This window comes from Elephas maximus, chromosome 7 (assembly GCF_024166365.1).
Source record: "Elephas maximus indicus isolate mEleMax1 chromosome 7, mEleMax1 primary haplotype, whole genome shotgun sequence".
NCBI lineage: Eukaryota > Metazoa > Chordata > Mammalia > Proboscidea > Elephantidae > Elephas > Elephas maximus.
Genome location: NC_064825.1, coordinates 14,614,180 through 14,902,537, shown reverse-complemented (window position 1 = coordinate 14,902,537; position 288,358 = coordinate 14,614,180).

Below are 288,358 nucleotides of genomic sequence, written 5' to 3'. Positions count from 1 at the left end.
GAGACAGAAAGGGCCACAGGAGCCAGCGACTGTGTCATCCTGAGCCCAGAAGAACTAGATGGTGCCTGGCTACAACCGATGACTGCCCTGACAGGGAACACAACAGAGAATCCCTGAGGGAACAGGAAAGCAGTGGGATGCAGATCCCAAATTCTCATAAGACCAGACTTAATGGTCTGACTGAGACTAGAAAGACCACGATGGTCATGGCTCCCAGACCTTCTGTTGGCCCAGGACAGGAACCATTCCCAAAGCCAACTCTTCAAACATGGATTGAACTGGACAATGGGTTGGAGAGGGATGCTGGTGAGGAGTGAGCTTCTTGGATCAGGTGGACACTTGAGACTATGTTGGCATCTCCTGCCTGGAGGGGAGATGAGAGGGTGGAGGGGGTTAGAAGCTGGTGAAATGGACATGAAAAGAGAGAGTGGAGGGACAGAGCGGGCTGTCTCATTAGTGGGAGAGTAATTGGGAGTGTGTAGCAAGGTGTATATGGGTTTTTGTGTGAGAGACTGAGTTTATTTGTAAACTTTCACTTAAAGCACAATAAAAATTATTTTAAATAAAATCACTTGGATTCCTTTACACCAATAAAAAGAACATGGAAGAGGAAATCACCAAATCAATACTATTCACAGTAGCCCCCAAGAAGATAAAATACTTAGGAATAAATCTTAACAAAGATGTAAAAGACCTATACAAAGAAAACTACAAGGTACTACTGCAAGAAACTAAAAGGGACCTACAAGTGGAAAAATATACCTTGCTCATGGATTAAAAAAAAAAAAAAAATAGGAAGACTTAAAATAGTAAAAATGTTTATTCTACCAAAAGCCATCTATATATACAATGCACTTCCAATCCAAATTCCAACAACATTTTTTAATGTGATGGAGAAACATATCACCACCTTCATATGCAATGGAAAGAAGCCCCAGGTAAGTAAAGCATTTCTGAAAAAGAAGAACAAAATGGGAGGCCTCACTCTACCTGATTTTAGAATATATTATACAGCCACAGTTATCAAAACAGCCTGGTACTGGTACAACAACAGGCACATAGACCAATGGAATAGAATTGAGAACCCTGATATAAACCCATCCACATATGAGCAGCTGATATTTGACAAAGGCCCAGTGACAGTTAACTGGGGAAAAGGTAATCTTTTTAACAAATGGTGCTGGCATAACTGGATATCCATCTGCAAAAAAAATGAAACAGGACCCACACCTCACACCATGCACAAAAACTAACTCCAAATGGATCAAAGACCTAAACGTAAAGTCTAAAACGATAAAGATCATGGAAGAAAAAATAGGGACAACGTTAGGACCGCTAATATGAGGCTTAAAACCTTACTAAAAATGAAGAAGCGAAACCAGATAACTGGGAGCTCCTAAAAATCAAACATCTGTGCTCATCCAAAGACTTCACCAAAAGAGTAAAAAGACCACCTATACACTGGGAAAAAATTTTCAGCTCTGACATCTCTGACCAGCGCCTGATCTCTAAAATCTAAATTATTCTGCTATTATTCTGCTAAAACTCAACCACAAAAAGACAAACAACCCAATTAAAAATTGGGCAAAGGATATGAATAGGCACTTCACTAAAGAAGACATTCAGGCAGCTAACAGATACATGAGGAAATGTTCTCGATCATTAGCCATTACAGAAATGCAAATTAAAACTACAGTGAGATTCCATCTCACTCCAACAAGGCCGGCATTAATCCCCAAAACACAAAATAATAAATGTTGGAGAGGATGTGGAGAGACTAGAACACTTCTACACTGCTGGTGGCAATGTGAAATGGTACAACCACTTTGGAAATAGATTTGGCATTTCCTTAAAAAGCTAGAAATAGAACTACCATACAACCCCGCAATCCCACTCCTCGGAATATATCCTAGAGGAATAAGAGCCTTCACACAAACAGATACATGCATACCCATGTTTATTGCAGCACTGTTTACAATAGCAAAAAGATGGAAGCAACCAAGGTATCCATCAATGGATGAATGGATAAATAAATTATGATATATTCACACAATGGAATACTAAGCATTGATAAAGAACAGTGAGGAATCTGTGAAACATTTTGTAACATGAAGGAACCTGGAAGGATGCAAAAGGACAAATATTGTGTAAGATCACTATTATAAGATTTTGAGAAATGGTTTAAACTGAGAAGAACACATTCTTTTGTGGTTAAGAGAGGGGAGATGGAGGGTAAACAATAAACCAAACCCAGTGCTGTCAAGTCGATTCCGACTCATAGCAACCCTACAGAACAGAGTAGAACTGCCCCATAGAGTTTCCAGACGGATTCGAACTGCAGACCTTTTGATTAGCAGCCCTAGATCATAACCACTATGCCACCAGGAGGGAGGGTGGGAGAGGGTTATTTACTGATTAGATAGTAGATAAGAACTACTTTAGGTGAAAGGAAGGACAACACTCAATACAGTGGAGGTCAGCACAGCTGGATTAAACCAAAAGCAAAGAAGTTTCCTGAATAAGCTGAATGTTTCGAAGGTAGGCAAATGAGGGACAGGGGTTTGGGGACTATGGCTTCAGGGGACATTTAAGTCAATTAGCATAATAAAATCTGTTAAGAAAACATCCTGCATCCCACTTTGAAGTGTGGTGTCTGGGGTCTTAAACGCTAGCAAGCAGCCATCTAGGGTGCATTAATGAGTCTCAACCCACCTGGATGAAAGGAGAATGAATAACATCAAGCTCACAAGGTAATTATGAGCCCAAGAGACAGAAAGGGCCACATGAGCTAGAGACTACATCATCCTGAGTCCAGAAGAACTAGATGGTGCCCAGCCACAACTGATGACTGCCCTGACAGGGAACAATACAGAGAACCCCTGAGGGAGCAGGAGAGCAGTGGGATGCAGACCCCAAATTCTCATGAAAAGACCAGACTTAATGGTCTGACTGAGACTAGCGGGACCCCAGTGGTCATGGTCCCCAGACCTTCCGTTGGCCCAGGACAGGAAGCATTCCTGAAGCCAACTCTTCAGACATGGATTGGACCGGGCAATGGGTTGGAGAGAGATGCTGATGAGGAGTGAGCTACTTGCATCAGGTCGACACTTGAGACTATGTTTGCATCTCCTGTCTGGAGGGGAGGTGGGAGGGTAGAGGGGGTTAGAAACTGGCAAAATGGTCATGAAAGGAGAGACTGGAAGGAGGGAGCGGGCTGACTCATTAGGGGGAGAGTAAGTGGGAGTATGTAGTAAGGTGTATATAAGTTTATATATGAGAGGCTGACTTGATTGGTAAACTTTCACTTAATGCACAATAAAAATTATTTAAAAAAAAAAAGTGGAAGGAATACACAGAGTCATTATGCCAAAAAGAATTAGTCGATATTCAACCATTCCAAGAGGTAGCATACGATCAGGAACCAATGATACTGAAGGAAGAAGTTCAAGGTGCTCTGAAGGGACTGGCAAAAAACAAGGCTCCACGAATTGACGGAATATACATTGAGATGTTTCAACAAACGGATGCAGAACTGGAGATGCTCACTCATCCATGCCAAGAAATATGGAAGACAGCTTCTTGGCCGACTGACTAGAAGAGATCCATATTTATGCCTATTCCCAAGAAAAGTGATCCAACCGAATGTGGGAATTATAGAACAATATCATTAATATTACAGGCAAGCAAAATTTTGCTGAAGATCATTCAAAAACGGCTGCAGCATTATATGGACAGGGAACTGCCAGAAGTTCAGGCTAGTTTCAGAAGAGGATGTGGAACCAGGGATATCATTGCTGATGTCAGATAGATCCTGGCTGAAAGCAGAGAACACCAGAAGGATATTTACCTGTGTTTTATTGACTATTGAAACGCATTAGACTGTGTGGATCATAACAAATTATGGTTCACATTGTGAAGAATGTGAATTCCAGAACACTTTACTGTGCTCATGAGGAAACTTTACATAGATCAAGAGGCAGTTAACCAGAGAGAACAAAGGGATACTGATTGGTTTAAAGTCAGGAAAGGTGTGCATCAGGGTTGTATTCTTTCACCATACCTATTTAATCTGTGTGCTGAGCAAATAATATGAGAAGCTAGACTGTATGAAGAACGGGGCATCAGGTTTGGAGGAAGACTCATTAACAACCTGCGTTATGCAGATGACACAGCCTTGCTTGATGAAAGTGAAGAGGACTTGAAGCACTTACTAATGAAGACCAAAGACCACAGCCTTCAGTATGGATTTCACCTCAATATAAAGAAAACAAAAATCCTTACAACTGGACAAATAAGCAACAGCATAATAAATGGAGAAAAGATTGAAGTTGTCAAGGATTTCATTTTACTTGGATTCGCAGTCAACACCTACAGAAGCAGCAGTCAAGAAATCAAGCAACACATCGTACTGGGTAAATCTGCTGCAAAAGGACCTCTTTAAAGTATTGAAAAAGCAAAGCTGTCATCTTGAAGACTAAGGTGTGCCTGACCCAAGCCATGGTATTTTCAATTGCATCATACGCGTGTGAAAGCTGAGCAATGAATAAGGAAGACCGAAGAAGAATTGATGCCTTTGAATTTTGATGTTGGTGAAGAATATTGTACTTACCATGGACTACCCAAAGAATGAACAGGTCTGTCTTGGAAGAAGTAAAACCAGAATGCTCCTTAGAAGTACAGATGGAGAGAATGTGTCTTACATACTTTGGACATGTTCTCAGGAGGGATCAGTCCCTGGAAGACACCGTGCTTGGCAAAGTACAGGGTCAGCAGAAGAGAGGAAGGCCCTCAATGAGGTGGATTGACACAGTGGCTAGAAAAATGAGCTCAAGCATAGCAATGATTGTAAGGATGGCACAGAACCAGGCAGTGTCTCGTTCTATTGTGCATAGGGTCGCTATGAGTCCGAACCAACTTGACAGCACCTAACAACAACAACAGCGTTGTACTTCAGAATTAACCTTGAAACGTTCTTTTTGAAGATGAATGAAACATCATTTTTCTTCAGCTTGTCATTCCTGGCATAGTAGGCCATATGATTGTCTGATTCAAAACGGCCAATATGTGTCCTTTTCAAGCTTTTGGAGAGATGTTTTCTGGATCCTCTGTTAAGAGTTAGGTTTAATTCAGACAATGAGTGGCAATGTGAATTGAAATACCTTTTGTTGTCCTTTGTATAAGTAACCCGAATAGGTTTCCGGAAATCGGTAATGTGTGCATGTGGGAGCTAAGAGTATGTTCTATTTCCCCATTCAGAAGTTTCCATTGTACTAGATTTCAGTACAAACAGCTAGTATTCAGCATTCAAAGTGGGTCAAGTGCCTCATCTAGAAGACAGACACCGCTAGAGAGTTTCAGAGCTCTTCCTGATATTTCTGAATAACAAGTCTCTTAGCAACTGAATCACTGGAGCCCCAAATGTTTTGCTAAAGTATTAACGGAGCGCTGCTCCACTTACAGACCTCAGACATTAGTACTAGAACCGTTCTTCTTTGCATGCCCTCTGTCCATTCTCCACTTGGTCCTTGAGGACATTCACAGTTATACCCAGCAACGCACAGCTGCTAGATGTTTACTTCAGTAGACAAAGGTTCAGTTTGAAAAGAAAATTATGATGGCATAACAGAACGTCCAATAATCCCTGAAATGCAGGCTGGAAAATTGCTTGTGTTGAGAGGTCAGCAGGGGCAGCAAAAGTAGGCAGGGATGAGGGATATCAGGAACCACACAGATAGCTCCTAGATAGTTTACAGGACACTCTCATGCTCTATCTTACACTACGATATAAAGAACATTGCAAAGACATTGTAACCTAGCAATCATGACAAATTTATATATATATATATATGTATGTATGTATGTGTGTGTGTAGCAATTAATCACTAATTCATATGGTGTTGATTGCAAATGAATGTAGTTTGGTAGAAAGAAAACTAGTTGGATAACCAAGTTATCTCATGGTGTTGCCATACCATAGATGGATGTGAGTTTATGAGAATATCATTAAATAATGTCTATTCAAAACATGGTCTTAAAAGTTCCCAAGGAACTCTGTGAAATTTGATTCCTCCCTGAAATATTCTTTAATCTTAGTCTCATTTCCAAATTGTTTTTTTCCCATATTCAGATTCACCTTCCTTCTTTCAAGTAATTCACCAAAATTTTTCATCCAAACTTTTTTTATTTTCTTTCATTCTCCAGTCTCTAATATGCATTCTTATTCCTTTGACCTAAATTATTATAGGTATTTGTATATGATTTTCATATCTGCCTTTAGTCCCTATATCACGCAGTACATTTTTTTGTAATTTAATAACTATATAATAACTAACTCTGGCTGAACAAAAGATAAATTAAAGAATATTTGGTTAAACAAAGAAGATTTGTGATGGCTACAGAGCTTGATTTGGAGGGTAAAGGGTCAGAAGCAGCTCTCCTGATGTGAGACAAAACCAGTCCTATGTAAACACCATTAGGCAAAGATATCCATCTCCACCATCATTAATTGCATCCACTCCTGCTCCGAAAACTGCTCCTCCTCAATAAATTGGAGTCTGTATTATCATGGCTTCTTCACTTCACTAGCTTTGTATTCTAAAATCTCGATAGACAAAATCTGATTAGTGGAGCCTTGGTCATGTGCCTGGGTTCTAGCTGCAACCAATTTAAAATTGTTGTAAATACTTTCTCTCCATACTCCTGATTACCTATAACCTGCTCAATTTTTTCTTTCCCACAACTCTTTTCAACTTCTTCTAAACCACATCATTATTTATTGAATACAGCTATTGTTTATTACATGCTGAAAGGAGCCATGTGGTGCAGTGTACAGAGCTCAGCTGCCAACAGAAGGGTCGGCGGTTCAAACCCACCATCTATTCTGTGGGGGAGAAAAATGTGGCAGTCTGCTTCCATAAAGATTACAGCCTTGGAAACCCTATGGGACAGTTCTACTCTGTCCTACAGGGTCGCTAGGAGTCAAACACAAGTTCCAGGGGACAAGGATCATTATCTTATTAAGTAAGCATTAGAAGCATTTAGAGTACCCTGCACATAGAAGGCATTCAGTACTTAATAGTTAAGTAAATGGATCATTGAATATTCTCAGAAAAAAATGACAAAATTAAAATGGTACACGGGAATGTCAATTTTGCTCTGGTAAAATTTTTTTTCTTTTTTAATGAAGTGTGACATGAAAATAAGTGAAACATAAAGCATGAGCATGCAGAGACTATTACAGGAAGAAAAAAATACATATGTATATATATATACACACACACACAGACATATGTGTTTAACAGTATCTTCAGACTGAAACTCAAAAAGCAAAGTGTAAAAGAAAGCCAGATTGAGGACTTTGTGTTCACTAGGCAAAGGCAGGGGCACTTGGGATTAAGTACCTGGGGGCACAACCAGGAAAACTGATAGAAAATTTCAGTGTTACCTAACTATGTATTCTATTAAATACATCTCTGTTAAACCTCCAAGAATTCAATCCATGAATTGACTCAGTGAATACAGACACCCAAATAACTTTCAACAATAGTTCTATACAAATAACCAACACATTTGTTCTGTCTTTTACTTTTTATAAAAAAACATATTTCCAAATTCTTAAAGATCTTTCCGTTTAGATTTCCTACTGCTGCTTCAAACTCACTGCTAAGAAGTCAATGCCAACAAACCAATTCCTCTTTTAAAACTTCCTACTTTGATCACTGATATTAAAAGACCAGAAAGTCAGGAGCCAATGCAGCCATATTTTCTTTTTAGCCTTCTATTTCAGTAAGCCTGTTATTTCTTCCTGCATTTGTTAAATGAAGACAAGAATGTTTTGACTCTAAAATAAAAATGTCTAGATTAAAAATTAATAATACCACAATTATTAATTCATTTATTTGATTATGCATTCTATAATTTATTTAATAAATAAATAGTATAACTGTGTCATTTATTTAACAAAAAACAATAGAAAATAACATAGTACTATAATCTAGGCACTCTACTGGACACTGTGGTTTCAACAGTTGAACAAATAAAAATATTTCCCTCATATTCCATTTAAGGAAACATAAATAACTAAACCTAAATGTAATAATATAATTTTGATTAGTCATACTAAGAAATATATCATAATGTGGTTAATGTGTGCATGTTGAGCAATACTATTGAAGATTATTCCAGCTTTCTGAAAGTGCTAAGTGTTTCATTGTACAAATAATTTTTATCACTAGAATTTTCCTACGATGCCGAACATTTCTATCAAGAAAGAAGGCCTTGTCTATAGGCCGGAAGTATTAACATATAAATAAGCTTGGTTTTAGTCAAAAAGTAGATCATTGCCCAAGAAAGGACAGTGTTCTTGTGCAATCATAAAAAAAAAAAATTGAAAACTAGAATACTGTAGCAAGATGCCATGAGATATACACTTTTTTTTTTTTTTTTAGCTAATGAGAAAAAAGTAATATTCTGAGTGTGCTAAAGCAGTCTAATATATATTACTGGGAAACGGAGTTGAAATATATCTGCTTATGCATAGTGGCTCCTTGGCAACCTTATGGGGCAGCTTGACTCTGTCCTACAGAGTTGCTGTGAGTTGGAATTGTCTCTGCAGCAACGACTTTTTTTGGTTGGTTTGTTTATTGCATACCACTTCAAGTAATGTCTGACACTTTCGCTCACTTGAATATACTCCTTTTCCAGAACGGCTTTTCATGCTCTTTTATTTTCTTTTAAACCCTGGCTTTAAAGCTCTAGATTGAAAATGGAAGCATTGGTGAGTGTTCAATTTTAGTTCAAAATTCAAGTTGTGGTTCTGAGCAGTCATCACTGTCCTGCAGCCTCACTACCAATAAAATAATTTTGGGAAGACAAAATTTCCGTCACCAAGTTTTTTTTTTTTTTGCATAGCTGAAGAGCTCAGTTGAGAGCATGCTATATAACAATTCAAGGGAGTAATATAACATCCTCGCCAGGAATGTTTGTGTGTGTATGTAGATAAACTATTCTATGGATAAAGATAAAAATGACTGACAGAAGACAGTAAGAATATTTTGACTCTAAAATAAAAAAGTCTTGGGAAAAAAAATAATAAAACTAATTAGAAAAATACACTTTAGGACACCCTCTAGTGACACTTATACACTGGATGTGATATATTCATCTTAGAGGTTCTGTCCAAGAAAAGTCATCAACGAAATCTTAAGAGAATGGAAAACAGCCAGTTCTTCAAGCACTCACTTAAATAAACATATGTCAGCTATGATTAAAGGTAACATCTTCATTAAGGAGGGCATAGACTAAATGAATCTTATACATCTCAATCAATAAAAAATATATCTTTTGCTCAGGAAATTTTTAAAAAATGTGTTTTAAATATGTTTATACTTTCAGCCATAAGAAATATATGAAAGCACAGCAAGAAAAAACTCAGATACAGCTCCCTTTCCATCAAGAAGTATTTAAAATGTACTGCACAGTATGATTAAGCAGTTAAACTTAATAGAGTGTAAGTTTCTGCTCCCATAAAATAATTTTTCTTTGCTAGTATTGATTCACTAATACCTTATTGAGTAAAATGCATGTTACGTGGGGTGTTTTTGGTAGTCTACTGATTCCTTCAAAGCTGAGAGGATGAAAAGTATAGAAATGGTTTTGATATTATTTTTTTTATTACAAGGCCAGTTCTGATCAAGTTTAAAACTCAAAGATAATATCTGCTTATAAACTGTGCACCTTTTGAACTGTTCCACATGATGCCAAAAAAAAAAAAAAATGCTAATTCACTTTTAAGTTTCATTAAAGGAAAGAAAGAAAGGTGATCTTCCTTTCTGCCCTCAGCAAATGAGACCGGACCTGAATACTGTATTCAAATCTGAAATAAACATTAAGTAAAACTAAAGATAAATTGTAAATGCATTAAGAATAGTGTGAACAAGATACTGAGGAGACCATATACCAGGTAAAAGAGAACCTGAGATTGGACTGGTGTTTGAAGGTTTTGTTTTATTTTTGTTTGGTTGTTTTTATACATTTGGAAGACTGACATACAGAAGAGAGATAAAACCTCAAAAATTATGAGTAGAATCTATAGGGACACTGATTTTGAATCAGTAGAAGAAAAAACTTTCTCAGAACTTCAGACAATTGTCTGAAACAACAGAGAAGATAACCAATGTTCAGAATTAAATGTGCTAAAGCTGGAAACTCAGCTAGTGTATACTTTAGAGAAGGCTCCAGAAAAATAAGCATCATGTGAGAATCTAAATTATATGGAGTTTAATTTTCATCTAAACCAGAGCCTATGATATCATTAAAACTTATGTGTATTTCTTTACAATGCATAAGTATTACAGGGAATGTATGATTGATTCCTGTTTTAACATTAGTTTATGTGTTTTCATAAAGATAATTTATGCTTCATAATTTGTATTTCATAAGGGAGATATTCCATTATTGAAAATTTTAGATAAAAAAATTCAAACAGAGAAAAAAAAATATTCCAATATCTCTACTTGTAACATATTAGTGCATTTTCCCATTGTATGTCTCTGCCTTGTGTTTCTTTTACATTATTATAACCATCCAATAAATAGAGTGCATTTTTAATTTAATATATCAAATACCACTGTTCTCATATTATTACATGGTTTCAAAATTTTATAAATATTTAATCATTTATGCAAGCGTTCCTTATTCGTGTGCGTTTAGGTAAATTGGAAGCCTCATATTATAAATAATACTTACATAAAAACATTAATGCTTATGAATTCTCCCTACTATAAATTGGATTATTTCTGTAGAATGGATTCCCAGAAACAGTCTTACTAAGTCGTATGGCATGGAGGGTTTATGGCTCATTGTGTGGGGAGCCAAATTGCTTTCCAAAAGTGCTGCATCTTCTTATTCAGCCTTCAATTAGATTTTACTTTCAGAAATGCATTGACCACCTTTCCAATATTTGTAATATGTTTACAACTTGAGATATGAGGAACTATTCTTTCATAATCTTTTAAACATGACACGTTTCATATTATTTCCACCCAAATAGGTATATCCAAGGCAAAGTATGGAGAAATTTTTCTTTTATTTATCCACTTGCAAATTAAGCAAAATACAGCTAGTTTTGTAAAGCTGAATAGAGCAAGGATAAAATATTGCACTTATGATGCTATGTGATACTCTAGGTTTTGTACTACTATCAGCACAAAAGGTTTCTCAAGTCCTTAGTCTACTTCCCCATCTTTCCTACTTCTAAGGACTTAGACTTTTTCCCTCTCTCCCACCTAGGATGGAGCCCTGGTTGTTCAGTGGTTAAGAACTTGAGTGCTAACCAAAAGTTTGACAGTTTGAATCTACCGGCCGCTCCTTGGGGCAGTTCTACTCTGTCCTATAGGGTCGCTGAGTCAGAATCATCTTGATGGCAATGGGTCTAGTCTGGTCCCATCTAGGAATCATTTTATCCCTATATCACTATATCTCCTTTTCCTGTTAAATAATCACAGAACCAACTAACTCTTAGGCTAGATCTATTGAGGGATGATGACGATGACAGTATATTATTAATAAGAAGCAATACATGGTGCCTAATTGATGCATGCCAGGCACAATGTCCATAAGTTTACATAAATTAACTTATTTAATCTTTATGATGTCTGTATGCTGCCACAACCCACTTTACAGAGGACACTGAAGCACAAAGGTAAATTTGCCCAAGATGACACTTGTGTCACAACAAACATTCGAGTTCACACTGTTCTTATTCCATAAGTATGTTCTTAACACAATTTCTTCTTAGACAAATGATATATGATATTCAATTTAGACACAGAAAGGCCTTAGCAGTTATTCTAGGTAGCCACCTATGTTACTGTCTTTATTACATTTAGGAGTCAAGTTTAATAAGACTGACTTTGTCCACAGCTCTTTGTACTTGGTCTAAAGAAGCACTGATCCTAAAAACCAGTATGTTTTATTAGTAATCTCCTAGAAAAGGCCACAAACTTTCTTGATTACTTAAAATGTATCTTCTTTCTCATTCTATGGCTTTACTCCCAATTCAGCTGGCTCAGCTGTCCTTGTTACTCCAGAGTAGACGACTCTCAGCTCCCATCAGTTTCACTGCCTTTTTTTTTTTTTTTATGACTGTAAATATCATTCCTGTTTTATCTGTTCTTTCTTGAAATCTGGAATGCCATGTTATCTTAATTAAAGGAACTATAGAGTACAGTTCTTGGTGCTCAAGTATCATCTCCTACCATTTGCCATATTTATTTAACACATATAAAAACACTCACTGGGATTTCACACTCAAGAAAGGTGGGAGGAAGAGTATAAGCAATCAGCTAGATAGAAAATAGAAAAATAAAATAAATTAAACTAAAAACCAGTTCTTTTAGAACATCAGTAAAATTGTTAAATCTCTAGCTGGATTGATCAGGGCAAAAAAATGTGCAAATTACTAATGTCAGGAATGAGAGCAATAACATCATTATGAACTCTATTATTAAAAGGTTAATAAGGGAATACTTTAAACAATTTTATATCTATAAATTTGACAACTTAGATGAAATGCAAAAAGGACTTAAAAGACAAAAATTATCAAAGCTCCCTCAGGAAGAAATAGATTACCTGAAGAGCACAGTATCTATCCAAGAACATGAATTCATAGTTAAAACCTTCCTACAAAGGAAATTGCAGTCCAAGATGGCCTCAGGGGTGAAATGTACAAACTTCTAAGTAAATAATTATATTAATACCAATTCTCTCATGTATTCCTTGTTAAACATTACTCAAAAATGCCTCAGTGGATAAATTATAAAATGGATACAAATTAAAATGGAAAAACTCGCTAAATTAATAATGGTTTGAAGATGTTAGAAAAATTGTAAATCAAACTGAAGACAAATAGAAATTATCCAATCTAATGAACAGTAATGAACAGAAAGAATCAGATTAAAGAATAACAGACCCTCAGGAACCTGTGGGAAATATTAAGTGAAAGATCATAAATGTAATTAGAGACTCAGAAAGAGAAAAGAATGAAGATGATGCAAAGAAGAAAAATTTTAAGAAATAAAGCATGAAATGGTATCATATTTTGGTTAAATAACCAACTTACAGATTGAAGAAACTCAGTGAAGCCCACCTGGGAAAAATACAAACAAAAACTCTCATTTAGACACATCATTAGGAGAGTTTGGGGAAAAAAAAAAAAAAAAAGGAAATCATGAAAACATCAAAATATTATTTCTAATGGTAACAGCCGTTAAAAAGATAGTGAAATAAAGACACTTTCTGGTAAATGAAAGCTGAAGGAATCTTCTACATTGCAAGAAATGCTAAAGGATTTTTTTTCTTTTTATTGTACTTTAGATAAAGGTACAGAACAAACTAGTTTCCATGAAACAGTTAATACACACATTGTTCTATGACATTTGTTAACAACCCCATGCGCAACATGTCAACATTCTCCGTTCTCAACCCCGGGTTCCCTATTACCAGCTTTCCTGTTCCCTCCTGCCTGCCAGTCCCTGCCCCAGGTCTGGTGCGCCCCCTTTAGTCTTGTTTTGTTCCATGGGCCTGTTCAACCTTCTGCTGAAGGGTGAACCTCAGGAGTGACCTCATTACTGAGCTGAAAGGGTGTCCAAGGGCTGTACTCTCAGGGTTTCTCCAGTCTCTGTCAGGCCAGCAAGTCTGGTCTTTTTTTTGAGTTAGAATTTTGTGCCATGTTTTTCTCTAGCTCTGTCTGGGACCCTCTATTGTGATCCTGTCGGAGTAGTCAGTGGTGGTAGTCAGGCACCATCTAGTTGTACTGGACTCAGTCTGGTGGAGGCCATGGTAGATGTGGTCCATTAGTCCTTTAGACTACTCTTTCTACTAAAGGATGTTTTTGTGGCTGAAGGAAAACAATACCATATGAAAGCTTGTGTTTACAGGAAAGGATGGAGATCTTCAGAAACAATTAAAAATATATTTTTTTCTTCTTGCAATTTCTTTATAAGAAATAATTGTTTAGGACAAAAATCATAACAGTGCTAGATATAGATCTAAAATATATGAAAACATAAATGCCAAGGAAGAGGTCTGATAAAATGGAATTAAGCTGTTGTAAATGTTATTACATTTTTGAATGAGGATGTGAGAAGTGTAAAAGGTGAAGTGTGACTTCAGCACAGTTAAAAAGTTCTGCTTTTCCCAAAAAAACCATGAAGGAATGAAAAAGCATGCCACAGATTGGTAGAAACACCCCAATACAGATACCTGGCAAGGACTTAAAGCTAAAATATAAAAGTAATTCATAACCCAACAATAAGACAAATTATCAAATATAAAAGAACTCGAAGAACCTGCCCAAAAAAAGATCAACGAATGACCAATAAAAGCAGGAAAAGATACTCAATACCATTAGTTATCAGGGAAATATAATAAAACCCTGATTAAATTCTATAGTATTGCATCCCCATTGGAATACTGAATTTAAAAAGAAGGACGGTACCAAGTGCTGGGGAAGAGACAAAGCAACTGGAACTCTTTGTCTGCACCACTAGTGGGAATACAAAAACACGTAACAACTTCTGAGTTAAACATTCACTCACCATCAGTTTCACTCCCAGGCACTCACCCAAGAGAAATGAAAATATATGTCCTCTCAAAAGACTTGTACATAAATGCTGATATGAACTTTATTCAGAATAGCCAACACTGTAACTGGAAACAACAAAACCTGTCCATCAACAGGTAAATGGATAAACAAATTGCCATAAACGCATACAATACTAATGAGCCATGAAAATGAGTAAACTGCAGATATATGCAGTAAGTATGACTGAATTTCAAAAACATTAGAACTAAAGAAGCCATGTGAAAATAATCATTATATCAGTTTATATAAACAAATAAAAATCTATAATGATAGATACAAGTCAGTTGTCTGGTGTGGAGGGCTGGAGTAGAATTGACTGCAAAGGGAACTTTCTGTGGTAATAGAAATGTTCTATTTCTCAGCTGGTGTGGTGGTTATATGCACACAATCTTTTTTTTTCAAAATTCATCAAAATATAGAACTAATAAAATTTAAGAACAATTTAAGGAAAAATTCTACATTGTTTGATTCGTTTTGTAAAATTCCTGAAACTATGTACCCCCTTGTAACACTAGATTTTCAAAATAATTTGAAAAATACAAATTCTATAATATAAATAATAACATAAAAATGACTTAGTTACCACTTTTAATTGTTTATTAACAATATTTATTAAGCTCCAATGACTTCTCCTAGATGCTATGAAATCTACACTAAAATGGGAATGTATCCTTTCTTTAAGCTGTTAAGTGGTATGCAAGGAAATGATTATAATATAAACAATAAAATTATGATGTCTCTATATTTAAAAACTATAAAGTGTGAAATTTCAGACGAGGGAGAAAAAATCTTTTTTAAAAAACTATTAATTCCATTTCATTTTAATTTTCCATATTTCTAATGTTCTATATTTCTGATGTTTTCAAAGAACTCATATGCATTCAATGATTACAGAAAGGAAAATTATTTTCATTTCAGACAATATTATTTTAAATGTTACTTCTTTCAGGAAAAAAAAAAAGAGCAAGCTCGAATTTGGCCATTATCCAGTGCCTCTGATTTCACCTTCCAAAATATTTTTCCATTTTTTAAAAAAGTTTATAATTTGTTTAATACACTAGATCAGAAATAATTCTTAATGCCATATTTCAAATGTAGACACAGCTCCTTCATATTTTTCTATGCAATTGCAACTTTATACACTCAGGGGAACTTTCACATAAGGTGTGTGAATATATGGGAGTAGAAAAGGAGAGATTTAAATATTACCCTGATGTGCTGGGAAAGAAATACGAGATGACAATATTAATACAGTGTGAGAGCTCAGACAAGGTTCTGAGTGACATTCCATTCATTAAGGGTATCTATCAACAGACATTCAGAACACTGATCATGCATTCCTTTTAGTTTTAAAGCCCAACAAAATGGAGGAGTAAATCAGGAGTGTGCATCTGCTTTCTGAAAACAAAACTGCCTGCAACAAGCCAGTTTAGAGTTATTTACAAGGGTATGGCTCCCACTGTTCCCTCAGTAACCACAATCAGAGGATAACTTCGACTAGAATTTAATGTAATCATACACCTGTCAAAACAAGAACACTTGCTCAGTAGACCTAGAGCTTCTTTAAGTCTAATACATCTAAAACTGTCTGTAAATAGCGGTTATAACATGTATTTATTTTTCTAATTTAGTTACTCCTAGACTAAACAGCATAACTTTTTCACCTCTTCCTAAAAATCATGGTTGATAGCAGCACAAATGATGTACACTTTCAAAATTTTTTTTAGTTTTCTGGAAGCTATTTTTTTTTTTTAATGCCCGATAATAAGAAACTAGGTTTTCTGCCATCAATATCATCCATATGCTCTTGTTTGTGACATTCTTAGAGATTGAATTTTATCAAATATGAGTCAGGGGACAGAGGGAGGATACTCTCATTTTATATCTGACCTAACAACTAAATATAGGCATTACATTACTCCAACCAGTGTCTTCTGGACAAGAAGTATTTGAAAATGCTAGTCTATTAATATGTAAAATTCAAGAGTTTCCCTGTGAAAGTTGCTATATCAATGCAAACTAAGCACATGAGTCACATCATCACTGTTGTTATTTGGAGGTGAGAGGCAGGCAAGGTGAAGACTGAAAAAGGCAAATTGTGTTGAAGTGAGTCTTCAGTAGATTCACATTAGGGCAAGTGTTACGAATATATCACATAAGACCAGGAAAAATTATCTGATTTCCAAATGTGTGAGGCAAGAAGGAAGCATAACCCAGTCTTCAGATTCATGAGGTAAAAATCATCATTGTTCACTAAATACAAAGCATAAAGTAATTTCAAAGTCAAAACCATCATACTATCATGATAAGATCAATTGTGTGATTATACACATATAAATACAGTCATGCGTAACATAAACACGCATCAGAGCAACATCCGCATGTGGCCTCATCTACGTCCATGGTCCCATAAGATTATAATAGAGTTCATTAATCCCCATTGGAGAACGGAATGTAGTGGACATAACCAGACATAGCCAAAGAAACAGCTTCCCGCACACAGCACATGTTATCTCATGCCTCTTGTATTCAAAGCAATTGTGCTGCCAGTACCCTATATAGCTTTGCTAAGTAATAATATGGTGTCCCCACAACGTTCAAATTATATAACATCCTATTGCACAGAACATATCATGGACGTCAATCAATGCTTGACTGTATCTTAAACGTTAAAATAAATGTTAAACGTACAAACATCTTTTCTTCTAATTTTTCCTAGCCTGAAAGCAATCAAAGTGCCATTATGCTAGCCTTTGACATGCTTATAATAATATAAATTAAGCTAATAATAAAGACAGACAGAAACAGAGAAATACATGAAATGAAATGTTACAACATAACCTTAGAAGCACATTCCCATCAATTCGATTCTGACTCATAGTAACACAATAGGACAGAAAAGAATGCCCCTACAGAGTTTCCAAGGCTCGTGCACTGATTAAGAGCTCAGCTGCTAACCAAAAAGTCAGCAGTTCAAATTCACCAGCTGCTCCTTGGAAACTCTACGGGGCAGTTCTACTCTGTACTATAGGGTGACTATGAGTCAGAATCTACTCAATGGCAATGAAATGTTTTTGGCTAATCTTTATGGAAGCAGGCTGTCACATCATTTTCCTGCAGAGTAGCTGGTGGGTTTGAACCACCAAGCTTTTGGTTAGCGGCCAAGTGCTTAACCACTGTGCCACCAGGGCTTCTCCAGAACATAACCTTAAATGTCATTTATTTTCAATCCCCCATTTAAGGTTTGATAAAAAAAAAAAAAAAAATTGAATAAAACTAATGTAGCCTGCATTGCCTGAATCTCCAGACTAGCACTCTTTCCACTACACCAGTAGACCAATAGAAAGCAATGAGGTCTTAGACAAGGTGCATACTATGTGACCTGGAGTAAGCCCCAGTGTTTTCCTCTTCTTCAGGCAATTAGTATAAAAAGAGAAATAAAAAACTATAAAATCATGTATTCCCATGTATCATAAAATCAGTCATATTGTTTAAAGCACGCTCACATTTAAACCATCTCAGAAAGATTCTGGCTGCTATGCATTTAAGCTATTGTGCATTTGTTCTAACACCAGCACAAAAGTGAAGGTCAAGCTGACAAAAATTAAGTCAACTCTTCATATGTTTTCAAAAAATCAGATTACTGACAAATTTTTGTCCTTTTTTCTGCTTCTTTTATGTTGTGAATCAAGATGTAAAATAGAAACCATATTGCCTACCACATTCCAAGGGACGGTATGGAGATTTAAGGAAAGGATGTGAACCTGAGCACCCAGGCCACTGTTTGTCAAGAGTACAGTTGCACACATCTGATGCTTAAAGCCACCAACATTTTGACAAATGAAGAAAAATGAATGGGACTTCTACATTATTTTAGAAAAAAATAGTAATGTGTTTGAAAACCACCTCAGAAGTAATTCTAATTAAGTTCTGGGAAAATAATTGAGAAAATAGGTACTATGTAAAATATTGTATAGTTATCTTCCTATGTGTTTTTAGCTGAAGTGCTTTTATTTTCTTCTATTTGCCCCTTGAGAATTCTTCAATGCCTATACAAATTACTCTCACATTAGCCCTGGGGATTCACTTCCCAATACCAGAGCTCTCTAGGAAAGAACTCATGAATAAAAATCACTTCTGTTCCAGTTTATGAAGTGGTATTCAATTGTTATTCATGGCTCTCATTAAGTACAACAATCCACAGGCCTCAAGGAAACGGAGATTATCTTTTTGCTTCCTCTGCACAGTGGAAACATCCTTTAGATTGAGTAGATTAAACACTTTGCCTCCAATTTTTATGTTCACATTCTTCTCTGATATATGCATGCTCCTCAGATTCTGAGAATTTCCTTTACATTATTATTGATGTTTTCTCCTTCAGTAATTGACATATACTCTCAGAACTCTCTAAGCTCAAATTTACGTTACAGTCAACTAAAAATTTCCCACTGTTTCCTTTAGAAGTGTGCATTTTAAGTGTCAAATTAAAATATGAGATATCATTCTAAAATATACATTTTAGAAAATCTAGACAACCATCAGGAGTTCTCCCACATAGGTGGAAATGAGACAAATTAAACCTTCATTGAGATGAAACCCAGAAGACTTAGCCTGTCTACCAAAGCCAAATAGAAGTGTAAGAGATTTATGCGGAAATCTGTTGTATTAATACTAGTAAAATGCATTGGGGACTTCCTTCTTGACACGGTTTTTAATCATTCAAAAAATCCGTATTTAGATTTTTTTTTCTACTAACGTAACAAAAGTGTGTTCCCGTCTGATCATAATTCAGGAAAAAGTCAGTTTTGACATCCCTTTTTTACAAGCTTCAGGATGATGATGGGAATTAAAATATTAACCACTTGCAAAGATTTGAAGATAAGGTATATCCCCAGTTCTCTGGATGCATTCTTTTTCTTAGCCTGTGGATGCCATATGTTATAATGCTTTCTTTACTGTCCTGTCCAGGCTTTTTACTTTCTTTGACAATGTTTCCTTGTCATCCTTGAATCCATTGCTATAGTCCTGTGTAAACACCGATTTGGAAAAGATTCATAATATGAATCCAACTTCAGGACTACCTTAAGTTAAAAAAAAAAAGAGTCAAGAAAACATTGCTAACCCATCATTTAAGAAATCATATGAAATCACTTTTGCTAGAAGTAGGAGTTGGATTGGAATGTCTTTAAGGCCCAATATGGTGGTGGAATTTATACAGAGAAACAAAAATATTTAAAATCTTCATTGACTTAACCAGCTATCCTATCTGTCAGCTTCCCAGAAATAATGCATACACATAGGAAATAATGAAAAACAGTGAAAGTAAGCCATTATATTAACTGGACATTTGTCCATAAAGCCCAAAATAGAACTCCTGTAGATCAGTTTTCTTCCTTTATAAGCCCCCAGCCAAAGCCAGGAAAAAGACCTGCTTGATGTCTCCTTAAAGTCTAAACTGAAACATCGCATCTCACCAATGTGATGGTAAACAAGCCAATCCAAAGTAGTGCAGTTGACATACACACACAAGTATGTGCATGCACACCCACTGTGATCATTAAGGTTGTGTGTCAACTTGGCTGGGACATGATTCTCAGTGTTTGGTGGTTATGATGTAGTTTGGCAGTTGTATAATGATGTAATTACCTCCATGATGAGATCTGAGGTAATGTAATCACCTCCATGATGGGATCTGCTGTAAGTAGCCAATCAGTTGAAAGCAAATTTCTTTGAGGGTGTGGCCTGCATCCCATATAGGTGGACATTCTGACAAGGCTCACCGGCTTTTGCTCACTCTGGATCCTGCAGCTGGCTACCATTCATCTGACCTCTGGTTCTTGGGACTTAATCTAGCAGTTTACCTGCCTTCTTACCTGCCAAGCCTGGGATTCTTTGACCTCCACAGCCCGTGAGTCAGAAGTCTGCTGTCCGACCTTCTGATCTTGGATTCACCAGCCCCTGCAGCTATATGAGTCAGAAGCCTCCAGCCTGACCTACAGACTTGGGACTTTTCAGTTTCTGCAACCACATGAGTCATTTCCTTGATATAAACTTTTTTTTTCTATATATATTTATACTCTGCACTGGTTTTGCTTCTCTTGAGATCCCAGACTAAGACACTCATACACAGGTGTACATTCAAGAGAAAAAGAAATAGAATATATTTTTGTAATATTTTTGTAGATCTTCCCAAGCCTTCAATCCTCAGACATTTCAGGCTAGAAAAAATAGAGCTGAACTTAGATATATAAGAGGCAGAGGTGAATTCCAAAGTTAGAGCCTGATTCTTTGACACATTCTTACCTGTATTTATCCAGAAGGGGTACAGTAAGAGATAGAGCTATTTCATTGCATTGGGCTCTGAAGTCCCTTCTCTGTAATCACTGCCTGTCTCACATTTAATAAATCTCTTCCTACTTTGGCTTCAGTGGACCTGGCTCTCTGAAATCAAATACCCCCAACAGAGAGATATGGAATTTGCTTTAAGGTGTTTTCTGGGACAGAGTGGAGGGAATGCCTAATGTTTTCTGAAGGACTCTGAATCAAATATATTGGTAAGACAAGAGGCTACAGGCTGTTGTTTTCAGGAAAACTGAAGGTCCATAGAAGGGTAAGAGTAAAGAGGCATAACATGAGAATTTCAGGACATGATGGGCAGTCTCTTGCGGGGAAAGGAGATATTTCTTTCTTTCCTTCTCTCTCTTTTTCCCTCTCTTCTGTTGGATTGTAGGCTTGTGACTCATTATTTCCTTCCAACCAATAACTTTTAAGGAGCTGTAGTAACCAAGATTGTGAATACATTGTGAATGAATAATTCTATAATCAGAAGAATTGATCTTACTCAGCCCTCATAGCTTTCCTAGACAAAGAATAGGTAATTTAGTTCTTTTATGTTTATCTGTTCTTTTACCAGATATTTACTGAGACTCTACTTAGGGTCTGACAAATTTAATAATGCCTTATTGTCTAGGATAAATGAAATAATCAACACAGTGGAAATTACAAAGTCACAAAAGTCAGGGATGGTTCAATTAAAATACTAGTGCAGTCCTTTGCCATGAGAAAAAAACAGGATGGTGCCCACCTACCATTACTGAACGTTTTAATCAAGCATTCTATAGAGGAATCCTAATCAAAACGGGGAAAATGAAGAACAGAATTCAAATTCTCACAAACTCTAGACTTTCTAGAGCCATGGAGGCTGGATGAACCCCTGAAACTACTGTCTTGAGATAATCTTTAAACCTTAAACTAAAAGTATCCCCTGAAGTCTTCTTAAAACCAAACAATAGTTTAGCTTAACTAGTAAAAAATGTCTACCTTGAGCATTGTGCTCTTTTAAGAACTATCTATATGGGATCAAATTGACAACAGTAGGAGACTGATTCAAGATGGCAGCCTAGGCAGATGCATCATGTTGTCCCTCTACAGCAAAGACCCAAGAAACAAAGTGTAACAGATATAGATGACAACCCTGGAATCCTGAGCATCAAATGAAAGCATACAGAATTAGATCAAACACCAACTGGAAAAAGAAACTGAATGACAGCAGTGAGTGGGGAGAGATACCAAGCAGGGGTGTCCTGCCAGCTGGTCCAGCACATTGGGACCATTTTGAGCAAAGCCAAAAGGGACCCTGGGCGAGGCACATAGGAAGACAACATCACAGAAATCTCAATAGGAGACAGAGAAACTGAGAAGAAAAACCTGGAGGGAAGCAAGGTGAGCAGGACATGAGCTGGAGCTAAGGGGAGAAAGTACAGGAAGCAGGACGAGAGCCTCAGGGATCCCAGCATATACAGAGCAGGGGGGAAATCAGGACCCACAGATAAGGTAACTTTTAGCAGTGGTGCCCAGTGGTATGGGGGATGATGAATACAGAGCAATAAATAACTCCCTTTTTTTTCTTTTTCTTTCCCTCCCTTCGCAGCCACCCAACCCATTCCACCCCATCCCTGCCAGTGAGAGTGCCTGCAGGACCCCCTGCTGTCAGCTGTGCCCCTACCCTGCCAGATAGAGTGCCCACTCTGATATATTAAAACAAAACAAAACAAAAATATATAAATAAATAAAATAATATCTTAATGTCTCAGAGACAGCAGACAATATCAAATCACATAAAGAAATAAGACAAGATGGCTCAACCAAGTGACCAAAATAAATTGGCAGAAAACCTAATTTATGGCATAAATAGACTATCAAACATAACTAAAAAAAAAAAAAGCAAAAGATAAACCAGGTGATTAGGACCTCCTGAAATTCAAATATATTTACTCTCATCAAAGGGCTTTTCCAAAAGAGTAAAAGGGAACTCACAAACTGGGGGAAAAAAATTGGCTAAGACTATCTGACAAGAGTCTGACCTCTAAAATTATAGAAAACTCCAAAAACTCAACACCAAAAAGATAAAAAAAAACTCAAAAATGGGCAAAAGACATGAACAGGCACTTTACCAAAGAAGACATCCAGGCAGCCAACAAATACAGGAAGAGATGGTTGTGATCATTAGCCATCAGAAAGATGCAAATCAAAACTACGATTAGATACCATCTCACACTGGTAATAATGGCACTGATCAAAAAAAACCAGAAAACTAATGTTGGAGAGGCTGCAGAGAGTTTGGAACTCTCATGCACTGCTGGTGGGAATGTAAAATTGTACAATCACTATGGAAAACAATATGGCACTTCCTCAAAAATCTAGAAATAGCAATACCATATAATCTAGGAAATTTAAGATATATCTAAGTATGCTATATCTAGGTAAATGTTCTAGAGAAATAAGAGCCATGACAGGAACAGACATATGCACACCCATGTTCATTTCAGCATTATTTACAATAGCAAAAAGATGGAAACAGCCTACATGCCCAACAACATATGAATGGATAAACAAATTGTCATACATACACACAATGGAATATCGTACAACATTAAAAAATAACAATGAATCTGCAAAACATCTTACAACCTGGATGAACCTGGAAGACATCTCACAACCTGGATGAACCTGAGTGAAATAAGTCAATCACAAAAGGACAAATATTGTATGAGACCACTATTATAAAAAGCAATGAAAAAATTTTCACACAGGTGGAAACATTCTTTGATGGTTTCCAGGGATGGCAGGGGGCAGGGCGAGGGAGAAGACCACTAACTAGATATTAGGCAAGTACTAAATTTGGTGAAGGGACAAATAATACACAATATGGGGGAAGTCAACACCACCTGATCAAAGTAAAAGAAGACACTCAAAGATACTCAAGAAAAAAAACCAACAGCAGTAAATACTAATACATATACAATTCTGCAACAACTATAATAACAGTAATGTATGATTTTTTTTTTTTTTTTATGAGTGGATACACAGGTAGATATGTAAGCCGAACAAGGGTGAGAGGGCATTTGGAACTATACTCATGTACGTATATATGTGTGTTGTCAGGGTTAGGTACCCTCCAGTTGCTTCCAAGTAATAGTGATCCTGTGTACAACAGAATAACATACTGCCCAGTCCTGTGTCATCTTCATAATCCTTGCTACGCTTGAGTCCATTGTTGCAGCCACTGGCAATCCATTTCCTTGATGGTCTTCCTCCCTTTTGCTGACCCTCTGCTTTGCCAAGCATGATGTCCTTCTACAGAAATTGGTTCCTCCTGACAACACGTACAAAGTACGTGAGAAGTCTTGCCGTCCTCCCTTCTAAGGAGCGTTCTGGCTGTACTCCTAATGCTACGGATTGAATTGTGTCCCTCCGAAATGTGGATCAAATGACTAGGTGATGATTCCCAGTATTGTGTGATTGTCCACCATTTTGTTATCTAATGTGATTTTCCTATGTGTTGTAAATCCTACGTCTATAATGTTAATGAAGCAGGATTAGAGGCAGTTATGTTAATGAGGCAGCACTCTATCTTATCTACTAGATTAGGTTGTATCTTAAGTCTCTTTTGAGTTATAAAAGAGAGATGTGAGCACAGAGACATAGAGACCACATATCACCAAGAAAGCAGCATGGGGAGCAGGGAGCAGAGCATGTCCTTTGGACCTGGGGTCCCTTCACTGAGAAGCTCCTAGTCCAGGGAATAACTGATTGACAAGGACATTCCTCCAGAGTCGACAGAGAAAGCCTTCCTCTGAAGCTGACGCCCTGAATTTGGACTTCTAGTATACTAGACTGTGAGAGAATAAGCTTCTGTTTTTGAAGTCATCCACTTGTGGTATTTTTGTTATAGGAGCACTAGACAAGTTAAGACGGAATTTGATACCGGAAGTGGAGTGCTGCTCTAACAAATACCTAAAACATGGAAGCGGTTTTGAAACTGTGAAAGGGTAGAAACTGGGAGAGTTTTGAGGTGCCTAAAAGTAAAAGCCTAGATTGCCTAAAAGAGACTGTTGGTGCAATTATGAACGTCAAAGACAATTCTGGTGAGGATTCAGAAGGAAATGAGGAAAGCTGTTATGCTGGAGGTGGTGCAGACAATGAGAAGCAGCAGCAGAAACTGGAGACCAGCGCCAGACAGCGGTGGAGCTGACCCATGGAGCAGGAGAGCTAAATGCTTTGTGCAGGAGGATTCCTGGTGGAGTGTCTCCAGGCACTTACCAGTGGAGCTAGACTAGCCAACCCACCAAGCAAGAATGTCGAGTGCCTTTCCAGCTAAAGTTTACTGGCAGAGTGGGGTGCCTCCTGGCACTTATCAGTGGAGCTAAAGAGCTTTGGAACACTTGCCCCAGCAGGGCAGATGCAGGCGGTGAGTTCCAAGGGCCCGAGAGAACAAGAAACCAAGAAGGAGAAACTGAAGAGACAAAGAACACAGGAACCAGAGCTACCTCACTCTCAAAGGGCAAGGTCACACCTCTGGAGTCTCAAATTGTGGAGTCATCATGCAGATGGACTAGGAGAATGAGGCTGTCCAAATTTGAGGGAGCAGAGTTGCCATTCCAATGGGCCTGAAAGGCGGAGCTGAAGTCCATGGCCAAGGCACCTCTACTCAGAATTCAGAGAGTAAGGCCGATACCTAGAGTCTCCAGGGCAGGGCCATTGTGTAAAAGGTATCAGAGAACAGAGGATTATTTTCAAGTCTTGAGAGCTAATGGCGATGCGTTCTGCTGACCTGTTTGGTGCCTTTTATCCCTTCCTTCCCTCCAATTTCTCCCATCTGTAATATGCCTGTTCCACCACTGTATTTTAGAAAGAGATAACTTGTACCCTATATTTCACAGTTGAGTAATTTTTGGATTATGGATGTGGAACTGATTTAAGACTTTTGCTATGATATGATGGGGTGAATGCATTTTACATGTGGCAAGGACATGAATTTGGGGGGTCAAAGGGTTAAATGCTATGGATTGAGTTGTGTTCCCCCCAAAAATGTGTGTCGACTTGCCTATTCCATGATTTCCAGTGTTGTGTGATTGCACACTATTTTGTCACCTGATATGATTTTCCTGTGTGTTGTAAATCCTACTTTTATGATGTTAATGAGGCAGGATTAGTGGCAGTTGTGTTAACGATTCGAGACACAATCTACAAGACTAGGTTGTGTCTTAAGTCATCCTCTTTTGAGATATAAAAGAGATAAGCAAGCAGAGAGACATGGAGACCTCAAACCACCAAGAAACAAAATCTAGGAGAATAGCTCATCCTTTAGACCTGGGGTGCCTGTGCTGAAAAGCTCTTCGACCTGGAAAGATTGATGACAAGGACCTTCCCACAGAGCTAACAAAGAGAGAAAGGCTTTACCTGGACCTGACGCCCTGAATTCAGACTCCTAGCCTACTAGTCTGTGAGAGAATAAACTTCTGTTTGTTAAAGCCATCCACTTGTGGTATTTCTATTATAGCAGAATCCGTAACACCTTCCAACATAGGTTTGTTCATTCTTCTGGCAGTTGAGAGCATATTTAATATTTTTTGCCTACACCATAATTCAAAGCCATCAATTCTTCTTCAGTCTTCCTTATTCATTGTCAAGCTTTCACATGCAAATGAGGTGATCGAAAAGGCCATGTCTTGTGTCAGGTGTACCTAGATCCTCAAAATGACATCTTCGTTTTTTTTTTTAACACTTCAAAAACGTCTTTTGAAGCAGATTTGCCCAATGCAATACATCATTTAATTTCTTGACTGCTGCTTCCATGGGCATTGATTGTGGATCCAAGTAAAATGAAGTCCTTGGAACTTCCATCTTTTCTCTGTTTATTATGATGTTGCTTATTGGTCCAGTTGTGAGGATTTTTGTTTTCTTTATGTTGAGGTGTAATTCATACTGAAAGTTGTGGTCTGTAATCTTCATCAGTAAGTGCCTCAAGTCCTCTTCACTTTCAGCAAGTAAGGTTGTATCATCCATATAATGCTGGTTGTTAATGACTTTTCCTCCAAACTGAAGCCATGTTCTTCTTCATATAGTCCAGCTTCTTACATTATTTGCTGAGCATACAGGTTCAATAAGTTTGGTGAAAGGATACAACCCTGACGCACAACTTTCTTGATTTTAAACCATGCAGCATCTCTTGCTCTGTTCAAATAACTTACCTCTTGGTCTTTGTACAGGTTCCCCATAAACACAATTGAGGGTTCTGGAATTCCCATTCTTCACAATATTATCCATAATTTGTTATGATCTACACAGTCAAATGCCTTTGCATAGTCAATAAAACACAGATAAAAACCTTTCTGGTGTTCTCTGCTTTCAGCCAAGGTCCATCTGACCTCAGCAATGATATTCCTCGTTCCACATCCTCTTCTGAGTCTGGGTTGAACTTCTGACAGTTCTCTATTGATGCACTGCTGTGACCACTTTTTAATTATTTTCAGCATAATTTTACTTGTATGTGATATTAATGACATTGTTTGATAACTTCCACATTCTGTTGGATCATCTTTCTTTGAAATGGGCACATCTATGGATCTCTTCCAGTTGGTTGGCCAGGAAGCTGTGCTCCAAATTTCTTGACATAGACAAGTGAGCACCTTTAGGGCTGCATCTGTTTGTTGAAACATCTCATTTGGGTATGCCATCAATTCCTGGAACCTTCTTTTTCGCCAGTGTCTTCAGTGCAACTTGGGCATCTTTCTTCAGTGCCATAGGTTCCTGACCACATGCTACCTCCTGAAATGGTTGAATGTCGACCAATTCATTTTGGTGGAGTGATTCTTCCATCTTCTTTTGATGCTTACTGTGTCATTCAGCATATTTCAATATAGTCCTTCAATATTGCAACACAACAGGCTTTAATTTTTTCCTCCGTTTTTTCAGCTTTATAAATGCTTACCATGTTCTTCCTTTTTGGTTTTCTAACTCTTGGACTTTGCACATGTCATTGTAATACTTTACTTTGTCTTCTTGAGCTGCCTTTGAAATCTTCTGTTTAGCTCTTTCATTTCATCATTTCTTCCATTAGCTTTAGCTGCTTTATATTAAGAGCAAGTTTCAGAGTCTCTTCTGACATCCACCTTGGTCTTTTCTGTCTTTTTAATTAACTTTTGGTTTCTTCATGTATGATGTCCTTGATGGCATTCCACAACTCTTCTTGTCTTTGGTTAATAGTGTTCATTTCATCAAATCTTTTCTGAGATGGTCTCTAAAATCAGGTGGGATATACTCAAAGTCATATTTTGTCTCTCGTGGACTTGCTCGAATTTTCTTCAGCTTCAACTTGAACTTGCATATGAGCAATTGATGATCTGTTCTGCAGTTGGCCCCTGGCCTTGTTCTGATTGATGATATTAAGCTTCTCCATCATCGCTTTCCACAGATGTAGTCGATTTGATTCCTGTGTAGTCCATCTGGTGAGGTCCACATGTATAATCTCTGTTTATGTTGTGAAAAAAAGTGTTTGCAATGAAGAAGTCGTTGGTCTTGGAAAATTCTTTCATTCAATCTCCAGCATCATTTTTATCACCAAGGTCACATTTCCCGCCTACCGATCCTTCTTTGTTTCTAACTTTTGCATTCTAATCACCAGTAATTGTCAATGCATCTTGTTTGGACATTTGATCAATTTCAGACTGCAGAAGTTGGTAAAAATCTTCAATTTCCTCATTTTGGCATTAGTGGTTGGTACATAAATTTGAATAATAGTCATACTAACTGGCCTTCCTTGTAGGACTATAGATATTATCCCAGCACTGACAGCGCTGTACCTCAGGATAGATCTTGGAATGTTCTCTTTGATGATGAATGGGATGCCATTCCTTTTAAATTTGTCATTCCTGGTATAGTAGACCATAAGACTGTCTGGTTCAAAATGGCCAATACCAGTCCATTTCAGCTCACTAATACCTAGGTATCAATCTTTATGTGGTCCATTTCATATTTGATGACTTCTAATTTTCTTAGATTTAAACTTTGTACGTACCATCTTCTGATTATTAGTGGATGTTTGCAGCTGTTTCTTCTCATTTTGAGTCATGCCACCCCAGCAAATGCAGGTCCTGAAAGCTTTACTCCATCTAGGTTGACTCTACTCTGAGCAAGCAGATCTCACCAATTATATTTTGATTGCCTTCCAACCTGAGTGGGTCATCTTCTGGCACTACCAGATAATGTTCTGTTGCTATTCGTAAGGTGTTTACTGACCAATTTTTTCAAAAGTAGACTGCCAGGTCCTTTTTTCTAGTCTGTCTTAGTCTGGAAGCTACTCTGAAACCTCTCCACCATGGGTGACCTACTGGTATTTGAAATAACAGTGGCATAGCTTTTAGTATCACAACACATAAGTACCACAGTATGACAAACTGATAGATACGTGGGGATATATATGTGGATATGCTGCAGGTACACCTGTGTATGCAATAGTGGCTCAATGGTTAAGAGTCTGGCTTATAACCAAAAGGTCAGCAGTTTGAAACCACCAGCTGCTCCTTGGAAACCCTATGGAGCAGTTCTACTCTGTCCTATAGGGTCACTATGAGTTGGAATCAACTCAACGAAAGCAGATTTGGTTTTTGGTTATGCAATAGTGTGCACAGGAGAAACACAGTCCTGAAAACTTCTTAGCCATAACCATACACCTCCCAGGACCGAGATACTAGACATGAGGGCTACAGACCATAGTCTTGGGGGACATCTAGGTCAATTGGCATATCATAATCCATATAGACAATGCTCTATAGTCTACCTTAGCCAGTAGTGTCGAGCCCTTAAAAGCTTGTAAGGGGCCTTCTAAGATACAATTGGTCCCTTTCCATCCAGAGCAAAGAAGAATGAAGAAAACCAAAGACCCAAGAAAATGATTAGTCAAAAGAACTAATGTACCACATGAATCACAGCCACCACTAGCCTAAAAACAGAACTAGATGGTGCCCAGCTACCACTACCGACTACTCTGACTGGGACCACAGTAGTACACCAGGAACAGAGTGGGAGAGAAATGTAGTACAAAGTTCAAACTCATAAATAAGATCAGACTTACTGGTTGATAGAGACTTGTAGAACCCCAGAGACTATGGCCCTTAGAAGTCATTCAAACTTGGAACTGAAGTCACTCCCAGAGATCACATTATAGCCATACGATAGACAGGTCTACAAAATGAAGAATAACATCAGTGAGGAATGTACACCTCAGAACTATCAACTCTGTGAGACCTAAAGGGCAGCATTTGTCCAAAATAAGCATTCGGAAGGACAGTAAGGGTAAGAAACTGGACAAGTGGACATGGGGACCCAGGGAGAAAGGGGGAAGAGTGCTGATACAGTCAGAGGTTTTCAACCAATGTTACGAAACAAGCTGTGTATAAATTGTTGAATGGGAAACTAATGTGCTCTGTAAGCTTTCAGCTAAACAACAATAAAATGTTCAAAACACAAACAAAAAAATTGACAACAGCAACTTGAAAGACTAGATAAGAATCTTAGGGGGCAGTGAGTTTATGTTAATGGGGGAGAAACAACTCAGTAATGCAGGGTGAGAATGGTTACACAACTCGAAGAATGTAATTAATGTCACTGAATTGTACATGTAGAAACTATTGAATTGGTGTATGTTTTGCTGTGTGTATTCTCAAAAAACAACAAAATTAAAAAAAACACTAGTGCAAGAATTTCTCAGGACTTTATAAAGGTTAATTGATATAACACACAAACTCATGAGATTTGTACTGTTATTAACTCCATTTTATAAAGCCAGAAACTGAGGCATAGAGCCATAAATAACTTATCCAATGTCACAGAGCTAGTAAATGGCGGAGCTGTTATTTTCAACTGTGGAGTTTGTCTTCAAGTTTCATGCACTTAACCAAGGTACTATTCCTGACTTCTATGCAGTAAATTAATGTAAGTGACGTATAAGAATTTTTATTTAAATGAAAGAAGCTACTAATAAATTGTTTCTATAAGAAAAATATACCAGACAGAGAGAGAAAAAGAAATCCAAATATTTGAATCCATTTTTAGATAATTCTTGCTTGCATCTGGCCCACCAGGGTAGACATTATTTACCATTTTACTCAGAACCAAAACTCAGATTAAAATTAGGAAGTTAAGTCAAGACTTCATAGCCTTTATCATCAGCATTTCAATATTAAATTCCTTTGAAATGAAAACTGCTTTGATATTAGGCCCACAAAAGATAAGAACAATCTTGCAGAGAGAATTTAAATGAACTAATAGTCTTAAGAGACAGCTGTTTCTTGACTGTGAAACCATCATCTCTCCTTCAGTCTAACCAGATACCATCTTTGGGTGACAATGCAATAACTATTTATCCTTGCTCTGAAATCTGTTTTTGTCACAAACTGAGCATTTTCTTTGCAGAGGCCCTGGTTCAGGAATGCTCACTTCTTCTTGTCCAAGAAAACAGGAAAGAGGATTTTGTTTCTACCTTCTCAATTCATATCAAGATCTATCTCCTTGCTCTTTGATACCTATCCTAACAAACAGCCCAAAACAATTTCCCCAAACCTTTTTATTTTATTAATATTGTGGATATTAAGTGCTAATGGTTCAAAGTAATTTTCAAGCCCCAATATTAAAGCTGTTCAGCTCTGAAATTATAAGAAGCATTCTAAATAAAAATCAACTTATGGAGATATTTCAATTACAGTTTTTAAATGATTCCTTATAACTCAGAGGGGAAGAGCATTTGTTACGATTAGAGATCTGTTCACCGCTTCTCAAAAGATTTCTGCCTTCTTAAACAGCAAGTATTGAAAGTTAGGCGATTAAAATTGGGGCCAGGGAAACGAAATTGTTGGAGTAATTTTGTCACCTAGCCCAAAAACCCCACTGCTGTCGCGTCGATTTCTACTCATAGCGACCGTATAGGACAGAGTAGAACTGTCCCATAGAGTTTCCAAGGAGCGCCTGGAGGATTTGAACTGCCTACCTCTTGGTTAGCAGTCGTGGCACTCAACCACAACACCACCAGGGTTTCCTTGTAACCTAGAATGCTGCACAAATGGTTGATTTCTACACAAAACACTAGAGAATGTGTGAAAATGGTTTTTCCCCCAAGTGTAATTTCATTACAAAATCTTTTCATTTATTTAGTACATGTGATGCTGAATTTGAGTTGCTACGTATTGTAGCAATATTTTAAAGAGCAATTAATTAAATGCTATTACGGCAAGGTCCATATTTGTAATTTTTGTTTACTCCAAACGTCATTTATAATCAAATGTTACCAGCACTTCTATTTTCAAACATTTTATCCTTGAATTTTTGACAAATACATTTCTCTACTTCTTCATCTAAATAAAATCACATCTGATTACTCCCTCTTTCCTAACATACCATGAAGTTTTTTATTTCTATCCTTTGCTCACATTGTTCCTTCAACCAGGATTACGGTGGTAGACACCACTGGTACTTCATTCAGATCTTTTTACCAGCTAGTGTAGCCATCCCCAGCTGCTGCAACGCCTGAAACTAATGGCTTCCAACTTGGGGCCTTCACCAGAGACTTGCCTTAGCTATCAAGAGATGCCTGGAGACTTTACATTCCAAAGCTTCCATTGTGTAAGTCAAGGCTAGACTTATGTGAGGCCCCATGATGAGCAACATTTCCTTCTCTATTCAGCATCTCTCATTCCTTTAGAGGTTTTTTCTGAAGAGCACTCCTGGAATAAATCACATGTTACCGAATCCTTTCTTAGTCTCTGCTTCTAAGGAACCTGGCCTAAGACAATAACCATCCCCACCTTTTCCACCATAAAGAATTACTATATTCTCCAAAGTCCACCTTAAATGCATTTCCCTGAAAATATGAGTATATTCCTCTAGCCCCAATATTCCCAGCAAAATTTATCTATTTTCTCTGTAACATAATAGCATATGTGATATTTGTACAAATTTTACTTATCAATTTGTCCAGACACCATTTATTGAATACCTACTACATACCAGATCTTTTTTAGGTGCAAAGAATACAAAAGTGAATAAGACACATGAAGTCCTACTTTTATGGATCCTATATTCCAGTAAAAGGAGATAGATGATAAATAAGCAAATTAGTATACTGGATAAATCTATATAGGAATAAGTATAACAGGGCTTCAAGCCAGTTCATTCTGATTTGACCCCCAGCTGCGAATTTCCATTTCCACTCCAGATATATTGAATCAGAATCAGGATCTTATTAAAATGTAGCATTACGGAAACTAACCAATCAAGATCATGCAATAGAAATCAGAAAGTTCTTTAGAGTGGGTGATTAGGGACATGAAGCTTTTCTTATGCAAAGCTATGAGCTTCTGAATAGCAAGCAGCTTGCCTGTTTGCACAATAAGTGCACAATATCTAGAACAATGCCTGACTTCAATAAGAACACGTAAGTGTGAATTAAATGCAATTCCTGAAAACAGTGGTTTGGTTCTTTTTCTTACCATTGAAACTTTCTTTTTTAGCTCAATGTTGTTGTTGTTAGGGAAACCCTGGTGGCGTAGTGGTTAAGAGCTACAGCTGCTAACCAAAAGGTCAGCAGTTCGAACTCACCAGGCTCTCCTTGGAAACTCTATGGGGCAGTTCTACTCTGTCCTATGGGGTCGCTATGAGTTGCAATCGACTTCACGGCAATGGGTTTGGTTTATACCGGTTGTTGTTGTTAGAAGCCATCAAGTAGACTCTAACTCAAAGTGAACTTATGTATGTACAACAGAAGTAAACATTGCCTGGTTTAGTTCTATTGTACATACACCCTCACAATCATTGCTATGTTCGAGCCTATTGTTGTAGCCACTGTGTTTAATCCATCTCATGGAGGGTCTCCTTTTTCACTGACCCTCTACTCTACCAACCATGATATCTTTCTTCAGTGATTTATCCCTCCTGACGACATGTGCAAAATAAATGAGAACAAAATCTCACTATCTTTGCTTCTAAGGAGCGTTCTGACTTTACATCCACCAAGGCAGATTTGTTCATTCTTCTGGCAGCCCACGGTATATTCAATATTCTTTGCCAATGTAATAATTCAAAGGCATCAATTCTTCTTTGGTCTTCCTTATTCATTGTCCAGCTTTCACATGCATAGAGTGAATCAAAAAGATCATGGCCTGGGCTAAGCACACCTGAGTCCTTAAAGTGACATCTTTGCTTTTAAACACTTCACAGAGGTCTTTTGCAGCAGATTTGACCAATGCACTATGTTGTTTGATTTCTTGACTGTTGTTTCCATGAGCATTGATTGTTGATCCAAGAAGAATGAAATCTTTGACAACTTCAATTTCTTTCCCATTTATCACAATGTTGTTTATTGGTGCCCTAATAATGGTATTTCAGGGCTTCTTGCTTAAAAGCGTATCTAGTTAAGAGTCCCTAGTTATCCTTACCCTATTTTTACTGAAATATCCTTGAAGACTTAGGAAAAAAAATTACTACTTGGAAAGCCAAGTGTTCTAGGCAAGAAATTAGCATGATCTGACAAATAGTATAAAAATAGTCAATTGTAATGGATAAAGAAATATTTTGGGAGACACATGAATACTTTAACTCATAAAATCATGCAGTGCTACCCAGTTAGTAGAGATAATTCTAGTTAGTGCCATATTTGCATCTACCTCACAGATCTAAGTTATGCACTAAGCAGAAATGGGAGATATTGTTTCCCCAGTAGGCACATTTGTTTTATGAGGAGATTCAGATCTCCTGGTATCATCCTCCACAGTCAAAAAGAAATTTCTCAGCTTACTTTCAGCTTTGAAAAAAGTGACCAAATGACTTTTTAGACTAATCATATTTAGACCAATCTCATTGATTACAATGTTTGTAACTCTTTGCTATTCATTGTACTTGTTCTCATTTCTTTTTCTTTCTCTTTCTCTCTCTCTTTCTCTCTCTCTTTCTTTCTCTCTTTCTTTCTCTCTCTCTTTCTTTCTTTCTTTTTTCCTTCCTTCCTTCCTTCCTTTCTTCTTTCCTTCCTTCCTTCCTTCCTTCCTTCCTTCCTTCCTTCCTTCCTTCCTTCCTTCCTTCCTTCCTCCCTCCCTCCCTCCCTCCCTCCCTCCCTCCCTCCCTCCCTCCCTCCCTCCCTCCCTCCCTTCCTTCCTTTCTTTTTTCTCTTCTCTTATTCTTAGGCACAATGTATACTTGGGTTTTCTTTTTTTCTTTAATCCACTTTCACCCAACTTGTTGTCTGTAAGAAAATCATATTAACTAGAAAGATATAGTTAGGTAAAAAGTAAACACAGAAAGATATATATTTATACAACACTAAGAAAATTTTCTTTTTTTTAATAGTATTTGAAAGAAAGCTGGAGTAACTATATTAATTTCAGACAATGCTAACTTCACAAAAAGGAAACTTAACAGGGATAAAAAGGATTAGTACATAATGAAAAAGGTGTCAATTCTTGGTGTAAACATAATGATCCTTAATATGGATATACTTTATAAAGTGTGGCAAAATATGTGAGGTAAACACTGATAGAACTACAAGAGAAAAAAAAATCTAATATTACAAATTATAAATCAAGACTTCAATATCCCTGTTTCAGTAATTGACGGATCAAGCAGGCAGAAAGTCACCAAGCATGTAATTGACATGACAGCACTCTGAATCAACTTGATCTAATTGATATTAATAGAACACTCCATCAACCAAAACAGAATGCACATTCTTCAACCTACATGGGATATTCACTAAGACAGACTGTATTCTGGGGCATAAAACACACATTAACAAATTTAGAGAATGGAATCTTATGAAATATAGTCTCAGACCACAACAAAATTCAACTAGAAATCGAGAAGAGAAATTTAAAAATCCCCAAATATTTGGAGTTTAAACTCACTTCTAATAACACATGAGTCAAAGAAGACTGAAGGGAAAATTAAAATATTTTGAGCAAAAATAAAAATACTACTTACCAGAATTTGTGGGGTGCAGTGAAAGCAGTGCTTAGAGGGAAATTTATAGCATTAAATGTATATATTAAAAGGAAGAAAGATCTAAAGTCAATAACCTAAGGTTCAACTTTAGGAAATTAGGGAACAAGAGTAATTTAAGCCTAAAGCAAGGAGCATAAAAACTATCAGAAGTAGAGCAGAAATCATGAAGTTATAAACAGAAAACAATAGAGGAAATCAATGAAAGCCAAAATTTGTCAACAAATCTGCAATAAAAAAAAAATGTTAAAGAAAGTTCTTTAAATAGAGGAAAAAGTACACCGGATAGAATTTTGGCGTTTCAGGAGGAATGAGGGGTGCTGGAAATGGTAAATATGTCAGTGAACTTAAAAAGGTATTGTTCTTATTTATTAAGTCTTTTTAAAGTAATTGACTGTTCAAAGAATATATAATAACAATGAATTGTACAGCTTATAACATAAGTAGAAGCAAAATGTATAAAAAAATAGCATAAATAATGGCAGGTACAATGGAAGTATATTTTGGTAAGGCCCTTATATTCTCTCTGAAGTATTATAATATTTTGTGAAAGTAGATTGTGAAAAATTAAGTACGTATATTGTAGATTTGAAGCAACCTTTAAAATAATAAAGAGCTATAGCTAATAAACCAATGGGAAAGATAAAAAGAAATCCTTAATATACATAATAATGCATAAGAATGAAGGAAAAATGATAAAATAGAACAAAAGGTGAGTGGGACAAATAAAAGCAAATTATAAGAAGGTAAATTTAAACCCAACCTATTAAAAGTTAAGCTAAATAACACCATTTACAATAACAACAGAAAATATGAACTTTTAGCAAAGAATTTAATGACATATGTATAAGGCTAGTACATTGAAAACTGTAAAACATTGCAAATAGAAATTTTAAAATACCTAATTAAATGGAGATATATGTCATGTTCCTGAATCAGAAGATGCAGTTTTAAGATGGCAAATCCCCCCAAATTGAACTGTAGATTCCATACAATCTCTCCAAATTCCTGACAGGCTTTTTTGCACAGAATTAAAAACTCCTCCTTAAATTAATACGGAAATTAAAAGCACGTGGCCTGGCCAAATTAATATTTTAAAAATCAGAACAAAGATAAAGAACTTACATACCTGATTTCAAGAGATGCTATAAATCTACGGTAACCAAAGCAATGTAGTAAGGATAGACATAGAGATCTATGGAAATAATACAGAATCTAGAAAAAGAAACACATATATTTGATCAATTAATTTTCTGAAAAAAAATCAAATTCACTAGGGAAGGGATAGTGTTTTCAACAAATGGTTATCCATTCAGATATCCTTATGTAAAACAAACAACAAAAACAAGAAGAAAAAAAAAAAAAACCTTTGACGCATACAAAAATTAACTCAAAATGTATAATACATACAAAAATTACAAAACTTCTTTTAGAAAACAGAGAAGAAAAATCTTTGTGACTTTGGGCTAAGCAAAGGTTTTTTTTTAAAACACAAGACATAAAAATCACAAATCATAAAGGGAAGATTTAATAAATTGGGTTTCATTAAAGCTAAAAACTTTTCCTCTTTAAAGACACCATTAAGTAACTGAAAAAGCGCGCCATATTTCATTTTCATGAGAGAAAACATGTGTTTTCAAAATACATATCTGAAAAAGAACCTGTATCTAGAATATATAATGAACTCTTACTACTCAATAGGAAGAAAACGAGCTAACCCATTAAAAAAAAAAAATGAGGGAAGATTTTAAGGCATACTACACTGGTGGCATGGCTGCTAACCAAAAGGTCAGCAGCTTGAATCCACCAGGCCCTCTGTGGAAACCCTATGGGGAAGTTTTATTCTGTTCTTTAGGGTAGCTAGCTATGAGTTGGAATTGACTCAACAGCAATTTTTTTTTTTTAAAGGAATGAAGTACCAACGAGGTACAACATGAATGGACTTCAAAAATTATTGCCAAATGAAAGAAGCCAGCCATAAAAGTAAGAATCAACTCAATGGCAATGGGTTTGGTTTTTCTTCTTTTTTCTCATTTACATGAAATGTCCAGAAAAGACAAATCCATAGAGACAGAGTAGATTAGTGGTTGCTTGTACATGGGGTCACCATGAGTCAAAATCAACTCAATAGCAACCAACAATTGCAGTAGTGCTGTAGGGAGTGTGTGGTGGGGGGGAGGAGAGGGTAGAGAATGGGGAGTGACTGCACTGAGTATGAAATTTCTTTTTGAGGTTATGAAAGTGTTCTAAAATTATAAAATTAGGAGATGGTGCTGGTTGCATAATTTTGTAAATATACTAAAAACCATTAAATTGTACACTTCAAATGAGTACATTTTTTAGTATGTAAATAATGCTAAAATAAAATTCTTAACAAAAAAAAGATTTAAAAATAACAAGCAAAGATACGAAAAAATGTTCAACATAATTAGTAATTAGGAAAATCCAAATTAAAATCAAAATGAGAAACGTCTACACACCTATCACAGTTAAGTTAAAATTTAGACAATATCAAATACTGAAGCAACTCTTGCTCTCATACTTTGAGATGCAAAATGCAAAAGAGTGCATCCTCTTTTGAAAACAGTTTCATAATTTCTTGTAATGTGAAATATAAACTTTCCATATGACCAATCACTCGTAGGCATTTAACAAACAGAAATAAAAACCTATGTTAAAAAAAAAATGGCTCAAAGTAGCTTTATTCCTAATAGGTCCAATTCTGGAAATAACTCAGTTCGTGAATGGATAAATAAATGAAGAAGTTGAGAAATACTAATGTGACCGTACCCCACTCAGTGGTCAAAAGAAACAAACTACTGATGCACAAAGCAATGTAGTAAACACCAAAAGCAGAGTATGCTAAGTTAAAGAAGCAGACACAAATAACTAAGTACTATATACTTCCACTTACATGATATCCTAGAAAAGGAAGGTCTAACCCTGGTGACACAGTGGTCAAAAGCTTGGCTGTTAACCAAAAGGTCAGCAGTTCGAATCCACCAGCCACGCCTTGGAAACCCTGTGGGGCAATTCTACTGTGTCCTACAGAGTAGACACAAACCAGTTCAGTGGCTGCCAAAGGCAAAGGGTTAAGGGAGATGACTGAGAAGAGGCATAAGTTAACTTTTGGAGGTAATAGAAATATTCTACATGTGATCATGGTGATGGATAAATTACTGTATATGATTTTTAAAGCTTATCAAATTGCATGTTTAAAATTAGTAGGTATTATTTACCATTGTATGCAAATTATGCCTCAATAAAGTTGATTTTTTTAATTGATTCACCAATTACCACTAATTATTATCACTTTCCCCTTTCATTCATGAGACAGATAACCTATTACTATTCTCATCTGAGAATCAATGACATTTTATTGCTATTAAGTAATATTTTTATCATGCAGTTGTCTGATTAAAATGGCCTCATTCCCTACTTTGGCATTACTGAATTAGAAAGAGAATGAATGACTTTATTCTACAGCACTGATGACGATATCCTTTCATATTCCATCATCTTCAATGAGACCTTGTTGTGATTAAAACTGTTCATACATTTGAGTTATTATAAGTATTGCATAATGCATTTGCACTCCAGCTCTGTATCAGAATGTCCTGTTCAAACACCAGCTAGTGCATTTACTATGGCCTTACCCAAGACTTTGAGTCTCCTCTTTTGGAACATGAAGAAAATAACGGTACTTACTTCATTCTTATGGAGATTAAATGAGATAATTAAGGTAGAATTTAAAATAGAGGTTGGCATATGACAAATGCTTAATAAGTGTTCATTTGTTTTACTATTAATATATTGTTACTATTAACTAAATGTAGTTTCTTTTCCCTGAGGAGTATTGCACTTTTCACAGATTTGTACTATCCTCTAGAAACAATATATAGATATCTTCAACATGAATAGCTACATTTCCTGTGGTGATGAATTTGGCTCTCTTGTTTTAAGTGGCAAAGACGTTGATTTTCTTTTAACATGTTAAGCTGAATGAATAACTAATTCCTGGACTGGGTGAAACATCAGGATGCAAAAAGGCAAGAGAAATTCTTGACTTCACCAGGAAGATATGACCTAATCTCTAACATTTACTAATCTCCTCTCTCCAAGTAATGAAACATTAGGGGAAGGTCCAAGATTACATCTGGGAGCTTTTACAAGTATCCAAGAGGGCACTTGCCTCTAATAGGAAAAGCTTACCATCTGCATATTCATCTTTGAAACTTCCAATTCCTTATTACAAGTAATTGAACAAATGATGCATTATACTGATCATTCTTCTCATCCTCATAGGCTGAATGAAAAGTACACAAGTGAAAGCATCTTCATTAGCATAGCAGACACGCTTAGAAATCAAAGCTCTCAAGTTGCCCCCAAAAAGCAGAAAAAACATTATGGTTCACAAGCAGAAGTCTAATGCTCATAAAATAAACAAAGGAGTCATTTGTGGGAATTTAAGAGAAAAAAAAGTCGAGAATCCATATATCAAATCCAATTTTGTTTAAAAAGATCAGGATTCAGTTGACAACACTTGAAAGCAATATTCACGTTTGTGAAGAACTAGAAGGGGTCTTGAGCACACTGGCGTCCATTTAAGGACCATTTTCTGCCAAGTCTAATTGGTTGAGGAGGAAGGATGCAAATACATCCTTACTCCACTTTTTGTGTAGAAAGCACAGTATTCAGGGGTCACTTCACCTTTGTCACTACTTCTTGTAGTGAGCTAATTTTCTAGAAAGTAGTAACAATAATGACTTCAGTTTACTGAGCTCTTATTATTTGCACACTCACCACCCCTTTGAAGGGTAGTCACCCCTTAATGCTGAGGAAACTGGGGCACAGGGACATTAAGAGGTGTGCTCCAAATCACATAGTTATTAAGTGGTTTAGCAGTGGACTAGCAGTCTGATTCTGACAACTAACCATTTCACTATTTGACCTCCCACTTCACGCATACTGTAATTAATGCCTCAATCTAATATTGGCCTGAGTGCCTCCTTGCTTGAACCATAGCAACATGCCTCATAAATGGTCCCAGATCTATTAGATTCTAACTACTAGGGTCTAACCATTTCCCAGAAATGGCACCATTTTCTCACATTCTTGACTTGGCTCATGTTGTTATCTCTGCAAATGCTGCAAATCCAGGTAAAGATGACATCAAACCAGCACTTCCTAATTTGCTTCTCTAAAAATCCTGTCAAAATGTTTATGGAGACACAGAAAAAGACAAATTATGAAAAAAAAAATCAAGGACACATTTATATGGCTTTGAGAGCACTTTCCAATAATACCAGGACAGGCTGAGAAATTCAATCCTTAGGTGCATTCTCCTTTCAATGGTATGGAGTAACACCACTAACAAGAAGCATGCATGGGGAGTGTTAGTCCCTTGCCCACTCTATGTTCTTTGATTGAAGATGGGATGCCTACATCAATAAGTCCAGTAAGAGAATACCCAGTGTTGCTGCCAAGCATTCCTACTCCTCAACTTACCACACTCAGTACCTGTTTTTCTAAATTCACTGAAAGGCTACAACTTCAATAAAAAACTGTTACAGGAAAAGGAAACTTTTTTTCCCTTCTGTACATTATATACAGGAACCATAACGAGACTTGTGATTTTTAAGGTACATTTAATGCATTTAATGGAAGAAGACTACACATGACCTTGAAGAATTCTACTGTTTATGATCAGAAACCTTGTTAGGGGAGGAAGGTGACAGAAGAGGCATTCAGCTCTATAAGAACCAACTAGATGAATGCCTACAAGAGTTTGAGACAGGAGTAGGAATTGGACAATTATTCTACTACTCAGCCTTAGATATGAAAGGGAAATTATAACAGCACCAAGCGATAAATGAAGTGATTGAAATTCAGTTCAACCATGCTGTCTATTGTCAGCATAGGGGCAATGAAGAAATTCCATAGCTCAAAAGAAAGGGCATGGTGCCTAATGACTAAGAGAAAGAATAGACCTCTAGAAGTAATTTATTACTGAATGCAGAAGATATTATCAGGTTATTCTCCAAAGTGTAAGAATCAGCTGCATGGAACATTATTCTGAGTTTTTGGATCACTTTAAGAATAATTTCTTATCATGTGGCCTCAAATAATTGGAATTTAAATATAAAGAGACAGAAATAGTCTAGAAATGTCTGTTATTTTTTAAAAAATTTAGTGCCTACTGTATACCTACTTCTGGAGCCCTGGTGATGCAGTGGTTAAGCATGCAGCTGCTAACCAAAAAGTCAGCATTTCAAATTTAACATCTGCTCCTTAGAAGCATATAGGGCAGTTCTACTCTGTGTTAAGGAGTTGCTGTGAGTCAGAATTTACTGAACAAGAGGCAAGGCAAAGATGGCGAAGTAGTCAGACGCTTTGGTGATCCCTCTTACAACAAAGACAAAAAAAAAAGTGAAATGATTACATTTATGAAAAGCTAGGAGCCCTGAACACCAAAGGCAATGTTAGAAAATGGACTGAGTGAAAGGGGAGGGAGAAATGGTTCAGAAGTGGAGAGTAGTTGCCGGACCTGAATCGCCAGGAACTCTCAGGCATCATTCCCTGGAGCAACCGCAGTGGGACTGGAGGTAGCGTTCCGGACACAGAACCCTCAGGGAGAGACACCAGCCACACAGCCTACTTACACCTCTGGACAGAGAGAATAACAGTGCTCTCAGCAAAAGAGAATACTTGTTTGCATTTACTTTACTGCTCCCCCAGCCTCCAAGCCTGCTTCAAGGGCTGTCTATTTCCCTGGGCCTGAGATAGGTACTGCTGAGCATTCTGAGCCATTCTACCAGCCTTGGAGAAGGAATAAATTCACAACTGGGGGAAAAGACAATCAGCCAATTCCACTAAGCTGGGGAGCTCAGGACAGAAGCAGCTCCTGTCCAGGCATAAATGGCCCATGGACTTTGAATACCTTTCTGCCCTGCATGGACCCGTGTGGGTCTATTTCAGGAGAATAGGTCCTTGTTGGAAGACTGCAACTGTTGCAGCTATGCAGTAGAGAGGTGGATGTTTGATGTCTGACATTGCTTTGCCTATTAAACAGGATCCTCACCTATCCACATCAGGGGCCTAAGGACTGGTGGCTCCACTCAGGTCACCCAGCCACCTGCGACAGAGGTCCAAAGGTAACTGGTGCCTCCTAGTCCATACAACCATTTCATGCCCATGGTCCAGCTGCAGAACCCACCCACCTGTGAGCTCTAGGGAACAGGGGTGCATTTTCCTCACAGACACTCAGTAGATGGTTGTCAGCCCCCTGCCTTGCACAGAGTGTGACCCCCTGCTGAAACCAGATACCTGTACCTACACCAATCATCCCTTCCCTTTTAAAAGTGTAGAACAGAGCCTGTACCACATACTTGAAGACCAACTACCTGGACAACTGAGCTGAACCCATACAAGAAAAGCAAATGGACTCCTAGGCTGATACATCTGTTAACAGCTCTAGCCATCTGGTGAAAGGACATTTGAGCTTCAAAAGCAAAAATAATCAAGATAGTGAACTCAAGCAGCCTATTTGGGCATATCAAAACAAAAAAAAATCAAGAAGCTAGGATACAGTAAGCAAACAAAATAAACGAATACAATAACCTATAGATGGCTCTGAGACAACAGTCATTACCAAATCACATAACGAAGCAAACCATGATCGTTACAACAAGCTCTCAAAACAAAGGATCAAGGGATCTTCTGGATGAAGGTGATTTCCTGGAATTACAAGATGCAAAATAAAAAAGATTAATATACAGGACTCTTTAAGACATCAGGAACAAGATCAGGCAAAATGCAGAACAAGCCAAGGAACACAAAGATAAAACAGATGAAGAAATTAAAAAAGTTATCAAGAGCATAATGAAAAATTTAATAAGCAGCAAGAATCTGTAGAGAGCAATCAGAAATCTAGAGGATTAACAAAAAATTACACAATTAGAAAACTCAATAGAAAGTCAGAGGAGAAGAACTGAGGACGTGGAAGGAAGAATTAGTGAGGGTGAAGATAAAACAGTTGAAACCCATGTATTTGAAGAAAAATCAGATAAAAGAATTTAAAAAATTGAAGAAACCCTAAGAATCATGTGGGACTTCATCAAGAGAAATAACCTACAAGTGATTGGAGTGCCAGAATAGGGAGGGATAACCGAAAATACAGAGAGAACTGTTGAAGATTTGTTGGCAGAAAACTTCCCTGATATCATGAAAGATGAGAAGATATCTATCCAAGATGCTTATCGAACTCCACACAAGGTAGATCTCAAAAGAAATTCACCAAGACATATAATCAAACATGCCAAAACCAAAGATAAAGAATTTTAAGTGTGGCTAGGGATAAATGAAAAGTCACCTACAAAGGAGAATCAAAAAGAATAAGCTCAGACTACCCAGCAGAAAACACGGAGGCAAGAAGGCAATGGGATGACTTATATAGAGCATTGAAGGAAAAAATTTGCCAGCGAAGAATCATATATCCAGCAAAAATGTCTCTCAAAATGAAGGCAAAATTAGGACATTTCCAGATAAATAGAAGTTTAGGGAATTCATAAAAACCAAACCAAAACTTCAAGAAATACTAAAGAGAATTCTCTGGTTAGAATATCAATAATATCAGATATCAACCCAAGACTAGACCACAGGACAGAACAACCAGATGTCAACCCAGATAGGGAAATCACAAAATTAAATCTAGAATAAAAAATAAAATATGCTGAAAACAGGGAAACAGTGATGTCATTACATAAAAGAAGACAAAATTAAAACAAGAGGGACAAAGAAATATATTCATAGATCTTCCATATAGAGAGGAAGACAAGGTGATATAAAGAAATAAAAGTTACGTTTAAACTTAGAAAAATAAGGGTAAAGGTTAATGTAACCACGAAGGAGACTATCTATCCTACTCATCAAAATAAACTACAAGAAAAAAATAAAAACTCAGCAGAAACAAAATCAACAGCAACGAATAAGAGGAAAAGACAATATATAAAGATAAACTACTCACTACAGAAAATTAAGTGGGAAAAAGAAACTGTCAACAACGCACACAAAAAAGGCACCAAAACGACAGCACTAAACTCATACCCATCCATAACTACACTGAATGTAGATGGACTAAATGCACTGATAAAGAGAGAGTGGCAGAATGGATTAAAAAAAAATGATCTCTGTATATGCTGCATACAAGAGACACACCTTAGACTTAGAGACACGAACAAACTAAAACTCGAAGGATGGAAACAAATATACCAAGCAAACAACAATCAAAAAGAGCAGGAGTGGCAATATCAATTTCTGTCAAAATAGACTTTGGAGTTAAATCCTACCACAAAGGATAAGGAAGGACACTATATAATGATTAAAGGGACATTATACCAGGAGGATATAATCACATTAAATATTTATGCACCCAATGACAGGGCTGCAAGATACATAAAACAAACTCAATCACCACTGAAAGTAAGGTAGATAGCGCCACAGTTATAGTAAACTAACACAGAGGTAGAACAATTAAATAAATGCTAACAAAACAAGAGATTGAAAAAGAAAAACTCCAACAAAAAAAAGGCTGGCCCAGAGGGCTTCACTGTAGAGTTCTACCAAACTTTCAGAGAAGAGTTAACATCACTACTACTAAAGGTATTTCAGAGCATAGAAAAGGATGGAATACCCCAAATTCATTCTATGAAGCTAGCATATCCCTGATACCAAAACCAGGTAAAGATACCACAATAGAAGAAAATTACAGACCTATATCCCTCATGAACATAGATGCAAAAATCCTCAACAAAATTCTAGCCAATAGAATTAACAACGTATTAAAAAAAAATTCAACATGACCAAGTGGGATTCATACCAGGTATGCAGGGATGGTTCAACATTAGAAAAACAATTAATGTAATCCATTACAACAATAAAACAAAAGATAAGAGCCACATGATCTTATCAATTGATGCTCGAAAGGCATTTGAGAAAGTTCAACATGCATTCATGATAAAAACTCTCAGCAAAATAGGAATAGAAGGAAAATTCCTTGACATAATAAAAGGCATTTATACAAAGCCAACAGCCAACATCATCCTAAATGAAGACACTCTGAAAGCATTCCCGTTGAGATGTGGGAACAGACAAGAATGCCCTTTATCACCACTCTTATTCAACGTTGTGCTGGAGGTCCTAGCCTGAGCAGTTAGGCTAGGTAAAGATATAAAGGGCATCCAGATTGGTAAGGAAGAAGTAAAATTATCTCTATTTGCAGATGACATGATCATATACACAGAAAACCCTAAAGAATCCTCAAGAAAATTACCAAAACTAATAGAAGAGTTCAGCAGACTATCAGGATACAAGATAAACATACAAAAATCAGTTTGATTCCTCTACACTAACAAAAGGAACATGGAAGAAGAAATCACCAAACCAATACCATTTATAATAACCCCCAAGAAGATAAAATACTTAGGAATAAATCTTACCAGAGATGTAAAAGACCTATACAGAAAAAAATACAAGACACTACTGCAAGAAACCATAAGCCCTACTTAAGTGAAAAAATATACCTTTCTCACAGATAGGAGGACTTAACATTGTAAAAATGTCTATTCTACCAAAAGTGATCTATAGATACAATGCAATTCCAATAAAAATTCCAATGACATTTTTTTTAATGAGATGGAGAAACAAATCATCAACTTCATATGGAAAGGAAAGAGGCCCCAGATATGTAAAGCATTACTGAAAAGGAAGAACAAATTGGGAAGCCTCACACTACCTGATTTTAGAACCTATTAAAAAAAAAAAAAAAATACCACCACAGTGGTCAAAACAGCCTGGAACTGGTACAACAACAGATACATAGACTAATGGAACAGAGTTAAGAATCCAGACATAAATCCATCCACATATGAGCAGGTGATATTTGATAAAGGCCCAAAATCAGTTAATTGGGGGAAAAGACAGTCTTTTTAACAAGTGGTGCTGGCATAACTGGATATCCGTCTGCAAAAAAATGAAACAAGGCCCATACCTCACATCATGCATAAAAACCTAAATATAAAATCTAAAATGATAAAGATCATGGAAAAAAAAAAAATAGGGACAACGCCAGGAGCCCTAACACATGGCATAAACAATATACGAAACATTACTAAAAATGCAGAAGAGATACCAGATAACCGGGAGCTCCTAAAAATCAAACACCTATGCTCGTCCAAAGACTTCACCAAAAGAGTAAAAAGATTACCTACAGACTGGGGAAAAGTTTTTAGCTACCAAGTTTCCGATCAGCATCTGATCTCTAAAATCTACATGATACTGCAAAAATTCAACCACAAAAAGACAAATAACCAAACTAAAAAATGGGCAAAGGATATGAACACACACTTCACTAAAGAAGACATTCAGGCAGTTAAAAGACACATGAGGAAATGCTCACGATCATTAGCCATTAGAGAAATGCAAATCAAAACTACAGTGAGATTCCACCTCACTCCAACAAGGTTGGCATTAATCCAAAAAACACAAAATAATAAATGTGGGAGAGGTTGCGGAGAAACTAGAGCACTTATACGTAAATACAACCACTTTGGAAATAGATTTGGTGCTTCCTTAAAAAACTAGAAATAGAACTACCATAGGATCCTACAATCCCACTCCTTGGAATATATCCTAGAGAAATAAGAGCCTTTACACAAACAGATATATGCACACCCATGTTCATTGCAGCACTGTTTACAATAGCAAAAAGATGGAAGCAACCAAGGTGCCCATAAATGGATGAATGGATAAATAAATTATGGTATATTCACACATGATATATTATGGTATATTCATAACATGGAGGAATCTGGAAGGCATTATGCTGAGTGAAATTAGCTGCAAAAGGACAAATATTGTATGAGACAACTATTATTCTTAAGAACTCGAGAAACAGTTTAAACAGAGAAGAGAATATTCTTTGATGGTTACGAGAGTTGGGAGGGAGGGAAGAGGGAGGGGGGTTTTCACTACTTAGATAGTAGATAAGAACTATGTTAGGTGAAGGGAGAGACAACACACAATACAGGAGAGGTCAGCACAACTGGACTAAACCAAAAGCAAAGCAATTTCCTAAATAAACTGAATGCTTTGAAGGCCAGAATAACAGGGACAGGGGTTTGGGGACCATGGTTTCAAAGGACATCTAAGTCAATTGGCATAATAAAATCTATTAAAAAAACATTCTGCATCCCATTTTGGAGAGTGGTGTCTGGGGTCTTAAACGCTAGCAAGCGGCCATACAAGATGCATCAATCGGTCTCAACCCACCTGAAGCAAAGGAGAATGAAGAACACCAAAGGTACTAGGTAATTACAAGCCCAAGAGACAGAAAGGGTCACATAAAGCAGAGACTATATTAGCCTGAGACTAGAAGAACTAGATGGTGCCCAGCTACAACTGATATCTGTCCTCACAGGGAACACAATAGAGAACCCCTGAGGGAGCAGGAGATTAGTGGGATGCAGAGCCCAAATTCTCGTAAAAAGACCAGACTTAATGGTCTGACTGAGACTGGAATGGCCCTGGAGGTCATTGTCCCTGGACCTTTTATTAGCCCAAGACAGGAACAATTCCCAAAGCCAACTCAATGGACAGGGACTGGACTGGACTATGGGATAGAAAATGATACAGGTAAAGAATGAGCTTTTTGGATCAAGTAGACACATAAGGCTATAGTTGCATCTCCTGTCTGAAGAGGAGATGGGAGGGTAGAGGGAGTCATAAGCTGGCTGAATGGACACGAAAAGAGAGAGTGGATGGAAGGAGTGTGCTGTCTCATTAGGGGAGAGAAATTAGGAGTATATAGCGAGGTGTTTATAAATTTTCTATGAAAGTCCAGCTTGATTTGTATACTTTCACTTAAAGCACAATAAAAATTTTATTTAAAAAGTGTAATAAGAGGAGATTAGGTAAAATGCAATGTGTCTGCCTCATAGAGTATTATTTATCTGGTAATATTGCTGTCTATGGTTCTTTAAAGATTTTGGAAAATGCTTAGGACATGACATTAAGTGGTAAAAACAAGTCAAGCATCATATTTATATACCATTATCCATCTATGGAAAGCAATAGGCATGAAAAGAGAGAAATCCAAATGTGTACTATGTTGTGAGATAATGAATTGTCATCACTCATCTCTATTTTTAATGGTTTCAACTTTTAAGCTAGGCAAACGTCAACAATACTTACTTTGGAATAATTATAATCATTCTTTAATGTTGTTGTTGATGTTGTCATGTGCCTTTGAGCTGGTTCCGACTCACAACAGAACGAAACGCTGCCTGGTCCTGCACCATCCTTACAATCGTTGTTATGCTTGAGCCCATTGTTGCAGCCACTGTGTCAACCCACCTTGTTGAGGGTCTTCCTCTTTTCTGCTGACCCTGTTCTCTGCCAAGCATGATGTCCTTCTCCAGGGACTGATCCCTCGTGACAACATGTCCAAAGTATGTAAGATGCAGTCTCACCATCCTTGCCTCTAAGGAGCATTCTGGCCGCACTTCTTCCAAGGCAGATTTGTTCGTTCTTTTCGCAGTCCATAGTATATTCAATATTCTTCACCAACACCACAATTCAAAGGCGTCAACTCTTCTTCTATCTTCCTTTATCATTGTCCAGCTTTCGCATGTATATGAAGCGATTGAAAATACCACAGCTTGGGTCAGGCCCACCTTAGTCTTCAGGGTGACATCTTTGCTCTTCAACACTTTGAAGAGGTCCTTTGCAGCAGATTTGCCCAATGCAATGTGTCTTTGGATTTCTTGACTGTTGCTGCCATGGCTGTTGATTGTGGATCCAAGTAAAATGAAATCCTTGACAACTTCAATGTTTTCTCCATTTATCATGATGTTGCTTATTGGTCCAGTTGTGAGGATTTTTGTTTTCTTTATGTTGAGGTGTAATCCACACTGAAGGCTGTGGTCTTTGATCTTCATTAGTAAATGCTTCAAGTCCTCTTCACTTTCAGCAAGCAAGGTTGTGTCATCTGCATAACGCAGGTTGTTAATGAGTCTTCCTCCAATCCTGATGTCCGATTCTTCTTCATATAGTGCAGCTTCTCGAATTATTTGTTCAGCATACAGATTAAACGGGTATGGTGAAAGAATACAACCTTGACGCACACCTTTCCTGACTTTAAACCATGCAGTATCCCCTTGTTCTGTCCGAACAACTGCCTCTTGATCTATGTGAAGGTTCCTCATGAGCTCAATTAAGTGTTCTGGAATTCCCATTCTTCACAGTGTTATCCATAGTTTGTTATGATCCACACAGTCGAATGCCTTTGCATAGTCAATAAAACACAGGTAAACATCCTTCTGGTGTTCTCTGCTCTCAGCCAGGATCCATCTGACATCAGCAATGATATCCCTGGTTCCACGTCCTCTTCTGAAACCGGCTTGAATTTCTGGCAGTTCCCTTTCAATGTACTGCTGCAGCCATTTTTGAAGGATCTTCAGCAAAATTTTGCTTGCCTGTGATATTAATGATATTGTTCTACAATTTCCATATAGGTTGGATCACTTTTCTTGGGAATAGGCATAAATATGGATCTCTTCCAATCAGTTGGCCAGGAAGCTGTCTTCCATATTTCTTGGCATAGATGAGTGAGCACCTCCAACACTGCATCTGTTTGTTGAAACATCTCAATTGATATTCCATCAATTCCTGGAGCCTTGTTTTTCGCCCGTGCCTTCAGAGCAGCTTGGACTTCTTCCTTCAGTACCATCAGTTCCTGATCATATGCCACCTCTTGAAATGGTTGAATATCGACTAATTCTCTTTGGTATAATGACTCTGTGTATTCCTTCCATGTTCTTTTGATGCTTCACGTGTCGTTTAATATTTTCCCCATGAAACCCTTCACTATTGCAACTGGAGACTTGAATTTTTTCTTCAGTTCCTTAAGCTTGAGAAATGGAGAGCATGTTCTTCCCTTTTGGTTTTCCAACTCCAGCTCTTTCCACATGTCATTATACTACTTTACTTTGTCTTCTTCGAGAGGCCCTTTGAAATCTTCAGTTCTTTTACTTCATCAATTCTTCCTTTTGCTTTAGCTGCTTAACAGTCAAGAGCCAGTTTCAGTCTTCCCTGGCATCCATTTTGGTCTTTTCTTTCTTTTCTGTCTTTTCAGTAACCTCTTGCTTTCTTCATGCATGATGTCTTTGATGTCATTCCGCTTCCGCAACTCGTCTGGTCTTCAGTCATTAGTGTTCAATGCGTCAAATCCATTCTTCAGATGGTCTCTCAATTCAAGTGGGATATACTCAAGGTCATATTTTGGGTCTCGTGGACTTGCTCTGATTTTCTTCAGTTTCGGCCTGAACTTGCATATGAGCAATTGATGATCTGTTCCACAGTCAGCCCCTGGCCTCGTTCTGACCAATGATATTGAGCTTTTCCATCGTCTCTTTCCACAGATGTAGTCAATTTGATTTCTGTTTGTTCCATCTGGCGAGACCCATGTGTATAGTCACCGTTCATGTTGGTGAAGGAAGATATTTGCAATGAAGAAGTCATTGGTCTTGGAAAATTCTGTCATTCGATCTCCTGCATTGTTTCTATCACCAAGTCCATATTTTCCAGCTACTGATCCTTCTTTGTTTCCAACTTTTGCATTCCAATCACCAGTAATTATCAGTACATCTTGATTGCATGTTTGATCAATTTCAGACTGCAGCAGCTGATAAAAATCCTCTATTTCTTCATCTTTGGCCCTAGTGATTGCTGCATAAATTTGAATAATAGTCGTATTAACTGGTCTTCCTTGTAGGTGTATGCATATTATCCTATAACTGACAGCATTGTACTTCAGGATAGATCTTGAAACGCTCTTTTTGATGATGAATGCAACACCATTCCTCTTCGAGTTGTCATTCCCAGCATAGTAGACTATATGATTGCCTGATTCAGACTGTCCAATTCCAGTTCATTTCAGCTCACTAATGCCTAGGATATCGATGTTTATGGGTTCCATTTCATTTTTGAAGATTTCTGATTTTCCTAGATTCATACTTCATACATTCCATGTTCCAATTATTAATGGATGTTTGCAGCTGTTTCTTCTCATTTTGAGTCGTGCCACATCAGCAAATGAAGGTCCCAAAAGCTTTACTCCATCCACGTCATTAAGGTCGACTCTACTTTGAGGAGGCAGCTCTTCCCCACTCATCTTTTGAGTGCCTACCAACCTTGGGGGGCTCAACTTCCAGCACTATATCAGACAATGTTCTGCTGCTATTCATAAGGATTTCACTGGCTAATGCTTTTCAGAAGTAGACTGCAGGGTCCTTCTTCCTAGTCTGTCTTAGTCTGGAAGCTCAGCTGAAACCTGTCCTCCATGGGTGACCCTGCTGGTACCTGAATACCGGTGGCATTGCTTCCAGCATCACAGCAACACACAAGCCCCCACAGTACGACAAACCGACAGACACGTGGGGGAATCATTCTTTAATGTAGAACTTAAATTCTCTTACTCTCTAAAGACTTTCTCTGGCAGAATAAATGACCTATTTGGTGTGGGGCATTTTCTCAGTGTGGTGTGATAGATCATTTTTGTGCGGCCTGTCTTGCCATGGTTTGTTACTCCCACCCAAGTAATTGGGCAGGACTGTGCAGATAGGGTAATCATGGCCCACCAAAAGGATTGGTCAGTTTTGTCGTCCTGCCATCCCAGAGGTGGGAGAGAGAGAATTTCATCACCACTAAGGAAAGAGAGCCAGAAGTAGAGTGTGACCTTGGAATCAGGATCTCTGGAGACTAAGAGAGAGAGAGATACGGAAGGAGAGGGAGTTATAACATTGAAGACAGTGAAAAGCAGGGGCAGAGAAACGGTGGCAGGAGAGAGCAGCAGGAGATGGAGCAGTGGGCTTCCCAGACCATGGAGCAAGAAATCTCAGTGCCTTTGGGTGGGAGACTTGCTGGAGGAGTAGGGTGACTTCTGGCACTTTGTTTAGCTAGGCTTGTTGACCCATGGAGCTAGAGCTGAGCACCTTTAGGTCAAGGCACACTGGCGGAGTGGTGTGCACTTCTCAGCAGAGTTAAAAGATCTTTGTAACACTTGCCAGAGCAGGACAGAGCCTGAGTGTCAGGAAGAGGACTGCCTTTGAGCACGACTGGGAAGAGACTGTCCTGATGAAAGGGCTGCATCCTGAGCATGCCTCAGCCTGAATTGTAACCTGTTACTTTCCTAATAAACCCCATAAGCATGAGTATTGTCTGTTAGTTCTGTGTAGCCATTCCAATGAATCATCAAACCCAGCAGAGAAGTAGAGAGAGCCATGGAAGGGATGGTTGGTGTTAGAATTGATAAAGGTAGCAGAAGAGGAGGCATATCTGACCTCTGCTTAATAATAACCAGCCTTGGGCTGTTGCTCTTGATTGTCCTTCCCCCTTGTTAAATTATAGGAGGTCAGACACTGCCCCCACGTTATTTTTACACTCAGTCCTACCAAAAACCAAAAAAAACAAACCCATAGCCCTCAAATCAATTCTGACTTATAGCGACCCCATAGGACAGAGTAGAACTGCCTCATAGGATTTCCAAGGCTGTAATCTTTATGGAAGCCCATTGTCACATGTTTTTCCCATGGAGTGGCTGGTGGATTCCAACTGCCAGCCTTTTGGTTAGCAGCCAAGCACTTAACCACTGCACCACTAGGGCTCCTTTCTCAGACCTATGAACTTTAACAATATTTTGTTTAAAAATTTGGTATCTTACTGACTGCATTTTTTTGTATAGTATTGTATGTGTGTGTATGCACTCTCTACACTTCAAAGTTTCCCATCCTGAATGTATTCTTCATAATGACTCCAGACCAGTGTTCTGAAAGCATGCATCTAATTATAACTGACTACTCTACAAAACAAATCAATTGTTCCAAGGATTAGCTATTTCCACATTTCTTACATTAGCTTTGTAAAAAAAAATACAAATTTGACATTAACATTCATGTTTCATTCTCTCTTCTAAAAATGTATAAAGATGCCTTTTATACAGTATCTGTTCTCTTAACTATATGCTGAATTTAAGTAGGACACAACATAATTTATCAAGTTTAAAATCCACATTGTTTTACCTTTTCACATGCTTGAAATCATACTGTATTTTACAATCAATGACATCTAACATTTTTCCCTTCAGAATTGATTTGACAGCAATGGATTTGGGTTTTTTGTTTTGGTCTGCACTCATTCTAAAAATGAAAAGAAATACACGTATGCAGCTAGTTGTTCCAGCATGCTGTTGTGAATGAACAGAAGTAAACTTTTTATAAAGCATAATTAATATTATATTGAAGTGATAATTTGATGATCAACTATTCTTCACATGTCAGATAGTTTATAAAAGATTTCTTCATTTTTTTTTAAATTGACATCTGCTAGCATTTATTTTACCCCAGTCTTCACACTAATTTCAAAGTGTTCCATTTTAGCAATGAAAAGGAAGCATTTATTTAATAACCACAGTGACAACAAGAACTACATAATATGAACTATGCTGCCAAAACTTGTATTTAAGAGCTGTTGAATAAAAGAAAATTAATTCCTTATCAGATGTTAGCACGGGTCCTTTAAAATCAAAACAAGTTTAGAGATTTCAATAATTTACTCCACCATCAAATTGTCAGGAAGCATCACTTATTCTGGAATTTAAGAAACACTTACATTTAAGTACAACATACTGAGTACCTAAGTTATATCTGAACTGCGTCCACTGAAACATCTGAAAACTTTTAACAATTTATCAAGCTTCCAAATATTCTTGCTTCAAAATGTCTAAAATCAAAGACAGGCCAGTATTACATAGTAGTTGAGCAGGTATGCTTTAAATAGCACGACCGTCATTCTGGTTTGTCTAAAAGAGAATCTAAGGACGCCCTCAAAAATGTCCTGGTTTAGACAATACACTTACAGCTTATCCTGGATTTAAATTTCCCAGGAAGGCCCCCAGTTGCACTCTGTTACTAATATGCAGTCTACGTTTTAATCATTGGCCTAGACATGCATGCTCTTTCAAATTACAAATCCTCTTGGGTTGCGTTCTTAACAGCTCGGTGTTAGGTTGTGGGATGGGGTTTGCAGAGGTGCACAAAGAGACGTGAGAGCACAGCCAGTGGGACAGAAGCAAAGGTGTGAAAAAGGCAGTGAAATAGTAGAGACTGGACCACTGGAATGCTGAATGCAAACCAGGACAACACTGAGTAGCATTTGTTTGTCCCATCCAGCCTACAAGAATCTTGGAAACCATGAGTTTCTAATCAGATAAATCAGAATTTTAATTCTGGCTTCATTATCTAGAAGCACTGTGACATTGGGCAAGCAATTAACTTCACTCAGCATCAGCTTCTTCATCTACACTAAACTGATCCTAGTATTGATCTCATACAGCTGTGCGAGAGGATGTACATAAATTTGCTTAGCCCAGTGAATTGTATTTATATAGCAAATATTTTCTCCTTTCATATGAGTATTTGGGGTTGAAGAAACTGCCATTGTTTTGAAATGGTACTACTACTTTTCTTATATTCATAACAGACAAATTAATGAGACTATTTCTGTAATATTACCATATACTCAATATGCTATTTCACCTTCATCTTTTTTTTCCCCTCAGCTTCATCTCTTCTTTTGTGCTTTTTTTTTATCATTGAAATCCCATTCAACATTTTCTAAGCTAACTTCAAGATGAGTAATATAAATCAATGTTGAACATATAAAGATACAAATTTAATTGGAAGTTAGCTAGAAATTATTGTGAAAATTAGACTTTAAACCTTGGAAATATTTATTTTTCTTCAAATATGGATGTTAGATCAATCATTTGATAAATTCATGGTATCAGATATAATGAAAGAGCTTATTTTCACAGAAGCTTATGACCTTGTAGAAAGAAGAAAACATGCCCATGATAAAAAAAAGTGCCATGAGTAGAAAGTGTGTTAAGAAGTTTGCATACATAATTTTGACCTTTCAGAGAAGAAAGAATCACAATGCTTTTGGAGTAAGAGTGTGAGAGTGGCAGGAGGATAAAAGAACGGAGAAGGGGGTACCGGAATCATAAAATCTGAATGTAAAATGAAAGAAGAATGGCATTGTTGAGGGATGGAGAGGAACCACATAAGCAAAGCTTACCAAACCAAAACCAAACCCATTGCTGTCAAGTTGATTCCAACTTGTAGTGACCCTATAGGACAAAAGAGAGCTACCCCATAGGGTTTCCAAGGAGTGCCTGGTGGATTTGAACTGCAGACCTTTTGGTTAGCAGCCATAGCTCTTAACCACTGCACCACCAGAGTTTCCAAGCGAAGCTTAGTAAACATGTAAAATATAGAGGTATGGTGGATTGCTTTGGCTAGAATGTAGAGTTCATGAATGAGTAGGGGAGCATCACACTGATGTTGCAAAGGGCATGGAAAGCCAAGCTTGTGACCCACCTACTTATAATCCGTGCAGGCTCAGGTACAACACCCACCCCTCCTATAAGTAAACCGGAGTAGCTGGTGCGTGAGGATTAAATGTCAGTACCAGTTGCCATGGTGACCCCATTTGTGTAGAATTGTGCTCTACATGGCTTTTAATGGCTGATTTTTTGGAAGTAGATCACAGGGCTTTCTTCCAAAGTACCTCTAGGTAGACTCAAACCTTCAACATTTCAGTCTGCATCTGAGTGAATTAACTATTTGCACCACCCAAGAACTCTGAGGATTAAAAAAACTGTATAAAATCCCTAGCATATCGTTCACTTGCAGTACCTAGTATTTCTCTTTTTTTCTTTCAATGGGTAATGTGGGGTCACTGAGGTGTCTGAGCAGGAGAGAGACCTGGCCAGAGCTGTGTCTCGGGACAAAATAAGCAAGCATCCACATTCTATATAACCTTGTGGACAGAAGGAAAAATAAAGTGATTTCTTTTTATATGCTACAATTTGCTCCAGCCTTTGGACCTTGTTTAGACTACACTAAGTCAGAATTTCATCCAATTTATTTCTCTGAGAAAATTCTCAGCATGTTGCATAAGACTAACAAGTACAAGGTTTTCAAGAAGAATCTTTAAAAAGAATGTGTGACCTGATGTAGACTGGGGTGCTTACTTAATATTTTAACACACAATGGGGAAAATTTAGGGACCAAAGTGTAAGAGTTGCAGCTGAAACTTAAAATATGCATTTAGACATACTGAAAACAGCATTTAACAGAACGCCTTAATGATGCCAGGAGACTACATTGGCAGACAGACTAGCCTTGCTTCTGTCAGGCAGTCACGGTGTTGGTTGCTCTTTTTGAACAAAGGATTCAGACAGTGAAGATACGAGACAGGTCCAAAGACTGGAAGCAATCTGACTATAGTCCCTTTTGTACCAATCTGAGGCCGTGGTACGTCTATGTAGTCAGGTAGGACTTTTCCGTGCAACCTTCCAGGAAAAAGGAGACAAATGTACACTTTTGGAGCATCATTTTATTAATCTCCAGATACCCAATTGTACACACCATTTGGTTTCTCCTGCATAAGTCTTTTGACTACTTTCTCTGGTCATAGCTTGGCAGTTTCTTTCCTTCACCTTCTACAGCTGTGAACCAAAAGGTCAGCAGTTAGAATCTACCAGCCCCTCCTTGGAAACCCTATGGAGCAGTTCTACTTGGTAGCAATGAATAATAGCCTCCTTTTTATAAGTTAATACTTATTAATTGCTTACCATATGTGAGACATTGCTTTAACGGTTATATCTATATTTTCTTTTTTAAATATCTTCTCACTTTCACTACATGTTTATCTTAGGTCAACTGTCGCTTTGATCCATGTTGCTTTGACTCTGGGACCCAGACTGACAGAGTGGGCATGTTTAACACTTTGCCAGCCTCACAGCAGAAGGAAAAGACAACCTAAGAGTTATGCACTGGCTTATAAAGCTTCTCCTGGTGGTGACAAACATCACTTCCACTCCCATTTCATTGGTCAAAGCAAGTCATATGGCCAAACCTGACTTCTTTAGGGTGGGGCTATATAATCCTCATCTAGGAAGAAGAGGGTAAATAATTTTACCTACCACAGAGATAGAGATAAAAATTTGGATGTCATCAGTATAAAGGCACAGGTTAAAACCATAAGATTGGATGAGATCATCAAAGGATGACTGTAGGAAACAGCAGGGGTCTGATCCCTAGGCCCTTTAGGCTTTAGCAGCCTGGAAAAATCAGGAAAGGAGTCTGCAAAGAAATTGTCAATAATATAGGAGAACTGCGATTATAGCCTGTACGCCAAGAAAAAGAAATGTTTCAAGAAGGAAAGAATGATCAATAATGTGTTAATCAAAACACCAAGGACTGGTAACTGGCTATTGGATTTAGCAATATTACAGTTGTTTGTAACCCTGACAATAGCAGTTTCTGTAGAGATGGAGATGAAAGCCTGTTTAAAGTGAATCCAAGAACTAAATGGGGGAAAGAAAGTGGGATACAGACAACTATCTCAAGGAGTTTTGCTTTTTCTTACACAGAACACTGTCATCACTAAAAAGCTTCTCCATCCATTTCCATGGGGAAAAACAGATGCAATCAAATCAACAGCTCCTACTGATAGAAGCTTCTGGTTCTGAAGAAAATTACAAATATCATAGAAACATCAGTAACCATTCATTTTTTAAACTCTTCAAAGACAGAAGAAATAACCAGAATAACACTTGGGAAATAACACTTTTCTTTAAAAACAAAGAGTATGGTCTATCTGCTAATTTCACTTCACTCATATTGACAACAGATGGTCTTACAATAAATCATTCCATTACTTCCCTGAAAAATGATCTGCTTCCTTTTCTGGTCCTTCTATGAGACTTCATATATATATATACGCTATGCATTGCCATTGCTTGTTTGTTTGTCAAATTGTCAACGGGCACTAGACTATAGGGAAGTTTAGGCATTGAATGTTGTTTTTATTGTGGTACACCTGTCATTACACGCCTGACATATAATATTCACCTAAAATGCAAAGTAAATGAATACACTAAATCAATTAATCTTCCAAATCCTTTGTGCACTTCTTGTGTACATTTCCTTCTTTATGGAATCTGAGACCATATTTTGGACTATGGTTATCAGAAGTATGAGGACTTTCTCCAAAACTGGACAGCTCACACCTGATTCCAGGAGACCATCCTTTACGTCATAAGCATCTACACATTGTTGTGCCATTGGTAGATACATAATTATTTAAGAAGTGATTGGTTAATCATAACTTAGTTATCATGTAATCTGCCTCATTTTTGTTTATATACATACATATATTTATTTATTTATTTTGTACTTTTCTGAATAGGAGAGGTGAGCCAGGCTGAAATCACCTCATGTCATTATAATATACTTCTCACATAATCTGAGACAGAGCTTGGTTTTCTTCTGTACATATTAAATAAGTACTCTTATTAAGGCAATTAATTCTTGGCTATACGGATTCACAGAAATGGTCATAAACTCTGTGTATTAGGGTTCAATTCAAAGTAAAAGTATAACCAGTTATTATTTCCAGATATGCAAAGGTTTACCAGAAGTCAAAGACAAAGCAGCTATATCTGTTTATTAATCATAAGTGACTCCATAGACCATAGCAGCAGAGGAATTAAGGTAACCAGACCATAATAATGTAGAAACAATTAATTTGATAATCATGCTCGTTTAATTAAATTGATGATGTAGCTATTTGATCAGTTTTCTGGAAGCAGAGATTCTGAGGGCTGAAAAAATGAATTAACTAGATTTTTTTTTTTATCAATTCAGAGCCCATTGCAGTCCAATCTATTCCTACTCATAGCAGCCCTATAGGACAGAGTAGAATGGCCCCATAGTGTTTCCAAGGAGTGTCTGGTGGATTCAAACTGCCAACCTTTTGGTTAGCAGCTGTAGCTCTTAACCACTGAGCTTCCAGGACTACTTATATCAATTCAGTCATACTATTAACCATCACCAATTTATACCAAACACAATTTTTTGTTGCTGTATTCATCAATACATCATTCAGTTTTCTACATAATCTATTTAACAGAGACGAAATATTAAAAAATTCAAAATCTCTAAGGTTGTATATTATGGTTTTTCCACATTTCCTTCTAAATACAGAATATCTAAGACTTGGATTTAGTGTATATAGAGTTTAGCTATTCACTAGTCAACATCTTATCTCTCTGGATCCTTAAGGTTTTTTGCCTGAGAACTATGGACTGTTGCATCCTTGAAGGACCATAAAATTGCACACTCGAGACTAAATGTCTTCTCTCTTTAACATTCTCCTATCAGTCATCTGAATTAGAATAGGTCAGTGTTGAGCCAGTCTTGCTTTCCTTCTGAATGCTTAGGTTGAATTCTCTGAACACTATATGCATTTAAATTGAGGTTAGGTGCAAGCCTCTCTAACTCCAAGATGGCCTTAAAATAGCTAGTGTCAGTATTTAAATGTTTCCTTCCAGGAACAGAGAGCAAGATCCCAACACCATGCCCTTCAGAGAAACCTATTTATCAGGATAAATCCTAGTTTTTGCTCATATTGGACTTCAATATATTAAACAAACAAAAATCACAGTGAGATGCTTCTCACTTGAAAACAGACAGGACAATAGGAAAAACTGAGTCATTTGGTTTGATTTATGCAAGTTTGTGGAGCCCTGGTGACGCAGTGGTAACCAAAAGGTTGGCAGTTCAAATCCACCAGCCACTCCTTGGAAACCCTATGGGACAGTTCTACTCCCTCCTATAGGGTCGTTATGAGTCGGAATCAACTCGATGACAATTGTTTTTTTTTTTTTTTTGGTAAGTTTATAAAATGTGTGATCTAAATGAAATAAATGACAATGAAAAAGTAAATGTAATATGTGCGCAGGAGTAATGCGTGTTAGGGGGGTAGTATAACCAAGTATCAGATGCTTTCTTTTTTTCCGAATCTATTTATTTTTCTCAAGTTGATCATGTATATATACACATTTGCTTTCTCTCAAATTTTGTGGAACAAAATTAATATCGTACAGTCTGAATTTTTCATGTAACCGAGAACCCAAGTCAAAAAAAACGTTCTATTTTTACAGCGGATGCTGTTTTACCATCGAAGTAGACAAATGATTGACTTGTAGATATTTTATGACTGGCCAAGTCTTATATGCTAAAAGAAAGGGCTCAAATAACAGGGATATTAGAAATCAGACTTTTATTGAATTCAAACACATAGCCAAGCACATGGTCAATAAACTCAAACTATATCTATAGCGCATAAATTTAGATCAAGAGTAAGTCTCTAGCCATGAAACTCTCATTCTTAAAAATACACCCAAATTTTAATATTTCTATGCATATATGAACCTCAGAGCTAGAGAAAAATTGTGTACTTATTTCAAAACTGGGCCTGTATTGAAAAGTCAGTAGGGCCGGCTAGAAAGTTAGATTGGCGAATGGTATTTTCTTGATGGTAACGTTAATCTCTATGAAAAGAAGTTAATGGTTAACTCCAAGGGGAAAATACCCATTCCTTATTTATTGGAACATGTCCTAGGTGGAGATGCAGGGAAAAAGTTAAGACAAGATGCTCACTGTCATTAGCCTTCAGGGAAATGCAAATCAAAACCACAGTGAGATACCACTTCACTCCCACTAGGATGGCTAAGATAAAAATTAAAAAAAAAAAAAAATGGAAAATAAGTTTTGCCAAGGATGTGGGGAAATTGGAGCCCTCATCTATTGCTAGTGGGAACATGAAACAGTACAGCTGCTATGCAAAACAGTTTGGCTGTTCCTCAAAAAGTTAAACATAGAACTGCTTATATGACCCAGCAATTCCACTCTTAGGTATGTGCCCAAGAGACTTGAAAACAGTGACACAAACAAATACATGAACACCAATGTTCATTGCAGCACTATTCACAATAGTCAAAAGGTGAAAACAATCCAAATGCCCATCAGTGGATGAATGGATAAACACAATGCAATAGATATATGCAATGGAATATTACTCAGCCATTAAGAGAAATGAAGTCCTGACACATGCTACAATATGGATGAACCTTGAAAACAGGCTGAGTGAAGTAAGTCAATTGCAAAAGGATAAATATTGTATGTTCTCATGTATGAAATACCTAGAATAGGCAAATGTCTATTGGTGGTTACCAGGGGTGAGAGGGAGGGGGAAAGAGGAAATTATTATTTAGGAAGCACTGAGTTTCTGTTGGAAACCCTGGTGGTGTAGTGGTTAAGTGCTATGGCTGCTAACCTAGAGGTCAGCAGTTCAAATCCACCAGGCGCTCCTTGGGAACTCTGTGGGGCAGTTCTACTCTGTCCTATAGGGTGGCTATAAGTCAGAATAGACTCAATGGCTGTGGATTTGGTTTTGGAGTTTCTGTTTATGGTGATGGAAAATTTGTCAGTGGATATTGGTGATGGTGATGGTTGAGCACAATTGATGTAATTGATGTTGATGAATCACACATGTGAAAGACTTTGCACTGGTACATGTTGTGTTATCTATGTTTTTATAACATTTTTTTTAAAGGTAAAAACAAACAAAAAAGAAATTAGACTAGGTTTTTATAGGAGATCTGTGTGTGGGCAAAGTAAGAATCATGGTGACAAACAGGGCTAACCTGTGGTCACCAGCAACACCTCTGCTGAACCAATTTGCAAAGAAGTATAAGGTACAGTTCAAAGAATTTTTCCTGTTGTTAGGTGCTGTCAAGTCGATTTCAACTCATAGCAACCCTGTATATGACAGACTAGAGCTGCCCTGTAGGGTTTACTAGACTGTAATATTTACAGGAGCAGATCACCAAGTCGTTTCTTCCACAGAGCAGCTGGTGGGGTCAAACTGCAAACATTTCAGTTAGCAACCCAGTGCTTAACCACTGTGCTACCAGGGCTCCTTAGTTCACACCATAGACTTTAGGAAAAACATTTTTCAATTTCATCTATATTTCTTTTATTACCTGGGTTTGAGAAAGTGTCTTACCCTCTTTTAGCCTCATTTTCTTTCTAATGAAACCTGCTTCACAATCCTGCTGTGAGGATTAATTGAGAAAATGCATGGAAGGCATTTCACCTAGTGCCTGGCATATATTAAATCCACAATCCAAATGCATGTTATTCTTATCACAGAGGAAGAAGGTGGAGATACTAAAAACAATTTCAGAATGAAGAACGGAAGTGGTGTACTCACCAGTGAGGCGTGTTCAAGGATTTGGGACAGTGCCATGGAGATACACAGACTGGTGACCTTGACGTGTGCATGAGCCCCTCCGCTCCTGCAAGGCACCAGATTTAGAGGTCACGGTGTCCTACAAAGATGGTAGGATCTTCAGTAGAAAAATAAGAGCCACTAGCAGAGTGGGAGATGGAAACACTCCTACCCCACATGAAAGCAATGAGGATTCCATTCGATTACAAAAACCTCACTTGTACACATAGATAAGACACAGACATGGATATTACAGTAATCATTCTATGCCCTTCACTTTACCTTACATAATAAAAATGACACGATACCTGCATTCCAAATACTCCAGAATATAAAAACGCTATATAAAAGTGCAATTTTTTTAAAAAAGCACATTGAAAAAGTACTTTAAGAAATATGGAATATTTAACATATCATTTCACACTTATAACTATAATCCTGTCAGATTTAAAAGAGAATAAGTGTGAGAGAAATTCAAAATACATATTGATGCTTTAAAATTATTCATAATAAGTTAGTTCATGGAGAAATTGTTTCTAAGCCTGGAAATTTGTAGTATTTATTTGAAAACCTTCATTTATATATTACTGAGCATGAAGTAATAGATACTTACACTGCTAGCGTTACTGTAATGATGATGTTTTTCAGGGAAGCATTAAAAACTCGATCTAATACTTTATAGTCCATATCCTCCCTAAGAGTCCACAAGTACGCTCATTAATGCAAATTCAGGAGTTCTGGTTGGTATCAATTTTGTACGAATCTATTTTATTTTATTTTTAAAACTAGTTGAGTTCGTAAAGGGGGAACAGCAAACAAAGGCAGTTTTCCTTTAGAAACGACTTGGCTATTACAAGGTCCTTTATAGAGAAATATTTAGAAAGGTAGTATTTTAGCTTTTTTAAGTTTCAAGCATTAATTGCTACTTCTATGCACTGTACCACTCTTAACTAGGTTTTGCGGTTTATTTTTAAAGAGCCTTTTACTTTGAGAAGGGATTTGAAGTTTACATACTATGAAGAGCAATGTTGCCTTCTGCCAACTTGTTAGAAGGTTATGTTGGGATGGAGGATTATAATCACAGTACTGTAGAAGAAAATAAAAGCTGATTTTATTCCCCAATAAACCTGATATTATCTCCTGTCTATGCTTCCTTTTTAACAGCAACGACAAAATAGAATGGATACCACAGCCACTGCTGATCTAGGAAGGCTTTTCATTAAGGATTTTTGTAATACTGATTTAAACAGCAATGACAGATTTGGACCATGTACGAAACACAGCTCAGGGCTAAAAATGCAATCAGAAGGATGCTGAAAATGAAGGATGCTAGAAATAAGAAGCCGGTCTGTGGGGTCAATTGTATTATCTAATCAAAGTTTATACTAAAATAAAATAGTTTTGCTCTTGTTTTTTTTAAATCAAATAAAAGGAACAACACTGGGCCCTATTCCCTGCTACTTAAGAAATTATATTTTATGTGCAATTTGAAATTGTCATCATACTATCTCTTTACTTGACTTGGTTGAGTATAAGTTTCTAAATAATTAACTCTATCTTTGTGTAAGATTTAGAATTTAAAAAAAAGGTTGACTTGCTTTTTTGTTGAACAAGCAGGTGCGGATGTGGTAAAGACAGGAGAAAATAAATAAACACAAATTATCCAGATGCTTGTGCCAAACCAAAAAATCTGTCAAAAGGAAATAATCTTTTCTTTAAGAAAAAGGTATAACCAAAATTTGTAAATCATTTTTTTTTTTTTTTTTTTGTAAATCAATCTCAAATATCCTTCAGAGCTTGCCATTTAAATGAACTTTCTTTCTACTCTGGTAATACATCTTATAACCCATCTTCTTGTTGTGTGCTGTGGAGTGAATTCCTATTCATAGTGACCCTATATATATGACAGAACTGCCCCATAGGGTTTCCTAGGCTGTAATTTTTTTTTTTTTTTTTTAACCTTTACAGGACCAGATTGCCAGGTCTTTCCTCCCCCCAGAGCTACCGGGTGAATTAGAACTGCCAACATTTCAGTTAGCAACTGAGTGCTTCACTATTGCTCTACCCACTCACTGCCATAGAGTCGATTCCGACTCACAGGGACCCCATAGGGTTTCCAAGGCTGTAAATCTCTATGGAAGCAGACTGCCACATCTTTCTCTTGTAAAGCTACCGGTGGTTTTGAACTGCTGAACTTTCTGTTAGCAGTCGACTGCTTTAACCATTGTGCCATCAGGGTTTACTGGTCTACTAACCAAAAAAAACCACTACTAGGTCTACTAAAAAAAAGGACTCCTTTATTGCTCCACTGAGGTGCTTTTATAATACATCTTACTAAAGCATGCTTACAACTCTTTTTTTTAATTTTTATTGTGCTTTAAGCAAAAGTTTACAAATCAAGTCAGTCTGTCACACAAAAACTGATATATTCCTTGCTACCTGCTCCCAGTTGCTCTCCCCCTAATGAGACAGTCTGCTCCCTCCCTCCACTCTCTCTTTTCGTGTCCATTCCACCACCTTCTAACCCCCTCTACCCTCTCATCTCCCCTCCAGACAGGAGACGCCAACATAGTCTCAAGTGTTCACCTGATCCAAGAAGCTCACGCCTCACCAGCATCCCTCTCCATACCATTGTCCAGTCCAATCCCTGTCTGAAGGGTTCGCTTTGGGAATGGTTCCTGTCCTCGGCCAACAGAGGGTCTGGGGGCCATGACCACCGGGGTCCTTCTAGTCTCAGTCAGACCATTAAGTCTGGTCTTTTTACAAGGATTTGGGGTCTGCATCCCACTGCTCTCCTGCTCCCTCAGGGGTTCTCTGTTGTGTTCCCTGTCAGGGCAGTCATCAGTTGTAGCTGTGCTCCATCTAGTTCTTCTCGTCTCAGGCTGATGTAGTCTCTGGTTTATGTGTCCCTTTCTGTCTCTTGGGCTCATAATTACCTTCTGTCCTTGGTGTTCTTCATTTTCCTTTGCTACAGGTGGGTTGAGATCAATTGATGAATCTTAGATGGCCACTTGCTAGCATTTAAGACCCCAGACGCCACTTTCCAAAGTGGGGTGCAGAAGGTTTTCTTCATAGATTTTATTATGCCAATTGACTTAGATGTCCCCTAAAGCCATGGTCCTCAAACACCCACCCTTGTTACACTGGCCTTCAAAGCATTCAGTTTATTCCGGAAACTTCTTTGCTTTTGGTTTAGTCCAGTTTTGCTGACCTCACCTGTATTGTGTGTTGTCTTTCCCTTCACGTAAGGTAGTCCTTATCTACTACCTAATTAGTGAATACCCCCCTTCCACCCCGCCTCCTTCCCCCTCTTGTAACCATCAAAGAATTTTCTCTGTTTAAACTATATCTTCAGTTCTCATACTGCTGGTCTTATACAATATTTGTCCTTTTGCAGCTGACCAATTTCACTCAGCATAATGCTTTCCAGGTTCCTCCATGTTATGAAATGATTCACGGATTCATCACTGTTCTTTATCGATGTGTAGTATTCCATTGTGTGAATATACCATAATTTATTTATCCATTCATCCGTTGATGGGCACCTTGGCTGCTTCAATCTTTTTACTGTTGTAAACAGTGCTGCAGTGAACATGGGTGTTCATATATCTGTTGGTGTAAAGGCTCTTATTTCTCTAGGATATATACCAAGGAGTGGGATTGCTGGGTCCTACAGTAGTTCTATTTCTAGTTTTTTAAGGAAGTACCAAATCGATTTCCAAAGTACGATTTTACATTCCCACCAGCAGCGTAGAAGTGTTCCAGTCTCTCCACAACCTCTCCAGCATTTATTATTTTGTGTTTTTTGGATTAATGCCAGCCTTTTTGTTGGAGTGAGATGGAATCTCATTGTGGTTTAGATTTGCATTTCTCTAATGGCTAATGATAGTGAGCATTTCCTCACATATCTGTTAGCTCCCTGAATGTCTTCTTTAGTGAACAGTCTGTTCATATCCTTTTCCCATTTTTAATTTGGTTGTTTCTCTTTTTGTAGTTGAGTTTTCGCACTATCATGTAGATTTTAGAGATCAGGCTCTGATCGGAAATGGCATAGCTAAAAACTTTTTCCCAGTCTGTAGTTAATCTTTTTACTCTTTTGGTGAAGTCTTTGGATGAGCATAAGTGTTTGATTTTTGGGAGCTCCCAGTTATCCACTTTTTCTTCTGCATTATTAGTAATGTTTTATATACTGTTTATGCCATGTATTAGGGCTCCTAGTATTGTTCCTATTTTTTCTTCCATGATCTTTATTGTTTTAGATTTTATATTTTGGCCTTTGATCCATTTTGAGTTCGTTTTTGTGCATGGTGTGAGGTATGTGTCTTGTTTCATTTTTTTGCAGATGAATATCCAGTTATGCCAGCACCATTTGTTAAAATGACCGTATGTTCCCCTTTTAACTGCTTTGGGGCTTTGTCAAATATCAGCTGCTCATAAGAGGATGGATTTATGTATGAATTCTCAATTCTGTTACATTGGTCTATGTATTTGTTGTTGTGCCAGTACGAGGTTGTTTTGACTACTGTGGCGGTAAGCCAAAACCAAAACCAAACCCAGTGCCATCGAGTCGATTCTGAATCATAGCGACCCTATAGGGCAGAGTAGAACTGCCCCATAGAGTTTCCAAGGAGCACCTGGCAGATTTGAACTGCTGACCCTTTGGTTAGCAGCCGTGGAATTCAATCACTACACCACAAGGGTTTCCCTGTGGTGGTATAATAGGTTCTAAAATCAGGTAGAGGGAGGCCTCCCACTTTGTTCTTTTTCAGTGATGCTTTACTTATCCAGGGCCTCTTTCCCATATGAAGTTGGTGATTTCTTTCTCCACCTCATTAAACAATGTCGTTGGAATTTGGGTCAGAATTGCATTAACTCTATATATCACTTTTGGTAGAATAAACACTTTTATAATGATAAGTGTTCCTATCCATGAGCAAGGTATGTTTTTCCACTTATGTAGGTCTCTTTTTGTTTCTTGCAGAAGTGTTTTGTAGTTTTCTTTGTATAAGTAGTTTACATCTCTGGTAAGATTTATTCCTAAGCATTTTATCTTCTTGGGGGCTACTGTAAATGGTATTGATTTGGTGATTTCCTCTTCGAAGTTCTTTTTGTTGGTGTAGAGGAATCCAGCTGATTTTTCTATGTTTACCTTGTATCCTGATACTCTGCTGAACTCTTCTATTAGTTTTAGTAGTTTTCTGGAGGATTCCTTAGGGTTTTCTGTGTATAAGATCATGTCGCCTGCAAATAGAGATAATTTTACTCCTTCCTTACCAATCCAGATGCCCTTTATTTCTTTGTTTAGCCTAATTGCTCTGGCTAGTACCTCCAGCAAAATCTTGAATAAGATGGGTGATAAACGGCATCCTTGTCTGGTTCCCTATCTCAAGAGGAATGCTTTCAGGGTCTCTCCATTTAGGATGATGTTGGCTATTGGCTTTGTATAAATGCCCTTTATTATGTTGAGGAATTTTCCTTCTATTCCTATTTTGCTGAGAGTTTTTATCATAAATGAGTGTTGAACTTTGTCAAACACCTTTTCTGCCTCAATTGACAAAATCACGTGATTCTTATCTTTTGTTTTATTTATATGATGGAATATATTAATTGTTTTTCTAATGTTGAACCACCCCTGCATACCTGGTATAAATCCCTCTTCGGTAAGGTGAATGATTTTTTTAATATATTGTTAAATTGTATTGGCTAGAATTTTGTTGAGGATTTTTGCATCTACATTCATGAGGGACATAGGTCTGTAATTTTCTTTTCTTGTGGTGTCTTTACCTGGTTTTAGCATCAGGGATACGCTAGCTCCATAGAATGAATTTGGGAGTAATCTGTCCTTATCATTGCTCTGAAATACCTTTAGTAGTAGTGGTGTTAACTCCTCTCTGAAAGTTTGATAGAACTCTTCAGTGAAGCCGTCTGGACAAGGGCTTTTTTTGCAGGGGGAGTTTTTTGATTACCTTTTCAATCTCTTCTTTCATTCTTGATCTAGTTAGTTTTCCTACCTCTGTTTGTGTTAGTTTAGGTAGATAGTGTGTTTCTAGGAATTCATCCATTTCCTTTAGGTTTTCAAATTTGTTAGAGTACAATTTTTCATAGTAATCTGATAAGATTCTTTTAATTTCAGTTGAGTCTGTTGTAATATCGCCCATCTCATTTCTTATTCGGGTTATTTGCTTTCTCTCCTGTTTTTCTTTTGTCAGTTTGACCAACGGTTTATCAATTTTGTTGATTTTTTCAAAGAACCAGCTTTTGGTCTTGTTAATTCTTTCAATTGTTTTTCTGTTTTCTATTACATTTAGTTCAGCTCTAATTTTTATTATTTGTTTTCTTCTGGTACCTGAGTGTTTCTTTTGTTGCTCTCTTTCTATATATTCAAGTTGTAAGGTTAATTCTTTGATCTTGGCCCTTTCTTCTTTTTGGATGTGTCCATTTATTGATATAAATTGAAATCTGAGCGCTGCTTTTGCTGTGCCCCAAAGGTTCTGATAGGAAGTGTTTTTCATTCTCACTAGTTTCTATGAATTTCTTTATTCCATCCTTAATATCTTCTATAATCCACTCTTTTTTGAGCAGGGTAGTGTTCAGTTTCCAAGTGTTTGATTTCTTTTCCCTGCTTTTTCTGTTATTGATTTCCACTTTTATGGCCTTAGGGTCAGAGAAGATACTTTGTAATATATGAATGTTTTAGATTCTGCTAAGGCTTGCTTTATGACCTAATATGTGGTCCATTCTAGAGAATGTTCCATGTGTACTAGAAAAGAAAATATACTTGGCTGCTGTTGAGTGGAGTGTTCTGCATATGTCTATGAGGTCGAGTTGGTTGATTGTGGCATTTAGATCTTCCATATCTTTATTGAGCTTCTTTCTTGTTACCCTGTCCTTCAGCAAAAGTGCTTTGTTGAAGTCTCCCACTATTATTGTAGTAGGAGCTGTCTACTATCTCACTTTTAAATGCTGACAGATCTTGCAGCCCTGTCATTGGGTGCATAAATATTTAATATGGTTGTATCTTCTTGGTATATTGTCCCTTTAAATATTTTATATAGTGTCCTTCCTTAACCTTTATGATGGATTAACTTTAAAGTCTATTTTATCAGAAATTAATATTGCCACTCCCGCTCTTTTCTAATTGTTGTTTGCTTGATATTTTTTTTTCCGTCCTTTGAGTTTTAGTTTGTTTGTGTCTCTAAGTCTAAAGTGTGTCTCTTGTAGGCAGCATAGAGGCGGATCTTGTTTTTTAACCCATTCTGCCACTCTCTGTCTCTTTATTGGTGCATTTAGTCCATTTACATTCAGCGTAAGTATGGATTGGTATGAATTTAGTGCTATCATTTTGATGTCTTTTTTTGTGTGTTTTGGGCAGTTTCCCTCTCCCACTTAATTTTATGTGCAGAGTAGATTATTTTTGTATATTGTCATTTCCTCATATTCTTTGTTGTTGATTATGTTTCTGCTGAGTTTCTAATTTTTGCTTGTATTTTATTTTGATATGTAGGATAGTTTGTCTCCTTTGTGGTTACCTTATTATTTACCCCTATATTTTTACATTTAAAACTTATTTTCATTTCCTTGTATTGCCTTATCTTCCTCTCCGGATGGAAGATCTATGACTACATTTCTTAGTCCCTCTTTATTGTTTTAATGTTGTCTTCTTTTGCATAATAACATTGCTGTTGCCTGTTTTGAGCATTTTTTAATCTCCATTGACTTTTGTGTTTTCTTGTCTGGGTTGACTTCTTTTTTTTTTTAATAATTTTTTTTTAGCTTTAAGTGAAGGTTTACAAATCAAGTCAGTTTGTCACATATAAGCTTATATACACATTACTCCATACTCCCACTTATTCTCCCCCTAATGAGTCAGCCCTTCCAGTCTCTCCTTTCGTGATCATTTTGCCACTTTCTAACCCTCTCTACCCTCTTATCTCCCCTCCAGACAGGAGATGCCAACACAGTCTCAAGTGTCCACCTGATACAAGTAGCTCACTCTTCATCATCATCTCTCTCCTACCCATTGTCCAGTCCCTTCCATGTCTGATGAGTTGTCTTCGGGAATGGTTCCTGTCCTGGGCCAACAGAAGGTTTGGGGACCATGACCGCAGGGATTCCTATAGTCTCAGTCAGACCATTAAGTCTGGTCTCTTTTGGAGAATTGGGGTCTGCATCCCACTGATCTCCTGCTCCCTCAGGGGTTCTCTGTTGTGCTCCCTGTCAGGGCAGTCATCAGTTGTGGCCGGGCACCATCTAGTTCTTCTGGTCTCAGGATGATGTAAGTCTCTGGTTCATGTGGCCCTTTCTGTCTCTTGGGCTCATACTTATCGTGTGACCTAGGTGTTCTTCATTCTCCTTTGATCCAGGTGGGTTGAGACCAATTGATGCATCTTAGATGGCCACTTGTTAGCATTTAAGACCCCAGACGCCACATTTCAAAGTGGGATGCAGAATGTTTTCACAATAGAATTATTTTGCCAATTGACTCAGAAGTCCCCTTAAGCCATAGTCCCCAAACTCCCGCCCTTGCTCCACTGACCTTTGAAGCATTCAGTTTATCTCGGAAACTTCTTTGCTTTTGGTCCAGTCCATTTGAGCTGACCTTCCGTGTATTGAGTATTGTCCTTCCCTTCACCTAAAGTAGTTCTTATCTACTAACTAATCAGTAAATAACCCTCTCCCAAGCTTCCTCCCTCCCCCCTCGTAACCACAGAAGTTCTTCTCAGTTTATACTATTTCTCAAGATCTTAAAATAGTGGTCTTATACAATATTTGTCCTTTTGCCTCTGACTAATTTTGCTCAGCATAATGCCTTCCAGGTTCCTCCATGTTATGAAATGTTTCACAGATTCAACACTGTTCTTTATCTATGCATAGTATTCCATTGTGTGAATATACCACAATTTATTTACCCATTCATCCATTGATGGACACCTTGGTTGCTTCCAGCTTTTTGCTATTGTAAACAGAGCTGCAATAAACATGGGTTTGCATACATCTGTTCGTGTGAAGGCTCTTATTTCTCTAGGGTATATTCCGAGGAGTGGGATTTCTGGGTTGTATGGTAGTTCTATTTCTAACTTTTTAAGAAAACGCCAGATAGATTTCCAAAGTGGTTGTACCATTTGACATTCCCACCAGCAGTGTATAAGAGTTCCAATCTCTCTGCAGCCTCTCCAACATTTATTATTTTGTGTTTTTTGGATTAATGCCAGCCTTGTTGGAGTGAGATGGAATCTCAACGTACTTTTAATTTGCATTTCTCTAAAGGCTAATGATCGAGAGCATTTTCTCATGTATCTGTTAGCTGCCTGAATATCTTCTTTAGTGAAATGTGTGTTCATATCCTTTGCCCACTTCTTGATTGGGTTGTTTGTCTTTTTGTGGTTGAGTTTTAACAGAATCATATAGATTTTAGACATCAGGCACTGGTTGGAGATGTCATAGCTGAAAATTCTTTCCCAATCTGTAGGTGGTCTTTTTACTGTTTTGGTGAAGTCTTTGGATGAGCACAGGTGATTGACTTTTAGGAGCTCCCAGTTATCTGGTTTCTCTTCGTCATTTTTGGTAATGTTTTGTATTCTGTTTATGCCTTGTATTAGGGCTTCTAACGTTGTGCCTATTTTTTCTTCCATGATCTTTATCGTTTTAGTCTTTATGTTTAGGTCTTTGATCCACTTGGAGTTAGTTTTTGTGCATGGTGTAAGGTATGGGTCCTGTTTCATTTTTTTACAAATGGATACCCAGTTACACTAGCACCATTTGTTAAAAAGACTATCTTTTCCCCAATTAACTGACACTGGGCCTTTGGCAAATATCAGCTGCTCGTATGTGGATGGATTTATATCTGGGTTCTCAATTCTGTTCCATTGATCTATGTGCCTGTTGTTGTACCAGTACCAGGCTGTTTTGACTACTGTGGCTGTATAATAGGTTCTAAAATCAGGTAGAGTGAGGCCTCCCACTTTCTTCTTCTTTTTCAGTAATGCTTTACTTATCTGAGGCTTCTTTTCCTTCCATATGAAGTTGGTAATTTGTTTCTCCATCACGTTAAAAAATGTCATTGGAATTTGGATCGGAAGTGCATTGTATGTATAGATGGCTTTTGGTAGAATAGACATTTTCACTATGTTAAGTCTTCCTATCCATGAGCAAGGTATGTTTTTCCACTTAAGTTGGTCCTTTTCAGTTTCTTGCAGTAGTACTTTGTAGTTTTCTTTATATCGGTCTTTTACATCTTTGGTAAGATTTATTGCTAAGTATTTTATCTTTTGGGGGGCTACTGTGAATGGTATTGATTTGGTGATTTCCTCTTCGATGTTCTTTTTGTTGATGTAGAGGAATCCAAGTGATTTTTGTATGTTTATTTTATAACCTGAGACTCTGCCAAACTCTTCTATTAGTTTCAGTAGTTTTCTGGAGGATTCCTTAGGGTTTTCTGTGTATAAGATCATGTCATCTGCAAATAGAGATAATTTTACTTCCTCCTTGCCATTCCGGATGCCCTTTATTTCTTTGTCTAGCCTAATTGCTCTGGCTAGGACCTCTAGCACAATGTTGAATAAGAGCAGTGATAAAGGGCATCCTTGTCTGTTTCCCGTTCTCAAGGGAAATGCTTTCAGGCTCTCTCCATTTAGAGTGATGTTGGCTGTTGGCTTTGCAGAAATGCCCTTTATTATGTTTAGGAATTTTCCTTCAATTCCTATTTTGGTGAGAGTTTTTATCATAAATGGGTGTTGGACTTTGTCAAATGCCTTTTCTGCATCCATTGATAAGATCATGTGGTTTTTGTCTTTTGTTTTATTTCTGTGGTGTATTACATTAATGGTTTTTCTAATATTAAACCAACCTTGCATACGTGGTATAAATCCCACTTGGTTGTGGTGGATTATTTTTTTGATATGTTGTTGAATTCTATCGGCTAGAATTTTGTTGAGGATTTTTGCATCTATGTTCATGAGGGATATAGGTCTGTAATTTTCTTTTTTTTGTGATGTCTTTACCTGGTTTTGGTATCAGGGATATGGTGGCTTCAGAGAATGAGTTAGGCAGTATTCCGTCATTTTCTATGCTTTGAAATACCTTTAGTAGTAGTGGTGTTAACTCTTCTCTGAAAGTTTGGTAGAACTCTGCAGTGGAGCCGTCCGGGCCAGGGCTTTTTTTTGTTGGGAGTTTTTGATTACCGTTTCAATCTCTTTTTTTGTTATGGGTCTATTTAGTTGTTTTTCTTCTGATTGTGTTAGTTTAGGTAGGTAGTGTTTTTCTAGGAATTCATCCATTTCTTCTCGGTTTGCAAATTTGTTACAGTACAATTTTTTGTAATAATCCGATATGATTCTTTTAATTTCAGTTTGGTCTGTGTGGTGTGGCCCATCTCGTTTCTTATTTGGCTTATTTGTTTCCTTTCCTGTATTTCTTTAGTCAGTCTAGCCAATGGTTTATCAATTTTGTTAATTTTTTCAAAGAACCAGCTTTTGGCTTTGTTAATTCTTTCAATTGTTTTTCTGTTCTCTAATTCATTTAGTTCAGCTCTAATTTTTATTATTCGTTTTCTTCTGGTGCCTGATGGATTCTTTCGTTGCTCGCTTTCTATTTGTTCAAGTTGTAGGGACAGTTCTCTGATTTTGGCTCTTTCTTCTTTTTGTATGTGTGCATTGATCGATATAAATTGACCTCTGAGCACTGCTTTTGCTGTGTCCCAGAGGTTTTGATAGGAAGTATTTTCATTCTCATTGCATTCTATGAATTTCTTTATTCCCTCCTTAATGTCTTCTATAACCCAGTCTTTTTTCAGCAGGGTATTGTTCAGTTTCCAAGTATTTGATTTCTTTTCCCTAATTTTTCTGTTATTGATTTCAACTTTTATGGTCTTGTGGCCTGAGAAGATGTTTTGCAATATTTCGATGTTTTGGATTCTGCAAAGGTTTCTTTTATGACCTAATGTGCGGTCTATTCTAGGGAATGTTCCATGTTCGCTAGAAAAAAAAGTATACTTTGCAGCTGTTGGGTGGAGTGTTCTGTATAAGTCAATGAGGTCAAGTTGGTTGATTGTCGCAATTAGGTCTTCCGTGTCTCTATTGAGCTTCTTACTGGAAGTCCTGTCTTTCTCCCAAAGTGGTGTGTTGAAGTCTCCTACTATAATTGTGGAGGTGTCTATCTCACTTTTCAGTTCTGTTAAAGTTTGTTTCATGTATCTTGCAGCCCTGTCATTGGGTGCATAAATATTTAATATGGTTATATCTTCCTGGTCATTTATCCCTTTAATCATTATGTAGTATCCTTCTTTGCCCTTTGTGTTAGATTTAACTTTAAAGTCTATTTTGTCAGAAATTAATATTGCTACTCCTCTTCTTTTTTGCTTATTGTTTGCTTGGTATATTTTTTTCCATCCTTTGAGTTTTAGTTTGTTTGTGTCTCTAAGTCTAAGGTGTGTCTCTTGTAGGCAGCATATAGATGGATCGTGTTTCTTTATCCAGTCTGAGACTCTCTGTCTCTTCATTGGTGCTTTTAGTCCATTTACATTCAGCGTAATTATAGACAAGTATGTGTTTAGTTCTGTCATTTTGATGCTTTTTTATGTGTGTTGTTGACAATTTCATTTTACCACTTACTTTTTTGTGCTGAGATATTTTTCTTTGTAAATTGTGTGTTCCTCATTTTCATAGTATTTGACTTTATGTTTGCTGAGTTGTTATGTTTTTCTTGGTTTTTATTTTGAGTTATGGAGTTGTTATACCTCTTTGTGGTTACCGTAATATTTACCCCTATTTTTCTAAGTAAAAACCTAACTTGTATTGTCCTGTATTGCCTTGTATCTCTCTCCATGTGACAGTTCTATGCCACCTGTATTTAGTCCCTCTTTTTGATTATTGTGATCTTTTACATATTGACTTCAATGATTCCCTGTTTTGAACGTTTTTTTTCTTTTTAAAATTAATCTTAATTTGTTTTTGTGATTTCCCTATTTGAGTTGATATCAGGATGCTCTGTTCTGTGACCTTGTGTTGTGCTGGTATCTGATATTACTGGTTTTCTGACCGATTTCCTTTAGTATTTCTTGTAGCTTTGGTTTGGTTTTTGCAAATTCTCTAAGCTTGTGTTTATCTGTAAATGTCTTAATTTCACCTTCATATTTGAGAGAGAGTTTTGCTGGATATATGATCCTTGGCTGGCAGTTTTTCTCCTTCGGTGCTCTATATATGTCATCCCATTGCCTTCTTGACTGCATGGCTTCTGCTGAGTAGTCTGAACTTATTCTTATTGATTTTCCTTTGTAGGAGACCTTTCTTTTCTCCCTGGCTGCTTTTAAAATTTTCTCTTTATCTTTGGTTTTGGCAAGTTTGATGATCATATGTCTTGGTGATTTTCTTTTTGGATCTATCTTAAATGGGGTTTGATGAGCATCTTGGATAGATATCCTTTCATCTTTCATGATGTCAGGGAAGTTTTCTGCGAAAAGATCTTCAACTATTCTCTCTGTGTTTTCTGTTATCCCTCCCTGTTCTGGGACTCCAATCACACGCAAGTTATTCTTTTTGATAGAGTCTCACATGATTCTTCAGGTTTCTTCATTTTTTAAAATTCTTTTATCTGATTTTTTTTTCAGCTATATTGCTGTCAATTCCCTTGTCCTCCAGATCTCCCACTCTGCATTTCAATTGCTCTAGTCTGCTCCTCTGACTTCCTATTGCATTGTTTAATTCTGTAATTTTATTGCTAATCTTTTGGATTTCTGAATGCTGTCTCTCTATGGATTCTTGCAACTTATTAATTTTTCCACTATGTTCTTGAATAATCTTTTTGATTTCTTCAACTGCTTTTTCAGTGTGTTCCTTGGCTCTTTCTGTAGATTGCCTTATTTCATTTCTGAGGTCATCCCTGGTGTCTTGAAGAATTCCATAAATTAGTTTTTTATATTCTGTATCTGGCAATTCCAGGATTGTATCTTCACTTGGGAAAGATTTTGATTCTTTAGTTTGGGGAGTTGTAGAAGCAATCATGGTCTGCTTCTTTATGTGGTTTGATATCGACTGCTATCTCCGAGCAATCACTAAGATATTGTAGTGATTTATTCTATATTTGCTCACTGAGTCTTATCTTGTTTTGCTTTCTTTCAATATACGTAGATGGGCTACTAGATTGTGCTGTCTTGATTGTTGTATCCCTCGACTCACTTATGTCCTATTACCAGCTGGTTTGGGCTATTACCAGGTATATAAGCCTAAGAGTCCATTCACTATTCTTGAGTAGAATCTGATTTTGAGTCATCAAGTGTGTGGTGCAGACTGTCACCTATGCACCTAGAGAAGTAGTGGGGATAGTTGTGTGCACCAGATTCTAGTAGCAGCAGGGGGTCACACTCCGGGGGGGCAGGATGCTGACAGGCTTCCCCCAAGTGCCAGTGAGGTAGGTGTGTCTCTATTCCTAAGGCACTTTGGTGGGTGGGCTCTACAGCTGTACTTTAGGCCCCCAATGCAAGTACCTCTACAGATTGGTAGGTGTCACCCTCCTTAGACCCATAAGGCAGGAGGCTAGGTGGTCTGGGGGGAGCTTCAGCCCTCAGTTCCCTGTTGTGGGTCAGTGAGGGCTCTGTTGAATATGCAGAGATATCAGACCTGGGTAACTTGTCTTTCCAGTAATCTGCTAAAACAATTACAGTCAGATCCCTATCAGAAATGCCTTTGCATTATAATAGCCACCCTGTTCCCTGTAGGGATGAAAGCCCAAGACTGTGGATCACATATGCTTGACTGGAGCTGGTTCTGTGTTTTTAGTCCAATTAGGGAAGGATTTTTGTTCCCTGGGTTTTCTGTAGCTGCTTCTCTCAGGCCAGGAGAATGGGTTAGGAAAAGACCAAAAAGAAAGAAAGAAAGAAAAACTGCAGAGCAGTTCACTTTCTGGCTCAGGAAATTCCAATGTTAATGAAGCCTCCTGGGAACGGGGGAGGGTTCAGATAAATAGGAGAGAGTAGCACCCTGGAATTTAGACAAAGTTACTTATCTTGCTTGGGATGACTGTTTTATCTGAGATTCCCGAGGGGCGTGTCGACTGTGTGCGCTGGCTAGGTAGAGATTACCCCCGAGGGTCAGGCCTGCGTCCCATGCGTGCGCTGTCTCAGAAGCTGTGCTTAGTTCCTCCACTCCCATTCCAAAGCCCAGCACCAAGGTTCCCCAGCTGGGATGCCGCACTCCTGTCTCCAAAACCAGTCACTGCCTCCCGGTGACTTCTGGTCCTGTCAGCCGCATCGCTGTGCTGCCTGCATGTACTGGCTGGGCTTCCCCCGAGGTCAATTCTGGGGGCTACGGCTTTTCCCCGTGTTTGCGCCATCTCAGGGTGCCATGCTCAGCTCCCCTGCACCCAGTCCAAAACCCGGAACCAAGGTTTCCTGACTGGGACTCTGGCTCCAGGCTCCGAAAACAGTCCCTGATTCCCTGGGGTTGTTCGTTCTCAGTGTCCTCGGTTGACTTCTGATCACTCTGCCCAGTGTTCTAGTCTTGGGTTGATACCTGATATTATTGATTTTCTAACCAGAGAACGCCCTTTAGTATTTCTCGTAGTTTTGGTTTGGTTTTTAGGAATTCCCTAAACTTCTGTTTATCTGGAAATGTTCTAATTTTAACTTCATATTTGAAAGACAGTTTTGCTGGATATAAGTTCTTCGTTGGCAATTTTTTCCTTCAGTTTTTTATATAAGTTATCCATTGCCCTCTTTCCTTCATGATTTCTGCTGAGTAACCCAAGCTTATTCTTATGGACTCTCCTTTGTATGTGATGCTTCGTTTATCCCTAGCTGCTCTTAAAATTCTTTCTTTATCTTTGGTTTTTGCATGTTTGATTATAATATGTCTTGGTGACTTTCTTTTAAAAAAATCTACCTTATGTGGAGTTCGATGAGCATCTTGGATAGATATCTTCTCATCTTTCATAATATCAGGGAAGTTTTCTGCCAACAAATCTTCAACAATTCTCTCTATATTTTCTGTTATCCCTCCCTGTTCTGGAACTCCAATCGCTCGTAGGTTATTTCTCTTGATAGAGTCCCACATGATTCTTAAGGTTTCTTCTTTTTATTTTTTTACCTGATTTTTCTTCAAATATATTGGTTCCAAGTGCTTTGTCTTGAAGTTCAGAAACTCTGCCTTCCATTTGCTCAATTCTGCCCCTCTTTCTATCGAGTCATCTACTTCACTACTTTGATTGTTAATCTTCTGAATTTCTGATTGCTGTCTGTCTGTGGGTTTTTCCAGCTTATTAAATTTTTCATTATGTTCTTGAATAATCTTTTTAATTTCTTCGACAGCTTTATCTGTATGTTCCTTGGCTTGTTCTGCATATTGCCTCATTTCCTTCCTGATGTCTCGAAGTGTTCTGTATATTAATCTTTTGTATTCTGCCTCTGCTAATTCCAGAAATGCACTTTCATCTAGAAGATCCCTTGATTCTTTCTTTTGAGAGCTTGTTGAGGTGATCATGCTCTGTTTCTTTATGTGACTTGATATTGGCTGTCATCTCTGAGCCATCCATAAGTTATTGTATTAACTTGTTTTATGTTTGCTTACTGTGTCATAGCTTCTTGCTTTGTTTTGTTTTGATATGCCCAAACGGGTTGTTCGAGTGAGCTAGCTTGATTGTTTTTGCCCTGGAGCTCTGATGTCCTGTCCCCAGATGGCTCGAGCTGTTATCAGGTATATCAGTCTAGGAGTCCATTCATTTTTCTTGTATGAATTCAGCTCAGGTGTCTGGGTAGCTGACTACCAGGTGTGTGGTACAGGCTCTGTTCTACGGCCTTAGAGGGGCAGGGGTGATTGGTGTAGGTACTGGTATCTGGTTGCAGTAGGGTGTCATGCTCTGAACAGGGAGGGGGCTGAGAATCATCCCCCAAGAGTCTTGAGGAAAGTGTGTCCCTGTTCCCTAGAGTGTACAGGTGGGTGGCTTCTGCGGACAGACCATGGGTACCCAATGTTTTTGGTTCTAAGGACTGGGAGGCACCAGTTATCCTTAGGCCCCTGTTGTGGGTGGCTGGGGGAAATGAGTGGAGCCACCAGTCCTTAGGCCCCTAATTTGGGTAGGACCCTGTTTAATAGGCAAAGCAATGTCAAACTTCAAACACCCTCCTCTTCACAGCACAGATGAAACAGTTGTAGTCTGCCAACAAAGGCCTATTCTCCTGAAATAGGCCCACACAGGTCCAGGCAGAGGGGAAAGGTACTCAAAGTCCACGGACCATTTATTCCTGGACAGAAGCCGCTTCTGTCCTGAGCTTCCCTGATTATTGGAACTGGCAAATTATCTTTTCCCCCAATTGCAAATTTATTCCTTCTCCAAAGGTGGAAGGATGGCTCTAGGTGCTCAACAGGGCCTATCTCAGACCCAGAGAAATCAGCTGCTGAAGCCAGCTTGGGAGCAGCAGGGCGGGGGGGGGGGGGCATGGTAAAATATGAGCAAGTATTTAGCTTTAGCTGAAAGTGCCGTTCTTCTCTTGTTCCAGAGGTGTGAGTAGGCTGTGTGGCTGGCTGCTTCTCCCTAAGGAAACTGCAGCCAAATGTTAGTACCAGCCCACTGCAGCCACTCCCAGGAATGGTGCCTGAGGGCTCCTGGTGATTCAGGTCCTGTAACTCCTCTCCGCTTCTGAGCTGTCTCTTCCTCCCACTGCCTCTCAGTTCATTTTCTAACCTTTCCTTTGTTGTTCAGGGCTCCTAGCTTGTCATAAATATACTCGTTTTACTTGTTTTTTCAGGTCTTTGTTGTAAGAGAGCTCACTGGAAGGATCTGTCTATTCCACCATCTTGGCCCTGCCCCTTACTTGTGACTTTTGTTTCATGGGATAGCCATGGTGGTGATGATTGTTTGAGTCATGACTTTCTCTTAACTCTTGTCTCTCTAATCCCTCCTTGGCAGTCTGTCATCCTTCAATATTGGAGTCTCTGAGGCTTCACCTTGGCTTCCTACATTTTCACAGTGTACTCTGCCTGGGCTATCTCAGAGGTTGTCACAACTCCAAGTTCTACCTCTATCCTGAAAGCTACCAAAGTTAGAATGCCAATCATATCCACTATGTTTAACTCCAGATCCAGATAACCAAATAATTTTGAGGGTCTTCACCTAAAATTCCCATGTTTAATTAAAACACATCAAAAATATATTAATTATTCTGTCCCAATATTTCTCCTCCAGTTTTAAAACTTACATGATTAGGTATCACCATCATCCATCAAACAACCTGAGATACAGTATCAGGATAATTCATCCCCTTTCCACATCTGGTCTCTCTCTGATTCCTATTCATTTTAACTGTTTAATCTCTTTAACACATTCTTTCTCATGCTTCAGAACACCTCACCCAGATTATTACAATAGATTCTTAATTGGCCTTTTTTTCATTGTCTTTAATATTATGGGCATGTTCTCTCTATATGTGTCACATTTCTCTATTTCTTAAAAAAAAAAAAAAATTGAGAGTCCCACATTGATTCCAGAATTAAGTGCATACTTGTTGGAAATGGTCAAGTCCCTTTAGAGTTCATCAATTAACTCAACAATTTTGAGCCTATACTATTTTCCACGCCCAGTCTACTTTTCTATATAACCCATGTGGACTTGAATGTCACATCTTCTACTTTTATGCTTCTTTCCCCAAATGATTTTTGCTCTAAAATTTCTTTTTCTGCCTTTACAGCTGATATACTCTTATTTTTAAAGACTTAGGTGAGGTGGGTGGTTATGTGACAGAAAAAAGCTTCACAAGGAGGACAGAGTACTTCTATCTTATGACCTAGCCACAGGGGGCTAGTCAGAGAGAGAAAGAATGAGAAAGACAGAGACAGAGAGAGGAGATACACTGGCTGGTCTGAAGTGCAGGGAGTCATGCAGGCTCCTGAGCCTATGGTTGGTGCATAATGAGTTGGCACTGCATGGCCAGGGATGTTTTGACCTAACTCTGGGTGGTTAGAGTGAAAGAGGAAGTGACACACAAAAAGCAGCTGGTAACAAAGAATGCAAGTGTAGGAAAGTGAAGCCTGGGTCTACTTCCAGGTAGGAATTGAATTATGCTGATCCTTGCAATACACACTGTGTTGTGGGGTTTTCTTACCTTGGCTGTTTAGTACTGCAGTTAGTGACAACATCGTTAAATAACCAGGATAGCAGGAGTAAACTGGGACAGACCTGAGCCAAGTGGAACATGTGGTCATCTTGTTTTTAATTCATATAGACTTGGTATCTGTGTATACGGTATGAGAAAGGGATCAAGCTAATCTTTCTGCATGAATAACCAACTATCTCAACATAATTTTTTGAACATTCTCTTTTTACAGTGGTGTTACCAAGTTTTATATATATATGAGCTCTCTTTGGATTCATTCTTATGAATCTCTCCAGACTCTTAGCTACTCTTTCTTTATAAAGAGTCTATATTTTGTTAAGAAATCTCTCCATTTTATTACTTGTCTTTGAAAATTTCTTGTCTAGTAATCACACTTTTCTCTTCTATACAAACTTTGAAACAAGCTGGTCAAATTCTACACATCTCCAAAAAATACTTATTAATAAACATACATTGCAAATAATATTTTAAAGATATAGACTCTTCCTATCCATAAACCTGGTATATCTTTCCATTTATTTAGTTATTAATCACTGACTTTAATTTTTTTACCATAATGATCATGCATATCTTTGGCTAAAATTAGACCAAGGTACTGAGGTAATTTTATGCATGTTTTATATTATTAAATTGTATGTGGAAGTTAATTTTCTAAATATCAATTCTTACCATATATGGATAAAATTTAATTCATCATGTTATGGATTGAATTGTGCTCCCCAAAAATGTGTGTCAACTTGGCCAGGCCATGAGTGCCAGTATTTTGTGATCGTCCTTCATTTTGTCATCTGTTGTAATTATCCTATGTGTTTTTGTTGTAAATCTTAACCTCCATGATACTAAGTAGGCGAGATTAGACAAAGTTATGTTAATGATGCAGGACACAATCTACAGGATTAGGTTGTATCTTGAATTAATATCTTTTGAGATATAAGAGAGTTAGCAAGCAGAGAGAGAGAGAGACATTCTACCAACAAGAAAGAAGAGCTGGGAGTGGAGCACATCCTTTGGACCCAGGGTTCCTATACTGAGAAACTCCTAGACCCGGGTGAAAATTGATGACAAGGACCTCGTCTAAAGCTGACAAAGAGAGGCGGCCTTTCTCTGGAACTGGTGCCCTGAATTTGGACATCTAGCTTCCTGGCTGTGAGAAAATAAATTTGTTTGTTAAACCAATCCACTTGTGTTATTTCTGTTATAGCAGCACTAGAAAACTAAGACAGAATTTGGTACTAGGAGTGATTTGCTACTCTAACAGACACCTAAAATGTGGAAGCTGCTTTGAAACTGTGAGTGGGTAGAGTCTGGAGAAGTTTTAAGGTGGTGTAATACTAATAGCAATAGGTTTGGATTTGGATTTGGTTAATAGTAAAAGTGAGCCCTGGTGGTGCAGTTGTTAAGTGTTTGGCTACTACCCAAAATGTCAGCAGTTTGAAACCAGCAGCTGCTCCTTGGAAATCCTATGGGACAGTTCTACTGTGTCCTATATGGTTGCTATGAGTCAGAATTGACTCAACAGCAACAGGTTTGGGTTTTTTTTTTTTTTGGAGGGTTTAGTAATAAAAGCCTAGATTGCCTTGAAGAGACTGTTGGTGGAATTAAGGATGTCAAAGCCAATTCTGGTAAGCTCTCAGAAGAATGTGAGGACAGCAAGAAGCAGCAGCAAAGAAACGGCAGCAGGAGAGCCAGAAGACCTGCATGAGAACATGGAGGATCCAATCCATGGGGCAAGGGAGCTGACTGCCTTTGGGCAGGAGGCTTCCTGGCAGAGTGGGTACCTCCAGGTACTTATCAATGGAGCTGGACTTGCAGACCCACAGAGCAAGAGAGCTTAGCATCTTCAGGCTGAGGCTTACTAGTATAGTGGGGAGACTCTGAGCACTTATTTGTAGAGCTAAACAGCTTTGTAAAGCTTTCCAGAGCAGGGCAGTGGCCAGACTGGCCCAAGAGGCCTGAAGGACCGAGAGGCCAAGGAACTAGGAAACAGAAGTTGAAGAGGCAAGGAGCATGGGAAGCAGGGCTGCCTCAGTCTCAAAGGTTAGAGGTAAATTTGAGCATTAACTTTAGCATGTATTCATCATCCTAAACTTGTGAGTTTATCTCTGTGAACAAAGGTTGCCTTTGTCAAGGAGTGCTATCTAAAGTCACTGACTATCCCATAGCCAAAGATTAATTCTGAATACCCCTTTAGTTCCCTCCCTAAGCCCACACCAATTTCCTTTCATAGATAAAGGTCCTGTTCCATCCATTTCCTACAATTTATTTCCTCTGAAAATGCAGGATTCTCAATATGGCCAAGATATAGCCCAGGGAATAGGTGGAAGACTAAGTTTATCAAGTCAAGGCTTTTAAAGCTTATAATCTTTGTCTCAAATCATTGCTATGACTTGTGAATTTAGGCTAATTATTTCAGTTCTAAATCTCACTATTCGTATGTGCAAGAGTCCCTACCTCATCAGATTATTCTAATAACTAAATGAGATCATGTATGTAAGATGGCTGAAATGCCATTGGTGCTCAATAGAACAATTTGCCCATCACCTTAGGAAACAGTTTATCTTCTGATGCTTTCTCAGACTTCCAACTATGGAAATATCCCTGTTTACCTTTATGTTGGTGTTCAGGATTCTATGTTTACAGAAATTATGATTCCATAGCAAGTCTCCTTTTTGTTTGTTAATATGAAAGCAGGATGAAATTTCTCTCTATATAACAACCTAATTGTTTAAAGGAAATTCTAAAATTTATCTTGGTATATAGCAGGAGGTACAGGAATGTATTCATTTTAAAACTGATCTAGAGGCACATGAACAAAGTGGAAGGCTTGTCTTTTGTTGGCAATTCCTGTCTATGAAATACTGACACAATTACATGCCCACTCTCTCCTCGCACAAACACAAAGATATATATACTTCTGCACTCCTGCACTTTAAAGGCTGCTTCTGAGCAATTTAAGTAACCTTTCACAGGAATTCTAGAGTGGAAAAAAAGTCTCTTGTCCTTCCAACTCCCTAAATTTGTGAAGAGCGTGCACAAAACTGGTAACATAAATAAAAATAAAAAGGGAGGTCTCTGTACTAGAACAAAGAGTGATTTTCATTTTGACTTTGGAGTTTCTGTTTATAGTATACATAAGTGGTATATTTTGTTTCTGCCACTCCATATCATTGTCCAAGAGAAAAGTTTTCTTCCAACAAAAACTGTTTTTACTAAAATATCATAAATTTGCTGATTGCAGATTAACATAGTTTCCTAGGGTGTGATGACTTACAGTTATCAGCAGCAATATATTCAAATATTTGGATAAAATGATTTTTAAGACTACAAGGCCAATAGAAAGCATTGAATGAGGTTAATATGTTTCACAGTTTCCTTGATTCTACTAGGTATTAAATGTTGATAGACCACTTCAAAGAATGTAAGATCTTCACCCACTAAAAAAATAAAATAAAAGGATATATGTACAAAGCACCCTCAACATTGAGATCATCCCACTTTAAAAAAAAAAAAAAAACTGTATCTCTAGCCATATTCATTTGAAGCACTTACTGATGAAGATCCAAGACTACAGCCTTCAGTATGGATTACACCTGAACATAAAAAAGAAAATCCTCACAATTGATCCAATAAACAACATCACAATAAAGAGCAAAGAAACTAAAGTTGTCAAGGATTTCATCCTACTTGAATCAACAATCAGTGCGTATGGAAGTATCAGTCAAAAAATCAAATAGTGTATCCCATTGGGAAAATCAACTGCAAAGGAACTCTTTAAAGTGTTAAAAAAAGCAAATAAATCAGTTTGATGAGTAAGGTGTGCTTGATCCAAGCCAGGGTCTTTTCAACCTCTTCATATATATGTGAAACCTGGATGAGGACAGGGAAGATAGAGAACAATTGATGCATTTGAATTGTGGTGTTGGTGAAGAATATTGACCATATCATGGACTGCTAGAAGAAAGAACATTTCAGTTTTCAAGGAGATATAGCCAGAATGCTCCTTAGTAGTGAGGAATGTGAGACTTCGTCTTGCTTGCTTTGGTATCGATGATCAGGAAAAGACCAATCACTAAAAAAAAATCATGCTTGGTAAAGCAGAGGGTCAGTGAAAATGAAGGAAACGCCCCATAAGATAGATTAACAAAATAGCGGCAACATTGAGGCTCAAACATAACAATTGTGAAGATGGCACAAGAGTGGGTAATGTATTTTTCTATTATAAACAAAGTCACCATGAGTCTGAGCCAACTCTAAGGCCACTTACAATAAACAACAATAGCCATATTCACTTTCTGTTTCCAGCCACAGAGGCTAGAAAGGCCAACATCTTCACCTATGCCCCTGGTTTCATCTACCTTTGTCTAGGATCTTTTTCCAGTAACACTCTCCCTCTGTTTCATTGTTAGATTTTCCTCTGGATTAACCCTTTTCTTTTAGTCTATATGCACACCCAAACCAAAGATCCAAACCGATTGTGTCAATTCTGACTCATGTGACCCTACAGGACAGAGTAGAACTGTCCCATGGGGTTTCCAAGCAGCAGGTAGTGTATTTGAATTGCCGACCTTTTGATTAGGAGCCGTGCTCTCAACCACTGTGCTACCAGGGCTCCATATGTATGCCCAGTCCTGTCCAATTCTTGAACTTTTCCTTGACCCCTTATCTTTTTTTAATTAAAGCTGTGGCTCTGTCCTTCCCATTGTCAAAGAGGAAAAAATAATAACAGGCATCTTACTTTGATTTTAGGGTTTTTCTTACCCATGAAACCAAATATTAACCATAAAATATCCTGATCAAATTCTCCCAGTGGTTTTTTTCATTAAAACTTCCTGATCTTTTCTTTCCTGTTAGAAGCCAGGCTTACTTAAATTCCAAAAGTTATCATGACTGGAGGTGGGTGAAGGGCCAGAGGTCATCTTGTGATGGTATATCAGTTGATCTCAGTAAAAGAGGAGGGCAGGTTTCAATCAATCATGTTAAAATTAGCCAATATTTGATCTTCTATTTTTCTCCCTCCTCTTCTCTTTATAAGCCTCATTGTAACCAGCCTATTTCTAGCCATTTGCTTTTTGCGGGGGGGTCAGAATGGTCTTCCTACATGCACATAGAACAACTACTCAGAATAAACGTTATGTTTCAGTTTCAGTTTTGATTATTTTTAACACCATCTAGCCAAGCTTCTTTAAAGAAAGTGCTACAGTCATCATTTCCAGTTCCTTGTTTCCCTTTTGTACCTCAGTGTGATGCAATCAGTCTCTGGACCCTACCATCCTCACTAACTTGTTTCCAGGGCGGTCACCAGAGGTCTCAAAGTGTCCAAGCCCAATGTATTGCCAGTCAGGAGACTTCAGCTCACTCTTCTGTCTGTTGCATTTGACATGGTTATTATTCCTAATGTCTCATGATCATAATCACACCCTATGTGCTGGTAACTCACCTATCTCAATATCTACACTGATGTTTGAGGTCTCAAGATATTTAGTAATGTGAACACATTCACAAATATTTCTAAAAATCAACACTTTCAAATCTGAAACCATCATCTTCCCTCTACTCTCAAACCTGTCCTGCCATCTGTATTCCCCAATTCAATAAAGAAATTAACAAGGTCTCCATCTCCCAAACATCAAATTCAGAAACCTCAGAGAGATACTGAGCTTCTTTTCATGATACTCTTCATCTGAAAATACCAAGTTCCATTCATTTATCCTATAAAAATTTCTGAATTTCCTTCATTTCTTTCTTGTTTAACTTCTATTCAGGCCTTCATTATATATTCATTAGTAATAATAATTGTATTCCTCAAAACAACCTAAATGTCTTAGTTATCTGGTGCTGCTATAACTGAAATATCACAAGTAGATTGCTTAGACAGAAATTTATTCTCTCACAGTTTAGGAGGCTAGAAGTTCATATTCAGGGCGCCAACACTAAGTGAAGACTTTCTCTCTCTGTGGGCTCTGGGGGAAGGTCCTTGTCATCAATTCTCCCCTGAATCTTGGAATTTTTCAGAGCAGGCACCCTGGATTCAAAGGACACTCTTCTTGCTTGGTTGTAATTAGGTTCCTCTGCTCTCTGCTGGCTTCTCTCTTTTATATCTCAAAAGAGATTGACTCAAGATACATCCTAATATGGTAGATTGTGTCCTGCCTCATTGACATCAGATCACAAAATAGAGGACAACCACACAATACTGGGAATCATGGCCTAGCCAAGTTGACACATATTTTGGGGGGACACAATTCAACCCATAACACTAACCTACATTCTTCAGTCTTCTGCTAGACTGACCTACATAAACTGCAAACATATTTCAGTGGGGCAGGATGAAATCTATACTCCCTGGAAATATACGCAAGTGCCTCCATGATACCTTGCATTGGCATTATAGCTAAGTTAAAAATTTCTTTTCTAATTTCCATTACAATTTTTCTTTAATCCTATGAGATGTTTGAAAAGCCTGTTTCTTGACATTGAATATTTTTATTAGTAATCTACTTAATGGCATTTTAGTCAGAGAATGATTTCAATCTTTTGAAAATTTCTGAGGCTAATTTCTAGGCCAGAATGTGATTAAGTTTTTCCCTAAAAAGAATATGCATTTTTTAATCATTGGGGTTAATATTCTATGTACTTCCAGAGTACATGGATTTATAAACTGTTTAAATTTTCCCTACCCTTTCTAATATATTGTCTGATTTATCCATCAAAGTCAGAAAATGGTTTGTGAAAACCTCTGTTCATAATGATGACTGTGTCAAGTTTTCCTCTTGGCTCTGCCTGTATATCTATATTTATTTGTTTTATATGTTTTGAGGCTATATAATTAAGACTGGACATGTTTATAATTTTAAATAAACTTTTTATAGAGCCCCTTTTTTTTTTTTTTTAAGAAGCCCTGGTGGCTAACCAAAAGTTTGGCAATTCAAACCCACCAGCAACTCCATGGGAGAAAATACCTTGCTATCTACTCCAGTAGAGTTTTTGGCCTAGGAAATCCTTTGGGACACCCCTACTCTCTCCTATAGGATCGCTGTGAGTCGGAATTAACTCAATGCCACGCAAAAACAACACAGCGCTTTATTTTTTGATAATGCTTTTTTACTTATTATCCATACTGTTTAGTATTAGTGTATCCATACCATCTTCCTTTAAGTTGTTTTTGTCTAATATATCTTTTCTACCCTTTGACTTTCAACCTTTCTTTTTCTTTGCATCTTACTTATATAACACATAAATTCCACATGTCTACATTTTCTAAATAAATGTAGGGTGACCATTTGTCTTTTGTTATTAGAGACTTTAGTCTATATACATTGCAATTCCCAGTGTATTTGTATTTATTTCTATTTTCTTACTATGTACTTTCTATTTTGTCCTCCTTTTTCAGTTTCATTTTTTTCTTCCTTTGTAAGCATTGAGTTTGTAAATTTTATTTTTTCATTCTATTTTTCCTTCTTGTTGAGAAATTATGTAGTATACGTCTCTCTTTACTGGCAACTATATTTTATTGAAAAAATTTTTTTAACTCTACTTGGCTATTCTTCATACAATATTCCTCATTACTTTTATTTTCAACCTTCTCCTTTATTTCCTTAAATGCATTTAATCTAATTATATTCTTTGATAATTCCAATATCTGAAATACATGTGCATCTCATTACATTCTCTGGTATTTCTTCCAGCTTTCACTCATGGGGTTTTGATTCAGTATATGCTATGTGACATTTATTGTGAGCTGCAGATTCTCACTGTAATTGTGTCTGTGATAATTTTTTAGGCTTTAGTTGATTTGAGTCCCTACTGACTGGGGAACATTTCAAATTAAATTATTGGCTTGATATTTTTCAGACAAAAAACTGCTATGAATTCAGATTAAAATCAGGAGTTGGCTGGCTTGCAGAAAAATTCTCAGGAGAGATTATTTTCCCCCCATTCACCCAATATCAATATCAGATCAGGTTTGATTTATTCCCTTCTAGGAAGGACATTTGTTTCTTAACACCCTTACAATGAGGTCATGGCTCCATGGTTCCAACCACTTATGGGGGTCTACTCTATGACTCTTCTTCACCTTTGGCTGACAGTAAACCTTACGTTCTATTCCATGATGCTCAAGATTTCCATAGTTTGGCTGGAGCCCCTCACTGGAAAAGACCTTTTTGGCATGCACATACTAGCAACATTTTGGCTTTCATTTTGTATATGGGTTTGTACAATTCTTCCTTTCATGTCAGATCAACAATGCATTAAAAAAAGATGTTTTAAATATTATTATCAAACACTGTAGTTGTTATATTTGTAAGGCTGGTATTTTGTCTGCCATATTGCTAGGGGTGAAATATCCTAGTTTTCTTCACAAGCTGACTTTTTCTCATATTTCAAGATTCAGTTCAGGTATCACGTCTCCTCCAGGAAATCTTTCCTGTCAGTCCAGATTAAAAACAGTTCCTAATATTCTATTTTATATTTAAATTATCTCCATAACAAAGCCTTATGGAGCTTTTTTTTTTTCTTTAAATGATTCCTAAATAGGTATTCTTTTTAGGTTCATTTTGTGTGTATGTGTGTGTGATTCAGGTGAAAGTTCACGGAACAAATTACTTTCTCATTAAATAGTTAATCCACGAATTGTTTTGTGACATTGGCTGCCAACCCTATGGTGTGTCAATATTCTCCCCTTCTCCACCCTGGGTTTCCTGTTTTCATTTGTCCAGTTTTCCTATCTCTTCCTGCCTTCTCATCTTTGATTTTGGGCTGGTGTTCCCTTTAATTCTGTGTACATGATTGAACTAGGAAGCACATTCCTCACATGTGTTATTATTGTCTCATCTTTGGATAAAAGGTGAACCTCAGGAGTAACTTCAGCACTGAGTTAAAAGGATATCCAGGAACCATACTTTCAAAGTTTCTGCAGTCTCTATCAGACCAGCAAGTCTGGTCTGTTCTCTTTTGTGTGTGTGAATTTGAATTTTGTTCTACATTTTTTTCCTGCTCTGTCCAGGATCCTCTGTTGTGATCCCTGCCAGAGGATTTGGTGGTGGTAATCAGGCACTATCTAGTTGTTCTGGAGTCAGTGTGGTGGAGATTGTGGTCCATTAGTCCTTTGGACTAACCTTTCCCTTGTGTCTTTGGTTTTCTTCATTTTCCTTTGATCCTACCAGGATGGAGCCAGTAGATGCATCTTAGATGGCCACTCACACTCTTTTAAATCCCTGATGCTACTCACCACAGCCAGATGTAGAATATTTTCTTTATAGACTATGTTATGACAATTGAGCTAGATGTTCCCTGAAACCATAATCCCTAGCCCTCAGCCCAGCAGCTCAGTGCCTCAGGGCATTTGGATCTGTTTGTGACGTATATCACATTTTTATTTAACCTTATCCATGAATGGAGGTTTTTAAGAATTAATACATTTTAGCAGGGTAATAATAAAATATGCCTTTCAAAAGGGGATAAAATACAACACCAGACAAAAAGTGAGAAATATTTCCAAGAAGCATGAGTTTCTAGACACTAAAGAGCTAGAGCCACAGATGATATCTTAGCTACCTAGTGCAATTGTAACAGATTTTTTTTCCCCCCTCACAGTTCTGGAGACTAAAAGTTCAAATCAGGGTCTCAGCTGTGTCAATTCCTCCCTTGTAGGTAGTCCTAGAGGTTCCTTGGTTCTTTGGCTTTTACGTGATCCTCACATGACATCTGTCTCCAGCCTCCACCACCATTTGTGTGTGTTCTACAGTCTTTGTGTCTATATTTATCTTTATATAACTTAGAAGTTGTTAGTTTTAGAACCCACTTTATGCTGGTATGCCCTCAATAGATTGATCACATTACATTAAAATGCATTGTAGAAAGTGATTATATCACACTACATTCACAGGTATACGGGTTAAAATTCCAAAGTATATTTTGGGTGTCACAATTTAATTCATAACAAGTGGTGATATTAGTGCCTCTTCCAAATTAAGTTTGGCACTTTTAGAGAATGAAGGTAATAGAAAGTAATGATTAGTAATAAGGACTTGACTAAAACAGCATTTGGAGCCAAAACAATGGTTAAAATTCAGATAAATATTAAAACCTTGTCCATACACGAGAAGTCAATTCCCTTTTATGTTTCCAAAATGTTTTTGTTGTTAGGTGCCATCGAGTTGGTTCTGACTCATAGTGATCCTATGTACAATAGAAGAAAACATTGCCTGGTTCTGCACCATCCTCACAGTTGTTGGTCAGTTTGAGCCCATTGTTGTAGCCACTCTGTCAATCTATCTTGTGGAAGGTCTTTCTCTTTTTTCCTGACCCTCTAGTTTACTAAGCAGGATGTCCTTCTCTAGGGACTGGTGCCTTCTGATAACATGTCCAAAGTACTTAAGGCAAAGTCTTGCCATTCTTGCTTCTAAGGAGAATTCTGGCTGCACTTCTTCCAAGACAGACTTATTCATTCTTCTGGCAGTCCATGGTATATTCAGTATTCTTTGCCAACATCATAATTCAAATGAATCAATTCTTTTTTTGGCCACCCTTATTTATTGTCCGGCTTTTGCGCACATATGAGGAGACTGAAAATACCTTGGCTTGGGACAGTAGTACCTCAAGGTGACATCTTTGCTTTTTAACACTTTAAAGAAGTCTTTCATAACAGATTTTCCTAATGCAGTATGTTGTTTGATTTCTTGACTACTGCTTTCATGAGCATTAATTGGTGATCCAAGTAAAATGAAATCTTGGCATCTTCAATAGTTTCTCCATTTATTGTGATGTTGCTTATTGGTCCAGTTATGAGGATTTTGTCTTCATTATGTGGATTTGTAATCCATACTGAAGGCTGTTGTCTTTGGTCTTTATCAGCAAGTGCTTCAAGTTCTTTTTGCTTTCAGCAAGCAAGGTTGTGTCATCTGCATATCTCAGGTTGTTCATGAGTCTTCCTCCAATCCTGATGCCAACTTCTTCTTCATAAAGTCAGCCTTCTCGTATTATTTGCTCAGTTTACAGGTAAAAGGATATCACCCTGATGCATACCCTTCCTAATTTTAAACCATGCCATATCCCCTTGTTCTATTCAAATGGCTGCTTCTTTGTCTATGAACAGTTTCCACATGAGCACAATTAAGTGTTCTGGAATTCCCATTATTCTAAATGTTATCCATAATTTGTGATGATCCACACAGCCAAATGCTTTTCCAAAATAGGCTGTTATAATTTTAAATCAAGTGACTACTTAGGAACATTTCAGTTTGAAAGCTAAAGTCTTGGATTTAAACATCTGTACAAAAAGGTGATTCCCTCAAAATAAACTAGAGGAGTCAGGAAAGAGTCAGACTTTGTAGATGTATAAGTGGGGGAACTGAGCAAGAAGGCAAATTTAGCAACATCTTCTGAGTGCCCACCACAATCTGTGATGCCCTTGAGAGAACAATTATATGTCATTGTTCCTTCCCAAGAGAAGTCAGCAATCTAATGACGGAGGCATTGAGAAGTTCTGAGAAGGCAGAATCTGCCCATCTTGTTCCACCCCATGGCACCATTGCCCAGCAGAGGTCTTGTCATGTGGTAGGTGTTCAATTTTTATTTAATGAGTTAAAAAAAAAATCTTCCTTGTTGTTAGTTGCCATTGAGTTGACTCTGGCTCATGGTAACCTTATGTATATATAAAAGGATAAAATGTTGCCAGGTGCTGAAAATATATAAATAAAATAAAATCGTAATATAGGAGAAAATCTACTTTCCTGCCTTTGCCTCTTTTCTTCACTTTCACCAAACACGTAAGCACATCATTCTTTCACAACTGTCCTGTGCTTTCACACTGTATTGGGCCAATGCCTTTTGAATTGAAAGTAAATGATGTAGTTACTTAAACAACAGAGTTACAGAATTTTAATATTACCCAACTCCTGAGAGTTTTCCATGATAAAAAACCAAAGAGTAAGGGCAATGCTTAATCCAGTGGTATAAACAAACCCATGTTGTCACATTAAGAACATGGCTTTGGCATTGAATAGATCTAATTAGAGTCACAACGTTTCTCATTACTAAGAGTGACCATGGGCAAGATATTTAATCTCTATGAGCTCCAGAGTGCTCCTCTGTGAAATGGAATAATAATGCCTAAATCAAGGTTGTTGGGAGAATTAAAATGAATAAATAAACAAAGCATATATTAGAGCTCCTGGCATATAGTCAATGTTCAACACAAAATAGGGGCTATTGTGGTTGTTTTATTATTATTATTACTGATATATTAGGCAATTAAATGATGACTCTTACACCTATGACTATGTTATTCAGAAAATTTGCAGACTGGGATTCTAGTAGAGAAGCAGGTTTGCACCATCTCTGCATTATGCTAGGCTTGTCCTTTCCTTCCTGAGATGATCGGGTTAAATTCACATTAGAATGGTTGGGAATCGCACCAAAAATCTGTGACAACTGTAACTCTGCTATCAAGGACTTATTTATTAAAGAGAATGAACTAAGCAAAAAATATATAAAAAAGCTAGAGGAAATGTGATTTAATAAGCAATGGCTCCTCCATTCAAAAATGAGGGTAGAGAGGTAGGGAAGAATTGAGAAGAAATCAAAAAATAACTATTGGAGAAATTTTTTAACTAGTCAGTGTCACCTTAGAGAAAAATAAGAGACAATGAATTCTATGATGTAGTCACATCAGCAATGCATGCGTAACACTGCGTTTCATTTTAATTCTGTCTGCCTCTTTTTCACTAAGTTAGTAGAGTTAACAACAGCTAGTAATCACTTTTTGTGGCATTTTTTTCAGGCTTCCATTGAATTTTTAGCCATTGGCTTCCAGCCAGTTCTTTTTTCACATGCCTTCATTTAATTAAATACTAGCGTCCTTCTGGCCATTCACCTTATTTCTGACTCACATTTAAATAGCTACCTCATGGAAGACCCTCATGGCCTTCTGCCTCCATCTATATCTCTTCCGAGTCCACTGCCTTGCTTTCAGTTCTAGGACACAAGCTATGTTAGCCTTCCACTTGGTTATTTCCCCGTTCTCTGCTTCCTTTGTAGGAAACCTGTTGCCATCAAGTCAATTCTGACACATAGTGACTCTATAGGACAGAGCAGAACTGCCCCGTAGAGTTTCCAAGGAGCGCCTGGTGGATTTGAACTGCTGACCTTTTGGTTAGCAGCTGTAGCACTTAACTGCTGTGCCATCAGGGTTTCCTTATACATCCCTCCAATCTCTATGTTAAAGCCAACTTCTTTTTGCACTGCCTCTTTGAGAAATTTCATCTGTAATCAGTCTTGCCCATAACCTCCAGGCACATAATGGTCAAATCGACTTCTCCAAACTCATTCTTCAACACCGACTTCAGTCATTCAGCTCCAGTCATGCATTGGTTTCATGTCAAAACCAATATTGCCTTTCAAACCTGATGTTACAGTATTCAACAGTAGGTCCATTTTTCTCCAAAACACTATTTCATGATGCAGCTTGCAGAGTTATTATGACATACACTGGAAAAAAAAAGGCACTGACATTTTTCAACCTTGTCACTGGATAAGGTCTGATTTACTGTAATTAAGGTTGGACTGTACTTTAAATGCACTTTTTAAATATAGGGGATATACTTAACTCCACTATTAATCCCAAACATCCAGAGCACTGCTGCACAGTCATCGATGTGAATTTAGGTGTTTTAAGCTACTGTGAATATAAAACTGGAAAAGATTTATGGGTAATAAAAGGAAATGTGCTCATAATTCACAACTGGCCTATGAGACCCTGCATTTGCTTTCGAGCCACCAAGACAGTTCATTAGTTTCACTAGACAGCCCTGGACTTGAAACAGAATGGTCAGGCATCACTAATGTGATTAAGGCTCTTGATTTCAGTTTAAAAAAAAAAAGATTAATTGACCCAAATATGATTTCAGAGCTTTCCTTGTGTGTGGATCAGGGGTCAATAACCAGTTGTTGACAAGGGATAGGATAACCTTGAAATGCAAGCAAGTGACTAAGGTTAGAACTGAAAGGCAGGTTTTGTGTGCTGAGTTTTCTTTCACATTGGAAATACAAAATCTTACTGACACATTCAAGACAATTGTCTGGAATGATGAAATAACTCTATTTATTTGGTTAAGGCAACTGTCATTCATTTCTACACACTGAATCAGCATCCACTCTCACTATCTTCTGAATGTCTATTGTGGCGAGCAAATACAATTTACTCACCTTCCCTTGAATAAACTTTCTACCATGCATTTTGCAACACTAAGCCATGTTTAACACATTTAAAAAAATGATAATTGAGTTTCACTAGATATATTATCTTTTTTATAATAAGCTACACAATACTCTATTTCTATTAATTTCTATTAATCTAGTTCTATTAATTTTCAATGGTCAGAACTATGAGAGCCATGGTTATAATATATGTGCCCCTAGTATTCACTAAATTTTCAAGACACAGAGAATATTAAACCTCCAAAATTACCAGACCATTTAACCGGTAGTGACCTGGGAATAACCTGTGCTTTTTTTTTTTTTTTTTTCCACATATGTACTGCAGGTGAGATGTGAAAAACTTTGGCCTACTAGAATCTGAATAGCAATGTATAAAACATTCCTATATGTAGGTTGTGGAAACATATCATAATAAATTTTCTCAGAGAGAGGATTTCCTCCATAACCCTAGGAAAAGATTATAAATTATTTTAATTTGTTAATGGACACATTTTATTTAATTTGACTGTTGTTGTTAGGTGCTATTGAGTCGATTCCAAGTCATAGCGAACCTAAGTATAACAGTACAAAACTCTGCCTGGTCCTGCACCATCCTCATAATCACTGCTATGCCTGAGCACATCGTTGCAAGCCACTGTGTGAATCCATCTCCTTGAGGGTCTTCCTCTCTTTCGGTGAGTTGAAACAATTATTCGATCTGCTTTCATTTCTAGGACAAAAATGCAAAACTATGTGGATGAGAATAGAGTTGTCTGAGTAAGTGAACTGCACAAGTTCACACAACTTTCAGCGGCAGAGGTAGAACTAGAACCCAGGACTCCTGAATTAAAGCTTAGTTAATTTTTACTGCTATCCACAGGTCCTTTTTCCTTTTATAATCATTTTTAGTAGATCTTTGGTATTGACTTTTTTTTGCTTTTTTGATCCTTTCTTTGAAAGCAATGCAATATGTGATAATCTGTAGTTTTTGCTGAAGCCAGATGTGAATTGTTGTTCATGTGGTGAGGTGGCCAGTAGGAAGGATCACTACCCACTGAAGAGGACTCCTGGTAGCACGTGAGTCCAGGTGACCTCTAGTACCTCTCTCTTTGTATGTCTTTGGTCTATCCTACTAATCATTTCTTAACTGGCTACCTTCAGTAGAAATCTTGCTTCAATTTTTTTTAAATAAGATCCTAAAATAAGCACAAAATGATAATATTAAAGAAGATAATGAGGATAATACAAATAAAGGGAGTCTTCCTAAAATATAAATTTGAAATGAATTAAACATAAATAATGTGGATCACTCATACATTGCTGATGGGAATATAAAGCTGTACAGCCACTGAGAAAAACAGTTTGGCAGTTACTGATAAAATTAAATATGCAACTACCCTACAATCAAACAATTGCACTCTTGGGCATTTATCACAGAGAAATGAAAATTCATGTTCATACAAAAATCTGTATATGAATCTGTATATGAATGTTCATAACATTTTTATTCATAGTAGGTAAAATCTGGAAACAGCCCAGATATCCTTCAACAGGTGAATCATTAAACAAACTGTGGTTATAAACAGGCAGCACGAAGGTTCACTGTGATGATGGAACTGTTCAGTGTATTGAATGTATAGTAGATACACAGACATACATGTGATAAATTGTTTCATTGTAGAGGTATGTGTACACACACACATACACACACATGAGTACAAACAAAACCGAGGAAATATGAATAAGATCAGTGGATTATATCCATGTCAAAATCCTGGTTGTATTATTTTACTACAGGTTTACAAAATATTACCATTAGAGAAAACTAGAGCAAGTATACATGGGATGGATTTCTCTGTATTATTTCTTACAACTACATGTGATTCTTCAATTATTTCAATAAAATTTTCATTTAAAAAATGCTTAATGTTGAAATTGTTGGCTAATGTCTGTGGTAAATATAGATAAATGATATAGACAAAATACTATGTAAACAAATAAAAGAATTTCTTAGTTGTTTTAATGAGAGTTCTAGCTGGAACAAAAGTTATTCAACAAATAAGATCTAAAATGTTAATCCTTGAAAAATAACTTAATTTTTGTTTTTAGGATATACAGTGAACTTTTGATTTTTTTCTACCAGTTGTTTGTTTTGGGAGAATCTAGAAGCCTGTGCAAATAATAATGAATTTGGGAATGAGGATTAATGATGGTTTCAATATTTTTCCCTGAAAAATACTTCGCAGTAATTATAGCATATTATTGTTGTTAGGTTCCATTAATTGATTTCAACTCACAGCAACCCCATGTGATAGAATAAAACTGCCCAGAGGGTTTTCCTGAGTATAATCTTTATGGAAGAATATTGCCAGGTCTTTCTCCCATGGAGCCACAGGGTGGGTTTAAATCCCCAATCTTCTTCAGTTAGAAAGCAAGCACGTAACCATTGCACTACCGTAGTTCCTTAGTTACAGCATGTTGTTGTTGGGAGCCATTGAGTTGATTCTGACTCATAACAACCCCATGTGAAAGAGTAGGACTGCCTTACAGGGTTTTCTTGTAAAGTTTACAGAAACAGATTGCCAGGTCCTACTCATGCAGAGTCATTCTTGCATTCAAATTGTTAGTAGCCCAGCACTTAACCCTTGTAAGGGAAAAAAAAACAACAACAACAACAGAAAAACACTGCCATCAAGTTGATTCCGACTCATAGCAACCCTATAGCAAAAAGTAGAACGGCCCCCCAAATTTTCATGGCCGTACCTGATTTAGAAGCCCATTGCCATCATGATTCCAACTCATAGGAACCCTACAAGATAGAGTAGAGCTACACCATATTATTTCCAAGGCTGTAATCTTTATGGAAGTAGACTGCCATATCTTTCTCCTGAGAAGTAGCTGCTGGGTTCAAACTGCTGATCTTTTGGATAGCAGCTGAGCGCTTACCCACTATGCCACCAGGACTCTTGATGCAAAAGCTTAAAATGCTTAGGGAAAACATTAACAAGATATTTGATGCATATACATGGAAAAATTATAAAAAATTAACAAAAGAGTTAACAAAAAGAGAGACTAGTAAAGTTTTTTAAATGTCTAAGACAGATTTAGGAGCCTTGGTAGTACAGTGGTTAAGAGCTTGGCTGCTAACCAAAAGGTCAGCAGTTTGAATCCGCAGGCTGCTCCTTGGAAACACCACGGGGCAGTTCTACTCTGTCCTATAGGGTTGCTATGAGTTGGAACTGATGTGACAGCACATAGCAACAACACATGAAAAAGGTATATCCGAATGTGAAAACAAATATTTTTCAGCTATTTCAATTTCCCCCAGTAATTTATGCATTTCATTAAACTTATAAACACTCAAAGAAAACTTGAAAATGTGTATTTATTCATTAGAAAATATTTAATAAGCACATATTATGCTAAAATCTATGGAAAAAAATAAGCATGATCCCATTCTCATTGCACTTACAGATATCTAGTACAAGAGATAACGGATATCGCAATTGTAATAAATGATATAAATAAAAATACAAAGTGTTTTGACAGCAATTAATAGGGGAATTATATTAATCAGTGTTCTTTCAGTTGGAAGTTCCCACAATCCAATTCAAAATAGCTTAAGACAAGAAGGAATTTATTAGTTCATGTTGAAAAAGTTTAGATGATGCTGTATTGACAGATGCAAACTCCCTCCACCTTCAAACTTTGCTGCTCTTCAGGCACTGGAATCAAATCGACTACATCTGTAGAAAGAGATGACAGAGAAGCACAAAGTCAGAATAAGGCCAGGGGCTGACTGTGGAACAGACCATCAATTAATCTATGCAAGTTCAAGTTGAAGTTGAAGAAAATTAAAACAAGTCCACAAGAACCAAAGTACAACCTTGAGTACTGAATTTAGAGCTAATCTCAAGAACAGATTTGACATATTGAACACTAATGACTGAAGACCAGATGAATTGTGGGAAGACATCAAGGACACCATACATGAAGAAAACAAAAGGTCATTAGAAACAGTGGAAAGAAAGAAAAGACCACAGTGGATGCCAGAAGAGACTCTAAAACTTGTTCTTGAATGTAGAATAACTAAAGCAAATGGAAGAAATGATGCCATGAAAGAGCTGAGCAGAAGAGTTCAAAGGGCAGCTCGAGAAGACAAAGTAAAATATTACAATGCCATGTGCAAAAACCGAAAGGGAAGGACACTTTCGGCATTTCTCAAGTTGAAAGTACTGAAGAAAAAATTCACACCTCAAGTTGCAATATTGAAGGATTCTAGAGGGAAATACTGAAAGATGGTTATATTTAAATAGATATATATACACATTTAAAAAAATACACACATCTACAAGAAAATGGATGATGTTGGCATTTTGTCAGTTGGGGTAATAACTCCACTTGTGGAGGGTTCTGGATCATCTGGGTTATCCCTGGAGATGGGGATGGTGTTTCTAGTCAGAACATTGGTGAGAATTGTGTATGATCCTTTTATGTGCTACAGCATTGTGTGTAGTACATATTACTAATGATAAGATGTACAAAACAAAACAACAACAACAAAAAAAAGACGGTCGTGAGTGCTGTTCATCATAACTCAAAAGTGTCCTACCTCGGGGACTACCTGAATCTAATTTCCAGACCCTTTGTTCTACTATTTTTGTCTTCGTCTTTTATTTCCTGCCACTGGGGCTCCCGCTGGTCACTGATGGTGCTGCCTGAGGGTTAGAAAGAGTTTCCACAGGCTGGGCCAGCTTGTGCTGTTAGGCAAGGAAAAGAATATCCAGCTTATGGGGATAAAAAGTGCTTCCCAGGTGAGTCGCTGGTACTGCTCGCTGCCTAGTATTCTTGAATGGAAGAGGGGAGCTTCAGGCTCACAGGAAAGGATGAAAGTCTTGCCAGAATAAACACTTTTGTGGCAAGATCTCCTTTGCCTGTGGCCCTGGCTGCACAGTAAATCTGGATGGGGGAGAGGAGTCTCAAGACCGGCAGAAAAAGATAGCACTTCCAGGGCCTTGGCAACTTATGGTGGCAGGATTCCCACTGCCAGTGCTCCCAGTTCCACGGTATCTTTGGGTGGGGGAGGAAGTTGCCTCCAATTTTAAAATAACAGCTAGTAATATCCTGTGTCTTAATTTAAAAAAAAATTATAATTTTCATATAACAAACAGATGTTAAAATCTCCAAAGAGCTGCCTAACCTCTAGAATGGAGAGCAAATATCAGCATCTAATTTGCAAGGTTTCTTTTATGTCCAATGCTCGTGGCACACACAGGCGAGTCAAATAATTCTCATTTTATAATAAAAATCTTTCCATTTTTAGCTGACATATTTAAGTTCATAGAATTCCTTATTAGGCATCCAAAGCTAATAGATTCAACTTTTCACTGGGATTGTTTAGGAAAAGCTAAAATACATGGTATTCCTTAAAAAAAAAAAAGCGAAAGCAGCTGTTGGCTTCTGTGTATATTACATAATTTCTGTTTGATAAGATTTTCTGCCTCCGGAAAGGTAAAAGAGACAGTGAAATTTTCTGCCACTTTCGTGGTACACCTACACCAAAAAGAGCTGAACACATGGAATGGATATTCCCGACAGCTCAGTAGCAAAAAGATGCACAACCAACAACCAAAAGCATAGCCTACTTCTTGTGGATGCTACTATTGCTATATATCCCAATGATTTAAGACTTGCCAAGACCCATAAAATCTATACAGTTGAATTACAATTTGTTGGTTTTGCAGTATCCCAACTATAATATAGGAAATACTTCACACTATAAAACAAAAATCAGTACTATCTTTCTGATACATATTCTTGCACAGTAACTTAAGAGAGGAGTCAAATTTTGTTTATGGAACATTAATTTTTGCTATAAAAAATAAGATAAGGATAGAGTTTCTAAAATTATGATTGAGGAGGTTGCTGTTTTGAAGATACAAATGAAAAATACTTCCAATCACATGAAAAGAGAAATGTAATATATGTGCACAACAGTGGCTCAAATTTCAACACAAGAAAGAAGTGGCAAGATAGAATAACATTAAGAGAAGAAATTTCAGTTCTTAATCCATTGTTCATCTCATAGTCGCAAATATGTCTCCAGATTACTAGAACAAAATACATCTTACTGTATCTCAAATTTCAAATATCATTTCTCTATGGTAAAATTTTCATAAGTGGATAGTTGTTGTTAAGTTGCCTTGAGTCGGTTCTGACTCACAGTGATCCTATGTACAACAGAAGGAAACACTGCATGGTCCTGTGCCATCTTCACAATTGTTGCTATGTTTCAACCCATTGTTGCAGCTACTGTGTCAATCCATCTCCTTAAGGGTCTTGCTCTTTTTCGCTGACCCTCTTCCAAGTATAACCTCTTTCTCTAGAGAATGGTCCCTCCTGATAACATGTCCAAAGTACATAATAAAACAAAGTCTCACCATCTACATTCTAAAGGAGCATTCTAGATGTACTTCTTCCAAGACAGGTTTCTTTATTCTTCTGGCAGTCTACGGTATATTAAATATTCTTCGCCATCACCATAATGTAAATGCGCCAATTCTTCTGTCTTCCTTGCTCATTGTCCAGCTTTCACATGCATAAGAGACAACTGAAAACACGCGTCAGGGACAACTTAATACTTAAAATGACATCTTTGCTTTTTAACACTTTGAAGAGGTCTTTTGCAGCAGATTTGCCCAATGCAATAAGTCATTTGATTTCTTGATTGCTGCTTACATGGGTGTTGATTGTGGATCCAAGTAAAATAACATCTTTGACAACTTCAATATTTTCTTCGTTTATCATGATATGGCTTATTGGTATAGTTGTAAGGATTTTTATTTTCCTTATTTTGAGTTGTAAGCCATACTGAAGGTTGAAGTCTTTGATCATCATCAATACATGCTTCAAGTCCTCTTCACTTTCAGCAAGCAGGATTGTGTCATCTGCATATTGCAGGTTGTTAATGAGTCTTCCTCCAATCCTGATGACCATTCTTGCTCAGCATAAAGATGTAATAAATGTCGTGAAAAGATACAGTTCTGATGCACATCTTTCCTGATTTTAAGCCATGCCATATCCCCTTGTTCTGTTTGAACAACTCCCTCTTGGTCTCTGTACAGGTTTCTCCTGAACACCATTAAGTGTTCTAGAATTCCCATTTTTCACAATGTTATCCATAATTTGTTATGATCCACACAGTTGAATACCTTTGCATAATCAATGAAACACCAGTAAACATCTTTCTGTTATTCTCTGCTTTCAGCCAAGATCTATCTGACATCAGCAATGATATCCCTCCTTCCATGTCCTTTTCTGAATCAGGCTTAAATTTCTGGCAGTTCACTGTTGATGTAGTGCTGCAACCATTTTTGAATTATCATAAGCATAATTTTACTTGCATGTTATATTTATGATCTTGTTTGAAATTTTCCACATTTCACTGAATCACCTTCCTTTGGAATAGGCACATATATGAATCTCTTCAGTCAGTTGGCCAGAGAGCTGTCTTCCAAATTTCTTCGTATAGATGAGTGAGCACTTCCAGCATTGCATCAGTTTGTTGAAACATCTCAGTTGGTATTCCACCAATTCCCGGAGCCTTGTTTTTCTACAATGCTTTCAATGCAGTTTGGACCTCTTCCTTCAGCACCATCATTTCTTGATCATATGCTACCTCGTGAAATGTTAGAACATTGACCAATTCTTTTTGGTAGTGACTGTGTGTTCCTACCATCTTCTTTTGATGCTCCCTGCAGCATTCAATATTTTGCCCATAAAATCTGAACTGGGGAGAGGGACTGTCCATTTTGAAAGACGGTTGTTGCTTACTGATGAATACAAAAACATTTTTCAACTGTACTTCCAAATATCATAACTTCCACCTCTGTTAAATTTTATTAAATACCTAATGTGGCTCACGTTGAACATATTTTCCTATTGTGTTTCATAAATGTACTTGAAATGTTGCAGCATTTGAGTAAGAAAATGAGATATGACTGTGGTCTATTAAGTTTAAGGGTAAGGACTTTGACAATGGAAAAAATAACTTGACACCAGCAAATATATCTTTCTCCCCAAGGCATGAGTTAAGGAGCCCTAGTGGCACAATGATACATGCTCTGCTGCTAACCGAAAGGTTCAGTGGTTCAAACCCACCAGCTGCTCTTAGGGAGAAAAAATTTGTTGATCTGCTCCCATGAAGAGTACAGCCTAGGAAACCCTATGGGGAAGTTATATTGTCCTATAAGGTTCCTGTGAGTAGGAATCAACTTGATGGTACACAACAACAAGGCATGAGTAAAACTCTAAACAAAAATTGTGTATTATGTTTATTTATTCATTTAATAATTATTAAGTATGCACTTTATTTCAGACTGTTTTCTAAGTAAACAAAAGAGAAAATGTTCCCTTCTGTCATAAAGTTTACCTGTTCACTAGACATGAAGACAGATGTTAAGTAAGCAAGAGGAGTGCAAGTAGTGATAAACGTAAAAATAAGTGAATTGTGACATCGCGATAGAAACAGAATGTGGAGGCAGGAGTCTTTAGGGTGTTCTGAAAAAGGCAGGCCCCTCTGAAGAAGTGACATTTTGTCCAGATCTAAAGCAAAAAGTGGGGACTTCATAAAGCTTTTAGAGTAGTTCAGCTAGAGCAAAGGTCATAAGCCAGATATTAGTTTGGGATGGTGAAGGAACAGCTGGGAAGCCAATACTGCAAGATCACGGTGAACAAGGGAAAGAGTGGTACAATGTGAGGTGGAGAAGTTGGCGAGTTCCGGATGATATGGGCTCAGACACCACCACCCATCTGTCAGTTTTTGGTACTGTGGTGGTTTGCATGTTGTTATGATGCTGGAAGCTATACTACTGGTATTTCAAATACCAGTAGGGTCACCCACAGTGGACAGGTTCTAGTGGAGCTTTCAGACTGTGTCAGACTAGGAAGAAAGGTCTGGCAATCTACTTCTGAAAATTAGCCAATGAAAACCATATGATCACAACAGAACATTGTCTGAGTCCCTTGCTTTGGACATGTCATATACAGGGATCAGTCACTAGAGGAGAACGTCATGTTTGTTGAAGTAAAGGGCCAAAAAGGGCAAAGGAGACCCTCAGTGGGGTGGATTGGCACAATACCCACAACTATAGACTCCAACATTCTAGCCATTACCAGGATGACACAAGGCTGGGCAACATTTTGTTCTGTTGTATGTAAGGTCACATGAGTCAGAGTCTGCTCAATGGCAGCTAATAACAACAAGCTCAAAAAAAGGATTTTATTCTTAATGTGATGAGAATTGTAGGCTTTTAATCGGGAAAGTCATGTGATCTGATTTAGACAGAGTTTTAAAAGTCTCACTGGCATTTGTGTGGAGGATGTATTGTTGGGGGCAAGAATGGAAATAGAGAAACTAGGTTGGAAAAAGTTTATAGTAGTTTGCACATCATGATGGTGGCTTGTCTAGGATGGTGGCAGTACAGACAAAAAAGTGGATAAACTCAGGAATTCATCTGGAGTGCATTCCACGGAACTGACTGGCCTGGAAGAATACAAGGAAAAAGGAGAAGACAAAAATGATTTTAAATTTTTTACTCAGGCCACTGCAGTTGGAAGGCAGATCAGCATTGCTTTTTGACGCTAACAGTCAATTAAACAGAAAAACTGTTTCTCAACACAACCGATGAATCTAAAATATATCAAGTGATACATAAATGTAGGCTTTGCTATAGCTCCCTCACAATTCATAGAATTATGTGAGTGAATGAGCAAATCAAGGAAAATGCCATCTTGAAATGAAAAAGAAAGCTGATAATGGAATTCAAATGTCAGAAAGGTAAAGAAAAATAAATAGTATTTTTAATAGGAAAAAAAAAGGCCCTGTAATAGAAATAGCACTCTAGAAAGTTGTTTGTCAGATAGACCTGGGTTTGCTCTCGCTCAGCCATTTAACCTGATGTAACATGGAGGAGGGGTTATCTGCTTTTGCGGAAGTTCACTCACTGCTAATTTATGCAGAATATTGTCTACACCACAACACTGTTGTAGAGATTAAATGATACCTAAAGCGTTTTTTTTTTCCCCTGCCGCTTAGTAGAGTTTCCGTGTTTCCTATCTTGTCTTCTTTCACCTTTCTGCCAAAACAAAAATGATATATTCACAGCTAGTTAAAGTGAAGATAAAACATTCAGGAATTATTATTTACACAGATACCTTTTAATTCATACGCCATGTAATAATGTACTAGTAAATGATTAGCACTGTCAATTGACACCAGTTTCAGAATGAATCAGAAAAGTAATATCTCATTAAAGATTCCACAGATCTCGAATAAGAACAGATTTTTTTTTTTATTTTCCATAAGAGTAACTGTTCACTCTAGGTTCTTAATAAACGGTTGGCTTCATTTGTCCACAAATAGTTTTTTTTTTTAATAATTTTTATTGAGCTTTAATTGAATGTTTACAAATCAAGTCAGTCTGTCATTATAAGCTTATACACACCTTAAGCCATACTCCCACTTACTCTCCCCCTAATGAGTCAGCCCTTCCAGGCTCTCCGTTCGTGACCATTTTGCCACTTTCTAACCCTCTCTACCCTCCTATCTCCCCTCCAGACAGGAGATGCCAACACAGTCTCAAGTGTCCACCTGATACAAGTAGCTCACTCTTCATCATCCATTGTCCAGTCCCTTCCATGTCTGATGAGTTGTCTTCGGGAATGGTTCCTGTCCTGGGCCAACAGAAGGTTTGGAGACCATGACCGCAGGGATTCCTCTAGTCTCAGTCAGACCATTAAGTCTGGTCTTTTTTGGAGAATTGGGGTCTGCATCCCACTGATCTCCTGCTCCCTCAGGGGTTCTCTGTTGTGCTCCCTGTCAGGGCAGTCATCGGTTGTGGCCGGGCACCATCTAGTTCTTCTGGTCTCAGGATGATGTAAGTCTGGTTCATGTGGCCCTTTCTGTCTCTTGGGCTCATAGTTATCGTGTGACCTTGGTGTTCTTCATTTTCCTTTGCTCCAGGTGGGTTGAGACCAACTGATGCATCTCAGATGGCCGCTTGTTAGCATTTAAGACCCCAGACGCCACATTTCAAAGTGGGATGCAGAATGTTTTCATAATAGAATTATTTTGCCAATTGACTTAGAAGTCCCCTTAAGCCATAGTCCCCAAACTCCCACCCTTGCTCCTCTGACCTTTGAAGCATTCATTTTATCCCAGAAACTTCTTTGCTTTTGGTCCAGTCCAGTTGAGCTGACCTTCCGTGTATTGAGTATTGTCCTCCCCTTCACCTAAAGTAGTTCTTAGCTACTAACTAATCCGTAAATAACCCTCCCGCCCCCCCTCGTAACCGCAAAAGTATGTGTTCTTCTCAGTTTATACTATTTCTCAAGATCTTATAATAGTGGTCTTATACAATATTTGTCCTTTTGCCTCTGACTAATTTCGCTCAGCATAATGCCTTCCAGGTTCCTCCATGTAATGAAATGTTTCACAGATTCGTCACTGTTCTTTATCGATGCGTAGTATTCCATTGTGTGAATATACCACAATTTATTTATCCATTCATCCATTGATGGACACCTTGGATGCTTCCAGCTTTTTGCTATTGTAAACAGAGCTGCGATGAACATGGGTGTGCATACATCTGTTCGTTTGAAGGCTCTTATTTCTCTAGGGTATATTCTGAGGAGTGGGATTTCTGGGTTGTATGGTAGTTCTATTTCTAACTTTTTAAGAAAATGCCAGATCGATTTCCAAAGTGGTTGTACCATTTGACATTCCCACCAGCAGTGTATAAGAGTTCCAATCTCTCCGCATCCTCTCCAACATTCATTATTTTGTGTTTTTTGGATTAATGCCAGCCTTGTTGGAGTGAGATAGAATCTCATCGTAGTTTTAATTTGCATTTCTCTAATGGCTAATGATCGAGAGCATTTTCTCATGTATCTGTTAGCTGCCTGAATATTTTCTTTAGTGAAGTGCATGTTCATATCCTTTGCCCACTTCTTGATTGGGTTGTTTGTCTTTTTGTGGTTGAGTTTTAACAGAATCATATAAATTTTAGAGATCAGGTGCTGGTCGGAGATGTCATAGCTGAAAATTCTTTCCCAATCTGTAGGTGGTCCTTTTACTCTTTTGGTGAAGTCTTTGGATGAGCATAGGTGTTTGATTTTTAGGAGCTCCCAGTTATCTGGTTTCTCTTCATCATTTTTGGTAATGTTTTATATTCTGTTTATGCCTAACGTTGTCCCTATTTTTTCTTCCATGATCTTTATCGTTTTAGTCTTTATGTTCAGGTCTTTGATCCACTTGGAGTTAGTTTTTGTGCATGGTGTGAGGTATGGGTCCTGTTTCATTTTTTGGCAAGTGGATACCCAGTTATGCCAGCACCACTTGTTAAAAAGACCATCTTTTCCCCAATTCACTGACATTGGGCCTTTGTCAAATATCAGCTGCTCATATGTGGATGGGTTTATATCTGAGTTCTCAATTCTGTTCCATTGGTCTATGTGCCTGTTGTTGTACCAGTACCAGGCTGTTTTGAGTACTGTGGCTGTATAATATGTTCTAAAATCAGGTAGAGTGAGGCCTCCCACTTTCTTCTTCTTTTTCAGTAGTGCTTTACTTATCCGAGGCTTCCTCCCCTTCCATATGAAGTTGGTGATTTGTTTCTCCATCACATAAAAAAATATCATTGCAATTTGTATTGGAAGTGCATTGTATGTATAGATGGCTTTTGGTAGAATAGACATTTTTAGTATGTTAAGTCTTCCTATTCATGAGCAAGGTATGTTTTTCCACTTAAGTAGGTCCTTTTTAGTTTCTTGTAGTACTACTTTGTAGTTTTCTTTATATAGGTCTTTTACATCTTTGGTGAGATTTATTCCTATTTTTTATTTTATCTTCTTGGGGGCTACTGTGAATGGCATTGATTTGGTTATTTCCTCTTCGATGTTCTTTTTGTTGATGTAGAGGAATCAAAGTGATTTTTGTATGTTTACCTTATCACCTGAAACTCAGCCAAACTCTTCTATTAGTTTCAGTAGTTTTCTGGAGGATTCCTTAGGGTTTTCTGTGTATAAGATCATGTCATCTGCAAATAGAGATAATTTTACTTCCTTCTTGCCATTCCGGATGCCCTTTATTTCTTTGTCTAGCCTAATTGCTCTGGCTAGGACCTCTAGCCCAATGTTGAATAAGAGCGGTGATAAAGGGCATCCTTGTCTGGTTCCGTTCTTAAGGGAAATGCTTTCAGGCTCTCTGCATTTAGAGTGATGTTGGCTGTTGGCTTTGTATAAAAAAAAATTTTTTTTTTTTTTTGTATAGATGCCCTTTATTATGTTGAGGAATTTTCCTTCAATTCCTATTTTGCTGAGAGCTTTTATCATAAATGGGTGTTGGACTTTGTCAAATGCATTTTCTGCAACAATTGATAAGATCATGTGGTTTTTGTCTTTTGTTTTATTTATATGGTGGATTACATTAATGGTTTTTCTAATATTAAACCAGCCTTGCATAAAAAAAAAAATTGCATAACTGGTATAAATCCCACTTGGTCGTGGTGGATTATTTTTGTGATACGTTGTTGAATTTTATTGGCTAGAATTTTGTTGAGGATTTTTGCATCTATGTTCATGAGGGATATAAGTCTGTAATTTTCTTTTCTTGCGATGTCTTTACCTGGTTTTGGTATCAGGGAGATGGTGGCTTCATAGAATGAGTTAGGCAGTATTCCGTCATTTTCCATGCTTTGAAATCCCTTTAGTAGTAGTGGTGTTAACTCTTCTCTGAAAGTTTGGTAGAACTCTGCAATAAGGCCATCCAGGCCACGGCTTTTTTTTGGGGGGGGGGGAGTTTTTTGATTACCGTTTCAATCTCTTTTTTTGTTATGGGTCTATTTAGTTGTTCTACTTCTGATTGTGGTAGTTTAGGTTGGTTGTGTTTTTCTAGGAATTCATCCATTTCTTCTAGGTTTGCATATTTGTTAGAGTACAATTTTTCATAATAATCTGATATGATTCTTTTAATTTCAGTTTGGTCTGTTGTGATGTGGCCCATCTCTTTTCCTATTCAGGTTATTTGTTTCCTTTCCTGTATTTCTTTTTTTTTTTTTATTTCTTTAGTCAGTCTGGCCAATGGTTTATCAATTTTGTTAATTTTTTCAAATAACCAGCTTTTGGCTTTGTTAATTCTTTCAATTGTTTTTCTGGTCTCTAATTCATTTAGTTCAGCTCTAATTTTTATTATTTGTTTTCTTCTGGTGCCTGATGGATTCTTTTGTTGCTCACTTTCTATTTGTTCAAGTTGTAGGGACAGTTCTCTGATTTTGGCTCTTTCTTCTTTTTGTATGTGTGCATTTATTGATATAAATTGACCTCTGAGTACTGCTTTTGCTGTGTCGCAGAGGTTTTGATAGGAAGTATTTTCATTCTCATTGCATTCTATGAATTTCTTTATTCCCTCCTTAATGTCTTCTATAACCCAGCCTTTTTTCAGCAGGGTATTGTTCAGTTTCCAAGTATTTGATTTCTTTTCCCTAATTTTTCTGTTATTGATTTCCACTTTTATGGCCTTGTGGTCTGAGAAGATGCTTTGTAATATTTCAGTGTTTTGGATCCTGCAAAGGTTTGTTTTACGACCTAATATGTGGTCTATTCTAGAGAATGTTCCATGTGCACTAGAAAAAAAAGTATACTTTGCAGCTATTGGGTGGAGTGTTCTGTATAAGTTAATGAGGTAAAGTTGGTTGATTGTAGCAATTAGGTCTTCCGTGTCTCTATTGAGCTTCTTACCGGATGTCCTGTCCTTCTCTGAAAGTGGTGGGTTGAAGTCTCCTACTATAGTTGTGGAGGTGTCTATCTCACTTTTCAGTTCTGTTAAAGTTTGTTTCATGTATCTTGCAGCCCTGTCATTGGGTGCATAAATTTTTAATATGGTTCTATCTTCCTGGTCAATTGTCCCTTTTATCATTATATAGTGTCCTTCTTTATCCTTTGTGGTGGATTTAAGTCTAAAGTCTATTTTGTCGGAAATTAATATTGCTACTCCTCTTCTTTTTTGCTTATTGTTTGCTTGATATATTTTTTCCATCCTTTGAGTTTTAGTTTGTTTGTGTCTCTAAGTCTAAGGTTTATCTCTCGTAGGTAGCATATAGACGGATCGTGTTTCTTTATCCAGTCTGAGACTCTCTGTCACTTTATTGGTGCATTTAGTCCATTTACATTCAGTGTAATTATAGATAAGTATGTGTTTAGTTCTGTCATTTTGATGCCTTTTTATGTGTGTTGTTGACAATTTCATTTTTCCACTTTTTTTTTGTGCTGAGAAGTTTTTCTTTGTAAATTGTGTGTTCCTCATTTTCATAGTATTTGACTTTATGTTTGCTGAGTCGTTATGTTTTTCTTGGTTTTTATTTTGAGTTATGGAGTTGTTATACCTCTTTGTGGTTACCTTAATATTTACCCCTATTTTTCTAAGTAAAAACTTAACTTGTATTGTCCTATATCGCCTTGTATCCCTCTCCATATGGCAGTTCTATGCCACCTGTGTTTAGTCCCTCTTTTTGATTATTGTGATCTTTCACACATTGACTTCAATGATTCCCTGTTTTGAACGTTTTTTTTCTTTTAAATTAATCTTAATTTGTTTTTGTGATTTCCCTATTTGAGCTGATATCAGGATGCTCTGTTCTGTGACCTTGTGTTCTGCTGTTATCTGATATTATTGGTTTTCTGACCAAACAATTTCCTTTAGTATTGCTTGTAGCTTTGGTTTGGTTTTTACAAATTCTCTAAGCTTGTGTTTATCTGTAAATGTCTTAATTTCGCCTTCATATTTCAGAGAGAGTTTTGGTGGATATATGATCCTTGGCTGGCACTTTTTCTCCTTCAGTGCTCTATATATGTCATCCCATTGCCTTCTTGACTGCGTTGTTTCTGCTGAGTACTCTAAACTTATTCTTTTTGATTCTCCTTTGTAGGAGACCTTTCTTTTCTCCCTGGCTGCTTTTAAAATTTTCTGTTTGTCTTTGGTTTTGGCAAGTTTGATGATCATATGTCTTGGTGATTTTCTTTTTGGATCAATTTTAAACGGGGTTCGATGAGCATCTTGGATAGATATCCTTTCATCTTTCATGATGTCAGGGAAGTTTTCTGCCAACAGATCTTCAACTATTCTCTCTGTGTTTTCTGTTATCCCTCCCTGTTCTGGGACTCCAATCACATGCAAGTTATTCTTCTTGATAGAGTCCCACATGATTTTTAGGGTTTCTTCATTTTTTTTTCATTCTTTTATCTGATTTTTTTTTTTCAGCTGTATTGGTGTCAATTCCCTGGTCCTCCAGATCTCCCACTCTGCATTTCAATTGCTCTAGTCTGCTCCTCTGACTTCCTATTGCATTGTCTAATTCTCTAATTTTATTGCTAATCTTTTGGATTTCTGAATGCTGTCTCTCTATGGATTCTTGCAACTTATTAATTTTTCCACTATGTTCTTGAATAATCTTTTTGATTTCCTCAACTGCTTTATCAGTGTGTTCCTTGGCTCTTTCTGTAGATTGCCTTATTTCATTTCTGAGGTCATCCCTGGTGTTTTGAAGCATTCCGTAAATTAGTTTTTTATATTCTGCATCTGGCAATTACAGGATTGTATCTTCATTTGGGAAAGATTTTGATTCTTTAGTTTGGGGAGTTATAGAAGCAATCATGGTCTGCTTCTTTATGTGGTTTGATATCGACTGCTATCTCCGAGCAATCACTAAGATATGGTAGTGATTTATTCTATATTTGCTCACGGAGTCTTATCTTGTTTTGCTTTCTTTCAATATACGTAGATGGGCTACTAGATTGTGCTGTCTTGATTGTTGTATCCCTCGACTCACTTATGTCCTATTACCAGCTGGTTTGGGCTATTACCAGATATATAAGCCTGAGTCCATTCACTATTCTTGAGTAGAATCTGATTTTGAGTCATCAAGTGTGTGGTGCAGACTGTCACCTATCCACCTAGAGAAGTAGTGGGGATAGTTGTGTGCACCAGATTCTAGTAGCAGCATGGGGTCACACTCCAGGGGGCAGGATGCTGACAGGCTTCCCCCAAGTGCCAGTGAGGTAGGTGTGTCTCTATTTCTAAGGCACTTTGGTGGGTGGGCTCTGAAGCTGGACCTTAGGCCCCCAATGCAAGTACCTCTACAGATTGGTAGGTGTCACCCTCCTTAGACCCATAAGGCAGGAGGCTAGGTGGTCTGGGGGGAGCTTCAGCCCTCAGTTCCCTGTTGTGGTTCAGTGAGGGCTCTGTTGAATAAACAGAGATATCAGACCTGGGAAACTTGTCTTTCCAGTAATCCGCTAAATCAATTACAGTCAGATCCCTATCAGAAATGCCTTTGCATTATAATAGCCACCTCGTTCCCTGTAGGGATGAAAGCCCAAGACTGTGGATAACATATGCTTGACTGGTGCTGGTTCTGTATTTTTAGTCCACTTAGGGAAGGATTTTTGGTCCCTGGGTTTTTTGTAGCTGCTTCTCTCAGGCCAGGAGAATGGGTTAGGAAAAGACCAAAAAGAAAGAAAGAAAGAAAAACCGCAGAGCAGTTCACTTTCTGGCTCAGGAATTTCCAATGTTAATGAAGCCGTCTGGGAAGGGGAGGGGAGGGTTCAGATAAATAGGAGAGAGTAGCACCCCGGAATATAGACAAAGTTACTTATCTTGCTTGGGATGACTTTTTTGTCTGAGACTCCCGAAGGGCGCGATGACTGTGTGCGCTGTCTTGGTAGAGATTGCCCCCAAGGGTCAGGCCCACCTCCTGTGCTTGCGCTGTCTCAGAAGCCACAGTTAGTTCCTCCGCTTCCAGTCCAAAGTTCCTCGGCTGGGACGCCACACTCCGGGATCCAAAACCAGTCGCTGCCTCCCAGTGACTTCTGCTCCTGTCAGCTGCATCGCTGTGCTGCCTGTGTGCACTGGCTGGGCTTCCCCCGAGGTCAGTTCAGGGGGCTAGGGCTGCGCCCCATGTTTGCGCCATCACAGGATGCTGTGTTCAACCTCTCTGCGCCCAGTCCAAAGCCCGGTGCCAAGGTTTCCTGACTGGGACACTGGCTCCAGGCTCCAAAAACAGTTGCTGCTTCCCCGTGGTTGTTCGTTCTCAGTCTCTGTCACTCAAGTCAACTCTTTAGATCTGTGTTTGATGGTTAGGGTTCGTAGATTGTCATGTATGTGACTGATTCACTTGTTTTTCCGAGTCTTTGTTGCAAGAGGGATCGGAGGTAGCTTCTACCTAGTCAGCCATCTTGGCCCCCCACAAATAGTTTTTTGTTGTTGTTGTTGATGTACACTGCAAATTTAGATTTCCCTTTAGTAAAAGCAAGACTTCTTTTTTGTCTTTATGGATTAATGAGTAGGAAAAAAAATATGCTCAAATAATATAGTCAATTCAACAACGCTTTAGCTGCAATAATTTACTAAGTGCCAATATCTATAAAGCCCTTAACTAGGCATAATTGGGAGTCCTGGTTGCACAGTGGTTAAAGTGCTCAGCTGCTAACCGAAAGGTCAGTGGTTTGAACCCACCAACCACTCGGCAGGAGAAATGGTAATCTGCTTCCCTAAAGGTTTGCAGCATTGGAAACCCCACGGGGCAGCTCTTCTCTGTCCTGTACGGTCACTATGAGTCAGAATCAGCGCCAAGGTGGTGGGTTTGTTTTTTCATTTTGTTTTGCTTTTAGGCATAATTCATCAATTTATAAATTCCTTGTTTTAAAAATCTCCCTTTAGCACCTTTCTGGTTAACAAAATAAAAGGATATGTAGAAACCCTAAGCCAATCTACAAAAGATTGGGGGTCAGAAATAAAGCAAAATGGTGTTTAGCAACTATTTTCAAACACATTTGGGAGAATCACAAAGCCAAAGCAATCATTATTTCCCAGAATTGAGCAGAATGACCGATATAACACATACGTGAGAGAGGACGTTGGAAGAGATATGGCAAGATCCATATAGATTATCTGAGTCTATGCCCACCGGCATTGTATGCTTTGAGAGTGGTTCCTCTGAAATTCATAAAAATATAAAGTACTATTAGTATATTTCCATAAATCTTCCCTGCCTTGATAAAATGGTGTTATGACCTTGAGACAGTGCAGAATGCTGATACTTCCTGTAACAAATCAATATTAAAATAGTGCGACTGTTAAGCAAATTTGATTAAACAATTTTTTTAAAAATTAAAAATTCAGGTATTTCCAATTTAATTGACACAGATTTAATGTATACTTTTAAAGAATTATTAAATTTTTAAACATTGTCACAAACTAGTTTTTACTTATAAGAGTCCTTCTTCGAATATGCTGAAATGCCATAGTTTATCAGAATTGAGAGAGAATGTCAAGCAAGCAACAGAGGGGATGAAGGAACAAATTAATTAAAAAATATATCGGTTATACCAATTAACTCATGGAAGTGCACAAATAGGCAATTATTGTGATAATTACATTGCCTATATTCATCAAGTCTTTGCTCATTCTTAAAACATTTAATTCTGTGATATAAGTTTCTCCTGGTTTTTCTCCCAATTTCTGCCCACAGATTTTCTGATTTCTTTGTGTGGCAATATCTTAAATGATGTTGCTTCTCGGGTTCCATTTCTTCTTTGCACCTTACACACACTCCCTGTGTGATGTCATTACTCCCATAGCTAACTGCAGTTATCATCTATTTGCTTTCTCTTCTCCGATCCCTTTTCTAAGCTCTGAATGCATATGTGTAACTGCCACCTAAAGGTATCTTTGCTTGGTTTGCCCACATGTGCAGAACTGAAATTATACAATTAATTTAGCATATTTTAACAACTGCCTCTGGTGAGCCGTGGGAGCCAATTCCAGTGCCATCAGCAGTCACCTGGAGTACACAGTCTCCTACTTGTTCCTGGTCCTTCACATTTCTCGTATATTTTCTTAAAAAAACAGTTATGTTGCTTAAAACTTCAAAATTTCCCTTTGTCATTAGGGTAAAATCCAGCTTCCTTAATGTCTCATAAAACTAGCAAGATTTTGTCTTCCGAAGCCTCATCTCTCTCGTTATTCCCATCCCCCCAAATCTACATCAGCATTCAGTTCCTTGGATGTGCCATTCTTGCTTCTGCCAGAGCCCAGTATATTACCCAATACCCTACACCTGGAACTGTTTTCTTGCCATTGCTCCAATTCTTCCAATCTTTCTTCATTCTTCATATTTCAGCTGCCTTTAAGAAGTTTTACATTACATGTAATTTGTCCCTTGCTCACCTCTATCTACTTTATGTGCCTTTCCATGTTCTTTCAGAAAAACATCTGCAATTATACCACTGGTGAGACTTTAATTTTTGGTGCAATTTTTCCATTGTCATGTAAGATTTGTTAGGAACTGTGTCTATTTTCACCCTCATTTAATCCAAGAACATGCTTTATATGCCTTTGATTCTTTAATATTTATTGAGACTGTTTCAATGTCTTATCTATTGTCTATCCTGAAAAATGTCCCATGTGCACTTGAGAAGAATATGCATTCTGCTGTTGTTCGGCAGAGTGTTCTATGGATGTCAAATAGGTTACGTTGGTTGACAGCATTACAAGTCTTCCATATTCTTACTTATTATCTGTCTGCTTGTTCTACCAATTATTGAGAGTGGGCTATTGACATCTGCAACTACTATTGATGAATTGTCTATTTCTCCCTTCAATTCTGTCGATTTTCTTTCATGTATTTTGGTGCTCTGTTGTTAGGTTCATCTAAGTTTATAATTGTTATATCTTCCTGATGCTTTCATCCTTTTATCATTATGAAATGCCCCACTTTGTTTCTAGTAACTTTTCCATCTGAAGATTAACTTTGTGTGATACAAACATAATCACTGCAGCTCTCTTATGGTTACAGTATGGCTTTTTTTTTCATTATTTTAATTAGAATCTATTTGTTTCTTTGACTCTAAAGTGTGTCTTACAGACAGCATATAGTTGAGTCCTGTTTTTTGTCCAGTTTAACAACGTCTGCATTTTTATTGGAGTGCTTAATCATTTTACATTAATGTAATTATTGAGGTGTCTGGATTTACACTTGCATCTTGATATTGTTTTATATATATATATATCTCATATCTGTTTTGTTCCCCTGTTCTTCCTTTACTTGCTCTTTTTTGTTATGTAAATACTTTCTTGTGCATCAGCCTTTTTTTCTTCATCTTCTTTTTTATTGTGCTTTAGGAGAAAATTTACAGAGAATATTAGCTTCTCATAAAACAATTTTTTTAATTGTGCTTTAGGTGAAAGTTTAGAGTTTATGTAGGTTTCTCAAACAAAAATTTATACACACAGTATGTGACCCTAGTTGATCTCCCTATAATGTGACAGCACACTCCCCATTTCCACCCTGTATTTCCCATGTCCATTGAACCAGTTCCTGTCCCCTCTGCCTTCTCATCTCACCTCCGGACAGGAGCTTCCCATTCAGTCTCACGTGTTTACTTGAGCTAAGAAGCACACTCTTCACAAGAACTATTTAATGTTTTATAAAACCACACACCAGTCCACTCTAATCTTTGTCTGAAGAGTTGGCTTCAAGAATGGTTTTAGTTCTGAGCTAACTGAGAGTCCAGGGTCCATGTCCTCTGGAATCCCTACAGTCTCAGCAGACTGTTATGTCTGGTCTTTTTACTAGAATTTGAGTTTTGCACCCCACTTTTCTCCTGTTCTATCAGGGGCTATCTTTTGTGTTCCCTATCAGGGTGGTCATTAGTGGTAGCTGGGCACCATCTAGTTCTTCTGGTCTCAGGCTGATGGGGTCTCTGGTTTATGAGGCCCTTTCTCTCTCTTGGGGCCAAATTTTCCTTATGCTTTTGGTATTCATTCTCCTTTGCTCCAGGTGGCTTAAGACCAAATGATGCATCTTACCTGACTGCTTGTTAGCTTTTAAGACCCCAGATGCCATTCACCAAAGTGGAATGCAGAACGTTTTCTTAATACACTGTTTTGTCATTTGACCTAGATGTCCCCTGAAACTATGGTCCCTAGACCCCTGCCACTGCTACTGTGATCCTCAAAGTGTTTGGTTGTATTCAGGAAACCTCTTAGCTTTTGGATTAGTCCAGTTGTGCTAACTTCCCCTGTATTGTGAGTTGTCCTTCTCTTCACCTACGATAATTCTTGTCTACTATCTAGTTAGTAAATACCCCTCCCCTCTATCCCCACCCTTGTAACCATCAAAGAATGTTTTCTTTTGTGTTTAAACCTTTTCTTGAGTTCTTATAATAGTGGTCTTGTACAATATTCATCCTTTTGTGACTGACTAATTTCACTATAATGCCTTCCAGATTCATCCATGTTAGGTGGTATTTCACAGATTCATCATTGTTCTTTATCATTGTTTAGTATTCCAGTGTGAATATACCATAGACTGTTTAACCATTCATCTGTTGATGGGCACCTCATTGTTTCCATCTTTTTGCTATTGTGAACAGTGCTGCAATGAACATGGGTGTGCATATTTATCTATTTGTCAAGGGCTCTTATTTCTCTAGGGTATATTCCAAGGAGTGGGATTGCTGGATCATATGGTACTTCTAGCTTTTTTAAGGAAGCGCCAAATCAATGTCCAAAGTGGTTGTACCATTTTATGTGCCCACAAGAATTGTATATGTGTTCCAGTCTCTCCACAACTTCTCTAACATTTATCATTTTGTGTTTTTTAGATTAATGCTAGCTTTGTTGGCATGAGGTGGTACCTCTTCGTAGTTTTGATTTGCATTTCTCTAATGGCTAATTATCGTGAGCATTTCCTCGTATATCTGTTAGCTACCTGAATGTCTTCTTTGGTGAAGCCTCTTCATATCCTTTGCCCATTTTTAATTGGGTTATTTGTCTTTTGGTTGTTGAGGTTTTCAAGTATCCTGTAGATTTTACAGAGTGAACACTGATCAGATTTGTCATAGCCAAAACTTTTTTCCCATTCTGGAGGTTGTCTTTCTACTCTTTTGGCAAAGTCTTTTGGATGAGCATAACTGATTTTAGGAGCTCCCAGTTATCTAGTTTCTCTTCTGGTGTTTGTACATTGTTAGTAATGTTTCGTGTACTGTTGATGTTATGTATTAGGGCTCCTAGCATAGTCCCTGTTTTTTCCTCCATGATCTTTATTGTTTTAGATTTTATATTTAGGTTTTTGATCCATATTCAATTAGTTTTTGTGCATAGGGTGAGGTATAGGTCTTGTTTCCTGTTTTTGCAGATGGATATCCTGTTATGTCAAAATCATTTGTTAAAGAGGCTGTCATTTCCCCAATTAATGGACTTTGGGCCTTTGTCAAATATCAGCTGCTCATAGGTGGATGGATTTATGTCTGGATTCTCTATTCTTCTCTATTGGTCTATGTATTTTTTCTTGTACCAGTACCAAGCTGTTGTGACTACTGTGGCAGTATAATAGGTTCTAAAATCAGGTAGTGTGAGACCTCCCATTTTGTTCTTCTTTTTCAGTAATGCTTTACTTGTCCAGGGCCACTTCCTTTTCCATATGAAGTTGGTGATTTGTTTCTCTATCTCATTAAAAAATACCACTGGAGTTTGGATCCGGATTTCGATGTATTTGTAGAATAGACATTTTTTACAAAGTTGAGTCTTCCTATCTATGAGCAAGGTATGTTTTTCCACTTACGTAGGTCTCTTTTGGTTTCTTGCAGTAGTGTCTTGTAGTTTCCTTTGTATAGGTCTTTTACGTCTCTGGTTAGATTTATTGCTAAGTATTTTATCTTTTGGAGGGCTATTGTGCGTGGTATCGATTTGCTGCTTTCCTCTTTGATGTTCTCTTTGCTAGTGTAGAGGAATCCAACTGATTTTTCTATCTTTATTTTGTATTCTGATACTTTCCTAAAATTTTGTATTAGTTCTACTGGTTTTTTTTTTTTAATTTTTATTGTGCTTTAAGTGAAAGTTTACAAATCAAGTTGGGCTCTCATACAAAAATTAATCAACACCTTGCTATATACTCCTATATATGGCAGTGGTTTTTGGGGGGGTTATATACTCCTAATTCCTTTCCCCCTAATGAGACAGCAAACTCCTATCCACTCTTTCTTTTCGTGTCCATTTGGCCAGCTTCTGACCCCCTATACCCTCTCATCTCCCCTTCAGAGAGGAGATGCCAATATACTCTCATGTGTCTGCTTGATCCAAGAAGCTCATTCTTCACCAGTATCATTGTTTATCCCATAGTCCAGTCCAATCCCTTTCTGAAGAGCTGACTTTGGGAATGGTTCCTGTTTTGGGCTAACAGAAAGCCTGGGGACCATAGCCTCCGGGGTCACTCTAGTTCTAGTCAGACCATTAAGTCTGGTCTTTTTACGAGAACTTGGGGTCTGCACCCTACTGCTCTCCTGCTCCCTCAGGAGTTCTTTGTTGTATTCCCTGTCAGGACAGTCATCGGTTGTAGCCGGGCAACCATCTAGTTCTTCTGGTCTCAGGCTAATGTAGTCTCTGAATTTTGTGGCCCTTTCTGTCTCTTGGGCTCATAATTACCTTGTGACTTTAGTGATCTTCACTCTCCTTTGTTCCAGGTGGGTTGAGACCAATCGATGCATTTTAGATGGCCGCTTGCTAGCATTTAAGACCCCAGACACCACTCTCCGAAGTGGGATGCAGAATGTTTTCTTAATAGATTTTATTATGCCAATTGCCTTAGATGTCCCGTGAAACCATGGTCCAAAAAGCTCCACCCCTGCTATGCTGGCCTTCAAAGCATTCAGGAAACTTCTTTGCTTTTGGTTTAGTCCAGTTGTACTGACCTCTCATGTATTATGTGTTGTCTTTCCCATCAACTAAAAGAGTTCTTATCTACTAACTAATTAGTGAAAGCCCCTCTCCCACCCTTTTTCCGTCCCTCCCTCACCCCTCTTGTAACCATCAAAGAATATTTCCTTCTCTGTTTAAACTATTTCTCAAGTTCTTATAATAGTGATCTCATACAGTATTTGTCCTTTTGCAGCTGGTTAATTTCACTTAGCATAATACCTTCCAAATTCCTCCTTGTTGTGAAATGTTTCATGGATTCATCACTGTTCTTCACCAATGCATAGTATTCCATTGTGTGAATATACCATAATTTCTTTATCCATTCATCTGTTGTTAGGAACCTTGGTTTCTACCATTTTCTTGATATTGTAAACAGTGCTGCAATGAACATGGGTGTGCATATATCTCTTCATGTAAAAGCTCTGATTTCTCTAGGATATATTCCAGGGAGTAGGATTGCTGGATCCTAAGGTAGTTCTATTTCTAGTTTTTTAAGGAAGCACCAAATCGATTTCCAAAGTGCTTGTACCATTTGACATTCCCACCAGCAGTGCAGAAATGTTCCAGTCTCTCTACAGCCTCTCAAACATTTATTATTTTGTGTTTTTTGGATTAATGCCAGCCTTGTTGGAGTGAGATGGAATCTCATTGTAGTTTTGATTTGCATTTCTCTAATGGCTAATGATTGTGAGCATTTCCTAATACATCTGTTAGCTACCTGAATGTCTTCTTTAGTGATGTGTCTGTTCACATCTTTTGCCCATTTTTTAATTGAGCTGTTTGTCTTTTTGTAGTTGAGTTTTTGCAGTATCATGTAGATTTTAGAGATCAGGCACTGACCAGAATTGTCATAGCTAAAACCTTTTTCCCAGTCTGTAGGTAATCTTTTTATTCTTTTGGTGAAGGCTTTGGATGAGCATAGGTGTTTGATTTTTAGGAGTCCCAGTTGTCTGGTTTCTCTTCTACATCATTTACAGTAATGTTTTGTATACTTTTTATGCCACGGATTAGGGCTCCTAGCATTGTCCCTGTTTATTCTTCCATGAACTTCATCATTTTAGATTTTATATTTAGATCTTTGATCCATTTTGAGTTAGTTTTTGCGCATGGTGTGAGGTACGGTTCTTGTTTCATTTTTTTTTTTTTTTTTTTGCAGATGGATATCCAGTTACGCCAGCACCATTTGTTAAAAAGACTGTCTTTTCCCCATTTAACTGACTTTTGGCCTTTGTCAAATATCAATTGCTCATATGTGGATGGATTTATGTCTGGATTCTCAATTGTCTTCCATTGGTCTATGTATCTGTTGTTGTACCAGTACCAAGCTGTTTTGACTACTGTAGCCGTATAATAGGATCTAAAATCAGGTAGAGTGAGGCCTCACATTTTGTTCTTCTTTTTCATTAAACTTTTGCTTATCTGGGGCCTCTTTCCCTTCCATATGAAGTTGGTGATTTGTTTCTCCATCTCCCAAAAAAAGATCCCTGGAATTTGGATTGGAATTGCATTGTATGTATAGATTGCTTTTGGTAGAATAGACATTTTTACAATGTTAAGTCTTCCTATCCATGAGCAAGGTATGTCTTTCCACTTATGTAGGTCTTTTTTGGTTTCTTGCAGTAGTGTCTTGTAGTTTTCTATATATAGGTCTTTTATTTCTCCGGTAAGATTTATTCCTAAGTATTTTATCTTCTTGGGGGCTACTGTAAATGGTATTGAGTTGTGATTTCCTCTTCGACATTCTTTTTGTTGATGTAGAGGAATCCAACTGATTTTTGTATGTTTATCTTGTATCCTTCTTGTATCCTTGTATCTTCTATTATTTTCAGCAGTTTTCTTTACGATTCTTTATGGTTTCCTGTGTATAAAATCATGGCATCTGCAAATAGAGATGCTTTTACTTCTTCCATACCATTCTGGATGCCCTTTATTTCTTTATCTAGCATAATTGCTCAGGCTAGGCCCTCCAGCACAATGTTGAATAAGAGTGGTATAAAGGGCATCCTTGCCTGGTCCCTGAACTCAAAGGGAATGCTTTCAGGTGCTCTTCATTTAGGATGATGTTGGCTGTTGGCTTTGTATAAATGCCTTTCATTATGTTGAGAAATTTTCCTTCCATTCCTATTTCTCTGAGAGTCTTTATCATGAACAGGTGTTTAACTTTGTCAAATGCCTTGTCTGCATCAATTGATAAAATCATGTGGTTCTTGTCTTTTGTTTTATTTATATGATGGGTTATATTAATTGTTTTTCTAATGTTGAACCATCCCTGCTTACCTGGTATGAATCCCACTTGGTTATGGTGAATTATTTTTTTGATATTTTGTTGAATTCTATTGGCTAGAATTTTGTTGAGGATTTTTGCATCTACATTCATGAGGGATATAGGTCTATAATTTTCTTTTCTTGTGGTGTCTTTACCTGGTTTTAGTATCAGGGATATCCTGGCTTCATAGAATGAGTTTGGGAGTATTCTTTCTTTTTCTGTGCTCCGAAATACCATTAGTAGTAGTAGTGTTAATTCTTCTCTGAAAGTTTGGTAAAGCTCTGCAGTGAAGCCAACTGGGCTAGGGCTTTTCTTTGTTGGGAGTATTTTGATTACCTTTTCAATCACTTTTGTTATGGGTCTGTTTAGTTGTTTCTCTTCTGTTTGTGTTAGTTTAGGTAGGTAGTGTGTTTCTAGGAATTCATCCATTTGTTCTAGGTTTTCAAATGTGTTAGAGTACAATTTTTCATAGTAACCTATATGATTCTTTTAATTTCAGTTGGGTCTGTTGTAATATAGCCCATTTCATTTATTTGAGTTTTTTGCTTCCTCTCCTGTTTTTCTGTAGTCAGTATGGCCAATGGTTTATCAATTTTGTTTAGTTTGTCAAAGAACCATCTTTTGGTCTTGTTTAATTCTTTCAGTTGTTTTTCTGTTCTCTATTTCATTAGTTCTGTTCTTAAAATTATCTCTTTATCTTTGGTTTTGGCAAGTTTGATTATAATATATCTTGGTGACTTTCTTTTAAATCTACCTTATGTGGAGTTCAATGAACATTTTGGATAGATATCTTCTCATCTTTCACAGTATCAGGGAAGCTTTCGGCCAACAAATCTTCAACAGTTCTCTCTGTATTTTCTGTCATCCCTCCCTGTTCTGGTACTCCAATCACTCGTAGGTTATTTCTCTTGATAGAGTCCACATGATTCTTAAGGTTTCTTCATTTTTTAAATTCTTTTATCTGATTTTTCTTCAAACTTATTGATGCCAAGTGCTTTATCTTCAAGTTCACCAATTCTGCCTTCCGTTTGCTCAATTCTGCTCCTCTGACTTTCTATTGAGTTGTCTACTTCTGTAATTTTGTTGTTAATCTTCTGAGATTCTCATTGCTGTCTCTCTTTGGATTCTTGCAGCTTATTAAATTTTTCTTTATGTTCCTGAATAATCTTTTTAATTTCTTCAGTTGTGTTCCCTGTGTGTTCCTTGGCTTTTTCTGTATATTGTCTGCTCCTTTTGCTGCTCTGTATATTTCTGAGTTATGGGGTTAATGATTTCATTCTGGCCCTTTCTCCTTTTTGGATGTGTGCATTTATTGCTACAAACTGAACTCTGATCACTGCTTTTGCTGTGTCCCAAAGGTTCTTTTAGGATGTGTTTGCATTCTCATTTGATTCTGTAAATTTTGTTATTCCCTCCTTAATTTCTTCTATAACTCAGTAGTTTTTGAGCAAGGTGCTGTTCAGTTTCCATATTTTTTTTTTCCTTGCTTTTTCTGTCATTGAGTTTTACTTTTATGGCTTTATGGTCAGAAAAGGTGCATTGTAGTATTTCATCTTTGGATTCTGTTAAGGCTTGCTTTAGCGCTTAATATGTGGTCTATTCTACAGAATGTTTCATGTGAGCTTGAAAAGAAAGTATACTTGCCTGCTATTGGGTGGAGTGTTCTGTATATGTCTATGGGGTCAAGTTGGTTGATTGTGGCATTTAAATCTTCCATGTCTTTGTTGAGTTTCTTTCTGGATGTTCTGTCCTTCACCAAAGTCATGTGTGGACATCTCCTACTATTAATGTGGAGCTACCTCTCTTTTCAATACTGTAAGAGTTAGTTTTATGTCTTTTGGATCCCCATCATTGGATGCACAAATATTTATTACGGTTATGTCCTTTTGATGTATCGACACTGTAATCATTATATAGTATCCTTCCTTAACCGTTGTAGTGGATTTTACTGTAAAGTCTATTTTGTCAGAAATTAATATTGCCTCTCCTGCTCTTTTTTGACTATTGTTTGCTTCATATATTTTTTCCTATCCTTTGAGTTTTAGTTTGTTTTTGTCTTTAAGGTGTTTCTCTTGTAGGTAGCATATAGATGGATCATTTTTTTTTTAATTCATTCTGCCACTTTCTGTCTCTTTATTGGTGCAGTCTATTGACATTCATCATAATTATGGAGAGGTGTGAGTTTAGTGCCATCATTTTGATGTCTTTTGTTTGTTTGTTTGTTTTTACACCGTTCCTTTGTGCTGCTTAATTTTCTGTGCTGAGTCATTTATCTTTATGTACTTTCTTTTCATCTTTCTCATTGTTGTTGCTTTTTTATTTGCTGGATCTTTATGTTCTTGTTTTTTATTTTGATGTGTAGGATTGTTAGTTTCCTTTGTGGTTGCCTTAATATTTATCCCTATTTTTCTAAGTTTAAACCAATCTCTTATTTGTTTCGCTTTGACTTCCTCTCCATATGAAAGATTTATTACTACATTTTTTAGTCCTTTTTTATTTTAGTGTTGTCATCTTTTACATATTGACATCTCTTTTTCCCTATTTTCAGTGTCTTAAGTTTGATTTATATTTGTGACATCCCTATCTGGGTTGATATCTCCTCGCTCCGTCCTGTGTTCTAGTCTTGTGTTGTTATCGGATATTATTGATTTTCTAGCTGGAGGAGTCCCTTATTATTTCTTGTAATTTTGATTTAGTTTTTGTAAATTACCTAAACTTCTGTTTGTCTGGAAATGCCCTAATTTCACCATCACATTTGAGAGACAATTTTGCTGGATATATAATTCTTGGGTGGTAATTTTTCTCCTTCAAGGCTTTGTATGTGTTATCCCATTGCCTTCTTGCCTGAATAGTTTCTGCTGGGTAGTCCGAGCTTATTCTTATTGACTCTCCTTTGTAGAGGACCTTTGTTTATCCCTAGCCACTCTTAAAATTCTGTTTCTATCTCTGGTTTTCACAAATTTGGTTATAATATGTCTTGGTGACTTTCTTTTGGGATCCACCTTGTGTGGGATTTGATAAGCATCTTGGATAGACATCTTCTCATCTTTCTTGATGTCAGGGAAGTTTTCTGCCAACAAATCTTCAACAATTCTCTCTGTATTTTCTGTTACGTGCCCTGTTCTGGTACTTCAACAACTTGTAGATTGTTCTTCTTGGTAGAATTCCACATAATTCTTAGGGTTTCTTCATTTTTTTTAATTCTTTTATCCAATTTTTTCTCAAATAAGTTGGTGTGAAGTGCTTTAGCTTCAATCTCACTAATTATGACTTCCATTGCCTCAGTTCTGTTCCTATGATTTTCTATTGAGTTGTCTAATTCTGAAATTTAATGTTAATCTTCTGGATGTCTTTTTGCTGTCTCTATGAATTCTTGCAGCCTATTAAATTTGTCACCGTGCCCTTCTGTAATGTTCTTAAGTTCCTGTATTGCTTTGTCAGTTGTCTCTTGGTTTGTCCTGTGTTTTGCCTGATCTCCTTCCTGATCTCTTGAAGAGTTCTATATATTAATCTTTTGTGTTCTACCTCCTGTAATTCCAAGAAGTCCTCTTACTCCAGGAGATTTCCTGATTCTTTGTTTTGGGAGATTGCTGAAGCCATCATGCTATGCCTGTTTATGTGATTTGATATTGACTCTTGTCTCTGAGTCATCAATAATTTGTTATATTTATTTATTTTATGTTTGCTTACTGTGTCCCAGCTTCGTGTTTTGATTTGTTTTGATATATGCCCGAATATGCTGCTCCAGTGAGCTAGTTTGATTATTGGTGCCTTTGAAGCTCTAATGTCCTGTCACCAGGTGGTAAGGTCTGTTACTAGGTATTTGACCCAAGAAGTCCATTTACTTTCTTTGATGGATTCATCTCAAGTGTCCAGGTAGTCAGTCACCAAGTGTGTGACCTTGCCTACAGTCCTAGATGGGCAGGGATGATTGGTGTAGGCACAGGTTTCTGACTGCAGTACTAGCTGCCCCTAGTATCTGGGAGAAAATCATCTACAAGTTCCCTAGAACTTGTAGATGTGTGGGGTTTGCAGCTGGACTATGGACACCCAATGCTGTTGGCTGTAAGGACTGGGAAGCACCACTTATTCTTGGACCCCTCGCAGGTGGCTAGGTGGCATGGGTGGAGCCACCAGCCCTCAAGCCCCTGATGTGGGTAGATGAGGACCTTGTTTAATAGGCAGAGTGGTGTCAAACGTCATTAACTTGCCACTCCACCATATACAGTTAAAGTTAGGCTTCAGGTATATACCCTGTTGTACTGTGCTAATGAGGGTCTGCGCTGTTGAAATGGGCCCACAGAGACCTATGCAGGGATGAAAGGCATTTGAAGTCCATGGACCCCTTGTGCCTGTGTCTAGGCAAAGGAGCTGTGCCCGCCCTGAGTTTCTGGTTTAGTGGGTCTGGCAGATTAGTTTTTCCCTCTTTGTTTATTTGTTCCCTCTCCGAGGCCTTGAGAATGGCTCAGGGCACATGACAGTCCTACTTCTGGCCTAGGGAACATAGCAATCTCTGAAGCTGGCTTGGGACCCAGTGTAAAGCAGGGAAGGGGCAAGTAAATGGGAGAGAGGTTTTTCCCAAAGGGGTGTTTTTTGATCCACGTAGTAAGTTAGACGCATGTACTTATCTTTTGTTGATAGAGCACCAGTTTTCACTGGTTCTGGAGGCTTGAGTAGACTCTCTACTGCTTAGTCTCTCAAAATGTGAAAAATGCATCCCAAGTGCCACTGCTTTCCTCACCGCTAGACCCGGCCGATCTGGCCTGCAGGGTGCTGGTACCCGCTGGTTCATGCCTGGCAACTGCTTGCTGCTCCTGAACTGTTTCTCCCTCCCCCTGCCTCTCAGTCCGATCCCTCAAATTTGCCTTTGATGTTCTGGGCTCCTAGATTGTCATATATAATCAATTACCTTGTTTTTTTTTAAGTCTTTGTTGTAAGAAGGACCACAGGAAGTGTCTGACTGCTCCACCATCTTGCTCCCCACCCCCTCTGTGCAGCATCTTAATTCCTTTTTTGGAATGCTTCTTTTTTTTTTTTAGTGGTTGCTCTGAGAACTGCAATGTCCATTTTAAACAATCTGCTTCTGATTAAAATTAACTCCAAGACTACTTAATTACTTTTTGCCAATATAACCCCTTCCCTTCCACTTCCTTTGTTAAATCCGTATACTTTATAAGCTCAACAACATAATTTTATAATTATTGTTTCATGCAGTTGCCTTCTAAAGCAGTTAAGAGAAAAATATAGTTAAAATATACCTATATCTTTTATATTTATCTACATAATTACCTACCAGCTCTCTTTATCACTTCATGGGGATTTGAGCTACTTCTTATGAACTTGAATTTCCTTTGATAACATTTTGGGCTATGACTGGAATAGTCTGGGAGTGGATAAATGTGGGGAGTGTCTACATGTTCAGAGGGTAGTATTGATAGAATGCAGTAGCTAGAAGTGGAGGGCAATTTTCAGAGATAAAATAAGCCTAAAATTCCAAGATGCATCTCAGTGTTTCAGCATGTAAAAGTGACTGGATGATACTATCATTCTCATATACAATGCTTAGTAAGAATCTTAAGAAAAATCAAATGCACACAACACTTCAGTAACCTTATGATTGGTAAATAGTTTTCTACATACATATTATTTACATTGAGCACACATTTCTATTGCCTAGAAATATTCAAACTCTGCTGAATTCTGCTGTAATTAATAAATTTGTTAATAACATTTTTGAAGGGTGGAAAATAGGTTTCAAGCCTAAACATAATTAGTCATGTCATTCAGTAATTAATTTGGTTGTTTAATCAGTCAACAAGTATTTAAGTGCACAGAGAGTATAGATAAATTGATAGATGTATCTGTATTATGTTCTTCAGTAGCTATTTTAATTTTAACAGATGAAGATGTCAGAACAGTAAGATTTTTTAAAATAATTCTATTAAAGTATAATGAAACAGTAAAAAAGAAAAGATTAAGGGAATAAATTCCTAACAACTCAGGCAAAAATGTATTGTTTTCTCTATGTGAGGAATATTCCTAAACTATCTTAGCTTTTTTATCTTAGCATGTCACTATGAGGTGGAATTGACTCGGCCGCAGTGGGTCTGGTTTTTTTTTTTTTGGTTTATCTTAGTATGTACAATTTCAAAAAGTGATAAATCTTTAACAACATAATTTTAAAAAGTTGGACATTTTAAACACTGAGTGTAAGAAGTCTACTCTCAGAAAAGCTAATCAAATAAGTAATCATGCCAGAAAATTGAGTAAGGCAAATTCCATCAAAATTGCAGGAAACAGATTTCCTATTAGCATAAATATAATTGAGTTATGAAAATCAGTTAGTATCATGTTGTGTAGAGAATAAAAATTAGATTATCTAAGTCTTAAAGTGTTTTTAGAAATATGAATGCACTTACACAGAGAAAACATTTATATGATGTGTCAAATTTTTGTTTTTCATCTATATGAAAATTTATTGCTAGTGAACCATGTCTTATTTCCAGATACAAAGCTTCTAGCATTGTTTCGATAACAAAAAAAAAAAAAGTTTTATTATCACACTTTCAGGATAGTTTATCAACAAAAACAATTTAAATGTACAATGTTGTCAACTAAACCCCAGATGAGCCAATACTAACATTCAACCTTAGACTAAGAGCTCAAGCTTCGATTCTTTCCCCAATTAATAGCACTAATTCAAAAGTTCATTTATACCATGTTTCTCCCATCCAAAGATTTGGCTGATATCAGCAAGCATGGTTGATTTGCTGGTTAGACAGGTGATGAAACTCAATGCAAATGAATAGCTGCAAAAGCTGCATGTTAATTATGTTAGTACATGATTTGGAACAGTTAATACTCTTAAAACAGTAAAAATATATATATTTTTATTGTGCTTTAAGTGAAAGTTTACAATTCAAGTTAATTTCTCATACAAAAACTTATACACACATTGTTATGTGACCCTAGTTACTCTCCCTACAATGTGACAGCACACTCCTCTGCACCCTGTATTTTCCTATGCCCATTCAATCAGCTTCTGTCCACCCTCTGCCTTCTCATCTTGCCTCCAGACAAGAGCTGCCCACAGAGTCTAATATGTCTTCTTGAGCTAAGAACCACACTCCTTGCCAGTACCATTTTATGTCTTATAGTCCAGTCTAATCTTTGACTAAGTGTTGGCTTCAGGAATGGTTTTACTTTTCCTCTAACAGAGAGTTCAGGGACCATGACCTCCTGGGTCCCTCTAGTCTCAGTCAGATCATTAATCTGGTCTTTTTATGAGAATTTAGGTCTTCATCCCACTTTTCTCTTGCTCCGTCAGGGATTCTCTGTTGTGTTCCCTGTCAATGCAGTCACTGGTGCTAGCCAAGCACCATTGAGTACTTCCAGTCTCAGCCTGTTGGAGTCTCTGGCTTATGGGGCCTTTTTTGTCTCTCGGGCTCATATTTACCTTGTGTCTTTGGTGTTCTTCATTCTCCTTTGCTCCAGGTGGGTTAAGACCAATAGGCTCCAGATGCCGTTCACCAAAGTAGGATGAAGAACGTTTTCTTAATGCTGTTATGTCAGTTGACCTAGATGTCCCCTGAAACCGTGGTTCCCAGACCCCTGCCCCTGCTACTGTGTCCCTCAAAGTGTTTGATTCTATTTAGGAAACTTCTTAGCTTTTGGTTTAGTCCAGTTGTGTTGACTTCCCCTGTGTGTTGTTCTTCTTTTCACCTAAAATAATTCTTGTCTAATATCTAGTTAGTGAATAACCCTCTCCTTCCCTCTCCACTCTCGTAACTATCAAAGAATGTTTTCTTCTGTGTTTAAACCTTTTCTTTAGGTCTTATCATAGTGGTCTCATGCAATATTTGTCCTTTTACTATTGACTACTTTCACTCAGCATAATGGCTTCAAGATTCCTCCATGTTATGAGATGTGTCAGAGATTCATTGTTCCTTATGTTTGCTTAGAATTCCATTGTATGAGTATACGACAATTTGTTTAACCATTCATTTGCTGATGGGCACCTTTGTTGTTCCCACTTTTTGCTATTGTAAACAGTGCTGCAGTGAACATGAGTGTGCATATATCTGTTCGTGTGAGGGCTTTTTTTTTCTCTAGGATATATTCCAAGGAATCAGGTTGCTGGATCTATTTCTAGCTTTTTAAGGAATTGTCAAATCAATTTTCAAGTGGTTTTAGCATTTTACATTCCCACCAGAAGTGTATAAGTGTTCTAGTCTCTCCACAACCTCTCTAACATTTATTATTTTGTGTTTTTTGGATTAACGATAGCCCCGTTGGGGTGAGATACTATCTCGTTGTGGTTGTGATTTGCACTTCTTTTTTTTAATGGCTAATGATCATGAGCATTTCCTCAGGTATCTGTAAGCTGCCTGAATGTCTTCTTTGATAAAGTCTGTTCATATCCTTTCCCCTTTTTTTAATTGGGTTATTTGTCTTTTTGTTGTTAAGGTTTTGCAATATCTTGTAGATTTTAGAGATTAGACACTGATCAGATTTGTTATAGCCAAAATTTTTTCCCAGTCTGTAGGTTATCTTTTTACTCTTTGGGTGACGTCTTTGGATGAGCATAAGTGTTTGATTTTTAGTAGCTCCCAGTTATCTAGTTTCTCATCTGGTGTTTGTGAATTGTTAGTAATGTTCTGTGTACTGTTTACTCCATGTATTAGGACTCCTAGCATTGACTCTATTTTTTCTTCCATGATCTTTATTGTTTTAGATTTTATATTTAGGTCTTTGATCCATTTTGAGTTAGTTTTTGTGCAAAGTGTGAGATATGGGTCTTGTTTCATTTTTTTGAATTTGTTAAAGAGACTGTCTTTTCCCCAATTAACGGACTTTGGGCCTTTCTCAAGTATCAGCTGCTCATAGTTGGATGGATTTATGTCTGGATTCTCAATTCTGTTCCATTGATCCATGTATCTGTTGTTGTACCAGTACCAGGTTGTCTCGACTACTGTGATGATATAATAGATTCTAAAATCAGGTAATGTGAGGCCTCCCATGCTGTTCCTCTTTCTCAGTAATGCTTTACTTATCTGGGGCTTTTTCTCTTTCCATATGAAGTTGGTGATTTTTTTCCCCAACTCATTAAAAAATGTCGTTAGAATTTGAATCAGGATTGCACTGTATCTACAGATAGCTTTGGGTAGAATAGACATTTTCACAATGTTGAGCCTTCCTATCCATGAGCAAGGTATGTTTTTCCACTTATGTAGGTCTTTTTTGGTTTCTTGCAGTAGTGTCTTGTAGTTTTCTTTGTTTAGGTCTTTTATGTTTCTGGTTAGATTTATTCCTATGTATTTATCTTTTTGGTGGCTATTGTAAATGGTATTGACTTGGTGATTTCCTCCTCAATGTTTTCTTTGTTGCTGTAGAGGAATCCAACTGATTTTGTACCTTTATCTTGTATCTTGGTACTTTGCTGAGCTCTTCTATTAGTTCCAGTAGTTTTCTTATGGATTCTTTGGGGTTTTCTGTGTATAAGATCATATAATCTGCAAATAAAAATACTTTTACTTCTTCCTTACCAATTTGGATGCCCTTTATCTCTTTTTCTAGCCTACTTGCTCTGGGTAGGACCTCCAGCAAAAAGTTGAATAAGAGTGGTGATAAAGCGCATCCTTGTCTGGTTCCCGTTCTCAAGGGGAATGCTTTCAGACTCTCTCCATTTAGGATGTTGTTGGCTGTTGGTTTTGTGTAAATGCCCTTTATTATACTGAGGAATTTCCCTTCCCTTCAATTCCTATTTTACTGAGAGTTTTTATTATGAATGGATGTTGGAGTTTGTCAAATGCCTTTTCTGCATCAATTGATAAGATCATGTGGTTCTTGACCTTTGTTTTATTTATGTGATGGATTACATTGATGGTTTTTCTAATGATATACCATCCCTGAATACCTGGTATGAATCTCACTTGGTTGTGCTAAATTATTTTTTTGATATGTTGTTGAATTTTATAGGTTAGAATTTTGTTGTAGATTTTTGCATCTATGTTCATGAGGGATATTGGTCTGGAATTTTCTTTTACTGTGGTGTATTTACCTGGGTTTGGAATCAGAGTTATGCTGGCTTCATAGAATGAGCTTGGAAGTGTTCTATCCTTTTCTATGCTCTGAAATACCTTTAGTAGTAGTAGTAACTTTTCTCAGAAAGTTTGGTAGAATTCTCCAGTGAAGCCATCCAGGCCAGGGCTTTTTTGTTTTGTTGTTGGGAGTTTTTTAATTACCTTTTCGATCTCTTCTTTTGTTATGGGTTTATTTAGTTGTTCTATCTCTGTTTGTTTTTATCTCTGTTTGTGTTAGTCTAGGTAGGTTCTGTGTTTCTAGAAATTTGTCTGTTTCCTCTAGGTTTTCAAATTTGTTACAGTACAATTTTTCATATTATCCTGATATGATTCTTTTTATTTCAATTGGGTCTGTTGTGGTATCAACCATCTCACTTCTTATTCAGGTTATTTGCTTCCTCTCCTGTTTTTCTTTTGACAGTTTGGCCAAAGGCTTATCCATTTTGTTGATCTTTTCAAAGAACCAGCTTTTGGTCTTGTTAACTCCTTCAATTGTTTTTTCTGTTCTCTATTTCATTTATTTCTGCTCTAATTTTTATTATTTGCTTTCTTCTGGTGCCTGAGTGTTTCTTTTGTTGCTCTATTTCTATTTGTTCAAGTTCTAGGGATAATTCTTTGATTTTGGCCCTTTCTTCTTTTTGGATGAGCATAGTTATTGCTATAAATTGACCTCTGAGCACTAATTTTGCTATGTCCCAAAGGTTACGGAAGGAATTATTTTCATTCTTATTTGATTATATGAATTTCTTTATTCTGTCCCAATTTATTCTATAACCCAGTAGTTTTTGAGCATGGGGTTGTTCAGTTTCCATGTGTTTGATTTTTTTCCTTGCTTTTTCTGTTATTGATTTATACTTTTATGGCTTCATGGTCAAAAAAAAAATGCCTTATAGTATTTCAGTGTTTTGGATTTGGTTAAGGCTTGCTTTATGATGCAATATGTGGTCTATTCTGGAGAATGATCCATGTAAGTTTGAAAAGAAAGTATACTCGGCTGCTGTTGAGTGGAGTGTTCTGTATATATTTCTAAGGTCAGGTTAGCTGATTATGGCATTTAGATCTTCCGTGTCTTTATGGAGTCTCTTTCTGGATGTTCTCTCCTTCACTGAAAGTGGTGTGTTGAAGTCTCCCACTATTATTAAAAAAATAAAAAATAAAAATGTATATTTCTCTTTTCAACGCTGCTAGAATTTGTTTTGTGTATTTTTGAGACCTGTATTTGGATGTGCAAATATTTATTATGGTTATGTCCTCCTGGTGTATTGACACTTTAATCATTATACAGTGTCTTTTCTTATCCTTTGTGGTGGATTTCACTTTAAGGTCTATTTTGTCAGAAATTACTATTGCGACTCATGCTTTTTTTTTATACTTTTTATTGTGCTTTAAGTGAAAGTTTACAAATCAAGTCAGTCTCTCTCATAAAAACTTATATACACCTTGCTGCATACTCCCAAATACTCTCCCCCTAATGAGACAGCCCGGTCCCTCATTTCACTCTCTCTTTTCATGTCCATTTTGCCAGCTTCTAACCTCCTCCACCCTCGCATCTCCCCTCCAGGCAGGAGATGCCACCATAGTCTCAAGTGTCCACCTAATCCAAGTAGCTCACTCCTAACCAGCATCCCCCTCCAACCCATTGTCCAGTCCAATCCATGTCTGAGGAGTTGGCTCCGGGAATGGCTCCTGTCCTGGGCCAACACAAGGTCTGGGGGCCATGACCACCAGGGTCCTTCTAGTCTTAGTTAGACAATTAAGTCTGGTCTTTTCATGAGAATTTGGGGTCTGCATCCCACTGTTCTCCAGCTCCCTCAGGGGGTCTTTGTTGTGTTCCCTGTCATGTCAGTCATCGGCTGTGGCAGAGCACCATCTAGTTCTAGTCTCAGGATAATGTAGTCTCTGGTTCATGTGGCCCTTCCTGCCTTTTGGGCTCATAATTACCTTGTGTCCTTGATGTTCTTCATTCTCCTTTGATCCAGGTGGGTTGAAACTCATTGATGGATCTTAGATGGCCACTTGCTAGTGTTTAAGACCCCAGATGTCACTCTTCAAAGTGGGATGCAGAATGTTTTCTTAATAGATTTTATTATGCCAATTGACTTAGATGTCCTCTGAAACCATGGTCCCCAAACCCTTGCCCCTGCTACGCTGACCTTCAAAGAATTCAGTTTATTCAGGAAACGTTTTTGCTTTTGGTTTATTCCAGTTCTGCTGACCTCCCCTGTATTGAGTGTTGTCCTTCCCTTTACAGAAAGCAGTTCTTATCTACTACCTACTTAGTAAATACCTCTCCCCTACCATCCCTCCCTCCCCCATCTTGTAACCACAAAAGAATGTTTTCATCTCAGTTTAAACTATTTCTCAAGTTCTAATAGTAGTGGTCTTACACAATGTTTGTCCTTTTGCAATGGACTGATTTCACTTAGCATAGTGCCTTCCAGGTTCCTCCATGTTATGAAATGTTTCACAGATTCATCACTGTTCTTTATAGATGGATAGTATTCAATTGTGTGAATATATCATAATTTATCCATTCATCTGTTGATGAGCACCTTGGTTGCTTCCATCTTTTTGCTATCATAAACAGTGCTGCAATAAACATTGGTGTGCATATACCTGTTCCTGTAAAGGCTCTTATTTCTCTAGGATATATTCTGAGGAGTGGGACTGCTGGGTCCCATGGTAGTTCTATTTCTAGCTTTTAAGGAACTGCCAAATGGATTTCCAAGGTAGTTGTGCCTTTTTACATTCCCACCAAAAAAAAGGTGTAAAAGTGTTCCAATCTCTCCACAACCTCTCCAAAATTTATTATCTTGTGTTTTTCGGATTAATGTCAGCCTTGTTGGAGTGAGATGGAATCTCTTTGTAGTTTTGATTTGCATTTCTCTAATGACTAATGATCAAGAGCATTTCCTCATGTATTTGTTAGCCACCTGAATGTCTTCTTTAGTGAAGTTTCTGTTCATATCCTTGACCCATTTTTCAATTGTGTTGTTTGTCTTTTTGTGGTTGAGTCTTAGCAGAATCATGTAGATTTTAGAGATCAGTTGCTGGTCGGAGATGTCGTAGCTGAAAATTGTTTTCCCAGCCTGTAGGTGGTCTTTTTACTCTTTTGGTGAAGTCTTTGGATGAGCTTAGGTGTTTGATTTTTAGGAGCTCCCAGTTATATGGTTTCCCTTTGGCATTTTTAGTAATGTTTCATATTCTGTTTATGCCATGTATTAGGGCTCCTAACATTGTCCCTATTTTTTCTTCCATGATCTTTATCGTTTTAGACTTTATGTTTAGGTTTTTCATCCTTTTGGAGTTAGTTTTTATGCATGGTGTGAGGTATGGGTCTTCTTTCATTTTTTTGCAGGTGGATATCCAGTTATGCCAGCACCGTTTGTTAAAAAGACTGTCTTTTCCCCCATTTAACTGACACTGGTCCTTTGTCAAATATCAGCTGTTCACATGTGGACGGATTTATGTCTGCATTCTCAATTCTGTTCCGTTGGTCTATGTGTCTGTTGTTGTACCAGTACCAGGCTGTTTTGACTACTGTGGCAGTATAATAGGTTCTAAAATCAGGTACACTGTGCCCTCCCACTTTGTTCTTCTTTTTCATTAATGCTTTACTTCTCTGGGGCTTTTTTCCCCTCCATACGAAGTTGGTGCTTTGTTTCACTATCTCATTAAAAAATGTCATTGGAATTTGGATCGGAATTGCATTGTATATATAGATGGCTTTTCGTAGAATAGAAATTTTTACAATGTTAAATCTTCCTATCCATGAGCAAGGTATGTTTTTCCTCTTATGTAGGTCCTTTTTGGTTTCTTGCCGTAGTGGCTTGTAGTTTCCTTTGTATAGGTCTTTTACATCTCTGGTTAGACTTTTCCTAAGTATTTTATCTTCTTGGGGGTTACTGTGAATGGTATTGATTTGGTGATTTCCTCTTTGATGTTCTTTTCCTTGATGTACAGGAATCCAACTGATTTTTGTATGTTTATCTTGCAACCTGATACTCTGCTGAACTCTTCTATTAGTTTCAGTGGTTTTCTTGAGGATTTTTTAGGGTTTTCTGTGTATAAGATCATGTTATCTGCAAACAGAGATACTTTTACCTCTTCCTTGCCAATCTGGATGCCCTTTACGTCTTTATCTAACCTAATTGCTCTGGCTAGGACCTCTGGCACAATGTTGCATAAGAGTGGTGATAAGGTGCATCCTTGTCTGGTTCCCATTCTCAAGGGGAATGCTTTCTGAATCTCTCCATTAAGGTTGATGTTGGCTGTTGGCTTTGGATAAATGCCCTTTATTTTGTTGGAGAATTTTCCTTCTATTCCTATTTTGCTGAGAGTTTTTATCATGAATGGGTATTGGACTTTGTCAAATGCCTTTTCTGCATCAATTGATAAAATCATGTGGTTCTTGTCTTTTGTTTTATTTATTTGGTGGATTACATTAATTGCTTTTCTAATATTGAACCATCCCTGCATAAATCCCACTTGGTTGTGGTGGATTATTTTTTTGATGTTGTTGAATTCTATTGGCTAGAATTATATTGATGGTTTTTGCATCTAAGTTCATCAGGGATATAGGTCTGTGATTTTCTTTTTTTGTGCTGTCTTTAGCTGGCTTTAGTATCAGGGATATGCTAGCTTCATAGAATGAGTTAGGGAGTATTCCATCCTTTTCTATGCTCTGAAATACCTTTAGTAGTAGTGGTTTTAACTCCTCTCTGAAAGATAGGTGGAACTCTGTAATGAAGCGGTCTGGGCCAAGGCTTTTTGTTGTTGTTGTTGGGGGAGTTTTGATTACCTTTTCAATCTCTTTTTTTGTTATGGGTCTATTTAGTTGTTCTACTTCTATTTGTGTTAGTTTAGGTAGGTAGTGTGGTTCTGGGAATTCATCCATTTCTTTAGGTTTTCAAATTTTTGGAATACAATTTTGGTAGTAATCTGATATGATTCTTTTAATTTCAGTTGGGTCTGTTGTGATATGGTCCCTCTCATTTCTTATTTGGGTTATTTACTTCCTTTCCTGTATTTCTTTAGTCAGACTGGCCAAAGGTTTATCAATTTTGTTAATTTTTTCAAAGAACCAGCTTTTGGCCTTGTTAACTCTTTCTATTGTTTTTTCTCTTCTCTAATTCGTTTAATTCTGCTCTAATTTTTGTTTTTTGTTTTCTCCTGGTGCCTGACAGTTTCTTTTGTTGCTCTGTTTCTATTTGTTCAAGTTGTAGAGACAGTTCTTTGATTTTGGCTCCTTCTTCTTTATGTATGTGTGCATTTACTGATATAGATTGACCTCTGAGCACTTTTCACTGTTGCAAAATGGTTTTGATATGAAGTGTTTCCGGTCTCTTTGCATTCTGTGAATTTCTTTATTCCCTCCTTAATGTCTTCTAAAACCAAGTCTTTTTTTGAGCAGGGTATTGTTCAGTTTCTAAGTATTTGATTTCTTTTCCCTGGTTTTTCTGTCACTGATTTCTATTTTTATGGCCTTGTGGTCTGAGAAGATGCTTTGTAATATTTCAATATTTTGGATTCTGCTAAGGCTTGCTTTATGATCTAATATGTCATCTATTCTAGACAATGTTCCATGTGCACTAGAAAAAAGTATACTTTGCAGCTGTTGGGTGGAGTGTTCTGTATAAGTCAAGTTGGTTGATTGTAGCAGTTAGATCTTTCATGTCTCTATTGAGCTTCTTACTGGGTGTCCTTTCTCGGAATGTGGTGTGTTGAAGTCTCCTACTATAATTGTGGAGTGTTTATCTCACTTTTCAATTCTGTTAAAGTTTGTTTTATGTATCTTGCAGCCCTGTCATTGGATGCATCAATATTTAATACGGTCATATCTTGCTGGTAAATCGTCCTTTTAATCATTACCTAATGTCCTTCTTTATTCTTTGTGGTGGATTTTACTTTAAAGTCTATTTTGTCAGAAATTAATATTGCCACTCCTGCTCTTTTTTGATTGTTGTTTGCTTAATATATTTTTTCCATCCTTTGAGTTTCAGTTTGTTTGTGTCTCTAAGTCTAAGGTGTGTCTCTTGTAGGCAGCATATAGATGGATTGTGTTTTTTTATCCAATCTGCAACTCTCTGTCTCTTTATTGGTGCATTTAGTACAATTACATTCAGCATAATTATAGATAAGTATGAGTTTAGTGTTGTCATTTTGATGCCTTTTTTCTGTGTTGTTGACAATTTCATTTTTCCACTTCTTTTTTGTGCTGAGAAGTTTTTCTTTGTAAATTCAGTGTTCCTCATTTTCGTAGTAGTTGGATTTATTTTTGCTGAGTCCTTATGTTTATCTGGGTTTTTATTTTGAAGTATGGAATTGTTAGACTTCTTTGTGGTTACCTTAATATATGCCCCTATTTTTCTAAGTAAAAACCTAACTTGTATTGCCCTATATCACCTTGGTTTCTTCTCCATATGGAAGATCTATGCCTCCTGTATTTAGTCCCTCTTTTTTGATTACTGTAGTCTTTTACATAATGACTTCAATGATTCCCTGTTTTCAGCATTTTTTTTAATTAATCTTATTTTGTTTTTGTGATTTCCCTATCTGAATTGAAATCAGGATGTTCTGTTCTGTGACCTTGTGTTGTGTTGGTAACTGATATTATTGATTTTCTGACCAAACAATTTCCTTTAGCAATTCTTGTAGCTTTGGTTTGGTTTTTGCAAATTCTCTTAGCTTGTGTTTATCTGTAAATGTCTTAATTTCACCTTCATACTTAAGAGAGAGTTTTGCTGGATATATGATTCTTGGCTGGCAGTTTTTCTCCTTCAGTGCTCTATATATGTCATCCCATTGCCTTCTTGCCTACATGGCTTCTGCCGAGTAGTTTCTTATTCTTATTGATTCTCCTTTGCAGGTGACTTTTCATTTTTCCCTGGCTGCTTTTAAAATTTTATTTTTTTCTTTGGTTTTGGCAAGTTTGATGATAATATGTCTTGGTGATTTTCTTTTGGGCTCTATCTTATATGGAGTTCAATGAGCAACTTGGATAGATATCCTTTCATCTTCCATGATGCCAGGGAAGTTTTCTGCCTACAGACCTTCAACTATTTTCTCTGTATTTTCCATTATCCCACCCTGTTCTCATACTCCAATCACATGCAAGTCATTTTTCTTGATAGAGTTCCACATGATTCTTAGAGTTTCTTCATTTTTCTTAATTCTTTTATCTGATTTCTCTTCAAATATATTGGTGTCAATTGCCTTATCCTCCATCTCCCCCACTCTGCATTCCAATTCCTCTATTGTGCTCCTCTGACTTCCTATTGAGTTGTCTAATTCTGTAATTTTATTGTTAATCTTTTGAATTTCTGAATGCTGTCTATGGATTCTTGCAGCTTATTAAATTTTTCAGTATGTTCTCGAAGAATCTGTTTGATTTCTTCAACTGCTTTATCTGTGTGTTCCTTGGCTTTTTCTGTACATTGTCTTATTTCATTTCTGAGGTCATCCCTGATGTCTTGAAGCATTCTGTATATTAGTTTTTTATATTCTACATCTGGCAATTCCAGGAATGTTTCTTCATCTGGGAAAGATTTTGATTCTTTGACTTGGATGTTTGTAGAAGTAATCATGGTCTGCTTCTTTATGTGATTTGATATCTACTCTTGTCTCCAAGCTATCTTTAAGATATCATAATGATTTATTTTACATTTGCTCACTGAGTCTTATTTTATTGTTTTGTTTTGTTTCAGTACACCAAGACGGGCTACTAGAGTGTGCTAACTTGATTGTTGTAGCCTTTGGATCACTTATGTCCTGTTACCAGCTGGTTTGAACTGTTACCATGTATATGAGCCTATGAGTCCATTCACTATTCTTGAATAGAATCAGGTCAGGTGTCCTGATAGTGAGTCACCTAGTGTGTGGTGTAGGCACTCACCTATTAACTTAGAGGAGTAGTGGTGATGGGTGTATGCACTAGTTTCTAGTAGCGGCAGGGGGTCACACTCCAAGGAGGGCAGGATGCTGACAGCCTTCCCCTAAGTGCCAGTGAGGTAGGAGTGTTTCTATTCCTAGAGCACTCTGGTGGGTGGGCTCTGCAGCTGTACCTTAGGCACCCAATGCTTGTACCTCTAAAGATTGGTAGGTGTCACTATCCTCAGACCTCTTTATCAGGTGGCTAGGTGGTGAGGATGGGGCCTCAGCCTTCAATTCCCTGCTGTGGATCAGTGAGGGCTCTGTTTAATAGGTAGAGAGGTATCTGACCTCCAAAACTTGCCTTTCCACTGCTCAGCTAAAACAATTGCAGTCAGATCTCTATCAGAATTGCCTTTGCATTATAATAGCCATCTGGTTCCCCGTAGGGGTGAAAGCCAACACTGTGGATCTCTTGTGCCTGGATGAAGCTGGTTCTGTATTGTTATTCCAGTTTAGGGAAGTCAGGGAAGGTTTTTGCCCTGCTTGTTAATTGCTGCTTTTCTCAGGCCAGGAGAATCAGTTAGAAAAAAAAAAAATCTCAGAACACTTCACTCTCTGGCCCAGGGAATTCCAAGGTTAATGAAGCCAGCTGGGGCAGGGAGGGGGAGGGATCAGATGGATAAGAGAGAGTAGCTCAGCAAAATAGACAAAGTTACTTACCTTGTTTGGTGAGGACTGTTTTATCTGAGGTTCCAAAGGGGTGTGTAGCCTGTGTGTGTTGGCTGGGCCCCTGCCGAGATTGCCCCAGAGTGTTAGGGCTGCTTCCCATGCTTGCCCTGTCTCAGGGTGCTGTGATCAGCCCCACTGCTCTTAGTCCAAGGCCCAGCCACCAAGGTCTCTGGGCTGGGACACTGCGCTCCAGGCTCTGAAACCAGTCACTCCTTGTTCCCCTATCAGCCACGTCAGTGTGCAACCCCTGTGTGCTGGCTAGGTCCTCACCAAGATTGCTCCAGGGGGTTAGGGCTGCGTCTCATGCTTGCCTCGTCTCAGTAAGCCACGATCAGCCCCACCACTCTGGCACCAACGAACCACAAGGGCTCAAGGCAGCTGCATGGCACACTGGCTCTGGAAGCAGTCACTGCTTCAGCACATGGCTTTTCACTCCCTGTCACTCAGGTCAACTCCTTACTTCTGTGTTTGATGGTCAGGGTTCATAGTTTGTCATGCATGTAATCAATTCAGTTGTTTTTTTAAGTCTTTGTTGCAAGAGGGATCAGCAGAAGCTTCTACCTAGTCAGCCATATTGGTCATGCCTCCTCCTGCTGTTTTTTGATGATTGTTTGCTTGATATATATTTTTTTCCACTCTTTGGGTTTTAGTTTTTTTGTGTCTTCAAGTATAAGGTGTATCTCTTGTAGGCAGCATATAGAGGGATAGTGTTTTTGTTTCATTTTTATCCATTATACCTGTCTCTGTCTCTTTATTGGTGCATTTAGTCCATTCACATTCAGCGTAATTATTTATAGGTATGAGTTTAGTGCTGTCATTTTGATAACTTTTTTGTGTGTGCGTGTTGTTGACGGTTTCTTTTTGTCACTTAATTTTCTGTGTTGAGTTGTTTTTCTTTATATATTGTCTTTTCCTCTTTTTCATTGTCGTTGCTTTTGTATTCGCTCAGTATATTTTTTATTTTGATGTGTAAAATTGTTAGTTCCCTTTGTGGTTACCTTAATATTTACCCCCATTTTTCTAAGTTTAAACCAATCTTTTATTTGTTTGTATCACCCTGTCTTCCCCTCCATATGAAAGATCTATGATTACCTTTTTTAGTTCCTCTTTTTGTTTGAATGTTGTCATCTTTTACATAATTAGATCTCTGTTTCCTTGTTTAAGTGTTTTAGCTTTGATTTGTTTTTGTGATTTCCCTATCTGGGTTGATAGCTGGTTGCTCTGTCCTGTGTTCTAGTCTTGGGTTTTTACAGGATGTTATTGATTTTCTAACCAGAGAACTCACTTTAGCATTTCTTGTAATTTTGGTTTGGTTTTTGCAAATTCCCTAAACTGCCATTTATTTGGAAATGTCCCAATTTCATCTTCATATTTGAGAGTCTGTTTTGCTGGACACAAAATTCTTGGCTGGCAATGTTTCTCCTTCAAGGGTTTATCTATGTGATCGCATTGCCTTCTTGCCTGCATGGTTTCTGCTGAGTAGTCTGAGTTTAGTCTTATTGGCTCTTATTTATAGGTGACTTTTTGTTTATCCCTAGACACTCTTAAAATTCTTTCTTTATCTTTGGTTTTGGCACATTTGATTATAATATGTCTTGGTCACTTTCTTTTGGAATCTACCATGTGTGGGATTTGATGAGCATCTTGGATAGATGTCTTCTCATCTTTCATGATAACAGGGAAGTTTTCTGCCAACTAATCTTCAACAATTCTCTCTGTGTTGTCTATTACCGCCCCCCCCTTCTGGTACTCCAATCACTCATAGGTTATTCTTTATAGAGTCGCACATAATTCTTAGGGATTTTTCCTTTTTTAAAATTCCTTTATCTGATTTTCCTCAGATATGTTGGTGTCAAGTGCTTTATCTTCAGTCTCACTCATTCTGACTTCCCTTGCCTCAATTCTGCTCCTATGACTGTCTATTGGGTTGTTGAATTCTGAAATTTTATTGTTAATCTTCTGAATTTATATTTGATATCTCTCTATGGCTTCTTGCGGCCTATTAAATTTGTCTTTATGCTCTTCTCTAACCTTCTTAAGTTCCTCTAATGCTATATGTGTGTACTCCTTGGCTTGTTCTGTGTTTTGCCTGATCTCCTTCCTGATCTCTTGAAGAGTTCTATATTGATCTATTGTATTCTACTTCTGGTAATTCCAGGAAGTTCTCCTCTACTGAAAATTTTCTTGATTCTTTGTTTTGGGAGCTTGCTGAAGTCACCATGGTCTGCTTTTTTTTTAAGTGATTTGATATTGACTATTGTTTCTGAGCCATCAAAAAGTTATTATATTTATTTATTTTATGTTTGCTTACTGTGTCCTAGCTTCTTGTTTTGTTTTGTTTTGATATGCCCAAATAGCCTGCTTGAGTGTGCTAGTTTGATTACTGGCACGTTTGAAGCTCTAACATCCCGACACTGGGTGATTAGAGCTGTTACTCTGTATACAAGCCCAGGAGTCCATTTACTTTTCTTGTATGTATTCCGCTCAGGGGTCCAGGTAGTCAGTCACCAAGTGTATGATACAGGTTCTCACCTACAGTCTTAGATAAGAAGGGGTGATTGGTGTAGGCACATGTATCTGGCTGCAGTAGGCAGACATGTGCTGAGCAAGGCAGGGGTTTACAATCACCTGAGTGTCTGTGAGGAAGCTGTGCCCCTGTTCTCTAGAGCATGTAGGTATTCGGGTTTTGCAGCCAGACTATGGGAATGCATTGCTGTTGGCTGTAAAGACTGGGAGGCATCACTTATCCTTGGAGCCCTTTCAAGGGTGGCTAAGTGGTGTGGGAGAAGCCACCAGTCCTCAGGCCGCTGATGTGGGTAGTTGAGGACCCTGCTTTATGGGCAGAGTGGAGCAAAAGTCAAGAACCTATGTCTCCATCATATAGCTGAAACAGTTGAAGTTAGACTTCAGGTATAATATACTCTGCTGTACTGTGCTAATGACGGCTTACACTGTAGAAGCAGGCCCACACAGGTCTATGCAGGGGTGAAAGGCATTCAAAGTCTGTGGACTCTTTTGCCTATGCGTAGGCAAAGGAGCTGTTTCTGCCCTAATTTCCCAGATTCAGGGAGCTGGCAGATTATTTTTCCCTCTGTTTGTTGATTTGTTTCTTATCCAAGTCTGGGAGGATGGCTCAGGGCACACAACAGGTCTTACTTCCAACCCAGGGAAAGAGACTATCACTGAAGCCAACTCAGGACCTGGAGGAGTCAGTTAAATAGGACAGAGTTTTTTACAAAGAGGCGTTTTTTGATTCACATGGTAGCTTAGATGCAAGTACTTATCTTATGCTGACAGCACAGCTCTTTGCTGGCCCTGGAGGCATGAGCGAAGTCTCCATTGCTCAGTCTCTTCCGATGTGGAAAACGTGTCCTGAATGCCACTGCTTGTCTCACCGCTCTCTTGCTGCACTAGTGGATCTGGCCTGTGGGGTGCTGCTTCCCACTGGGACAGGTCTGGCAACTCCCCACTGCCTCTGAACTGTCTCTCCCTACCCCTGCCACTCAGTTGGATTCCTCAACTTTGCCTTTGATGTTCAGGGCTCCTAGACTGTCATATATAATCAATTCACTTGTTTTTTTTCCAGTCCTTTGTTGTAAAAGGGACCACAGGAAATGTCTGACTACTCTGCCATCTTGGCCCTGCCTCCCCAGTGAATACATTTTTAATGATCAGAATGTTCATTACAATACATTTAAATTATAATTGAGCTTCCCTGTAGTGGAGGGGGTACTGAATGATTTTCATTATATTTATTGGAAGTATACTACACTGCTTCAACTCCATCAATTTTTCCATCCATTTTCTAAAAATGTTGACAATTGTTCCATAATACAATGAGAATTTAAACAGTGATGGAATTCCTAGTGGTGCAAATGGTTAAAGTGCTTGGCTGCATAACAAAAGATTGGCCGTTTGAGCCTACCTAGAGGCACCTCAGAAGAAAGAGTTGAAAATCTGCTTCTGAAAAATCAGCCATTGAAAACCCTATGCAGTACAATTCTATTCTCAAACTCATGGGGTTGCTTTGAGCTGAAATCTACTTGAAGGCAATTTTTTTTTTTTTTTGCTTTGTTTTGTTTTTTAGTTTCTTAAAGCCCAGGGAAGCAATCGGCTTATATTCCTTTAGCACAACAGCCATCATGCCCACAAAAGCAAATGCATTCACCCTCTGTCATTATCAGACACTTCAAGAAAGCATTTAAGTTTTGTATGACTTATCCAGGAGGTTGTAATCGTAGGATAAATACAGTCTATTTTCTGTGATATACTTATCAAAGAAGGTTATATTTCACAAGTGGAAAATACCAACATAATTTCAAAGAAGTGCTTAGCATATAATAATAGTTTCGTAAATACAGCACAGTAAAATATATAGACGAGGGTAAAATATTTAGCACACAAAAAGCAAACTGGCCACAGTTCATCTCTTACTGGTTTTGAAATAACATTTTCCTATTTGAGTTTTGTAGTGTTGTGAAGGGGAAAGTGAAATATTCCGAACACCAATCCCACTTCCTGGGTCTTTGTTTTTAAATAAATCACAGGCAAGACCCAGGGATGAGCCTCAATTTCTGGTTTAAGTTTTGCTGCTGACTGGTGTATTTACATTCACATTTCCATTTTTCTCTTAGTCTATTGTCCACTAAAATTACCCTACCTCATCACACTGTTAATACAACTTTTATTAAAAAACTGAAAATCTCAAAGTCCAAAATTGATCGTACTCTGCAATAACATAAGTTATGTTTATCACTTATTTCTCCACAAAATAAAAGATGGAGGGTTATTTATACACCATATGGTAATTTCTGGCACATGAATGCTTAATTAGAACAATTTATGTAATGCATCAGCTCAAGGAAGTTTGAATCCTTGCTACCACTGTGTTAGTCATGTAGTGCTGCTATAACAGAAGTACCACAAGTGGATGGCTTTAAAAAAGAAAAACTTATTCTCTCACAGTCTAGGAGGCTAAAAGTCTGAATTCAGGGTGCCAGGTCCAGGGGAAGATTTCTCTCTCTGTCAGTTCTAAAGGAAGGTCCTTATCATCAATCTTCCCCTGGCTGGCAGTTCTCAGTACAGGGACCTCAAGTCCAAAAGATGTGCTGTGCTTCCAGTGCTTGCTTCATGATGGTATGAAGCCCCCCTGTTCTTTGCTCACTTGTCTCTTTTATGTCTCAAAAGAGATTGGCTTAAGACACAATCTAATCTTGTAAATCTCATCACTGCAACTGCCAAAAATCCATTTCATTAACATCATAGTGAAAAGATTTACCACACATAGGGAAAATGGAGGACTAACACACAATACTGGGAATCATGGCTCAGTCAAAACGACACACATATTTGAACAATTCAGTCTGTGATAGCCACTTAACAGATGTGTGATCTGATGCTGCAAAATGGAATTTTGTGGAAGACAACATATTACTGAATATTTAACTTTGTACTCTAATATTTAAAGAAAGAATTTTTGGTTGTATCAAATTAGTGTGAATTTTGCATATATAAAACTTGTATTTTGAAGGAGGGAGAAGCGGAGCCAAGATGACAGAATAGGCCCTTCCTGTGAGCCCTCTTTAAAACAAAGACCCGAAAAAACAAGTGAAACAAGCATATTTGTGACAAGCTGGTAGCCCTGAGTTTCAAAGGCAAAGTTAGAAAACAAACTGAGGGGCAGGGGAAGGAAGAGACCGTTCAGAAGCGGAGAGGAGTTACCAGACCTGAATCACGGGAGCCCTCAGGCACCATTCCCAGAGCTGTGGCAGTGGGCCACAGTTTCCTCAGGGAGAAGCAGCAAGTCACACAGCCTACTCATACCTCTGGAACCTGAGAAGAACGGCACTCTCAGCAAAAGCTAAGTACTTGCATATATATTACTGCACCCCCCCCAACCCTGAGCCAGCTTCAGCAACTGAATTCCCTGGGCCTGAAATAGGCCCTGTTGAGTACCTAGAGCCATCCTCCTGGCCTTGGGAAGGAAAAAATTTGCAATTAGGGGAAAAGATAATTTCCTAGCTCCACTAACCAGGGGAGCGCAGGAGAGAAGCAGCTCCTGCCTGCACATAAACCATCTGTGGACTTTGAGCACCTTTCCCTTCTGCATGGACCTGTGTGGGCCTATTTCGGGAGAATAGGCCCTTGTTGGCAAACTCCAACCACTTCAGCTGTGCGGGTGTTTGATGATTGACTTTGCTTTGCCTATTAAACAAGGTCCTTATCTACCCACATCAGGGACCTAAGGACTGGTAGCTCCACTCAGGTCACTCAGCCCCCCAAAACAAGGGTCCAAAGATAACTGGTACCTCCTGGTCCTTACAACCAAAAACTTTGGGTGCCCATGGTCCGTCGGCAGAACCCAACCACCTGCATGCTCTAGGGAACAGGGATGTGCTTTCCTCAGAGACACTTGGGGGTTGGTTCTCAGCCCACTGCCTTGTTCAGAGCATGACCCCCTGGCGCAATCAGATACCAGTATATACACCAATCACCCCTGCCCCTCTAAGACTGGAGGACAGAGCCTGTACCACACACTTGATGATCACCTGGCAACCTAAGCTGAATTCATAAAAGAAAACTGAATGGACTCCTAGACTGATATACCTGATAACAGCTCTAGCCATCTGGGAACAGGACGTCAGAGCTCCAAAGGCAAAGGTAATTAAGTGAGCTCACTCAAGCAACCCACAGGGGTATAGCAAAACAAAATAAAGCAAGAAGCTATGACAAAGAAAGCAAGCATAAACTAATACAATAACTTATAGATGGATCAGAGACAACAGTCAATATCAAGTCACATAAAGAAACAAACCAAGATCACCTCAACAGGCTCTCAAAACAAAGAATCCAGGGATCTTCTAGATGAAAGTGCATTACTGGGATTACCAGTGCCAGAATACAAAAGTTTAATATACAGAATCCTTCAAGATATCGGAAGAAAATGAGGCAATACGCAGAACAAGCCAAGGACCACACAGATAAAGCAATTGAAGAAATTATAAAGATTATTCAGGAACATAATGAAAAGCTTAATAAACTGGAAAAACCCATAGACAGACAGCAATCAGAAACTCAGAAGATTAAGAATAAAATTACAGAATTAGACAACTCAATAGAAAGTCAGAGGAGCAGAATTGAGTAAGTAGAAGCTAGAATCTGAACTCGAAAATAAATCACTTAGCACTAACATATTTGAAGAAAAATCAGATAAAACAATTTTAAAAAATGAAGAAACCTTAAGAGTCATGTGGGACTCTATCAAGAGAAATAAGCTACGAGTGATTGGAGTACGAGAACAGGGAGGGATAACAGGAAAAACAAAGAGAATTGTTGAAGATTATTTGGCAGAAAACTTCCCTGATATCGTGAAAGATGAGAAGATATCTATCCAAGATACTCACCCAACTCCACGTAAGGTTGATCTTAGAAGAAAGTCACCAACACTTATATACTGCTGGTGGGAATGTCAAATGGCACAACAACTTTTGAAATCTATTTGCCGCTTCCTTAAAAAGCTAGAAATAGAACTACCATACGATCCAGCAAACCCACTCCTCGGGAAACATCCTAGAGAAATAAGAACCTTTACATGAACAGATATATGCACACCCATGTTCATTACAGCCCTGTTTACAATAGCAAAAAGATAGAAGCAGCCAAGGTCCCCATCAACAGATGAATAGAAAAGTAATTTATGCTATATTCACACAATGGAATACTATGCATCGATAAAGAACAGTGAGGAATCTGTGAAACATTTCATAACATGGAGGAACCTGGAAGGCATTATGCTGAGTGAAATTAGTCAGTTGCAAAAGGACAAATATTGTATAAGACCACTATTATAAGAATTTGAGAAATAGTTTAAACTAAGAAGAAAATATTTTTTGTGGTTACAAGAGGAGGGAGGCTGGGAGAGTTGGAGAGTGGTATTCCCTAATTAGACAGTAGGTAAGAACTACTTCATGTGAAGGGAAAGACAACACACAATACAGCAGAGGTCAGCCCAACTGGACTAAGCCAAAAGCAAAGAAGTTTCCTGAATAAACTGAATGCTTCAAAGGCCAGTGTAGCAGGGGCAGGGGTTTGGGGTCCATGGTTTCAGGGGAAATCTAAGTCAATTGGCATAATAAAATCTATTATGAAAACATTCTGCATCCCACTTTGAAGAGTGGTGTGTGGGGTCTTAAATGCTAGCAAGCAGCCATCTAAGATGCATCAATTGATTGGTCTCAACCCACCTGGATCAAAGGAGAATGAAGAATTCTCCTCTTGTGGCCCACAAGGTGATTACGAGCACAAGAGAGAGAAAGGGCCACATGAACCAGAGACTACATCATCCTGAGACCAGAACTAGATGGTGCCTGGCTACAACTAATGACTGCCCTGACAGAGAACACAAGAGAGAACCCCTGAGGGAGCAGGAGAGCAGTGGGATGCAGACCCCAAATTCTCTTAAAAGACCAGACTTAATGGTCTGACTGAGACTGGATGGACCCCAGTGGTCATGGCCCCTGGAACTTCTGTTGGCCCAGACAGGAACCATTCCCAAAACCAACTCTTCAGACATGGATTGGACTGGACAATGGGTTGGAGAGAGATGCTAGTGAGGAGTGAGCTTCTTGGATCAGGTGGATACGAGACTCTGTTGGAATCTCCTGCCTGGAGGATACATAAGAGGATAGAGCGGGTTAGAAGCTGATGTAATGGACATGAAAAGAGAGACTAAAGGGAGAGAGCGGGCTGTTTCATTGGAGGGAGAGTAACCGGGAGTATGTAGGAAGGTGTATATAAGTTTTTATGTGAGAGACTGACTTGATCTGTAAACTTTCCCTTAAAGCACACTAAAAGTTAAAAAAAAAAGTCACCAAGACAAATTATAATCAAATGTGCAAAAACCAAAGATAAAGAGAAAATTATAAGAGCAGCGAGGGATAAACGAAAAGTCACCTACAAAGGAGAGCCAATAAGAATAAGCTCAGACTACTAGACAGAAACCATGCAGGCAAGAAGGCAATGCGATGACATATTTAAAAAATTGAAGGAAAAAAATTGCCTGCCAAGAATCGTATATCCAGCAAAGCTGTCTCTTAAATATGAAGGTGAAATTAAGGGATTTCCAGATAAACACAAGTTGAGGGAATTCGTAAAAACCAAACCAAAACTACAAGAAATACTAAAGGGAGTTCTTTGGTTAGAGAATCAATAATATCAGGTATCAACCCAAGACTAGAACACTGGGCAGAGCAACCAGAAGTCAACCCAGACAGGGAAATCCAAAAAAAAAAAGCAAGATTATTAAAAAAAAAAAAAAAAAAAAGCTCAAAGCAAGGTAACAGCGATGTTATTATATAAAAGAAGACAACATTAAAATAACAAACAGGGACTAAGAAAAGTAATCATGCATCTTCCATATGGAGAGGAAGATATGGTGATACAAAGAAATAAAAGTTTTAAATTTAGAAAAACAGGGGTAAATAATAAGATAACCACAAAGAGAACAAACTATCGTACTCATCAAAATACAAAGGAAAAATACAGACTCAGCAGAAACAAAATCAACAACAACAAATATGGGGAAAGGACAACATATAAAGATAATCTACTCAGCACATAAAATTAAGGGGAAAAAAGAAACTGTCAGCAACACAGAAAAAATGACATTAAAATGATAGCACTAAATTCATGCCTATCCATAACGACCCTGAAAGTAAATAGACTAAATGCACCGATAAAGAGACAGAGAGCTGGCAGAACGGATTAAAAAACAAGATCCATCCATACTCTGCCTACAAGAGACACACCCTAGATATAGAGACACAAACAAATTAAAACTCAAAGGATAGAGAAAAATATATCAAGCAAACAACAATCAAAAAAGAGCAGGACTGGCAATTTTAATTTCTGACAAAATAGGTTTAAAGTTAAATCCATCATAAAGGATAAGGAAGAACACTATATAATGATTAAAGGGACAATACACCAAGAAAATATAAGCATATTAAATATTTATGCACCCAATGACAGGGCTGCAGGATACATAAAAGAAACTATCAGCACTGAAAAGTGAGATAGACAGCTCCACAATAATAGGAGGAGACTTCAACACACCACTTTCGGAGAAGGACAGGTTATCCAGAAAGAAGCTCAATAAAGACACGGAAGATCTTAATGCCACAAGCAACCAACTTGACCTCATAAACATATACAGAACACTTCACCCAACAGCAACCAAGTCTACTTTCTTTTCTAGTGCACATGGAACATTCTCTAGAATAGACCACATATTAGGTCATAAAGCAACCTTAGCAGAATCCAAAATACTGAAATATTACAAAGCATCTCCTCTGACCATAAGGCCATAAAAGTGGAAATCAATAACAGAAAAGGCAGAGAAAAGAAATCAAACACTTGGAAACTGAACAATACCCTGCTCAAAAAGACTTGATTGAGGAGGCGGGGCCAAGATGGCAGACTAGGTAGACGCTACCCCGGATCCTTCTTGCAACAAAGACTTGGAAAAACAAGTGAATCGATCACATACAAAACAATCTACGAACCCTGAACAACAAACACAGATTTAGAGAAGGAAAACGAACAAATACGGGGAAGCAGCAACTGTTTTCGGAGCCTGGAGCCAGCGTCCCAGTCAGGTAACCTTGGCTCCGGGCATCTGGGCCCAGGGGAGCTGAACTCATAAATCTTGTGAGGGCGCAAACAAGGGGTGCAGCCCTACCCCCTAAACTGAACCCGGGAGGGGGCCCAGCCGGTCCGCAGAGGCAGCGTGGCGACACGGCTGGCGGGACAAGAAATCCCCAGGAGGCAGCGACTGATTTTGGAGCGGGGAGTACAGCGTCCCAGCAGGGGAACCTTGACGCTGGGCTTTGGACTGGCAGCGGAGGATCTGACCGTGGCTTCAGCGGGCCAGACCCCTGGGGGCAATCTCCACACAGCCAAAACACATAGGCGACACGCCCCTCGGGAATCTCAGATATAATAGTCATTCCAAGCAAGACAAGCAACTCTGGCTATAGTCCGAGGTGCTACTCTCCTATCTCTCTGATCCCTCCCCAACCCTCCCCAGGCGGCTTCATTAACATTGGAATTTCCTGAGCCAGAGGGAGAACAGCTCCGGCTCCGCAGCGGCTTTGCTCCCCCCTCCTTTTTTTTTTTTTGGTCTTTTCCTAACCCACTCTTCCGGCCTGAGAGAAGGAATCACAAAAAACCCAGGGACCAAAAATCCATCCCTAATTGGACTAAAAACACAGAACCAGCTACAGCCAAGCATATATGACCCAAATCTCGGACTTTCATCTTTACAGGGAACAAGGTGGCAGTTATAATCCAAAGGCAGTTCTGATAAGGATCTGACTGCATTTTTTTTAGCAGAATTTCTGGAAAAACAAGTTTCCCAGTGATGGCTCGGAGACAGCAGTCGATATCAAACCACATAAAGAAGCAGACCATGACAGCTTCTACAACCCCCCAAACAAAAAATCAAAATCTTTCCAAAATAAAGGTACAATCCTGGAATTATCAGATACAGAATATAAAAAACTAATTTACAGAATGCTTCAAGACATCAGAACGAAATAAGGCAAACTGCAGAAAAAGCCAAGGAACACACTGATAAAACTGTTGAAGAACTCAAAAAGATTATTCAAGAACAGAGTGGAAAAATTAATAAGTTGCAAGAATCCATAGAGAGACAGCATGTAGAAATCCAAAAGATTAGTAACAAAATTACAGAATTAGACAACGCAATAGGAAGTCAGAGGAGCAGACTCGAGCAATTAGAATGCAGACCGGGAAATCTGGAGGACCAGGGAATTAACACCAACATAGCTGAAAAAAAAAAAGATAAAAGAATTATAAAAAAATGAAGAAACCCTAAGAATCATGTGGGACTCTATCAAGAAGGATAACTTGCGTGTGATTGGAGTCCCAGAACAGGGAGGAAGGACAGAAAACACAGAGAAAATAGTTGAAGATCTCCTGACAGAAAGCTTCCCTGACATCATGAAAGACGAAAGGATATCTATCCAAGATGCTCAGCGAACCCCTTTTAAAATTGATCCAAAAAGAAAATCACCAAGACATATGATCATCAAACTTGCCAAAACCAAAGACAAACAGAAAATTTTAAAAGTAGCCAAGGAAAAAAGAAGGACACCTTCAAGGGAGAATCAATAAGAATAAGTTCAGACTACTCAGCAGAAACCATGCAGGCAAGAAGGGAATGGGACGACACATACAGAGCACTGAAGGAGAAAAATTGCCAGCCAAAGATCATATATCCAGCAAAACTCTCTCTGAAATATGATGGCGAAATTAAGATATTTACAGATAAACACAAGTTTAGAGAATTTGCAAAAACCAAACCAAAGCTACAAGAAATACTAAAGGATATTGTTTGGTCAGAAAACCAATAATATCAGATACCAGCAAACACAAGGTCACAGAACAGAACATCCTGATATCAACTCAAATAGGGAAATCACAAAAACAAATTAAGATTAATTAAAAAAAAATGCTCATAACAGGGAATCACTGAAGTCAAAATGTAAAAGATCACAATAATCAAAAAGAGGCACTAAATACAGGTGGCATAGAACTGCCATATGGAGAGTGATACAAGGCGATATAGAACATTACAAGTTAGGTTTTTACTTAGAAAAATAGGGGTAAATATTAAGGTAACCACAAACAGGTATAACAACTCCATAACTCAAGATAAAAGCCAAGAAAAACGTAACAACTCAACAAACATAAAGTGAAACACTACGAAAATGAGGATCTCACAATTTACGAAGAAAAACGTCTCAGTACAAAAAAGTATGTGGAAAAATGAAATTGTCAACAACACACATAAAAAGGCATCAAAATGACAACACTAAACACTTATTTATCTATAATTACGCTGAATGTAAATGGACTAAATGCACCAATAAAGAGACAGAGAGTCTCGGACTGGATAAAGAAACACAATCCGTCTATATGCTGCCTACAAGAGACACACCTTAGACTTAGAGACACAAACAAACTAAAACTCAAAGGATGGAAAAAATATATCAAGCAAACAACAAGCAAAAAAGAAGAGGAGTAGCAATATTAATTTCTGACAAAATAGACTTTAGACTTAAATCCACCACAACGGATAAAGAAGGACACTACATAATGATAAAAGGGACAATTGATCAGGAAGACATACCATATTAAATATTTATGTACCCAATGACAGGGCTGCAAGATACACAAAACAAACTTTAACAGAACTGAAAAGTGAGATAGACACCTCCACAATTATAGCAGGAGACCTCAACACACCACTTTCGGAGAAGGACAGGACATCCAGGAAGAAGCTCAATAGAGACACAGAAGACCTACTTACAACAATCAACCAACTTGACCTCATTGACTTATACAGAACTCTCCACCCAACTGCTGCAAAGTATACTTTTTTTCCTAGCGCACATGGAACATTCTCTAGAATAGACCACATATTAGGTCATGAACCAAACCTTTGCAGAATCCAAAATATCGAAATATTACAAAGCATCTTCTCAGGCCACAAGGCAATAAAACTAGAAATCAATAACGGAAAAACTAGGGAAAAGAAATCAAATACTTGGAAAATGAACAATACCCTCCTGAAAAAAGACTGGGTTATAGAAGACATTAAGGAGGGAATAAGGAAATTCATAGAATGCAACGAGAATGAAAACACTTCCTATCAAAACCTCTGCGACACAGCAAAAGCAGTGCTCAGAGGTCAATTTATATCGATAAATGCACACATACAAAAAGAAGAAAGAGCCAAAATCAGAGAACTGTCCCTACAACTTGAACAAATAGAAAGTGAGCAACAAAAGAATCCATCAGGCACCAGAAGAAAACAAATAATAAAAATCAGAGCTGAACTAAATGAATTAGAGAACAGAAAAACAATTGAAAGAATTAACAAAGCCAAAAGCTGGTTCTTTGAAAAAATTAACAAAATTGATAAACCATTGGCCAGACTGACTAAAGAAATACAGGAAAGGAAACAAATAACCTGAATAAGAAACGAGAAGGGCCATATCACAAAGGACCCAACTGAAATTAAAAGAATCATATCAGATTATTATGAAAAATTGTACTCTAACAAATTTGCAAACCCAGAAGAAATGGATGAATTCCTGGAAAAACACTACCTACCTAAACTAACACGTTCAGAAGTAGAACAACTAAATAGACTCATAACAAAAAAAGAGATTGAAACAGTAATCAAAAATCTTCCAACAAAAAGAAGCCCTGGCCCGGACGGCTTCACTGCAGAGTTCTACCAAACTTTCAGAGAAGAGTAAACCCCACTACTACTAAAGGTATTTCAAAGCATAGAAAATGACGGAATACTACCCAACTCATTCTATGAAGCCACCATCTCCCTGATACCAAAACCAGGTAAAGACATTACAAAAAAAAGAAAATTACAGACCTGTATCCCTCATGAACATAGATGCAAAAATCCTCAACAAAATTCTAGCCAATAGAATTCAACAACATATCAAAAAAATAATTCACCACGATCAAGTGGGATTTATACCAGGTATGCAAGGCTGGTTTAATATCAGAAAAACCATTAATGTAATCCACCACATAAACAAAACAAAAGACAAAAACCACAGGATCTTATCAATGGATGCAGAAAAGGCATTTGACAAAGTCCAACACCCATTTATGATAAAAACTCTCATCAAAGTAGGAATTGAAGGAAAATTCCTGAACATAATAAAGGGCATCTATGCAAAGCCAACAGCCAACACCATTCTAAATGGAGAGAACCTGAAAGCATTTCCCGTGAGAACGGGAACCAGACAAGGATGCCCTTTATCACCGCTCTTATTCAACATCGTGCTAGAAGTCCTAGCCAGGGCAATTAGGCTAGACAAAGAAATAAAGGGCATCCGGAATGGCAAGGAGGAAGTAAAATTATCTGTATTTGCAGATGACATGATCTTATACACAGAAAACCCTAAGGAATCCTCCAGAAAACTACTGAAACTAATAGAAGAGTTTGGCAGAGTCTCAGGTGATAAGATAAGCATACAAAAATCACTTGGATTCCTCTACATCAACAAAAAGAACATCGAAGAGGAAATAACCAAATCAATACCATTCACAGTAGCCACCAAGAAGATAAAATACTTAGGAATAAATCTTACCAAGGATGTAAAAGACCTATACAAAGAAAACTACAACGTTCTACTACAAGAAATTAAAAAGGACCTACTTAAGTGGAAAAACATACCTTGCTCATGGATAGGAAGACTTAACATAGTAAAAATGTCTATTCTACCAAAAGCCATCTGTACATACAATGCACTTCTGATCCAAATTCCAATGTCATTTTTTAAGGTGATAGAGAAACAAATCACCAATTTCATATGGAAGGGAAAGAAGCCTCGGATAAGTAAAGCATTACTGAAAAAGAAGAAGAAAGTGGGAGGCCTCACGCTACCTGATTTCAGAACCTATTATACAGCCACAGTAGTCAAAACAGCCTGGTATTGGTACAACAACAGGCACATAGACCAGTGGAACAGAATTGAGAACCCAGAGATAAATCCAACCACATATGAGCAGCTGATATTTGACAAAGGCCCAGTGTCAGTTAATTGGGGAAAAGATAGTCTTTTTAACAAATGTTGCTGGCATAATTGAATATCTATTTGCAAAAAAATGAAACAGGACCCATACCTCACACCAAGCACAAAAACTAACTCCAAGTGGATCAAAGACCTAAACATAAAGACTAAAATGATAAAGATCATGGAAGAAAAAATAGGGACAACCCTAGGAGCCCTAATACAAGGCATAAACAGAATACAAAAAATCACCAAAAATGACGAAGAGAAACCAGATAACTGGGAGCTCCTAAAAATCAAACACCTATGCTCATCTAAAGACTTCACCAAAAGAGTAAAAAGACCACCTACAGACTGGGAAAGAATTTTCAGCTATGACATCTCAGACCAGCGCCTGATCTCTAAAATCTACATGATTCTGTCAAAACTCAACCACAAAAAGACAAACAACCCAATCAATAAGTGGGCAAAGGAAATGAACACACATTTCACTAAGGAAGATATTCAGGCAGCTAACAGACACATGAGAAAATGTTCTCGATCATTAGCCATTAGAGAAATGCAAATTAAAACTACAATGAGATTCCATCTCACTCCAACAAGGCTGGCATTAATCCAAAAAACACAAAATAATAAATGTTGGAGAGGCTGCGGAGAGATTGGAACTCTTATACACTACTGGTGGGAATGTCAAATGGTCCAACCACTTTGGAAATCTATCTGGCGTTATCTTAAACAGTTAGAAATAGAACTACCATACAACCCAGAAATCCCACTCCTCGGAATATACCCTAGAGAAACAAGAGCCGTCACACAAACAGATATATGCACACCCATGTTTATTGCAGCTCTGTTTACAATAGCAAAAAGCTGGAAGCAACCAAGGTGTCCATCAATGGATGAATGGGTAAATAAACTGTGGTATATTCACACAATGGAATACTACGCATCAATAAAGAACAGTGACGAATCTGTGAAACATTTCATAACATGGAGGAACCTGGAAGGCATTATGCTGAGAGAAATGAGTCAGAGGCAAAAGGACAAATATTGTATAAGACCACTATTATAAGATCTTGAGCAATAGTATAAACTGAGAAGAACACATACTTTTGTGGTTACGAGGGGGGGAGAGAAGCAGGGAGGGAGAGGGTTTTTTACTGATTAATTAGTAGATAAGAACTGCTTTAGGTGAAGGGAAGGACAACACTCAATACATGGAAGGTCAGCCCAATTGGACTGGACCAAAAGCAAAGAAGTTTCCGAGATAAAATAAATGCTTCAAAGGTCAGTGGAGCAAGGGCGGGGGTTTGGGAACCATGCTCTAAGGGGACTTCTAAGTCAATTGGCAAAATAATTCTGTTATGAAAACACTCTGCATCCCACTTTGAAATGTGGCGTCTGGGGTCTTAAATGCTAACAAGCGGCCATCTAAGATGCATCAATTGGTCTCAACCCACCTGGAGCAAAGGAGAATGAAGAACACCAAGGTCACACGACAACTAAGAGCCCAAGAGACAGAAAGGGCCACGTGAACCAGAGACCTACATTATCCTGAGACCAGAAGAACTAGTTGGTGCCCGGCCACAATCGATGACTGCCCTGACAGGGAGCACAACAGAGAACCCCTGAGGGAGCAGGAGATCAGTGGGATGCAGACCCCAAACTCTCATAAAAAGACCATACTTAATGGCCTGACTGTGACTAGAGGAATCCCAGCGGGCATGGTTCCCAAACCTTCTGTTGGCACAGGACAGGAACCATTCCCGAAGACAACTCATCAGACGTGAAAGGGACTGGATAGTGGGTAGGAGAGAGATGCTGATGAAGAGTGAGCTATTTGTATCAGGTGGACACTTGAGACTGTGTTGGCATCTCCTGTCTGGAGGGGGATGGGAGGATAGAGAGAGTTGGAAGCTGGCAAAATAGTCATGAAAGGAGAGACTGGAAGGGCTAACTCATTAGGGGGAGAGCAAGGAGTAAGATGTATATAAACTTATATGTGACAGACTGGATTTGTAAATGTTCACTTGAAGCTCAATAAAAGTTAATAAAAAAAAAAAAAGACTTGATTATAGAAGACCTTAAGGATGGAATAAAGAAATTCAGAGAATCCAGTGAGAATGAAAACACTTCCTATCAGAAGGTTTGGGACACAGCAAAAGCGCTGCTCAGAGGCCAATTTATATCAATAAATGCACACATCCAGAAAGAAAAAAGGGCCAAAATCAAAGAATTACCCCTACAACTTGAACAATTAGAAAGAGAGCAACAAAAGAAACCCATAGACACCAGAAGAAAACAAATAATAACAATTAGAGCTGAACTAAATGAAATAGAAAACAGAAAAACAATTAAAAGAATTAACAAGACCAAAAGCTGGCTTTTTGAAAAAATCAACAAAATTGATAAACCACTTTTTGAAAAAATCAACAAAATTGATAAACCAAACTGACAAAAGAAAAACAGGAGAGGAACCAGTTAACCCTAATAAGAAATGAGATGGGCGATATTACAACAGACCCAACTGAAATTAAAATAATCATACCAGATTACTATGAAAAATTGTACTCAAATTTGAAACCCTAGAAGAAATGGATGAATTCCTAGAGACACACTACCTACCTAAACTAATACAAACAGAGGTAGAACAATTAAATAGACCCATAACAAAAGAAGAGATTAAAAAGGTAATCAAAAAACTTCCAACAATAAAAAGGCCTGGTCCAGACAGCATCACTGCAGAATTCTACCAAACTTTCAGAGAAGAGTTAACACCACTACTACTAAAGGTATTTCAGAGCATAGAAAAGGACAGAATACTATGAAACTCATTCAAAGAAGCCACCATATCCCTGATACCAAAACCGGGTAAAGACATGACAAAAAAAAAAAAAAAATTATAACCCTATGTCTTTCATAAACGTAGATGCAAAAATCCTCAACAAAATTCTAGCCTACAGAATTCAACAACATATCAAAAAAATAATTCACCATGACCAAGTTGCATTCATACGAGGTATGCAGGGATGGTTCAACATTAGAAAAACAATTAATGTAATCTGCCACATAAGTAAAACAAAAGACAAAATCACATGATTTTATCAATTGATGCAGAAAAGGCATTTGACAAAGTTCAACACTCGTTCATAATAAAAACTCTCAGCAAAATAGGAATTGAAGGAAAATTCCACAACATAATAAAGGTCATTTATACAAAGCCAACAGCCAACATCACCCTAAATGGAGAGAGTCTGAAAGCATTCCCATTGATATCAGGAACCAGACAAGGATGCCCTTTATCACTGCGATTAGGCTAGATGAAGAAATAAAGGGCATCCAGATTGGCAAGGAAGAAGTAAAAGTATCTCTGTTTGCAGATGACATGATCTTATACACAGAAAACCCTAAGGAATCCTCAAGAAAACTACTGAAAGTAATGAAGAGTTCAGCAGAGTATCAGGATACAAGATAAACATACAAAAATCAGTTGGATTCCTCTACACCAACAAAAAGAACATCGAAGAAGGAATCACCAAATCAATGCCATTTACAGTATCCCCCAAGAAGATAAAATACATTGGAATAAATCTTACCAGAGATGTAAAAGATGTATATAAAGAAAACTACAGTATACTTCTGCAAGAAACCAAAAGAGACTTACATAAGTGGAAAAACATACCTTGCTCAGGCCTAGGAAGACTTAACATTATAAAAATGCCTATTCTACCAAAAGCGATCTATACGTTTAATGCAATTCCCATCCAAATCCCAATGACATTCTTTAAAGAGATGGAGAAGCAAATCACCAAGTTCATATGGGAGGGAAAGAGGCCCCGGATAAATAAGGCATTACTGAAAAAGAAGAACAAAATGGGAGGCCTCACTTTACCTGATTTTAGGACCTATTATGCTGTCACGGTAGTCAAAACAGGCTAGTACTCATACAGCAACAGATACATAGGCATATGGAACAGAATTTAGAATCTAGACATAAATCCATCCACATATAAGCAGTTGATATTTGACAAAGGCCCCAAAACAGTAAAATGGGGAAAAGGCAGTCTTTTTAACAAATGGTGCTGGCATAACTGGATATCCGTCTGCAAAAAAATGAAACAAGACCCATACCTCACTCCATGCACCAAAACGAGCTCAAAATGGATCACAGACCTAAAAATAAAATCTAAAATGATAAAGTTCATGGAAGAAAAAATAGGGACAATGTTAGGGCCCCTAATACATGGCATAAACAGTATACAAAACGTTATTAAGAATGCAGAAGAAAAACTAGATAACTGGGAGCTCCTAAAAATCAAACACCTATGCTCATCTGAAGACTTCACCAAAAGAGTAAAAAGACTACCTACCGACTGGGAAAAGTTTTTAGCTATGACATTTCTGATCAGTGCATGATCTCTAAAATCTACATGATACTGCAAAAACTCAACTACAAAAAGACAAATAACCCGATTAAAAAATGGGCAAAAGATATGAATGGACACTTCACTAAAGAAGACATTCAGGTAGCTAACAGATACATGAGGAAATGTTCACGATCATTAGCCATTAGAGAAATGCAGATCAAAACTACAATGAGATTTCATCTCACTCCAACAAGGCTGGCATTAATCCAAAAAAACACAAAATAATAAATGTTGGAGAGGCTGTGGAGAGATTGGAACACTTCTACACTGCTGGTGGGAATGTCAAATGGTCCAACCACTTTGGAAATAGATTTGGCGCTTCCTTAAAAAGCTAGAAATAGAACTACCATACGATCCAGCAATCCCACTCCTTGGAATATATCCTAGAGAAATAAGAGCCTTTACACGAACAAATATATGCACACCCATGTTTATTGCAGCTCTGCTTACAATAGCAAAAAGATGAAAGGAACCAAGATGCTCATCAACGGATGAATGGATAAATAAATTATGGTATATTCACACAATGGAATCGATAAAGAACAGTGATGAATCTGTGAAACATTTCATAACATGGAGGAACCTGGAAGGCATTATGCTGAGTGAAATTAGTCAGTTGCAAAAGGACAAGTATTGTATAAGACCAATATTATAAGCACTTGAGAAACAGTTAAAACTGAGAAGAAAACATTCTTTTCTGGTTATGAGAAGGGGGAGGGAGGGAGGGTGGGAGAGGGGTATTCACTAATTAGATAGTAGATAAGAACTACTTCAGGTGAAGAGAAAGACAACACACAATACAGCAGAGGTTGGCACAACTGAACTAAATCAAAGAAGTTTCCTGAATAAACTGAATGTTTCCTGAATAAACTGAATGTTTCGAAGGCCAGTGTAGCAGTGGCAGGTGTTTGGGGACCATGGTTTCAGGGGACATCTAAGTCAATTGGCATAATAAAAACTGTTAAGAAAACATTCTGCATCCCACTTTGAAGAGTGGCGTCTGGGGTCTTAAACGCTAGCAAGCAGCCATCTAAGATGCATCAATTGATCTCAACCTAGGTGGATCAAAGGAGAATGAAGAACACCAAGGACACAAGGCAATTACAAGCCCAAGAGACAGAAAGGGCCACATGAACTAGAGACTACATCATCCTGAGACCAGAAGAACTAGATGGTGCCCGGCTACAACCGATGACTGCCCTGACAGGGAACACAACAGAGAACCCCTGAGGGAGCAGGAGAGCAGTGGGATGCAGACCCCAAATTCTCATAAAAAGACCAGACTTAATGGCCTGACTGAGACTAGAAGGACTCCAGTGGTCATGGCCCCCTGACCCTCTGTTGACCTAGGACAGGAACCATCCCCAAAGCTAACTCTTCAGACGTGCACTGAAGTGGACAATGGTTTGGAGAGGGATGCTGGGGAGGAGTGAACTTCTAGGATCAGGCAGACACTTGAGACTATGTTGGCATCTCCTGCCTGGAGGGGAGATGAGATGGTAGAGGGGATTAGAAGCTGGCGAAATGGACATGAAAATAGAGTGGAGGGAGAGTGCGGGCTGTCTCATTAGGGAGAGAGTAATTGGGAGTATGTAGCAAGGTGTGTATTAGTTTTTGTGTGAGAGACTGACTTGATTTGTACACTTTCACTTAAAGCACAATAACAATTATTAAAATAAATTTAAAAAAAACTTGTATTTTACTTGAAAGAGTGGGTAAACTAGTGGCATCAGAAGCCACCTATATTCACTAGAGGGGACGAGTATCACCATCAGTCCAAAGCTGATTTCTGTGAGGTAGAGGTCAGACATACCTCTGCCCTCAATGTTTTTTAGCAATTCTGACATCAGTTATCCTCCCCATGACACTCTCTATTTTACTGCTGGGTTGGATCATTTGTTTCAATGGCCACAGAGAACTGAGAGATCATACTCACAATTATGGGGCTTATTAGGGAAGTAACAGGCTGTAATCCAGGATCAGGATCAACTAGGAAGTTACAGAAACAATTCAGGAGACAGGATAGAGTTTGTCAATCAGGACAGTTTCCAACCAAGACAGCCCTAAGCTTCTTCTAGGCCATGCCTGTAGGGAGGCCATGCTTTTTGGGCCTCTGCCACCGTCCCTCTCAGGTCTGGTCTCTGTCACTGGCCCTACTTGGGCAAGGCATACCACTCGTCCAGCAAGCCTCCTGTCCAACAGTCACTCAGCTCTCCTACTCTGTGGGTCAGCAAGCCCACTGCTGCCATCTGGAGGTTCCATGCCACTGCCATCGCATGCCACTGCCATCTCATGCCACTACTGTCTTCAGTGTCACAGCTGTCTCTCCGCTGGTTCCAGGAAGTTCTCAGCAGAGGAGGTCCAAATGACAAACTCCACTTCAGATTCTTCTGCTTGATTGTAGTGCAGTCCCCCTAATCTCTGTGGGATTAGCTCTTTTATAAGCCTTCTCTTCCCACCAAGACCTGGAAGTAACTAAACCCCTCAGTCACCTTATTTGCATAGTACTATCCAATCCCTTCGCAAAATTGTGGCCTAACACATCGTCTTGGCAGAACTACAAACCTAGGGTCAGATACCCAAAACCCAGATAGGTCATACATAAAGAGAAACCCATTGTATGTCAGACTGCAAATAAAGAAATATAAATCAAAAAGAAAAATACCAAATTAATATTTATAGCACATTTACTGTAATCCCAGGACTTTTTTTTTTTTGTATATGTGATGAGGGGAACATGGTGGAGTATTCTTCACAGAGATGAATGAACAACTACAGAGCATTTGTCGTATGTGCCTTTGTCCCAGTGCTTCTCACACTGAGCACAACTAAGTTTAAAAATGATTCCCCAGGCCTTACCTTGTTGCAACTAATTATCCATTCACTTCCCCTTGATAAGAATAATCTCATAAAGAATGCCTATCTTGAAAAAAAAAAAAAATCCTTGGTCTATAATGAAAAAGATTTAATGTATTTAAAGGTAAATTAACACTGAAAAGATGGAACAGTGCAAAATAGTTATGAGAATCATAACTCACAGTCTCCCTTTGCTTTAAGGAGGTGGTCGGAGGTGGTCACAGAAGATGGAGGACCAGCAGGCTTTCAGGCATTGATGTACCTAAAATTCAGGGCAGGTACTCCTACACTTGGTGGCTGAGCCTGCTGATAATATGCATATCATTTGTCTAACAACTGTTTACTTGGTACTTACTATTTGTCAAGCATCGTTCAACATAATAGTGATGCAGTACCGACCTGAGAACTTTCAGCATCAAATAATGCTGATAAGAACTCTGATATCATTATTTGCATATCTTAAAAAAAAATAACCCCCTTCTTTGCAGAAATGTTTGGCATGTTTTCTTTATTTAGGGTTTTCAGAGAGTTTGTCACAATGTATTTAAATGCAAGGTGTGTGTGTTGTGTGTGCACACCTGTGTGTTGTGTTTGTTTTTGTTTCTATTCTTCCCACTCACCTGTCAGTGAACCCTTTCAACCTGAACGCTTTCCTCTTTCTTCAACTCCAGGAATTTTTATTTTATGAATTCGTTGATTTTCCTCTGTTTTTCTATCTTAGTGGAATTACTATTACCTGGATTACGGACTTCCTGAATCGATCCTCTATATCAGAGATCAACAAAATTTTACGTTAAAAGCCAGAGAATAATATTTTAGGCTTTGCACGTGGGGAGGAAGGGTCACATAAAGTCTTTGTGGCATTCTTCTTCTTAACAATCCTTTAAATATGTAAATGCCATTGTTAGCTCAAGGACCATACAAAAATAGATCATGGTCCATTGTTTGCTGACTCCTGCTTTATACCTTAGTTATTTTTCCTTACATTTTTCTTTAGCTTGTTTTGTTGCAATATTTTAATTACAACTTTTTTATAGACTCCATTGGAGCCCTGTTGGAACAGTGGTTAAGAGCTCAGCTGCTAACCAAAAGGTCGCCAGTTTGAATCCAACAGCTGCTCCTTGGAAGCCCTATGGGGCAGCTCTACTCTGTCCTATAAGGTCCTGTAAGTCAGAATCGACTCAGCAGCAATGAGTTTGTTCTTTTTTCGATTTTATACTTAATTATTCTTTCATTTTGTCATATTATGGTAGCTTGTGTGTTGCTGTGATGCTGGAAACTATGCCACCAGCATTTCAAATCATGATAAAAGATGAGAGTATTGAAATTGTCAAGGATTTCATTTTACTTGGTTCCACGATCAATACCCATGGAAAAAGCAGTCAAGAAATCAAATGACGCATTGAGTTGGGCAAATCTGCAAAAGACCTCTTGGAAGTGTTAAAATGCAAACATGTGTCTTTGAGGACTAAGGGGCACCTGACCCAAGCCATGGTGTTTTCAATCATCTCATATGCATGTGAAAGCTAGACAATGAATGAGGAAGACCAAGGAATTGATGCCTTTGACTTATGTTGTTGGCAAAAAATACTGAGTTTTTATACCATGATTTGCCAGAACAATGAACAAATCTGTCTTGGAAGCAGTACAGCCAGAATGTGTCTTAGAAGTGAGGGTAGTGAGACTTCGTCTCACATACGTTGGGCACGCTATCAGGAGGGACCAGTCCCAGGATAAGGACATCATGTTTGGTAAAGTAGAGAGTCAGCGAAAAAGAGGAAGACTCTCCAGGAGACGGATTGACACAGCAGCTGCAACAATGGGCTGAAACATAACAATGAATGTGAAGATGGAGCAGGACCTGGCAGTGTTTCCTTCTGTTGCACATAGGCTTGCTATGAGCTGGAACCAACTTGAGGGCACCTAACAACAACAACAACAACAACAACAACATACCTAATTAGGCACGGATTTGAGAAAATCATTTCATTCTTCTATATCTCACTTTTCTCACCTGTAACTGGGGGAAATAATAGTTATTGTAGGGTTAAATGAGATTCTGCAATCTCTTAGCACACATAGTAGATACTCAGTAAATGTTATCAATTGTTTTCATGGATGGAATATGTCCTCTTAAGCTTTCTGAGGATATTTATAATAATTTTTAGAGCTCTTTCTCCTCTCTAAATTATATGTGTATCCTCTAGTATAAATTGTTGAATATTTTAATGTTAGAATCACTTATTTTGTGCTGGTGAATTACCTCAAACATGGTAAATTTGGTTGTGCATTTATGTTTGGATAAGGATTCAAAGTAATTTAGCTATTGGTAGATTTTACAGATTTTTTGCAGTTACGTATATTTCTCCTTCCCTTGAAGGCCCCTCTCCCCATTCTCCTGAGTGAGGTGGCTGCCAGCTCTTCGCACCCAGGCCGGGCATGTAAGCAGGTAGGATTTAGTTTGGATGTGTGGGCGAGGAGTATGCTAAATTTTAGTAGAAGTTGACTCTGGGATCCAGGTGCTGTCAAGATGACTCTGATTCATCGCAACGCCAGGTATTTCTGAGTAGAAATGTGATCCATAAGGTTTTCAGTGGCTGATTTTTCAGAAGTAGACTGCCAGAACTTTCTTCCAAGGAGCTTCTGGGTGACTCAAACCTCCAACTTTTTGATTAGTAACCGAGTGTTTAACCATTTGTGCCACCCTCGCATTCAACAATAGATATCTATCTGTCTACTCTGGGATACCTGTTCCCAAGTAGAAGCCATTGGTCATTCCAAAGAGATTGCTCAGTTTTTTCGAGAATATGTTCCTGATAGCTCCGAGCTTTCTGGGTGTGCTTATTCAGAACCCAGAAGTCCATGGTGTTCTATTTTGAGGAAGGACGTCCAACTTCTTTGCCACTGATCTTCTGTGCATGCTCTGAGCTCCACTCAGGTTTAAGCATCCATATCCTGCCATCAGCTTCCATAGTCCAGAAATGTGGGAAAATCTCTGGCATACTGTTGGCCAGCTTTCACTCCACTAGTTCTGGTAAGTTTATAAATATATTATCTTCCATGATCCTTTATAATCATTTCAATGAAATTTTCAGAGGGAAAGAGTTAAACATATATACTCAGTCCAGCAGCCAACTATAGCTTTACAATGAAAATGTATACTATTTAATTTCCACCTCTTAAATGTGCAGTAAGAGGCCACTACAGAGTATAGATCCCAAATTATATTTAAAACAAAGCTTCGAGATTGATGAATGAGAACTATAGTTAAAGATACGGTAACTATTTATTTGTATGGAAATCTTAGACTACATGATTCTTAAACCAAAAACCAAACCCACTGCCATCAAGTTGATTCCTACTCATAGTGACCCCATAGGGTTTCCAAGGCTATAAATCTCTAGAGAAGGAGTCTGTCACACCTTTCTCCCTGGGAGCCTCCAGTGGGTTTGAACTGCCAACATTTAGGTTAGCAGTTGATCGCATTAACCACTGCGCCACTAGGGCTCCTCTATATGATTCTACTCTACCTATTAAATACCTTTTTTCAGCCTAGGTGTTACTTTATATATTTCACAGCGTAATATAGTGATTAAGTGTATACAGTCTGGAGTCACAGAGATCTGGGTTCGAGTCCACTTCTGCTATTTACTAATTCTGTAACCTTGAAAAAAGTTATTTATCTCTTCAAGGCGTATTTCTGTCATCCGTGCAATTTACTTATTTATCCCAAAAAATGTATTAAATGTCTACCATGTACCAACTACTTTACTAGTTTCTGTGAAGACGAATAAAAAAAATGGAAGTGATTAACTTGGTATTTAAGACCCCAATAAAGCTTTACTGTTGTTTTTATTTTCAACTTTCTTCTTTATTACAAAGCAAAGAAAGAATTGAACATGAAACGATATTATATTGTCAGCCTTTCTTTGGTACATGATACATTCCTGGTGGAAAATAACCTATGTTGTTGCTGTTGTTAGTTGCCACACAGTTGATTTTGACTCACAGCAACCCCGTGTGCACAGGGTAGAAATGCTCCACAGAGTTTTCAAGGAGGAAGCAGATTACCAAGCCTGTCTTCCAAGGTGCCTCTGGGTGGGTTTGAACTGCTAACATTTCAACTATAGTCAAGCACTTAACTAAAAGAACTGAACACGAGACAATATTATATTGTCAACCTTCGCTGCATGGTATATTGCTGGTGGAAAATAAACTATAAATGTATAAAATAATTCCAAAGTTCTGACACTCATATTGGTCAAAAAAGATTCATATTGAAACAATATCGACCAAGGAAAATGTGGAAACCATGCTGGAAAAGTGTGCATGAACTCTTCAGTGTCCTTTAAAAGTCCTTTAAAAGGAAGTATTTCACTCAAACCCTAAAACGAACTGCACAGAATGATTTACTCTTGACAAGTATCTTTGTTTTTTTTCCCCTCAAGGCCACTTTCTTAAAGTTGAAATACAAGAGCAGTGCTTTGCTTCCTATATTCACCAAAAGGTAAAGAAAGTATTGTGTGGTTGGGCCTTGAGTTTTTATCTTGAATCTCCGTGTTCCCTGAACTGGAGCCCCATGTCAGCTTGCTTTACACTCTCCACCTCTTTTCCCCTGCTGGACTCGGACTGACAGGTGTCATCCTTCCCTTCACTAAGGTGGCTCTGGTCCCTTTTTCTAGATGATCACTATCATCAATTACTTGGCAATGGAGGAGATCATTATATTTCTCATGTAAACAAAAGCATTCTGGCAGAAGAGCTAGGGATCAGCTAGTGTTAGTTTCTTTTCTAAATAATCTCCAGTATTCTAAAAATTTACAGACTGAAAGAAGAACTCCAAAGGTCTTTTAAAGTCCATTGGTGCACAAGGAATTCCCTCTTTAAATGTCCACAGGAAAATATTACACAGACATGAGCCTCACCAACGTTACCTGGTAAATGGTTCCACAAAATGTTCCCAACATGTCATCTTACTGTATGCAAAGTTTTCTTTAAAACGCTCCTCTCACTACTGGATAGCATCCATTTTAAATTTAAGTGCTTCCCTTTTTCCTAGGGAGCCCTCGTGGGGTAGTGGTTAACAACTCAACTGCTAACCAAAAAGGAAGCAGTTCAAATCTACCAGCTGCTCCTTGGAAACCCTGTGGGGTAGTTCTACTCTGTCCTATAGGAATCGACTTGACAGCAATGGATTTGGTTTTGGTTTACTTTTCCCTAAAGAATAATATGCCATACCATTTGGGAGTCTAATCACTCCAGGACTCAGGTAATAACTTTGTATTGTCAGCCGTGACCATTCAAAGGATTCAGAGGACCGATTTAATATTAAACACTCATGTTTGATACTACATATAATTCTTGCCTCTGTAAAACTATCTTAATAATTAGGATGGAAGTATGTTTACATGGGGATAGAGGAAAAAGTGCCCCCAAAAGTGAGTTGCTGGAAAAGTGGCAGGTGCAGACTGTTAGTGGATAATCCTTCCTATCCACAGTCACTACTGTCCTTTCTGCTAACATCCATAATCAATCCCAAAATTCCACATTCAGAAAACATTTAAAAGTCACATTGTCTTTTAACTAGAGATTATCCCAGTGGCATTTTAATTCAATTTTCATATCTGAGGCTGCTTAAACACTTTATAAACTAGCAGAAAAAACACTGGGAATTTGGATTCTCTCCTTGGCTCTACCATTGGCATGAATCTGGTGGATTAGTGTACACCTATAGAGCCCAGTTTTATCATTTGCAAAAAGAAATTGGGCCTTATTTCTGTCTCTATTTATTTTCTTTTGCCTAACACATTTCTATTGATTTTATATTTTATCTCATGAGTATGACTGAAGCGGCACCTGTATTCTAGTGTTCTTGCTGAGCCTTCCCCCAAATGGTATTCATTCATTCAACAAATATTTATCCATTTCCTACCAAGTGCCAGGTACTATACTAGGCCCTGACGGGACAACAGCAAACCAGACAGATAATATCACAAATCAATGAATACATATTTATCTTACTTTTAGGTGGAGATGAGCTCTGTATAGAAATAAAACGAGGTAAAATATGAAAATGGGTATGGACAGGGCACCTCGGATGTAGTAGTCAGGCAAGTTTGCTCTGAGGGGGAGATGTTTAAGCAAAGGCCTGAAGGAACTGGGAATGAACCATGTGAAAGTCTGGGCAAAGAGAAGTGTACGAAGGCAGGAAAATGAGAGAAAATTCCTGAGGTAAAAACACATTTGCCAGGTTTTTGAAATACAAGAAAGGTGGAATGGCTAGAGAGGAGAAGCCAGGGCACAATAGTAGGAGATGTGAGGTGAAGGAAGTAATCAGAGGCCAGATCATGCAGGGCCATTGCAGATCATGCTAGGAAAGACATTAGGGAATTTTGAACATGGGAGTGGTGTGACTTGATTTACATTTTAACCTATCTACCTGCTGCTAGATGAAGAAACCTTGGGACTAGGAGAAGGGAAGAGAGTCAAGGAGACAACTTAAGAACATAAACCAGCGTTCTAAGAAAGAGAACCATTAACTTAGATTGGTATAGTGGCATTGGATATAATGAGAAATGGTTGTACATGAGATGAACACTCTTGGCTGTCAATTCCTAATGGATTGAATGAAGAAAAGGGAGGGGCATTAAGAATCACTGGGGTAAATAATCTATAAGGTTTATTCCAGAGATAACGATCTATGAAACCATGATGCAACAAATCTACACCTTAGATGGCTGCTCACAGTAAGAAAAGGTTTTACCTCAAATGGCTGCATTTGTAAACCATCTTGCAGCTTAGGCCATGCCTTGGGCAAGTCAACACTTCTGACCAATAACTTCCACATTATCGAAGTGGGGTAAGTAAGACAGATTATCATTTGACAGCCTTTCCCATGTAGAGGCATCATGGTGGTATGAAAAGTATGTGTGTTCCAGAATTACATGGACTTTGTTTAATCCTGGCTATAATCTCTATGGGGTAGTTCTACTCTGTCCTATAGGGTCGCTATGAGTCGGAATCGACTCGACAGCACTGGGTTTGGTTTGGTTATTTTATAATCACTTATGAGTTGGACAGGATATATAACCTCCCAAATTGTGGATGTACAAAAAGATAAAAATTCCTCCTTCTTATGCTTACTGTACAGAGCCCTGGTGACACAGTGAGTAAGAGCTCGGCTGCTAACCAAAAGGTCACAGTTAGAATACACCAGCCACTCCTTGGAAACTCTATGGGGCAGTTCTACTGTCCCAAAGGGTCGCTATGAGTTGGAGTCAACTTGACCGCAATGGGCTTTGGTTTTGGGTTCATGGTCACTGTGAGGTTAAATAAAATGCCTCATTCAATAGCTATTTCTTGCTTACCGTTTACATGATAGGCTGGCACAAAACCTTGGAGAAGAGGTATACACGGTTTGCTTCTCAAAGTACACTCTCTTATGCTTCAGAATGCCAAGCACTGGGCCTGACCAGTTGCCATCAAGTCGATTCTGACTCATGACGATCCCATGTGTGTCCGAATAGAGCTTTGCTCCAAAGGGTTTTCAGTGGCTGATTTTTTAGAAGTAGATAGACAAGCCTTTCATGCAAAGTGCCTCTGGGTGGACTTAAACTGTTAACAGCTAAGCTTATTAAATGTTTGCACAATCCGGGGCCTGAACTAGCGTAGATGCTTATTGAAAGCTGGATTTCTTTCTTCCAAATCCAAAATTAGATACTTAGGTAAGGGCATAAATAAAGCACATGCTTTAAGACAACATAGTTGCCTTTTCAGAGGAGGCTTCTGGAACCAATATCCTAATTCAAAGAATGACTCTAATAATATAATTTCAGGCAAATCAGCAGGTAATAAAGGAGGTAATTTCAGAAAGGCAAATATTTTCCTCTCCTTTTCAGATTAAGACACATTTGCCTGCAAATACACTCCCAGGAAGCATTTTTTATTAGAACACACATTTAAGAAGATTCGTACTTAAAATCACAGAGGATACCTGAAAGAATACTTTCCAAACACTTATTTATCTTACTTTATCAGTGTAATGATCCCGCCTTGAGAATTTTGAATCAGTCTACAAAGGTTTTTTTTTTTTACCTTTAAATTTATCATTTGCATAGCAAGAAATGCACATCCAATTCACCTGGCAATAAGCATTTCAATATTTTTAATAGCATTTTATAGAAATGTCATATTTGATTAGTGATTTCACGATGCCACCTCAACAATTAGTGAACAAACCCAGGAAGTGCCAATAAAAATCACATCAGGAAATAGTTTCCTCAGCCATTTGCAAATTATTAATATGCTGTTAAATTTAGAACTCAAGCTGAATTCAAAGCAGAGTCCATGGTCTTCAGATTTACTTAGTGACACTGTGAACCAGTGACATATAGGTGAAAGGCTCTATTTTCATATTCCCTTTTATCTGACTCATAATATCTCCACTTCCCTCTGTGTTTCCACTGTCCTCGCTACATGACTAGAATCATGAGTCATGTTAGCACTGAACTGTATCTCCTAATCAACTCAGCTTCTGCCTTTTTCTCTTTTCAGTCAGAAGATGATGGGTATGCTGTACTTTCAAAGGTAGAATATGCCATTAACATTGATTTTTTAAATCTGTAATAGAGTATCATGTTGGCATCCCTTCATTAAAATTCCAAGTATATGGATTAATCAGAAATCTGTATTCTTCAGAAATACTGAAATAACAATATTTGTATGTTTTCATATATCAAAAGTACATTCATGCTGTGTTCTCTCATTTGTTTTCTTCTTTTTCCTCTTGTAATGTGATAAATTGAAGGAGGCAATTCCTGATGACTGCTCATTACAAATTTCAAAACAAAATGAAGACTTGCTTTTTCTGTGGCACTGTTTCAGGACAATTGTATAGACACGTCCCTGCCACCAAGACATAAACTAAGCTATGCATTAACTAACTAATATTTTTAAGCATCTACTTTACGAATACCTTAGGGGACACACCCATGTTTATTCCACCAGTTTTCACAATAGCAAAAAGATGGAAACAATCTAAGTGTCCATCCACAGATGAATAGATAAATAAAATGTGGAACATACATACAATGGGATACGACACAATGATAAAGGACAATAATGAGTCCACGAAACATCGTATAACATGGATGAATCTAGAGGATGTTATGCTGAGTGAAATAAAGCAATCACAAAAGGACTAATATTGTCTCATACCACTTTTATAAATAGTCAATAGGTTTACACACAGAAAACAACATTCTTTGATAGTTGCCAGAGGTGGGAGTGAGAGGGAGGGGTAGTTACTCACTCGATAATAAAAATAGACACGTGTTAATTCTGGTGTGGAGGGAAAGACAATACACAGTACGGAAGAAGTCAGGACAACTTGACAAGTAAATGAAGACACTGAGATGTATGCAAGAATAAAGGTCAATTATAGTAAATGCTATAACATATACAATTCTGTAAAAACAACCAAAAATTTGTGAGTGGTTACATAGGTGGTGCAGTAGTTAGGCATTTGGCTGCTAACCAAAAGGTCAGCAGTTCGAATCCACTAGCCAATCCTTGGAAGCTTTTCCGGGCAGTACTACTCTGTCCTGTAGTGTCGCTATGAGTTGGATTCGAGTGGATGGCAACCAGTTTGGTCATTATGCTGAGGTGTAATCCATATCGAAGGCTGTAGTCTTTGATTTTCATTAGTAAATGCTGCAAGTTTTCTTCATTTTCAGCAAGCAAGATTGCATAATGCAGGTTGTTAATGAGTCTTCCTCCAATTCTGATGTGGCCTTCTTCATATATTCTAGCTTCTTGGATTATTTGCTCAGTGTACAGATTGAATAAGTATGGTGAAACGATACAGCCCTGATGCACACCTTTCCTGATTTTAAACCATAGAGTATTCCCTTGTTCTGTTTGAACAACTGCCTCTTGGTCTATGTACGAGTTCCCAATGAGCACAATTAAGTTTTCTGGAATTCCAAATTTTCAAAATGTTGTCCATAATTTGTTATGATCCATGCAGTTGAATGCCTTTGCATAGTCAATAGAACACAGGTTAACATTTTTCTGGTATTCTCTGCTTTCAGCCAAGATTCATGTGACATAAGCAATGATATCCCTCTTTCCACATCGTCTTTTGAAATTGGCTTGAATTTCTGGCAGTTCCTTGTCAATGTACTACTGCAACCATCTTTTAATTATCTTCAGGAATATTCTACTTGCGTGTGATATTAATGATATTGTTGGGTAATTTCAGCATTCTGTTGGATCACCTTTCTTTGGAATGGGCACAAATATGGATTTTTTCCAGTTGGTTGGCCAGATAGCTATCCTCTAAATTTCTTGGCATTTACAACTGGGTGCTTCCAGTCTTGCACCCATTTGTTGAAACATCTCAATTGACATTCCCTCAATTCCTGGGGCCTTGTTTTTTTCTAATGCCTTCAGTGCAGCTTGTATTTCTTCCTTTAATACCATCAATTCTTGATCAGATGCTGCCTCCAGAAATGTTTGAATGTTGACCAAAACTTTTAACAAAACTGTTACAGTATCTCTGTGTATTTCTTCCATCTTCTTTTGATGCCTCCTACATCATTCATTATTTTGCCCATAGAATCCTTCAGTGTTCCAACTCAAGGCTTGAACATTTTTCTTCAGTTTTTTCAGCTGGAGAAAAGCTGAGCCTGTTCTTTCCTTTTGGTTTTCTAACTCCAAGTTTTTGCACATTTCATTATAATACTTTGCTTTGTCTTTTCAAGCCGCCCTTTGGCGAAATGTTCTGTTTTGCTCTTTTACTTCAACATTTGACAGCGTTGTACTTCAGGATAGATGGGAGTACACCAGTGTGTATATATAGGTATAGCTGTGGGCATTTGTATATGCCTCTTTGTTTATACATATTCAGATATATAATGGAGCACATAAGGCTCACAATTATGGAAACTTCTTAGACACATTGAAACACCTAATGGGCTGAGTTAGTGGGCTTGAAGTCTAAGGACCATAGTCTTAGGGAACATCTAGGTTAGTTGGCATAACATAGTTCATAAAGATAATGTACATTCTAGTTTTGTGAGCAACTGCTGGGGTCTTAAAAAGTTGCAAGTGGCCATTTAAGATACAGCTCTTGCTCTCTTCGTGCTTGGAGGAAAGGAGAGTGAAGGAAACTAAAGCCTCAAGGAAGAAATTATTCCGTAAGACTAATGGTCCACACAAAATGCAGCCTCCTGTAGCTTGAGATCAGAAGAGCTAGATGGTGACCAGCTACCACTCCTAACCGTTCTGACAAAGGACACAATAGAAGGTTCCAGTTAGAAAGGGAGAAAAATGTAGAACAATACTCAAATCTGTAAAAAATACCAGACATACTGGACTGATAGAGACTGGATGAACCCCAAGACTATTGCCTAAGACACCCTTTTAACCCGGAACTGAAGCCACTCCAGGAGGCCACCCTTCAGCTAAATAAGAGATTGGCCTATAAAATAAACAATAACACCTATGAGGAATGTGCTCCTTAGAAGAATCAACTATACGAGATTAAACAGGCAACATTTGCGCAAAAGAAAAGATGAGAAGGCAATGAGGGGCAAGGAAACTGGAGGGATGGAAACAGGGAAGGCAGGGTGGAAATGTGGAGAGTGCTGCCACATTGCAGGGATAGCAGCCAGTGTCATGGGACAAGCTGTCAATTGTTGAATGGGAAACTAATTTTTTGTGATGTAAACTTTCACCTAAAACACAATAAAATGTTAACAAAAAAAAAAAAAAATTAGACCACAGAAGTATAAAAAGAGAGGCCAACATTTTGCCCTCACATAGCTTTTAATTTAGTTGAGAAGAAAATGCTCAATCGAATGAAAAATCAATTATTAATAGTCGGGCAAATTGAAACAAGTGCTGGTTCAAAGGGCATCATTAAATATTACACAACCATTAAATGAATGGTGCACATAAGATTCCAGGGGTCCAGAGAAGCTTCACAGCATTTCAGGTAGATCTTGAAGGACAGCAAAGCAATCTGGAGAATTTTGCAGCACATGATAAAACCCAATCCTCCTTGGGGCCAGCTTATCTCATCTTATCTTTAGCTGACCATTTCCCACCACTTAACATCTGGACAGAGCACAGAAAATTCCTATCCTGACATCCATAGCCATTCCCAACATGAGCTTTGTGTGGATTCACTGACCTACTTTTGCTTTTGGGACTTCAGTTCAAACTGAACAATAGCTATCTGCCAACAATTGCGATGGTGCTTCAGGGGACAGAAACATGACTGATGTGGTTGGTATTTATATTCTCATGTTTTGTGGAAGATATGCATATGTATAAACAATCCAAAACAAGTAGGGTGTGGTGAGAGCTGAAAAGAAGGCATAAATAAAGCTTTATATAATCTAAGAAAGTTGGCCCAATGTAGTAATATAAACAGTTCCCTAAGATAAACTCTCAGACTCTTTGAGAAAGATGACCAGTCCTTCAGATTTGCCCTCTCTCCTCCTGCTCCTCTCTAAAATGGCATCTGGCTATACAGTGGGAGGGTGGGGTTTAAATTATTTAGGGGATTAAACAGGAAAAAGGTGCTCATAGCCACAGAGATCTTCAGGATTGGGTGGTTCGTCTTATCTGAAAACTGAACCAGTGGTTGATAAGATGCAACTGCTACTACCTGGCTCTTTTGTGGGGTGTGAAAGGCGATATACAAGAAGCCACTGCTAGAGTCTGTAGTCCTGTTCATTCATTTCTGGTCATGAAGCCCAAACCTTCAATAGTTTCTCATCCTGATCTAGGTCCCTGCCTGTATATTGTGCTCTCAGGATCTTCTGGGGTCCCCGCACACTGTATGATTAAAAAAAAAAAAAAAATTTTTTTTTTTATATGATAGCTAGGGAAAATTAGGGTTTCTGTTTGTCTGAGTGACTCCTAGAGGAATCTATACCATCTTAGGAGTGGCTGCCTTAGGCTTCCACTAGCAGCTTACAATTCCTTGCTAGTATCCCAAGAGAAGCCATGATACAAGCCTTTATGTTCTTGAGCTACCTCAACCCTCACTGAATATTTCCAGTCATTGATCAGTTCCCAACTACCAAGCTGAGCATGAGTTCAAGCTAAGGTTCAGGTCTGAAAGGACAAACTTAAGGCTCTTTCTTCATCTGTCATGTATTCTTCCTACCATCAAATGGCAAAAGTTACAGCCAAGCTATCATAGGTAGAAGAGGTAACTGCTCTACCTTTATAGACAAGTACCATAAAAGTTGCCATGGAGTCCATTCCTATTCATGGCAACCCAATGTGTGTGAGGGTAGAACTGTTCTCCATAGGGCTTTCAATGACTGATTCTTTAAAAGTAGATCACTAGGCTTTTATCCAAAGTGACTCTGGGTGGAATCGAGCCTTCAACATTTCAGTTAGCAGCCAAGTCCATTAATTGTTTGTACCATCCAGGGACTACACTTATAGAAGAAATTGTATAATATGAATTCTTCAGACTCAGTTCTTATTATTTTATATGAATTTGTAAAATCTTTGTATTTCTTGTCAAAATCTAATGGTAGAGCGTGGTGTTTTTGGCACACTGGCTTTATTTCATTTACTTTCTCCAATTTTTTTTTTTTTATTGTCAGATGTTTACTCTTAACTCTGTAGTACAGAAGAAATTATCCTAATTGAATACACCTAATATAGCTATTCACCTATGCAGATACCCAACCTAGCAATAAAAAAAAAAAAAAAAAAAAACTCCAAATAGACTTATTAACAGTGATAAGGGCCTAAATTGACCTGGAGATAATGGGAAGGGACTATAACGGACCTATTATGTATGAAAAAACAACTAACCAGATTAAAAAAAAAAAAAAAGCACCCAAGGATAACTTGGAGAGTTTTATTTTAGGTAACTGAGGAAGTATTGTACATGGAACAAAATTATGGAATCAGAGAGCTGGTTTGGAGAAGAGTCTAATTAATCCAGGTTTAGATGTTGATATAAAAAGCTCATCCCTTTCAAGTCAGTTCCAACTCATAGCAACTGTATAGAACACAGTAGAACTGCACTACAGAGTTTCCAAGGAGTGGCTGGTGGATTGAAACTGCTAAGCTTTTGGTTGGCAGCCAAATGCTTAATCACTGTGCCACGAGGGCTCCAGATGTTGATAAAAGTGGTTTAAAAAAAAAAAGGAGGTTATTTGCTCAACCCATGGACCTTATTTAGACTGCTGATGGGATGGGCACATAACCTCTATTGCCCCACCTGGCCACACTGATTGGACCAATAGTGAACACCTGACCCAATACAAAAGCTAAGCTTAACCAATCAGATTCTTCTCACAATTGACTAATATGCACACAGGTTAGTGAGATGGCCATGGGTCTTGCACTGTAAAGACAGGGAGTCTTAGGCCTGGCAGCAAAGGAGTTGCAAGTGTACGTGGTATAGTCCAGTCAAGAGAGAAAAGAGTCATAGAAAGCATAGATGAGAAAGACCAGGAGCCCTTAAAGATGGAGAATATAGCTTTATTTCCTGTCTTTTTAGATACTATTTTCATGATGATAAAAATACCTGGCTTTAATTCATTTAACTTTATTATTAACAAAATTCTCTTTTTCTGAATGCATCCAAATTCATTTGAGAAGGTTTATGTTCTTGTATCCAGGGACTGAGGACTAAAATAAAGTACCATGAGGAAATCCTGTTGGAAAATACCAGCACTGTTTATTTTCTTTTTTTTTTTTGTTTGTTTATTTTCAAACATTATGCTACCTCAATAGTTAATTAGTATGTTTGATTGTGGTGAAAAAGAAAAAGAGAGAATTTTCAAACTGGGACCAAAATAAGTGTGGATGTAGTTGGACTGGAAAATAATATGCTCCAGAATCAGCTGTACTTGGTATAGCACAGTACTTGCGGGATCAAAACTATATGTTTGTGAATAAATACCTTCTGAGATGTCGGCTGCAACAATTATTTAACCACATTTGGAGTTAGAACAGGTTCCTGGCTGGTGCAAATTGTTTGTGCTTGACTACCAAAAGGCTGGCTGTTTGAACCCACTCAGGGATGCTGTGGAAGAAAGCCCTGGGCGAACTGCTTCTGTAAAGATTACAGGCAAGAAAACCCACCCCATGGAGCAGTTTTACTCTGTAAAAGATGGGGTCGCATTAGTCAAAACTGACACAACAGAAACAGATTTTCTTGTTTGTTTGTTTCTTTTGTTTGTTTGGTTTGGTTTGGGGGTTAGAATCAATTGACCCTACCATACTTTCACTGACCATTACTCTTTTCATATCTTCATTTCCCACCTTATCCAGCTTAAATTCACTGGGTCTCATAACTAGCACTTCCTTACATAAATCTCTAACTCCTTTGCCATTTTTTAACTCGGACATTTTCACTTGGTAAAATATCAACCATGGTTAATTTCAACTCTCTGCTGACTTTGTACATTCCTCCACTCAAAACATGATTGGAAAAAAAAGCCAACCATGTTGTCTGGTCTAAATTAAAAGAGACCACTAGCTTCAAATGAGAAACGGGCCTTTAACCAACAGATACTATATATATCCTTAGGTCAGTCACACCCACCCTTTTGGGCAATAATTTTATACTTTTTCTGCTATCATTAAAACTTGAACATTTCCTTCTCCATTCTTATTTTATGATGGTCATGTTTCCTATTTCGCTGAGAAACAGACCCAAACAACTATATAAACCCATTACCACACCTTCCCGCCTGTTAGACTGTAGAACAGCTGCTTCTTTTACAACAAATGGAGTGTCTGTTCTTATACTCTAAATTAATCCCCTCTGCTTGTCCACTGAATCCCATTCCCTTTTACTGCAAGGATACCTCCCCAGGAACTCTCCCTGATAACTTCTACAGATCCTTTTCCCCTTTCCATTGGTTGATTCCTATTAGCAAGTAACTCTGTTGCTGCGGCTCCCACATTAAAAAAAAAAAAAAAAACTTTTAGTCCTACTATCTCCCTCCAGTTATTGATCATTTTCTCTTACCACTTTTACAGCAAAACCCCTCAAGAATTGTCTCTAATTTCTTTCTTTCCATTCACTTTCTCCCCACAAATATTTTGAAAATATTTAAGAATGAACAAATATTAAAAGAATGACACAATGAACAATTTAAATAACCTCCGTTCAGGTTCCCTAAATGTTAATAATTTCTCCCCCAAGGTATATGGAAGTTGCAGATACTATGACAATTTTACCTTGCAACATACATCCCTAATAATAAAGGCATCCTGCGACATAATCACAGCACTGTAACACATAAGAAAATTGATTTAATTCAGTAATATTGTTTAACGTACTATTCATATTTAAATTTTCCCCTAATATTGTCAAATGTATTTTATTTCTGCTTCTCCACCTGCAGTATACACCTGCAGGGTTTGGGTTTCCTATTTGATTATTGTCTCTGATAATCTAGAATAATACCCCTGCTTGGTTTTGTTTGCCATATCAACAATGTATCCAATTTACATACCTTCTATAGATTTTCTCAGCCTTGCCTCATAGGAGGCTCTTGTACACATGTTTCTTTTTTTCTTTTTTTTTTTTTTTATTCTACTTTAGATGAAGGTTTACAGAGCAAACGAGTTTCTCATCAAACTGTTAGTACACACATTGTTCTATGACATTGGTTACCAACCCCACGACATGTCAACACTCTCCCTTCTCAACCCTGGGTTCGCTATTACCAGCTTTCCTGTTCCCTCTTGCCTTCCAGTCCCTGCCCCAGCACTGGTATGCCCCTTCAGTCTTGTTTTGTTCTATGGGTCTGTTCAATCTTTGGCTGAAGGGTAAACCTCAGGAGTGACCTCATTACTGAGCTGAAAGGGTGTCAGAGGCCATACTCGCAGGGTTTCTACAGTCTCTGTCAGGCCAGGAAGTCTGGTCTTTCATTTTGAGTTAGAATTTTGTGCTACATTTTTGTCCAGCTCTGTCCAGGACTCTCTACTGTGATCCCTGTCAGAGCATTCAGTGGTGGTAGCCAGGCATTATGTAGATGTACTGGACTCAGTCTGGTGGAAGCCGTGGTCCATCAGTCCTTTGGACTAATCTTTCCCTCATATCTTTAGTTTCATTCATTTTTCCTCGCTCCCTAAGAGATGAGACCAGAAGAGTATCCTAGATGGCTGCTCACAGGCTTTTAAGACCCCAGCACATGTCTATTTTTTTTGATCAGCAATCCAAAGCAGAGCCATGCATCATGCTCAGGGTCATAAAGCCAGGGCTTCAGAAATACTTCCACCCCACTTTCTACAGCAGGAACCACCTTGTCTCCCGCACCTACATCTCACCTGCTTGGCCCTCACAGAAACTCCTACTCACCACTAGCTACCCTGGAAAGCCTATGTGACATAACTCCTAGGGTTAGGGACTTAATATCTCACGAAGTGCATTTGGACCAGTTAGAGTGGGAGATGTGAAGGAGCTGGTTGGATAGTGTTTGCAGCATTATTTCAGTCTTCACAAATGGACATTTAATTTGTTTTCCATTTTTGCTACTATAAATAATGCACAAAGAATAATATTGTGCATATGCTGGTTTGCATTTGTGGAGATGTATCCTTACAGTAAATTCCTAGAATGGTGAGTGTCTGGTTAAAGGAAATAGATACAGAGCACATAGTGTTCTCGGATATTGTCAAATTCCCACATTTAAAAAAACTCCTTCACTGAGTTTATCACCAGCAATCCATACAAGTGTCTGTACCCCCAGTGCATCCCCAAGAGACAGTTGTCAAGCTCTGGGCTTTTTGTCAAATTGATTTAAAAAAAAAAAAAGGTATTTCAGTCTAGTTTTAAGTTACATTTGTTATTATGAGTGAAATTAATATGATTAAGGGTTATTTATGTATTATTTTTTAAATTGTACCTTCATGCTTTTTGATAATTGTTTTATTTGGTCTCTTTTTTATGTTTAAAACCTATTTGTATATTGGAGTATTGAATCAATTTCTTAACTTTGGTAAAAGCTGCAAATATTTTCTTCCATTTTGTCATTTCTCTTTGACTTTGTTTATGGCGCTTTGCTTGTTTGGTTTTTACCATGCCAACTTTTTTTTCTTTTTAAGTAACTGAATTTATCAATCTTTTCTTTTATTATTTCAGCATTTTGAGTTATAGAATGGCTGTCCCCATATCCAAGATATAGAGAAATCCATGCAGAAATCTAAAACACGTATGGTTTTAGTTTTTGCATTTAGAACTTGATACACTTGGAGTTTGTTCTGGGGTAGGCCAGAAGTAGGTATCCCGTTTTTTTCTTTCTGAAATTACTAACCATTTGTCCCAATTATATTTATTAAAAGTTTTATCTTTTCCTCAGTTATTTGTGTTGCCACATTTATCACAAACTAAACGGTCATATATTCAATGTGTTAACTATTTGTCATCACTCATTTCCACTTATTTGGCTATTCTTCATGTGCCATAGGAAATGTATATTCGACTAGGATAGCTCCAAATAAAACAGGCTAGGGTTGTGTTAAATTTATATGTTTGCTTGGAAGGAATTTATATTTTCATTCTGTTAAGTTTTTTTTCTCCCCCAAAAAACAAGAGATATCTTTCCATGCATTCAAGTCTGCTTTTGTATTTTACGTGAATGTTTTAAAATTTTCTTCATACAAAATTTACACATTTATTGTTAGAAGTATTACTAAGTTTTTTTTCTTTTATTTTGGTTACTATTATACACGAAGTTTTTCAATCATATTGTATCATTTAGATGTTGCCTTTTTGTGTAATTGAAGGTTATTGATTTTGTATGTCAATTTTATAACATACTACATTTCTAAAATTCCTCATTGCTAGTTTTATCATGAATTCTTTTGAGTTTCCCAGTCATAACTCACATAGTAAGAGGCAAATATCTATCTATCTATATTCTTTCTCTTTTCCAATTCTTACGTTAATAATTAGTTTTTTCTTATCCTATTTTACTACAATACCCCAATATAATTTTTTTTCTATCAATAGTCATAAATGAGATTGTCCTCTGGTCTTTGTTTTTGTGCAATCTTTATCAGGGTTTGGAAACAATGTTATGTGCTCTTCATATAAATAAATGGGAAGTTTTTCTTCTTCTATGATCTGGAACAATTAAAGTAATATTGGAATTATCTGGTCTTTGAAGTGAGGTAGAATTTCTCTGTGAAACTATCTGAGCCTGAGAGTTTTTGATCTGGAAGAATTTTGATAAGTTTTTCTCTTTCTCTTTTGAAAATTCGTATGTTTAGGCTTTCTGTCTATGCTTGGTTCAATTTGGCTGTAAAATAATTTTTCCTAAGAAATAACCATTATATTTAGGTTTTCATATGTATTTGTTCAGTGTCGTACTAGAAAACCAAATCAAACCCAACTCATTGCCATTGAGTCAATTTTGACTCATAGTGACACTAAAGGACAAGAGTAGAACTGACCCATGAGGTTTCCAAGGCTGTAATCTTTACTGAAGGCAACTGCCACATCTTTCTTCCATGAAATGGCTGGTGGGTTTGAACCACTGACCCTTCAGTTAGCAACCAAGTACTTAACCACTGGGTGACCAAGGTTTCAATTTTAAAAAAGGAAACCAAACCCATTGCCTTCAAGTCGATTCTGACTCATAGCGACCTTATAGCACACAGTAGAACTACCTCATAGAGTTTCCAAGGAGCACCTAGTAGATTTGAACTGCTGACCTTTTGGTTAGCGGCCACAGCATTTAACCACTACGCCGCCAAGGTTTCCAAGGTTTCTACCTGACCCACTGATTCTAATCCTAGGCATGTACACAAAAGAACTGAAAACATATCTCTACCCAAAAACTTGTACGTAAATGCTTAGGTGAACATTATTCATAATAGCCAGAAAGCAGAAATAACACAAATGTTTAATGGCTAATGAATGGATAAATAAAATGTGGTATATCCATACACTGAGATATTATTCAGCAATATAAAGAAACGTAGTACTGATATGTGCTACAGCATGGACAAGCCTTGAAAACATAAGGCTATGTAAAAAATTTAGTCATAGGAGATCACATATTGCATGATTCCATTTATTTGAAACATCCAGAATAGGAAGATCTAGATAGAAAGTCAGTTAGTGGTTGCCCTGGGTTGTGCAAATGGTTAACATGCTCGCTGCTAACCAAAAGTTTGAAGGTTTGAGTCCACCCAGAGGTGTCTCGGAAGAAAGTCTTCCTCTAAAAAATCAGCCACTGAAAACCTTATGGAGCACAGTTCTACTCTGACATACTTGGGGTTGCCATGAGTTGGGGTCAGCTTGATAGCAACTGGTTATGAACTGATAACTGACATGACTCTCCCACCCTTCCTTTCCCTTTCCCATAAAGGAATTTTGAGAATTTTTTATTGCAGCTATCCTATCCATGCTCCACGTGGTCTTATAAATTGCTTTTGTTCATTAGGATCGTCAGACTAATCTGTCGTACCTAATGAAGAAACTTCACACCACCCTTAATCCCTCCTATACTTGGATCTGAATGCATTACCTGGTGGGAGACTGGTATGTAATGTGGTTGAGAGACAGATCATACAGGGATTTGTAAACCACATTGATGAGTTGAATCCTTATCTTAAAAACAATGAGCACCATCGAAGGGTTTGCCTGGCATGGACATGATCAAACGAATGTTTGAGAATACCTCTCTAGTTCCAGCTCCAGTGTGATGAGTGGATTGGAAAGAGATCAGAGAGAACAGACAGTAAATTAAGTTTTACCTCAATCAAGGTGAAATTAGTTTCTACTAGGCTCCTGGAAGTAGAGATGTAAGAGAAAAGATCAATATGAGAAATATATGAATGATAAGGTTAAATGAACATGGTGATACATTGGACATAGTGGGTGAGAAAGGGGTGACAAGTTGGATGATGATGCTTTTTGCCTGGTAAACTCTTAGAAAATAACTAGGTATAGCTTGAAATTGCACCAATTGGATATAATGTATTTGAGGTCATTTAAAGATTCACTTTTAATTTAGAGAAGTGGGCAATTCATTTAGAAATGATTAGTATATAAATAATGATTGAGGCTTTAGACTAAATGAGATAGCCTGAGGAGAGACTATAGAATAAGAACTGAAGAAAATGTAGGTAAATGGAAGAGGCAGTCCCATGAAATAATTATGTCTAATACTGGTTCAATAGCACTTAGATTAAGTTCAAATTGAATTCACACAACTATTATATAACTCTGAAAAGAGTATAGTGCAGTACTAAGAACTTGAGCTCTTAAGTCAAAATACTGTTTTGACTCTTAATTGGTATTGACCTTGGGATAATTGTTTAACTAATCTGGATTTCAATTTTTTCATGGGAAAAAATGAGGATAAAACTACATTGAAGGGCTTTTATTAAGGATTACAGTTTTTAAAAAGGTGAAACATTTGATATATAACAAGAGTTAAAAAAAAAAAGCAGCTCTTATGAATTATATTATCAATTCTGTGACATTTGAAATACTGGAAAAAATAAATACCTGTTTAAATTTTAAATGATCACTTTTAAAAAAATAAAAGTACCAATAATTTTACAAGTAGGGGTTACTGAAAATTAAGACAATATTTCACATTCATCATTTATAATCACATAGATTAAATGGATACTTTAAAATGCCATTGAAGAAAAGAGCATTATTTTTATAAAGTCAGAGGTATAAAGAAAAAAATCTCATGACTTTGTTATTACATAATAGAACAACTCTAATATTAAGCAGACTTTTTCTCAGTAGTTATCAATGTTATTTTTGTGTCATATTATTTCCAAGAAAAGAGAACAATAGCTGCTCTTGGCCACAGTAATTTTGAAACATTTCATTACTGTGGCTCATATTATTTGTACATTTAATCATTCACTTTTTTTCCCCCTTTTGAAGAAGAGCAATTAAAATGTTGACTAGGAAAGAACTTACCAGACACCAACTATCCTCAAAGAGAAAATGTCTTTGTGCCTCCTTTTAATAACTTTATTTTTTCCATGTTAGAAAAATAAATTCTTTGTAGGTGAAAGTGCCATCTATTTTATTGCAGTGTTTTAATTTCTAATGATCTCTTTTGTTTTTCATAGTCGTCTACATCACTTGGTACCTAATAAAGGCTGCTGATGAAAACGAGGAACATTTAAAAGCAAAGTCTCTTAGGCATTTGGTCACTTATTTTCTATTAAATATTTATGCCACATCTACATAGTTCTAACGTATAAAATTCACTTTTGTACAATTTCCCTAGGGTGGCCTATGATGTGTATGTAAGGGGAGAGGGTCAGGCTAGAAATAGAAAAAAAAAAAATGCTATTCATTAACAAAAAGCAATGTATTTGAAATTAATGGTAAGTATGTTATCATCAGGGTGATGTTATCATCAGGGTAGGGTCCAAGGCAGGAGAGGGGCTACTTGGGGCATAATTTCAGGCAGCCTGTGAAGTCAAAAGGCAATGATGAGAGAACTTATCAAACAAGTAGCTCCATCACCACTTTATGGACAATTTGAGAAAAAGATGCAAAACCACTCTTCGTAAGGAATCACTCGGCATGTCCACGCACGTTCATGCTTAGCTCAGATTGTGTTACGTTAGCTTCTTTTTGAAACATCCAAGGATTTCCAGTCTGATTTCTCTACTCCCCACTGCTGCCCCAAACGGTCTGCTAAGAGTGTGGGATTGCATTTTTTTTTGGGGGGGGGCCAATAGGAAGAAAGCATCTATTCTGTGCTAAATTTCATCTTGTCAGAGATTAGTCATTAAATGAGTGGTGTTTAGGACACTTTGGGGGGGCCAAATTACTAATTTTATATTCTTCAATAGACACAAGTGTTCACAAACATTTGCTTTCTCAGTTAATCTTTTTTCTCCCCATGATTAATAACCAAAGTAGAGGATATCAAACTTATGTCTTCCTTTTGCATTCAGATAGAAAAGAAAGCCAAGAGAAAAGTTAGAATTAGTCTCGTTTTACTGGGTGTTAATTAAATGTTTTATGTCTTTTTTGTTCACTTTAGATTTATTGGCTTTTGTTTTAAACATTTTAACATGTAGATTGGAAAGCTTTACTTTACCCTATTTTTTTTTTAATTGTCTATCTGTTTTACTTCTTTCAAATTTTAATTCTGTTTGAAGTGTGTGGTTATCTAACTTAGGCATCGGCATTTTGTTGTTGTTGTTTACTGTTGTCCTGCTGTCAATATGCATAAAAACAATTAGAGCTTTCATTCACACTTTTCTCATATCAGAGTATGAAGGGGTAGATTTGGCTCATAAGACTGAAGCTAACCTTCACTTCATTGTTTTCAATTCCCTGCTCCATCTCACAGCAGAGGACTCTTCCAGTATTTATCAAGGCTGGCTGAACCCAGCTGGCTGTGCTGAACTTCCAGAGGGGACTTGGGCACTGGGGACAATCTGGCTCATTTATTAGCATCTGACATATTGGCCCAAAGAACAAAATTTCATAAACAGCACTTATAAAAGGCTCACTTTTTCGGGGTGTCAAGTTTTGTGACAACCTTCTTGGAAAATACCTAGGGTTTTTTCCTTAGTCAACTCATTATTACATTGCCAACATTTCTTTTTGGAAAGAATAGCCATGGGATTTAATTGAAAATATTAGTATTAAAAAAAAGAAAAAACCTAAATGATCCAAATGGGGATGGAGGTAGAGCTAAATCAGGAAATCACTCATACTATTTGGCTCCCAAACCCAGTTTTATGAAGTATTGTGCAATCTATGAGTGCTTGATGAACTTGTATTCCAGCCATGTTGTAATCTTTTTGCAAAGAAGAAGAAGGAGAAAGAGGAGGAGAGGAAGAAGGAGGGGGAGGAGAAAGGGAGGAAGAAGATAAGAAGAAAAGAAGGTGGAGAAGACTAAGGAGGAATAGGAGAAGGAGAAAGAGAAGGAGGAGGAGGAGAAGGAGCAGAAATAGGGAGGCAGGGCAGGTCAACATACTTACTGTTTAAACTTTAATTCTACATTGACAAGAGGGCTTTATGTTAGCAAAAGTCTTTTACAGCTTAAATCCAAAAGAATATTTCTCAAAATTTTACATGTGATTACAATAGCAATACACTAACATTGAACGAGTAATTTTCAAATCATGTTGCCCTAAACAAGTGACTTTTTAACATTATTAAGAAAGTGGTAAGTAAAGGGGGATACCGGCTGAAATAAAGGTAGCATAATGGTCATATTCAAAAACTCATCCACAGTAATTGTCATGGAAAAGATCCAGGGTGAATATAGCAGGGCACCAGGACTCAGTACTGTGTCAGCATCAAATAGATATAGACATATCCACGGCAGGGTCAGGGCAAATCCAGAGTAAACTACCAGGCACCAAATAGAGGACTGAAAGCCCAGTGAATAAGATGGCAGAAGTATAGTCTCGGTAACCAATTAAATCAGCAACCAGAAAGGTAAATATGGTGGTAGAAGATGAGGTCTTCCGAAAAAGAAAGCCAGGCCGTGCAGCTAGATTATAACAGACAAGGTTCTGTCTCAGAGCTACTTTCTAAACCTCTGGGTTCCCATTTTAAAGACAAATAGTTGACACTTTGAGGCCCAAATAAGCATTATACTGAGCTATTTGCCCTAAAGGACTCAGTAACTGCCAAGTTATTTTCTATACCTGAATGTATACGTGTACACATTAATGGATGATGCTTTTAAATCTCTCGTTAGGTGTATACGTGTGTATTTTCTGTATCCCACCACTGAAATGAAAGCTCCTATAGAGTCATTTTCTATCATATTCATGACTGTATTCCCCTGCAGATGGCGTAAGACTGGCACTTATCAGTCGCTTTATAAATATTTGGTGACTAGATCAATTAATGCTGTCTCTCTTTTGCAGTGTTGCTCCATTCTTAAAATTATAGATCATATGTCCTAACATTCTTTTTGGTAAGCTACAATCTCTGTTTTATTAGATAGGAAAATTGAACATCTTTTCTAAAAACTGATCAGTACTGTTTAACAGCCATGGTGATTACTGCCAAATACTGTCTCTCTATTAGAAACACATGCAAAATTATAAGCTTATAAGGAGTGACATATGATGTGAGTACATTAAAGAGAAAGAAGTATAAATTCTCAACATCATGTCTTTTAAAAAATGTACAGCAAACAATATTTTGAAAAAATTTTTCTATCATAAAATACCATTAATAAGATGCATAACATTACTAATATTTATTAGTAATCTGATTTCTAAAAATCCTTTAAATCATAGGCTACTGTTCTTAGCTTAGATATTCTCTGTAATGGAGCTCTGGTGATGCAGTGGTTAAATATTTGGCTGGAAACCAAAAGGTAGGCAGTGTGAATCCACCAGCTGCTCCTCGGAAACCCTATGGGGCAGTTCTACTCTGTTTTATAGGGTTGCTATGAGTCAGAATTTTTATGAGTCAGAATTGACTCGACGGCAACAGGTTTGGTTTTTTTTTTAATTTTTTGTTATTTCTACAGGATTATATATTTTGATAAATCATTTATATAGTGAACAATAATAAATGTTACAAATCTAGAATTTTGTAATTGATTTTGTTTCTGTTCCATATCAACATACTGCAAAGCAGAGGACTCATTTCATAGGAGTCTTATGGTAGTTGACAGCTATTATGTATTCCAAGGCAGGTCCCCAACGTAGAATTGATTTAACAATTGACTCAACGTAGAATTCAACCCAGTCCAGTTGTCTGTGGTCAAGGGGTTAGACTATACTGTACAAAACATGGTGGAGGGGTCCTTGCCTCTTGGATAAGGTTGACTGGGGCAATTCTCTTAGTAACACTGAGATCAAGCAGCTTTCACCGACAGCTCCACTCTCCAACCAAAGACAGTTTGGACTGAATTTAACCACTCTCCATAAAACACTCCACTCTTCTCTTTGGGGATTAGGCAGACAATAAGTAACTTCCCTATTTTCTTGAAAAATACATAAATAATGGAGAGTTATACCCAGAAGTCTGACAAATGGACACAAAAATTCAGCTTGATAGCAGGTAAAGCTTTTTGGGTTGCATGGCTTAGATTTATGACAACAGTGGGCTTTTTAATGCTGAGCTCCAGAATTAAACTTTTATACCTAGTTACCAGACATACTGAAATACTTCAAGGCTTCTCCAAAGGGGCTGCCCCTCTGAAATGTATGGCATGTAGAAACAAAGGGGCTGGGCCAAGAACACAATTCCTTTTTTCAAATTCACCAGTCACGTAGTCTGTCTTTATCCAGTGGGATAGGGACCAAAAGATGGCAGGAAGGGAAGATAAAATTACCCTGGAAAGTTGTTCCCTATTGGAAGTCAAGGAGTTGGGACTAAGAATTACTCTCTAATATCACTATTCTTCCTGTTTCTCTTGCTAGTTTTCTTTCCGAATAGGTAGGTATTACTATAGATCTGTCTTCCTTTTTCTTCTTTTATTCTTTTTTTTAAACCTGTTGCCAAAGAGTTGAGTCTGACTCATGGCAACCCTATGTGTTAAGAGTAGAACTGTTCCATAGGGCTTTCTTGGCTGTAACCCTTAAGAAGCAGATTGCCTGGTCTTTCATTCATGGTGCCATTGGGTTACCAGTAGAGAGCAAACTCTTTGTGCCACCCAGAGACCTCATTATTTTCTTAAAACCAAACCCACTGCTGTCTAGTATAGCGACCCTATAAGACAGAGTGGAACTGCCCCATAGGGTTCTCAAGGCTGTAAATCTTTATAGAAGTAGACTGCCACATCTTTTTCCCATGGAGCTGCTGGTGTGTTTAAACTGCCGAACTTAACGGTTAGCAGCTGATCACTTTAATCACGGCACTTACTCCTCTTTTATTCACATCTCTTCCATTTCATGTTTTCCTCATTTTAAAATATATTTTTGTTTTAGTTATGTGCCGTCAAGTTGATTTCAACTCATAGCGACAAACTGACAATGTAGAACTGCTCCATAGGGTTTTACAGGCTGTAATCTTTACAGGAGCAGATCACCAGATGTTTCTCGCACGGAATTGCTGGGTGGATTGGAACTGTCAACCTTTCAGTTAGCAGCTGAGCAGTTAATAGTTGCATTAACAGAACTCCTATTTTAAAATATAAATGGCATTATTAAATAATTTTTCAAAACTAAATTTGCTATTTATGGAATGATATACTTAAGAGAATGAGGAATCCCCATGATAAAGGTCTCATTCATAACAAAAAATAAAAACCAAGCCTGTTGCCATCCAGTCGATTCTGACTCATATCAACCCTGTAGGACACAGTAGAGCTGCCTCATAGGGCTTCCAAGGAGTGTCAGGTGGCTTTGAACTGCAGACCTTTTGGTTAGCAGCCAAACTCTTAACCATTATGCCACCAGGGTTTTCAACAAAAAAATAGGAGAAAGTAAAATCACCCATCCTTTAGTAGAAGTAGAGGAGTTCTGGGGCTTAGGAACATGAACTGAAATTATCAGGAAGAGCAGAAGTTTATGGAGAGTCATACAGAGAGTACTGGGAAAGCAGAGCCTGAGTTAACACTGAGAGAAAGGTCCTACCCATCAGTACTTATCTTGATACAACCAGGAATAACAAAAAAGTATGATCAAGTGTAATGAGGGTTTTCATGCTTAACTATGAAGGATTATTTTTTAAATGCAGTGCTCCACTATCAAAGCAGAATATCTGTGACTAGCGTAGACAGCTTTAGAGCTTCAGATATAGGAAAGTTACAGATCTGTAACATATTCTTAGCCAGAACTGTAAATAATAATAAAACATATAAGAGGCTTTAAGAAGTCAGAGAAATCTTAATATGTCAAGGACAAAATGTAACCTATTTTAAAATAGCATCTCATCCCCTATAGGTTTCTTGTTAAACAAAAGTTTAAGTAGTCATTAAAATTTATGCTATTTTTACCTACTGTTTATGTAAAGAATTAAATTTGATTACTGAACATGTAGCATGGGAGGGCATGAAAGAACAGATACTGAACAAAATATCTGCTATACCAGCTATGTTACATTATACTACGAAGTAGTGTATCGAAAGAAAAGGCCTCAGGGATTCATTCATCACAATTGAGAAATAGCAAGAATCATTTATAGAGTATGACTTGGACATAAAAATCCAATCTCACTATTATACCAAGACCTGGAACAAATGAATAAAATTGCTCAGGACTGTCAAGCTGGGCAGGAAATCAGGCCGGAGATGAACGAGTTAGGGTTAAGGACTGTTCTAGGTCAAGAACACTCAGAGGTCTGACCCTCAAGTCCTTGAAATGTAGGTTACAGAATTTCACTTCTACATCTGTCAAAGCTGAAGATACAGAAAGCAGGAATTTAGCATGGGAAGGCAAAAGTAGGTCACATATGGCAGTGTCAGTAGATATACAATATCCCAAGGAAGCGGAAACTCCAAAGTTTGGTTGACTTTAGATCTAGGTTATTTTTGCTTTGAATATTTTAATACATTTTGTCAGGCACCAGAGCTCAAAACTCATAGGTGACTATAAGAAAGTTTAATCAAAGGAAAAGTCAAGAAATCCTGTAGAAACTATCTAAGCCCTATCCTTTAAACAGTCAGCTGGCACACAGACATATCTGCAGTCTACAGCGCCACTTTTTTTTTTTTTTTTAGGAATAAAAGAAGTAACATTCAATTTTAATACCAATGCTCCTTTTCTCGACATGTTCCATTGCCTTTATGCTTTTGTGTTTGTGTGTGCTTTTTTGTGGCTTTGTTTCATTTTTGACAGTTAGATTTGAAACGGAATTCAGATCCCATAAATTTAAACTTTGGTGCTTCTAATCACATGCTTTGGATACAAACTTTTCTCATGAATCTTGTTTTAGATCCATTCCCTCAAAGAGTCGACTGTGAAAAAGTTGATTGATAAACCTGAATAAGGGGAATAAAAGTGATGGTACTTGTGCTATAATTACTAAAAAAGTAAAAGTTCATTTCTTGAAAAATAGTCACTTATGCTTACTATTTTCCTTTTTTTTTTTTAACCATCTACTGACTTAGCCATTTTTTTCTGGATTTATACTTGGGTTTCTCACAACAGTGATCACTAAAAGACTGCCTTTAAGTGACTTTAAAATTTCTAAATTGAAAGTCCGATTCTTGATGTCAGTGTCCTCTAAAACTGTTAGAAATGATTCAGATTAGGGCCTCTTCAGACATCTCTGCTCCTGGACTTTGTAATACCCACTCTCTTGTCTCTTTCCTTCTTTGTCTCTAACCACACGTTTCTAAATGTCTTGGCTGTCTCTCCATCCCTATTCTGTTTATAGAAATATTTACTGAGTAAATTAATGAATGGATAGATGGATGCATACATGAATGGGTAAAGGAATTAATTTTGGACTTTATCTTCAGAGCAATGGGAAGGCAGCGTATGGTTTTAGTCAGGAAAGCAATACAACTAGACTTGTTTTTCTTACTGGTATTTTCCACTCTCTTTTTCTAACTCAAATTTTTCCCTTGTTCCTTTGCCATATTAATATTTCTAAAAATCCCCTGACCAAGAACTTCATTGGTGCTCATTGCCTAATGAGCAATAAAAATATATTAGCTTGCATTGAAGGTCTTTTAATTTTCCCCCAATCCCCATTCCTGCTAGTTCCATACCGGTACTCTAAGATCAACACCAAGTATTGTGTGTAGCCTAAGCTTTCTGTTTCTCTGATTTTGCTCCTGTAGTTGGAATACACTTCTTAGAGAATATTTACTTATGTTCTAATAAAATTATCTTTAAAATCTGGTGTCAAATTTTCCAGGAAAAAAAAAAATGCTTTGCTTATTATCTGACAGATTTGTTTCCTGGAGCCCTGGTGGCACACTTGTTAAGAGCTTGGCTTCTAATCAAAAGGTCAGCAGTTCAAATCTACCAGCCACTCCTTATATGGGCCAGTTCTATTGTTTCCTATAATTAAAAAAAAATAAAATAAAATTTATATAATTCTAGAACTTTCTTAGTTTACATTAATTCTTTCTAATTCTCTGTGATAGAAATTCAACAATCATTTGTTCATTTCATACCAATAGCTGGGTAGAACTTTACTTGTAAAGGTTACAGAAGTCTATAGCTTAAAAAAACGTATTTCTATTTCTGACTTTTCTGGATCTTGTGGTTCTTAGAGGAGATTTAGTTGAGTTATAAACAAATAATTTATTTGAGTGAAATAAAAATGTTTAGATGATAAGCTAAAATAAAATTATATAAAAGATTCAACCTTTTTTAGCTGTTAATATTTTTTATACTTGGAAGAAGCTAGAAATTGAGATAGAAAAATTCATATTCTTCACAAATATCTTTCTCTCTTTTCGAAACGAGATATTTTTATTATGCCAGTGTTGTTGTAGGTTACAGCAGTAACCAACTTTTGTACATAGTTTATTTATGAACATATTGAAAACACTAGTACATAAAGTGTATTGCTATTTGTCCTTGAAAGCAGACTTGAAAACATTTTGAGGCAAAGATTTTAACATCAAAGCTGCTTAAAGATCTTTCATTCAAGTTGTGTGTTTATTTTTTATTATATTCTCTCTCACATGCTCCCTATTGTAAAGTACGCTCTGAATACAAAATATCAACACCTTTGTACAAGTCTTCAAAAAGAAAACAGTAATTGAGTTTTATATTAATTTTTAGTACTGTGAAATTTTTCAAAATCAGGAAAACCCATGGATAATTTTTATGTAAACCTGTTATTTTAGAACAATTTTATATTTACAGAAATACTACAAAAATAGTGTAGAGTTCTCATATGCCCCACACCCAGTTTCCCCTATAATTGACATCTTAAGTTAGTATGGCACATTAGTTACAATTAATAAGTCAATGTTCATACATTATTAATCCATAATTTATTCAGATTTCCTTAGCTTTTACCTAATGTCCTTTTCGTGTTCCAGGATCCCACCCAGGATACTTCATTGTATTTAGTCATCATGCCTCCTTAGGTTCCTCTTGGTTACAGAAGTTTTTCAGACTTTCCTTGTTTTTGATGACTTTGATGGGTTTAGGGAACACTGGATGGGTATGTGGTAGAATGAGCCTCAACTGGAATTTGTCTGATGTTTTTCTTATGATTGGACCAGGGTTATGAATTTTGGGGAGGAAGACCATGGAGGTAAAGTGCTATTTTATCAATTATATCAAGAGTTCATACTATCAACGTAACTTATCACTGTTGATGAGACCTTGATTACATGGCTAAGGTAGTGTTTGTTAGGTTTCTCCACTGTAAGGATGCTCATTTTTCCACTTTTCCATACTGTATTCTTTGTAATAAATACTATGGACAGCCCACCTTTAAGAAGTGGGAATTTATGCTCCATCTCTTTGAAGACAGAATATATAAATTACTTAAAGTTCTTCTGCATGTGAGATTTGACTGTTCTCCTCCATTTATTTATTTATTCAATCATTTATTTATGTCAGTATGGACTCGTGGATATTTATTTTATACTTTGGATTATAATCTACTATTGCAATAGATTTTTTCTTTTGTAGATCAAAATGTTCCAGCTTTGGCCATTAGATGTTTTCAGTTGGTTCTTGTGTCCCTGTGACCTACCCTTTCATCATTACTATCATTGTAGAGTTTTGTTTTGTTTGTTTCTTCAGTTAGAACTTTCTTACTTTCTGGCTCTTTTTTTTTTTTTTTTTCCTGGCTTATCATATGCATTCCCTGTTCCAATACTAGAATGAGTCATTTTTCTATGAGGCCTGGTTACTTTGACTGGAGAAGGATATTAGAAAACAAGATCTGGGCACCAAGTGACCTCATTGTTACTGGGATGTTATTGTTTCTAGATCCTCTCAGATGACAGACCAAAGGAATATATGTGTTTATAATAACTTATGCATATAGTCATATCTATAAATATATATTATGTTTTTATGTATGTGTGTTTTTGTTGTTAGGTGCTGTTGAGTTGATTTTCTACTCCTAGTTACCTCATGTGACAGAGTAAAACTGCCGCATAGGTCTTCTTGGCTGTAATCTTGATGGAAGCAGATTGCCAGGCCTGCTGCTTGGTGGGTTTGAACTGACAACATTGTGGTTCACTGCCGAGCACTTAAACTGTGAACCACTAGGGCTTCTTTCTATGTATGTATAAGTACCTGTATCTATATTAAGCTAAACAAGAGTTTATACTGATATCTCCAATTCTAACATATTATGACACGAATTATTTTATCTCCTTCTCTTGCTTATCTGTAGCCTCTCAGTCCAAGAGTGAGAAACAACATCCACCATCTATTAGTTAATTATGCAATTATAGCACACATGTATAGTAGTACCGGAATGTTTTAACTGTATCCCATGGGAAACAACTGTAAAACTACAGTGCTTACGTGCAATTTATTTTGCCTTTAGTCTTACAGTCTTTAGTCATTTCCGAAGTTTCTTAGATCAGCCCTTTTCCCTTCCACCCCCTTCAGTGAGATTGTTTCATACATTTGTAATAAAGAGTTAGATCCTTGGATTTCTAGACCTCGCCCCTAAGTGATTTTTAAACATTTGCATACATTAAGGCTCACTCTTTGTTCTGTGACGTTCTATGTAATTTTACAAATGCATAGTGTCATGTATCTACCATTACTGTAACATACAGAAGGGTGTGATCACGCTAAAAAATTCCCTGTGCTTTACTTATTCCGCCCTCCCTATCCTCTCCTCAGATAAACCCCAGCAACCATGGATCTTTTCACTGTCTCTGTAGTTTTTTGCCTTTTCCAGAATGTCATATAATTGGAATCATGCATCTTGTAGTCTTTCAAAATGACTTATTTCACTTAACAGTATGCATTTAACATTCCTCTATTTCTTAAAAAAAGGCTTGATAGCCTTTTTTTTTTTTTAATCCTAAATAATGTACCACAGTTTGTTTATCCATTCATCTATTGAAGGACATCTTGGTTGCTTCCTATTTTTAGCAATTATAATAAAGCTGTTATAAACATTGTGCTCAGGTTTTTATATGGGCATACATTTTCAACTTGTTTGAGTAAATACCTAGAAGTGTGTTTGCTAGATCATATGGTAAAACTATGTTTAACCTTGTAATGAACCGTCAAACTCCCTTCAAACTGGTTCTACCATTTTGCATCCCCAACCCAGCGAATGAGGGCTCCTGTTGCTCCACATCCTCACCAGCAATTGCTATTGGCAGTTTGTTTGGGCTCTTACCTTACCGATGGGTGTACAGTGGTATTTCATGGTTTGTTTGTAATTCCCTACTGATGAATTACGTTCAGTTCTTTTTGTATGATTATTCGCCATCTGCATATCTTCTTTGGAGGCATCTGTTCAGATCTTTTGTCCATTCTTTACTTGGGTTGTTTTATTTCTGATTGTTGAGTGTTGTTTGTATATTTTGGATAAAAGTCCTTTATCAGAAATATGTTTTGAAATTGTTTTTTCTCAGTCTATAGTTTGTCTTTTCATCCTCTTAACAGTGTCTTTTGCAAAAGTTTTTAATTTTAATAAAACTCAACTAATTTTTTTTTTTTATGGACTGTTTTTGGTGCTGTAGCTAAAACTCATCACCAAACTCAAAGTCTCCTAAATGTTCTCTTGTAGTTTTATAGTTTTGCGTTTCGTATTTATTTCTATCAACCATTTTTTAGTTTATTTTTGTAAAAAGGCATAAGGTCTGTGTCTAGATTCATTGCTTTTGCATGTGAACATCCAATTGTTCCAGTAGAATAGATTGAAAAGGCTGTTTTTTCTCCACTGAATTGTATTTGCTCCTTTGTCAAATACCATTTGGCTATATTTGTGTATTTGTGTGGTTCTATTTCAAGCTCACTTGTCTGTTCCATTGATCTATGTGTCTATTCTTTGCCAATATCACACCCTCTTGTTTTCTGTAGTTTTATAGTAATTTTGAAAGCAAACATATGAATCATCCAAATTTGTTCTTCTTTAATATTATGCTGGCTATTCTAGGTCTTTCTCCTTTCCATATATATATATATATATGTATGTATATAATCCCTGGTGATGCAGTGGTGAAAGCAATTGACTGCTAACCACAAAGTTGGAGGTTCAAAACTACCAGGGGCTCCATGGGCCAAAGATGTGGCAGTCTGCTTCTGTAGAGATTTACAGTCTTGGAAAACCTATGGAGTCGCTACGAATCAGAATCTACTCGGTGGCAGTGGGTTTTTTGTTATATATATATGAATATATGCCTATATACATACATATGCATATATATGTATATATGTTGTTAAATGCTGCTGAGACAGTTTCAACTCATAGCCACCCTATGTACAGCAGAACAAAACACTGGCTGATCCTACACTATACTCATGACCGATGTTATGCTTCAGCCAATTGTTGCAGCCACTGTGTCAATCCATCTCGTTTGAGGGTCTTCCTCTTTTTTGCTGATCCTCCACTTTACCAAGCATGATGTCCTTCTCCAGGGACTGGGCCCTCCTGATAATGTGTCCAAAGTCTTAACATCCTTGCTTCTAAGGTGCATTCTGGCTGTCCTTATATATATATATAGCTTGCCTGGATTTTGATTGGGATCATGCTAAATTTATAGATCAATTATCAATCTCTAAACCACCAATTAGTCAAAGGCTAATAATATTGACTTTTCCAATGGATGAACACAGAAAGTATCTCCATTTATTTTGATCTCCTTTGATTTTTCATCAACGTTTTGTATATGTATACATACGTATATGTATATATGGAAACCCTGGTGGAGTAGTGGTTAAGAGCTATGGCTGCTAACCAAAAAGGTCAGCAATTTGAATCCAGCAGGTGCTCCTTGGAAAGTCTGTGGATGCAGTTCTACTCTGTCCTATAGGGTCACTATGAGTCAGAATTGACTTGACGGCAATGGGTTTTTTGGTTATATGTATGTATATATATGTGTCTATGTAGGAAACCCTGGTGGCCTAGTGGTTAAGTACTACCACTGCTAACCAAAGGGTCAGCAGTTCAAATCCTCCAGGTGTTCCTTGGAAACTCTATGGGGCAGCTCTACTCTGTCCTATAGGGTCACTATGAGTTGGAATCAACTCCTCGGCACTGGTTTTTTTTTTTTTTTTATGTATATGTATGTGTGTGTATACATATGTGTATGTATGTAGCCCTGGCAAAACAGTAGCCACAGCTCTGCTGCTAGCCACAAGGTCAGCAGTTCAAATCCATCAGCCACTCCTTGGAAGTCCTAATGGGCAGTTCTACTCTGTCCTATAGGGTCACTATGAGACAGTATGAACTCAATGGCTAATAGGTTTTTTTTTTTTTTTTTGGCTATATATATATATATATACACACACTGTACATATTTGTTGCGTTTATACCTAAGTATATCATTTGTGGTATTTTTGGTAAATAGTTTTTACTATTTTTTAAAAATGGTATTTCTTAAAATTTCAAATTCCAATTGTTTATTGGTATATAGAAAACCTTGCTGTACTTACTTATTAGTTTCAGAAGCTTTTTTGTTTTGGTTTTTATTTTGCTGTGTTTTGTTGTCTGTGCTTTTGAATCCTCTACATAGACAGTCATGTAACCTACAAATAATGACATTTCATTTCTTCCTTTCCAATTTGTATGCTTCTATTTTCTTTTCTTATTACCTACCTAGGACATCCAGTACAGTGTTGAATGGAGTGGTGAGAGAAGACATCTTTGTGTCATTGCCTATTTTAGAGAGAAAGCATTTTATTTCTTACCGTAGAGTATGATGTTAGCTATAGGCTTTTTATAGGTGTTCTCTATCAAATCGAAGTTCTCAGCTAGCCCAAGAAGTTTGCTAAGAGTTTTTATCACAAACAAGTGTTGAATTTTGTCAAATCCTTTTTTAATTCATGTATATTTTAATAATTATTATTTTAAGTAATATATTTTGCACTATGGAACTTATGTTGAAAATTAACATATTGATGATAACAATATCTTGCATTTTTTGCCACCTTATGTTCTGAGCACTATTCTATGCATTTTAATTATAGTTAATGTTCATAATAGTCCTATATTTTCCTAATTTATTGATAAGAAAACATGAGCCTTACAGTAATTAAATAAATCCTTGCTTTTTTTTCCCTTTTATCATCTTCTGTATCTATACTCACTCCCTATTTTAGCTTATCAAGACCTATGTCTTAAAACGGCTAATGCCCCCCCAAACTTGCCTGGCCAGCTCCATTCTCTTCTCTGAGATTTAGCATCATATTTAAGTGATTACTCAATATCTCCACTTGATGGTCCAGTAAGTATCTCAAGCTAAGTAAATGCAGAAAAGAATTTCTTTGTCTTTTCTCTTTAACCACCCAGGCTTGCTTTTTCCTAGTCCTTGCATATCAGTAAAAGATGCCACCATCGGTCACCCACTTGCGCAGAACAAATCAAGCGTATCCTTGATTTCTCTACTTTTCTCAGATTCTGCATTGAACATCTGAAAATCTGGCCAGCTCTGTCTTCAGGATATGTCCCAAGTGTAACTATTTCTTATCACTTCCATAACTACCATTCTAGAATAGGACATTATCATCTCCTGTCTAACGCATTACAGTAAAATTTTGGCTTTTCTCCAAGATTCCACATTTTTCCTCTACATCTATTCTCCAAACACCAACTAGAATGATCTACTTCAAGTAGGAAGGCTTTCTATGACTACACTATACACGAACCCTGGTTCTCCTCCATTTTTTTTTAAATTTTCATAGCACTTTCACTACCTGAAGTATTAAAAAAAAAAAAAAAAAACCCATTGCCATCGAGTCGATTCCAACTCATAGCAACAATTTAGGACAGAGTAGAACTGCCCTGTAGAGTTTCCAAGGAGCACCGGGTGGATTTGAACTGCTGACCTTTTGGTTAGCAGCCATAGCACTTAACCACTACGCCACCAGGGTTTCCAATGTTATACCCGAAGTATAAGACCAAAAACCAAACCCAGTGCCATCGAATCGATTCTGACTCATAGCCACACTATGGTGTCACTATGAGTGTCGTTATGCGTCACTATCTGAAGTATTAAAATATATATATATATTTTTTTAGTATAAAAAACATGTACTAATTATTTGACCACACATTGCCTGCCTTTCCCACAAGAATAAATACTGAGATAGCAGGCATGTTGCCTGTCTTGTTCACCATGAACTCTCAAATCCTTCCAACCCTTGAATGAGTGCTAATATATTTCATCTACATAGAGAGGTTGATTGAATTCTAGCAGCTTTAAATGGGTCTAATTTTAAATAAAATCTCCCATAAATAAGTTGGAACCATGCAGTATTATTTTCCCCTACCATCCTTCCCTCCTATTTCTTAGAGAATACATGTACTTACCATAGTAAAATCAACCAATTCTTCCACCTGAGCTTTTGTACCATACCTTAAGATTCTCCATCATATATTTTCTCCCTCTTTTCCTCCACTAACTCTATTTAATTAGCATCAAGCACGACGAAAGTTCACTAATTTTCTAAATGTAAAAATTTCCCTGGGCTGATAGTTGTAAAATACCATTCTACAAGTCTTTCCTCTACTACTATAGTTCTAGAAATAAGTTTAGTTTACACCGTCATTTCCTCATCACCCCTTTAATTCTCAAAATCAACACATCTCAAGACCAAAGTGTCACCAGTCATCTCTCAAAGACTAAATCCAATGGTTTTTAATTAAAATGTATTCCTTTTACAGTCTTACCCTTTATTTTTTGCAAGTTTTCTTCCCTCATCTGCCATGATCCTGTACTCTCTTCTTATATTTCTGATGGCTATTCTGCTTCACTGTGTTCTTCTCTGAGAAATTCTAATAAAATTTTTAAAAAGATAGGTAAGTCTATTTCTGTGAAATGAATATGTTCTTACTACTTCAGCAGTATTTTAAAATGCAAAGTGTTTAATTTTTCCCTAGTTTGTACTGCACATGTTCAATTTATCCTCCTGAAAAGCACAATCTAGTTGAAGAGGTTTAACACTCAGAAAGATAATGTTATAAGAAGTATAAGCTTTTAATATAACAAAAGTTATACAAAACACATCTGTTGCTTTAATGGTTAAATGAATGGTACATGTAATGGTAATAAGAACACTTAAAATTTTGTGGATCATAAAAGAATTCACAATAGATGGTAAAATTAGAGTCAAGACTTAATAGGGCACAGACTTAGAGAAAGAAGCAAGACTATGGAGAATCACTGGAGTGATGGACTGATGTACAGTCAGGAAAGTATTATATGTGTTTAAGGGAATCATACCAGCAGATCAGTTAGTTTTAAACAGTAAGTGGACGCATAACAAATATTTATTGTTTTAGGCTACCCAACATTCATTGCCATGTTTCTTAAGAACAGTGACATTTTCTTTGTCTTAAATTACATCATAAGATTATTTACACTTTTTGTATGGCTGTAAATCAAAGTGCCTTGCACTTTCCTCATCACGTGATGGGCATGTGACTCAACCTAGACTAAGTAGACTATAGTTTCCATTCGCGATGGGTCTTTATATCTTGAGTTATCTAAGGTTTTTTTAAAAAAAAGCACATGTTTATTCTAGCATCAGAATCATGGTTATATTCACAAATCGTTTGTTTCAAAAAGATTGGAACCATAGTATGTGTCCTGAATAGGAGATTAAAATGTTTGGGTAGTATTATATAGTAGCTAAAAGGAAATAATTTTATTGAATTATTATATTAAGAAGACCTCACAGTAGTGAGGCATATAAAGCAGAGAGTAAGACTTAAAGGTAAGACCAATAAGACTGAATAAGTCAGTGTTGGTGTCTTAGCATATACAGATATATATAGAGAGAAATTTACTTGAAGAAAACAGCTCAAGCAATTGCGAGGAAATGGATCAAGCAGTTGTGGGGGTTGTCACATATCAAATCAGGTGACAGGCTGAAGACCTCTACTGGCTCACATGGTTGCAGAGGCTGACGAACCCAAAATCTGCAGGCCAGGTGGCAGGCTAGAGGCCTCTGCTGGCTCATGCGGTCGTTGGGGTTGGCAAATCCAAAATCTGCAGGTCAGGTGGCAGGCCAGAGACTTCTGCAAGCTTGTATCCAAAGAGCCGGAGGTCAGGAGAAGAGAAAGGTGCAGGGTCTGGAGAGAGAGCAACCTTTGCCAAAACATCCATTTATATACTGGAGGTAAACCTCACCCCCAAGGAAACACCCTTTTTAATTGATTGGCTGCTTGAATCAGATCACAAAATGGAAGGTGATTATATAGTGTCTGCCAAACCACTGAGAATCATAGCTTAGCCAAGTTGACATAGAACATTAACCATCACAATTTGCAACCAAAATGAAGAAGAATGGGTACAGTAAGCAAAGAAATGTGAACCAACAAAATTTTGTGAACCCACTAAATGTGTCAGAAAAAAAAAGGGGGGAGGGGGAGAGAAAAAGAGAGACTCATAGGCAACACTGTAGGAACATAACTTTTTTTTTTCAATCAAATATATCTTTTCTTTCTTCTACATGGAAATTTTTGTCTGATCACATTGTAAACTTTGTAGTGTGAAAATATTCAAACATAAGCACAAGTGAACTCAAAAACACGGCTGCTGTGCTATTTGGATATATTGAGAAAAATTAATGTATCTTAAGCTTAATCTCACCTCCAGGTATGGATTACCCAATAAGCAAGGTAAGCACATGCTTGTGGCATCAACAAAACAGGGGCATCAATTGTCCAAAGCAAAGACCCATGGATGCCAACCAGACAGAACACAAGGAAAAGCGAGTGCTGCAGTAGAAGGGAACTGGCAGGTCACGAAATGAAACTGATATCAGCACCAATGCGTGAGAATATGCTGACCAGAAATAAAGTCATGCAGTGTCACAAGGGCATCCACGCACAAGGTTGTTTAAGCTATGAGGTCCCTACAACTTCATTGACATCTGTCTTCTACAGTCTGTTCCTGTGTAATTGACACTCCTTATCTCAGTGTGTCTCTTTGGAGTATACTATTTCTTTCTAATAAACAAGAGGTGGGAGTGGGTTGTCAAGTCTAATTCTTGCTACATTCACCCCATATGCAATTGGATCCAACATGAGCAGTTACTGGACAAAGATGGATTATATTAATAAATAATAGTTCTCAGATCCATTTTGAGAGAACCATCTTGTATGTCTACATCTGCTTTATCCATATTCCTAATTGTAATTATCACAAACTGCACAACAGACTCATTTATGTCCCTAAAGAAACTAAAACACCCTCAGTGTACAATAATTAGTCAAGAAAGACTTGATTCATTATCCTTTTTACATATGGAAGTACATGTTGTTTGGCAGCTTAATTGTGATGAAACCTTTGAAGAATTTGTAAAAGCAAAAAAATAAAATGTTTTTAATCATAACATGCTAAACATGAAAGATCTATCTAAAAATAAAACATAGTAATTTGTTATAATATCTGTTTTCTGGTCATTAAATTTTCTTTTATGACATCTTTTCATTTGTTCACTTATAATTGCAACCTTTATTACAAGCATCAAAGCTGAAGTATGAGTCATTTGAAGCAAAATGGGTGAAAGTCAATTTTTTGTTGCAGGGGAGCAACAGAATTTAAATTGATTGCTGAAACAACTCACTGGCTCATTTTCTTTGTTGTAGAATGTGTGAAATATTCTTTTTTGTAGAAAATGTGTTCTATAATAAAAATTTTAGTACCCCACCTCCCCTAGAAATTTTATAATCCGATTCATCTCATTCTGCTAAAATGGCATTGCCACTTCTGCATTCAATTGCTAATATCAGTCACATTTAAAAAGAAGTTACATTATAGATAGGTGAGATACACACACGCACACACACATGTATGTACATATCTCACATATCCCACTCAAATGTGTGAATAAGCAGAGGAGGGACACTATAAATTATCAGTGTTTAGGCCCTCACATGCCTTAATCTGGCCCTGCTCATACCATACTGAAAAGTAAATCATATGAATTGTTGATCTAAATAAGTCTTCCAATGGTAAATAAGAAAACATCCTCATAAATTTAACTTAGACAAAAATGGCTTAAATGAATAGAAAGAATCACTAAAACATTATTGATATGCTGATTCTATTAAAATTAAGAACTTCTGTTCATCAAAAAATTCCATTAAAAGTGTGCAAAGGCAAGCAAAGAGCAGAAGATATTTCTCAAACATATCCAACAAGTAACCGGGGTCAAGGTGGCAGAATAGACAGATGTTTCCGGCAAGCCATCTTACAAAAAAAACCTGAAAAAACAAGAGAAATGATTATATGTGTGACAAGCTAGGAGCCCTGAACATCAAAGGCAAAGTTAGAAAATGGACTGAGAGGCAGGGGGAGGAAGAGATGATTCAGAAGTGGAGAGCAGTTACCAGACCTGAATTGCTGGGAATCCTCAGGCACCATTCCCGAGAACTGTTGCAACTGATTGGAGGTAGCGTTTGGCCACAGTTTCCTCAGGAAGAAACACCCAGCCACACAGCCTACTCACACCTCTGGAACCAGAGAAGAACAGTGCTCTTGGCAAAAGCTAAGTACTTGCGTATATTTTATAGTGCCCCCTGCCCCCAAGCTGGCTTCACTGGCTGTTGATTTCCCTGGGCCTGAGATAGGCCCTGTTGAGTGCCTAGAGCCATCCTTCCAACCTTAGAGAAGGAATAAATTCACAATTGGAGGAAAAGATAATTTGCTAGCTCCACTAACCATAGGAGCTCAGGACAGAAGCAGCTTCTGTCCAGGCATAAAAGGTCTGCGGACTTTGAGTAACCTCCCCTCCTGCATGGGCCTGTGTGGGCCTATTTTAGGAGAATAGGCCATTGTTGGCAAACTAAAACTGTTGCAGCTGTGCCGCGGAGAGGTGGGTGTTTGATGTCTAACACCACTTTGCCTATTAAACAGTATCCTCGCCTACCCCCATCAGGGCACTAAGAGCTGGTGGCTCCACTCAGGTCAACCAGCCACCCATAATGGGTTCCAAGGATTACTGGTACCTCCCAGTCCGTACAACCAAAAACTTTGGGTGCCCATGGTCTGTCTGCAAAATGCACCCACCTGTATGCTTTAGGGAAGAGGGATGCACTCTCAGAGCCACTTGAGGGATGAATCTCAGCCCCCTTCCTTGTCCAGAGTGTGACCACCTGTTGAAACCAGATACTGGTACCTACACCAATCACCCCTGCCCTTCTAAGACTGTAGCACAGACCTGCACCACACACTTGATAATCAGCCACCTGGACACCTGAACTGAATCCATACATGAACAGTGAATGGACTCCTAGACTGATATAACTGATAACAACTCTAGCCATCTGGTGACAGGATGTCAGAGCTTCAAAGGTGAAAATAAACAAACTAGCTTACTCTAGCAACCCATTTAGACATATCAAAACAAAACAAAGCAAGAAACTTGGATATGGTAAGCAAATATAAAATAAACTAATACAATAACTTATAGATGGCTTGGAGACAAGAGTCGATATCAAATCACATAAAGAAACAGACCATGATCACTTCAACAAGCTCTCAAAAGAAAGAATCACTTTCATAAGTGCCTTCCTGGAATTACCAGATGCAGAATACAAAAGATTAAAATACAGACCCCTTCAAGACATCAGGAAGGAAATCAGGCAATATGCAGAACAAGCCAAGGAATACACAGGTGTCACAGTTGAAAAAATTAAAAAGGCTATTCAGGAAAATAATGAAAAATTTAATAAGCTGGAAGAATATATAGACAGACAGCAATAAGAAGTTCAGAAGACTAACAATAAAAGTACAGAATTAGGCAACTCAATAGAAAGTCAGAGGAACAGAATTGAGCAAGTGGAAAGCAGAATTGGTGACCTTGAAGATAAAGCACTTGGCACTAAGATATATGAAGAAAAATCAGATAAAATAATTTTAAAAAAAGAAACCTTAACAAACATGTGGGACTCTATCAAGAGACACAAAATACAAGTGATTGGAATACAAAAACAGGAAGGGGTAACAGATAATACAGAGAGAATTGTTGAGGATTTGTTGGCAAAAAGTTTCCTTGATATTGTAAAAGATAAGAACATATCTATCCAAGATGCTCATTTAGCTCCACATAAAGTAGATTGTAAAAGAAAGTCACCAACACATACTATAATCAAACTTGCCAAAACCAAAGATAAAGAGAGAATTTTAAGAGCAGCTAGTGATAAACAAAAAGTTACCTACACAGGAGAGTCAATAACAATAAGCTCAGACTACTCAGCAGAAACCATACAGGCAAGAAGGCAATGGGATGACTTATATAAAGCATTGAAGCAAAAAAAAAAAATTGCCAGCCAAGAATCATATATCCAGCCAAACTTTCTCTCAAATATGAAGGTGAAATTAGGACATTCTCAGATAAACAGAAGTTTAGGGAATTCATAAAAACCAAACCAAAACTACAAGAAATACTAAAGGGAGTTCTTTGGTAAGAAAATCAATAATATCAGGTATCAACCCAAGACTGGAACACTGGACAGAGCAATCAGATATCAGCCCAGACAGGGAAATCACAAAAATACCTCAAGTAAAAAAATGATTAAAACAGGGAAACTGTGCTGCTATTATGTAAAAGAAGACGAAATTAAAACAATAAAGAGGGAATAAGAAATGTAGTCATAGATCTTTCATATGGAGAAGAAGACAAGGCAATGTAAAGAAATAAAAGTTAGGTTTAAATTTAGAAAAATAGAGGTAAATATTAAGGTAATAACAAAGGAGATAAACTATCCTACACATCAAAATAAATACAAGAAAAAAATAGAGACCCGGCAGAAACAAAATCATAAACAACGAAAGAGGGGAAAAGACAATATATAAAGTACTCAGTAAGAAAAATAAAGTGGAAAAAAGAAACTGTCAACAACACACAAAAAAAGACATCAAAATGACAACACTAAATTCATACCTATTCAAAATTACACTCAATGTAAATGGACTAAATGCATCAATAAAGAGACAGAAAGTGACAGAATGGATTAAAAAAAAAAAAGATCCGTCTACATGCTGCCTACAAGAGACATACATGAGACTTAAAGACATAAACAAACTAAAACTCAAAAGATGGAAAAAAATACATCAAGCAAACAGCAATCAGAAAAGAGCAGGAGTGGCAATATTAATTTTCGACAAAATAGACTTTAAAACCCATCACAAAGGATGAGGAAGGACACTGTAAAATGATTACAGGAACAATATTCCAGGAGGATATAACCATATAAAATATTTCTGCACACAATGACAAGGCTGCAAAATAGATAAAACTGTCTCTGACAGCATTGAAAAGTGAGACAGACAGCTCCACAATTACAGTAGGAAACTTCAACACACCACTTTCGGTGAAGGTAAGGACATCCAGAAAGAAGCTCAATAAAGACACGGAAGATCTAAATGCCACATTCAACCAACTTGACCTCATAGACATATACAGAACACTCCAACCAACAACAGCCTAGTATACTTTCTTTTCCAAGGCACATGGAACATTCTCTAGAATAGATCAACATATTAGGTCATAAAGCAAGCCTTAGCAGATACCTAAACACCGAAATATTACAAAGCATCTTCTCTGACCATAAACCCATAAAAGTAGAAATCAATAACAGAAAAAGCAGGGAAAAGAAATCAAACACTTGGAAACTGAACAATACCTTGTTCAAAAACAACTGGATTATAGAAGACATCAACGATGGAATACAGAAATTCATAGGATCCAATGAGAATGAAAACAATTCCTACCAGAACTTTTGGGACACAGGGAAAGCAGTGCTCAGGGGCCAATTTGTATCAATAAAGGTACACACACACAAAGAAGGGCCCAAATCAAAGAATTATCCCTACAACTTGAACAAATGGAAAGAGAGCAACAAAAGAAACCCTCAGGCACCAGAAGAAAACAAGTAATAAAAATTAGAGCAGAATTAAATGAAACAGAAAACAGAAAAACAATTAAAAGAATTAACAAGACCAAAAGCTGGTTTTTTGAAAAAATCAACAACATTGATAAACCACTGGCCAAACTGATAAAAGAAAAAACAGGAGAAGAACCAAATAACTTGAATAAGAAATGAGATGGGTGATATTACAACAGACCCAGCTGAAATTAAAAGAATCATATCAGATTTCGATGTAAAATTGTATGATAACAAATTTGAAATCCTAGAAGAAATAGATGAATTCCTAGAAACACACTACCTACCTAAACTAACACAAAGAGAGGTAGACCAACTAAATAGGCCCAGAACAAAAGAAGAGATTGAAAAGGAGATCAAAAACCTCCAAGAAAAATAAAAAGCCCTGGCCCAGATGGCTTCACTGCAGAGTTCTACCAAACTTTCAGAGAAGATTTAACACCACTACTACTAAAGGTATTTCAGAGCATAGAAAAGGATGAATATTCCCAAACTCATTCTATGAAGCCAGCACATTGCTGATACCAAAACCAGGTAAAGACACCACAAAAAAAGAAAATTATAGATCTATATCCCTCATGAACTTAGATCCAAAAATCCTCAACAAAATTCTAGCCAATAGAATTCAACAATATATCAAGAAAATAATTCACTACAATCAAGTTGGATTCATACCAGGTATGCAGGGATGGTTCAACATTAGAAAAACAAGTAATGTAATCCACCATTTAAAGAAAACGATTAATAAATAAAAACAACTAATGTAATCCATTATAAAATTAAAAGACAAGAATCACATGATTTTATTAATTGATGCAGAAAAGGCTCTTGACAAAGTTCAACACCCTTTCATGATTTAAAAAAACAGGAATAGAAGGAAAATTGCTCAACATAATAAAGGGCATTTATACAAAGCCAACCAACGGCCAATGTCACCCTAAATGGAGAGAGTCTGAAAACATTCCCCTTGAGATCGGGAACCAGATAAGGATGCCCTTTATCACCACACTTATTCAACATTGTGCTGGAGGTGCTAGCCAGAGCAATTAGGCTAGATAAAGAAATAAATGCCATCCAGTTTGGCAAGGAAGAAGTAAAAATATCTCCATTTGCAGAGGACATGATCTTATACATAGAAAACCCCAAAGAATCCTCAAGAAAACTACTGAAACTAATAGAAGAGTTTAGATGCAAGATAAACATACAAAAATCAGTTGGGCTTCTCTACACCAATAAAAAGAACACTGAGGAGGAAATCACCAAATCAATAGTATTTACAGTAGCCCCCAAGAAGATAAAACACTTAGGAATAAATCTTACCAGAGACGTAAAAGACTTATACAAAGAAAACTTCAAAACACTACTGCAAGAAAGCAAAAGAGACCTACATAAGTGGAAAAACATACCTTGTTCATGGATAGGAAGACTTAACATTATAAAAATGTCTATTCTACCAAAAATGATATACAGATTTAATGCAATTCTAATCCAAATTCCGATGACATTTTTTAATGAGCTGGAGAAACAAATCACCAACTTCATATGGAAGGGAAAAAGGGTTCTGATAAGTTAAGCATTACTGAAAAAGAAGAACAAAGTGGGAGGCCTTACTTTACCTGATTTTAGAACCTATTATACCGCCACAGTAGTCAAAACAGCGTGGTACTGGTACAACAACAGATACATGGACCGATGGAACAGAATTGAGAATCCAGACATAAATCCATCCACATATGAGCAGTTGATATTTGACAAAGGCCCAAAGTCATTGAAATGGGGAAAAGACAGTCTTTTTAACAAACGGTTCTGGCATAACTAGATATGCATGTGTAAAAAAGTGAAACAAGACCCATACCTCACACTATGCACAAAAACTAACTCAAAAATGAATCAAAGACTTAAATATAAAATCTAAAACAATAAAGATCATGGAAAAAAAAATAAGGACAATGTTAGGAGCCGTAATACATGGCATAAACAGTATACAAAACATTACTAACAATGCAGAATAGAAACTAGATAACTGGGAGCTCCTAAAAATCAAACACCTATTCTCATCCAAAGCCTTCATCAAAAGAATAAAAAGATTACCTACAGACTGGGAAAAAAGTTTTTAGCTATGACATTTCCAATCAGCACCTGATCTCTAAAATCTACATGATGCTGAAATAACTCAACTACAAAAAGACAAATAACCCAGCTAAAAAATGGGCAAAAGATATGAACAGGCACTTCACTAAAGAAGACATTCAGGGAGCTAACAGATACATGAGGAAATGCTCACCATCATTAACCATTAGAGAAATCCAAAACAAAACTACAATAAGATTCCATCTCACACCAATAAAAACACCAGTAAGGCTGGCATTAATCCAACAAACAGAAAATAATAAATGTTGGAGAGGTTGCGGAGAGACTGGAATAGTTCTGCACTGCTCATGGGAATGTAAAATGGTGCAACCACTTTGGAAGTCGATTTGGCACCTTCTTAAAAAACTAGAAATAGAACTACCATACGATCCAGCAATCCCACTGCTTGGAATATATCTTAGAGAAATAAGAGCCTTTATACTAACAGATATATGCACACCCATGTTCACTGCATCACTGTTTACAATAGCAAAAAGGTGGAAGAAACCAAGGTACCCATCAACGGATGAATGGATAAATAAATTAGGGTATATTCACACAGTGGAATATTATGCATTGATAATGAGTAATGATGAATCCGTGAAACATTTTATAACATGGAGGAATCTGGAAGGCATTATGGTGAGTGAAATTAGTCAGCTGCAAAAGGACAAATACTGTATGAGACCACTATTATAAGAACTGGAGAAATAGTTTAAACAGAGAAGAGAATATTCTTTGATGGTTATGAGAAGGGGGAGGGAGAGAAGATGAGAGATAGATATTCGCTAATTAGATAGTAGATAAGAACTCTTTTAGGTGAATGGAAAGAAACACACAGTACAGGAGAGGTCAGCACAACTGGACTAAACCAAAAGCAAAGAAGTTTCCTGAATAAACTGAATGTTTCGAAGGCCAGCATAGAAGGGGCACGGTTTTGGGGACCATGGTTTATATCTAAGTCAATTGGCATAATAAAACCTATTAAGAAAACATTCTGCATCCCACTTTGGAGTGGCATGTGGGGTCTTAAACAATAGCAAGCAGCCATCGAAGATGCATCAATTGGTCTCAACCCACCTGGAGCAAAGGATGATGAAGAATACCAAAGACACAAGGCAATTATGAGCCTAATCCTTTCTGAGTGCCATTTTATAAAAAAGAAGGACAGACACAGAAGCTAACACACACAGGTGCAAGATTGCATGTGAGAATCTGTCTATAAGCCAAGCAACATCAAGAAATGCCTGGAACTACCAGAAACTTAAGGAAACAAGTAAGATCTTTCCCAAGAACCAGTAGAAAAAGAGCATAGTCTGGCTGATACACTGAATTTGGATTTCTAGGCTTCAAAACTGTGAGAAAATGAATTTCAGTTGTTTAAATCCACCTGCCTTGTGGTATTTTGTATGGCAGCCCTAAGACCCCCAGCAATTCCAATTCTACATATACAGTTAAAAGATAGACAAATTTATGTTAATCAAAAGACATCCACAAGAATACTTGAAGCAGTATTATTTGTAATAGCTAAAAACTAGAAACAACCCAAATGTCCTTAAACAAATTTAGGTATACAAATTTTATAAATAATTTTAGGTATACAAACACATACAGGTACATATAGTATACAGCAAAGAAAACTGAGAAACTATTGCAATATACTACAACATGGGTAGATATTAAAAACATAATGTTGAGCAAAAGGAGATACAAAAAAGTACATATCATATTACTTCTTTGGTATGTAGTACAAAAACAGGTAAAAAATAAACTTGGTGAAAGAAGTCACACAATGGTTGACTTAGATGGGAAAATGACTGGGAGGGAAGTGAGGCGTACTTCTGGACTATTAGCAATCTTCTCTACTTAGATTTGGTGGTGGTTACATGGGTGTGTTTACTTCTCTTCTTTGCATTTTGCTGCGTGATATACATCAGTAAAATAAATGTTTCTGCAAGAGGAACAGGGCAGTGGTGACTTAGTTGTTGTTTTTAAATTTTTCTTACACCCCACATAAAAAAAGTTGGGGAAAATAGATAGCAAAAACAAAGCCTCTTTGACAGTATTTAAGACAAAACAATGTGAGAAGATATGCTCAGGAATGTCAAAATATAATTTTTTTTTTTTAAGGACAAGTACTCAACAATCATTAGACATGCATGATGCCATTGTCTGTGTGGAAGAAAAGATATGAAATAAACAAGGTATGTGATGGAACTGAGATCAAGACAACATCAAAATAATGAAGAGGTATTCACTGGGAAGCATGAAGCACCGATTTGAGAACAGTCGCTAAAAACAGAAAGTTTTGCCCAATCCAATAGTGGGAGAACGCGAAGGTGCATGGTGGTAACTGAAGAGTAAAGTCTGGCCTCTACAACTCTCAAAATGGACCTACCAGGGGTCCTTTCCAGGAAAAATTGTTGGGAGTGGAATTAAAACTGAACAAATTATGAACAATAGAAACAAAGGAAAGAGAAGGTTCAAATAAAATTGTCAGAGAAGAACAAAGCAAGAAACCTCAGAAAGCAAGCTGCCATATTTATAAACACTACACAGAAACAAGAGAGAGGCTTGTGATATTAGAAAAACTACACTGAACCATACCTCCTTTCAAATATTCAAGAAATCTAACTAAAATGAGCAATAGAAAAATATAAAGATTAAATCTCATATTAAGTTATTATTCTTTTTCTTTAAAGAATAAAAAAGCATTTATACATACAATTAAAGCATAAGACAAAAACAAGCTGAAAGAAAATCTTAAAAATATTATAAGTCACGTGACCATAAAGTAGAATTAGAAAAAATCAGAAATGAGGTAACGGTGCTCAGGAAAAATATTAGAAATCAAGAAAATTTATTTCAGATGCACAACCTGAACTATAAGAAATGAGAAAATAAAAGAGATGTTGTCTTAAGAGAAATATAATGGGGATGGAACTTTTTTTTTAATAAAAGAAAAAATTAGAAAAAGAAGATAAAAATGACTTGAAGGAAAATGAAAATATTAGAGAAATAATGGAGATCCAAAATATGAGTAATAAGTGTCTCTGAAGCACAGGAAAGGAACAAATACTAAAAACTGTGATTTAAAATAATTTCCTGAAATTAAAAAAAAAAGATATGAAATTCCACATTAGAAATAATAATAATAATACATGCCAAATACCCCAGAATACTAACTCAGAATGACAAACAAAAAGTAAAATGGTTGGACTATCAAGGAAAACAAAAAAGAAAGAAAAAGAAAAATCCTCTTGGCTTCTACGCGAAATCAGAAATTGACTTTTAAGAGAAAGAAACCTAAACTAACATTAGACTTTTCAAAAAGCAAGGCTTCAGGTCAGGAGTAATGAAGTACTGTATTTAAGGTCAAGGAAAGGATGTGAGACAAGCATTTTATATCCCACAAAACTGATTTTTAAGTGTAAAGGTACAAACTATTACCAACTCAGAGAATATTGTTCCCATAAGCCCCCCATGGGAAATCTAATAATAAACAAACTTTAAACATCCTTAAATGACCAGAGAGACATCAAACATAGGACTGGTGATGAGTCTTAAACACATCGTAAGATATTACACCACCGGGACTAAATGAGAAGAATATAGTATTAAATGGATATATTCATGACAGCATAAATAAAGCACACAATTTTAAAAATTAATGGAAGAATGGAAAGCTCCTCAAGTTTTAATCCTTCTAAGTAACTATATTGGTGATGGTACTCTAGTATTTCCCAAAAAGTATTGTGTCTATAATGTGTGATAAAATAAGTGAAGAATTCTGAGAAGTTCTATCATACCCTTAATCTTTGAGAACCAAGATTCTTTGTGTGGAAGAAAGGAGATACAAAGGCAATTCAGAAAAAAACTCATATTAAAAAGAAAAAAAGCCTATGTTGCTAAATTTCAATTGGAATTATCAGTATGAATTTATGGGGCTATTCTAGCTTTGTCCACTGAAGACACCTAGAGACTTTGAACAACCCAATAGTAATGAACATTTCTAGGATAAATACTGTGGTCTTGAAATATCATTTGCCACTAATAAAAACAAGGTTTCTTCTAGATCAGGGATAGGAAATGTACAAGACCAGCTGGTAACATCCTGGCATACCAGAAAAAGAAGAAGCTGTCAAAAACTACTAGATTCATGTTAAAACAATTCGGGAGGTAATGTAAAGGGGCTTCCTCTGGTCAAAGATGGGATGATTTGAGCTGCAAATATAATAATTGCAAATAATTGATACCCATAAAACACACACACATGAGTTAATAATGATAATAAAAATATAATCTAATTGGTCACCGTTAGAGGATGACACAAAACCAATTAATTACCTTAAAAACTGATAAATAAAAGGAAAGAATTAAGTTCTTATCTGGGCTTTCTTGTATGAACTATACCACTGCATAACCAAATAACAGATGAGTGCAGCATCTCATTAAAAATTATTCAACCAGAGTGAAAAAGAAATGATAAAATTGCAATCATAATTTTGCAAACCCCAACAATGTTAATGGGTTTAGTCACTGAACATTAACAACTGCCAACATCCTAAAAAGGAGAGACAACTAAAATATGTGCTTCCTAATGAAAGAACACTCAAAGTCTGATCAAGCCACTGGACCCAGCTGACACAGTGGTTGAGAGCTCGGCTGCTAACCAAAAGGTTGGTGGTTCTGGGTTTGGTTTTTGTTTTTTTGTTTTTTGGTATCCTGTGCAGAAGAGCATGTAGAACTGTACCTACAGTATGAAATCAACAACATCTGTCAGAGAAGTCAATGATGGTAGCCGGCCACCATCTTGTTGTACTGGACACAATCTGCTGGAGGCCCTGGTTATTGTGGTCCATTAGTCCTTTGGACTAATCTTTCCCTTGTATGTTTAGTTTTCTTCATTCTCCCTTGTTCCCCAAGGGGTGAGACCAGTGGAGTATCTTGGATGGCCACTCACAGGCTTTCAAGACCACAGATGCTACTCACAAAAGCACAATGCAGAACATTTTCTTTATAAACTATGTTAGGCTAATTAAGTTAGATGTTGCCCGAGACCACGCTCCCACAGCCCTCAGCCCAGCAATTCGGTCTCTCAGGGGGATTGGATGCATCTATGGAGGTTCCATAACCTTGCAAGGCTGTATATCTTTGCAGAAGCAGACTGCTACATCTGTCCTGGGGAGCAGCTGGTGAGCTCAAACCACCAACTTTGGAACCACCAATCTTTTGGTTGTGAGCCAAGCTCTTAACCACTGTGCCACCCACCACGGCTTCTCAACAATATCCAAATTGTGGAAAACTCTACAAGTCACATGACCTGAATACTTCAGCAAATAACATGAAAGACAAAGAAAAAGCTACAGGAAAAAAAAAAAACTGTAAATTAAAAAAGATTTAAGGGATATATTAAGTTTTTTTATGGACAAAAGTATAAAGATGACTGTCATTTGGGTGACAAAGCAATAAAGAAATACAAGGAAGTGACAGCTATATGTCAGGAGACTGTTACTGAGGGAGGAAGGGGGTTAAGATTGGGACAGGGCGCTTGGAAGGGCTTCTCGGGTGGCAATCAAAGTTTTAGTTCTTGACCTGAAGAACTAGTTGCAAGGGTGTTTGCACTATAATAACACATAAGCTATGCATTACAAGGAGCCCTGATGGAGCAGTGGTTAAAGTGCTCAGCTGCTAACTAAAAGCTGTTCAAACCCACCAGCTGCTGCACACCCTGGAGAAAGATATGGTAGTCTGCTTCCTAAAAGATTCACAGCCTTGGAAACTGGGGCAGGTCTACTCAGTCCTAGAGGGTTTGCTATGAGTCGAAATCAACTAGATGGCAATGGGTTTGGTTTTGATATATCAGCGTTTTGTTTTGTTTTGCATGTACCTTTGTTTCTTTTTAGTAAAAAGGTAAAATAATATTTAAATAATAGTTTAACGGCTCCCCATAAACCCAATCTTCCAGTTGCAACGACAGCTGGAAGCATCTGCATTGCCTTTGATGACTGAGTCTCAGTATCGCTCCTGGTGCACTCTTTTCGTTACTAGCCAGTCACTAAAGTCTGTGCAGACTCAGGAGAAGAGACAGAGGTATCTTCCCTCTCATTACTCTCAGTGGAAGGTGTAATAACTCATGGACACATATAAAAGCCCCCATAGTAATTTTAATAGATTTTTATGAAGTAGAGAGATAAATGCCTTCACTATACCGAATTTAATTAGAATTCCTTTATTTTTCTCCTTTCCCCTAAATTTTTATTTTCAACTAAAAGAGAAACACATACTCAGAAATTTAGAAGCATATAGAAAAATAAGAACCAAACAAACACTGATTCTTATTTCCCTGAATATTCACAAGTAATATTCTTACAGGTTTCCTTAATTTTTTTTATAATTTTTATTGTGCTTTAAGTGAAAGTTTACAAATCAAGTCAGTTTCTCACATAAAAACTTATATACACTTTGCTACATACTCTGAATTACTCTTCCCCTAAAGAGACAGCCCGCTCCATCCCTCCACTCTCTCCTTTCATGTCCATTTCGCCAGCTTCTAACTCCCTCTACCTTCTCATCTTACCTCCAGGCAGGAGATGCCAACATAGTCTCAAGTGTCCACCCGATCCAAGAAGCTCACTCCTCAGCAGCATCCCTCTCCAACCCATTGTCCAGTCCAATCCATGTCTGAAGAGTTGGCCTTGGGAATGGTTCCTGTCTTGGGCCAACAGAAGGCCTGGGGGCCATGACCACCAGGATCCTTCTAGTCTCAGTCAGACCTTTAAGTCTGGCCTTATTACCAGAACTTGGGGTTTGCATCCCACTGCTCTGCTCCCTCAGGGGTTCTCTCTTGTGTTCCCTGTCAGGGCAGTCATCGGTTGTAGCCAGGCACCATCTAGTTCTTCTGGTCTTAGGATGATGTAGTCTCTGGTTCATGTGGCCCTTTCTGTCTCTTGGGCTCCTAATCGCCTTGTGTCCTTGGTGTTCTTCATTGTCCTTTGATCCAGGTGGGTTGAGATCATTGATGGATCTTAGATGGTTGCTTGCTAGCATTTAAGCCCCCAGACCCCACTCTTCAAAGTGGGATGCAGAGTGTTTCCTTAATAGATTTTATTATGCCAATTGACTTAGATGTCCCCTGAAACCATGATCCCAAGACCCCTGCCTCTGCCCTGCTGGACTTTGAAGCATTCAGTTTATTCAGAAAACTTCTTTGCTTTTGGTTAAGTCCAGTTGTGCTGACCTCCCCTGTCTTATCTGCTATCTTCCTCTTCACCTAAAGTAGATCCTATCTACTATCTAATTAGTGAATGCCCCTCTCCCACCCTCCCTCCCTCCCACTCTTGTAGCCACAAAAGAATGTTTTCTTCTCAGTTTAAACTATTTCTCAAGTTCTTATAATAGTGGTCTTATACAATATTTGTCCTTTTGCCTCTGACTAATTTCACTCAGCATAATGCCTTCCAGGTTCCTCCATGTTATGAAATGTTTCACAGATTCCTCACTGTTCTTTATCGATATGTAGTATTCCATTGTGTAAATATACCACAATTTCTTTATCCATTCATTCATTCATGGGCACCTTCGTCGCTTCCATGTTTTTGCTTTTGTAAACAGAGCTGCAATAACCATGGGTGTGCATATATCTGTTCGTGTAAAGGCTCTTATTTCTCTAGGATATATTCCAAGGAGTGGGATTGTTGGATTGTGTGGTAGTTCTATTTCTAACTTTTTAAGGAAGAGCCAAATTGATTTCCAAAGTGGTTGTACCATTTATATTCCCACCAGCAGTGTAGAAGTGTTCTAATCTCTCCATAGCCTCTCCAACATTTATTATTTTGTGTTTTTTGAAATAATGCCAGCCTTGTTGGAGTGAGATGAAATCTCATTGTAGTTTTGATCTGCATTTCTCTAATGGCTAATGATCGTGAACATTTCCTCATACACCTGTTAGCTACCTGAATGTCTTCTTTAGTGAAGTGTCTATTCACATCTTTTGCCCATTTTTTAACTGGGTTATTTGTCTTTTTGCAGTTGAGTTTTCGCAGTATCATGTAGATTTTAGAGATCACGTGCCAATCGGAAATGTCACAGCTAAAAACTTTTTCCCAGTCTGTAGGTAGTCTTTTTACTCTTTTGGTGAAGTCTTTGGATGAGCATAGGTGTTTGATTTTTAGGAGCTCCCAGTTATCTAGTTTTTCTTCTGCACTCTTAATAATGTTTTATATACTATTTATGCCATGTATTAGGGGTCCTAACGTTGTCCCTATTTTTTCTTCCATGATCTTTATCTTTTTAGATTTTGTATGTAAGTCTTTGATCCACGTTGAGTTAGTTTTTGTGTATGGAGTGAGGTATGTGTCTTGTTTCATTTTTTTGCAGATGGATATCCAGTTATGCCAGCACCATTTGTTAAAAAGACTGTCTTTTCCCCATTTCAATGACTTTGGGCCTTTGTCAAATATCAACTGCTCATATGTGGGTGGATTTATGTCTGGATTCTCAATTCTGTTCCATTGGTCCATGTATCTGTTGTTGTACCAGTACCAGGCTGTTTTGACTACTGTAGCTGTGTAATAGGTTCTACAATCAGGTAAAGTAAGGCCTCCCACTTTGTTCTTCTTTTTCAGTAATGCCTTATTTATCCAGGGCCTCTTTCCCTTCCATATGAAGTTGGTAATTTGTTTCTCCATCTCATTAAAGAATGTTGTTGGGATTGGATTGGAATTGCATTAAATGTTTAGATCGCTTTTGGTAGAATAGATATTTTCATACTGTTAAGTCTTCCTATCCATGAGCAAGGTATGTTTTTCCACTTCTGTAAGTCTCAGTTTCTTGCAGAAGTATACTGTAGTTTTCTTTGTATAAGTCTTTTACTTCTCTGGTAAGATTTATTCCTAAGTATTTTATCTTCTTGGGGGCTACTGTAAATGGCATTGATTTGGTAATACCCTCTTCGATGTTCTTTTTTTGGTGTAGAGGAATCCAACTGATTTTTGTATGTTTACCTTGTATCCCAATACTCTGCTGAACTCTTCTATTAGTTTCAGTTGTTTTCTGAAGGATTCCTTAGGGTTTTCTGTGTATAAGATCATGTCATCTGCAAACAGAGATACTTTTACTTCTTCCTTGCCAATCTGGATGCCCTTTATTTCTTTATCTAGCCTAATTGCTCTGGCTAGGACCTCCAACAAAATGTTGAATTAGAGGGGTGATAAAGGGCATCCTTGTCTGGTTCCTGATCTCAATGGGAATGCTTTCAGGCTGTTGGCTGTTGGCTTTGTATAAATGCCCTTTATTATGCTGAGGAATTTTCCTTCTTTTCCTATTTTGCTGAGAGTTTTTATCATGAATGAGTGTTGAACTTTGTCAAATGCCTTTTCTGCATGAATTGATAAAATCATATGATTCTTGTCTTTTGTTTTATTTATGTGGTGGATTACATTAATTGTTTTTCTAATGTTGAACCATCCCTGCATACCTGGTATGAATCCCGCTTGGTCATGGTGAATTATTTTTTTTGACTTGCTGTTGAATACTATTGGCTAGAATTTTGTTGAGGATTTTTGCATCTACGTTCATGAGGGATCTAGGTCTATAATTTTCTTTTCTTATGGTGTCCTTACCTGGTTTTGGTATCAGGGATATGGTGGCTTCATAGAACGAGTTTGGTAGTATTCCGTCTTATTCTATGCCCTGAAATACCTTTAGTAGTAGTGGTGATAACTCTTCTGTGAAAGTTTGGTAGAACTCTGGAATGAAGCAGTCCAGACAAGGGCTTTTTTTTGTTGGCAGTTTTTTGATTACCTTTTCAATGTCTTTTTTTGTTATGGGTCTATTTAGTTGTTCTACCTCTGTTTGTGTTAGTTTAGGTAGGTAGTGTGTTTCTGGGAATTCACCCATTTCTTCTAGGTTTTCAAATTTGTTGGAGTACAGTTTTACATAGTAATCTGATATGATTCTTTTAATTTCAGTTGGGTCTGTTGTAATATTGCCCATCTCATTTCTTATTTGGGTTATTTGCTTCCTCTCCTGTTTTTCTTTTGTCAGTTTGGCCAGTGGTTTCTCAATCTTGTTGATTTTTTCAAAAAACCAGCTTTTGGTCTTGTTAATTCTTTCAATTGTTTTTCTATTTTCTATTTCATTTAGTTCTGCTCTAATTTTTATGGTTTTCTTCTGGTGCCTGTGCGTTTCTTTTGTTGCTCTCTTTCTATTTGTTCAAGCTCTAGGGATAATTCTTCGATTTTGGCCCTTTCTTCTTTTTGGATGTGTACATTTATTGATAATTTAGCCTCTGAGCACCACTTTTGCTGTGTCCCAAAGGTTCTGATAGGAAGTGTTTTCATTCTCATTGGATTTTCTGAATTTCTTTATTCCATCCTTAATGTCTTCTATAATCCAGTCTTTTTTGAGCAAGGTATTATTCAGTTTCCAAGTATTTGATTTCTTTTCCCTGTTTTCCTGTTATCGATTTCTGTTTTTATGGCCTTATGGTCAGAGAAGATGCTTTGTAATATTTCAATGTTTTGGATTCTGCTAAGACCTAATATGTGGTCTATTCTAGAGAATGTTCCATGTGCACTAGAAAAGAAAGTATACTTGGTTGCTGTTGGGTGCAGTGTTCTGTATATGTCTACGAGGTCAAGCTGGTTGATTATGGCATTTAGATCTTCCGTGTCTTTATTGAGCTTCTTTCTGAATATCCTGTCCTTCACTGAAAGTGGTGTGTTGAAGTCTCCTACTGTAATTGTGGAGCTATCTCACTTTTCAGTGCTGATAGTTTGTTTCATGTATCTTGCAGCCCTGTCATTGGGTGCATAAATATTTAATATGGTTATATCTTCTTGGTGTATTATCCCTTTAATCATTATATAGTGCCCTTTCTTATCCTTTATGATGGATTTAACTTTAAAATCTATTTTGTCAGAAACTAATATTGCCACTCCTGCTCTTTTTTGGTTGTTATTTGCTTGATTTATTTTTTCCATCCCTTGAGTTTTAGTTTGTTTGTGTCTCTAAGTCTAAGGTGCGTCTCTCGTAGACAGCATATGGGCGGATCTTGTTTTTTAATCCATTCTGCCACTCTCTGTCTCTTTATTGGTGCATTTAGTCCATTTACATTAAGCATAATTACGGCTAGGTGTGAGTTTTGTGCTGTCTTTTTGATGTCTTTTTTGTGTGTTGTTGACAGTTTTTTTTCGCACTTAATTTTATGTGCTGAGTAGATTTTCTTTATATATTGTCCTTTCCTCATATTTGTTGTTGTTGATTTTTTTTCTGCTGAGTCTGTATTTTTCCCTTGTATTTTATTTTGATGAGTAGGATAGTTTGTCTCCTTTGTGGTTGCCTTATTATTTACCCCTATTTTTCTAAATTTATAACTAACTTCTATTTCTTTGTATCGCCGTATCTTCCTCTTCACATGGAAGGTGTATGATTACATTTCTTAGTCCCTCTTTATTATTTTAATGTTGTCTTCTTTTATACAATAACATCGCTGTTAGCCTTCGTTGGGCTTTTTTTTCTTTTTCTTTTTTTTTTTTTTTAGTCTTGCTTTTTTTCTTTGGATTTCCCTTTCTGGGTTGACTTCTGGTTGCTCTGCCCAGTGTTCTAGTCTTGGGTTGATGCCTGATATTTTTGATTTTCTAACCAAAGAACTCCTTTTAGTATTTCTTGTAGTTTTGGTTTGGTTTTTACAAATTCCCTAAACTTCTTTTTATCTGGAAATGTCTTAATTTCACCTTCATATTTAAGAGACAGTTTTGCTGGATATATGATTCCTGGCAGGCAAGTTTTTTCCTTCAATTTTTAAGATATGTCATCCCATGACTTCTTGCCTGCATGGCTTCTGTCTAGTAGTCTGAGCTTATTCTTATTGGCTCTCCTTTGTAGGTGACTTTTCATTTATCCCTCACTGTTCTTATAATTCTCTCTTTATCTTTGGTTTTGTTAAGTTTGATCATAAGGTGTCTTTCTTTTCAGACCTACCTTATGTGGAGTTCAATGAGCATCTTGGATAGATATCTTCTCATCTCTCTCGATATCAGGGAAGTTTTCTGCCAATAAATCTTCAACAATTTTCTCTGAATTTTCTGTTATCCCTCCCTTTTCTGGTACTCCAATCACTCATAGGTTATTTCTCTTGATAGAGTCCCACATGATTCTTAAGTTTTCTTCATTTTTTTAAATTCTTTTATCCGATTTTTCTTCAAATATATTAGTGCCAAGTGATTTATCTTTGAGTTCAGAAATTCTAGCTTCTACTTGATCAATTCTGCTCCTCTTTCTATTGAGTTGTCTAATTCTGTAATTTTATTGTTAATCTTCTGAATTTCTGATTGCTGTCTATGGATTTTTCCAGCTTATTAAACTTTTCATTATGTTCCTGAATAATCTTTCTGATTTCTTCAATTGCTTTATCTGTGTGTTCCTTGAGTTGTTCTACGTATTGCCTCATTTCCTTCCTGATGTCTTGAAGGATTTTTTTTATTAAACTTTTGTATTCTGGCTCTGGTAGTTCCAGGAATGTGCTTTCATCTAGAAGATCCCTGGATTCTTTGTTCTGAGAGCCTGTTGAGGTGATCATGGCCTATTTCTTTATGTGACTTGATATTGACTGTTTTCTCCGAGCCATCTATAAGTTATTGTATTAGTTTATGCTTGCTTACTGTGTCATAGCTTCTGGCTTTGTTTTATTTTGATATACCCAAATGGGTTGCTTGAGTCAGCTCACTGGATTACTTTTGCCTTTGGAGCTCTGACGTCCTGTCCCAAGATTGCTAGAGCTGGTATCAGGTATATAAGTCTAGGAGTCCATTCAGTTTTCTTGAATGAATTCAACTCAGGTGTCCAGGTAGCTGATCATCAGCTATGTGGTATAGGCTCTGTCCTACAGTCTTCGAAGGGCAGGGATGATTGTTGTATGTACAGATATCTGATTGCAGCAGTGGGTCATGGTCTGAACAATGTAGGGGACTGAGAACCCGGCTGCCTCTGAGGAACATGCACCCCTGTTCCCTAGAGCTTGCAGGTGGGTGGGTTCTGCAGACGGACCATGCACACTGAATGTTTTTGGTTGTAAGAACTGGGAGGTATCAGTTGTCGTTGGACCCCTGTCACAGGTGGCTGGGTGACCTGAGTGGAGCTACCAGTCCTTAGGTCCCTGATGTGGGTATGTGAGGACCTTGTTAAATTGGCAAAGCAATGTCAAAGATCAAACACCCACCTCTCCTCCCCACTGCTGAAATGGTTGGAGTCTTCCTACAGGGGCCCATTTTCCTGATATAGGCCCACACAGGTCCATGCAGAAGGGAAAGGTGCTCAAAGTCCAAGGACCATTTAAGCCTAGACAGGAGCTGCTTCTGTCCTGAGCTCCCCTGGTTAGTACAGCTGGCAAATTATCTTTTCCCCCCACTTGCAAATTTTTTCCTTCTCCAAGGCAGGGAGCATGGCTCTAGGTGCTAAACAGGGGCTATCTCAGGCCCAGGGAATTCAGTTGCTGAAGCTGGCTTGGGGGTCGGGGGGTATGATAAAATATACATAAGTACTTAGCTTTTGCCAAGAGCACTGTTCCTCTCAGGTTCTGGAGGTGTGAGTGGGCTGTGTGGCTGGCTGCTTTTTCTTGAGCAAACTGCAGCCAAACACTAGTACCAGCCTGCTGCTGCATCTCTGGGAATGATGCCTGAGGGCTCCCCACATTTCAGGTCTGGTAGCTCGTCTTAGCTTCTGAATTGTCTCTTCATCCCCCTGCCCCTCAGTTCGTTTTCTAAGATTGCCTTTGAAGCTCAGGGCTCCTAGCTTGTCACAAATATACTCGTTTCACTTGTTTTTTCGGGTCTTTTTTTGTTGTTGTAAAGAGGGCTCGCTGGAAGCATCTGCCTGTTCTGCCATCTAGGCTCTGCCTCTCCTTAACTTTTTTTCCCACAGGGCTAGATTTTGTAAAGTATTGCTGTTTTGCTTAATAGTATTTACTCTTTAGAATTTTTTTTTTTATGGTAACTTTATTTTTCATTTTCCATTTAATTTTACCTGTTAGCATTTTTAACGGCAACACAAAGGTTTTATATGTAACATTTAGATGGCACTTAAAGTTCATTATATAAAAATAATTTATTAAATAATTCCCAGGTAATTAAAAATTCAGGCTACCTGCACTTTGATACATAAATTAATGCTAATTTTTCAAATCTATTTTATTACATTGAAATTTGGGTTTCATGGTTTTTTTTGATAGGTAAAATTATAAGCTTTATGTAGTTATTATATTGATATTATTGTTTCAGGACAACTTTGATTACTTTTAAGCTTAGTAACCCTTCCCATAACAAGGGATATGGTAAGTATTAATTTCTATTTACTTGCTTTTCAATTGCATGTTTTTTTTTTTATTTGACTTTCAATGCAAATGAAATTTCAGTATAGTATAAGAGACTCAGTATTCATCTATTTCCAAATCTATCTAGCAATATACTTTACTTAACATACATAAAACATTAAGTTAGCTATTTGATAGTTTTATTTTTTCTAAGAAAAACAAAACTGTTTCTTAAGTCAGTAAGTCTTCAGCTTATTACTAGAAAGCATGTCTGTCATTTTCTCTTTTTAGAAGGAGAACCATAAATCATCTTGGCAGTCAATCATTGGTTCTGTCATCAAAAGTAAATCCAGAGAGGGCTGTTTCCCATTGTTTCAGTTAACAGAAATGCTGCTTAATAAATTTTGACCCCAGACTAATGAGATTATGTGAACAATTATTAATGTAAGTCCTGAAAAACCTAAGGGAAAACCATTCCTTTATTTCTAAGCTATTGATGTTCATTCAAGCTTCCATATTTGTTAAGGAGAAGTAATGAAATGAAATATTTTCAACTGAAGTGAGGATGCAGAAATATATTTCTTAGGACTTAGACACAGTTAAAAAGATTGGAAAATATAAAGAGGATGCATGTATCCAAATATCTTGTTACATCTAAAATTAGGCTCCACAGATGGACTTTACCATTTCAGGAGCTCTCTTCCTCTTAAGTGTTTTTCTATTTAGGTAAATTTCAAAGTTACAGATTTCTTTAAGGTTAAAGGTATATGTTTAGATAATATTTTGTACTAATTACTTTGTCAAAAATGAAAAAGTAGAAGTCTATGCCAGATAAAGCCGATGCCAATATTCATTCGATTTTTGTACAATCAAATTCATTTAACTTAGGGTAGGTTTGCAGAAGTTGCCTCATAAGCCCACCATACTACTTTGTCCACACCAGGCAGTATGCCCTATGCCTGATGTCATGGAAATGACACTGAACTGGAAAATAGGGACCTGAATGTTAACCATGGATGTGCCTGACTACCCCGTGGTCCTGAGCCACAGCTTCTTCATCCGTAAATAGGGTAAGCAAGTTTTTTTATTCTTGCTTACTCTTATATTTCCTTTTTGTCTGAATTATGGGGTAAACTATTTGAAGAAATGATTGTACAGAGAAGTTAGGTAAAGTTTTGGCAGCTTTGTTCACAAGGAAAGATCTTATATGTTTTAGAAACTTAAGACCCATTAAATACACATTGTGTTTTTTTGAGGTGATATTCTTTACTAAGTGTAACTAAGTCAAGAATAACTACAGTATTATACCTTGGTGTTGGACATTGTTATTTGACCAAACAACCTATTGCCCTCAAGTTGATTCTAAGTCATAGCAACCCTATAGGACAGAGTAGAACTGCCTGATAGAGTTTCCAAGGAGCAGCTTGGTGGGTTCAAACTGCTAACCTTTTGGTTTAGCAGCTGAGCTCAACCAAAAGTTAACCAATCGCGTTTTTTTCCTAAAGCACCTGGGCTGCCATAACTTAAGACATTTATTGAGATATATTAATATAGAGCAATTGCTCTGAACTTATAAGCAATAAGCTCAAGAAAAATTTATGTCAGAGCAATTTTCCCTCTTTCTTGAGAGGAATATTTTATATTTCTGTTAATTAAAGAGAAACTATTTTGAGATTTAAAAAATCTATATCTCGGAAACCCTGGTGGCATAGTGGTTAAGAGCTACGGCTGTTAACCAAAAGGCCACAGCTCGAATCCACCAGGTGCTCCTTGAAAACTCTATGGGGCAGTTTGGTTTATAATATATCTTGAAACAAAAGACGCTAAACTAAAAAGTGCAAATACATCTGATATTCTAATCTGTAACAAGAGTATCGGCCCAAAGTAGTTGTTGTTGTTACGTCCCCTCAAGTTGGTTCTGACTCATAGCAACCCTGTGCACAACAGAATGAAACACTGCCCAGTCCTGTGCCATCCTTACATTCGCTGTTATGCTTGAGCCCATTGCTGCAACCATATTTTAAGGCATGTCATAAGTGTGGAAGTGGGGTTGTAGTTGCACTTATATGAGCAAAGTCCAGGGTGTGTAACTAATTTAGATTTATGAGAGCTCTGTTGGAGATCTTATCAGATATAAGAGAAAAATTGCCCTAAATTCCCATCCATATACATGTTCACAAATTTAGACACTTTCCATCAGACCTACCCCGAATAGTTGCAAAACTTAGGACAATAGTACAAATGGAACCCAAATACCATATGTCAAAATATTTAAATTTTATAAATCTATAGGCCAACTTCTCACCCTGTGAGGAGGGGTTATCTGAGGGATCACAAAGTAGTGATCTTTGTCTAGGGCCTAGAGCACACTTTCCTTTTGCCCATATCCAACGGTGATACTGTTGAGGAGGAGGTGTGGTGATGGTTGGAAGCAGGCAGGAAGTAATGATTTTAGTTAGGAACAGGTCCAGTTTAAATTGTCATTAGACCATCGAGTAATAGCATTCAAAAGTCAGTTGGGATATAGGTCAATATTTTGGAAAGAAATTCAGGCCAAAATATAAACTTAAAAAAAAAAAAAAACAACTCATTGCCGTCGAGTGACTTTCAACTCATAGTGACCCCACAGGACAGAGTGGAACTGCCCCGTAGAGTTTCCAAGGAGCACCTGGTGGATTCGAACTGCTGACCTTTGGGTTAGCAGCTGTAGCACTTAACTGCTACACCACCAGGGTTTCCAAATATAGACTTGGATGATGCCAAGTAACAATTAGTACTTTAAGTCACATGAACAAGATTATCTAGGAAAGGGTGTCCAGGGAAAATTCCCGAGGAATATGCTATTTAAAGCAAAGGTAGAGGGAGAAAGCGCACAAAGAAAACCAGAAGGGGAAAAAAAAAGAATGGAAAAGAGGGAAAAAATAACTTTGATAATTTTGATAGTGGCTTACATAACTGAAAAGACCCAAGCTTTTTTTATTTAAAAAAAAAACCTGTCTTAATCTTACCTAAACATTCCTAAACAGCAAGAAATTTAGATAAGAATTTATCGAGTACATCTATTTTATAGAAATAAACAAAAGATTCATAAATTTGAAGACATTTTATCTGACCACGAAGGAAAGGAAAAAATATCCAAGAAAAAATTGGATAATCAATATGCAAATATATTCTGTGTTTTAAGACATATCATTAGTGACTATACTAACGTTCAAAAGCAGCTGTGAATCAAACTGTACCAATTAAAAAGTATTCTGACAGAATGAGCTTATTTTAAGTTGAAAAAAAGAGAGAAACAATTTCTTTGAAATTGTCTTTAAACACAAATATGATAAAAATTACTGAAAATTTGCTTTACCCAATATGTTAATTACTGAGCCCCTAATTTGAGCCACACGTTGTCGTGTTTGATGTGGACTCAAAGATGCATGAAATAAGTAGCAAAGGGGGAAACACATATTACTATTACTGTTTTGATCAATACTGAAACACTTTTTTGGGCAAAATATGCATAACATAAAATTTACCATTTTTAAGTATAGAATTCAGTGGCATTAAGTACAATCACAATGTTATACAACCATCACCACTATCTTTTCAGAATATTTTCATCATTCCAAACAGAAACTATGTACCATTCGTATTTTCCTTAAGTCTCATCATATCTGTTTTATAACTATACCCACAATTTTTTTTAGCAATTACTGAACTAAAACACTCCAAAAACTCACTGCCATCCAGTTGATTCCAACTCATAGCAACCTCATAGGATTTCTGAGGGTTGTCACATCTTCCTCTCCCAGAGCCACTAGTGGTTTTGAACTGCTGATCTTTGGGTAAGCAGTTGATTGCTTTAACTGCACCACCAGGGCTCCTTAATTACTGAATTAAGTTGCATAAAAAATGTCAGAGTTTAATGTATTTACAAACATGTTACAACAAAGTAGATACAATAGAAAGAAAAATATTAGCTTATTTGCTATGGCTAGTTTCCCGTTCCATTTTTCTAAAACTGTTTTAAAAATACGTTTGAATAATTTCCTCGCAGAGACATAAATTTCAATAATGATTGTCAGTTACTTTCCAAACCATTATGTTCCAGGTTGCAACACTCATTTCTTCACCTGTTCTATGAGTTAATTAATAACTGTACCATTTATATGGGCAGGGGAGGAGTCACAAGAACTGACATTTCGGAAGTTTTAAGTTCTTACTGAAAATAATTATATTCATAGTTTTATGTATTTATTTCACAAAAAAAGCACACTTTTACAAAAAAATATTACTGAAGCTATATAACTCCTTTTCTGTTCACATTGAAATTAGAATAGTTAAGGAACTGCTTTTTTCCCTTTGTCTACAACTTAAATTCTTTGATTTGACAGCTCAGAGAGCTCTGTCTGACCATTAACAAAAAGTCATGCTCTTATATCTTTTCTGTTGTTGACTTATATAAATTTTCTTTCAGTACTGATCTAATCCTTTCTGTCTTTTCCTCTATGTAGAGCCAGGGCTGATTCTAAATCCCAGAACGAAGAACCTGATTGGCCCAGGTTGGGCAAAATATGCAACTCTGATTAAATCAACTTTTAAAAAATAGTAGTATATATATATATTATACATGATATATAGATGGGGAGATAAGAGATAGAGGTAGATGATGGGTGGATTGGTGAATGGATGGATGGACAGATGGATAGATGGAAGAATGAGTCTGTAAGAGCCCTTCCCTGTTAGGGGCAGTACTTCTTAGGAAAAGGAGTAGTGGTAACACTGGAGAATATAGGCAATAAGATCAGAACAAAATTACCTATGATCTTGTGCTCTAATATCTGTCCTTAGGGACTGGTTTTTGTCTCCTTTGAGGTTGAATGTGACCTATGTGCAAAAAATCCTTGACACATTTGCAGTTTAATTAATAATTGTTTAAGTAACTAATTAAATAAATATGTATTGATATGTATGCAGTGTTACCTAGCACTGTGTAATCAAAATATTTAGCAAAAAAAGAGTGAATTCGGACATGTGAGAAATTACGAAAAATAATTATCCTTAACCAGATAGTAAAAGATACTACACAAATACAAAAATTCTTACAATATGTAAACCCTATAGGGCAGTTCTACTCTGTCCTATAGGGTCACTATTAGTTGGAATTAACTCAAAAAGCAGTGAGTTTTTTTTGTTTGTTTGTTTGTTTTTTGATTATGACAAAAACAAAATAAAACAAAACTATTAAACATTTCAGCAAAACAGTGTAAATAATAAGAATGAATGATGGTGATAGTATAATTGTTAAACTTGAATTAACTCAACCCTTCAGGGAACTATTTTCCATAGTTGCTATTACTATTTTTTCCTGTTGTTCACAGATAAGAATACCAAGACAAAGAGATTATGAATAATTAATCTCAAACTAGAAAGTGGAGGAACCAAGAAAACATAAAAATTGCAAAGGGAAATAATAAGATTCCAATACATAAATGAACAAGAATTAATTCATAATTTACAAAAACAAAATAAATTGAGAAAGTAGAAAAATATTCAGTCTTATTAGTAATACCAGCATTATACATTTAAAAATATGAATATAATAGTTTCACAATTCAAATTAGGAAATGTTTTTACACCACCAAATGTTAAAAGAGATAAGAATGATAGTCTCACGCAGTACTCTAAAAAATATTAATGCAGTGTCGGATATTATCAGTAATCTTATAATGTTCATGGATGTTGATATAAAAATTCCATTTGTGAGACCAGTCACTAAGTACTCACTAGGAATAAAACATTGTAATATACGATGAAAAATGAAGATAAACTAGATATTCAACTTTGTACCAATTTAGAGGAATATTAGACATTTCATTCTTTACATTAATGATGTAGAGAATGTGTTTATATAAGTTTAAATGGAAAGCATAGGATATAAAATTGTATGTTTAATAAAATGAAGATATGTCTATATTTGTATGTGTAATAGTCCATGAGAGCCAAATACCACCTTGAGTATATCCACCTGAATTTAGTGACCATCTCAAGAACAGATTCAACATGTTGAACACTAATGACCGAAGACCAGAAGAGTTGTGGAATGACATCAAGCACATCATGCATGAAGAAAGCAAAAGGTCATTAAAAAAACAGGAAAGAAAAAAAAGACCAAAATGGATGTCAGAAAAGACTGAAACATGCTCTTGAAGGTACAGTAGCTAAAGCAAAAGGAAGAAATGATGAAGTAAAAGAGCTGAACAGAAGATTTCAAAGGACGCCTCGAGAAGACAAAGTAAAGTATTATATTGACATGTGCGAAGAGCTAGAGATAGAAAACCAAAAGGGAAACAACATGCTCTGCATTTCTCAAGCTGAAAAGAACTGAAGAATAAAGTCAAGCCTTGAGCTGCAACACTGAAGGACTTTAAGGAAAAATATTAAAGGATGCAGGAGGCATCAAAAGAAGATGGAAGGAATAGACAGTCATTATACCAAAAAGAACTGGTCGATGTTCAGCCATCTCAGGAGGTAGTGTATGGTCAGGAACCGAGGGTAGCGAAAGACAAGTCCAAGCTGCACTGAAGGCACTGGTGAAAAACAGGGCTCTGGGAATTGGCAGAATATCATTTGAGATGTTTCTACAAATGGAAGTGCTTGCTCATCTATGCCAAGAAACTTGGAAGACAGCTATCTGGCCAACCGACTGGAAACGATCCATATTTATGCCTATTCCCATGAAAGGTTATCCAACCGAATGTGGAAATTATTGAACAATATCATTAATATCACAGGGAAGTAAACTTTTGTTGAAGATCATTCAAAAGCAGCTGCAGCAGTGTATTGACAGGGAACTACCAGAAATGCAAACAGGATTCAGACGTGAATGTGGAACCAAGGATATCATTGCTGATGTCAGATGGAGCCTGGCTGAAAGCAGAGACTACCAGAGAGATATTTACCTTTGTTTTATTGAATATGCAAAGGTATTCAGCTGTGTGGATCATAACAAATTATGGATAACATTGCAAAGAACGGGAATTCCAGAACACTTAATTGTGCTTATGAGAAACCTGTACACAAATCAAGAGGCAGTCTTTTGAACAGAACAAGGGGATGCTGTATGGCTTGAATTTAGGAAAGGTATGCATCAGGGTTGTATCCTTTCACCATACTTATTCTATCTGTATGCTGAGCAAATAATTTGAGAAGCTGGACTATATGAAGAAGAAGGTGGCATCAGGATTGGAAGAAGACTCATTAACAATGTGTGTTATGCAGATGACACAGCCTAGCTTGCTGAAAGTGAAGAGAACTTGAGGCAATTACTGATGAAGTTCAAAGACCACGGCCTTCAGTATGGATTGCACCTCAACATAAAGAAAACAAAAGTCCTCACAACTGGACCAATAAGCAACATCATAATAAATGGTGAAAAGTTTGAATTTGTCAAGGATTTCATTTGATTTGGATCCACAATCAACGCCCATGGAAGCAGCAGTCAAGAGGTCAAAAGATGCATTGCATTGGGCAAATCCGCTGCAAAAGACCTCTTTAAAGTGTTGAAAGGCAAAGATGTCACCCTGAAGACTAAGGTGCACCTGACCCAAGCCATGGTGTTTTCAATCATCTCACATGCATGTGAAAGCTAGATAATGAATAAAGAAGACCAAAGAATTAATGCCTTTGAATCGCGGTATTGGCAAAGAACACTGAATATACCATGGACTGCTAAAAGAATAAACAAATCTGTCTTGTAAGAAGTACAACCAGAATTTCCTTAGAAACAAGGATGGTGAGACTACATCTCATGTACTTTGGACATGTTATCAAGAAAGATCAGCCTCTGGAGAAGGACATCATGCTTGGTAAAGCAGAGGGTCTCCAAAAAGGAGGAAGGCCCTCAACGAGATGGATTGACACAATGGCTGTAATAATGTGCTCAAGCATAACAACGATTGTGAGGATGATGCAGGACAGGGCAGTGTTTCATTGTGTTGTACATAGGGTCGTTATGAGTCGGAACTGACTTGATGGTACCTAACAACAACAACACATAGATATAGGTGTGTGTGCATGTGTGCGTGTGTGTGTGTATGCACACGGACAGAAAGAACCTAAAATAAATGAAATTTACCAAAACATCAACTAACTTGGGTGAGTGACCTCTTCTGAGTTTCCAAAATATCTTAAGCACCTTACTTATTTTTAAAGTTAAAAAAAAAGTAAGTTGTCAACCAAAAGAACACATAAATGAAAGTACTATAATGAATTATATAAAAAAAAAAACTTCCTAGTGAAAAAATCAGAATTAAAAATATATGCTATTATTTCCTATAATACTTTCTTTATTACTTATATATGGTTTATTTCATGGAGACAGACAGATTTGAGTTTTGGGAAAATATCAGCATAAGCGAGGAATATTTTTCATTAAAGTTTTACCTGATGCCAGATGATCCAAAAAGATATCCATTTGTGTGTGAGTGTGTGTGTGTGAACAACTTCTCTAAACTGAGATGTTCTCTACAGGTTACAAGTGAAAAATAGTAACCCGAGAACACTTTCCTGAGCTGAAAACCAAACCCTGATGGACTAATAGGTAACGAAGTCATTCAGCTGCTCACGAGATTCTACCCTTTATTGTATTCTTGGCCCTTAAGGCCATTTCAGTGTTATCCCTGTAACGAGAGAAATATGACAGTCATAAGTGCCCTATTAAGGGCAGTATTTTCTCCAGAGATCGTGAACACTGCAACCAGCTATTAAATGCAATGATCCTTTCCAAAGCCAAAGGGATAGTCTTATGAACTCCAGGGGACAACAAGATAACAGAATATTTTTCTCATGTACTTTTCAAGTGGAGAACTGTATCTCAACACAATATTCCTATGCTATATTGAAGAAATAATTCAGATAAATATTATAAGGTCACTGTGATTTTTACACTGCCTTAGAATTTATAGTCAAAAAGCTGCTTCACCAGAAGCTTCACATTTGGTGATGCTTGTCTAGGTTTCAAGGTTCTCAAAAATTCAGTTTTTGCTAAATAAGCAAAGGTATATTTATTTTACAAGACACAAATTAGTAGCATTTTAGTATTCAGCATTCCGTTGGCAAGTAGAACTAACTCCAAATTTGCCAGAGTCTCACCCATCACCCCGAAAATAATGAATTTCACTGTCACAGGCTATGCCCAATATTAACTTCCACCATTCTGATCTAACAAATATTCCTTGAAAAAAGTTGAACAAGAATTTTTTTGTTTTCATTTTTTTGGGGGACCTTCATATTTGTTAGATATAATTCTGTTTAATAGTTTAAGGTCCAAGAAAACATACGTAACTGAAATTGCTTTATACCATATAATGTACAATAAATATATCTTTTGAGAATGCTAAAAGTCACTGAATTAATTTAATTCTCAGACATTATAAATGGCAATGTATTATATGCTAAAATTCAAAGAATATTCAAAGAATAAACAGGGTTTCCATTCTCATGTTGATATGAAAAAACTTACTTCTCTAGGTATAATGTCACTTTGAAAAGTGCACATAATCACTTTTACAAAAATTTTAAGCATATCTTCCAAATAGTAAATTAATATTTCTAAATGTGTTCAACAAATACTATGATGCTGCTCGCACTGGCTTTAAAATATAATGAATAAAAATGATCTTAACCATACTAGATATCAAGGCCACGATTATAAGCCACTTCTGTTTAATTTATAGGGCCAAGCTCCCTGTAAACATCATCATTAACTGAGATATAAAATAAAGGAGTAGAAGGAAGAAGAGAGAGGAGTTGTGATGGTTAATGTTATGTGTCAACTTGGCTAGGCCATGATTTGCAGTGGTTTGGCGCTTATGTAATGATATAATTTGGCAGACATTGGACTGATTGCTCTTCCATGATGCAATCGCCTCCATCATGAGATCTGATATAATGTAATCACCTCCATGATGAGATCTTCTATGATCAGCCATTCAGTTGTAAAGGGAGTCTCTTTGGGGATGTGACCTGCATTCAATATATATATGGATATTCTGGCAAAGCTTTTTGGTTATTGCTCACTGTTGATCTAAAGCCTGGATCGTCGTCATCTGACATCTTGAGACTTGGACCAGCAGCCTGCCCTATTGCCCACCAATCTTGGAATTCATCCTGTGAGCCAGCAGCCTGCCATCTGACTTGCTGATCTTGGGTTCATTTAGCCCTTGCAGCAACATGAGTCGGAAGATACCTCCAGCCTGACAGTTGACCGACAGACTTGAGACTTGCCAGCCTCTATAACCATTTGAGCCATTTCCTTGAGATAAACCTTTCTCCGCCTCTTTCTTACTCTGTATACTTGCTTCCCTAGAGAACGCGGCCTAAGATAGGAATGTTGAGAATATTCACTTCTATTTAGAATCATGGAATTTGAGGTTCATGTAGGCTTTCTAAGTGAAAATGACAAGTAGATAGGGGAATGGGTCTGAAGCTCAGAACAGGTTTAGACTAAATATATCAGCCGAGAGGTGGTAGTTAGATCTGGGATATGGGTATAGTACCAAAGAAGAGCTGAGGATGAGTCCTTAAAGAACACCACATAATAAAAGAATGACGGAGAACAGTCAATAAAGAAGAAGTAGGAGGTTGGTTGAGGTGGAATGGACTCCAATGTTTAGGTTTAGTACAGCCAAAGAAAAGGAGAATTTAAAGGGGAGTTTCTCAAAGTGTTGAATACCAGAAGGTCCAAAGTAAAATAAGGACTGCGAATTTCCCACCGGATTTGATATTACAAATAATGGGTGGCATTATCCCAGTAATTTAAATGGAATTGAAGAGGCAGAAAAGACACTGCACTAGATTGAGGAAGGAATGGAAGATGAAAAAATAGAGCTGACAAAGCCCTAGACTGATGATTTAAGAATGTATGGTGGTAGGTCGAAGAAAACTCAGATTTAAAGAGGTTTTTTGTTTGTTTGTTTTTTCTCCATAGTAATAGTTGAAACTTCAAATTCTCTGGTAAAGAAGGAAGCCACCAGGAAAAAGGTGGAGTGGATAATTGATGGAACAAAGATTCAGAGCATTCTGGCATCTAGAGAATACATGTATATTACCTAATACCTATAGCATTTATTCGTGATTCAGTGGTAGAATTCTGGCCTTCCATGTAGGAGATCTGGGTTCTATTCTCAGCCAGTGCACAGTAGGCACAGCCGCCACTCGTCTGTCAGTGGAGACTTGCAATGTTGCTGTGATGTTGAACAGGTTTCAGCAGATCTTCCTGGCTAAGAAGGACTAGGAAGAAAGGCCTGAGTATCTACTTCAAAAATCAGCCAGTGAAAACCCTGTGCATCACAACAGTCTGATTTTGTTGTGTATGGGGTCGTCATGAGTCAGGGCTAACTCAATGGCAGTTAACAACAACAATATGTGACTTATCTAGAGGCTGGGTTTAGAGAAACCCAAGATTAAATTTCTATGCTCACGAAGTTCACAATCACATGGTGCTTGCTCCATGATAATCCCAAAAGAACTACTGAACCTCAGAAAACATCTGAAGTTTTCACAACAAAATTCTTCTAAAGGCTGACTGTTAAAATATACTGCATAATATTTCGTGAACCAAAATTATTCACAAGCTAGCATTGCTTTATCAAAGCTCTTCCAACCAAGATAATACTAGATAATGTTTATTGTAACGTCTCTCCCTCTTATTTAAATCATCAGGCTGTTGCAAACTACGTCAGTCCTTCTATCTTGTATTTTTTTAATTCCAGTAAATTTAATTATCGTATATTTTTAGTAATTCTTTCCCTGCCTCTCAGCCTTCCCTTGTTCATAAAAAAAAAAAGTCTACAATAATATCCTATATTTCTACAGCTCCTTTCTTTTATTCTTCATACTAATAATTTGTTGTTGTTGTTGTTAGGTGCCGTCCAGTCAGCTCCGACTCATAAGGACCCTATGCACAACAGAACAAAACACTGCCAGGTCCTAATATTTATACTTCATAAAATATATAATGTATGCATATAATTCTCTGAACAACTCAATGAGGTAGTGTGTAGACTGAATTATTGTTTCTAGCAATTTCCTTTCTTCCGGTAAGCAGAGTATAGTGTATTCTCGCCAGCAGACATTTAGCCTGACCATGTGACTCGCTTTGACCAATGGAGAGTGTGTACAAGTGTCAGTGTGTCGATTGTGAGTAGAGGCTTTCAGAGCATGTTTCCCCTTGCCCCAGAGCTGCTTCCGCTCTTGTGAGAATGGTACGCTCCATGCTGCAGCTTCTTCAGCCTGGGTCCTAGAAAGAGACAACATGTGGCATGGAGCCGGGCCCCACCAATCTCAGGTAAGCCCTGCAAAGTCACAGCTAACCCACACACCTGGGATAATGAGATTATCCCTTGACACAGGAAAAACTGGCTAATACAAATATATATTTTAACAGAAAAGAAAAAAAAAAGCATCACAGAGATTAGGTGAATTAGCGAATCACGATTTACTCACTTTGTGTTCAAAACCAAGATCTTATGATTAAACAAATTCTCTTTATTCAACATCTCAACTGACAAAGCCTAACTCCTTAAAGAAGTCATCTCTAACTATATGAAAAAGAAAAAAAGGGCAGGCATTTTTTCCTCAAGAGAAGCTTCTTGTCTCCCAAAACTCATCAAGATCATAAAACCTCTCCCCATTCACCTTCCTGTAAATACATTTGCCTCTTTGGCTGTACATAAATCAAATGCTATATTCTTTTTCATGTCTTTATTTTGTGTTTATGAATTCTTTTTATCTCCCCATATTAGCTTCTTTCTGACTTATAGATTAATTTCAACACAAGTAATACAATTTATAGCAGTGGTTTCTAGCCATAGAGAATGAATCTGTGAAGTTTGGTAGTACCAATGTTTCCACAGCCAGATACATTGTTGTTGTTGTTGGCTGCTTTCAAGTCAGCCCTGGACATGGCAACTACATGCTGAACTGAAAAAAAGGCTACCTGGACCATGGTGATCCCATAAGGTTTTCATTGGATGATTTTCAGAAGTAGATTGCAGGCTTTTCTTCCTAGTCCACTTAGTCTGGAAGCTTTTCTGAAATCTGTTCAGTATCATAGCAACAAGCAAACCTCCACTGACAGAAGGATGGAGGCCACGCATGAGATGCATGTTGGTTAGAAATCGAACAGGGGTCCCCTGCATGGGAGAAGAGACTTGCTACTGAACCACCAGTACCCCAATCAGCCAGATATAAACCAGGCTTGGAAAATACCTTCCAAACACAAAATCAAAACTCTTGTTTTGAAGAGGGGACCTGGAGGTGAGGTCCATTATATTTTTTAAAAAAAGGCTCCTACAAGTGTGAGAAAATATAACATCCATATGTTTCAAGGAAACCCTGGTGGTATAGTGGTTAAGAGCTACAGCTGCTAACCAAAAGGCTGGCAACTGGAATTCACCAGGCACTCCTTGGAAACTGTATGGGGCAGTTATACTCTGTCCTATAGGGTTGCTATGAGTCTCAATCCACTTGATGGTAGCAGGTTTGTTTTTTTTTTTTTTTTTTATATATGTTCCAGTGTACGAGACAGACTAAGACACCAAAGAGGCTTAGGATCGAAAGATAAATATTATTGTCAACGAACCCTAACCAACAAATAGAATACTGTAATGAGACAGAGGAGGCATGAAAATAGACACTGTACAGTTCCTATTTATCATTTATCTGAGTATACCTAATGTGACAAATGGCCTTATGACTCTCTCTGTCCTGACAGTCAAATCCAGAGTTTCCTGATGCACGAGACGAGGGTAAGGTCATTACACTTATTCTTGCTTTCATTTGTGATATCAGAGGATGCTGTCTGTACCTTCATTCCTTTAGATGATTTCATTCTTTCAATTATACATTTATTTAATTACTCTGTCATTTGTTTTCTTAGTCCCTCATTAAATAAATCAAACACGTATTGATCATCAATATCCAGATATTTTCTAGGCACTGAGTGTATATTGTTGATCAAAAATGTCATGTTCCCTGCTGTTATGGATTGAATTGTGTCCCCCAAAAAGATATCTTAAAGTCCTAACCCCTGTACCTGTGAATGTCAACTTGTTTGGAAATAGTTTTTCTTTGAGAAATTTATCAGTTAACAAGATCATACTAGAGTAAACAGAAACCAAAAATCCATTGCCATCAAGGCGATTCCGACTCATAGTGACCCTAATTCCATCTGAGTGGTACCTTATAAAAGGGGATAACAGACACAAAGACAGAGTCACACATGGAGAAGATAGCAATCATGTGAGAATGCATCTAAAAGTCAAGGAAACTCAAGAAACCCCTGGGGCCGCCAGAAACTGGAAGAAAAAAGGAAGGCTCTTCCCTTAGACTGGACAGAGAGAGATCATGGTCCTGCCGACACCCTGAATTTGGATTTCTAGCCTCCAGAACTGTGAGACAGTGAATTTCTATTCTTTAAAGCCGCCTACCTTATGTTATTTAGTCACAGCATCCCTGGGAAACTAAAACACCTGCTCTCCTAGATATTCTGGTCTAGTGTGGGGACTTACATAATAAAATGTTCAAAATACACACACACAAAGTTCAAAAAGTAGAGTTCTACGGAAAATGCAGGGGTACGGGAACACATAAGAGAGAGATCCTAACCAGTTATCAGAGAGGGAAGGAGTCACTGAAAAATCATCATAAAACCGAAGCCCAGAGAATGAGTATGGATCATTCAGACGAAGGAAGCAGGAGAAAGGGCTAAAATGCAAGCAGAAGGACCGGCACGCCTAGAATCCTGCATTCAAGAAACATCAAGGTACAATCAAAGTCCGAAAGTACAGAGCAATGGAAGCACACTTTTTTTTTTTTCTCCTTATTTTAAACAGATATTTTGATAGGAAAAACTGAGGAGAGATGTTGGAGAGGTAAGTGAGGACCAGATTGTTTCAGGCCTTCTAATGCATGTTAACAGCTGATTTACAAGCAAGACCAAACTCAGCAATTTTAATTTCCTGAAGAAATTTTACTTTGTAAAATCCGTTGTATTATATAAAGTGCCTAAAGCATATTCATTTTCTATTAAAGTGTTGAGGAATCCAAAAATTGAATTTCAAGTTTATTAAGGTAATTCAGTTTTACATTGTGTGTTGATATTATAGTATCATGATTTCTTCTTCACACAGTAATCGTATTTGAGGTCAGCGTTGTGTGAAAGCAGCACAGGTAACTGACTATGCGTGTAATGGGACAGACAACACACAAATCTCCAATGCAGCTGCCAGTGTCTCAGAGCCACATTTATTGTCATTTAAAAAACACTTATCAAAAACCTACGATAAGCCCGGCACTAAATGGTTGGGATATATCAGTGAATAAAACAAGCAATAAGCTCTGGCCTTGTGACATTTACATTATGAGAAGGGGAGGCAGACCAACAATAACTTATAAATAAATTTTTCAGTAGGTGACAAAGTGATAAATGCTTTGGAAAAGACATAAAATAGGAAAAGAAGATCAGGAGCACCTAGATCAGGAGTAGGTGAAAGGTGCCATTTTAATGAGGTGTCCAAGGCACTCTCACTGAGAGACGGCATTTGAACAAAACTAGAAGGAGCCAGTTAGCCACGCAAATATGGCGGGAAGAGCATACAGGCAGAGAGAAGAATACTCTAGCATAGAAACAGCCAATATGAAAACCTTAAGGTACTATAAGGAGACTGGCGTGACTGTTATAATTTTTTTTTCATAATTCATTCATAGGAGTTTTGCTTGCTTTTGTAATAATACTCTAAACAATCCAAATGTCCATCAACAGGTTAATGGATCAATAAATCTCTTACAATATAATATTATAGAACAGTGAAAATTAATGAACCAAAGTTACACAAAATTTCACAAATATTAGGAGAGGGGGGCCAGTTACAACTAAGAACATATATAGTTTGACTTCACCTTATAATACATTAAAATGGCAAAAATAAGCAGGCTTAAGAATACACACGTAAATAGTAAAATTAAAAGCCTGATAATAAAAACAAAAATATTAAGATAATTGTTACCTATGGAGGGAAAGGATAGTGGCAAATAGGATCAGGAAGGGGTACACAGGGCAGCTTCAAAGAGAAAATTGTATTCCTGCAGCTGGATGGCAGATAAAGGTGTGTTCAGGTAATTATTATTATTTCAAGCATATATTTTAATAGGCATCCAAACCCTGTGACACCCATTGGCATCAAGTCAATTCCAACTCACAATGACCCTATAGGACAGAGTAGAACTGCCCCATAGGGTTTCCAAGGACAGGCTAGTGGATTCAAACTGCCCACCTTTTGGTTAGCAGCCATTGCCCCTAACCACTGCACCACCAGATTCCTTAATAGGAATAACATTTAATAATAAAAGTAAGAAATAACGTAAGTGATCTTGTTGTTAGGTGCCATTGAGTTGATTCCAACTCAAAGCAACCCTATGTACAACAGAACGAAACGCTGTTCGGTCCTTCTCCATCCTCACAATCTTTGTTATGCTTGAGCCCATAGTTTCTGCCACTGTCTCAGTCCATCTTGTTGAGTGTCTTTCTCTTTTTCACTGCCTCTCTGCTTTACCAAGCATGATATTTTTCTCCAGGGACTGATCCCCCAATAACATGTCCAAAGTATGCAAGACATAGTTTCCCCATCTTGCTTCTAAGGAGCATTCTGGCTGCACCTCTTCAAAGACAGATTTGTTCATTCTTTTGGCAGTCCATGGTATATTCTTCACCAACATCACAATTCTTTGGTCTTCCCTATTCATTGTCCAATTTTCCCATGCATATGAGGCAATTGAAAACACCATAGCTTTGGTCAGGCACACCTTAGTCTTTACAGTGATATATTTGCTTTTGAACAGTTTAAAGACATCTTTTGCAGCAGACTTACCCAATGTAATGAGTCTTTTGATTTGACTGCTACTTCCATGGAAGTTGACTGTGTGTGGATCCAAGTTAAATGAATCCTTGACAACTTCAATCATTTCTCCATTTATTATGATGTTGCTTTTTGGGGCAGTTGTCAGGATTTTTGTTTTCTTTTTGTTAAGGTATAATCTATACTGAAGGCTGTGGTCTTTGATGTTCACAGAAATTGCTTTAAGTCCCCTTTACTTTCAGCAAGCAAGGTTGTGTCATCAGCATAACACATGTTGTTAATGAGTCTTTCTCCAATCCCGATGCTGTATTCTTCATCATTATAGTGCAGCTTCTCAGATTATTTGCTCAGCATAGTGATTGAATAAGTATGATGAAAGGATATAACCCTGATACACACCTTTCCTGACTTCAAACCACACAGCATTCCCTTGTTCTCTTCCAACAACTGCCTCTTGGCCTATGTACAGGTTCTTCATGAGCACAGTTAAGTGTTCTGGAATTCCTATTCTTTCCAATGATATTCATAATTTGTTATGATCCTCACAGTTGAATACCTTTGCATATTCAATAAAACACAGGTAAACATCTTTCTGGTAGTCTCTGCTTTCAGCCAGGATCCATCTGACATCAACAATGATATCCCTCATTTCACGTCCACTTCTGAATCTGGCTAGAATTTCTGGCAGTCCCCTGTCAATATACTCCTGCAGTCACTTTTGAATGATCTTCAGCAGAATTTTACTTGTGTGTGATATTAATGATATTGTTTGATAATTTCCCCATTCAGTTGGATCACATTTCTTGGGAATATGCGTAAGTATGGATCTCTTCCAGTTGGTTGGCCATGTAGCTGTCTTCCAAATTTCTTGATATATAGGAGTGAGCACTTCCAGGGCTGCATCTGTTTCTTGAAACATCTCACTTGGTATTCCTTCAGTTCCTGAACCCTTATTTTTCGACAATGCCTTCAGTGCAGCTTGGACTTCTTCCTTCAGTACCATTGGTTTCTGATCATATACTACCTCCTGAAATGGTTGAATGTAGATCAATCATTTTTGATACAGTGACTCTATGTAGTCCTTCTATCTTCTTTCAATGCTTCCTGCATCACTTAATATTTTCCCCATAGAATCCTTCAATATTGCAACTAGGGGCTTGAATTTTTTCTTCAGTTCTTTCAGCTTAAGAAATGCAGAGTGTGTTCTTTCCTTTAGGTTTTCCATCTCCAGGTCTTTGTCCATGTTATAATACATTTCTTAGTCTTCTCAAGGCACCCTTTGAAATCCTCTGTTCAGCTCTTTTATTGCATTGTTCCTTCCTTTCTCTTTAGCTACTTGACATTCAAAAGCAAGTTTCAGAGTCTCTTCTGACATCCATTTTGGTCTTTTCTTTCTTTCTTGTCTTTTTAATGACTTCTTGCTTTCTTCATGTATGATGTCCTTTATGTTATTCCACAACTCATCTGGTATTTGGTCATTAGTGTTGAACATGTCAAATCTATTCTTGAAATGGTCTCTAAATTCAGGTGGTATATACTCAAGGTTATACTTTGCCTCTCATGGACTTGTTCTAATTTTCTTCAGTTTAATTTGAACCTGCATGGAGCAGTTGATGGTCTCTTCCTCAGTCAGCCCCTGGCCTTGTTCTGACTGACGATATTGAGCTTTTCCATCGTCTCTTTCCACAGATGTAGTTGATTTGATTCCCGTGTATTCCATCTGGCAAGGTCTAGGTGTATAGCTGCTGTTTATGTTGGTGAAAATAGGTATTTGCAATGAAGAAGTTGTTAGTCCTGCAAAATTCTGTCATGCAATCCCTGGCATAGTTTGTATCACTAAGGCCATATTTTCCAACTACCAATCCTTCCTCTTTGTTTCCAACTTTCTCATTCCAATCATCAGTACTTATCAATGCATCCTGATTGTATTTTCTGTCAATTTCAGACTACGGAAGTTGGTAAAAGTCTTCAATTTCTTCATTCCTGGCCTTAGTGTTTGGTAAGTAATTTTGAATAATAGTCTTATTAACAGGTCTTCCTTGTAGGCATATGGATAGTATCCTATCACTGACAGTGTTGTACTTCAGGATGGATCTTGAAATGTTGTTTTTGAAGATGAATGCAATGCCATTCCAACCTGAGGTGCTTCCAACCTGGTGCCTTCCAACCTGGAGGGCTCATCTTTTGGCACTATATCTGACAATGTTCTGCTGCTATTCATAAGGTTTTCACCGGCTAATTCTTTTCAGAAGTAGACCACTGGGTCCTTTTTCCTAATCTGTCTTAGTCTGGAATCTCAGCTAAAACCTGTCTGCCATGAGTGACCCTGCTGGTATTTGAATACCAGGGGCATAGCTTCCAGCATCACAGCAATATGCAAGCCCCCACAGTACGACAAACTGATAGATGCATGGGGGATAAAAATGATAAACATATTTAAATTCAGAAAAAGGAGATTCCAAAAGAATATGCAAATGTGATGTCCTTTATGTAAATGTCAAAAAGAGAAAAATACTGTAGTTCTGAATACAAATAAATATATGAAAAAAAGGGCAAGATCATACAAGCCCCTTTCAGTTATATATTGCTGTATAACACACCACTCCAAAATTTAAAGGCTCCAAACAACAATTTATTATTAGTCATGTTCTGTGAAATGATTAGTTTAATTTGGATGGTTTATGTTTGGATTTTAGGGGGCTGCAGAAGGATGGGAGCTTGGTTAGTGACTTGAAAGCCTGGTTCCTGGATACTCCTTGGTTTCTGTCTTCCTTAAGATGGTGGCTCACCTACCAGGGCCTCTCTATAGGACTTAGGCCTCTCACAACATGGTGGTATCAATGTTTTCATACTTCTTATGCGGTGGCTGGCTTTCAAGAGGCAAAAAAGCAGAAGCTACCAGCCAGTTGAGGACTTTGTCCAGACCTAACACAGCATCTTGTCCACCATTGGTCAAAGCAGTCAGAGCTGGCCTTGATTCAAGGGGAATGAGAAAGGAACTGCGCCTATTTTTGCAGGATTTACAATGCAGATGCACATATGGCATAAAGAATATTATTGTGGCCATTTTTGGAAACTACAATCTGCCACAACATTTATTTCAGGCTGACGATAATCCCTGTAGAGCAGGAAGAGGAGTAAAGAAATAGATAATATGACAAAGAGAACTTTAACCTTACCTGCATAGTTTTATTTTTTTTTAAATGAAATATCTGAAGAGGAACCAGCTTGTATGTGGATATTTATATGATATTACTCTGTACACATTTTTATATTTTAAATACTTTTATAATTTTAATAAAAAGCATCCATCATTTCAGAAAGAAGGATTACATCTTTCAAAAGATGGAAGAAGTCCTTTCATCTTAAATTTACCTGTGTATAAGTATCATTTAGGAGCCCTAGTTATACAGTCGTTAAGAGCTTGGCTTCTAGCCAAGAGATCCATGGTTTGAATTCACCAGGCTCTCCTTGGAAACCTTACAGGACAGTTCTACTCTGTCCTACAGGGTCGCTATGAGTCAGAACTGACTCAGTGGCAACTGGTTTTTTATTTTGGTTAAGACATCATATAAGGAGTTCTAGAGGCACAATGGTTAAGCACTCAGCTGCTAACCAAAAGGTTGGAGGTTTGAGCCCATCCAGCTGCTTGTGGGAGAAAGACCTGATGATCTCCCATAAAACTTACAGCCTCGGAAATCCTATGGGGGAGTTCTACTCCGTCACATGGGGTCACTATGAGTCAGAATTGGCTCAATGGCACACAACGACAACAAGGTGTCAAGTGATATTACATGTTAGAAATTTTACTTTGGGATGGGTTTTGAATGTTTCAATACCATAGATTATCTTTCTGAAGCAGCTACACGCTAGTTCTATTTTCAAAATAAGTGAAAATACATAAGCGGTTTCTTGGTAACACTGTTTCATACCCCTGAATGGTTGAAAAATTCTTGATTTAAAATTATTTTCATAAAGTTGTATTAAATGCAACACAGAAATTTCTATAAGGTTTTCAGAATAAAAGAAGTTGCATGATTAGTATCCTTTCCTTAAAAAAAAAAAAAAGAACTATAAATATGACTTTCAATTTAGAACACCAGGTAATTAAAGGATTTTACTCTGTTTTCTAGTTCTTTCACTTATTAATCACTGTAAGTAGCTGAAGAACATTACAAGCCTGTAAGAAATGGGAAGACATGGATGTCGGCTAAGGTGAATCACAGAACCTGGTTTGCATTTTAATCCAGCTTTGGTTTGGTAAAGATCTAAAACTATTCAATCAAAAAAGTCTAATGTCACTAGTCCTAAAAGGAGGATTTTGCCATTTTCTAAATTATTTTTCTGATCTTCACTGACACGCTTATTAATCTAAAACCAGTTCGGTGGGTGCAAAGTATAGATTGTGTCAGATGTGCATACTCCTGAGAATCTGGGTTTAAGAAGAACACATGTGGGTGCCTGATTACTATTTTCCTTCTAGCATTCTCCTAACACGTATGTTACATTTAAAGGTCAAATGCATATGGAATGTCTTGCTTCAAAAAGAGGAAATCCTGATTTTTTTCCCCTTTATAATGTGGTGACGTGTAATCACAAGACTCTTGTTGAAAAACACACCAAAAATCAACAGCTTTTTTTTTTTTCTTTTAGCACTGTAACTTCCCTGGCCCTGGAATGTGATTCAAGGCAATATACAGATTGCAATTTGTGAAGAAAGCAATGAAATGGTATAAAGACCAAAAAAATAAAATAAAAGTTTTAAGAATTTAATGAAATTAAAATTATAAAAACAAAACCTTCTTTGAACAAAGTTACTATCATCTATGATTTTTACAATAAGGTAAGTGTATTTTTCTGATTCAAATTCATTTCCATTTTGAGGGCTTACTCAGGTGGGAGAAACTTAATGCCAGTTGACTTCTGTGTCCATTTCCCTCTCTGTAGCTAGGTCTCCATGGTTTTATATAGGGCTAAGGTGTCGGGAAGTCCCTGGGTGGTACAAATGGTCAGTGCATTCAGCTGCTCACCGAAAGGTTGGAAGTTCAAGACCACTCAGAGGCGGAAGAAAGGCCTGATGATATACGTCACAAAAATCAGTCACAGAAGACCCTGGGGAGCACAGTTCTACTATGACACACATCTAGGCTTGGTCATTCACAGGTTGCAGCTGTAATGTCCCTCATTTCCATTCCTGTCCTCAGGTCTGGGAGTCCTGTCATATATTTCTCTCCCATTCTTGAGAGCATGGCACTTATTCTGGAGCTTCTCTTTGTTTCCCTCAAGGCTGGCCATGTCTGTGAAACTGTCTGTTGTCCCTGTGTGCCTGTATCTAACGGTCCAGGCTATATCCAACAAATACACCAAGAAGTCTTATAAATTAATAAGAAAAGCATAGATATAGTAATAAAAACTGTATAAAAGTCTTGAAAAAATACTTTAAAGATGGAAATTCAGACCAGAAAACTAGATGGTGCCTGGCTACTAATACCGACCACTCTGACTGGGATTACAAAAGAGGGTCCTGGACAGAGGGCTTTCTTCCTTGCCTGTCTTAGTCTGGAAGCTCCATTGAAGCCTTTTCAGCATCATAGCAATACTCATGCCTGCGCTAACAGACAGGTGATGGCTGTGCGTGAGGTGCATAGGCAGGGATCAAACTCATGACTCCCAAATGAAAGGTGAGAACTCTACCACCAGATGCTGGTCATAAAGGATGTTATTTACTTTGAGAAAATTCATAAACATATGCACTTATAACTAATTCATTTTTGAAATATATGTTTTCTTATAAAGTTTAAAAATATTGTGCCCCAATCCTAACTCAGTTCTTCCTATGTTTCACATCCAATAACATGTAGCTATTAAACCAAAACCGATTGCTGTCTAGTAGATTCTGACTCACAGCGACCCTATAAGACAGAGTAGAAATGCCCCATAGGGTTTCCAAGGCTGTAAATATTTACAGAAGCAGACTGCCATATCTTTCTCCCACTGAGTGACTAGTAGGGTCAAACCACCTAGCTTTCAGTTAGCAGCCGAGTGCTTAACCTCTGGGCCACCATGGCTCCTGTGTGGCTATCACCCCCCTTAATTGGATACCAGCCTTCTAACATGCAGGCTAAAAGGTATTTGTTTGTTTGTTTGTTTTGAGAAGACTATTTGTATTCAAAAAATTTATCTAGCCATCCAATTATAATTTATTCACTTTTTTGTAGGTATATTAAAATTTAATAAAATGTTAATAAAAACAGACTGCATATTTTCTCTCAGTAGTCATTTATGTCACCATTGCTTATCAGACTGCACTGATGGCCATGTTACTTGTTGACCGCCGCCATGTGGTAGGCACTTCACAATGTCATTCTATTAAATCTTAATTACAAAATGGATTAGTATTCTCATTTCATACATAAAAGCACTGAAGTCAGAGAAATTTTATAATTTCCTTAAAATAGTAAGTGGTAAAATTTAGGATTGAGAATTAAGCCTGTCTAATTTCTTTTTTTTTTTTTTTTAATTTCAAGTGCATGCTCTTTTCACAGTATCTCGTGGCCATATTGTAACAGAAGGAAAAAACTAGTACTTCCTGCTTGATTCATAAAATAACTATTAAATCTACCCAGAATGGGATGGTAGGAGAAGCAAAGAAGGTTGTTGTTGCCCGATACATCATAAATTCCCAATAACATGGCCCAGGTTATAGACTATTAGGGTTAGAAGACATCTTAAATATCATCTAATTTGTCCACTTTAAATTCCCTTTGAATTCTCCTCAAGAAGCTGGGAAATTGGTATTTCATGAACTAGTCCTCCTATTTAAATCTCTATTTACTAGAAGAAAAATTTTTGTATTGAGGTCAAATAGAGTTCCCTGTATCTTATACCCAATGGTTCCAATTCTTCCTGTTATAGTCATACAAAAAAAAAAAAAAGCTGTCCTTTTATTCACATGACAAAACATCAAATATTCAAGGAAACCCACTTTCGTCCCTTGAGTTTACTCTCTCCTTGATTCTGTCAGCTGCTTTGAGTATTACATAGTTTTTGAGTCACTTCATCATCCTGCTCTTTCCCCTCTGACTGCCTCAATTTGTTTATATCTCCTTTAAAGAACGGCCCTACTCAGGTTTTGTCTATAAAGCAGAGTAGAGCAGGAATGCTTCATTGATTTTTTTCCAAGCCTCAACTCCCTTGCATCACACCTGAGAATTTCAAGAACCAGGAGGAAAGAAACCACTTTTTTTATTTTGTTTCTTTGTTTAAGATATGCTTCAGTTTGGATCAGGTCCTGTAGGAGCTTAGCCAGAGGCAAGATTTAACAATAATGATTATAAAGAGTGGAAATAACTCCTTTATATTAGTTTATCTCTCATACTCAGTTGTGTAAAGCACTTGCTATCAGGAGTAAATGAGGTCATTCAAGATAACCCATGTTAGAGTCCTAAAGAGAATGCCTGACAGCTATTGTGTAAACACTTCCAAACTATGAACAGGAAAAGTGATTTCCCCACAGCCTCCTTACTTATTGAAATGCTTTGTGTGGATTAAATGAGATAACATTATGAAAGTAACAGGGTTTAATATGTATTTGTTTCATTTCCTCTTTCTCTAGTTCTCAAAAAAAAAAAAAACAAATAAATGTAGGGCTAGCAACAATATTGAAGTTGTCAAGGATTTCATTTCACTTGTGTTCACAATCAATGCCCATGCAGGCAGTAGTCAAGAAATCAAAGGATGTATTGCATTAGGCAAATCTGCTGCAAGAGACCTCTTTAAAGTGTTGAAAAGCAAAGGTTCACTTTGAGGACTAAGGTGCATCTGACCCAAATCACAGTATTTTCAATTGCCTTATATTCATGGGAAAGCTGAACAATGAATAAGGAAAGCCAAAAAAGAATTGATGTCTTCGAATTATGGTGTTGGTGAAGAATAAGCAAAGAAGTCTGTCTTGGAAGAAGTACAGCCAAACCGTTCCTAAGAAGTGAGGTGGTGAGACTTTGTCTCATGTACTTTGGACATGTTACCAGGAGGGATCAGTCCCTAGAGAAGGACATCATGCCTGGTAAAACAGAGGGTCAGGAAAAGAGAGGAAGACCCTCAACGAGATGGACAGGCACAGTAGCTACAACAATGAGCTCAAACGTAGCAACTATTGTAAGGATGGTGCAGGACCAGGCAGTGTTTTGTTCTGTTGTACATAGGGTCACTATGAGTAAGAACCCAATGAATGGCACCTAACAACAACAGCTTATTCAAACAGCAGACGTCATTATCATCAGAACCACCAACATCATCATTGTCACCATCATAACCATCATCACTGCAAACATTTATTATTTTCTTACTGTGTACCAGATACTTTCTTAGCTTTTCCCATGTTTTATCTCATTTCATTTAATGCTCGCATTAATCACATGAAGAAGGTATGCTTACTAATCTCATTTTACAAATGAAGAAACTAAGGCACAGAAAGATTAATAACTTGCCACATCCTAGATTACACAGACAGTAAATGATGGAATACAGTTCTAGTGTACAGATCCTTATAAAAAAAAAAACTCCAAATCTGTGTCTTAGTTATACATTTGTGTATACATGCTTGTTATTAATAAAAGGATTATTGAGAACTCACTATGGGCCAAGCACTCTAATAAATATCGACAACAAATAAACAAAACAAAAACTTGCCATCAAGTTGATTCCAACTCATAGCAAACCCATAAGACAGAGTAGGACTGCCCACAGGGTTTCCAAGTCTGTAATCTTTACAGAAGCAGGCAGCCACATCTTTCTCCCGCAGAGCGGCTGGTGGGTTCAAAATGGCAACCTTGCATTTAGCAGCTGAGCACTTAACCACTGTGCCACTAGGGCTCCTTCACTCTAATAAATAAAGATGAATAAAACACAACCTGTTGTTCTGTTGGGCCCATATCCTAGTGGTGACAGGGATATTAATACAGTTGAACTAATAGGACAAAAGGAATTTATTTATTGGAATACAGTCTATATGATAATGGAAAGCTCATAGAAAGACTTAATGGTGGTGAACGGTGAGGAGCTGAAATCATTTTAAGAAGCAGAAAGAGCAAATGCAAACAGTGAGAATCTAGAAAATACATATATATATATATACATATATTTTTTTAATTTAGGCAATAACAATTCTTTTGGTGTGATAAGATCATGGAGTGAAGTAAGGGTCTTAGCACGTGATGAGACTGGAAAAGTAGTTAAGAAGCAAATCTAGACTGGCCTTATGCATATGCTTACAAGGTTTGGACTTCATCCAAAAAGTAATGAAGACTGAAGAATTTTCATGATGGGAACACTGAAATTAGGTTTGGGTCTATAACATCCTTCAGTCAGTGTTGGGAAGACTGATGTCTGAGAAGAGAACTGGGAATCTGTGGAATATATTTTTTTTAATGACAAAGGGCAGTTAACAGTGGATACAGAGAGAAGGGGAAAGGCATGAAATATGGTAAAATCGGTGAACCAATAAGACATGGTAACTGATTAGGTATCTGTTTGGAGTGAGGAGGGAGTGAAAAAAAAAAAATTGAAACAACCTAGATGACTCTTAAGTTTCCATTAAATATTTCTACTTTGACAATGTTTGTAATCTTGTTTGCCTCCTTAAATATGTTGCTATTGTCTGCCCTGAAGCGTGGAAAATCCATACACAAAAGAACAAAATGCTGCCAGGTCCTGGGTCATCCCTATGATCAGCTGCAGATCAGACCATTGTGATCCACAGAGTTTTCATTGCCCGATTTTCAGAAGCATATTGCCAGGCTATTCTGCTTAGTTTGCCTTGGTCTGGAAGCTCCGCTGAAACCTGTTTACTATCATAACAGCAGGTGAGCCTCCACGGACAGACGGGTGGTGGCTGCATGTGGGGTGCATTGGCTGAGAATCGAAACCAGAACTCCGGCACGGAAGGTGAGATTTCTACCACTGAACTACCACTGCTCCCTCCTTAAATATAACCCCCAAGTATTATCAGAACAAGGAGATACTGCGCGGATTACAATTAGAGTTGTATCCTTTCACCATACTTATTCAATCTGTATGCTAAGCAAATAATCTGAGAAATTAGGCTATATGAAGAAGAAGAATGTGGTTATCAGATTGGGGGAAGACCCATCGGCAACCTGAGATATGCAGATGACACAACCTTGCTTGCTGAAAGGGAAGAGGACTTGAAGCACTTACTGATGAAGACCAAAGACCATAGCCTTTAGTATGGATTACACCTTAACATAAAGAAAATTAAAATCTTCACAACTTGGCCAATAAGCAACATCATAATAAAAGGAGAAAAGACTGAAATTGTCAAGGATTTCATTTTACCTGGATCCACGATCAACACATATGGAACCAACAGTCAAGATATCAAGCAATGTATTGCATTGGGCAAATGTGCTGCAAAAGATCTCTTTAAAGTATTAAAAAGCAAAGATGTCACTTTGAGGACTAAGGTGTGCCTGACTAAGCCATGATATTTTCAACTGCCTCATATGCATGCAAAAGCAGGGCGATGAATTAAGAAGGCCAAAAAAGGGTTGATGCCCTTGAACTATGGTGTTGGTGAAGATTATTGAACATACCATGGACTGCTAGAGGAATGAACAAACCTGTTTTAGAAGAAGTATAGCGAGCATGCTCCTTGGAAGTGAAGATGGCGAGACTCTGTCTCACATACTTTGGACATGTTATCAGCAGAGGCCAGTTCCTGGAGAAGGAGATCACGCTTGCTAAAGTATAGGGTCAGCAAAAAGGGGGAGATACTCTACGAGATGGATTGACACAGTGGCTGCAACAACAGGCTCAAACAGGCAACGATCACAAAGGATGGAGCGTTACTGGGTAGTGTTTTGCTCTGTTGTACATAGGATCTCTATGAGTCAGAACCAATTCGATAGCACCTAACAAAAACAACACAACAACAAAGTATTACCATTCCTCACCTCATTTCCTGTATCACTGCTTTTCCCCTTTTGAATATTTAACCCTTGATTTTTCAACTATCATCTCAGTATTTCCCCAACTATTAGAATAAAATGAGCAGAGAAAAGAAATACCTAAGCAACTTAAGATACAGGCTTAGATTAAAGTAATTCTTCAACTTTATATATATATATATAGACTATAGGCAAGTTGAAACCTCTGAGTTTAATCACAGGTTAAGTATTTTTGACTGGGTTGATATCTTATCAGACCAGCCAGGGACTCCAGGCCCCAGGACTCCTCACGGGGCTTCGGGATTTTTATCTGCTTCCTTCTGATTTGGAGAAAAGTTTATGCTGCCCAATGACTCTTTCCAGGTTATAGTTTTCATCTCTATATATGCTTATTGAAATAATGAAGCTCCAGTCCCTAAGACTGGGTACTCATGTCTACACATTATGCCATAATTTGACTTTGGTGTTGGCTTCTTTTTTTTATGTCTTATTCTCAACACCTGCTAGTATTTCAGACTTCTGAAACTGTGACACCTTTGCTGGCCTCACACCCCAGGAACTAAAACACAGACTGCCAGCAGTTCCAATCTCAGGGGGTGGTAACTAGTTACCTATTTTTCAACTATTTTTCCAGAATTCCAAATACATTCTGATTACCTTTTCATAGAGTATTGCACTGTAGTTGGAGCATCTTGGCTCACTGATGTTGAACATACACTTGAGAAATAACTAGAAATTAGAATACTGCAGGGGTATAATAATGTCCATTGTCATCCAAGCCTAATTTAGTACCTTGGTTTTCCCCTAAGAGTTTATTAGCACCAGGCCTTTTTCTTGTTCTATCTCCTCTTTTTGTGAGTCATGCCCTGTCAATTCACTCTGAGATATGATAGGTGTCACCTTTAAAGTTGTTCTTTTTTTTTTGGTTGGGCTATCAGAGAAAGAAATTGTCTCTGCATTATAAAAAGGTATAAAATGTTATTCTGAATATATTACAGATAAAGAATATGCTATGATACAGTCAATAATAGCATCTATGTGTCTTGCATTTTTGCACTTACCTTGAAGGAGACTAACTTTACCAACAGCTACAATAAAGAGCATCCTTTTGAGAGTAGTTCATTTTAAATTTCTTTAAAGTCGAAATGCATGAGCATGTTATCTGAAAAAAAAAATTCAATCTTCCTATCTCTTTTAAAACACATTAGTTGTTTAGGCCAAAAATACACCAGAGTAGGGCCAGGGTACAATATAATATATAAAATATTTGATAGTGACATAAAGAAATGCACTGGGTTCCAAAATTAGAAAAAATATTGAGACTCAAAGTCATATTCAAACAGAAAGTACTGCCACTATGTTTCTGTGACATTCTTTAAGTCTTCATGATCATGTTATTCCCTAGAATCCAAAAGCATTTGCAACTTCCTACTTATTTTCGGAGGATTTCAGGACTTTCTCAACTGATACTGTATTTAAAAATGTAAAGACAACTACGGTTTCATTCATTCCTGTTACATTTCACCTTGCCAAATTTAGATTACCATTTCAAACTATAGAAGGAAAATTATCTACTCATCATTTGTTATTATTCATCAATCCACTAAATTTTAGAGTTGAAAAAAGAGGTACAATACCGTAATGTATTCCAATCCATTTATTCAAAAGACTAAAAAAAAAAAAAAAAAAAAGTGAGCCCTGTATATGTTAATTGAACTGCTGCTCACTAGTATAAAGTTAGTTACCAGTACAAGTGGGATTAGGTCACTGGGAAATTTTCATATTAGAACAAATTCTAATTTGGTCGTTCAGGGTATAAAAAATTTTTCCCATCTTTTAAAATGTTAACAATTGGCAACTATGTATTAAAAAATGTCCTTATTCTGGTGTTAATCAACTGTAGTGATTAGATCAAATTCACCAGGATGGAACAAGATACATATTTTACCCTCTGTCCATATCTCTGACCTCATCCCTGATGCTCTCCAACTCACTCATTCTGTTCAATCCACACACTGGCCTCCTTGTTCTCCTCTAATATCTAAGCAGCTTCCAATTAATTCAGAGACTTTGTTTTTGGTATTTCCTCCAATTGGAAGGTTCTTTGCCTACAGTTGTGCATGATGTGTCCCATCATGTCATTCATATGGAATATGAATTCCATCAATGATAGAGAAAGGACTTTGCCTCTTCACCTCTGTATCCCCAGCACTTAGAACAGTCCCTGACACATTGTTCCATTCAATATGTATTTGTTGAATGAATGAATTAAAGGCTACTGATGACTTTCATCTTATAAATAGAAAGCTAAGAATGGAAATGTTTTATATTTTCTGGCAAAGCACAACTACTTTGTATTATAAATTTAATTAGTTTTTTCCATCCTTAAGGGGCAAAAAGAAAATATACACCGGTTAGAGTACAAGAAATTTCTGATGGTAGAACTTCAGCATGACTAACTTCAGAAATGGCTGCTGAGAGCTATTATGGAATCACTATCTGTACAGATGTTCATGAATAAATCAGAAATCTACCTGTATGATTCTTAGCAGTCGATAAGAGGATATTTTTAAAGTCATGTGACAGGCTATTAATTTGGTATATGCATTTTGATCCTTTCCCATAAATTAACGTGATAGTGACGAACTTATTAGATCCACAAATAGTGTATGATAATTTCAAATAAGAGTAAAGTAGAATACAACTTATTAAAGCATTCTATTATTCTCAGGGTTTTCCATAATGCATAGACATCAAAACACTAATTAGAGCTACTGTTTTCTTATTGTTTAGTTGTCACAGCCATGGTAATTTCACTGTTTATATGAGAGCAGCATGCTGTACAATCTTTTTGTCAATTGTTTTTACAATTAATGACAAATTGGATTTTTTTTTTGATTGGAATTAATTTGTCCCCAGTCTGTTCCAAGTGGGCATGTTTTATTATAAATATGCTAGCACCATTTACATACTAAGGAGAGATCTCTTTGCCCCTGCAAACTTAGCCCCTGAAAGATTGCTCCAAAAATTGTGGTCCTTATCAAAACCTCATTATATGCTATTTTTAGGTTGCTCCACCCACTGATGGCATAGGTTACCAACAAAAACTGTGACTTCAATTGATAGAGAAATACCTAGAATCGGTTTTCAAAAAAAAAAAAAAAAAATACAGCCACAATTCACTGATGTTGATAATTCTTTAAAATAATGTTTTCCAGATGATCTTTTAAAAATGCAGATTTCCTAAAATAGGTCACAGCTTGGTATAAATTAGTTTCTCATAGATTATTTTTCTGAAATGAAAGACTCAGGCTGTATGAATCATTGGATTCCTATGGGAAAGATTGTCACTGTGAGTCTAGAAATGGAAATAGAAGTGCTACTACTACAAATTATCTCTCAACTGTGTAATGTTCTCCTTATGAGATGAATTTTTTTTTTTTTATGAGATGGGGAATATTATCGTCATTTTGCAGATGAGACTGGAAGAGTGACTTTCCCAAGGTCACAAGGTTTATTACATGATGGGGTTGAGTTACTTCTGACTCCAAACCATGGCTGAATTCCTATTTTGTCACTGGGCACTTACTCTGAACTTCAGTAGCATTACTGTCTTGACCAAGGTCGTTTGTTAAACAAACAGAAATACAATCTAATAACAAAGTGGTAACTCTATAACATATTGAATCATTTACTTTTAGAATTGCTTGGTTATCTGTTGTTCTGGAACAAAGTCCCCAAAACTTGCTGTTGTTGTTGTTGTTAGTGCCGTCAAGTCGGTTTCAACTCATAGCAACCCTATGGACTACAGAACGAAACACTGCTGGGTCCTGCGCCATCCTTACAATCATTGTTATGCTTCAGCCCATTGTTACAGCCACAGTGTCAATCCACCTCTGAGGGTCTTCCTTTTTTCCGCTGACCCTGTACTCCACCACACATGAAGTCCTTCTCCAGGGACTGATAACCTCCTGACATGTCCAAAGTCTGTAAGATGCAGTCTCATCATCCTTGCTTCTAAGGAGCATTCTGGCTGTACTTCTTCTAAGATTTGTTCATTCTTTTGGCAGTCCATGGTATATTCAATATTATTCGTCAACGTCATGATTCAAAGGCATCAATTCTTCTTCAGTCTTTCTTATTCACTGTCCAGCTTTCACATGCATATGATGTGATTGAAAATACTATGGCTTGGGTCAGGCGTGCCTGAGTCCTCAAGGTGACATCTTTGCTTTTCAACACTTTGAAGAGGTGCTTTGCAACAGATTTGCCCAATGCAATGCGTCTTTTGATTTCTTGACAGCTGCTTCCATGGGTGTTGACTATGGATCCAAGTAAAATGAAATCCTTGACAACTTCAATCTTTTCTCCATTTATCTGATGTGGCTTATTGGTCCAGTTGTGAGAATTTTTGTTTCCTTTATGTTGAGAAGTAATCCATACTGAAGGCTGTGGTCTTTGATCTTCATCAGTAAGTGCTTCAAGTCTTCTTCACTTTCAGCAAGCAAGGTTGTGTCATCTGCATAACGCAGGTTGTTAATGAGTCTTCCTCCAATCCTGATGCCCTGTTCTTCTGCATATAGTCCAGCTTCATAGATTATTTGTTCAGCATACAGATTGAATAGGTGTGGTGAAAGGATACAAACCTGACGCACACCTTTCCTGACTTTAAACCACTCAGCATCCCCTTGTTCTGTCTGAACAACTGCCTCTTGATCTATGCACAGGTCCCTCATGAGCACGATTAAGTATTCTGGAATTCCCATTCTTCACGATGTTATCCGTAATTTGTTATGATCCACACAGTCGAATGTCTTTGCATAGTCAATAAAACACAGGTAAACATCCTTCTGGTGTTCTCTGCTTTCAGCCAGGATCCATCTGACATCAGCAATGATATCCCTGATTCCATGTCTGCTTCTGAATCTGGCCGGAATTTCTGGCAGTTTCCTGTTGATATACTGCTGCAGCTGCTTTTGAATGATCTTCAGCAAAATTTTGCTTTTGTGTGATATTAATGATATTCTTTGATAATTTTTTTCCTTTTTTTACCCAAAACTTAGTGGCTTAAAACCACAATCATATTACTATAATTTATGATTTGGGGGGACTCAGGTAACTGATTATTATATTCCACCTGGCGTCAAACAGGTTCATTCAACAGAATTTATTTGGTAGCTTGTTTGTTCTGGGGGGTCAAGATGGCTTCACTCACATACCTGGGATCTTGGTGGAGATAGCTGGAAACGTGGGCTCAGGTCCCCCCTTCCCCTCATGTACTCTCAGTGCCTCTCCACAGGTCTCTCCAGCAGGGTGGTTGGGCTTCTTCCATGATGGCTCAGGGCTCTATGAGTAAATGGTAGAAGAGTTGGAAGCTGTGGGACTCCTTACTAAACCTCTAAAGTCATGCATCTTCATTTGGACTGTGTTTGACTAGCTAAAAGTGAATAATAGGACCAGCCTAGAATTAAGAGCGAGCGAGGGCTAAAAAATTAGAGGTGTAGTTCATTTGGAAGTTGTAATGAAGACCAGCCACCAAAGAGGTAGAAGAGGTCTTAAAAATTCAGTTGCATTTAATCTTGTTAAATTTAATCATCAGCAAGTGAAAGTGTTAATGCTCTTTGTAAGACAAAACAAATACTATATTAAGCTGAAAGGCAACAAATATTTCATAAATATTTCATAAATGGTCATATGTCATCTGATGTTAGATTCTAGTATTTACAATTGTAGAATTAAGAAATAAGAACATTTTAAACAGTCGCTTATTTTTGTTTCAATGAGGCGATCTGTCTTAACTACTTCATTTTAGTCTTAAAGAAACTTGACCCAGCCCTTAGAGAATAGAATAAAAGCCAACAAACTATTGCAATTCCTAAATCTTAATTTCAAGGTAACTGAGGCCCTAAAAGATGTCACGGCTTCTCCAAGATCACTTATAGACTACAGCCTAAACCTCATAACTCTTAGATTAGCTCCTGCTCAAACACATGCTACTCTTCTTCTGTCACTTTACGAGTAAAATTTGCAGCAATATGTTATTGGATAGTGGGTAAGTATAGACTCAGGAGCCCAAGTATTTAGGCTCATAATCCTGGCTTTAATCTCTCTGTGCCTCAATTTCCTCATTATTACATAGGGATAATATCAGTACTTTTTTATGGAGATGTTGTGAGGATTTAAAAGGCTAATGGATTAAAAGCACTTAAAACAATGCCTGGAACATGGTAAGTGCTATATAAATATTTACTATCATTATTACATTCATAAAAATATATAAATTATTGACACACTTTAATAGACAATGTCTCCCTTTCTCTCTTTGATTGATCCTAGAAAATGCTTCTCATTTGAAATGATTTAATAATATTAATCATGTAACTTTAATATGAGATGTGCTCAAACCCACCCAGAACCTGTCAATCTGCTTCCTAAAGGTATCAACCTTGAAAACCCTATGGAGCAGTTCTACTCTGCACACATTGAAATCGACTAGATGCCAAACAGCAACAACAACAATGTGGGATGGAGTTTATTTACAGCATTGATTTTAAGTATCCTATATAAAGTCTGTAACATATACATAGAATCATGGGCTTTTAATTCTCGAAACAAATTTAAATTCTTATTTTATAGATTAGGAAAATGATGTTCAAAAAATGATAAGTAATTTATCCAAGTCTAAATTGTGGGTAGTTAAGGAATATTATCTGGTTCTCTTCACAATCAATTCAGTGATTTTTCAAATGTAGTAGATTTCCAATTCAAGATCAAATTGTAACTTCCTCTATTCACATATCAGTGGAAACTTGCATATCAAAATCAATTCCTTGATTTGCATGGTTATTCTGACATGCATGATATCTTGAGTAATTGATAAAATTTGTATTCTAGTAGGCACACCAGCAAGCAGAAAGCCATTATAAGTGGTTTATATTGAGAAACGCATGCCAAAGCAAGTGACAGTTCAGTTTATGACAATGCTGTGTCCTGCTGTCAAGCAAACATCTAACATATGTGCTGACAGAGATTGCTGACTGGTACAATGTTGCTACAAAATGTACTGTGAGAATGTTTTTTCCTTCTTAAACACATGCTGTGGAAATGAGAAATATTGAATTTTAAAAGCCAATTGTTGAGTGAAATAATTGCTGAGAAACCAGAGCTGTTGGAAGAACAGCAGCTCATTAAGTCAAACATCTCACAGACCGAGAAAGCATGTCTCCAGTGGGGGAGGATTTATGTGCTAGATAGTAAAATTTGTATACGAGAGTCATTTCACGCCTTTCAAAGAAATGAGAACCTAAGTGTCCACTGAGGAAGGCATAACTGTTAACTATCACCCACTGTGTGTGGATAGAGTGGGCCAGCTCCTCCCTTAGGCTGATCCAGTTTCTAGCTGGATCAGGATAGATGTGTCTGAAAGAGAAGAGTTCTTCATCTTTATATCTGCATCAGTGGTTGGTAGATTCGAAATGCTGACCTTTTGATTAGCATCCATAACTCTTAACCACTGTGCCACCAGGGCTCCAGAAAATAATTTAAAAAACCCAAAACCAAACCCAGTGCCATCAAGTCAATTCTGACTTATAGTGACCCTATAGAAAATAATTAGGTCCCTACAAATGGAGACATGGTTCCTATTTAAAACCCTCAGGGTTTCTTCATTGGCCCTACCTGATTTCCATCTTGTCTACCTCTCCAGGCTTGTTGCCTTTTCCTTCTCTTCATTCTATCTGACTCAGCCACCTTGGACTCTATTTTAATTTCTGCACATGTTCCGTGCTCTTCCCATTGACCACTCTCCACATACCCTGGGCTGTTTTGCCTAGAATGCTCTTTCTCACCAGTTTTTATTAAATTAACCCATTATTCAAGCCTCAGCCTACTTAGGGGCTCCTTCAGGAAGCTTTCTATAAACCCCCAAAATAGGTAGATTCCCTCAGTCACATATTCCCATAGTTTCACTGTACCCCTACAATTACTTGTAGAGCTTTTTTTTTTTTTTTTTGTCCAACTCTCTTAGCTACATGAAGGCATAGATTGTAGCAGTTATGTTCAAGCCAAACAGCCAGCCAACTCTGTTTAGATTATAGGCATTATGCTGCCAAAAATGTTTGAATTTCTTTAAAAATTGTAAGTGAAATTCTTCATCATTTATGTAAAATGGGTGAAAGATAAGAGTCACCAAAAAGTTGCTCTAGCTTAAAACACTCTAAATAGTAAGTGTAAAATTAAAGTTATGAAAACATGCTTTTAACATAATTTCCCACTGATTTATAAGTATATCCTGTACTTACAAAAATAGGCATTATTGGAATAATAATACCTTCTATTTGAGGTATTATTATTTGCCTTCTATTTGAGAATAATGACCCTGGATTTTTCCCCATATACTCCCAGAGCATAGTTCAGTTTTTGCCAAAGACTAAAAACACATGAAAATTATTTAAGTGAAACAACAATTCCTTGAAAACACTTTGTTATAGTAGATAAAGATGAAATTAAAAACAGGTTAAGTAAACTTAGTAACTGTGTAAATTTAAGGGGTTCTGAGAAAACCCAAGCTGAAATGTACTTATCTGTATTCCCCAATCTTAATCCACAGTATTTATACCAAAGATTCATGACCTATTTTAAGATTTCCCACTCTTATATGACAAAGGAAACAAACCAAAATATATCAATAAAATAAGTGCAAACTTACCAGTTAAACAACCTACATTCTTAGATTTAAAAATATATCTAACAATGTTTACAGAAGAGTGCATGTGCCTGTCAGTTTATCATACTGTGAAGACTTGAGTGTTGCTGTGAGGCTGGAAGCTATACCACTGGTATTTCAAATACCAGCAGGGTCAACCATGGTGGTCAGGTTTCATCAGAGTTTTGAGATTAAAATAGTCTAGGAAGAAGGATCTGGTAGTCTGCTTTTGAAAAAATTGGCCAGTGAAAACATTATGAATAGAATAGAACAAAGAAGGATCTGGTAGTCTGCTTTTGAAAAAATTGGCCAGTGAAAACATTATGAATAGAACAGAACATTGTCTGGTATAGTGTCGGAAGATGAGCCCTTTAGTTAGAAGGCACTCAACTTATAACGGGGAAAAACTGCCTCCTCACAGTAGAGTTGACCTTAATGACACAGATGGCATAAAGCTTTGGGAACCTCCATTTTCTCAGGTGGCACAATTCAAAATGTGAAGAAACAACTGCAAATATCCATTAATAATTGGAACATGGAATGAATGAAGTATGAATCTAGGAAAACTAGAAGCAGTCAAAAAATGAAATGGACCAAATAAAGATCAAAATCCTAGGCATTAGTGAGCTGAAATGTTCTGGTATAGAAATCTGAATCAGACAATCACATGGTCTACTACGAAGAGGAACAGTGTTGCATTCATCAGCAAAAAGAACATTTCAAGATCTATCCTGAAGTATAATGCTGTCAGTGATAGGAAAATATCCACACGCCTACAAGGAAGACCAAAATAAATATAATTCAAATTTACTCAAGAACCACTAATGCCAAAGGTGAAGAAATTGAAGATTTTTACCAACTTCTGCAGTCAGAAATTGATCAAACATGCACTCAGCATACATTGATAATTACTGGTAATTGGAATGGGAAAGTTGGAAACAAAGAAGAAGGATTGGTAGTTGAAAATATGGCTTTTATGCTAAAAAAAAGTCGCTGGAGATCACCAGATAGAATTTTGCAAGACCAACAACTTCTTCGTTGCAAATACATTTTATTAACAACATAAATGGTGACTATACACGTGGACCTCTCCAGATGGAATGCACAGGAATCAAATTGACTATATCTGTGGAAAGAGTCAATGGAGAAACTCAGTATTATCAGTCAGAACAAGGCCAAGGGCCAACTGTGGAACAGACCATCAATTACTCATATACAAATTCAAGTTGAAGCTGAAAAAAATTAGAGCAAGTCCAGGAAAGCCAAAATACAACTTTGAGTATATCTCGCCTGTATTTAGAGACCATCTCAAGAATACATTTGACATATTAAACACTAATGACCGAAGACCAGAGGAGTTGTGGAATGACATCAAGGACATTATATATGAAGAAAGCAAAAGGTGATTAAAAAGACAAGAAGGAAAGAAAAGACCAAAATGGATGTTAGAAGAGACTCTGAAACTTGCTCTTGAACATAGAGTACCTAAAGCAAATGGCAGAAATGATGAAATAAAAGAGTTAAACAGAAGATTTCAAAGGGTAGCTCAAGAAGACAAAGTAAAGTATTTTGATGAAATATGCAAAGGCCTGGAGTTAGAAAATCAAAAGGAAAGAACACACTCAGCATTTCTCAAGCTGAAAGAGCTGAAGAAAGTATTAAATCCTTGAGTTGCAGTACTGAAAGATTCTACAGGGAAATGAAAATGGGAATGAAAGTGCTAAAAGTGAAAAGAGCTTGAAGCACTTATTGATGAAGATCAAAGACCACAGCCTTCAGTATGGATTACACCTCAACATAAAGAAAACAAAAATTCTCACAACTGACCAATAAGCAACATCGTGATAAACAGGGAAATTGTCAAGGATTTTATATTACTTGGGTCCACAAACAACCCCCGTGGAAACAGCAGTCAAGAAATCAAAAGATGCATTGCATTGAGCAAATCGGCTGCAAAAGACCTTTCTAAAGTGTTGAAAAGCAAAGATGTCACCTTGAAGACTAAGGTGCCAGAAGTTCAAGTAGGGTTCAAGAAAGGACATGGAATGAGGAATATCATTGCTGATGTCAGATACATCTTGGCTGAAAGCAGAGAATATCAGAAAGATGTTTACCTGTGTTTTATTGACTATGCAAAGGCATTCGACTGTGTGGATCATAACAAACCACAGGTAACATTTCGAAGAATGGAAACTCCAGAACTCTTAATTGTGCTTATGTGGAACCTGTACATATATCAAGACGCAGTCATTCAAACAAAACAAGTGGACATTGCATGTTTTAAAGTCAGGAAATGTGTATGTCATGGTTGTATCCTTTCACCATACTTATTCAATCTGTATGCTCACCAAATAATATGAGAAGCTGTACTGTACGAAGAAGAATTCAGCTTTAGGATTGGAGGAAGACTCATTAACAACCTGCTACACAAATGAAACAAGCTTGCTTGCTGAAAGTGAAGAGGACTTGAAGCACTTACTGGTGAAGATCAAAGACTACAGACTTTGTTATGGATTACATCTCAAGATAAAACAAAAATCGTCCCAACTGGACCAATAAGCAACATCATGATAAAAGGAGAAAAGATTGAAGTTGTCAAGGATTTCATTTTACTTAGATCCACAATCAACATCCATGGAAGCAGCAGTCAAGAAATCAAATGACCCGCTGCACTGGATGAATCTGCTTCAAAAACTTCTTTAAAGTGTTAAAAAGCAAAGATGTCACTTTGAGGACTGACGTGTACCTGACCCAAGCCATTGTATTTTCATTTCCCTCATATGCATGCAAAATCTGGGCCGTGGATGATGACTGAAGAAGAATTGATGCCTCTAAATTATGGTGTTGGCAAAGCATATTGAATATGCCATGGACTACCAGAAAAATGAACAAATTTGTCTTGTAAGAAGTACAGTCAGAGTGGTCCTTGGAAGTGAGGATGGTGAGACTTCGTCTCATGTACTTTGGATATGTTATGAGGAGGGGTCAGTCCCTGGAGAAGGACATCATGCTTTTTAGAGGGTCAGTGAATAAGAGAAAAACCTTCAAGGAGATGGATTGACACAGTGGCTGCAACAATGGGCTCAAGCATAACAATGATTATGACGATAGTGCAGGACTGAACAGTGTTTTGTTCTGTTGTACATAGAGTTGCTATGAGTTGGAACCAACTCAATGGCACCTAACAACAGCAACAACAATGTGTACGAAGCATATATTTCATGCATAAGTCTGTAAAATATATCTTTAAGTATGGGGACAATATTATAGAGAAATGCTAATAAAAAACAAGCTTTGTAGGAATATTAATATTATATAAAGATTCTTAAATAGAACCTCCAGTAGAGTTAAAGTTACTAGATAATAACCTATGTAACTTACTAGGAAGCTATACCAATTCTAAACAGCTGTGTAAAAAATGAAATAACTTCACATGATGTAAAGCAAGAAATTAAGAAAATCAGAGCAGAAAATTGACAAATCTTCCATTAGAATGAGCGATTTCAATATTCTTTCTTAAATATTGCTAGGTACCATGGGAAAAATTAGGAAAGTTGTAGAATATTATAGGAACCCTAGTGGCAATGGTTAAGACCTTGGCAGCTAACCAGAAGGTCAGCAGTTGGAACCTACCAGCAGCTCTTTGAGAGAAAAGACCTCTAATTTGCTCTCATAAAGATCACAGCAGAGGACACATATGGGGCAATTCTACTCTGTCATACAGTGTTGCTATAACTCAGAATAGACTTGACTGGCACACAACAACAATATAGACTAGAACAACACAATTAAAAAATTTAAATGGACATACAAAGAACTGTGCATCAGTTAGAGAATGTATGTTCTTCTGAAGTGAACCTTGAACAGTTTCAAAATGAATCCTAAATTTGGCCCCAAATTCTGCAATGCAGAGAAGAAACTGGAGCCATGTTTTCTGGATTCAAGTGCTAACCAAAAAACCAAATCCATTGTCGTTGAGTGGATTCCAGTTCATAGTGACCCTATAGGACAGAGTAGAACTGCCTCATAGGATTTCCAAGGAGCGCCTGGTGGATTCAAACTGCCGACCTTTTGGTTAGCAACAGTAGCACTTAACCACTATACCAACTGGGTTTCCAATTCAAGTGCTAGCTCTACCTAATCTCAGGAATTGGAATTGAACATAGAGGAAGAATTTCCTGAGTAATGACAATACTTTAGTCCTGCTGCTGTTGTCTCTGACACCCCTGTAAATATAGGACCTGCTCTTTCCCAGGCTATAGTTCATCCATCTTGGCTTGATTTTGTGGAATTCCCATGAAAATTTTCTCCCTTATTGTCTGTTTGTATTCTTAGAATTAATATATTTTTTACACACACAAAAAAAAAATTTTAGAGATTGGTCTGCATGAGTCTTTTTCTTGAAAATGAAAGAACTTCATTAAAAATGAAATTGGCATTGCACAGAACAGAATAGTTATGACACAAAGAATCAGTGATGGCTTTGTGATGAGGGAGGCAATGTGTCTGCCCGAAGGCAAGGCAGTATACTACTTAAAAGTGGCTACTGCAGAGAAATGTAAGAAAAGCAAGAGAGGGAGAGAGTGGGTAGTACAGAATTCTTCAGCATGGCCTAAAAGGCTGACCTGGGCCTCTCCTGCTTCCTCAGCCACCCTCCTCCGTAATTACTTTGTTCAGGCAACTTTGGCAGTCTTACAATTCCTTGAACATGTCAAGATTTTACCAACTCAGAGGCTTTGAAATCATCCATGGAACGTTCTTGTTCCTTTCTCTGGCAGACTTCCTCCTTCAGGTCTCAACTCAGGCATCACTTTCTACGAGAAAACTCTTTGAGAGTCCTGTCTAAAATTTGTTCCCAAATATTCTCTTCTATTTTGTCCATAATACTTGTCATTGTTTGCATATGTAGGTTATATTGTTTCCCCCAGTAGAGTGTAAATTATTTCAAGGCCAGGGACTAGGCAATATTGTTCACTACTACATTTTCAGATCTTAACAGCACCTGGCACACAGTAATGAGTTAAGGTTAATGACAGCTCTCAATACATTAGAAAATTTAGGTGATTAAAAGGATGAACTGGAATGGAAATTTAGGTTTAAGGAACTCTCACTCTATAAGCTATAATCTTGTAAAAAATTGCTCAACTTCTCCAAGTCTCGGACTCTGTGTTTATAAAATTAAGAGGGCTGGAGGAGTAATATCTGCCTTGTAGAGATCAAGCGAGGAGAAAAAATTCCTAATACTTTTCAAACATCTAGTATAGAAGACAAATGCCTCGTACAGAAGTTTAGCTCACCCTACCCAAACCTACCTCTTCCCAGCTATCTTGTGAAATTGAAAGGGGAGTTATTCCGTAATAAATTCAAGCTAGAAATGTATAAGAAATTTGCTTTTGGTTAAATATAAGGAAGATGGTTCTAATAATTTTTGCCATCCACTAGGAGATAAGACTATTAAAAAAAAAAAAGTAAATGTCTCCCTGCCCCTGGCCATGTTCAGAGACTGGATGATTAAAATAGGAAATTTCTACTTTGGAAAGTAGATGAGACTGGACAGCTTCCAAGATTATTTCTAATTGGCTGATTGTATTTAACTAACCTTGCCTAATGGTATTTTTTTTTTAATTATTTTTCTGCCTACTTTTATATATTTCTGAATTTTGATTCTTTGATGTATTGGACTGTTCAAGCTAAATTCATTTCATGTTAGCCTTAAAAAAAAAAAAACAGAAATGTGTGTGTATATATATATATATATATATGTTTTTTTATGGGCCACAACTTGACATAAGGCAGATCTGCCTTGGATCCCAGTCAATAGCATTTAGATCCTGAATTACCAAAAGGACCTTGTTTTGAGGTCTTGCAGAGTGAAATTCCAGCATCTCTGTTGACATCAGTTTCCCAGACAGACCTATTGTTAATAAGTACCTTAATTATTATGTAATTCCATGATTACATCTAGCCTATCAATTAAGACCTTAAAGTTGAAAAGTCAACTATATAGGTTTGTGAGCATTTTCTTGAGTGCTCCAATCTATCTCTCAACGTTACTGTCAACATATAATTTTGTGTTGAATCAGGAAGTCTTTATAGTTACAAGATTATCATGTCACCACACACAGGAAAAACTTCTAAAATTCTGTGATAATTGATATTTTATGGTATTTTTCATTGTACAGCATGCAAAGAGTTATCAAGAGTAAATGTTAAAGACCAGAACTTCTCAAAGTTTGATCCAGAGAAAACCATATCAACATCAGAATTACTTGGACTCTTAATAAAAAGAGGAGTCTTGGACTCCTCTCAAGAACTGTTGGATAACAACATCTAGAATAAAGTGTGGAACCTGTTGTCTTGCAAATACTCCAGGTGAATTATATGAACACCAAAGCTAGAGACTCACTGTAATAAAATACAGCTGAGAACAATACATGAGAACATAAGCAAAACAAATCTAGTTTAAACCATGAATCATATGTCCAGATTTCTAATGTAATATAAAGAACTGAAATAATTTTATGGTTGATTCATACCAAAAAATATTATTTGGGAGGTATATTCTCTTGTGGCAGAAGCAAGGTAGAGGTTTGTCTGTGCAAAGGGTGGTGTAGAGAGGACAGTTATCACCTGAGAGGCTATGTAATGTAAATTATTTGGGATAATGAAAAGAGAAGGCAAGCTGCAAAGTAGCACTTGCTACTTGCTGACAGCCATCAAGTTTAAACTGGAATTTAGATTTTGTTGAACATTTATCACGTCGTTATTAAAAATGCTACATTAACAGACTCACATAATCACAGAACTGAAAAGGACCACAAAAGTCAGCAAGTTCAACTCATTACTGTTATCCAGTCAGCATTTCATATCCTTGTTATATTAAAGTCTATTTGCTCAGCCATCAAAAACTTGCCCAATTCAGTCAAATATCCATACTGAATTTGTTTTACATGAATATAAAGATAAAAGAAGAAAGGAAAGAAGGAAGAAAGGGAGGAAGTGCGGAAGGGAGAAAAGGAGAGAGGGAGAGAGAGGGAAGGAGAAGGACGGCCTAATTTTCTTTGGGTGTTACCATTTTTAAAAATTATTTCTTTGCTTTTTAAATGCGTATAGAAAATGATGAATTTTATAGAAAGCTGGGAGACACATCTGGCAAGCTATTTTTTGATTTACTGAGCTAGGAATAGCTGCAAAAACACTTCCTTTAACAGATTTGCCTAATCAATCATTTGTTGGTTTCCCTTATACATCAGCACTAGTTTTACATTACCAAGCTTTTCCCTATTTCTAGCATTTAAAGAGTTCAATTTAAATTCAATAAAATCAAAAAACCAAAACCAAACCCAGTGCCGTCAAGTCGATTCCGACTCATAGCGACCCTATAGGACAAGGTAGAACTGCCCCACAGAGTTTCCAAGGAGCGCCTGGTGGGTTTAAACTGCTGACCCTTTGGTTAGCAGCCGTAGCACTCAACCACTACACCACCAGGGCTTCCCAATAAAATCAAGAAGGTATTTATTGAGTAGTAGTTCTTTGCAGCGCTTTTCTAGTACTGTAGCAAAGCCAAATTCTTTAACTACCACAAGCTTACAATTTTGAGAATTCTACCCCCAAAATAATAAGAAACGATGGAGCACCAAAACAGAGAATTCTAGAATTTTAGGCTGAAAGAAAATGATCATAAGAGTTCAGAACTGAAAGGCAGGTACTCAATACTGTTAGGAAGAGCCAGAGAAGGTTCATGAGAGAAGTTGACATGAGCTGACTTAAGATCTGTTAGGCACTAAACAACTCTTTACTCTCTGTGGGGGAAAAAAAAAAAAATATATATATATATATAAAGAAAAGTTGCAAGACTGGAATGAACATGATTGTGCAGAGTTCGGTGAAGAGTTAATTTATGACCAAGGGAAGTCTTTGAATGTCAGGTTTTCATAGGCCCCAGCTGCTCAACAAGAATGTAGGCCCCTTGAGCACAGGGACTTGGAAGGTAAAACTGTATACGGAAAGCATAGATGTCACACTCAGAAAAACCTCATTCTCAATTTTGTCTTCACAATAACCAACAATATTATCTGGAAAATTTACATCGTTTAAAGTACTATCAGTTGTCATCGAGTCAACTCTCCAATTCATGGCGACCCATGTGTATCGGTGTAGAACTATGCTCCACTGGGTTTTCAAGGGCTGATTTTTTCAAAGTAGATTGCCAGGCCTTTCTTCTGAGGTGCCTCTGGGTGGACTGGAACATCCAACTTTTTAGTTAGCAGCCGAGAGCATTTTCTGTTTGTACTACCCAGAGCATATGAAAGTAAATTTCCTTATTTATAACAATGGCAATAGTTAACCAATTCTTGGAGGGCTGTACTACAGATTTAATGAGATTGACAATGCCCAACAAATAATAAGCAGTGGAAAAATATAAGCTTTTTTGATGCCAAGCATATTCCTTGCACAAAACAGTTATGTGTGCTGTGGTAGATGGTGATGACAATACTATGAGTAATGGAGCATTGCTATATCTTTTGCTCAGCTTAATATCTATACTCAAGCCTGTTAAGTACTTAAACCTTGAGAATGAATAACATTGCACAAGAGAACTACGTAGGTAAAAAAAGTGGATTAATGATAGAAGCATGAGAACACTCACAATTAAAGAGTGAGAACAGGAGGAGAAGCCCACCAAGAAGACAGAAAATGAGTAGTCAGATATATAGGAGAACAAACAAGTAAATAGGAATATTGAAGGCAAGTAAATAGAAAATGCCAATATTAAGGAGTATTCAGTAGCATCTGATTCGGAACCCATTCGCATTGCCAATTCCAACTCATAGCGACCCTCCAGGACAGAGCAGAACTTCCCATAGGGTTTCCAAGGCTGTAAATCTTCATGGAAGCAGACTGCCATATCTTACTCTTGAAGAGCAGCTGGTGGGTTCAAACTACTGACCTTTTGGTTAGCAGCTGAGTGTTTAACCACTGCACTACCAGGCAGTGAAACCTGAAATTATAAATACTGAAAAGTGTCTGTTGAATGGTGGCCATTGTTGAGCTTTACAAGAGCATTTTCACCACCATGGATGGGGAGAGAAACTAAACTGTAGGAGCTCTGAGGAATGAATAGGAGCTGAAAAATGGAGATGATGAGTTCCCACTGCTCTTCAAGACTTCGGATGACAACAGAAGAAGAGAGAAAGCGAGGTAATTAGCAGGTAGGCTTTGTTAAAAGTGGGTAGAGAATCAGAAGACAGACTAGGTGTAGACCAAAAACAGACATCCACAGCAAAAACCAAAAACCTGTTGCCATTGAGACAATTCCGACTCATAGCCACCCTATAGGACAGAGTAAAACTGCCCCATAAGGTTTTCAAGGAGCTGAGCTCTTAACAACTGCACCACCAGATAACCACAGAGTGGGCTGAAAATGTATAGGGGGAATGAAGAAAAAAAGAAAGAATATTTATAGCCTGTATTAAGAAGAGTGATAGGAAGTGCATAAAGTTTTACCACCAATCCGAGGAAATATGACAGCATTTTCTTTGATAAATCACATAGGGGAGTGACTTAGGAAGAGAAATAGGGAAGAAAAGAGGAATGCAGCATGTTTTCTTTGCTGGAATAAATGCCAGCAAACAGAATGTATTACATGCAGAATAAGCATAAATATTGCTGTTGTTAGGTGCTGTCGAGTCAGTTCTGACTCACAGCGACCGTATGCACAACAGAAGGAAACACTGCTGGGTCCTGTGCCATCCTCACAATTGTTGCTATCCTTGAGCCCATTGTTGCAGCCACTGTGTCAATCCATCTCATTGACAGCCTTCCTCTTTTTCGCTGTCACTCTACTTTACCAAGCATGATGTCCTTCTCCGGGGACTGATCCCTCCTGACAACATTCCAAAGTATGTGAGATGTAGTCTTGTCATTCTTGCTTCTAAGGAGCATTCTGGCTGTACTTCTTCCAAGTCAAATTTGTTCGTTCTTTTGGTAGTCCGTGGTATATTCAATATTCTTCTCCAACACCACAATTCAAAGGTGTCAATTCTTCTTCAATCTTCCTTATTCATTGTCCAGCTTTCCCATGCATATGAGGCAATTGAAAACACCATGGCTTGGGTCAGGTGCACCTTAGTCTTCAAGGTGACATCTTTGCAGCAGATTTACCCGGTGCAACATGTCTTTTGATTTCTGTACTGCTGCCTCCATAGATGTTGATTATGGAACCAGGTAAAATGAAATCCTTGAAAGCCTAATTCTTTTCTCTGTTTATCATGATGTAGCTTATTGGTCCAGTTGTGAGGTGTTTTTTTTCTTTTTTTTTTTTTATGTTGAGATGTAATCCATACTAAATGCTGTGGTCTTTGTCCTTCATCAGTAGGTGCTTCAAGTTCTCCACACTTTCAGCAAGCAAGTATAGAGTATAAATATAGACTGTTGTAAAATCATTTGGTGCCTACATAGTATCCATAACAAAAAGAAAAAGAAAAGGAGAAAGGGAGGTATTTAAGTTTTAAATGGAAACTACATTAAACTAAAACATTAAAATAAAATGAAAAAGAAATGATTAGAAAATTTTCTATACTCCCCTTACCTTACAAAGCCAACAACTTGTCATCTAGGGAAGAACTATGATAGTATTGTTTTGAAAAAAATAAAAGTTTAGGCACGGTGCCCATCAAGTGATACATTATCCAAGAGAAAGTTAGAAAGAGTCATGAAACATGAGAGAGAATTTTATGGCCTGAACACTAAAACACACACAACACACACACATACGCACACGTAAACTAAAACACAAGAGCAAAGTAAGATAGGTATCACATTTGTAACTTCTTCCACATAAATTACAAAAGAAATTTCTGACATTTCATTTCCATTAAAAATCCTACTTCCTCTTTCCCGTGAGTAACTTTGACAATACATCCACCACTAAAACCAAAAGCAGAATTCCACTTTGGTTTATTATAGTCAGCTTCCCTATTCACTAGCTTGTATTCAAATTTCTTCATTTCCTGACATACTGTGTTTTGCATTATGTTGATGTTCACTTGGAAATAATTGTTTTCCTGGAAGCTAATGATGTCTATGCCAGCAGCGGCACACTCACGGACAACACAGCAAATGTGTACGCACAGTACAAAACTCTTCCAATTAGGACCACCATTTAATTTGCAAGGTTGCTGTCAAGTAGCATGACCACTGCATTACATTTGAATCTGAATTCTATGTAAATGTAGATATTTAGGAGCTTATTAGAGCATTTGCATGGAGCTGAAGGAGAAAATAGCTCATGTGTTTAAAAGAAACACATCTAACTTGACTTTAACATTATTATTTCTTTAAACTATTTCAGCAGTATAGCAAACTAGTTAAGTGTATGGGCTTTGAAGTCACACATGGATGATAATTTTAGCTATGTATGTTTGCTAGCTGTGTGATCTTAGACAAGGTTTTTAACCAGCCTGAGCCTCAGTTTTTCTGTATGTAAAATGGGAATAATTAAAAATATCTACCCTATAAGATTGTTTAAAGCTTAAATGAAATTAAATGTCTTACTAGTTCAGTGACTCAGAGAGTAAGACCTCAGTGAATTGTAATTATCCAATCAAAGAGATAATATGAAAGTATTCCAGGTCTTATAATTCCATGCTATACATTATGGACTCAATGAATAATACTAACTTTTAAATTATGCTCTGTTTGCATGTTTAAACTTAAGCACCCATATTTTGTACCTGATTTTGGAATCCATTTTTTTCTCCTCTGCAGTTCTCCCTCTTTCTTCCATACTGATGCCTCTTTGGGCCTTTGTGAATGATGTTGGCCAGAGGTTTATGAAGAAGAAGTATCTACAACATTTCCTCATACAGTGCAATAATCTTTCAGTTTTTCTCATTAATTATCATAAAGAACCATCTGCTGCCACAAGATAGTAGTGGTCTGGATTTACTTTATTGGCCTGGTCAAGGTCTGAGTGTCTGCATTGAGGCTTTCTCCTTCACCAACAGTTTGGATGTCAGAATCGTCAACTAATCCTCACACAGACAATAGGCCAATTTGACGGCAATTACCAGTCATCATCTGACAGGATAATATTTCTCATCCAGGCTGTTCAGACTTGGGGAGCATGGTACCCCTCAAAATTTCTAGTGACTCAATGCTTAGACTTTTCTTATCTCAAAATCCAAAAATCCACTGCCATCAAGTTGATTCCAACTCACAGAGACCCTATAGGACAGAGTAGAACTGCCCCATGGTGTTTTCAAGGCTGTAAATCTTTATGGAAAGACACTGCCGCATCTTTCTCCCTCGGAGTGGCTGGTGAGTTTGAACCGCTGACCTTTTTGGTTAGCAGCTGAGCACTTAACCACTATGACAGCAGGGATCCTTTCCTATCTCAGCTACTCTCAATATTTGCCATTAAACTCTACAAATGTGACTCCTAAACAACCCTACCACCACAGCTACCACACTCCAATACCAAGCTCACCATGGCAAGTGAAGAAATATAGAAACTGAAACTGCCTAAATCGAAGGCCCTCATTTGTTCATCATGAATGGGATTAAAATCCACATTATTGTTGATACAGATCCTAACCAAGCCACATAGCAAGACCAAACCTGACAAGTGAATGCAAAATTTGGCAGAGAAGTTTTCTTATGTTTCATATAACAGGGACAATTCCCACCACCAAATTTTTGGCTGACTTCTAAAAAAATCAGGAAGACTACAAAGCCATCTCCTATGTCCACCAGAGAGTGAAGAACCCACTTGCTGACTCATTCCAGCACAAAGAATAGATATTCATCATGTGATTTTAAGCCTAAGATCTTTGTTTTTTCCTTAAAGATTCATTGGTCCTGTTATACATAAAGATATGAGGATCTGGATGATCATTAAAAAAAATCCTGTATTAATAAGGAGAAAAGAGCTCCTAAGTGGATCCAAAAATCCAAGTGTTTGACACATGTAGTCAAAGGGTAAGGGTTGCTTAATGGAAGGACTGTGTTTTCTGAGGGATAAATGTACTCCGTTTTTTCTGTTACCCAGAGTGTTTCCCAAGCCTCTCTGCTTAGCCTCAAGGATCTGAGAATGTTCATCTTCTCTGTGAAACCGAATGCCAAGAAGAAGACTGAGTGGGAAAGGCATATATTGAACTGCACTCTTAAAAATACCATGGTGGTTACTATGGTTACAAGATCGATATATAGACACAATTACAGTTATAGTTATAGACATTATAGCTATAATAATTAGAATTTTTTCCTTTGTGTGTGATTTTTAAATGACTGTTCTTAAAGAATTTCTAAAACACAAATTTGTTTGCTAGTTGAATTACTATCATTTTTCCAAGTGACAAGTGACACCGTTGGTAAATTAACTTGCTAAGTTGCTTTTAAATTACTCAATAAAACAAAACAAAATGAAAAATAAACCTGTTGCCATCCAGTTGATTGCAACTCATAGAGACCCTATAGGACAGAGTAGAACTGCCCCATACAGTTTCCAAGGAGCGCCTGGTGGATTTGAACTGCTGGCCTTTTGGTTAGCAGCCATAGCAATTAACCACTATGCCACCAGGGTTTCCTAGTCAATAGTAACCTGGAATCTTTCAGGTCTATTCCCCCAACGTTCCCACAGCTGTTTCCAGATAACAGTATGAATGAAATCTGCAAAACTCAGTTCTTCAGAGAATATCCCAAATACTTTAACATGGTTCTTGGTTTATCTTACGTGATAATTGGCATTTTGGGATCTGAGTATTACTCCTAAGAGGATTTTAGTGATTTGTGTTGTTTCTTAACTTTATCATATACAATCCAATTACAAATAATATACAGAAACAATAAACCTCATTTTTTACACAGAGTTAGTTAATATTTTTTTCCCAAAGAAAAGTCTTCTTTTTCTGTAAAAACATTGTAAAACTTCTAGGGTGTACTCTTTCAGTTAAAAGAACCTACTATAAATTCAGGTTTTCTCTTTTGCTTCCCTAAAGCACCTAGATTTCATTCAGCTATCCACAATTTCCTTCACAAGAATATGGAGAAAATGATTCCATCTAAAAGCCACAGATTGCCAACCTGATTGTGAATGCCAATCAGCCTAAACCAGACATAATGATCTCACTACACTTTGCAGTAATCGGTTTACTGTCAGGTATGTGACCCTGACCAATGAGACATAAAAACAACTTTGATGGGACACTACTGAACAGAGCCCCTCACTCCTAATAATGAACTCCAACAATGGGCATTGCGAGAATGGCACAGGATTGGGCAGTGTTTTGTTCTGTTGAACACAGGGTCACTGTGAATCAGATCCAACTTGATGGCACCTAAAAACAACAACTGCAAATAGTCAAAGTAATAGACAACCCTTCTTTATACTCCGGGAATTGTCCTATATAGATGTGACACCTGAAACCACTGTAATCAGCTGAGGGTAAATCCATTCCAAAGAGAAGGGCAGACCCTCAACATGCTGGACCTGAGGCCTATAAAACCTCTGAAATATTTCTAATGCAAAATAATAAATTTCTGCATTATTTGAATGAGCCCCAGAGGGACTTTTATTATTTTTAAAAATCTAGTTCTTTGACCTGCATAATTCAATAGAAAGGCTACCCGAATTGCAAACACTCAAGAGATTATATTTAGTTTAGCTGCAGCAGAAAATAAATTGGATGATGGAAGTGAACATTAGCTATAATGAGGAACTCAGAGCATACTTGGAGAATTCAGTAAAACAAACATTTTTTAAGTGCTGATGCCACTTTGGTTTTAAATTAAAAGTTAAGGAGCTTAGCAGTACCTATATTTTGGCATGGTAACTATAAAACCAAAAAACCAAACCCGTTGCCATTGAGTAGATTCTGACTCATGGTGATGCATGTTTTATGGAGTAGAACTCCTATGTGGGATTTTCTTGGCTGTAATTTTCACAGAAGTAGATTACCAGACTTTCTTCAGTGGCACCACTGGGTGGGTCAAACTACCAACCATTAGGTTAGTAGTCGAGAGCAACCTGTTTATACCTCTTAGGGACCCTATGGTAATGATAATAATTATTTCTTTATTTCTATCAGTTAACGAGTCCCCACGTGTCAGTCAGTTTGTTATACTGTGGGGGCTTGGGTGTTGCTGTAATTCTAGAAGCTATGCCACCAGTATTCAGATACAAGCAGGGTCACCCATGGAAGACAGGTTTCAACTGAGCTTCTAGACAAAGACAGACTAGGAGGTAGGACCCAGGAGTCTACTTCTGAAAATAATCAGCCAGTGAAAACCTTATGAATAGCAGTGGAGCATTGTCTGATATAGTGCTGGAAGATGAGCCCCCCAGGTTGGAAGGCATTCAGAAGATGACTGGGGAAGAGCTGCCTCCTCAAAGTAGAGATAACCTTAATGACATGGATGGAGGTAAGCTTTTAGGGCCTTCATTTGCTGATGTGGCATCACCCAAAATGAAAAGAAACAGCTGCAAACATCGATTAATAATCTGAACATGGGATGTACAAAGTATGAATCAAGGAAAATTGGAAATTGTCAAAAATGAAAAGGAAAGCATAAACATCAGTATCCTAGGCATTAGTGAGCTCAAATGGTCTGGTATTGGTCATTTTGAATCAGACAATCATATAGCCTACTATGCTGGGAACCACAATTTGACGAGGAATGTTTTCACATTCATTATCAAAAAGAACATTTCAAGATCCATCCTGAACTACAACGCTGTCAGTGATAAGATAATATCCATAAGCCCACAAGGAAGACCAGTTAATACGATTATTATTCAAATTTATGCACCGATCACTAAAGGCAAAAGATGAAGAAATTGAAGATTTTTATCAGCTTCTGCAGTCTGAAATTGATGGGACAGGCTATCAAGATGCATTGATAATTTCTAGTGATTGGAATGTGAAAGGTGGAAACAAAAAAGACAGATTTATAGTTGGAAAACATGGCCTTGGTGATAGAAATAATGCCAGATCGCATGATAGAATTTTGCAAGACCAACGACTTCTCCATTGCAAATACATTTTTTCTCCAACATAAACGACGACTATACACATGGACCTCACCAGATGGAATACACAGGAATGAAATTGACTACACCTGTGGAAAGAGACAATGGAAAAGCTCAATATCATCAGTCAGAACAAGGCCAGCAGCCAACTGCTCGTATGCAAGTTCAAGTTGAAACTGAAGAAAATCAGAGCAAGTCCACAAGAGACGTTGAGTATATCCCACTTGAATTTAGAGACTATCTCAAGAATAGACTTGATGCATTGAACAATAATGGCGGAAGACCAGACGAGTTATGGAATGACATGAAGGACATCATACATGAAGAAAGCAAGAGGTCATTGAAAAGACAGGAAAGAAAGAAAAGACCAAGATCGATGTCAGGAGACTCTGAAACTTGCTCACGAATGTCCAGCAGCTAAAGCCAAAGGAAGAAATGATGAAGTAAAAGAACTAAACAGAAGATTTCAAAGGGTGGCTTGGGAAGACAAAGTAAAATAATGACATGTTCAACGAGCTGGAGATAGAAAACCAAAAGGCAGGAACACGCTCGGCATTTCTCAAGCTGAAAGAACTGAAGAAAAAATTCAAGCCTTGAGTTGCAATAGTGAAGGATTCCATGGGGAAAATATTAAGCAACACTGGAAGCATCAAAAGAAGATGGAAGGAATGCACAGTCATTATACCAAAGAGAATTAGTTAATGTTCAACCATTTCAAGAAGTAGCATATGGTCAGGAACCAATGGTACTGAGGGAAGAAGTCCAAGCTGCACGGAAGGCATTGGAGAAAAACAAGGCTCCAGGAATTGACGGAATATCAATTGAAATGTTTCAACAAATGGATGCAGCGCTGGAAGTGCCTACTCGTCTATGCCAAGAAATTTGGAAGACGGCTAGCTGGCCAACTGACTGGAAGAGATCCATATTTATGTCTAGTCCTAAGAAAGGTGATACAACCAAATGCAGAAATTATCAAACAATATCATTAATGTCACACACAAGCAAAATTTTGCTGAAGATCATTCAAAAGCAGCTGCAGCAGTATATCAACAGGGAACTGCCAGAAATTCAGGCCAGATTCAGAAGAGGACGTGGAACCAGAGATATCATTGCTGATGTCAGATGGTTCCTGGCTGAAAGCAGAGAACACCAGGAGGATGTTTACCTGTGTTTTATTTACTATGCAAAGGCATTTGACTGTGTGGATCATAACAAATTATGGATACCATTGTGAAGAATGGGAATTCCAGAACACTTAAATGTGCTCATGAGGAACCTGTGCGTAGATCAAGAGGCAGTTGTTCGGACAGAACAAGGGGATACTGAGTTGTTTAAAGTCAGGAAAGGTGTGTGCCAGGGTTGTATCCTTTCACCATACCAATTCAATCTGTATGCTGAGCGAATAATACAAGAAGCTGGACTGTGTGAAGAAGAATGGGACATCAGGATTGGAGGGAAACTCATTAAGAACCTGCATTATGCAGATGACACAACCTTGCTTGCTGAAAGTGAAGAGGACTTCAAGCACTTACTAATGAAGTTCAGAGACCGCAGCCTTTTGTATGGATTACACCTCCACAGAAAGAAAACAAAAATCCTCAAAACTGGACCAATAAACAACAACCAGATAAATGAAGAAAAGATTGAGGTTGTCAAGGATTTCATTTCACTTGAATCCACAATCTATACCCATGAAAACAACAGTCAAGAAATCAAAAGATGCACTCAATTTGACAAATCTGCTGCAAAGGACCTCTTTAACGTGTTGAAAAGCAAAGATGTCACCTTGAAGACTAAGGTGCACCTGACCCAAGCATGGTGTTTTTAATCACCTCATATGCATGAGAAAGCTGGACAATAAATAAGGAAAGGACTGAAGAAGAATTGACACCTTTGAATTGTGGTGTTGGTGAAGAATACTGAATATACCATGGACTGCCAAAAGAATGAACAAGCCTGTCTTGGAGGAAGTGCAGCCAAAATGCTCCTTAGAAGCAAGAATGGCAAGACTATGTCTCACACATTCTGGACATATTATCAGTGGGATCAGTCGCTGGAGAAGAACATCATGCTCAGTAAAATAGAAGGTCAGGGAAAAAGAGAAAGACCTTCAACGAGATGGATTGACACAGTGGCTGCAACAATGGGATCAAGCATAGCAATGACTGTGAGGATGGTGCAGGGCCAGGCAGTGTTTCGTTCTGTTGTGCATACGGTCACTATGAGTCGGAACTGACTCGATGACACCTAAGAACACTAGTTTAAACTTTATGAAGCATCCCCAAATATCAACAATGAATTTGTTTCTTAAATGCATGCTTTCTAGACTCTTCACCACTTTAATGTCTTTACTGTCAGAATTTTAGTTTGTTAAAGTTCCTCCTTAAAAAAATATAGGACCTCTGCTTTTGGCTATGGCAGACATGCTTATATTCGCACAAATATTAAAATGAGGGGGAAAAAAAGGAAGATGAGTAAAATAGTTTGTAAACCATCTTTCTGAAGGCTTCTATGAGCTACCAAGTCAAAGGACTTAAGGTAAAATATCACAGAGAAAAAGAAAATAAAAAATGTAAGCCAAAACTTTCAGGTCTACTCTCCTTCGAGGAAACTGTCATTATTCAGCCTTAGCCAAGACATGTAGAAAAAATAAGTGGCTTCCAAGAAACTCAGAAGTTGGGCAGAACATTAGGCAATCACGTGGGGCATGAGTTCAGAACTAGCCAAGAAGGAGAAGCCCTGGTAAAACCCAAGTCTTTCAGTTGGGACAAACAGTACAAAGACAAAGTTTAAATATACCAACCCTTACAGAAGATTAAAATGAATAATCTCAATCCAAATACGTCTTAATATGAATTGTCTCTTCCTTAATTGCCCCACATCAAAAAAAAAAAAAAATTATCCTTTCTTAAGGAAAATAGTATTAACAAGACTAAAATAACAGTAAAATAACTCTACAGGTTTGTATACCAAATGTCGGGTATTTAATAAAAATTCATCCTACTCAGCAGAATTACTGAAAACCAAATGAAAAAATTAAGTAGAAGTCAACATACATACATACAGGAGATCAAATATACTTCTGTAGTGATATATAGACTTAAAATAATTTTAATTAATTTGTTAAAAAAGCAGATAACAGGATGAAGAATTTAAGCACAGAAATAGAACTAATTAGAAATTATAGAAATGTAACATACAGTAACTAAAACTGACTCCAGTAGATTCCACCACTTGTCTGTCAGTTGTTATACTGTGGTGGTTTGCTTGTTGCTGTGATGCCAGAAGCCATGCCACCAGTATTTCAAATATCAGCAGGGTCATGCATGGTTTCAGCAGAGCTTCCAGACTAAGACAGATTAGGAAGAAGGACCTACTGATCTACTTCTAAAAAAACTGACCAGTAAAACCTTATGAATAGGAGGCGGAGCCAAGATGGCGGACTAGGCAGACGCTACCTCGGATCCCTCTTACAACAAAGACACGGAAAAACAAGTGAATCGATCACATACATAACAATCTACGAACCCTGAACAACAAACACAGATTTAGAGACGGAGAACGAACTAATACGGGGAAGCAGCGATTGTTTCCAGAGCCTGGAGCCAGCATACCAGTCAGGTACGGCACAAGCACAGAGACCTGCTCCACCCCCCTGAACTAACCCCGGGAGGGGGACTAGCCGGTTCCACGGGCGGCGTGGGACGCAGCCATTAGGAGAAGTCCCCGGGAGGCAGTGACTGATCTTGGAGCAGAAAGAGCAGCATCCGAGCCGGGGAACCGTCCCACAGGGATTTGGACTGCACGCAGGTACGCCATAAACACGGAGAGTTGCTCCACCCCCTGAACTAACCCCGGGAAGGTGACCATCCGGGTCGCGCGGGCGGCGTGGGACGCAGCCGGTAGGAGAAGTCCCCGGGAGGCAGCGACTGGTATTGGAGCGGGGAGAACAGCGTTCCAGCCGGGACACTCGGTCGCGGCACAAGCACGGGGAGCTACTCCACCAATCTGAACTAACCCCGGGAGGGGGCCCACCTGGTTCACGGGGGCGGCACGGCCACGCGGCTGGAGGGACGAGAAGTCCCCGGGAGGCAGCGACTGATTTTGGAGTCGAGAGTGCACCGTCCCAGTAGGGGAGCCTTGACGCTGGGCGTGGGGCTGGAAGCGGAGGATCTGACCGTGACTCCAGCGGGCCAGACCCCCCGGGGGCAATCTCCACACAGACAGCACACATAGGCGACGCGCCCGCGGGAATCTCAGATATAATAGTCATTCCAAGCAAGACAAGCAACTCTGGCTATATTCTGAGGTGCTACTCTCCTATCTCTCTGTTCCCTCCCCCACCCTCCCCAGGCGGCTTCATTAACATCTGAATAGCCTGAGCCAGAGGGAGAACTCTGATAGGGATCTGACTGCAGTTTTTTTTTAGCGGATTTTCTGGAAAAACTAGTTTCCCAGTGATGGCTCGGAGACAACAATCCATATCAAACCACTTAAAGAAGCAGACCGTGACAGCTTCTCCAACTCCCCAAACAAAAGAATCAAAATCTTTCCCAAATGAAGATACAATTTTGGAATTATCAGATACAGAATATAAAAAACTAATTTACAGAATGCTTAATGATATCACAAATGAAATTAGGATATCTGCAGAAAAAGCCAAGGAACACACTGATAAAACTGTTGAAGAACTCAAAAAGATTATTCAAGAACATACTGGAAAAATTAATAAGTTGCAAGAATCCATAGAGAGACAACATGTAGAAATCCAAAAGATTAACAATAAAATAACAGAATTAGACAACACACTAGGAAGTCAGAGGAGCAGACTCGAGCAATTAGAATGCAGACTGGGACATCTGGAGGACCAGGGAATCAACACCAACATAGCTGAAAAAAAATCAGATAAAAGAATTTAAAAAAATGAAGAAACCCTAAGAATTATGTGGGACTCTATCAAGAAGGATAACCTGCGGGTGATTGGAGTCCCAGAACAGGGAGGGGGGACAGAAAACACAGAGAAAATAGTTGAAGAACTTCTGACAGAAAACTTCCCTGACATCATGAAAGACGAAAGGATATCTATCCAAGATGCTCATCGAACCCCATTTAAGAATGATCCAAAAAGAAAAACACCAAGACATATTATCATCAAACTCACCAAAACCAAAGATAAACAGAAAATTTTAAAAGCAGCCAGGGAGAAAAGAAAGGTTTCCTTCAAGGGAGAATCAATAAGAATATATTCTGACTACTCAGCAGAAACCATGCAGGCAAGAAGGGAATGGGACGACATATACAGAACACTGAAGGAGAAAAACTGCCAACCAAGGATCATATATCCAGCAAAACTCTCTCTGAAATATGAAGGCGAAATTAAGATATTTACAGACAAACACAAGTTTAGAGAATTTGCAAAAACCAAACCAAAGCTACAAGAAATACTAAAGGATATTGTTTGGTCAGAGAACCAATAATATCAGATATCAGCACAACACAAGGTCACAAAACAGAACGTCCTGATATCAACTCAAATAGGGAAATCACAAAAACAAACAAATTAAGATTAATTAAAAAAAAAATACACATAACAGGGAATCATGGAAGTCAATAGGTAAAAGATCACAATAATCAAAAAGAGGGACTAAATACAGGAGGCATTGAACTTCCATATGGAGAGTGATACAAGGCGATATAGAACAATACAAGTTAGGTTTTTACTTAGAAAAATAGGGGTATATAATGAGGTAACCACAAAAAGGTATAACAACTCTATAACTCAAGACAAAAACCAAGAAAAACGTAACGACTCAACTAACATAAAGTCAAACACTATGAAAGTGAGGATCTCACAATTTACTAAGAAAAACGCCTCAGCACAAAAAAGTATGTGGAAAAATGAAATTGTCAACAACACACATAAAAAGGCATCAAAATGACAGCACTAAAAACTTATTTATCTATAATTACCCTGAATGTAAATGGACTAAATGCACCAATAAAGAGACAGAGAGTCACAGACTGGATAAAGAAACACGATCCATCTATATGCTGCCTACAAGAGACACACCTTAGACTTAGAGACACAAACAAACTAAAACTCAAAGGATGGAAAAAAGTATATCAAGCAAACAATAAGCAAAAAAGAAGAGGAGTAGCAATATTAATTTCTGACAAAATAGACTTTAGACTTAAATCCACCACAAAGGATAAAGAAGGACACTATATAATGATAAAAGGGACAATTGATCAGGAAGACATAACCATATTAAATATTTACGCACCCAATGACAGGGCTGCAAGATATATAAATCAAATTTTAACAGAACTGAAAAGCGAGATAGATACCTCCACAATTATAGTAGGAGACTTCAACACACCCCTTTCGGAGAAGGACAGGACATCCAGTAAGAAGCTCAACAGAGACACGGAAGATCTAATTACAACAATCAACCAACTTGACCTCATTGACTTATACAGAACTCTCCACCCAACTGCTGCAAAATATACTTTTTTTTCTAGCGCACATGGAATATTCTCTAGAATAGACCACATATTAGGTCATAAAACAAACCTTTGCAGAGTCCAAAACATCGAAATATTACAAAGCATCTTCTCAGACCACAAGGCAATAAAACTAGAGATCAATAACAGAAGAACGAGGGAAAAGAAATCAAATACTTGGAAAATGAACAATACCCTCCTGAAAAAAGACTGGGTTATAGAAGACATCAAGGAGGGAATAAGGAAATTCATAGAAAGCAACGAGAATGAAAATACTTCCTATCAAAACCTCTGGGACACAGCAAAAGCAGTGCTCAGAGGCCAATTTATATCAATAAATGCACACATACAAAAAGAAGAAAGAGCCAAAATCAGAGAACTGTCCCTACAACTTGAACAAATAGAAAGTGAGCAACAAAAGAAACCATCAGGCACCAGAAGAAAACAAATAATAAAAATTAGAGCTGAACTAAATGAATTAGAGAACAGAAAAACAATTGAAAGAATTAACAAAGCCAAAAGCTGGTTCTTTGAAAAAATTAACAAAATTGATAAACCATTGGCTAGACTGACTAAAGAAATACAGGAAAGGAAACAAATAACCCGAATAAGAAATGAGAAGGACCACATCACAACAGAACCAAATGAAATTAAAAGAATCATTTCAGATTATTATGAAAAATTGTACTCTAACAAATTTGAAAACCTAGAAGAAATGGATGAATTCCTTGAAAAACACTACCTACCTAAACTAACACATTCAGAAGCAGAACAACTAAATAGACCCATAACAAAAAAAGAGATTGAAACGGTAATCAAAAAACTCCCAACAAAAAAAAAGTCCTGGCCCGGACGGCTTCACTGCAGAGTTCTACCAAATTTTCAGAGAAGAGTTAACACCACTACTACTAAAGGTATTCCAAAGCATAGAAAATGACGGAATACTACCCAACTCATTCTATGAAGCCACCATCTCCCTGATACCAAAACCAGGTAAAGACATTACAAAAAAAGAAAATTATAGACCTATATCCCTCATGAACATTGATGCAAAAATCCTCAACAAAATTCTAGCCAATAGAATCCAACAACACATCAAAAAAATAATTCACCCTGATCAAGTGGGATTTATACCAGGTATGCAAGGCTGGTTTAATATCAGAAAAACCATTAATGTAATCCATCACATAAATAAAACAAAAGACAAAAACCACATGATCTTATCAATTGATGCAGAAAAGGCATTTGACAAAGTCCAACACCCATTTATGATAAAAACTCTTACCAAAATAGGAATTGAAGGAAAATTCCTCAACATAATAAAGGGCATCTATGCAAAGCCAACAGCCAATATCACTCTAAATGGAGAGAACCTGAAAGCATTTCCCTTGAGAACGGGAACCAGACAAGGATGCCCTTTATCACCGCTCTTATTCAACATCGTGTTGGAAGTCTTAGCCAGGGCAATCAGGCTAGACAAAGAAATAAAAGGTATCCGGATTGGCAAGGAAGAAGTAAAGTTATCACTATTTGCAGATGACATGATTATATACACAGAAAACCCTAAGGAATCCTCCAGAAAACTACTGAAACTAATAGAAGAGTTTGGCAGAGTCTCAGGTTATAAAATAAACATACAAAAATCACTTGGATTCCTCTACATCAACAAAAAGAACACCGAAGAGGAAATAACCAAATCAATACCATTCACGGTAGCCCCCAAGAAGATAAGATACTTAGGAATAAATCTTACCAAGGATGTAAAAGACCTATACAAAGAAAACTACAAAGCTCTACTACAAGAAATTCAAAAGGACATACTTAAGTGGAAAAACATACCTTGCTCATGGATAGGAAGACTTAACATAGTAAAAATGTCTATTCTACCAAAAGCCATCTATACATTTAACGCACTTCCGATCCAAATTCCAATGTCATATTTTAAGGGGATAGAGAAACAAATCACCAATTTCATATGGAAGGGAAAGAAGCCCCGGATAAGCAAAGCACTACTGAAAAAGAAGAAGAAAGTGGGAGGCCTCACCTTACCTGACTTCAGAACCTATTATACAGCCACAGTAGTCAAAACAGCCTGGTATTGGTACAACAACAGACACATAGACCAATGGAACAGAATTGAGAACCCAGACATAGATCCATCCACGTATGAGCAGCTGATATTTGACAAAGGACCAGTGTCAATTAACTGGGGAAAAGACAGCCTTTTTAACAAATGGTACTGGCATAACTGGATATCCATTTGCAAAAAAATGAAACAGGACCCATACCTCACACCATGCACAAAAACTAACTCCAAGTGGATCAAAGACCTAAACATAAAGACTAAAACGATAAAGATCATGGAAGAAAAAATTGGGACAACCCTAGGAGCCCTAATACAAGGTATAAACAGAATACAAAACATTACCAAAAATGATGAAGAGAAACCCGATAACTGGGAGCTCCTAAAAATCAAACACCTATGCTCATCTAAAGACTTCACCAAAAGAGTAAAAAGACCACCTACAGATTGGGAAAGAATTTTCAGCTATGACATCTCCGACCAGCGCCTGATCTCTAAAATCTACATGATTCTGTCAAAACTCAACCACAAAAAGACAAACAACCCAATCAAGAAGTGGGCAAAGGATATGAACACACATTTCTCTAAAGAAGATATTCA